The 288,358-nt window shown below is 36.6% G+C and overlaps 1 protein-coding gene across 1 annotated transcript; it reads left to right on the top strand.

Moving 5' to 3' along the window:
• Window positions 1–93,702: 93,702 nt before the first annotated feature.
• Window positions 93,703–282,073, top strand: ZNF236 (zinc finger protein 236). Its single transcript, XM_043976777.1, is given in 34 exon segments — window positions 93,703–93,822; window positions 106,650–106,792; window positions 108,100–108,264; window positions 130,777–130,955; window positions 136,647–136,771; window positions 141,742–141,914; window positions 149,331–149,477; window positions 151,104–151,175; window positions 159,875–160,078; window positions 161,146–161,374; window positions 163,223–163,495; window positions 167,173–167,376; window positions 172,266–172,410; window positions 173,704–173,964; window positions 178,166–178,416; window positions 181,860–181,961; window positions 190,617–190,771; window positions 199,001–199,098; window positions 202,207–202,321; window positions 202,324–202,363; window positions 204,376–204,591; window positions 214,914–215,196; window positions 218,672–218,775; window positions 220,705–221,070; window positions 222,308–222,453; window positions 222,551–222,794; window positions 223,230–223,409; window positions 226,992–227,147; window positions 233,526–233,713; window positions 252,566–252,697; window positions 256,476–256,673; window positions 266,668–266,797; window positions 273,007–273,183; window positions 276,423–282,073. Coding segments are annotated over 34 exon segments (5,823 nt in total). The 5' UTR covers window positions 93,703–93,728; the 3' UTR covers window positions 276,551–282,073.
• The last annotated feature ends 6,285 nt before the right edge of the window (window positions 282,074–288,358 follow it).

Genomic DNA, 288,358 nt, shown 5'->3' with positions numbered 1-288,358 from the left:
TGATTGCTACTCCTGTGTTTTTTACCTCAGCTGAAGCACAATACTTTCTGCTCTGGCCCCTTATTTTTACTGTTTGTGTGTCTCTCTATTTCAGGTATGTTTCCTGCAAACAACATATTGTTGTATTCTGGTTTCTAATCCATTCAGCTATCAGCTACTGTTTTATGGGTGAGTTTATCCCATTCACATTCACATTCACAGTTATGATTACTGTGTATTTCCCTCCATCTTTTTTTTCCTTGTTAATCCTTCTCTCTTTCTCTCTCTCTTAGCTTGTCCCCCCTCAAAAGTCTCTTTTGCTTCTGATCACTTCCTCCCTTAATATGTCCTCCTTTTTATCAGCCACATTTCTTTCTCTTATCCCATTCCCCTTCTGCTTCCCTATTGGGTAAGATAGATTTCTATACCCAACTGAATGTGTATGTTATTCCCTCTTTGAACCAATTTTGATGTAAGGTTTGAGCATTGCCCATTGCCCCACTCCACCCATTTCTCCCTCCACTGTAAAAGCTCTTTCTGTATACCTCTTTTATGTGAGATTATTTTATTATTCTTCCTCTCATTCCCCTTTCTCCTAGCTCATTCCTCTTTCTCACCCCTTAACTTAATTTTTTTAGATATCATTCCATCTTGTTCAACTCACCCAGTACCCTCTATGTATACTCCTTCTAACTGTATTAATAATGATAAAGCTCTTAGAAATTACAAGTATTATCTTCCCATATAGAAATTTAAACAGTTAAACCATATTAACTCCCTTATGATTTCTCTTTCATGTTTATCTTTTTTTGCTTCTCAAGTTTTGTTTTTGAATGTCAAATTTTCTACTCAGCTCTGTTTTTTCATCAGGAATGCTTTAAGACTCTCTATTTCATTAAATATCCATTTTCTCCTGAAGAGACTACAGTTTTGCTGGGTAGATGATTCTTGGTTTTAATCCTTGTTCATTTGCCATCCAGAATATCATATCCTAAGCCCTCTGTTCCCTTTAATGTGGAAACTGCTAATCTTGTGGGTTCCTGGCTGACATGATATTTGAATTGTTTCTTTCTGACTGCTTATAATACTTTCTCCTTGACTTGGGAGCTCTGGAATTTGCCAGAATATTCCTGGAATGTTTTATTTTGGGAACTCCTTCAGAAGGTGACTGGTGAATTCTTTCAATTTCTATTTTACTATCTGATTCTAGGATATCAAGGCAATTTTCCTTATAATTTCTTGAAAGATGATGGCTAGGTTTTGGTTTTGATCATGGTTTTCAGGTAGTCCTAAAATTTTGTTGTCAAAGAAACTCTCTGGGGACAGAGTTCTAAGCATAATAAACCAGCTTATTAGCTAGGCTAGCAATAATCAGTAAGTTGACATCATTGATCTTTCTTGGTGACTAAAGACACCAAATGGAGGGTAACAGGGCCCTTTAAATCTAAGTCTGTTTTCCTGATAGTACATCACTGGAAACTCCCCTGACAAAGGAAAAACAACCCTGACTGATGGGTGAGTTTGCCCTCAGGTATGTCTGATAATACCCCCCTCATAGAATACCAGTTGTTCCATAAGAGATAGCTCTTTCTGTACACCTCTTTTATGTGAGATTATTTTACTATTCTTCCTCTCATTCCCCTTTGTTCCAGCTCATCCCCCTTTTTTATCCCTTAACTTTATTTTTTTTAGATATCATTCCAGGGGCAGCTAGGTGGTACAGTGGATAAAGCACTGGCCCTAGATTCAGGAGGACCTGAGTTTAAATTCGGCCTCAGACACTTGACACTTACTAGCTGTGTGACCCTGGGCAAGTCACTTAACCCCAACTGCTTCACCAAAAAGGCAAAAAAAGATATTATTCCATCTTGTTCAACTCACATAGCACCTTCTATGTATCACCAGCAATCTTGATTAGAAAAATATGCCATCTCAATTAGGTTTTTATTAGCTTGTTTCCCACCAGTAGACTAGGTCACCCTAAATCTTGATTAGAAATCAAGGACATGGGGCAGCTAAGTGGTACAGTAGATAGAGCACTGGCCCTGGAGTCAGGAGGACCTGAATTCAAATCCAGCCTCAGAAACTTAACACTTACCAGCTGTGTGACCCTGGGCAAGTCACTTAACCCCAATTGCCTCACCGAAAGAAAGAAAGAAAGAAAGAAAGAAAGAAAGAAAGAAAGAAAGAAAGAAAGAAAGAAAGAAAGAAAGAAAGAAAGAAAGAAAGAAAGAAAGAAAGAAAGAAAGAAAGAAAGAAATCAAGGACACAAAAGTTGTTCCCTGGGTAGTATGGTATTAGATCAAGCTGGCTTCTATTTATGGAATAAACAAAGCAAATGTCCCTGCCCAGGTAGATGCCTTGGGCCTGGGAGTAATTGCATCTGACTAGGAAAGGTTTCTCTTTAAGCTAAGCTAAAAGATGGTGATAAAGATTGGAAAAAAGGCTATATTACAAATTAATAATAAGAATCAAATGAGGGGCAGCTAGGTGGCACAGTGGATAGAGCACTGGCCCTGGAGTCAGGAGTACCTGACTTCAAATTCGGCCTCAGACACTTAACACTTACTAGCTGTGTGACCCTGGGCAAGTCATTTAACCCCAATTGCCTCACTAAAAAAAGAGAATCAAATGATACAGCATTAAAACTAATTTTCTTTAATTCTTAATTTTTTTCCTCCTCAATCTATTTTCCAGGTCAGTTGATATTTTGACAAAATATATCACATTTTATTTCATTTTATTCATTCTTTTGACTATTTCTTGCTATCTCATGGGGTTATTAGCTTCCACTTGCCCATTTCTAATTTTTAAGTGATGATTTTCTTCAATGAGCTTTTTATCTCTTTTACCATTTGGCCAATTCTATTTTTTAAGGTATCGTTTTTTTCAGTATGTTTTTGTGCCTCTTTTACCAAGCTTTTGATTTGTTTCATAATTTTTGTGCATCATTATAAGTTATTTTCCCAGTTTTTCCTCTACCTCTCTTATTTGATTTTTAAAAAATCTTTAAAAAAAACAAAAACCTTCTTCCAGGAATTCTTATTCTGCTTGTGTACAATTCATATATTTCTTTGAGGCTTTGTTTGTAGCTGTTTTGATATCAATGTCTTTTGAGTTTGTCTCTTAGTCTTCCTTGTCACCACAGTAACTTTTTATTGTCAGATTCTTTTGTTGTTGTTTCTCATTTCCCAGCCTATTTTTTGACTTTTAACTTTATGTTAAAGTTGGACTCTGCTCCCAGTGTGGAGGATCACTGTCCCAACCTTCAAGTTTTTAGTGCTACTGTTTTTAGTGGTAGTTCTGAGAATCTGTAAGGTTTTTGGTACTTCCTAGGTAGTATGATCCAAAAAGTGTTGTCACTGCTCTCCTGACCTGTCCTCTGGTCTTTACCCAGGAAGGGCCCCTGTTCCCCTGGAGCTACAAGTGCTATCGTTCCTATTGGCCTTGGAATTGTGACCAGGTCCCCTGCTTTTTTGAAGCCACAAGCACTAGTGCTCCTTTATGCCTTAGAACTACCTTTCTCCCTGTGAGCAACTACAAGAATTCTTCTTTACCCTAGAACTGCAACCAGTGCCTTCTATTCCCCTGCAGAAACAAGCACTAGTGCTCCTCTTTGCCTAGAACTATGATCTGGAATTTTATATGGGCAATGCAATAGGATCATGCACCCAATACCAGCAAAAGGTCCCTTACTGTCTCTGTTCTGAGAGCTTCCAAAGCTGCTGCTGCTAATGCTGTTGCAGCTGCCTCCAAGGTTGGCTACTGTTGTTGCTGCTGCTAGGCTGTGCTCCTAGGTAACCCCTCCACCCACCCCACCCACCCCGCACACTTCAGTGTCATATACCTTTCCTGCAAATCTTCTAAGTTTTCTTGGGCTGGAAAAATGTCTTACTCTGACTTTTTGTTGGCTCTGCCACTCCAAAATTTTATTTGAGACATTATTTTAAAGTCATCTAAAGGGGTATTTTGGGAGAGTTCAGTTGAGTTGCTACCTGTATTCCACCATTTTGGTTCTACCCCTAGTATCTGACTTCAAATGGAGGTCATACAAAATACTGATTTTTATAAAAATCAGTAAATGATCTGATACTTCCTGATTGACAACTGAAGTACTTTTAAGGTAACTGTAATTATACAACATAATGTATAGTCAAATAAGCAGGAAGCAAGAACAGGATCCCTTCCTTTGTGTCTGTCTGTGAAAATACATGAACACACATGGTCCCAAGACATATATTTTCCTCACATAGACTCTCTAAACAATATTTCTTGAGAGTTTTTATTATTGCTTTTTGGTTTATTTATTCGATTCACAGAACTAAAATGTAGGACTTTAGAATCAGGAAAGACCTTAAAGAACATCCAGTGGAAGGGGGCAGCTAGGTGGAGCAGTGGATAAAGCACCGGCCCTGGATTCAGGAGTACCTGAGTTCAAATCCGGCCTCAGACATTTGATACTTACTAGCTGTGTGACCCTGGGCAAGTCACTTAACCCCCATTGCCCCGCAAAAACAAAACAAAACAAAACAAAAAAAAGAATATCCAGTGGAACGCATTTATTTTCCATGTAACAGGTGTCCCAAATGTCTTTTGGAAGTTTTACTAGAAGAAATTAATCAGTGAAATAATGTGGGAGAAAACTGTATATGGATGTACATTTCTCAGTGTCTCCTAGTTTCTTCTTCCTTTGACCTTGAAGAAATTTTCAGTCAACCCTTCTAGACCATTCTTTTTTTTTTTTTTTTTGGATTTTAATAGAATTTTATTTTCCAAAATATATGTAAAAACAAAATTTTAACATCAATTTTTTTAAAACTTTGTGTTCCAATTTCTCTTCCCCCCTCCATTCTCACCCCCCACCCACAAGAACTCAACAATTCAAAATAAGTTATACATGAGTAGTCATGGAAAAATTCCTATATTAGCTACTTGTGAGAGCAGTCAAAAAACCAAAACTTCAGATTAAGGAATTGTCAAAGAGGAAAAGAAAAAAATTTTTTTAAATGTGTTTCCATCTGTTTTCAGATACTATCAGTTCTTTCTCTGCAGATGGGCTGCAATTCATAAGTCCTTCAGGGTTATATTGGATCATTGCCTTGCTGAAAATAACCACATGCTTCCCAGCAGATCATCCCCCACTATTGCTGTTATTTTGTATACGGTACATTTCACTCTGCTTCAGTTCACGTAGGTCTTTCCAGGTTTTTCTGATAGTATCCTGTTCATCATAACCTGTATATAGTACCTTAAGCTTGACAGATAATTTTCTTCATAAAAGCCCAGCAAAGTAGGTACCATATGTTTTGCCATTGTAATCAATCATCATAACTATTTCCCTCCATCCCATTCCCTTCCCATGACATGTATTCTATCTTCTTTTTACCTATTCCTCCTCAGAAGTGTTTTACTTCTGACTATCCTCTCCCTCGCTCTGCACTCCCTTTTTTCACCCTTCCTTCCTTATCTTCTTCCCCTCCTACTTTCCTGCAGAGTTAAATAGATTACTCCTCCCAATTGGGTATGAAATCTATTCCCTCCGTGAGCCCACTCCAATGAGATCAGGGTCCCTGAGCTAATTCTGTTTTCTAAATTTTTCTTCTTCCCTCCCTCCTCAACCCTCCCTATGATATTGAGCAATTCAATATGTCATACTGGTGCAGTGATGCAGAACATCTTCATCTTCTTTGAAAATGTTTTGCTTTTTACTGCTCTCTCCCCCAATCTGCCCTTTCCTCCTTCCCTTCTTCCCCCTTCCCCTTTTCTCCCTCCCCTCCCTCAGGGCAAAAATATATTACTATACCTACTTGAGTATGTATGTTAGTCCTTCTTTGAGCCAATTCTGATATTAAGGTTCACTGACTCCCCAACTCCTTCCCCCCCCCTTCTAGTCTCCTCCATAAGCTTTTTTCTTGTTTCCTTCATGTGAGCTACCTTTCCCCAGATCATCTCTACCCTTCTCTCTCCCCCAGTTTATTCCTCCTACACCCCAATCCTATTTTAATGATGTCATCATGGATTATTTAGGTGGCACAGTGGACAAAGCACCAGCCCTGGACCCAGGAGGTCCCAAGCCCAAGCCCAGACATAAGACACCCCATCCTATCTGCCCCACGAAGAACAAAACATAAATGCTTTACAGATACCATCCCTTTGTATTCAGTTCAGACCTGTGTCCTCTGTGAATCCTTTACTGAGATAGTTCTTATGAGTTTGAAGTATTATCTTCCCATGTAGGAATGGAAATGGTTTGATCTTTTAATATCCCTCATGAAATCTTTCTCTTGTTTACCTTTTTATGCTTCTCCAGTGTCTTGTATTTGAAAGTCAAATTTTCTATTCAGTTCAGGTCTTTTCATCACAAATGCCTGAAAAATCCTCTTTTTCATTGAGGTCCCACATTTTCCTCTGAAAGAATATACTTGGTTTTGTTGGGTAAGTGATTTTTGGCTGTAGTCCCAGTTCCTTTGCCCTCTTGAATATCATATTCCATGCCCTTCGGTCCTTTAATATAGAAGCTGCTAGATCTTGTTTTATCCTTATTGGAGCACCACAGTATTTGAATTCCTTTTTTCTAGCTGCTTTCAGTATTTTCTCCTTCACCTGAGAGTTCTGGAATTTGGCTATAATATTCCTGGAGGTTTTCCTTTCGGGATCTCTTTTAGGAGATGATCGGTGTATTCTTTCAATTTCTATTTTAGCTTCTGCTTCTAGAATATCAGGGCAATTTTCCCTCACAATCTCTTGGAGGATGGTGTCTAAGCTTTTGTTTTGGTCATGGTTTTCAGGTAGTCCAATGATTTTCAAATTATCTCTCCTGGATTTATTTTCCAGGTCAGCTGTTTTTCCAAGGAGATATTTCACATTACCCTCTATTTTTTCATTCAATTGGATTTGTTTTACTGTGTCTTGGTTTCTCATAAGGTCACTAGCTTTCATTTCTTCAATCCTAATTCTTAGGCAGTTATTTTCATCAGATAGTTTTCTAATCTCCTTTTCCATTTGGCTTTTCAAACTGTTGACTTTTTTCTCATGACTCTCCTGCATCGCTCTCATTTCCCTCTCCGTTCTTTCCTCCTTTTCTCTACTTCTTTCTATTTCTCCTACTTTCTCTTCAAAGTCCCTTTTGAGAGCTTCCATGGCCTGAGACCAGTTCATATTTTTCTTTGGAGCTTTGGATGTTGGAGCTTTGACCCTGTTATTATCTTCTTCTTCTGAGGTTGTATTGTGGTCTACCTTTCCCCCTAAGAAGTTTTCGATGGTCTTCTGCTTTCTCTGCCTACTCATCCTGGCTTACTATTTCTTGGCTTTTAACTCCTTCTTAAAGTGTGGCACTGCTTCCAGGACACACTGTTCAAGCTACAGTGTGGCCCCAGGGGATGGTTGGGCTTCTTCTTAGCCTTCCTGGACTTGCTTTCATTTGATTTTAAACTCTCCGCTGAGGGGTGGGGCTGCTTCTTGGCTCTGCTCCTGTTCCCAGCTTCAGAGGGTCCCAGGTGTTTTGGTTTGAGGAGGGGCAGGTTTTAATCTCACCTGGCCTGTTCTCAGGTCCGGAGATAACCTCAGGCCTGCTTACTAAGCCACCCACCAGCAAAGCTTTCTGTGGTGTGGTTCTTAGCTTCTGATGAGCCTGCCTGCTCCCCTCCCCCACCTGGGCCTTCAGACACTCAGGATTTCTTCCTGGTTGCCCGCTGGGGTGGGACAGTCGAATTCTTCCCCCCAGTCCACTGGTACCCCTGCACTTAACCCCCCCCCCCCCCCATTCAGCCCAATCACACACTCGGTTCTAGAAGACACCAGTGCTGCAGCCGATTCAGAGGCAGTGGGGCAAATTCCTCCAGCAGCTGTCTGGTGTGTTGGCCCGATTGTGGGGTTAGGCTTTATTCGTGGCCCAGCACAGCCCCCTGAAATCTATCTAAAGCTGGAGAAAACTCTCAGCCCAAATTTTTGTGTGTTTTTCTGCCCTGAGGGTTCTTTTATTGCTATTTTTGGGGTGGTTGTATCAGGAACCCTGTATATTTAATGCCTTTCTTCCGCCATCTTGGCTCTGCCCTAGACCGTTCTTTCTATATGGAAGGAGTAGAAAGGATTTACCCTTGAGGAGACTTCTTTTGGTTTTTCTTTCTTTCTTTTTTTTGTGAGGCAATTGGGGTTAAGTGACTTGGCAAGTGTCACACAGCTAGTAAGCGTCAAGTGTCTGAGGCCAGATTTGAACTCAGGTCCTCCTGACTCCAGGGCCAGTGCTCTATCCACTGTGCCACCTAGCTGCCCTTCTTGAGGAGACTTCTGCTCTGTTTTTTAGGTCATTACTACCATGCTACAGGATAAAAATAGATGGAAACCAGGAACTCTCTAGGCACAATCTTCTCATAGGCTGTTGATGCTCACAGCTCCTGCCCCTGTCATTGAGCTTGTCCATGGCACTGGAAGAGCTAAGACAGATTCTAGACAACTGAAACAGCTTCAGCAAAAAAACAAGATGCCAAGAGATAGTGTCAAGGTGTAGGGGTGTGAGTCAAACTAGTAACCAGAGGCAAAGAGGGAGCCAGGTTGGACTGGACTGGCAGCTACCCCAAAACATCAGCCATTGGTGAAATAGGGCCACCCAGGATGAATCCCAGTGTTTTCCCATACTACTGTTACATGTAGATGAGAAAATTCAGCCCAGGACATTGAATTCACTCATCTAAGTAATGGGAGAAGCTAGACTTAGGTTACTCTCTCAGTGATGCTCTTTCCACTATATCACTGATAAATTAAAGATTCCTTGTCATTCCATGTATTTGTATGCTGTGCATAATGCCTAGTGCTGGCCAGATAGTAGGGGCTTAAAATAATGTTGATTGATTATTTGCTAGAGACTGGTGGGAATAAAAATAGTCAGCAAAAAAAATGTTGTAAGCTTCTCAGGGAAATTATAGATCCTAAAATAGCAAATACAAAAACTTCTCATTCTCCTGTTTTTATTTGAGTGAATACAAATGTGTAAGACTTGTAGTAGCTTGAAGCATGACCCCTCCTCCCAGATGAGCTGGGCAGATACTGCCCGCATGCTATTTGAAGTTAATTCAGCTGGCAGAAAGGCTGAGTGTTACATAAAAGCTCTCATTTTAGAGGTGGAGTAGAGCTAATTAGGGTTTCTTGCCTCCTAATATGATACATAGAAAAGAACATTTAAAGTGAAGTGGTTTTTGTTGTTGTTGTTGTTGTTTTTTTTTCTGATCAGGAAAACTAAAATTCCAAGTTGTTTGTTTTTGTTTTTCCACTAGAATCTGAATGAAAAATGGTTTCTCTGTGAACCTTAGTGACCAAAAATTTTCTGGGAGAATAAACTCCAGTTGTCGGCTAGGGTTGAAATAGCTAGTATGCCTTGCAAATTGCTACAGGGCTAGGTTCCCATGGAGTCTCAAAGCATACAGTGTGTTTATATTTATTTAAGCAGGAAAAAGACATCCATCATGCTTTTAATATGGTGGGCAGCTTGTGTTAGCAAGTTTCTGCTCTCACATACACACATATGCCTGAAGCTTTTTATAGAAACTTAAAATCCAAAGACTTGTGGAAAATAATTAAGCAAAATAAATCTATCTTTGATTTAATTAGATGAGGAGAAAAGCTGCAAGAGTTTGGGAAAGGGTCTCTGTGATTATATCACATAACCTATCTAGTCATCCCTTACAAAGAAGGTTTATAATCTCCCCAGGATCAGGCTGTTGTTTAGTCCATGGGGTCAAAGGATTTTTTTATGACCTACAGCTTCCTAACAGTCTGATTCCTGTAGCAATAAAATGAAGAAAGGAACTTGCTTGAGTTGCTGATCCATGATGAATTCATTCTCTGAAAGAGGTAAGCACACTATAGCTCTCCTACATCCTGTCATCATCTCTACAAGCGAAATGGGTAGATGCAGTTGCATTGTTTTACTTCTTTTTGTAGGCGAGTAAAGAAAAGTTCTTAGCAAAGGCACTGGAAGGAAGGAATGGAGGTGTGGGTTAATTGGTAAAAGATTTGGAACAGAAGACAGAGGAGGAGTTGCCTTAGTGATGAAGATAAAACATTTTATAAAATTTCAAGATGTCACAAAAATGAATAAAATGCTTAATTTTCCTTTTTGTGATATGGGAATGTGAATCAGAATTTTTATGACTCATCTATGACTTTTTCAAAATGCTTTATCATGAGCTTTTTCCTTATTACACAGCCTTAGGAAAATGAGTAGTCTTGATAGCTATAGATTGTAACATTGTCTATGACATTAACAGACAGAAAATCTAAGTTCCAGTCCTAAATTTCCCCTGAACCTCATAGTACTTTTTATTTATTCTTCTAGCACCTCAGTTTCTTTACTTCTTATCTATCCAGTTGGCATGCACATGCTGAGTGTTTAATAAGCAACTTGCTCCCTAGTGTCTAAAACATTACTGAGAGTAAGTTAAGTGCACAGAGAAGCAGTCATGTTTAAAGGGCACTTGGGTGCTATTTATTGCATTTCTAGGTGGCACAAATGTATTAATGCTACAATGCATTAAAGGGGACTCTAGGGATAGTAAAATTTACTGACTATTTAAACCACAAATGAGACTCTCTAGAAGTCTGACAGGCACAAGATTCATAGAAGGTTATATATGAATTTTTAAATACTTTATTCTCCTATCCACCCAGTCTTCCTCATATTCAGCTTTGATCATTTCCTAATGCTGACATTTTTGAAGCTACACTATCAAACCGCAGCTACTAGCAAGCTCAGATTCCATACTTGAATCATTTTCATCCTGGGGCTAATTCAAGAATTTGTGTTCACCTCAGGATAGACTTTGGAATCCATTTCAATTTGGGATCTCTGAATTTGGCAGCTACTAGAGTAATCTCAAACTTGCAAACTGACCCTCAAGCTACTTTCAAGTTCATAATGTCCTAGGGTTGACCTAGCTTCTGTGGAAATTTATTTTGATTTGGGGACCCTACCTTTGAGCTGAGATTAGAAAGCCTTAGGCCCTCAGGGTCTCTTCTGTGTGGGAGGGGCTGGTGCCCCTCCCCCTCTGCTTCAGCTGAGCCAAAAAGCCCCGTGGGCTATACAAGATGCCAGGTCAGACAACTGGGGGAGAGAGTCTCAGCTCCCTCCACCCTGAGAGGATCTATCCGAGAGATCCTGGGCTCGTCCAGGCCAGGCTCTGGCGTAGTCTGTGGCGAGGTTCCTAGGTAAGCAGCAAGGGGCATGGGCCCCTGGAGCCCTGGGTATGGTATGCACGAGGCACTTGAGCATCCCTGTCCCCCCAGCTGCAGCCCTGGCTGGCAGATTAGCTTGGGGTCTGTGGGGGTGCAAAAATCCCTGAGATTTGTGTGGGGAGAAGAAAGATATATATATAGACCTGGGAGTTAGATGGGGGGAGAGGCCGAAGGACAAGATAGAGGGGCCGGGAGACAAGAACAGAGAGGGGAACTGACAAGATTAGAAGAACAGAAGGGAGGCCGAAGGACAAGATTAAGGGGGCGGCAAAGGCGGCAGAGGGCAGACTGATGGAGCAGACAGACAGACAGAGAGCAGGCTGACAAGATTAAGGGAACAGAGAAGGACGCAGGAGAAGGCTAAAGGACTAGAGCAAGAGGCAGATGTACAGGTTGGAGAAAGTAAAGATTAAGAGAACAGAAGGACACTGGAGCACTAGGAGAACAGAAGGAGAGGTTGGTGAGAGAGAAACACAGGGGTTCAGTGGTAGCAGTAAGAAAGGAAAGTTAGAAGCAGGGGGGTAGACAAAGTGAAAGGGGCTCGGAGTTAGAATAAGAAAGCTGAGCAGGAAAAGCGGAACATACCCTAAGACAAGAGGCAGCAACAGCCCTTATTGTATTAAAAAAGTTCCAGGCAAAGTAGGTGGAAAGAGAAGCTGCAATGCAGTCAGGTTGTACATTTTATTTCCCTGCATTTTTATGTTTAAATTGTATCTCACAAAGAAACTCTGCTTTGATTATTTAGTTAAGAGGCTTCTTAATCTTTTGCTTATCAGTTTGGGAGCAGTGTGGTGGAACTTTATAAAAGGCCCATATTAAGTTAATAGCAGTCAGATAGCCAGCCAGCCCAAAGTCCCCAGATTAGTCCTCCAATAGATTTAGTCCCCCCAAATTAGGCCAGTAAGTTAAAATATTTCCATACTTCCATTTAGACTTTTTCCCCAGGACTGCTTTGTATCAGCAAAACTCCCACCCCCAAATGTCTTTGGGCCTATACCTTTGAGGGTGGTTAATGATAGTGTATAGAAAGGTCAAAGTTAGTCCATGGTATTCAATCCTTCATATGGTAAATGAGGTCCTCCAAACTTGAAAATAGCTTTTATCTTAGAAGCTCATAAAGAGTATTACTAATATTCTTCAATAATTACTGAGAATAGTGTCTAGGCTTACAATCCACCTGCTGATCCCTGAGACAATTCAGACAAAAGTTGGAAACTCCCAACATTATTGCTATGACTTGAAAAACATGCTCAAATCTGGTGGGAAAAAATGTCATAGGACTAAAAGTGATTTCTGCTGTTTTCAGAATTGCTCTATTGAAAAATGATCTTTCTCAAGATTTGACCATTTTTGTAGGTAGAGCTGGCTAAAATTTATATTGCAAAGCTGTCCAGTTTGTGGGTATATTTGGTTTTTACTGACATCAATTGTGTTAAATGACAACTTACCGACTCTTACAGCAAAATTCTTGAGTAAACAATGATATATTGCCACATTTGGAACAATAAACTAAGATAAACACTAAATAATCTTTTTCAGGACAACATTTTATCAAGAAATAGTGGAGAGCAATACAGATGTAGACATAATATTAGCCAAACTCCTGAAACATAGTTCTTGTGGTATTGTAGTAATGTACTTAGATCCAGAAAAGGCTACAATATTTTTTAGATCTAATAAAAGTACTTTAAGCTGCCCTCCCAGTTTTAATGAGAATTACTAATGGTAAGATTCACTAAATAGACCCTTTCAAGAATCTCAATACTTCAAATCCAGCAGAAAATAAATAAATTTCTGAGTAACACATTCCAAATTTACCTCAACTCCCCAAAATTAACAAATGTGATACAAGCTGGAAATAATAAAAATGAGCAAAGCTAAATGAAGATAGTACATATATAGTACTGGCTGAGTTGTTGAGTTAGTTCACCCATTCTGGAAAAAATCTAGAATTATGCTTTAAATGTGATTAAAATATTTCTGTCCTTTGGTCTAGTGATATCACTCCTGAGTATCTGTCCCCCAGGAAGTTAAGAGACAGGGAAAGGCTCAATGTATATAAAAATATTTATAGTGGCGTTTTTTGTAGTAGCTAGAAACAGGAAGTACAGAGGGTACTTAGTGATAGGAGAAAACTGAATGAATTATGATATTTGAATATAATGGAATATAGAATGTTATTGTAATATAAGAACTAACAAAGGGGCAGCTAGGTGATACAGTGGATAGAGCACTGGGCCTGGATTCAGGAGGACCTGAGTTCAGATTTGACTTCAGACACTTGACACTTACAAGCTTGGGCAAGTCACTTAACCTTCATTCCCACCCCACCCCCCAAAAAAGAACATGACACATTTGGGTTGACCATACTTTTATGGAGGGAAAGAGAAAAAGTTAGTGTAGAGGAAACACCTTAGTTCAAATAGCCAGCATGAGGCTAAGAGCAAAAGGTGAGTATAATAAAGGACAAGCCCAGGCCTTACTAGCATTTGAAGAGTTCTTCCCTATTACACTCATCATGTGGACTTTGGAGAATGTATAGACATTTAGTGACTGGTTCTAGCCTGCCAAATACCTGGTAAAGCAGAGCCTGTTTGATTGACTGCATAAGTTGAAATGAGATTACATTAAAAAGACACTGGTCATCCAGAGCCTTTGTTTCTCTTGGTTTGACTTTTCCCTGGTGACACTGTGGTGAGATAAGAGAGACAATACTGTGAGGTGAAAGACTTTGGAACCTTCTCATCTGAGGCTGACTTATCCTATGAATAGGAGCTTCCTTTCTTTGTCTTGCCATTTATTCTTTCATTTTAGGTGAATATGGAAGTTACAACCTTGTGAATTTTGAAAGATCAGAAGAACAAGCCACCAGGAGATCCAGGAGTAGAGTCTGTGCTGGGGTCTGTAGCTAGCCAGTCCAGCAGTGAGTTTCCAAGGACTCAAATCAACCATTTACAACCCAGACTAGTAGTAGCTGAGACATGGATGCATTCAGCAGCAATTCTGCATTTGGATGTGACTTTGGTGATACCAATGCTATGTAGAAACTACATTAAGTCTGAGCCCACTCTCCTTAAAGACCAAGGTAGCAGAAGTAGGGAGTGGAAAGCAGTCTCTCTGAGGTATAAGGGAAAGGAATAAACGTTTACATTTTTGTTCTTGTGTTACCTTCAAAGGAAATATCCCTTTGTAAAAGCTAATTAATGTTAATTGGTTAAACACAACCAAGGTGCTTGTTGTGGGTAACTCTGAGTGGAGAGAACATTCCAGAATGGAAGCTCAAGCCCCCCAAAGCATCTTAGAGTTAACTAATTTGGGCTGGGCCCCACCCAAAAAGGACCCTGCCTCTAGAACCCTGAGGAGGTGATTTAGCCAACCTTTTTCTGGGAGAAGGAAAACAAAGTACCTGTTACTCAAACTAAATCTTGTTAATTAGCAAATAAATGCATGGGGAGAGGAATTGGATAGGGACACCTCAGTTCCTTCATATTCCATGCAGTGCATCTGCCCTGACCTGAACTTTCCACACTATCAAGCTGACATAATATAGAACAATCTTCATACTTTTCCCTGTGACCTTGGAATCCCCAAAGCCTCTTATCTTAGCACTTCTGCTCTTAAAACAACTTGCTTTTAGTTCCATGTGACATGGGATGGTCCCTGCAAGTTTCCTATCCCCACTCTTATTCAATTCTTCTTTTATGGGCTTTCCAAGTTCTACCTCCATCTCAAAAACTATAGGAATTTTTTTTTACCTCCAGAGAGAAGTAAAAAACCCCAAACTCCATAAATTTAAACAGGTCTGGGCCACTCTTCCTGCCTGCAGAATAAGCAGAATCTGTTTACCTCTTTTCCCCAGTGTTGTATCATAGAGGAAATTTAGCCAATTAATAAGATGAGGCCATTTCATCAAACATCATATCATTTATTAAGAGGGGCATGTGATCTATTAATAAAGGACAGGTCAATGACATGCCTTCATTTGCACCAAAGACCCAATTGAGAGAGGGCAGGGTCTTTTCTATCTAGGTGTAACTCCCTTCTAATTGGCCTGACAGTACATGTGGGACCTCCCTTGGCAATCCTGATTGGTGGGGCAGCTAGGTGGAGCAGTAAATAGTGCACTGGGTCTGGAATCAGGAAGATCCATTTTCATGAGTTCAAATCTAGCCATAGACACTTACTAGCTGGGTGACCCTGAGCAAGCCACCCTGTTTGCTTCAGTTTCCTAATCAGTAAAATAAGCTGGAGAAGAAAATGGCAAACCACTCCAGTATCCTTGCCAAGAAAACACCAAATGGAGTCACAAAGAGTCAGACACCACTGAAACCACTGAATAACAACAACAATAGGCTAAGAGTTCTCAGCTCCTCCCTATTTGGGAGGGAAGGCTAGCCCTCATATGTGGCTGCTCATGCCCCCTCTAACTCCTCAGGAATGTGAGTTGCTATCGATATTAACCAGAGAAACATAAGCCTTCTCAATCAGGTTTTTACTGTTTGTTTTCTCCTCTGTAAACCTGGTTACCCTAAACAGTCTAACTCAAAATGGGTTTATAGAGTGAACAGTAGGCAGGGTCCTATTTGGGTGGGGTCCAACCCAAATTAGTTAACTGGAAGATTACTTGGTAGCTCGGAGTAACCATGTTGTGCATTCATGCCCTTTGGTGACTACCTGGCCTTTTTAGGAGTGAGGTCTTGACAAAAAGAAGAGGAAAAAGGATGAATCACAAATGAATAATTGGTTATTACTATAATAGTATAATATTGACTTCCTTCAGTTGTTATACATATGTAGTCCACATAAAACATCAAGTGGATACAGGCAGGACCAGATAGCAGCATGATTATCCTTACATTTTTCCAGTATATTATGTATTCGTTAAACATTTATGAAGTAATTAATAATATAAAGTACTCTGCTAGACTCTGTATGAGTCCTCACAAAGCTTACAGTCAAATAAGAGGGTAAACTATACACAGATAATTAACTGCCCTTTGATATTTAAACAGACTAATGATTTTGAACTATCCATGCCTTATTTGTTTCATGAGTTACTATAGCTAGAAATAAAAATTTTATTGCATTGTGAGCAGAAGAAAAATGTCTTTAATATTTCTACTTTTCTGAATTTTTGAGGTTTTATGTTCTGATATATGGTAAATTTTTATAAAGATATCATGCAAAGCTGAGTATATATGCATACTCCTATTCATATTCAGTAATTGCCAGAGATCTATAATTCTTAACTTTTCTAAGAGTCTGTCCAATTGTTTAACTTCTTTCTTATCTTTTATTAGATTTGTCTAAGTCTAAAAGGTGAAATCCCTTGCTATTGCAGTTTTATTGTTGATTTTTCCTTGTAACTTATTTAGCTTTTCTTTAAGTAGTTAGATGCTATACCATTTGGTACATATGTTAAACAGTGATATGACTTGTCTATATGACCTAGTGGATAGAATAGTGAATTTGGACTCACAAAGACTGTGTCATTTAAAATCTAAATGTGTGGTCACCTTAAATTAGAAGCTTTAGCACCAGTCTTTGGGCATTAAGCATTTATTAAAGAATACCAGGTATTCATGTGGAGTTCAGAAAGTTAAGAAAAGACCTATCTAGCCTAGAGTTCCAGCCTGGTCTGGTTCTTCCTCAAGTCCTCTGCCATGAAGCTGCTTCAACATGAACTCCCCTCAAACTGAGTGTGGAAGCTTTTTATAGATGGAGCAGAGGTGGTCCTTACACACTGCTTCAAGCTGATTGCTAGGCATCATCCAAATCCATTGGTTCACTGGACTTGAAGGTGGTCTCTAGTTGAGTTCAAAGTCCTTAGCTTCTGAGAGCAATACCTCCTTAAGGGCCAGTCAGATGTGGTTAGAATCTAATTAGCTTGAATTAGGCTAATCAGAAATCAATCACTATCACTTAATTCAATCAGTTTAGATTAATCTCCAGGTGGGCCTTTGAGTATCTGCCAAATCCCATTATTTTCTCACAAGACCTAAGTTCAAATACAGTCTCAGATATTTACCAGCTATTTAACCCCGGGCAGCTTACTTAACCCTGTTTGTCTCAGTTTTCTCATCTTTAAAAAGAGATGGAGGGTTAAGTAACCTGCCCAGGGTTAAATAGCTGGTAAATATCTGAGACTGTATTTGAACTTAGGTCTTGTGAGAAAATAATGGGATTTGGCAGTATGGGGGGCGGGGCAGCTAGGTGGAGCAGTGGATAAAGCACTAGCCTGCCTCAGACACTTGACACTTACTAGCTGTGTGACCCTGGGCAAGTCACCTAACCCTCATTGTTCCACAAAAAAAAATTAAATTAAAAAAAAGAGAGATGGAGAAGGAAATGGTGAACCATTCCAGTGTCTCTGCCAAGAAAACCCCAAATAGGGCCATGAACAATCGGACACAACTGAAAACAACTCGACAACAATATTTTTGCTTTTGCATTGTCTAGGGTCTAAAATTTTTATTCCTGATTTTTTTTAGTTTAGATGAAGCATGATAGATTTTGCTCCAACCCTGTACTTTAATTCTTTGTGAAACTTTATGTTTCAAGTGTGCTTCTTGTAAACAATATTGTTGGATTTGTCTTTCCCGTTTGGCTCTTTTTTTTCCATTAATGGCTGAGTTCATCTCATTCATATTTACAGTTGTGATCATTAATTATGTATTTCCCTCCATACTATTCTCTTGTACTTTTTCACTCTTTGCTCCCTATCTCTCCCTCCTTTACAAAAAAGAGGAGTTTGGTGAGAGAGGAGTGTGTTTTGCACCAACGCTCTGTGATTGCTGAACTCTACTTCTACTACTTTGTGCCTCTTCTCTTCTCTTTCAGTCCTCAATCACAGATTCTTACTTTCTTTCCTTTTAAAATTCTCTTCACCATCAACTGGTTAGAACTTATTTGTATAGTCTACTAACTGAATACACATATTTTAAGATAGCAAATTCCCCAATCTTTTTTTTTTTCTCTTTCTTCCCTGATGTACTCCTTTGCCCCTACTTTTCCTTTTTTCTTTTTAAGATCATCAGAAAATAACAAAATCATTCCCAAGTTCTTTGCCTAATTTAATTCTTTCTCTTATTCCTGATGACATTAGAGTTCTGAGGTGATTCATATCATTTCTCTTTATTAGAACATGAAAATTCCATCTTTGTATAGCCTTTTCCCATTGCTTTCTTATATGTATCTTTTTTTTTCCCCGGGGCAATGAGGGTTAAGTGACTTTCCCAGGGTCACACAGCTAGTAAGTGTCAAATGTGTGAGGCTGCATTTGAACTCAGGTCCTCCTGAATCCAGGGCCAGTGCTTTATCCACTGCACCACGTAGCTGCCTCTCTTATATGTATCTTGACCCCTGTGTTTGTATTTCAGAATTTCTACTCAGCTTTCTTCTTTTCATTAGGAATGCATAGGGGTCCACTGTATCATGAAAAGTCCATTTCCCGTCCCTGTAGCATTGTACTCAATTTTGCTAGCTAATTTTACTAGTTCTTGGTTGTAAGCCTAAATCTTTTTCCTTTTGGAATATTGTATTCCATGGTGTCTATCCCTGTATAGTGTTTTTTGCTGTTATCTTGTATGATCTTGACTGTGGCTCAAGTTTTTGTATTATTTCTTTCTGGCTCCTGGAAATATTTTCTTTTTGAACTTTGGTTATGGTGTTCTGTGAGCTTTCATTTTGAGATTTCTTCTGGAGGTAATTTTTGGATTCCTTTTATTTTTCATTTTGCCCCCTATTTCTAATTCATCTAGGAGGTTTCCTTTATAATTTCTTGAAACACCATATCCTGCCTCTTTTTTGGGGTCAGGGACTTCAGGCATTCCAATAATTCCTAATTTTCCCCCCCTTGAACTGAGTTCTAGCTGTGATAGGAGCTCTACCTACCAAGGTAGTGGGGACTATTACTCCAACATGGCATAGGCTAGTTTTTCCCTGAAAGGCAACAAAAGTGTGGCCAGGATTTGATTGCCCTAGCATCTAAGGCTCAAACTATCAGGTGGCCCCTGGCTACTCTGGTGACCTAAGAACATTAAAAAAAAAAAAATCCACAAAGAGTGTGGGCCCTTCAGCCCTGGTGGATGTTTCAGAACTCAGCGATTCATTATACCCTGCCGTGCTAACTAGATGTTTCCACATGAAGGCTTAAATTTAATTTGGGGAAATACTAAAGTATGCTAAATTAGATTATCTCCATCATTCTTTCAAGCTTTAAAATTGTAATTATTCTGTGATCATTGATATTTATTGTCATAGTAAAAGTGGGCACTTATCACAAAGCTAATCTGGAAATCTACATGCAAAAGGGCATAATTGTTATTAGTACATTCATAGCACTACTATGAAAGGTGTTTGAAGTTGAAATAAAATAACATTAGACTCTGTACCCATGTCACATCTCTCTTTTCTAGACAAGAAATAACCCTAAAACTGTCATTTGCAAAGTACTTTTTAAGTATCTTTTTTTGGAGATCTGGGAATGTTCAATTATTATGGATTATTATAATAAAGATTTGAATTATTCATTCATGATTATTTATTATGTTGACCTGTAAAGTACCTATTTATCTCCATGTCTCTATTATTAATGCTAAACTTAAATAATTCATATTTTGAAGATTATATCAATTCAGGAACATGGGGTCATGTTACTATAGATGGGGATAACATTATCATAAGTGTGAATATAGTATTTATTGCTGTATTAGCTCTCCCGCAGTGCTGAAATTACGACTTTCAAAATATATTGAAATTTTACATGTGTGCATGCAATATATCCACACATATATGAAATGAGTTCAACTTAGATAATTAAAGTTGGTTTAATTTTTCCATATGGAAGGGTATCCTATAAGACTTTGCTCATGTCACTCATATAGATGAACATTGACTTGAAACACTATTACCTAAAATAACTTTAGGCTATAACATTAGAAGTTTCATAAAAATGCAGAATATGTCTCTTTGATCTGTTATGGTGCTTCTTTAAGCTACCAGTATTCAAAAAATGTTGGTCCATTGTTAGAAAATTGAAAAGTATACCTGAGAGGAAGGAGATAAGGCAATTACAACAATAATTTAAAAGACTGAGGATATATGGGAAAGGAACATTATAAAAGGAATGAAGAAGAAACAATTGAAAAGTCAATCAATGTACACAGTATCAACAACATTGTGTGTTGATCAACTGTGATAGATTTGATTCTTCTCAGCAATACAGTGGTCCAAGATAGTTCCAAAGGACTCTTAATGGAAAATGCTCTCCAAATCCAGAAAAAAAAAAAAAGAACTATTGAATCTGGATACAGATCGAACCATACTATTTCTATTTTTTTGTTGTTGTTTTTCTTTTTTGAGGTTTTTCCTTTTTGCTCTGATTCTTCTCTTATAACATGACTAATGCAGAAATATTTTTAGTGTGATTGTACATATATAACCTATATCAGATTGCTTGCTGTCTTGGGGAGGGGGGGAAGGAGGGGAGGGAGGGAGAAAAATTTGAAACTAGAAATCTTATAAAAACAAATGTTGAAAACTATCTCTAAATGTAACTGGAAAATAATAAAATATTTATATGGAAAAAAAGTCAATCAATAAGCAGTCATCAAGTGCCCAATATATGTCAGGCATTCTACTAGGGACTGAGAATATGAAGACAAAAATGAAACCACCCTGGCCATCAATGAACATGCATACATACACGTCTATACATACAGGTATGTGTGTGTGTGTGTGTGTGTGTGTGTGTGTGTATACACATACACACACACACACAGAAGTATATAAAATTATATACTAAATAAATAGAAGATAATTTGGCAGGATAGGGGAAGGTGAGGCAATATCAGCTTCAGGCAGGGAGATGGTTGTCAGAAAATCCTTCCTGTAGAAGGTGGCACTTGCACAGGGCCTTCAAGGAAGCTAGGGATTCTAAGAGGTAGAACTGATGAGGGAGCATATGCCAGTCATTTGTGATAGGCATGGCAATGGGAGATGGAATGTCATGTAAAGGGAACAGTAAGTAGTCCAGTTTAATTGGACCATAGAGTAGGTGAAGGGGAGTAATGTATATTAAGGTCATAATGTTATTTCTATCAAGATTGCCAAGGGCTTTAAATGTCAAACAGAGGAGATTCTATTTGATGCTAGAGATTGAGGGGGGAATGGTATAGTCCAACCTGTGCTTTTGGAAAAATCACTTTGGCAACTGTAGAGAATAACTTGAGATTAGCAGCCTTTTGGGTTTTTGTTTTTGTTTTTCAGGGCAACAAGGGTTAAGTGACTTGCCCAAGGTCACACAGCTAGTAAGTGTCAAGTGTCTGAGGTCGGATTTGAACCCAGGTCCTCCTGAATCCAGGGCCGATGTTTTATCTACTGTGTCACCTAGTTGTCCTTAGATTAGCAGTCTTTTAAAAGCATATTTTAAACATTTTGCAAGTATATGATCTACATAATTATCTAGAATGGTTCACTTTTCTAAGAACTGTCCTAAGTTAAGTCTGAAAGCTCTAGTTGGGCTGAATGTATTTAAAAAGCCTTCCTTTCTTCTTTTGACTTTTATGTCACAACCACATTTTTGGAGAATCAACTTTAAGATCATTTACTGCACAAAAGCAGTTTCTTATTAATTAGAATAAAAATACATTTCTAGGAAGCCGTCTCTGTCCTTTGTTCAGGAAGTAGGGAAAAGTACTTCTCTGAAAGGAATAAACATAAATAAAACCATCCTTTTCTTGCATATTAATTTATATGAAAATATTTTATCAAACTAAGATGTTGTAAAAAAATTAATTATTTGCTATATCTAACCTGGGAAAATTATATAATTGGACTTATGAAAAATTATAAGTTTATGAAAAATAAGTTTAGAGAAATTATAATTGGGCCATAAGTCCTGCCGAGGTCGCCATTCAAATGAAAGAATATTTTAAATGACTATGGCTAATTTGGGGGGGACTAATCTGTGGATGACTAATCTGGGGACTCTTGACTAATTGGCTATCTGACTGCTATTGATTTAGCATGGGCCATTTATAAAGTTCCACCACACTGCTCCCAAATTGATAAGCAAAATATTAAGAAGCCTCTTAACCAAATAATCGAAGCAAAGTTTATTTATGAGATACTATTGAAAATTAAGAATACAGGGAAATAAAATGTACAACCTGACTGTGCTGCAGTGTGTCTCTTTCCACTGTCTCTTTCCCACCTGCTGTGCCTTGAACTTTTTTAATACAATAAGGGCCTTGGCCTCGCCTCCCCTCAGGGCACTCAGGTCCTTTATTCTAACTCCAAGCCCCTTTCACTTTGTAAATCCCCCTGCTTCTAACTTTCCTCTCCTCCTTACTGCCACTGCTGAACCCTTTGTTTCTCTCTCACCAACCTTCTGTCTGTCTGCTCCATCAGTCTGCCCTTCGGCCTCTCTTTTCCCTGCTCCAAGTCCTTCTTGTCTTCTCCTGCATCCTTGTAGCCCTGTCTCTAGTCCAATCCTCTTCTCAGCCTCTCTCGTCCGTCCCTGTCTGTCCTCCTCTAGTTAGAAACCCCCTGAGTCTAACCCCCAGGTCTATATATACCTTTTCTTCTCTCCACTCAAATCTCAGGGCTTTTTGCACCCCCACACCAAGCTAATCCACCAGCCAGGGCTGCGTCTGGGGCTGGGAGCATGCTCAAGAGTCCCATGCCTCAGCACAGGCTATCTGGGATCTTTCAGATAGCTCTGCTCAGGTCATAGGTAGCTGGGGGCTTTTTTTTTTTCCCACCAGCTGTCTGACCTGGAGTCTTGTACAGCCCACGGGGCTTTTTGACTCAGCAGAAGCAGAGGGGGAGGGGAGGAGATCCTGAGGGCCTAAGGCTTTCTAATCTCAGTCTAAAGGTAGGGTCCCCAAATCAAAATAAATTTTCACAATATACAGTTATTCAATAGGCATCTCACTGGTAATATGTGAACTTATTCAGCATAGCACATAGATTTCTGTACATAATACGACATATTCATCACTGCTTTGAAGTTGGCAAAATCTTTCTTAACAACAACCTTAAGGTAGTTAACTATTGTACAAGTATTTTTACCCCTGTTTTACAGATGAAGAAACTGAGACTCAGAGAGGTTAGTGCCTTGCCCAGGATCATATTGTTCATAAGTTGCTTTTTGTTTGTTTTTTGGATTTTTTTTTTTGCTCATAAGTTTCAAAGCCAAAACATAAACCTAGATATTGTTAGACTAATATCTCTCACAATAATATTGTACCGTCTTGTGCTGGAACCAGCTCAAACCAGTTCAATGATTATGAAATTTTCAATCTGAGCATTCACACTGGTAATCATCAAATGCTACAAATCAGGACTTGATTCATTGTTTTGCTGATTGTCTTCACATAAGAAACTCATAGAGAAAATGTTAATAAGGCAGATTAAATTTAAAAATGTGTCATGGGTACATTTCTTTTTTCAGAAAACTGGTTGTTTACCAGCATACTCCTAGACTGCTTTTATATTTAATGCTTTATATTTCACAAAGCACTTCCTTTACAACAGCCTGCAGGCAAGCAGCTGAAGTATTATTATCCCCATTTTATAGAGGAGTAAAAACTGAGGCAGAGAGATTAAAGTGATCTGCCACAGTCCTATAGAACCCTATGGCAGAGCCTGGGCTCAAAGGTAGATTTCCTGATGCTCAATCTGGTGTATCATGTTATACTTATCTATAAAAGGCTCTAACAATTGAAAAATACTTGCAACTTTTCAGAAATAAATTACTCTAGAATTTAAATTGTACTTTATTCTTCCAAAAGACGTCATGGAGGAGAACAACAATAAAAGTAAAACATCTTCTTAACATAAATTTTACTGAAAAGCACAGTCACATGGCTGAATCCATACTTTCAGATAGCAGTAAGTGTGGTGTCTCTACAGAGATTTACAATTACAGGTTGAATATCTCAGGAATATTTTTGCTTTTCTTTTTTAAATAGATGAAACTAATTATTATAAAAGAAACAATCTTTACTTCTAAGACAGTTTAAAGCAGAAAAATGTACAGGAAATGATAATATGCTACTAATAGTAAACATTCCCAGTCCACTGAAAATAATAGCATATATAATCTTTCAGTAGTTACTTAACCTGAGAGGTAGAGAGTTGTTTGTGCTTCATTCTCCAAGAAGACCATGATGTCAGGAAGGTGATGTCATGACTTGCAGTAAATTGGATTTAAGTGAGGGAGGGCTGTGCAAAGTCACCAGCCTCACTCTCTCCTCCAGAGCCATCTTTGTCCAGTGGCAAGATATACATCAGTATGAATGGAAATGACCCCGGATGTTTTAAGGCAACTGGGGTTAAATGACTTGCCTAGGTCACACACCTAATAATTGTTTGAGGTCATATTTGAACTCAGATCCTCCCAACTTCAGGGCCAGTGCTCTTTCCACTGCACCACCTAGCTGCCCTGAGGTAGGGAGAGTATTAGTTCAAATAAGTAAAAGAAAACAGCAGAGTCCTCCTCTTAATTCCAGTATCTCCTCTCTTAACCCCCATATATCACTTATTAAGATATTAATTTGGATCAAAGAGTTCCTTCTCAAAATCTAAATATACCCTTTAGAGGAGTCTATGACACAAAATATCAATCATGCATACCTTAGCACATATAACTGTTCCTAATACTTTATTAGTGGATTGTTATTATGAGGTTTTAAGAAAGTCCTGAGGAAGCTTTAAAATTCCTTTCCTTGTTTTTTTTTACTTCTCCCCTTGCCCTGAGGTTGAGATCGTCATGGGAGAGATGGAATCAGATATTGATTTTGTTCCCTTAGTTTATTCACAGTCCAGACCAAGGTCACCCTGGCAGTCTTCCCATTTCCCCCACTCATCTCTTTTCATGAGGGTCCTTGATACATCAGCCTTTCTCAGAACTAGTGAATGTTACCTTCATGGGTTGTTTTCTTTTATCTTTGTTATTCCTTATGCTCTCTGCCATTCTCTTTTGGAGCAACAGCTTGAAGCATTTTTCAAACCCTTCAAACATTGTCTTATGGAAGTTAGCCTCTGTACAACACCTCATGTGTCCCTGCTAACTAAGTGCTGGGGGGGTAGCATTCTCTCTCCACATGCAAAAATGACCAGTGCCTACAGATAAAATGGCATCATGGTCAATTAATTAATAAACATTTATTAAGCTCTTACCATGTTCTAGGCACAGTGCTAAGTTTGAGGGATGTAAAAGACAGTCCTTATTCTCAAGGAACTTATAGTTTAATGGGGGAGACAACATGGAAACAACTATGTACATATAAGATATATACAGGATAAATTAGAAATAATTAATAAAAGGACAGCATTGGAATAAATGGAAATTAAGGCTTCCAGTAGAAGATGGGATTTTAGCTAGACATAAAAGAAACCAGGGAAACCCGGAGGCAGATTGTGGAAGAAGAGAATTTCCAGGTATAGGGTATAGCCATTGAAATGGCTTAGAGTTGGGAGAGTTTCTTGTTTGGGTAACAGGAAACAGGCCAGTGTCAAGGTGTAAGAAGACTGGAAAGGTATGTGTGTGTGTAGGGGGAACAAAAGCCACTGAAATTTACACTAGTAGGTGGTGATGGTCAGACCTGTGCTTTAAGATCAATTTGACTGCTTCATGAAGAATTGGCCAGAGTAGAGAGATACTGAGGCAGGGAGACCAACCAACATGCTGTTGCAAAAGTTAAGGAATGAGTTGATAAGGGTCTGCAGCAGGGTTTTGGTAGTGTCTGAAGAGAGAAAGAAGTGTATATAAGTGATGGAGGTAAAATTGACAGGCCTTGGCAAGAAATTAAATATATTATATGTGTTTTTTCTTCTCAATGCTTTCATAGGCAATGATTCTTTTTTTTTTTAATGTTGCCTTCAGTACTTGAAGGATCTATCTGCATTGGCCTTATTTGTTTCACCTCTGGAACTATGGATAGGAGTTCGTGAGGAGGCACCAGTCAAATTTGACTCTTGATAGGGGCGTGAGAAAGTAAAGCGACATCTGTGGAAGAATGGTATAGTGCTTCCAGGTGAAGGAGAGAGAGAAAGAGAGAGAGAGAGAGAGAGAGAGAGAGAGAGAGAGAGAGAGAGAGAGAGAGAGAGAGAGAGAGAGAGAGAAAAGAAAGAAAGAGAGAGAAAGAAAGAAAGAAAGAAAGAAAGAAAGAAAGAAAGAAAGAAAGAAAGAAAGAAAGAAAGAAAGAAAGAAAGAAAGAAAGAAAGAAAGAAAGAAAAAGAATTGCCCAGGTGGTATGACAGATTTCTCCTTGAATTAACTTGCTGTTGTGTCTACCTGCCAGAAACAGTACAGCCCAAACTGAGAAGAACTCTACCATTATGAGCTTTTGTCTTATCCTCAGTTCATATTGCTGTGATAAAGGAGGGATGAGAACCCCAGGTTTAGTTTCAGTGTCTTGATCTAAATATTAGCCCTACCTGAAGCATGAGACCAGCATTGAATGGGTATTCCTTTGCATACTTCCAAGGTTATGACTATGTAAACCTAAAAAATTAAAATTGCTTTCTTAGAACTTCTTTGTTCTCTATATGTAAAAAAATATTCATAGCAACTCTTTTTGGGGTGGCAAAGAATTAGAAATTGTGGGGATGCCCATCAACTGAGAAATGGCTGAACAAGCTATGGTATATGATTATGAATAGAGGTCTATTGTGCTATAAGAAATGACAAGCAGGATGCTTTCAGAATAATCTGGAAGGACTTACATAAGCTGATGCAAAAGTGAAGTGAACAGAACTAGGAGAACATTGTACATAGAAACACAATATTATATGATGATCAACTGTGAATGATTTAGCTATTCTCAGCAATACAATGATCTAATACAATTCTGAAGGACTCATGATAAAAAATGCTGTCCACTTCCAGAGCAAGAACTGATGGAGTCTGAGTGCAGATTGAGGCATAATTTTTTTTTTCTTTTTGTGAGGCAATTGGGATTAAGTGACTTGCCGAGGGTCACACAGCTAGTAAGTGTTAAGTGTCTGAGGCCGGATTTGAACTCAGGTACTCCTGACTTCAGGGCTGGTGTTCTATCCACTACGCCACCTAGCTGCCCCAAGGCATAATTTTTTAAACTTTATTTTTCTTGGTGTTTTGGGGGGAGGTGAATGTCTGTGTTTTCTTTCACAAAATAATAATATGGAAATATGTTTTGAATGACTGAACATGTATAACCTATATAAAATTGTTTGCTTTCTCAATAAAGGGGGAAGAGAGAAGAGGTAGAAGAGAATTTGAAACTCAAATTTTTATAAAACAAATGTTAAAAATTATTTATACCTGTAATTGGGAAAAAATTTAAAAAAAAAAGTACACCCTGGTTCAAACTAATCCTATGTACCATTTGTAGCGTAGAATAAATTGCAAGTAGGCAACCTCAAGGTAAATGTTTTATTATGTTTTATATATTGCTTATATTGTTCCTGAACTGAGTAAATACTGCAAATGGTATTTAGACATGCCTGTCTATTCTTTAGAAAGTCAACTACAGTATGCCAAGGGCACAATGCTTAGGGCTCACTAAAATATATTCAGGTCATTCAGGAGGTAAACTTTGTCAGTTGGTGGGGACTCAGAGCTGTGCTGATTTCATAAATCCATAAAAATATTGATAATTAGTTAAGCTGGCCTGAAGATGGAGTCAGAGTTGAGAGAATAGAAGGTTATACATGCTCTGACAGCCATCAAGAGCTTAGGATTTCCTCTTCTCGTTTCTCCTCTTCTTTTTCCTCTTTTCATTTCTTCCTATCCTAGTCCTCTCCACCCTAAGACTTTCCTACTGAATAGTAATAAGATAATTGCCAGCGATACCACCAGGTGGTTAAATATGATTTTATCAGTGCAGGTGCTCCCTCTACTGAGTCAAACTACATCTACGCTATAAATTATAATGACAACTGGCATTTGTATAGCACTTTGGGCCTTATGAAGGACTTCACAAATGCTCTCACTTGATACTCCAAAGAATCCATGTAAATTATGTAGTATAGGTACTATTATCTCCATTTTAGAGATTAAGAAAGTGAAGGGCCAAGAAGTGAAATTACTTACTTTGGTCATACAGTAACTGTGGGAGGTCAAATGGACAAGAACCCACACAGATCTCCCAACTACAGTCCTAGAACCATATGCTACCTTTTTGTAAACAGAGTTTGAGTCAAGAAATCCATCATCCTGAGACCAAACTGGTGATTACCCTCTCTAGATTTTAATTAATCTGGTACTAGGACACAGACCATCACTGGAAAGTACTGCAAGCTTTTCCACTTTGACAAGAATTAATTGCCAGAAGATTATCATGCCTTTATAACTGGAAAGTCCTTTGAACTTATTGTGGAGCTCTGGACCAGTTTCAGTCTTTCAGTGATGCATTGCAACAGGTATAACTGAAACTGATAAAGGTCTTATTTCATGTTACTCTTGCCCATGAGGCCCACAGCTGGGTCCCAGATAATTCACTTGGGGCAAAGTTAGCCTCAACTGCACCAGGTGTGTGACACAAGCTCCTTGTTTATAAGAATCTCAGCTGGTATGGTGAGAATGAGAGGAATTAACTTAAGCTTTCCAGCTCCACCAATATCCAAACCCACGACAGTGGGGAAGAGTTTAGGAATAGTCTAAATAAGGATAAGGAGGGAGGAGGAAGAGGGGGACGAGAGGTGCTAGTGATCTAAGAGCAAGGATAACTAGAAAAGAAGGCAAAGATTAAGGAGGGGTTTTTTCTCCTTTTGCACCTGAATGTTGAAGAAGTGAAGAATGCAATAGAAACTGGTCAGACTTACCTGAGAAAGTAAAGGATTATGAAGATCAGAAGGAAGTTGGAAAGAGAAAGAGAAAAACTATCCCCGTCCATTCTACTTTTGGGCATCTCATTGTTAGGACTTTTTCCTTATGCTGAAATAAAATGTGCCTCTATAACTTATAGATTGTAGGATCATAGAATTCTAGATATAGATCTGAAACAGGTTCTTAATGTTTCTTATGTCATGGGCTTCTTTGGAAGTCTGGAGAAGCCTATGGACCCCTTATCAGAATATTTTCATATGCATAAAGTAAAATACACAGGATTACAAAAGAAAACCAGTTATACTTGTATCCTGAGATTCAAACTTGGTGCATTTGCATAAGACTCTTCTCATTAGTGAAGAGAATGATTATTCAGTGTTCCATGCCTATGTGAGGAATAGAAATGGTGAAAACTTGAAAGATATTTTTTTCTTCTGGTTTTGAAGAGAATATAGACAGTTCTAGCTCTCTTGAGGAAGATGTACCTGGAGGGAGAGAAAGACTATGGGAAGAAGATATATAGAAGAGCTGGCTTCTCAACGTGTCCTTAATTTCAGTTCACTGATCTATAGATTTCAGGGAATTTCCCCTTGGATGAGATCAGAGCCTCTCCTTTGACCTAAGCTATCTCACTCCCAGTGAAAGAGCTTATTAAATCTATGCTGCCTGGGATCCTTTAATGTCTCTGGTTTGTTTGCTATCAGCTTGGGTAAATGAGTTGATTCCCTAATCACTATTTAGCATTAAGTGGGAAGGTAGACAAGTCCTAATATATAGACTTGGGAACCTCCTTCCTCATTAAGTGATAGTGGTCAGGATAAGAGCTTGATCCTAAAATTCATTTCCCCTAGACTAACTATACTTAGGGGAGCAACTGATATAACTCTATTCAATTATCTCCTCCAGGTTTGTGGCTCCAATCTCTTGCTCTCATCCAGGCAGGAACCAAAATCTGCACTGAAGAGAGGTGGTGAGATGAGTGAGAGAGAGAGAGAGAGATTGATTCATGCCTCCTTGCAAGCCACATTTAGACAAACCTATGTAGATATCTATCTAACACATGGGCTACATACACCCCTACACATTATAATACAGTATATATATATTTGCGGGGCAATGAGGGTTAAGTGACTTGCCCAGGGTCACACAGCTAGTAAGTGTCAAGTGTCTGAGGTCGGATTTGAACTCAGGTCCTCCTGAATCCAGGGCTGACACTTTATCCACTGTACCACCTAGCTTCCCCAAAAATATTTTTTAAAAAGAAACTTCATGGGGGGAAGCTAAGTGGCGAAGTGGATAAAGCACTGGTCCTGGATTCAGGAGGACCTGAGTTCAAATCTGACCTCAGACACTTGACACTTACTAGCTGTGTGACCCTGATCAAGTCACTTAACCCTCATTGCCCAGCAAAAAAAAAAAAAGAAAAAGAAATTTCATGGACTTCGGGTTAAAAACCTCTGATTTACTTGAACCCCTTCATTTCATAAATATTTTGCCTTATAGTATATACCAGTTCCAACCACTCACACATACAGTCTCAGAGTTTCTCTCTGAAATATTCAGTGCTAGGTATTTGGGGATTGGTATATCTCAAAAGGCAGGACTACATAGATAAGGGAACTAAAGCCCAGAGAACTTTAAGTGGCTACTCAAAGACACACAGGGAGTAAATGGCAGGGTCAAAATTTCAAAATCTAGTGTTTTCTTAGTAGTTGGTTGGTTGTTGTCCTTTGTTCTCAAAGATGACCAAAATGACATCACTATGTTAGAGTCAAGGTACAGTGTGTCTGACTGTGGCTTATCAAACAAGTTTAGAAGGCTCTACCACAGACTGGGCAAAAATAGTTCACGTGAACATTTGGAATTGAGATGTCTCTAATTTGTGTATCTCATGTTTCTTTAGAGCTACTGCAGTTCTGCTTTGTCCATACAGCACAACACCTTCTTTGATGCAGGAATTCTGGTTGGTCCTGTGCCAGTGTCTCCCATGACTCACAAGTGATTCCAAATTATTTCAGAGAGACCTTAAAAGTGTCCTTGTATCATTTCTTTTGACCTCTGTGTGAAAACTTGCCTTGCGTGAGTTCTCTGTAGAAGAGTCTTTCAAGCAAACATATGTTTGATATTCAAACAACACAGCCAGCCCATTGGAATTACATTCTCTGCAGTAGAGTTTGAATGGTTGGTGGTTTAGCTCAAGAAATGACCTTAGTGTCCTGTACCTTATATTGTCAGGTGATCTTCCTAAGACAATTCAAATGGAATTAATTCAGTTTCCTGGCATGGCACTAGTATACTGTTCAGGTTTCACAGGCATACAACAATGAAGTCAGCACAACAGCTCTGTAGATCTTCAGTTTGGTAGGCAGTCTAATACCTCTTCTCTCACACACTTTCCTTCAGAACCTCCCAAACACTGAGATAGCTCTGACAATGTGCATCAATCTCATCCCTGGAAAGTATACTGCCAAGGTAAGTGAACTTATCCACAGCATTCAATATTTCACCATTTGCTATAACTCATGGTTCTACATATAGATAGTGAAGAACCTGTGCTTTCTTGCTGTTGATTGTCAAAATTAGTACAAGCAGAAGACAATTGATCCATATTTTGTTGCATCTCAGACTCAGAGACTTCACTGAGTACATGATCATCTACAAACAAAAAGTCATGTATCAACTTTCTCTCCACTTTAGTCTTGGCTTGTAGTCTTTTCAAGCTAAATAATTTATCATCTGTGAGGTAGCTGATCTTGATGCTATTTTCATCTTTGTTGAAGGCATCTGACAATATTGCTGAAAACATCATGCTAAAAAACATGGGAGCAAGCACATAGCCTTGCTTTACTCCATTGGTGACTGTAAAAGCATGAGAGCATTGTCCCTTATCCAGAACCTAGGCAAGCATGCCATCATGAAACTGATATACAATACTGATGAACTTCTCCAGGCAACCAACTTTTGCTATAATTTTTCACAAGCTCTTGGTCAGATTGATGAACATTCTCTGTTCTACTACTGCCATTTCTCCTGGAGTTGTCAAGCAGCAAATACCATATCAACTGTTGCTAGGCCCTTTCTGAAGCCACACTGGCTCTCAGGTAAATAACCATTTTCCAGCCAGTTAAGGAAGATTCTGGCAAGAATCTTGCCACCAAGGACTAAGAGAGAGACCCCACCCCCACCCCACCCTACCCCTGCTCTGTGATTGTCACAGGACAACCTATTTCCTTTTCCTTTTTAGAGATGGATAATGGAAACATCCTTGAACTCCTGGGGGATAAAACATCCTCTTGCTAAATAACACAGAAGACTTCAGTCAGCTTTTGTATGCACAGTGGATGCACTGCTTTGCAAATCTTAGCTGGAATAGAATCAGCAGCAGATGCTTTGAGTTATGAGAAGAGCCCTATAGGAGTCAAAACTTCTTCTTCAGTTGGAAATTTGGCTAGAGAGGGATTGACTTTAACCTGAGGTATATGGTGAATGGCTTCAGCATTGGTTGATGATAATAGGTTGAGAACACTATGGAAATGTTCAGCCTATCTCTCCAGGTACATGTTCTTATCACTAAACAATGTGGCTCTATTAGCACTGAGTAATTGAGATGCACCATAAGTCTTTGGTCCACAAATAGCCTTCAGGACATCAAAAAGTTCACTGGATTATTACTATCAGTGTAGCAGCTAGTGATTTTATAGTACTTTAAAATTTGGGAAAACAAAAAACAACAGAAAATAAGAATGGTGCTAAATGAGTATAAATAGGCAAATGTATTAAGTTCATTAAAAATCATTTTGAAATCTAGATGGTGGTGTATTGGATGTTGATTTCTATCAAGATATGAAAACTGATTATTAAAAGGATGGTTTTTGAGTGAACTTGTGAGAAAGTTCAATATGAGACAACATAATAAATCAGTCAAAAAAACCTAATCCAATCTAGACCTCTGTTGAGTAATATAATGTCTAGAATGAGGGATGTGATAGTTCCATGATACTCTGCCCTGGTCAGACAATATCCAGATGTAAGGGGCTAAAATATCTAATGAGTGGTCGCCAAGAAATTATAAACTTTAGCAAGAGTATTTAAGTGTTTAAGTATTTATTAAAGAGCATTAGGATCAGAGAGAAAGGCAAACATCTAACTATTTCGAAGAGACCCATCATCCGACTCGCCATGGCAAGGTCAGGAACCAAAAGAAGAAAAAGCCCCCTTCCAGCGTCTACTTCCTACTTTGTGTCCTCCTCCTAGAAATGGGAGGCTCCTCAAGTTGATTGGCTGGTAGCCTTGATAAACAGTACCCACGAGCAAATGTCACTTCCTGACGCCAAGTACCTTGACCACATGGCTTGCCCTCAGATGCCTTCTCCTCATGGTGGAGCTTTCCTAAGTAACTCTCCAACAGGTGGCGTCATTCCAATCATTACACAGAGTATTGTGTTCATTCAGTTCTGGATGCCATATTTTAAGAATTATAATCATAAATTAGAGAACTTCCAGAGGATAGATCACTGGATCATAGGACTGCAGATTTAGAGTGAGAAGAGACCTTAGAGATCATCTAGTTCAACCCACTTATTTTATGGATGAGAAAACTGAAGCCCAAGAAAGGTAAGTGACTTGCCCAGAGACACATAAATGAAAGCTCTAGGATTCAAATTGGGGTCCCAAAGACACCCCTTTTCCCACTCTACTACACTTGTGCACCAAATGAACAGTTAAAGAGGTCAATGAAAGCTCAATACCACCTTTAAGTCAATGGTTTCTAAAAAACTGAAGGGGCTCAGAATTATTTATTTCTGCTTGTTTGGGCTACAATTCCTTACTCTTCCTTAACTTTTGTTTAACCCTTCCCAATCTGTTACCCAGCTTATTTAGGAGTTTTTATTTTATTTTATTTTGACTTTTAAATTCTTCATAAACTTCTGGTAATTTCCATTAATCCACAGAAAGAGCTTGAGTTTACAATAATTCCTTGAATTTGGCTATAATATGTCTTATCTTATCCAAATTCAATAAACCAATCAATAAATATTTATTTTTAAAATGAAAGTATTTTATTATTTTCCAGTTACATGTAAGGATAGTTTTCAACATTTGTTTTCATAGGATTTTTAGTTCTAAATTTTTCTCCCTCCCTCCTCCCCAGGACAGATAGCAATCTGATATTGTTAATATATGTACAATCACATTAAACATATTTCTGCATTAGTCATGTAATGAGAAAAGAATCAGAGCAAAAAGGAAAAACCCCAAAGAAGAAAAACAACAAAAATAATAGAAATAGTATGGTTTGATCTGCATCCAGATTCAACAGTTCTTTTTTCCCCCTGAATTGAGAGAGTCCTTTGGAACTATCTTGGACCATTGTATTGCTGAGAAGAATCAAGTCTATCACAGTTGATCAACATACAATGTTGTTGATACTGTGTAGAATGTTCTCCTGGTTCTGCTCATCTCATTCATCATCAATTCATGCAAGTCCTTCCAGGTGTCTCTGAAATCTGCCTGCTCATAGTTTCTTACAGCACAATAGTATTCCATTACATTCATATACCACAACTTGTTCAGCCATTCCCCAATGGATGGGCATCCCCTCAATTTCCAATTTCTTGCCACCACAAAAAGAGCAGCTATAAATATTTTTGTACATGTGAGTCCTTTTCCCTTTTTTATGATCTCTTTGGGAAAAAGACTCAAAATTAGTATTGCTGGGTCAAAGGGTATGCACAGATTTATAGCCCTTTGGACATAGTTCCAAATTGCTCTCCAGAACGGTTAGATAAGTTCACAGCTCCACCAATAATGCATTAGTGTTCTAATTTTTCCATAGCTTCTCCAAAACTTATTATTTTCCTTTTTTGTCATGTTAGCCAATCTGTAGGTGTCAGGTGGTACCTCGGAGTTGTTTTAATTTGCATCTCTCTAATCAATAGTGATTTAGAGCATTTTTTCATGTGGCAATAGATAGCTTTGATTTCTTCATCAGAAAACTGCCTATTCAGACAGAGCCAAGATGACGGAGAGGGAACAGCTAGCTGCCTGAACTCTCCTTCTGTTCCCTCAAAAAGAACATTAAATCAAGCCTCTGTACAGATTCTGAAACTACAGAACTTGCAAAGAGACAGAGAGACACAGTCTTCCAACCAGAGATAATTTAGAAGACTTCAGGAAAAGGTCAGTCTGACTCAGGCAAAAGGGAGGCCCAATGCAGGGCAACAGCCCAGCACCGAGGGGGTCGGGGCAAGTCAGCAGGAGCTGTGGGCCACAGCTGAACAACTGAGGCCCCTGGAACCTCAAAAATCTGGTGGCCAAAAAGGACAGTGGAAAAACCTACCGGCAGCAGCCAAGAGGGCAAGTTGCCAGCTGTAGGGCCACGAACAGGATAGGCGCCACCAGGCACACTGACGTAGTGAGCTTAGACAGGAAGTGCAGGGGGGCGAACTGCACACACTATAAAGGCCTCAGAGTAAAAAGCTGGTCACACAGCACCTATACCCCTGCACAAGAAGCCCAAAACAGGGACCCTGGTACCCCCAGAGCAGACCTCAACTTAAAAAATAAATAAATAAGCTGCAATAATGAGTAAGAAGCAAAAAAGAGCCCTCTCCATTGAGAGCTTCTGTATCAATAGGGAAGAAGCCAATGCAAACTCAGATGAGGACAATACCCTCAAATTACCTACATGTGAAGCCTCATGAGGGAAGGTGAATTGGTCTCAAGAACAAAAAGCCTTCCTGGAAGAGCTCAAAAAGGATTTCAAAAATCAATTGAGAGAGGTAGAAGAAAAAATGGGGAGAGAAATGAAAGCAAAACAAGAAAACTATGAAAAAAGAATCAGTAGCTTGGAAAAGGAAGCAAAAAGATTGACTGCAGAAAATAATTACTTAAAAAATTCATCTGGCCAAATGGAAGAAAAAAGTGCATAATTTCACTGAAGAAAACAATGCCTTAAAAAATTCATTTGGCCAAATGGAAAAAAAAGTGCATAATCTCATTAAAGAAAACAATGCCTTAAAAAATTCATCTGGCCAAATGGAAAAAAAGGTGCATAATCTCACTGAAGAAAACAATGCCTTAAAAATTAAAATTGGACAATTGGAAGATAAGGAATCCATGAGACACCAGGAATCAGTCAAGCAGAATCAAAAGAATGAAAAAATAGAAGAAAATGTGAAATACCTCATTGGAAAGACAACTGATCTGGAAAACAGATCCAGGAGAGACAATTTGAGAATCATTGGACTGCCTGAAAGCCATGACCAGAAAAAGAATCTAGACACCATATTCCAGGAAATTATTAAGGAGAACTGCCCTGATATCATAGAATCAGAGGATAAAATCATCATTGAAAGAATCTACCGATCACCTCCTGAAAGAGACCCCAAAAGGAAAACTCCAAGGAATATTGTAGCCAAATTCCAGAATTATCAGGTGAAGGAGAAAATACTCCAAGAAGCCAGAAAGAAGCAATTTAAATATCATAGAGCCACAGTCAGGATTGCTCAGGACCTGGCAGCTTCAACATTAACGGACCACAAGGCTTGGAATATGATATTCCAGAAGGCAAAGGAGCTTGGATTGCAGCCAAGAATCTATTACCCAGAAAAAATGTCCATTCTCTTTCAGGGGAAAAGATGGACATTTAATGACATTGGGGACTTTCAATCTTTCCTGATGAAAAGACCAGAACTGAATAGAAAATTCGATCTTAACATACAAGACTCAAGAGAAGTTTAAAAAGGTAAACAGAGGGGGAAAAAAAGGTTACTCAATTAGATTAAACTGTTTATATCCCTACACGGGAAGATAATACTCATAACTCTTAAGAACTATAAATGTATTTGGGCAGAGAGAAGGACTTTACACAGAGGGTATAAATATAAATTGTCTTTGATGTGATGATACAAAGAAAATTAAGGGGTTAAAAAGGGAGTCTATGGGGAGAGGAGGAAAGGGGAGGTGGAATGGGGTGAATTATATCATATGAAGAGGTAAAAAAAAAAACCTATTACAATAGAGGGAAAGAAAGGAGGGGTGAACATTGTTTCAACCCTACTATCATTAGATTTGATTCAAAGAGGGAATAACATATACGTTCATTGGGATAAAGAAACTTAGCTCATTCTTTGGGGAAGCAAAAGGGGAAGGGAAAGGGGGCACTGATAGAAGGGAGGACAAAAGCAAGGGAGAAAAGGGTAAAGAAAAGAGGGGGGTGATAAAAAAGGGAGGGCAGATTGGGGGAGGCAGGGGTAAGAAGTAAAATATCGGTGAGGAGGAATAGGGTGAAAGAAGGGGGGAAAAGTACAAAGGGGATAAATAGAATGGAGGGGAATAGACAGTCAGTAATAATAACTGTGAATGTGAATGGGATGAACTCTGCTATAAAACGGAATCTAATTGCAGAGTGGATTAAAAAACAGAATCCTACAATATGCTGTTTACAAGAAACACATTTGAAGCAGAGAGATACATACAGAGTAAAGGTAAAAGGCTGGAGCAGAATATATTATGCTTCAGATAAAGTAAAAAAAGCAGGGGTAGCGATCCTTATCCCAGACAAAGCAAAAGCAAAAATAGATCTAATTAAAAGAGATAAGGAAGGAAACTACATCTTGCTAAAAGGAACAATAAATAATGAAGTAATATAAATATTAAATATGTATGTGACAAGTGGTATAGCATCCAAATTCTTAGAGGAGAAGTTAAATGAGTTACAAGAGGAATTAGACAGTAATACTATACTAGTGGGGGATCTGAATCTCCCCCTCTCAGAATTAGATAAATCTAGCTGAAAAATAAATAAGAAAGAAGTGAAAGAGGTGAATAGACTACTAGAAAAGTTAGACATGATAGATGTCTGGAGAAAATTGAATGGGGATAGAAAGGAATATACCTTTTTCTCAGCAGTATATGGCACATTTTCAAAAATTGACCATGTATTAGGGCACAAAAACATCATAGTCAAATGTAGAAAGGCAGAAATAGTAAATGCATCCTTCTCAGATCATGATGCAATAAAAATTAGATGTAAGAAAGAGCAAGGGAAAAGTAGAATGAAAATCATTTGGAAACTAAATAATTTCATTCTAAAGAATGAATGGGCCAAACAACAAATCATAGAAACAATAACTATATCCAAGAGAATGACAATAATGAGACAACATACCAAAATCTATGGGATGCAGCCAAAGCAGTACTTAGGAGAAAATTTATAGCTCTAAATGCTTACATGAATAAAAAAGAGAAAGAGGAGATTAATTAATTTGGCATGCAACTTAAAAAGCTAGAAAAAGAACAAATCAGAAATTCCCAATTAGATACTAAACTAGAGATCCTGAAAATGAAAGGAGAAATTAATAAGATTGAAAGCAAAAAACTATGGAATTAATCAATAAAACTAAGAGCTGCTTTTATGAAAAAAGCAATAAAATAGATGAAATATTGGGTTAATTTGATTTAAAAAAAGAAAGAAGAAAACCAAATTAGCAGTATCAAAAATGAAAAGGGTGATGTTACCAGCAATGAAGTGGAAATTAAAGCAATAATTAGGAGTTATTTTGCCCAACTGTATGCCAATAAATTTGACAATCTAAATGAAATGGATGAATATTTACAAAAATACAAACTGCCCAGGTTAACTGAAGAGGAAATAAAATCCTTAAATAAACCCATATTAGAAAAAGAAATTGAACAAGCCATTAATGAACTCCCTAAGAAAAAAATCCCCAGGGCCAGATGGGTTTACAGGTGAATTTTATCAAACATTTAAAGAACAATTAATTCCAATATTATACAAATTATTTGGAAAAATAGGTGAAGAAGGAGTTCTACCAAATTCGTTTTATGACACAAATATGGTGGTGATACCAAAACCAGGCAAAGCAAAAACAGAGAAAGAAAATTATAGACCAATTTCCCTAATGAATATTGATGCTAATATCTTAAATAAGATATTAGCAAGGAGATTACAGCAAGTGATCACCAGGATAATACACTATGACCAGGTGGGATTTATACCAGGAATGTAGGGCTGGTTCAACATTAGGAAAACTATTAACATAATTAACCACATCAATAAGAAAACCAACCAAAATCGTATGATTATCTCAACAGATGCAGAGAAAGCTTTTGACAAAATACAGTACCCATTCTGAATAAAAACACTAGAGAGTTTAGGAATAGGTGGAGCTTTCCTTAAAATAATAAACAGTATCTACCTAAAACCATCAGCAAGTATTATATGCAATGGAGATAAATTAGAGGCCTTTCCAATAAGATCAGGGGTGAAACAGGGATGTCCATTATCACCCCTATTATTTAATATTTTACTAGAAATGTTAGCTTTAGCAGTCAGAGGAGAGAAAGGAATTAAAGGAATTAGAATAGGCAAGGAGGAAACAAAACTATCACTCTTTGCAGATAATATGATGGTATACTTAAAGAATCCTAGAGAATCAACTCAAAAATTACTTGAAACAATTAACAACTTTAGCAAAGTAGCAGGATATAAAACAAATCCACATAAATCATCAGCATTTCTATACATGACCAACAAAGTCCAGCAGCAAGAGATAGAAAGAGAAATTCCATTTAAAGTAATGGTAGATAATATAAAGTACTTGGGAGTCTACTTGCCAAGACAAACCCGGGAACTCTATGAACACAATTACCAAACACTCTTCATGCAAATCAAATCAGATCTAAATAATTGGAAAGATATCAATTGCTCATGGATAGGCAGAGCTAATATAGCAAAAATGACAATTTGACCTAAATTAATTTACTTATTCCATGCCATACCAATCAGACTACCTAAAAATTATTTTATAGAGCTAGAAAAAATAGTAACAAAATTCATCTGGAAAAACAAAAAATCAAGAATATCCAGGGAAATAATGGAAAAAAAAAATCACAGGAAGGTACCAGATAGTTTTGATGACTGTCTGAGGCTGAATTTGAACTCAGGTCCGCCTGAATCCAGGGCCAGTACTTTATCCACTGCATCACCTAGCTGCCCCTATGGCATTTTTTAATATAACTAATATGAACTAATCAAAACTATCTGTAGTTATCTGGTACTGGCTAAAAAATAGAGTGGTAGATCAATGGAATAGGCTAGGCTCAGGAAATGCAGTAGTAAATGACACTAGTAATGTAGTGTTTGATAAACCCAAAGACTCCAGCTTCTGGGATAGGTACTCAGTATTTGACAAAAACTGCTGGGAAAACTGGAAGACAGTATGGCATAAATTAGGCATAGACCAACATCTTACACCTTATACTAAAATAAGGGCAAAATGGATACATGATTTAGACATAAGAGGTGATACCATAGGTAAATTAGGAGAGAAAGGAATAGTTTACCTATCAGATCTTTGGAAAGGAAAATAGTTTATGACCAAACAAAAGATAGAGTATATTATAAAATGCAAAATGGATGATTTTGATTACATTAAATTAAAAAAATTTTGTACAAACAGAAGCAATGCATCCAAAATTAGAAGGGAGGCAGAAAGCTGGGAAACAATTTTTGTGGCCAGTACTTCTGATAAAGGCCTCATCTCTAAAATATATAGGGAACTAAATCAAATTTATAAGAACCCAAGTCATTCCCCAATTGAGAAATGGTCAAAGGATATGAACAGGCAGTTTTCTGATGAAGAAACCAAAGCTATCTATTCCCATATGAAAAAATGCTCTAAATCTCTAATGGTTAGAGAGATGCAAATTAAAACAACTCTGAGGTACCACCTGACACCTATCAGATTGGCTAAAATGACAAAAAAGGAAAATAATAAATGTTGGAGAAGCTGTGGAAAAATTGGAACACTAATGCATTGTTGGTGGAGCTGTGAACTGATCCAACCATTCTGGAGAGCAATTTGGAATTATGCCCAAAGGGCGATAAAGCTGTGCATACCCTTTGACCTAGCAATACCACTTTTGGGTCTTTTGCCCAAAGAAATCATGGAAAGGGGAAAGGGACCCACATGTACAAAAATATTTATAGCTGCTCTTTATGTGGTGGCAAGGAATTGGATGTTGAGGGGATGCCCATCCATTGGGGAATGGCTGGACAAGTTGTGGTATATGAATACAATGGAATACTATTGTACTGTAAGAAATAATGAGCAGGAGGAGTTCAGAGAAACTTGGAGGGTCTTGCGTGGGCTGATGATGAGTGAGATGAGCAGAACCAGAAGAACATTGTACACAGTATCATCAACATTAAGTGTTGATCTACTGTGATGGACTATATTCTTCTCACCAATGCAATGGTACAGAAGAGTTCCAAGGAACTCATGATAGAAGAGGATCTCCAAATCCAGGAAAAAAAAAAAAGAACTGTGGGGTATGGATGCTGAATGAACCATACTATTTCTTTTGGTTTTGGTGCTGTTGTTTTTTCTATTTTGAGGTTTTTCATCATTGCTCTGATTTTTCTCTTATAACATGACTAATGCAGAAATATGATTAATGTTATTATGTGTGTGTGTGTATATATATATATATATATATATATATATATATATATATATATATATATATAAAACCTATGTTGGATTGCCTGCTGTCTAGGGGAGGGGGGAGGGAGGGGAGTGAGGGAGAAAAATCTGAAATTAGAAAGCTTGTATAAACGGAAGTTGAGAACTATCTTTACATGTAACAGGAAAAAAAAATACTTTATTAATTTAAAAAAATACTGGCTGTAAACATTGTTTCCCAGCTTTCTGCCTCCCTTCTAATTTTGGCTGCATTGCATCTGTTTGTACAAAAATTTTTTAATTTAATGTAATCAGTCATCCATCTTGCATTTCATAATATTCTCTATCTCTTGTTTGGACATAAATTGTTTTCCTCTCCATAGATCTGAGAGGTAAACTATTCCTTCCTCTCCTATTTTATCTATGGTATCACCCTTTATGTCTAAATCTTGTACCCATTTTGACCTTATTTTGGTATATGATGTAAGTCTATGCCTAGTTTCTGCCATACTATCTTCCAGTTTTCCCATCAGTTTTTGTCAAATACTGAGTTCCTATCCCAGAAGCTGGAGTCTTTGTGTTTATCAAACAGTAGATTACTATAGTCATTTACTACTGTGTCTCCTGTGCCTAACCTATTCCACTGATCCACCACTATATTTCTTTTTCTTTCTTCCTTTCTTTCTTTCTTTCTTTTTTTCTTTTTTTTGGTGAGGCAATTGGGGTTAAGCGACTTGCCCAGGGTCACACAGCTAGTAAGTGTTAAATGTCTGAGTCCGAATTTGAACTCAGGTCCTCCTGAATCCAGGGCTGGTGCTCTATCCACTGTGCCACCTAACTGCCCCCACCACTCTATTTCTTACCAGTACCAAATAGTTTTGATAACTGCTGCTTTATAGTATAGCTTCAAATTTGGTATGGATAGCCTGCCTTCTTGTGTATTTTTTTTTCATTAGTTCCCTTAATATTTTTGACTGTTTATTCTTCCAGATGAATTTTGTTATTATTTTTTCTTTCCTGTTTTTTCTGCAGGGCAATGGGGATTAAGTGACTTGCCCAGGGTCACAAAGCTAGTAAATGTCAAGTGTCTGAAGCTGGATTTGAACTCAGGTCCTCCTGAATCCAGGGCCAGTGCTTTATCCACTGAGCCACCTAGCTGCCCCCTGTTATTATTTTTTTAACACTATAAAATAATTTTTAGGCAGTCTGATTGGTATGGCACTGAATAAGTATATTAATTTAGATAGAATTGTCATTTTTATTATATTAGCTCAGCCTATCCATGAGCAATTGATATTTTTCCAGTTATACAGACCTGATTTTATTTGTGTGAAAAGTGTTTTGTAATTGTGTTCATATAGTTCCTGGTTTTGTCTTGGCAGGTAGACTCCCAAGTATTTTATAGTATCTACCATTACTTTAAATGGAATTTCTCTTTCTCTTTCTTGCTGCTGAGCTTTGTTGGTCATGTATAGAAATGCTGATGACTTATGTGGGTTTATTTTATATCCTGCAAATTTGCTAAAGTTATTAATTGTTTCAAGTAGTTTTTTGGTTGATTCTTTAGGATTCTCTAAGTATACCATCAAATCATATGCAAAGAATGAAAGCTTTGTTTCTTCTTTGCCTATTCTAATTCCTTTAATTCCTTTTTCTTCTCTTATTGCTAGAACTAAAATTTCTAGCATAATATTAAATAATAGAGGTGACAATGTACATCCCTGCTTCACTCCTGATCTTATTGGGAATGCCTCTAACTTATCCCCATTACATATAATGTTTGCCGATGGTTTTCGGTGGATACTGCTTATTATTTTAAGGAAAGCTCCACCTATTACTATGCTCTCTAGTGTTTTTAATAGGAATGAGTGTTGTATTTTGTCAAAAGCTTTCTCTGCATCTATTGAGATAATCGTATGATCTTGGTTAGTTTTGTTATTAATTTGGTTGATAATGTTGATAATTTTCCTGATGTTGAACCAGTCTTGCATTCCTGGTATAAATCCCACCTAGTCATAGTGTATTATCCTGGTGATCACTTGCTGTAATTTCTTGCTAATATTTTGTTTAAGAATTTTGCATTGATATTCATTAGGGAAATTGGTCTGTAATTTTCTTTCTCTGTTTTTGCTCTGCCTGGTTTTGGTATCAACACCATATTTGTGTCATAAAAGGAATCTGGTAGAACTCCTTCTTCACCTATTTTTCCAAATAGTTTGTATAGTATTGGAACTAATTGTTCATTAGATGTTTGGTAGAATTCACTTGTAAACCCATTTGGCCCTGGAAATTTTTTTTAGGGAGTTCATTGATGGCTTGTTCAATTTCTTTTTCTAATATGGGTTTATTTAAGGATTTTATTTCCTCTTCAGTTAATCTGGGCAATTCATATTTTTGTAAATATTTATCCATTTCATTTAAATTGTCAAATTTATTGGCATACAGTTGGGCGAAATAACTCCTAATTATTGCTTTAATTTCTACTTCATTGGTGGTGAATTCACCCCTTTAATTTTTGATACTGGTAGTTTGGTTTTCTTCTTTCTTTTTTTTTAAATCAAATTAACCAAAGGTTTATCTATTTTATTGGTTTTTCCATAAAACCAGCTCTTGTTTTTATTGATTAATTCTATAGTTTTCTTGCTTTCAATTTTATTAATTTCTCCTTTGATTTTCAGGATTTCTAATTTAGTATTTAATTGGGGATTTTTAATTTGTTCCTTTTCTAGTTTTTTTAGTTGCGTGCTCAATTCATTGATCTCCTCTTTCTCTTTTTTATTCATGTAAGCATTTAGAGATATAAAATTTCCCCTAAGCACTACTTTGGCTGAATCCCTTAGGTTTTGGTGTGCTGTCTCATTATCGTCATTCTCTTGGATGAAGTTATTGATTGTTTCTATGATTTGTTGTTTGATCCACTCATTCTTTAGAATGAGATTATTTAGTTTCTAATTAATTTTCAGTCTACCTTACCAGGCTCTTTATTATATGTAATTTTTATTGCATCATGATCTGAGAAGGATCCATTTACTATTCCTGCCTTTCTACATTAGACTATGAGGTTTTTGTGCCCTAATACATGGTCAATTTTTGAGTAAGTGCAACATACCACTGAGACAAAGGTTTATTCCTTTCTATCCCCATTCAATTTACTCCAGACATGTATCATACCTAACTTTTCTAACATTCTATTTACCTCTTTAACGTCTTTCTTATTTATTTTGTGGTTAGATTTATCTGATTCTGAGAGGGGAAGATTCAAATCCCCCACTAGTATAATTTTGCTAACTATTTCCTCTCATAACTCATTTAACTTCTCCTCTAAGAATCTGGATGCTATACCACATGGTACATGCATGTTTAATATTGATATTACTTCATTATTTATTGTTCCTTTTAGCAAGATGTAGTTTCCTTCCTTATCTCTTTTAATTAAATCTATTTTTGCTTTTGCTTTGTCTGAGATAAGGATTGCTACCCCTGCTTTTTTTCACTTCAGCTGAAGCATAATACATTCTGCTCCAACCTTTTACCTTTACTATGTATGTATCTCTCTGATTCAAATGTGTTTCTTGTAAACAACATATTGTAGGATTCTGATTTTTAATCCACTCTGCTATTCGCTTCTCTTTTCTGGGAGAGTTCGTCCCATTCACATTCATAATTAAGATTACTAACAGTTTATTTCCCTCCATCATCTTTTCCCTTTTGTTTGTACTCTTTTTTTCCTTCTTTCACCATATTCCTCCTGACCAGTGTTTTGCTTCTGACCACTGCCTCCCTCAGTCTTCCCTATCTTTTATCAGCTGCCCTTCCTTTTGTTCCTCCCTTTTCCCCTGCTTCTGCCTTCCCTTCTATCAATACCACCCTTTCCCCTTCCTCTTTTGCTTACTTCAAGAGTAAGCTAAATTTCTTTATACAAATGGGAGTGTATGTTATTCCCTCCCAGAACTAAATCTGATGAGAGGAAGGTTGAAACAATGCTCACCCCTCCCTTCTTTCCCTCTATTGTAATGGGTTCTTTTTATGCCTCTTTAAATGATGTAATTAACTCCATTCCACCTCCCCCTTCCTCTCCTCCCCCTAGTCTCCTTTTATTCTGCCCCTTAAGTTTCTTTATATCATCACATGAAAGTCAATTTAATGACAATACCTTAATAAAGATACAGATCCCAAGACTTAAAAGTATTATCCTCCCTCATAGGGATATAAAGAGTTTAACATCATTGAACAAATCCACCCCCCCCCCGCCCCGCCCCGCCTTTTACACCTTTATACTTCTCTTGAGTCTTGTATTTGGAGATCAACTTTTCTATTCAGTTCTGGTCTTCTTTTTTTCAGGAAATCGTGGAAGTCCCCTATTTCACTGAATGTCCATCTTTTTCCCTGAAAGAGAATATTCAGTTTTGCTGGGTAGTTGATTACTGGTTGTAATCCAAGCTCCTTTGCCTTCCAGAATATCATATTCCAAGCCCTGTGATCTTTTAATGTTGAAGCTGCCAGGTCCTGTGCAATCCTGACTGTGGATCCATGAAATTTAAATTGTTTCTTTCTGGCTGCTTTTCTCCTTCACCTGTAATTCTGGAGTTTGGCTACAATATTCCTTGGAGTTTTTATTTTGGAGTCTCTTTCAGGAGGTAATCTGGGGATTCCTTCAATGACAATTTTATCCTCTGATTCTACTATATCAGGGCAGTTCTCCTTGATAATTTCCTGGAGTATGATGTCTAGACACTTTCTGATCATGGCTTTCAAATAGTCCAATAATTCTCAAGTTATCTCTCCTGGATCTATTTTCCAGGTCAGTTGTTTTTCCAATGAGGTATTTCACATTTTCTTCTACTTTTTCAGTCTTTTGATTCTACTTGATGGATTCTTGGTGTTTCATGGAGTTATTAGCTTCCATCTGTCCAATTTTAATTTTTAAGGCATTATTTTCCTCAGTAAACTTTTGCACTTCCTTTTCTATTTGGCCATTTTTTTCTCCCATTTGGCCCATTGTATTTTTTAAGGAATTGTTTTCTTCAGTCAAATTTTGTGCTTCTTTTTCCAGAGTAACTCTCATTTATCTCATTTCTTTTTTCCATTTTTTCTTCTATCTCTCTCATTTGGTTTTTAAAAGCCTTTTTGAGCTCTTCAAAGGCTTTTTGGTCTTGAAACAAGATCATCTTCCTACTTAAGTCTTCACTTGTAGGCATTTTGACAAACTCATCTGAGTTTGAGTTTTGGTCTTTCCTTTCACCATAGATGCTGTCAATGGTAAAGGTCTTTTTTTGTTTCTTACTCATATTGTGGTCTATTTTGAAACTTATAAAGATGAAGTCTGCTCCTGGGGCACAGGGGTCACTATTGCAAGCTTTTTACCACTCTCAGCTGCCCTACTCTCAGCAGTGTCAAGCCTCAGCTGTGTTGAGCTTCAGCTATGTCGAGATCCCAGTGAGTTGATGAGTTGGTGAATCATCTGAGCCACCCTCCCCTTTTGCCCAGGTGAGACCTACCTTTCCTGAAGTCTTCTAAAATATCTCAAGTAGGAGGATTGTGTCTCTCTGTCTTTTTGTAGGTTCTGTAGTTCCAGAATCTGTTTAGAGGCTTGATTTTATGTTGTTTTTGAGGGAAATATGGGAAAACTCAGGCAGCTTCCTGGCTCCTCTCCATCATCTTCCCAATCAATAAATGTTTAAGCACTTACTATGTGCCAGGCACTGCACTGAGCAGATACAAGACACTTCTTGACCTCAAGGAGCTCACAATCTAATGGATTCACTGTCCACTCTATTTAACTCTGTACTTCGACAGAGTTGATATTTTTCAGTTGGTAGTAAAATTGATGATTCTTAACTACCTTGGGTCTTTTAGTGATAATATTTGACATTTCCCTAGTTTCTTGAGCTGAAAAGGGGTTGTGATTTGCCCATGGTGACACAGATAGTGAATGAACTCAGGTCTTTGTGACAGACTCCAGCACTCTATCCACTACATTATCATGCCTCTTAGAAATTTCTTCTCTTTCCTCTTGAATGTCTTTCCAACTACAATGAAGTCATTTACTTCAATCCAATGAATATTTTAGGTACTTATGTGTTCAGAACTCTGTGCTAGGTTCAGGAGGAAGGTGGAAGAAAAGATACCAAAGTTAGATAGGATACAATCTTTCTCATTAAGGAGCTGGAAGTCTGGTAGGAAGAAGGGACACAGATAACTATAAGAGAAATATTTGGGTAGATCCAGACTTCTACCCCTTTTAACAAGTCTCTGAAAGGTAGCCTGAAATCCACTTTTACATATGGTCAAATTCCTTCTTACCCCTGCCTCCCCCGATCTGCCCTCCCTTTTTATCACCCCCCTCTCTTTTCTTTACCCTTTTCTCCCTTGCTTTTGTCCTCCCTTCTATCAGTCCCCCCCTTTCCCTTCCCCTTTTGTTTCCCTAAAGAATGAGTTAAGTTTCTTTATCCCAATGAATGTGTATGTTATTCCCTCTTTGAGTCAAATCTAATGAGAATAGGGTTGAAACCATGTTCCCCCCTCCTTTCTTTCCCTCTATTATAATAGGTTTTTTTCCACCTCTTCATATGATATAATTCATCCCATTCCACCTCCCCTTTCCTCTCCTCCCCATAGACTCCCTTTTTATCCCCTTAATTCTTTTGTATCATCACATCAAAGACAATTTATATTTATACCCTCTATATAAAGTCCTTCTCTCTGCCCAAATACATTTACAGTTCTTAAGAGTTATGAGTATTATCTTCCTGTGTAGGGATATAAACAGTTTAACCTAATAGGGTAACTTTTTTTTCCCCCTCTGTTTACCTTTTTAAACTTCTCTTGAGTCTTGTATGTTGAGATCAAATTTTCTATTCAGTTCTGGTCTTTTCACCAAGAAAGATTGAAACATTGAAAGTCCCCAATGTCATTAAATGTCCATCTTTTCCCCTGAAAGAAAATGCACATTTTTGCTGGGTAATAGATTCTTGGCTGCAATCCAATCTCCTTTGCCTTCCGGAATATCATATTCCAAGCCTTGCGGTCCTTTAATGTTGAAGCTGCCAGGTCCTGAGCAATCCTGACTGTGGCTCCATGATATTTAAATTGCTTCTTTCTGGCTGCTTGGAGTATTTTCTCCTTCACCTGATAATTCTGGAATTTGGCTACAATATTTCCTGGAGTTTTCCTTTTGGGATCTCTTTCAGGAGGTGATCGGTGGATTCTTTCAATGATGATTTTATCCTCTGATTCTATGATATCAGGGCAGTTCTCCTTAATAATTTCCTGGAATATGGTATCTAGATTCTTTTTCTGGTCATGGCTTTCAGGCAGTCCAATGATTCTCAAATTGTCTCTCCTCGATCTGTTTTCCAGATCAGTTGTCTTTCCAATGAGGTATTTCACATTTTCTTCTATTTTTTCATTTTTTTATTCTGCTTGACTAATTCTTGGTGTCTCATGGATTCCTTATCTTCCAATTGTCCAATTTTAATTTTTAAGGCATTGTTTTCTTCAGTGAGATTATGCACCTTTTTTTCCATTTGGCTAAGTGAATTTTTTAAGGTATTGTTTTCTTCAGTGAGATTATGCAGCTTTTTTTCCATTTGGCTAAGTGAATTTTTTAAGGTATTGTTTTCTTCAGTGAGATTATGCAGCTTTTTTTCCATTTGGCCAAATGAATTTTTTAAGGCTTTGTTTTCTTCAGCTTCCTTTTCCAAGCTGCTGATTCTTTTTTCATAGTTTTTTTGTTTTGCTTTCATTTCTCTCCCCATTTTTTCTTCTACCTCTTGCAATTGATTTTTAAAATCCTTTTTGAGCTCTTCCAGGAAGGCTTTTTGTTCTTGCGACCAATTCACCTTCCCTTGTGAGGCTTCAGATGTAGACAATTTGAGGCTTGATTTAATGTTCGTTTTGAGGGAACAGAAGGAGAGCTCAGGCAGCTTGCTGCTTCCTCTCCGCCATCTTGGCTCTGCCCCCTACATATGGTCAAATTGATAGAATTCTACTGTGGGGAAAATCAAAAAGAAATATTGATTTTGGATTTGTTTTTGTTTGTTGTTTTTTGTCACTGGAATCTGATATTACCTACTGTACAAGTCCAATCATTGACTCTCCAGCTGGCATTCCAATACTTCCTAACATTAAGTGCACTAATAAAGATATAATACTTTTTTCTTCATATAAATGGGTGCATGTATGTGGCATTATTCTTAGTAGAATAATATAATTTATTCTTTTTATCCCATTCTTAATGTACTTATTCAATTATTTAAGTGGATTTTTGCTTATTTGTTTTGTTGCTATTTTTTTCCAATTTCAGATTTTATGTTGATAGTTTTTTAAGAGAGTCATTTCTTAATTTTGTGATAGGGAAACAAAGTGGGTCCTGAGATCCACATTAAAAATGACCTTGGATTAAAGTTTCATCCATCTGTAAGGGGCTAAAATTCTAGCTACTCTGTTCAAAATATCTAATGTGTGGTCCCCAATAAAATATAAGCTTTAGCAAGAGTTAGACTTTTAAGCATTTATTAAGGAGAATAAGAATTTGGTAAAGAAAGAGAGAAAGGCCTAGATTCATCTATCTATTAAAGGGAGAGAGCATTCTTAGCTCCACTCTCAACCAGAGTCCTAACAAAAGAGAGCAAGAGTGCCAGCCTTGCCCCCTCTTCCTTCCACAAGCAAACGTTACTTCCTGACGCCAAAGAGCCACATGTCTTGCCCTCAGATGCCTTCTCCTCATGGAGTAAGTCTCCAGCAGGTGGTGTCATTCAAATTGTTACAGTCCCCCCTTTGTTTCATCAAGAAACACGGGGTGTTTCCTTGATGAAACAGTCAAAAATAATATAATATAATACCCTATGCTAACAAAGAATATGTTAATACCAATATAGAAAAGGGAGAGAGGAAAGTTTTGTCCAGGCGGGTGGTCCCTCATGAACCGGCACTTTGACACTGGCCTATAGAGGGAGGGCCTCTGCAGAGAGTACATGTTACATATGGTGTACATAACAACAGAAGGGAATAAAAATCAACAAAACAAAACTGTTCATTTAAAGTCTTTGAAAGTCTTTTCTCAGATGTCCTCTGGGTGTAGTCGTGGAATAGAAGTCTTTTCAGGGGTTGATGTGTGGATGCTGGTAATCAGACAGGAAAATTTCCTACAAAATTGAGCTTAAGATAACTTTAAAATAGCTTTGTCAATAATCAAATCAAACAATCAGAGTTCTCAAAAATATGTCTAAGGGAATGCAGAATCTTAGTTGTTATACATGAAACATATAATAAAAAAAAAGTTGAAAAACTCTCTAAAACTTATTACTATAGTCCCCTCCTTGTGGAGGGTAAATTGAGAAGACAATTGCTGTGATATTAATTTTTTAAAATAATTTTTATCTGTGTTTCATCACTTTTTGCATCATCTGCCTAATTATCCTCATGCCATTATGAGAAATTTAAAAATCTAATATAATTGGTAACAGATGTCAAGGCCAAATCCAACACTGTATTTATCATGACACCTGAGATAATTATGGGGGTTACCATAAAATAACAGAGAAATTATGGGATATGAGCATTCTCACACTTGAACAATATATTCTGCCCATGCAGTATGCCAGGCTTAAAATAGGTGGATGGGATATAGGTCCATGCCACCAAACATATTGGAGGAAACTGAGTCAGACTTAATCAGGTGCATGGGATTGAGATGTCCATGGCATCAGTCATATAGGAGGGGGCATAGAAGTTAGGTGTAGAATGAGATGGGTAGGATGAAAACTTCCAGCCATCTGTACAATATTGTGGGGGGAAAAATTAAACCAAGAGAAACCAACCTCAACGTTTGTCAAAAGCCGTTCCCTCAGCCATACCTTGACTTCATGCATGTCTCTCCTCATGTGACAGTTCGATGTCTGCTCTTGCATGTATTCCTCTTGTGATTGGATGGCATCTTGGCCAACTGGCATCTGATAGCTCAGAATGAAGTCAATTAATGTCTTAAATGATGAGTTCCCATAATCCAAGTCTCATATGGATTTAAAAATTGCAGATAATAAATGATCGCAAAAAATGTGAATGTACCTTGACTCAGAATATAATATACAATTATACAATATTTCAAAGAATACCTTTTTTTTTTACTAAGTATACAATTACTTTTGTGAAAAATCAGAACATATTTAAATACAAGTTAAAACACAACATAATCACACAGTGGATAGAGCACCGGCCCTGGATTCAGGAGGACCTGAGTTCAAATCCGGCCTCAGACCCTTGACACTTACTAGCTGTGTGACCCTGGGCAAGTCACTTAACGCCAATTGCCTCACCAAAAAGATAATAATAATAATAATAATAATACTTCTAGAATCAATTTACACTTGCCATGGCAACCAATTTGCCAGGGAAATAGAGTTCGATCAAATAATCAGTTGAGAGAAAAAAAAATAACAAAAAGAAACAACTCAGAATATGGGAGCACAATACTCCCAGAATTAACATTGTATTATGAAATCAAAACCATCTTGCATTGTTTCAAAATTAGATAGATGAATGAATAGAAGAAAATACACATGGAAGAATAAAAGACAATGAAATTCAAACTAGGGAAATCTAAATGAATATGAACTTAATATTAATAGAGTATTATAAAATATAAACTTGGTCACATGACTATAAAAAGCTATTACAAATAATCTTTTTTTAAGTTAAGTATAAAACACAATCTCAAAAGCATGAAAATCTCTATGAAAATAAACCCATGCCATTAATTTCAAAATGTAGATGTAATAGCATAGAAATCCTATGTAACCTCTGAGCTGACATTATTTCTCTGAATGAATTTAGAACACTTTTGATTCCAATATCTAAAATCTCCAATACTCATATCAATACCTCACTGCTTACTTCTACATTTCTGTAAAATATGTCTTCTTGAAAATGATGATGATTGTCATTTTTATTCAGCTTAAGTTTGTCTTCTTTAACCCCTCTATATTGTCTGTCAGTGCTTCATAATACAAATGCTTTATAAGGTTACTAATTAAAGGCAAAAGGAGGTTAACAAAATTATGAACAAAACAAGCATATCTGGAATTTAAAGGGGTTTCCTAAGGTTGGTTTGGGAGAACCACAGCAGGTTGAGTCAGAATCACAGCCAGGCTAGGGAAGGGCTGAGCCTGACTGCTCTAGTAACTGAGTAGAAGCTGGTGGATTAGATCTTGTGACCTCCTGGGCAGAAGGATCAAGGGGCTTGGCCATGGGAGGAGTAGGAGGTGGTGCCAGAGGAGGGGAAGGAGGTGGGGTCCCGAGAGGAGGGGAGGGGAGCACTTCTCCCACATGGTACACAGCCAGGAAATTGAACTCAGGCCTGATTTCCCCCTCCCCCACTTCTAGGGGATTAAAGGCTTCTAGAGGCTGGGTCGTTGCCTCCAGGCATGCAAAATTAGAGCAACAATTAGTGTTAGAATTTGGAAAAGCTGCAGGAGTCAGAGGTATCTCTGAAAAGGCATGGTTGGGAGAGGGGGGATATTTATATTTCTTTGTGTGAGCACCTTGCTGCCTCTTCTAACAAAAATAAAAATAGAAATAGAAAATCCACAAAAACAAAGAATTAACATGATCTTATCCCCCATTTGTCTGGTTAAACAGACTAAAATCAGAAATAGGGTCCTTAGGGAGTTGAAAAAAGCCCATTTGAAAATTTAAATAGAAAACAGCAGGTACTTTAGCAGTACTTCAGATTTAAAGGGACAGGGTAGGGGAAATTTCTTACCTAACTGGAATATCAGAAGATGGAGCTTTCAGCTTATCCCTTTGTGGTTGCCATCTGTAAGGGGCTAAAATTCTAGCTAATCTGTCTAAAATATCTAATGAGTGGTCACCAATAAATTATAAGCTTTAGCAAGAGTTAGACTTTTAAGCATTTATTAAGGAGAATAAGAATTTGGTAAAGAGAGAGAAAAAGGCCTAGATTCATCTATCTATTAAAGGGAGAGAGCATTCTTAGCTCCACTCTCAACCAGAGTCCTGACAAAAGAGAGCGGGAGTGCCAGCCTTGCCCCCTTTTCCTCCCGCAAGCAAACGTCATTTCCTGATGCCAAAGAGCTTCATGTCTTGCTCTCAGATGCCTTCTCCTCATGGAGGAGTGTCCTGTAGTAAAGCTGCAGCAGGTGGCGTCATTCCAATCATTACACATCCAAAGTTGATTCAAAATGAAAGATGGGGGGCAGCTAGGTGGTACAGTGGATAGAGCACTGGCCTTGGATTCAGGAGGACCTGAGTTCAAATCCAACCTCAGACACTTGACACTTACGAGCTGTGTGACCCTGGGCAAGTCACTTAACCCCAACTGCCTCACCAAAAAAAAAAAAAATGAAAGATGGCAAAAAAAAAAGTTTTAATAAACACCTTTCCATTTGTTTCATATAAAGATATAATACTGGGGAAGCTAGGTGGTGCAGTGGATAGAGCACCAGCCCTGGATTCAGAAGGACATGAGTTCAAATCTGGCCTCAGACACTTAACACTTACTAGCTGTGTGACCCTGGGCAAGTCACTTAACCCCAATTGCCTCACCAAAAAAAAAAAAAAGATATAATACTTTTTAAAAAAAGTTTTACTGATACATTTTGTTTTTGTATTATAATTGTTTACAGATTACTCTGTGAGAGCTATTTTATGAAAAAGTAAAAAAAGAAATAGAGTGACCACATTTGAAAGTACATGCAGGGCAGCTAGGTGGCATGGGCAGCTAGGTGGCTCAGTGGATAGAGCACCGGCCCTGGATTCAGGAGTACCTGAGTTCAAATCCGGCCTCAGACACTTAACACTTACTAGCTGTGTGACCCTGGGCAAGTCACTTAACCCCAATTGCCTCACTAAAAAAAAAAAAAAAAAAAGAAAAGAAAGTACATGCAACATTCCCCATCTATATCAACTTCCCATCACTTTTCTATTTTTTTTTAATTAATAGAAATTGGTTTCCATTAATTTCCACCTCTCCCTCCATTGAAAAAAAGAGGGAAAAATCCTTGGAACAAATATGTTTAGTTAAGCAAAACAAATTACCTCATTGGTTGTATACAAAAAGATCTGTCTCATTTTGCTCCCTATATTAACTCTCTGTCAGGTGGTAGAGAGTATGTTTCATTATTTATCCTTTGGAATTACAGATTGTAATTGTATTGATCATAGATCTCATAGCTTTCAAAGTAGTTTATAGTGTTATTCTATAAATTGCTCTCCTGGTTCTGCTTACTTCACTCTGAATCTGTTCATATGACTTTTTTTTTTTTTAGTAAGGCAATTGGGGTTAAGTGACTTGCCCAGGGTCACACAACTAGTAAGTGTCAAGTGTCTGAGGCCGGATTTGAACTCAGGTACTCCTGAATCCAGGGCCAGTGCTTTATCCACTGCGCCATCTAGCTGCCCCATGACTTTTCTCCTATTTTCTTGAAATAATCTTTTTCCTCATATATTACAGCCCAAGAGTACTCCATTATATTCATATACCACAATTTATTCAGCCATTCTTCAACTGATGGGCATCCATTTAATTTCCATTTTGCCACCACACACACACACACACACACACACACACATTCCTATAAATATTTTTGTACCTGTATAACCTTTTCTTATTTCTTTAATCTCTCTTAGTCATAGGCCTAGCAACCATAAATCAGGGCCAAAGGATATGAAGTATTGAATAACTTTTTGTGTGTAATTCCAAATTGCTTTCCAATATGTTTGTACCTATTAACAGGTCCACCAAAAATGCAACAGTTTGTTTGTTTTCCCACAGTCCTTCCAACATTTATCATTTTCCTTTTTTTCATCTTTGCCACTCAATAGATGTGAGATAAAATCTCAGAATTCTTTCATTTGCATTTCTCTAATTAGTAGTGATTTGGAGCAGTTTTCATATGTCCAGTCAGTCAATAAACATTTATTAGCCGCCCACTATGTGCTAGGCACATAGGCAGCTAGGTGGACTGTGGCAACTGGTCCTATCATTTCCTGGTAAAAAGAGGGAGAAGAAATGGAAGCAGTATCAGATCATATATTCTTGGACTCAAAGATCCCTGTAGACAGCAACAATAGTTATGAAATTAAAAGATGATTGTTTTTTGGGAGGAAAGCTTTGGCAAATCTGGACAACATTCTAAAAAGCAGACATTACCTTACTAACAAAGGTCCATGTAGCCAAAGCTATGGTTTTTCTAGTAGCAATGTATGGCTGTGAGAGCTGGTCTATAAGGAAAGTTGAGCACTATAGAATTGACGCTTTCAAATTGTGGTGCTGAAGAAGACTTTTGAGAGTCCAGTGGACAACAAGGAGATCAAATCAGTCAATACTTAAAGAAATTAATTCAGACTCTTCATTGGAAGGCCAAGTACTGAAGACGAAGCCAAAATACTTTGGCCACATAATGAAAAGACAGGATTCTTTGGAAAAGACCCTGATGCTGGGAAAGATTAAATGTAAGAGGATAAAGGGATGGCAGAGTATGAGATAGATGGCATTATGGAAGCAACAAATAAGAGTTTGAACAGACTTCAGGAGATAGGGGAGGATAGAAAGACCTGAAGTTATAGGGGCCAGTGGTCATAAAGAGCCAGACATGAGTGAACAACTGACCAAGAACAAATGTGCTTGGTGCTAGGGATACAAAGAAAGTCAAAAACAAGCCCTGCCCTCAAGTAACTCACAGTTTAAGGGGGGAAGACAACATATAAAGAGAAAATGAAAAAGAAATGGGGGAGGGAGAACACTTGGCTTTCCAGTTTGGGTGGAGGGTGGTTTATGAGGTTTCTGTCCTGGGCCTCATCCTTAAATAGAGGTCTGGGAGGAGCTCACTAAGATGTCTACCCTTTACCCCCTCTAATCAGAGAGAGGGAGAAACCTCAGGGAAAGAGAGTAATGAGGAAGTATGAATTTCAGTCTATTCCCTTTTGCAGGGAGATGAGTTTCTGGAGATCATGATTAAGTCCAAGTAAACAGCCAGGTAGAAAGTGACACATCTACAGACAGCCTGGGTTTGTTCCCTTAAATTTTTCTTGTTCATATCCTTAACCCATTTATCAATTGGGGAATGGCTGTTATTCTTATACATTTGAATTGGTACCATATATATTTTGATAATAGGACCTTTATCATAGAATCTTGCTAGAATATTTCACCCCAGTTAATTGTTTTCCTTTTAATTTTTTCTTTATTGGATTTCTTTTTGCAAGTTTTCCATTTCATGTAACCAAAAATATCCATATTAATGAACTACATTTATCTGCTGACCCAAGGTTAGAGTTTAGAATCATGAGACTGAATAGGTTGCCTGGCTGCTTCAAATGCATTCCTGCTCTTCCCACAGAGAGAAACCACTGTAGTTTCTTACTCAGCCAGTCTTTCTAGTTTTATAGACTCTACAAACTTCTTGGGTTTCAGATGAGACAGACAGTACATGAAGAAGGTTCATTGAGGTGTGTAACTGGAAAAGCCTTTTATGTGCTCCTCCCATCCCATGGGAGTCTGGGCACAGGAGACATAACATCAAGATATTCAGGTATATTTGGTTCCTTGCCTGAAGAATTTGGGAATGCTTATTTGGATTAAGTTGGACACTCCAGAAGCATCTATGGTGTTTAAGCATATCAATGCTGCAGTATTTATTTATTTACTGATGTCTACCATTCCCTTTGAAAATTACAAAGAAGCTAAAATATACCCATATTTTATACCACAGGGGAGTATCCTATTAGTGACTTGTGTGTGGGGGGGGGTTACTTCAAATTTTGATTAGAGAATGACTTTTATTTTTTTTTGGCGAGCAATGAGGGTTAAGTGACTTGCTCAGGGTCACACAGCTAGTAAGTGTCAAGTGTCTGAGGTCAGATTTGAACTCAGGTCTTCCTGAATCCAGGGCTGGTGCTTTATACACTGAACCACCCAGCTGCCCCAGAATGAGGTTTGTTTTGTTTTTTTTTTTGTGGGGCAATGGGGGTAAAGTGATTTGCCCAGGGTCACACAGCTAGTAAGTGTCAAGTATCTGAGGCTGGATTTGAAGTCAGATACTCCTGAATCCAGGGCCGGTTCTTTATCCACTGCGCTACCTAGCTGCCCCAGAATGAGTTCTTTATAATGGTTATCTGGACTCAAGGTCAACTATATCTGAGTAACACTTAATTCCTTTGACCTTCACAATCACTTCAGTTCATGGCCCTTTCAGTCCTGGTAGAATTCTGACAAAAAGCCAGAAAACTTCTTGTTTTTCTTTTCTTTTCTTTTTTCTTTATTCTAAACTTAATAATTATCAACAAAAACATACTTTTAAAATATAAAATCACTTTTAGCCTGATACATCCACTTTCTTATCCTGCAGTAATGATGAGGCTAAGAATCACAGTTTTAAAGACCATCTATAAGCAACAATAGACATTTAATAAGCATATAACATGCAAAACACTATGCTCAAGGACATGAAATGTAAAATAAAAATTTTAAAATAGTCTCCATCCTCAAGGCACTTAAATTCTAATATTGGATATAAAAATGTCTTGTTTCCACATTAGTCATGTTGTGAAAGAAGAAACAGAACAAAAGAAGGAAACAAAAGAAAAAACCAAATAACAAAACCAAAAAACAAAGTGAAAATAGTATGCTTCAATTTGCATCCAGCCTTCATAATTCTTTTTTTTTTTTTTTGCGGGACAATGGGGGTTAAGTGACTTGCCCAGGGTCACACAGCTAGTAAGTGTCAAGTGTCTGAGGTCAGATTTGAACTCAGGTACTCCTGAATCCAGGGCCAGTGCTTTATCTACTGTGCCACCTAGCTGCCCCTAGCCTTCATAATTCTTTCTCTGTATGTGGACAATATTTTCTATCATGAATCTTTTAGAACTGTCTTGAAACATTGTATTGCTGAGAAGAGCTAAGTGTATCATAGTTGATCATTGTACAATGTTGCTTTTATTGTGTACAGTGTTCTCCTGATTCTGCTCACTCATTCAGCATCAGTTCATGTAAGTCTTTCCAGGTTTTCTGCCATCTGCCTGCTCATCATTTCTTATAGCACAACAGAAGTCCATTACATTCATATACCACAACTTGTTCAGCTATTCCCCAATTGATGAACATTCCCTCAATTTCTAACTCTTTGCCACCACAAAAAGAGCTGCTTTAAATATTTTTGTACATGTAGGTCGTTTTTCCTTTTTTATTTTGTCCTTGGGATACTGTCCTAGTAGTAGTACTGCTAGATCAAAGGTATGCATAGTTTGATTGCCCTTTGGGCAAGGGTCCAAATTGCTCTCCAGAATGGTTGGATCAGTTCATAACTCCACCAACAATACATTGGTGTTCCAATTTTCCTACATCTTCTTTAACATTTATCATTTTCCTTTTCTGTCATATTATTCAATCTGATGGGTATGAGGTACTGCCTCAGAAGTTTTAATTTACATTTCTCTAATAGTGATTTAGAGCATTTTTCCATATAGATAGTTTTAATTTCTTTATCTGAAAACTGCCTGTTTATAGCCTTTGACCATTTATTATTTGGGGAATTACTTCTATTTTTTACAAATTTGACTAAGTTCTCTATATATTTGAGAAATGAAGCCTTTATCAGAAACACTTGCTATAACAATTTTTTCCCCAGCTTTCTGTGTTCCTTGTAATTTTGGGTGCATTGGTTTTGTTTGTGCAAAACCTTTTAAATTTAATGTAATCAAAATGATTGATTTTTGCATTTCATAATGTTTTCTATCTCTTGTTTGATCATAAATTCTCCCATTCTCCATAGGCTTGACAGATAAACTATTCCTTGCTGTCCTCCTTTGCTTATACTATTACCCTTTATGTCTAAATCATGTACCCATTTTGTCCTTATCTTGGTATACAGTGTGAGATGTTGGTCTATGCCTATATTGTCTACAGTTATTTTAAATGGAATTTCTCTTTCTGTCTCTTGCTGTTGGGCTTTGTTGGTAATATATAGAAATGCTAATGATTTATGTGGGTTTTAAATAAACCTATATTAAAAAAATAAATTGAATAGGCCACAAATGAGTTTTCTAAGAAAAAAAAACAGCAGGACCAGATGGATTTACTAGGGAATTCTATTAAACATTTAAAGATTAACTAATTCCAAAATTAAATAAATTATTTGGAATAAGCAAAGAAGGAGTTCTGCCAAACTCCTTTTATGAGACAAAAATAGTGCTGACATCTAAACCAGAAAAAGCAAAACAGAAAAAGAAAATTATAGACCAAATTCACTAATGATTATTGATGCAAAAAGCCTAAATATAATAATAGCTAGGAGACCAAAGCAATATATCACAAAGATATAAATTGTGTCCAAGGGGGATTTATACCTGGAATTCAGGGATTGTTCAACACAAGGAAAACTATTAACATAATTGATTATATATGATGATATCAATAGATGCAGAAAAATTTTTAACAAAATATAATACTCATTCCTATTAAAACATTTGATATAAATATATATTAAAACACTTGATATATATATATATATATATAAATGGATTTTTTCTTAAAATATTAAGAAGCATTGTAATGATTGGAATGACGCCACCTGCTGGAGACTTACTGTAGAAGAGTTCTGCCCATGAAGCGAAGGTCTTTGAGGGCAAGACCAGGAGTCTTTTTTTTGGTGTCAGGAAGTGACACGGGCTAGTGGGAGGAGGAAGGAAGAGACTGGCGCTCAGTCTCACTCTCTTTCCTTTGGACTCTGGTGGAGAGCGGAGCTAGAAATGTGCTCTCCCTTTAATAGATAGGAATCTAGGCCTTTCTCTCTCTTTACCAAATTCTTATTCTCCTTAATAAATGCTTAAAAGTCTAACTCTTTCTAAAGCTTATAATTTATTGGCGACCACTCATTAGATATTTTAGACAGTTTAGCTAGAATTTTAGCCCTTAACAGCATCTATCTAAAACCATCAGCAAACATAATCTGTAACAGGGATAAGGTAGAAGCCTTCCCAATAAAATCAGGAGTGAAACAAGGATGCCCATTGTCACCAATATTATTCAATTTTGTACTACAAGTCTTAGCAATAGGAATAAGAGAAGAAAAGGAAATTGAAGGAATCAGAATGGGCATTGAGGAAATAAAGCGATTTTTGCACATAAGATGATGGTATACTTGGAAATCCTAGAGACTGAACTAAAAAGTTAGTTGAAACAATAATTTTAGCAAAGTAGCAGAATATAAAATAAGCACACATAGATCATCAACATTTCTATAAATCACGAACAAAGTCCTACAAGAAGAGGCAGTAAAGTATATTTCCTTTGAAATAATTGCAGATGATACAAAATAACTGGGAGTATACCTGTCCACACAAACCCAGGAATTATATGAACACAATATAAAACATTTTCTATACAAATTAAGTCAGATTAAATGATTGGAGAAATATTAATTGTTCATGGATGGGCTGAACCAATATAATAAAAATGACAATTCTGCCTAAACTAATCTACTTATTCAGTACCATCATAATTAAACTACCAAAAAATTATTTTTTTGAGCTAGAAAAAATAGTAACACAATTCATTTGGAAGAACAAAAGGTCAAGAATATTAAAGGAATTAGTGAAAAAAATATAATGAAAGATGGTTTAGCAATACTAGATCTTAAACTTTACTATAAGATAGTAATTATCAAAATTATCTAGGTACTGGCTAAGAAATTAAAGAAAGGCAGATCCGTAGAACAGAGTAGACATTGAATACTGTGATGTTTAGAGTCTAATGTGGGGTCGCCTTGTTTCTACCCCCATAGGGGTAGAAGTAGCCAAGGTTTACTTATAAGCTAGAAATGTCAGCACCAGTTTTTGGTATTAAGCATTTATTAAAATATATTATAGTGTGGTAAAAAAAAATATGAAAGTTTTTTAACAGTCAGTTAGGATAACTGAAAGATGCCAGTTTTTCTTAAGGACCACCCTTTTGGGGAGGAGACCAACGGCATGAGCTACGCACGCCAGTCCACCTGCCGCACATGTCAGACTGCCTGCTACGCACTCGACTTCCTGAGTGCGAGCTTAAAAGACAAGGAGAGAACAGAAGTGGAGCTTTTTCCTGCTCTGCTGGTCTCCTGACTGCGCTGCACAGACGGTCTCTCTCTCTCCAAAGGTGGCCTTCGGTTTTGGTGAGTTTTATACAGAATATAGACTAAGCTTAGACTTATGACGATTTGTATTGTGTTTCTACTTTCCTATCCTTCTAATCAACATCACCTTGTGACTACCATAACAATAAAAGGTCTATCTAGAAAACCAAAAGCTTCTTCGATTTACTAGTCTGGGAGATAAATTAAGGGAAAGGTTAAGTAGGGGAGATTTATGATCTAATATCCAATTTTAAATCTCACAATAGGTTAGTAAAGATAGAACATGTGGAGTTCAGAAAAAGAAGCCTATCTTCCTTAGTGTTCAGACTGGACTCCTTCTCTTCAATCACCAACCCGAAGTTCTGGAACAAAAAAAAAAGGGCCAGGGGCAGCTAGGTGGCGCAGTGGATAGAGCACCGGCCCTGGAGTCAGGAGTACCTGAGTTCAAATCCGGCCTCAGACACTTAACACTTACTAGCTGTGTGACCCTGGGCAAGTCACTTAACCCCAATTGCCTCACTAAAAACAAAATTTAAAAAAAAGGGCCAGATCTAGGGAGCCAGCCTCCCTTCCTACTTCCTATCTCCCTCCCCAGAAGAGGCTGTCCTTCAAGCTGATTGGTTGAGGGTGGTCTCTTGTTGATGTCGTAGTTTACAGCCTCTGTGGTCTCGATTTAATCAGCCTTAAGTAGGTTTTCAATCAGTCTCTCAGTCAGTTTCACCTAATTCAATCAATTCCAAATCAATCTTCAGGTGGGGTCTGTGGGTTCTGCCAAATCCCATTATTTTCTTACAATACATAATAGTAAATGATTACAGTAACCATGTTTGATAAACACAAATATCTTAGTTTTGGGGATAAGAACTCACTTTTTAGTAAAAATTGCTAGGTGAAACTGGAAAACAGTCTGGTAGAAACTACGTATAGACAAATATCTTACATTGTTAACCAAGATAAGGTTAAAATGGTATATGACCTAGACATAAAAGGAGAGCATAAGTAATTAGAAGAGCATGGAATATATTACCTATCAGATTTATTGATGAAAAGAATTTATGAATAAACAAGAAACAGAAAACTTTGTGGGATGTACAATGCATAATTTTGAAATTATAAAGATTTTACACAAATAAAATCAGTGTAGCCAAGATTTTCAGGAAAACAGAAAATGGTGGTGGTGGGGGGGGGGGATTTATAGTCAATTTCTTGGATAAAGGTCTCATATCCTATATATAGAGAGAACTTTGTCAAATTTATAAGAATATGAGTTATTCCCCAATTGATAAATGGTCAAAGTATATGAAAAGTCAGTTTTTGGAAAAAGAATTCAAAGCTATATATAGTTATATAAAAATGCTGTAAATCATTATTGATTAGAGAAATGAAAATTAAAACAACCCTGAAGTTCCATCTCACACCTCTCAGATTGGCTAACATGATAGAAGGGGGAAATGACAAATATTGGAAGGTATGTGGAAAAATTGCGATGCTAATATAGTGTTGGTGGAATTATAATCCAATCATTTTGGAGAGCAATTTGGAATTGTGGCCAAAGAGTTGTAGAACTGTGTATACCCTTTGACCCAGCAATACCACTATTAAGTGTGTTTCCAAAGGTGATTATAGAAAAAAAAATCTATATCTTCTAAAATATTTACAGCAGCTCTCTTTGTGGTGGTGAAGAACTGGAAAGTAAGGGGATGCCCAACAATTGGGGAATGGCTGAGTAGGTTATGGTATATGATTGTGATGGAATACTACTTTGATGTAAGAAATGATAAGCAGGTTGACTTTAGAAAAACATGGAAATATTTGCAAGACATAATGCCAAATGAAATAAGCAGAAGCAAGAAAACATTTTATACAGTTGTAAAGCCTAAAATTCTAACTGTGATGTCTAAAAATCTAATGTGTGGTCACCTTAAATTAGAAGCTTTAGCACCAGTCTTTGGGCATTAAGCATTTATCAAAGTATATTAGGAGTTAGCCAAGAGAGAGTAGAAAAGCTGCCTTTACCTAGCTAACCAAGAGAGAAAATCCCTTCAGTTCCACCAGAACCCCTCTGTCAAAACAGAAGAGGGCAGTACACACACACAGCTCCAAGCTAATTGGCTGGTCCATTGATTGACACAACCCACAGGCGGTAGACATAACTTCCAGACACCAATCTGACCTTCGAAACCCCAGAAAGGTCACCTCATGCTTTCTCCTCAGGGTGGAGCTGCCCTGGTTCTCACAATGTCTTTCTCAGCAGGGCGGTGGTGCTTTGATTCTCACACAGTTATAGTAATGTTGTTTGAAGAGTAAATGTGAATGACTAAGTTATTTTAAGTAATATGATCGTTCAAATCAACTACAAAATAGTTGTGAAGGAAAATGCTATCCACCTCCAGAGAAAAAACTGATATATGGAAGTATGTATTGTATGGTTATACACACATACAGACACAGTGTTGGTCTCTGTAATGATTGGAATGACGCCACCTGCTGGAGATTTACTGTAGAAGAGCTCCGCCATGAAGTGAAGGTCTTTGAGGGCAAGATCATGTGTCTTTTCTTTGGTGTCAGGAAGTGACGTTTGCTTGTGGGAGGAAGAAGGGAGAGCCTGGCACTCTGACTGGGGCTCTTCCCTGTGGACTCTGGTGGAGAGGGGAGCTAGAAATGCGCTCTCCCTTTAATAGATAGATGAATGTAGGCCTTTCTCTCTCTCTTTACCAAATTCTAATTCTCCTTAATAAATACTTAAAAGTCTAACTCTTGCTAAAGCTTATAATTTATTGGTGACCACTCATGAGATATTTTAGACAGACTAGCTAGAATTTTACCCTTTAACAACTCTAATGTGGGGTTGGGAAGGCGGAAGAGAGACAACTCAAAATTCAAACAAAATTTTAAAAAAAGAATCAAAGGACTCCTTAAAAAAACATAACCATACAAAAAACCTGGTAACTATATTTAAAGAAATCATAAAGAAAACATTCCAGATTTATTAGATTCAGAGGGCAAAGTAGAAAGGGAATTGATGCTGTGTTAGCTAAAAAACCCAGCCTACATTCTGACTCCTGTGTTTTTTACATTGTGAGAAAATAATAGGGGTTTTGGAACTCCCAGAGGCCCCATGAGAGAGCCTGGCCTGACCTTTCTTAAGGCCAGCCCAGAGTCAGGAAGTTACCTCACTCAAAACCACACCCGCAGGAAAGCCTTGTTCTCACCAGAGGGTGTATTCTCTGAACTCTGGCCTCAGCACATTCTGCTCAAATTCAGTAAATCAATAGATTTTTTTTTGTGTGTGTGTGTGTGTGTGTGTGTGTGTGTGTGTGTTTTTAAGTGAGGCAATTGAGGTTAAGTGACTTGCCCAGGGTCACACAGCTAGTAAGTATTAAGTGTCTGAGGCCGGATTTGAACTCAGGTACTCCTGACTCCAGGGCCGGTTCTCTATCCACTGCGCCACCTAGCTGCCCCAGTAAATCAATAGATTTAAATGATGCTAGCCAATTAGCTTTAAGCAGTATGTAAAGGCCACCTCTCTTGCTTCCCTCAGAGAGCTTATGCTCGCTGATCTCTCTCTTGGCCTGGTAATGTGGAAGACGAGCCAGGTGGCCCAGTTTTCTCTCTCTTCTATTTCCTAGCTAGGCTTTCCTATCTTTTAGAGCCACGTGTGCTCTCTCAAGAAGAGTTCAGAAGCCCTAACATACCTACACTGACCTAAGAGGAGAGTGTGCATCAAGAGACAGCATTCAGAGCCAAGGGAGTGGGTCTAAGAAACCAAGATGGTGGCCTTCGCATAGTCAAAGCTTTTTTTTTTTTTTGTGAGGCAGTTGGGGTTAAGTGACTTGCCCAGGGTCACACAGCTAGTAAGTGTTAAGTGTCTGAGTCCACATTTGAACTCAGGTCCTCGTGACTCCAGGGCCGGTGTTCCACTGTGCCACCTAGCTGGCCCAAAGCTTTTTATCCTCTTTTGACAGAAGGTGGTCATTACACATTGATTGAAGCTAATTGGTTAGCATTATTCAATTCCACTGGTTGACATGACCTGAGGGTGGTCCAAATTAAAAAGAACTCTATTGGGTGACATAAGGGGGAAGTGTGCAAAAGATTCTTCCCCCACCCCACCCTCCCAGTTGCTCAAGGCAAAGTCCATTACCTAGGTGTGGTTTAATCCCGTCCATCCTTCAAAGAGCTAGACAAAACAATCAATCTCCATTCCTTTTGTTCACCTGGGCTTCTCCCAGGCTGGGGGGGTCCCAAACAAGATTTGCTAAAATTCCTCAAGAATTGGAGCGGGTTGGGGAGGAGAGAAAGGATTGAAACTGGGTCCCTCCAAAAAACTAATGATTGGTTTTTTTTTTTTTTTAAAGTGAGGCAATTGGGGTTAAGTGACTTGCCCAGGGTCACACAGCTAGTAAGTGTTAAGTGTCTGTGGCCGGATTTGAACTCAGGTACTCCTGAATCCAGGGCTGGTGCTCTATCCACTGCACCACCTAGCTGCCCCCAAAAAACTAATTATTAATAATTATTTTCTCCCACTTCTGGTTTCCTATCATGTTCTCCTAACTTTTGGAACTCCCAAGGTTTGAGACTCTAAACCCTTCATCTAAAACAGAACAAATGAAAAGGTCAAGGACCAGTACCTATTTCTTGACCATAGGATTTCACAGCAGAGAAGGCCCTAAAGTTCCTTAACATATGATCTCTTATGAGACAATATGAGTAAAAACCACCGAGTTCCCCATGGTATGAATGAAGCAAAGAGGCAGTGGCTGCTGCTTTAGTCTTTTTTGAAGACACTGACAGTTCCAGCTATGGGTCCAATTGAAAAGGCTCCTCTCAATCTTATGTTTAGCCACCTGTGGTTAGCTAAGCATGCTCATGGGGTCTGCACTTGTGCTAGAACTCCATTATGCTAATCATTTCATATTGCTGTCATCATTTACTCCCTGTCCCAGAAAAAACATGCGACTAATGACCTTGATATTCTGTCTTCTGTCTACCTGCCTTTATTTGCACAAGCCATCTGGCCATACTTGAATTAACCACACACTCCTCTCACCCATTTTTCCCTCTCAGGATTGTTCTTTTTTCAAAGATTAGCTCAATTAATTCCTACTTGAAACCTTCCTTGATACCCTGTTCTGTCCCCATTGTTATTGCTCTTTCCCTCCTCAAAGTACCTGATATAATTTATCTCTATATATGTTGTATCCTTATAACATATTGTAAGCCCTATAAGGGCATGGAGTTTCATTTTTGTGATTGTATCCCAGGTAACTAGCTCTGGGCTTTGCAACTATTATACGCTTAATAAATTCATGATGAATTTAATAAAATAATCTTATTAGACCCACTAATTATACTTCTTGTGGCAGCTTGAGGTGCTATCCTATATTGACAATTGCAATGCAGAGGATATATGTATATCTATGTAAATAATCTATAGCAAGAAAGTAGTGGGCAGCTTTCAGAGATTTGGTATATAGCACTGTATTTACTGATCTGGGCCAGAACACTCACAAACATCAAGATTGATTGGACAAAGATGATGGGGAAATTCAGAATTTGCTCAATGAAAAACAAGAACTCCACAGGATTTACCAGCAGTATCCATCTCTAAGAAGGCAGCATTTAACTCCATCAAAAGTAAAGTCCAGGGGCAGCTAGGTGGCGCAGTGGATAGAGCACCGACCCTGGATTCAGGAGGACCTGAGTTCAAATCCGGCCACAGACACTTAACACTTACTAGCTGTGTGACCCTGGGCAAGTCACTTAACCCCAATTGCCTCACCAAAAAAAAAAAAACAACGAAAAAGTAAAGTCCAAGTGAAACTTATATGTCAGTAAAAAGGCAAATGGAATTCAATTTTAAGCTAATAGCAAAATCCAAAGTGTTTATATGAAGTCCTGAAGACTATTTATGGGCAAAGACCTATGATGCATTTCAATTTCTCAGTGCTGAAGGAGCCACACTGATTAGTGATAAGGACATGATCTTGGAGAGATAGGCTGAATGCTTTCATAGTGTTCTCAATACACTCATCAACCAATGCTGAAGCCATTGACTGCTTACCTCAGGTCCAAGTCCATCCCTCTGTGGTGAATAAAAATGCATGGGGTTGCCCTATAATTGTCCCAAGTGTTAGGGAATTTAGCTGGGATTTATAATATATTTGTTTCTTAGAAATTAGAGGCTACTCTACCAGTTTGTGGGAATTAAGCATTTATTAAAGTATATTTCCAAGTTATATGGTAAGAGGAACCCCAGGAGTTCAAGGATACCTCCACTGTCCATCTCTATAAAGGAAAAGGTAATAGGCAGTCTCGTGACTGCCAGAATTCTCCTTAACAGGCTGATCATTCACCTGGAAGATGGTTATGAGAGCAGTATGCCTTCAGAAAGGGACAAGGAATGTTTGATATGGTGTTTGTTGCCTGTCAATTCTGAGAAATGCCAGGAGCAGAACAGAGGTCTGTATACAACATTCATTAATCTGACCAAGGCCTTTGATACAATCATTGGGAGGGCATGTGGAGGATGATGGTAGAATTTGGTTGTCTGGAGAAGTTCATCAATACTGAAAGATTTTGAATGCTGTGGATAAATTCACTTAGCTTGGCAGCATACTTTCCACGAATGTACACATAATGAGGTTGATGCACACATTGCCAGAGCTAGATTCTTTTAGCTACACACAAGACATTTCTATCTGTCTTTATTCAAAGATTAAAACACTCCAAATTGATTAAGGACTCTCACCTGGTTTATACTTTTGATAATTGGATTATTGATTGATTAATTCAATCTAGCTCACCATTTCCTACCAAACTAACTGCTTTGAAACTTCTTTGGAAGTTTCCATTATGCTTTCCCTCTCATGAAAAATTCTTTCCTACATGTTTGAATCTGCCTTATACTCACATCTCTTCAGTACCCTCTGCTCCTCTGATTGGACACCTTGACTGGAGGTCAGGGACTTTGGTCCCAGCGTCTCCATTTAAAGAAGAAGCTCAGCAGAATTGTTCTTTCCATTTCACACTAGCTACACTGCTTTTGGACTTCTTTGGAATTCTCCATCATGTATTCACCCTCAGCCCCCTAAACTTTTCAGCTTCCATTTGTATGTTGTCTTTTCCCATGATATTGTAATCTCCTTGAGGGCAGAGACTGTCTTTGTTCTTTGTGTATCTCCATCCACCCATCCATCCATCCATCCATCCATCCATCCATCCATCCATCCATCCATCCATCCATCCATCCATCCATCTATCATCTATCTATCTATCTATCTATCTATCTATCTATCTATCTATCTATCTATCTATCTATCTATCTATCTATCTATCTATCTATCTTTGGCATTTCAGTAGCCAATATGGGACAAAATAAATGTAGATACTGACCAGACCAATGATTTCATTGGTATGGGAAGGTCTTGATGAAGACACCTTCTCTGCAATCTCTTGTATTTGAGAGTTGTCAGGGGACATTAAGAGGTTCAATGAATTGTCCAAGGTCATACAAGCAGTATGTTTTAGAGGTGGTACTTGAAACCAGGTCTTCTTAACTTTGAGGTAAGCTATCTATATACTACATCATTCTGCCTGTCATGTATATGTTTATGAGTGTGTGTGTGTGTGTGTGTGTGTGTGTGTGTGTATACACATACATACTTAAATAGGTGGAACATTGGATAGAGAGCTGTGACTAGAGTCAGGAAGATGAGTTAAAATCCAACCTTAGATACTTACTAGCTATGTGACTGTGAGATTTAAAATTGGATATTAGATCATAAATCTCCCCTCTTTAACCTTTCCCTTAATTTATCTCCCAGACTAGTAAATGGAAGAAGCTTCTGGTTTTCTAGATAGAGCTTTTATTGTGTGGTAGTCACAAGGTGATGTTGATTAGAAGGATAGGAAAGTAGAAATACAATGCAAATTGTCTTAAGTCTAAGCTTAGTCTATATTCTGTATAAAACTCACCAAAACCGAAGGCCACCTTTGGGGAGAGAAAGACCTTGTGCTGCTGCTAACCACAAGCCGGGCCCAGCCGAAACTCTCATCAGCATCAGCCTGTGCAGCTCAGTCAGGAGACCAGCAGAGCAGGAAAAAAGCCCCACTTCCGTTCTCTCCTTGCCTTTTAAGCTCGCACCCCGGAAGTCGAGTGCGTAGCAGGCAGTCTGACGTGCGCAGCAGGCGTGCGTAGCTCATGCCATTGGTCTCCTCCCCAAAAGGGTGGTCCTTCAAAAACTGGTGTCTTTCAGTTATCCTAACTGACTGTTAAAAAAACTTTCATATTTTTTTACCACATGACCCTGGGCAAGTCACTTAATCTATTTGCTTCTGTTTCCTCATCTGTACCATGGGGATAATTTTACCAATCTCCCTGGGGTTGTTGTGAGGTTCAAGTGAGATAATAATCATGCAGTACTTAGCATAGTGCTATATAAATTTAAGCTATTATTTATTATTATTATAACATATACATATTATAGTTATACACATACACATGTGTATATATATACATATATTATAGACACACATGCATATCTTTTACATATATATTTCCAGTACTCTTTTCATAGGAGCATGACATATATATGACATGCTACATATATACTCATATACTACATCTTTCTATCCATATGTCTGTCCATTTATCTTTCAAGAACTTGTAATGACTCTATATTCACATTTCTTTGCCTGACATTTCATACTCTGGTTCTTCCCTGTCTATACACAGTTTTCTTGTATGCTTATTGGCATGTCAATCTTTATTGATGACAATTTCCTTCCTTCATTTCCCGTTTTTGATTATACTTCCTATTCCTTGTCTAGCCAAATCCTCTTCTTCTTTTTTTTTTTTTTTTGGCGGGGCAATGGGGGTTAAGTGACTTGCCCAGGGTCACACAGCCAGTAAGTGTCAAGTGTCTGAGGCCGGATTTGAACTCAGGAACTCCTGAATCCAGGGCCGGTGCTTTATCCACTGCGCCACTTAGCCGCCCCCCCAAATCCTCTTCATTTTTTTAAAGCCCAACTCAAATCTCATCCACTCTAAGATCCTTCCCCCTCAACCTTTATTAGCTCTTGTCCACAGTGTTTTCTCCTATCTTTGGGCTTTTAGAACATTTACAATCTGTTTTCACAATTCAGAATACATTTTTTTTTTCTTATGGTGAAATCTTGGTTTTCCAGCCAGAATGCAAACTGCTTGACTATAGGAACTTTGTATTAAACCTATGGAAGCACTCATTCCCTCCTAAAATTATATTGCATTTACTTGTTATGTTCCAATGTAAAGAGCACTGGATTTAGAGTTAGTAGACCTAGTTTCAAAATCTGTACTCCTCCACTTACTAGCTGTATAACCTTGGTTTTTTTTGTTTTTTTTTGTTTGTTTGTTTGTTTTTGCAGGGCAATGAGGGTTAAGTCACTTGCCCAGGGTCACACAGCTAGTTAAGTGTCAAGTGTCTGAGGTAAAATTTGAACTCAGGTCCTCCTGAATCCAGGGCTGGTGCTCTATCCACTGAGCCACCTAGCTGCCTCACCAGCTGTATAACCTTGGGTAAGTCACTTAACTATTCTGGGCCTAGGAGTTCCCATCTTTAGAATGAAAAGCTTTGTATTAGACTCTTGAAATCCCTTCCAGCTCAAAATCTATGATCTTCTGATCTCTGTAAATGTTGCATTTACCGCACAGGTCCATTGTTCCCCTCCATGGAAGCTCCTTGAAGGCAGGGACTTAAAAAAAATCCTTATCCTTATATCCCCAGGTCCTAGCATGGAATAATCACTTGATGAATTGAATTTTCACTTTCAATAATCTAGAAAATATTATGTACGTACAATGTATTTTTACTAATCATGTAGGATCACTACTTTTAATGCAATAGAAATAACTTTTTTGCATAACCTTATGATTTTTGAATTTGAACTGTTCTACTGCCCCCTTCCCCTGCCATTTTCTATCCCCCACCTCCAGGCATTATTTTCAGAAAAACTGAGAAATCTTGGCAGCAAATAAATTACTTGTAAGTTTTTCAGTTATTATTTGAAATAAACTATTGCTAGGTACCAGTACAAAACAGTAATTTAACTTACCTACATTTAAAAAAAACCACCTCTCTCATTTAATCACAGAATGAAAACTGATATTTGTATAAAAAAACCTAAGAAAAAGGACACAAATGCATGAAATATTTCACCTTTTATTAATTTCTTCAGTAAATCTATTAAAATTAGAAAGTCACGGTTCAGTGAACTAGAGGTAAAGCTGAGAAGTTTTATCTTGTACTCAAATACCAGACACAACATTACTGCTTTATTTTTGTCATATAGTTAAAAGGGAAAGCAACTATATTTACATATGCAAATTGTTCTGGCTTTACAATTACATTCATATAGTCCAGTTTTGAAAATCTAGTCACTGTTATAAGGGTATCCTCATTTGTGCATATAATAGTTTCACATAGTGGGAAGGATAGTAGAGGGTTTCACTTGGGATTTAAGAATGATTTACTTTGTGATTGCCTCTTCCTCTACCAAAGAGAGAATGTATTATTGTGGTAGAAGGAACACTGTATTGGGAGTCAAAAGATCAAGTGTCTAGTCCTTAATCCAATCTCTTTATACTTCTATGACTTTGGATGTCAATTTCTCATCTGTAAAGTGACATTTATACTTTATACGCTCTAAGTTCCTTCCAGATGTAAAATACATCTTCAATGACTTCCCCTTATTGTGCAAATCATCATTCCCTTCCTGACAAAATGGCCTTTCTTCTTGCACCAAGGCACTCAACATTTGTATTCCCTTTCTCCTGTTACATTTTGTGCCAGACATTTGGTAGACAGTTGATAAATTAAATCCATGAACAATTTTCGGGTGCTTGCTATGTGAATGGTGATAGGTATCAAAAGAAATAACAAAATATCCTTTCAAGTTCCACCTCCTATACAAGTGCTATTTTGATTTTCTCAGTTACTAGTGCCCTCTGTATAATGTTTTAATTTATTTTGTATATGTTTTGTATTTAATTATCTGTGTACATATTACTCTGCTCCTTCTTGGGACGGAAGGGCCCTGGGGCCCTATTTCATTTTTGTTTGTGTCACCAGGACTTAGCATGGCGCTATAATAGGCTACTAACAAAACACTTGTTGAATGAAGGATGTATATTTTTGAGTTGGGAACACCCTGCAGAGTACTTAGGGTAGGGCAAGGATAAAAAGTATAGCTAAGAAAGTCCTTATTCTTAGGAAGTTTACAGTCGAGTATGGAATAATTTGAATTGGGTTTTAAGGTTGGTCAGTCATAAACAATTATTGAGAACCCACGACATGCCAGGCACCGTGCAAAGCACCAGGGACACGAGGAGCTCACAATCACATGGGGGAGACAGCGTGCAAATAATTATGTACAAACACACTATAAATTTAGAATAACAGAGGGAAGGCACTAGAACTAAGGATAAGGAGGAATTGAGCAGGAAAAGTGGGAGAAGGAAATGCACCTCATAGAGAAAAGCACACAAGTGTGTGTCACTGAGTATCTAGGTGTCGTTTAATTGGAACGGGATTGCATGCAGTTGGCTAGTGGATGGTAGGGGGGAATGAGATTACACAGGGCCTTGGATGCAATGATGGAATAAAATGCAAAAATCACCCTTGTCAATTGTGACATTTTTTCAATAGCCATTTTATGTCTGAGTATGTATTTTAGTCCATTTCATGGGTGATGGGACGAATTATATCCCTAGTCAGGCAATAATGCCTAAACAAACTTCCGGGGAGAACAGAAGAATGTGGCCTCCAAGACCCCACTAGTTCAAGCCCAGGGCAGCTTGGGGCAGAATCAATGGCTCGGCTGAGCTACGGTCGGGGGTACTGGGGGTGTGCGCTCCGCCCACATGCCCCATGCTACTCCGGCGGGCCCCGCATTTTGACAAGGGACCAACTGTCGCTAAGTCTTCCCCTACTTTCCTCTGTCCAAGCCAACTAGCCTTCCGAGGCAGGCGCACAAAGTCCCCGTAGCCCCTACCTGCCCGTCTCCCTCCCCACAGAAAAGCGGCTCTCGCTGCTCCCAACGACCCGCAGGCTGCCAGTCGGGCTAGGAATTCGCAGAGGTCAGCATCGCCCCCACCGCTCAGTTCTGCGCTTGGAGCCTCTAACTCCCGGCGCTCTTCAGAATACCCGGATGATAAGTCTGGGCCAAGGGGAGGGGGCAACCTGAGAGGCCGCGACTGCTAACGTCCGCTACTTCTTCCCCGCCCCTGCCCCCGCCCCCTACGGCTCGCTCCATCTCGTCGGCGCGCGCCGCGTTCACGCGGCGTGTTCCACGCGCGTGCGCGCCTTCACCTCCTTCTCCCTGTATGTCTGTATGTATGTGTGTGTATGTATGCGTGCGTGCGTGTGTGTGTGTGTGTATGTGTGTGTGTATGTATGTGTATACACACTGTGTGAAGGGGTTGGTCCGGCCCCCTTTCTAGCTGCACCCAAGCCTCCTTACCCCATCAAACCACCGCCGGGGAACTATGCCGCGGGGCCGTCCTCCGAAACCGAAGGAGACCAAAACGAGCGGCGAGACCGGTAAGGTGGCCGGGGAGGAGCCCAATAAATCCCTCGGCGACCCCCAAAGCGGTCTGGCCTGGCCAAGGGGCTCGGTGGGGCTGGGGTCTGCAGGAGAAACGTGCTTTTCCGCCGCGCATATAGTCCCCGGATGTGGACGGGGCCAACACTGAGGCGCGGTGGCGGCCGCAGCCGAACTCGTCTCCATTGTGCGAGGGAGGCGGCAGCTGCCTCCGTGGCGACCGCTTCGCTGGCTGCTCCTGCCGCTGCCGCCGCCGTCGCTGCCGACTGCGGCGGAGGGAGGGAGGGAGGGAAGCTGGGAGGGTGCGGAATGATACCGCACTGGCCGGGTCGCCACCGCCGGGGCCCCTCCGCCAGAGACTCGGCCTCGGTGCTGGCCCTACTTTTGTCTCAGTTGTTCGCAGGCCTCGGTAGCTGTTGCAGGCCTTCAGTTTTTTCGACTCTGTCCTTCCTCCTCCTACTCTCCTCTCTCCCCACCCACCATCTCGCCTTAGAGTATTGTTCCGTCAGCAGCTTCCTTTTCACCCATCCCTGTGTCCTCCTTCCAACTCCCTCATTTTTTTTTTTTTGGGGGGGGGGGTGACCGTATCTGAACTGTTTTTATGCTACTACTCAAACTAGAGAGGCTCCCTCACCCCCATCCACCCCCCACTTTTTGCCTCAAATAAATGGCAGAAGTTGCAGGAGGAGCCCAGACCCTCGCTGCCTAACTTGTCTGTGCGTCCCAGAAGTGGCAGGCTCTGATTTGAAAGTTTTCTTTGAAATAATTATAAAGGGTATTGGATAGCCAACCCCCCTTCCTCCCTCCTTGTTCTTGAGATTCCCCAGAAAAATCCGCTTATTCTTGTTTAGCGTTCCCCACCCCCAGTCCCTTTTTGTGGAGACTTGGATTTTTGGAAATTGTTTTTGATAGCTGTATTAACTATTATGTAGTCTGGGAAAAGGTTTTTATTTTCTTAAGTTCAGTGCTTGCTTTGAAAGTAGTATTGCCGGCGTTTTATTGTCGACTTTATTGGATGGTTTTTATTCTTTGGAGGTTGGAATCGTGAGTTTAAAGGCTTATTAAAAAAAATGCATTTAGAGGTCCTTACTTTATTTACTTTAAGATTTTGAATCACCGAATAAAGACTTGGACATTTTTTATCATTTATTTAAGGAATATATAACTTTGTTGGAACTAAACTTTGAAAGATTTCTGTATGGGGTTAAGATTTGCATACTGAATAATAATGCACAGTATTTGATAAATGTTTCGTTGATTGGTTTGATTTTTGCAAGTTAGCACTAAGTTAGGAATTTTTAATTGGTTTGAGTTCTCATCTTGCGCTTAGTGGGTGCTAAATAAATGGCCGTTGTGACAAGATCGCTGATGCGATTTGCTGCCTTAATTGTGGATAATGAGAAATTCAGAAACAGACAAGAGAATAAACATCTTTAGGCCCAGAAATATAGTGTAAAAGAGGCAGCCTGAGACAGCGGATAGAGGGCTAACCTAAGGAAGACAAGACCTACGTTTTAATCTACCTGGGTCAGGACACATAGTTCTCAGTGCCCAAATCATCTCTAAAATTATAGTTGCAGAATAGTTGCTGATCTGCCTTGATAGAAGGAAGTTGCTTACTGAGAATTCCCCACACCAATAAAGTGCAGATCTGGACCCAAAAGAAATTGTGAACTCTTCCTAAATTGTATAAATGTAGTTTGCTAGTAGAAAAAGCAATTAACACTTAAGAAAAGTGATTGTGAAATTTACCAGTGCAAATGATTCTTAAAAAGGCTTACTTGTTATACCCCCAATACTGTTATGTTTTCTTCATTATCCTTAGAAATCTTATGTTTGCTTGGAACTGTAGAGAACTACACACATAGTACCTTTTCTGTGATCTCAATGTCCATTTGCTTTGCTTTAGTTTTCTTTCTGTCATTGTTTAGGTCTAGCCTGTGTAAATATTTTGTTAATACCCTGAAGGATGGTTTTATGTTGAAGCAAGTTAACAGTATTTGGAAGAATCTTAGAATTTTAAAATTGGAAGGGTTTGTAGTGGTCATTATTAACCCAACCTCTGAATTTTATAAATAAGTTAACTTAAACCCAGAGAGGATAGAATTGTGAATGGGTATTCAGAGCCATACCTATGAGCAGGAATTGGGTGTTTTTGGTAGCCAAAATTGCTGGCTTCTATAGCTTATTGTTAGTTGATTCAATTAGCAATTGGATATTGCCATATTTTAGATAAGTAAATAGAGGTACATTATAGAATATTAAATGGGAGAGGTGCTAGAAAATGGAAGAGATGTAGGTATTATGATTTTCATATAGGAAGTCTAGAAACTATAGCCCAGTATGCTTAACTTTGTTCCCTGAAAAAAATTCTAGAATAGTTTATTAAGCAGATGTCTTGTGAGCACTTAGAAAAAGAAAGAGATTACTGGGAATTGACAAGAGTTCACTAGGAACAAGTTATGTAAAACAAATTTTTTCAACTGTGTTTTTGAGAAATTTACTAAAATAGAATTAATGATAATGCTATAGATATTGTATCATAATTTCAACCAAGTATCAGATATCTTTCATGATACTTTGGCAAACAAGGTGGTGAAAATTCATTGAATTATAGATTAGAGAGCTGAAACAGATCTGCGAGGCCTTTGAGTCCAAGCTCCTCATTTTAAGAATGAGGAAACTGAGGCACAGAGTGGTTAAGTCATCTTGTCCAGGGTGACATAGCCAGTGTTTGAAGTGGCATTCGAACCCAGGTCATTCTTTTTCCAAATCTAGTTTCCTGTTCACCATGCCCTGCTGCTGATAGTACAGTTTGGTTTAACACCCTTACTTAAAGATGTTAATATTTCAAACTAGAGAGTGCTTTCTAGAAATATTCTTTAGGGTCTTGTCTATGACTATTTTCTGTTTCACATTTTAATCATTGACTTGGATGAAAATATGGAAAGTGATATTTGATAGCCAATACAGTAGATGAAAGAATCAGTTTCAGAATTATCTATGTAGGCTGGAATGAATGAAATGAAATTTACAAGAGCCAATTCTTAAGACTTGGGGGAAACTGGGCTTAACCCCAGTTACTATGAAGGAAATACAGGGATTTTAGTGGACCTTAAAGCTCATTGTGAGTCACCACAGTGTGATGCAGCTGCCGAAAAAACCAATTGAAGTCTTAGGCTGCATTTATAGAAATATAGGGCTGTGTGTGTGTGTGTGTGTGTGTGTGTAGACAGACACAAAATTTATAAGAATAAGAGTTATTTTCCAATTATTAATTATCAAACATCAAAGGATATGAATAGGCTGTTTTCAGAGGAAAAAATCCAAGCTATCTAGTAGCCAGATGAAAAAATGTTCTAAATCATTAATAATTAGAGAAATTCAAATTAAAACAATGTGAGGTAACATCTCACACCAGATTGGCTAACTCTGAGGTATTATCTCACACATCAGATTGGCTAACTTGACAAAAAAGAAAAATGACAGATGCTGGAAGGGCTGTAAGAAAATGGGTACTTTTAATGCACTGTTGATGGAGCTGGAAAGCAATTTTGGAACTATACCTAGATAGCCAACAAATTGAGCATGTATATATGCCCTTTGACCCAGAAATACCTCTACTAGGTTCTTACTCCAAAAAGATCAAAGATATGTACAAAAATATTTATAACCACTCTTTTTACGGTTGCAGAGAATTGGAAGCTGAAGAGATGCCAATCTATTGGGGAGTGGCTATATAAGTTATAGTATATGGATGTGATGGAATACTATTGTGCAGTAAGAAGGGATGGTTTCAGGGGGAAAAACCAGGCAAGACTTTTTTGAACTAATGGAAAATGAAGTGAGCTGAACAAGGAGAACAATTTTTACAATAACAATATAGTAGAGATAATTAACTTTGAAAGACTTGGGAACTCTTATTATTGCAATAACTAGCCATCATAACAAAGGATTCGTGATGAAATATTCTGCACACCCCCAGATAGCCTGTGAACTTAGTGCAGATTGAAGCACACAGTATTTTCTCCCCTTTCCCTCTCCTTCTCTCCTCTTCAACTTGGCAAATGCAGGAATTTGTTTTTCATGACTATACATATTTGTAATAGGTTTTGGGTTTTTTTTTGCCTTCTCAGTGGGAGGGAGAGAATTTAGAACTGAAAATAAAATTGAATAAAAAAAATATAGTGCCTATATCCAGAAAAGTAATGGAAAAGCAGAGGGGTATTAGATCTAGAGTTGGAAGGGACCCCAGAGATTATCTCTTAAGTCAGTCAGTCAACATTAAGTACCTGCTGTGTGCCAGGCACTGTGCTAAGGGCTGGGAATACAAAAAAGTCCATCCCTCCCCCCTCCCCGCTCCTCTCAAGGAGGTTATAATCCAGTGGGGGAGACAAGTAAACAAATATGTACAAACAAGCTATACACAAGATCAATAGGAAATAATTAACAGGGAAAGCACTAGAATTCTTCTTGCAGAAGATGGACTTGTAATTGTGACTTAAAGGAAGCCAGGGAGGCCAACAGACAGATGAAAAGGAGAAAGCATTCTGAAGCAAGAGGGACAGCCAGAGAAAATGTGTGGGAGCCAAGAGATAGAGAGTTTAGGTGATAAGGGACTGGATCCATGATTTCTTGGTTCAAGGAAATGCCTGTTAAAAAAGTTCCCTCTACCAATGCAGGCAGCACTATATCTTCAATTTATGGCCTTAGTCTAGAATACTAAGAAGTTTGTGACTCCAAGGTCACTAAAGCTGGAAGTATTATATATCTCAGAATCAGAATTTGAATCTGTCTTTCTAGCTCGAGGCCAGCTCTCTCCACCTACTATTCCACATTGTTTCTCATGTGTGTATGTGTGTGTATGTATGTTTGTATGTGTATCTATGTATATATAATCAGCAGCAAAATAAAAAGCTCAACAGCTTGAAATATCCATACAGAAGAAAAATTAGTTACAGTAAAACTTGTAACAGGCAGGCCTTTTCCTCTTGAGTTTTCAAATTGGGATTTCATGATAATAAGTATAGATTATTCCTATAACGATAAAGTATATGTGCTTTTTTGAAATTAAAAAGTAAAATAAAGTAGAACACCAGACTTAGAGTCAAAGACATAAATTTAAGGCCTGTCTCTTTTCCTTGTTAATGATATGTGTGACCTTGGGCAAGTTACTTAACTGTGCTGAATTTCTATTTCCTGATCTTTAATCTGGGTATAAATAGTACTTATTCTTACTTTACAAGGATGTTATGATAATCCAATAAGGTAGATGTAAAAATTCATTACAAACTGTGGAGGATTGTACAAGTGATAGTTATCAAAATATTATTGATAATTAACTCAGTTATATAAGTAGGCATATCCCACATAACACTATTCTGACAAATGTCATCTTGAGATAATAATTGCTAATTATGTCCAAACTTCACCATCCAGTTGTAAAACTGTCATAAGATTGTCAGCCAATTAACCATTTAGGAACATTGTTCTTAAGGGAACTGCCCTCCATGGAAACATACTATCATCTAGCATTGAATTTTTTGCAGAACCTATTAATGAAGTTAGTTGAGGTATGCTTATGTAGAAAAAGTTGTCTGGTCAGAAATTTACTTATCATGATTTCTTTTATTTATTTTGCTTTATACAAATTGGCCATGTATTGCTCTTGAATTTGGATATGGTATATATAAATAGAGACTGCTTTATAGCTGGAAAGACCTAAGTTCAAAGCACAACTCTGACTCAAAGTGGCTGTGTGACCCTGGGCAAATCACTTCATCTCTCAGTGCCCTTGAGGCTAGTGGTATCAAATTTAAATTAGAAAGGGGGTAACCATTAAATCATATCTAAGGATCTCTGTGGGCTGTGTATTGATTTAGAAAATCACATATTGTTTTGTTAAGTATTTCCCAGTTACTTATTAATCTGGTTTAGACTGTACTCTGTAGTGTTGCTGACTGGACCCTAGGGTGTTTGACACTTCTGGGCCACTCTCTAAGGTTATTAGTTGCCCTAACAGTGCTAACCCAGAGTAAGTAGAGGAATTGTCCTCTTCAGGAATTTCCTATATGAGTGAAATCCCTAGTCCAATCCCTAACCCTTTCCTCTCTAAGAACAGTGACATAATCATAAGGCAATATTTACAAGACACATAATATAAAAGCCATTATATTGTCAACTCTGGATGGACTAACAATAAGAATAACTAACATTATTAACAATACATAGTGCTTTAATGTTTGTAAAACATTTTACATTATGTAATGAGATAATGTGATAGCAGGGATAAGTATTTTGACATTTTTATTTGCTTTTGCAACTCTATCTTTAGTGTGTGTGTGTGTGTGTGTGTGTGTGTGTATACATACATTTCCCTCTTTTCTTTAGTATTAGCACTGGTGGATAGTAGAAAAAAACCAAGAAATTTGGCTTCTAGTCTTGTCTCTACTATTTATGATTTTGATTATTTAGTGTCTGTGAGCCTTAGTTTACTCATCTATAAAATGGGGATAATACTTGTCCTGTGTCACATTAACTTTGAGGATACTTTTTGATGATGTAAATGACTCTTATTAAGAAAAGTATAAAAATGGAATGTAGTTGTATAACATTAGCTTGCATTCCATGAACATTAGTGGAGTAATAAAAGGATGAGGAAGGTTGAGTATTGCATGGCTAAGACTTAAAATTTTCTCTGATTAATCTAGAGGGAAGGGAATGAGAATTGTTATAGCAGTTACTGTGGTGCTGGACCTTTGAGGGTACAAAAAAATGCAAAAGAGAGTTGCTGCCCTTGAGGAGCTCACAATCTAATAGGGAAGCCAATGAGCCCACAAATAGTTAAAAACAAGGTGTGTATATATAGGATAAATAGGAAATCATTTAAGAAGCAAAGCACTAGAATTAAGAGTAATTTGAAAATGCTTCCTTGTAGAAGAATTTTAGGATTTTATTTGGGGATAGAAGTTAGCCAGGGAAGGTGGTAGGTGGAGCTGAGAAAGTAGAGGATTCTGGGCATGGGGGACGGCCAGAGAAAATGGCCAGAGCCAAGAGATAATGTCTTTATTCTTGGAAGGAGGGTTAGTGTCACTGGATTGAAGAGGGTTTTTTGGGGGGGGGGCAGGTGAGGTTTGAGGAAAGGGGGGCTAGGTTATGAAGGGCCTTGAATGCCAATGAATTTTATATTGAATCCTGGGGGTGATAAGGAGTTTAAGTTGGCTACTGACATAATCAGATCTGTACTTTAGGAAAATCGCTTTGGCAGCTTGCAATAGTGTAAGGAAATGATGAGGGCCTAAGTTATCAGAGGAGAGAAGGGGGCCTATTCCAGAGATGTTGCCAATGTGAAATTGATTCTCCTTGGCAACAGATTGGGTAAGGGAGAGTGAAAGTGAGGAGTTGAGGGTGACATATCTTGATTGTTAGCCTGAGGGACTTGGGGGCTTGGTGGTACCCTTGGCAGTAATACAGAAGTTTGGAAGTAGGCAAATTCTTTGGGGAAAGTTAATGAATTCAGTTTCAGACATGTTGAGTTTAAGATGTCTAGTGGACATCCAATTAACAGTGTCTAATGGGGGATGCCAGACTTGAATCAGCCAGGATGTTAGGGCTGGATAGGTAGATTTGAGCATCATCAGCATAGAAAAGATCATTAAATCCATGGGAGCTGATGAGATCACCAAGTGAAGTAGTACTGAGAGAAAATAGAAGAGGACAAGGGCTCAGCTCAGTGGGACACCTATAGTTATTGGGTGTGACCAGGATGAGGATTTAGCAAAGGACGCTGAGGAGAGGTCAGATAGGTAGGAGGATTGTTCTCATTGGAGTATAATTTTGTTATAGTCTAAGATTACTTTGTTGAATGTTTAGAAAATTATTGAAGATAATGTTAATATAACAGCAATTTAGAACAATTGGAAAACTGTCTTTTTCATTCTGCCCTAATTTCTATTTCATGCTAGGAATGAATAGTATCATTTTTTAGTATAAAGGCAAAGTAATAGCCCAAATAAAAGTTAAATTTTGCTTTTAAATTTGTGACACATCTGGCTCACAGTCTCCTTTGGCTATGATAGACTTACTGTTTTGATTAAAAAGTCTTTAGTGGCAGCTGAATATATATATATGGAAAGGAACCGTAATCATTTCTCTTTGTGTTTTTTTGCGGGGGGGTTGGTATCTAGACTGCTTTTGAAATAAGACTAAATATAGCTAATGTTAAGTGTTGACAAAGAAATGCTAATGGAGTAAGAATAAATAGATGATGGATGAATTAGTGATGTCACAAAGAAATTGAAAACTCCATTTGCAAGGATAAACCCAATTCAGATAATCCAGGTATGGATAACCAAGGTGGTTATCACCTTATTGTCTGATGATGTCTACTTGAGTTAAAGTTCTCCAAAATTTTATTCAGTTCAATTAAAAAAATTTTAAGGCCCTACAATGTGTAAGGCACTGTGCCAGTTGCTGGGGGCAAAAAAGCTGAAAATGACCCAGTCCCTGCTTCTTAAGGAGCCTACATTCTTCTGGGTTGAGGGAGAATACAGCTTATTCAATGAGAAGGAGATACATTCAAAGCCCTCTAGAAAAAAATTTAAGAATATTTTGAGTTGGGTATGGTGGGGAACAAGGAATTGGAGTATCAGAGAAAACTTCATGGTAAAGGTGGCATCTGACCAGAGCCTTTAAAAAGAAAAAGATCCAGAAAAAGTAATTTGGAAAGCATATTCTAGTCATGGATAGATTGAATATGATGTGTTGTGTTGTGTTGGGGGACCAGCTAGAAGTCCAGCTTGGTGGAAGTGTAGATTACATGGAAATGGAGCGTGATGTGGATTAAGGTGGGAAAGGTAGGTTGGAATCTGATTGGAAAGTTTATGTTTGATCCTATGGGAACCACTGAAGGGTTTTTTGGTTTTTTTTTTTTTGGTGAGGCAATTAGGGTTAAGTGACTTGCCTAGGGTCACACAGCTAGTGTTAAGTGTCTGAAGCCAGAATTGAACTAAATTTAGTCCTCCTGACTCCAGAGCCAGTACTCTATCCACTGAGCCACCTAGCTCCCCCTGAAGGTTTTTTAATATGGGAATGAAGAGGTTATGTCTGTGAATAGGAAGATTATTTTGGCAGTTGGGTGAATGATGTTGGGGTTATTAGAGTTAGGGTTATTAGTCTAGGCAAGAAAGTGATAAGGGACTGAATCAGGGAGAGAGCAAAGTGAGTAGAGATAAGGATTGATTATAAGAGATGATGTTGAGGTAGAATTAGCAGAACTTAGTAAGTGGATTCGAGGGAGTGATGAAGAAGGAGGAGTCAAATCAGGTTTTTGTTTTGTTGTTGTTTTTTTTTGCTTGAGTGGCAAGGGGTTGTTGGTGTAGTTGGAACTTTGAAGAGAGAGAAGGTTTTGGTTCATTACCATAGAGAATATGAAGATCAATAAAAGTGTTATTGTCTTTAGGTCACATTCAACTCTTCTTAATCCCACTTGGGGTTTTCTTGGTACATATACTGGAGTGACTTGCCATTTTCTTCTCCATATCATTTTACAGATGAGGAAACTGAGGCAAACGGTAAAATCACTTACCCAAGTTCATATAGCTAGTATTTGAGGCTAGACTTAAACTTGGGAAGATGAGTCTTTCTGACTCTATGCCTGGTGCTTTATCCTCTGCACCACCTAGCTGCCCCATAATAAAAGCACTGCCACAAAGTTGTAAAGTCTGAATTAAGGTTAGATACCTGAATGGGGTAGTGGGCCTAGCCTGCAGAGTTGGAATGGAGAAGTTGGATAAGTGTGATCCAGGGTAGAGGAGGAGCAATGTAAACAGTAGGTGGAATTTAAGGGTAGAGTACAGTTTCTTGTTGAACAGATAGCATCCAGATTGTGAAGAGAGGGAGGCAACAAGGCTTTGGACAGGGTGACACAATTCAATTCATGTGAGCATCTAAGAAGGCACCTCAGCTGAATGATCCTTGCAGAGGGAGGGTTGAAAAGAGGGGGAGCAAGAAGAATGCAAGCTCCTTGTATTTTTTCTCTCCCATAAGGATTTATGTTCCTTTAGAGCAAGTTCTGTTTTTGCATTTTATTGTGTCCCCAACTTTTAGCAAACTTCCCGGTACTTAGTAACCATTTAAGAAGGATTTTTTTGGACTGTCTTTGAAGCCTTGCTTTATAAATCTGACTCTATAAAAAAAAAAGATGGTAGATGGATTTTAAGGATAGTAATCTTATGTCAGAAATAAAATTTGATCCACAAAACAGGCATGTAAAGGTCAACTTGTGAGGCCCATGTTTATTACAAGGACTGGACTGCATTATTGACATTGTAATAAGAATGTGGACAGATTTTTGATCTGTAATAACTACACTGTAGCTACTAACTTCCTATAATATAAAAAGGGAAATCTGAAAGTTTTAGAGTATGAGTAATTCATTGAAACTTCTCAAGTCTTTGACAGTTCAGCTGTACTGGTTCCAGCATTGGTTCTGTCATAAATTGAAGGTACAGCTAATCCTTATTAGCTTCTAACACCTGACTTAGAAGCAACCCATATATATATATATATATACATATATATATATGTATACATATATATATATATAAAATAAATGGCTTCTGCAGTGTCCTCCTGCTATTAAAACTCCTCCCTTTGCTGCCCCTTAGGAACTACTGATGCTTTTGGGTTCAAGTATACGTACAGGGTTCAAATCAGAGTTGAAGAGATGTCTATATTTCTCCGAATTCCTCATATGAATTGTTTTTTTTTTTTTAATGGTGCAATAATATTTCTTTATATTTATATACCACAATTCATTCAGCCATTCTACAATTGATGGAGTCCCAATTTTGTTTCCAACTTTTTGCTACCACAAAAAGTGCTGCCAGAATATTTTGCTGTATATGGAAGCATCATTTTGGTGTGACTTTCTTGGGGCATATGCTGAGCCGTGAGATTTGTGAGTCAAAGAGTATGAAGTCTCATTACCCTTTTCATTCTCCTCCTCCTCTGTTCTTTCTTCTTCTTCTTTTTTTGGGGCATAATTCCAAATTGTTTTCCAGAGCAGTTGTATCTATTTACAATCTTTCAGCAGTGTACCTGTCTTCCTGCAGCCCACTCCAATATTGAAAATATCTGTGTTTTGTGTCCTTTGTCAGTTTGCTAAAACCCTCCTTATTTTACAGATGCTACTGGAGGCTCAGGAAAGTGACTTGCTCAAGGTAACATAACTTATTAAGTAGCACATCAGGGATTTGAACACAGTTTCTCAGACTTAAAATTCAGTACTCTTTCCTCTTTTGTATCTCCCAAGTAGGAAAAACATTAGCTTTCAAATGCTTGATTTAGGAAAGCTTCCCAGGGGAGGAGGAATTCTTGAAACAATGTAAAACTGACTCTGAAAAGTTCTTATTTTGAAGCCACATGACAAATCAATATCTATTCTCCTGTTTGTTGTCCTGAACAGATGTACTATCACCTATGAGATTTTCGACATTTTTGTGTGTGTATGTGGCAAGGAGCTCCTTACTACAGACCTTGTGATAACTAACTAGAATGTGTAGAAGACATTTGGACAGTCCATAAATTAGGGGGTGGGAGGGAACCCTTCCCCAGGGTCACATAAATGGTATGTATCAGAGGTAGGACTTAAATTCAGGACTTCCTGTATGACAAGCTGGCTCTCTATTCATTAAGCAGTGTTGCTTAAAAGATGATGATGATAAATATTACTTTTTTCTTTTGTAATATTTAGAATGATTTTTAAAAATAGTACTTCCTTATGAAGTATCATTGCAAAAGGTACTGTTGAACACTGGCATTTGAAAAAGGGCAAATCAAAACCATCTCATTCATTTTGTCCAAATTATAAAAGGATTCCTGTTGGGGTACAGGAATTCATTAGACTACATAAATTTTGAGGTCTTTTTCAACTCTGATAGTCTGTCTAACCTGGCTCATATGTAATATACAATATTACAATTTTTCAGCAGATACATGCGCTCTTACACAAAAAAATAGGTACTTAAGATAAAACCACAAAGTAGTATAAGTGGAAAGAAAATAAGTATCCTATGATTTTTAAATCTTTGAAATTTCATAGGATCTTAAGTGTAGAGTTGGAAGGACAGCATCTTGTCTAACCCCATCAATTTATAGATGAGAAGACTGAGGCCTAAAATAGGGAAGCGACTCATTCAGGGTCATATAGGTAGTAAAGTGGTAGTCAGGATTCAGATTTCCCGTTATATTACACTGTTTCCCTTTTTAGATTAAAATTAAAATAAGTATTACTGGCTAAAATTCTTGAACTCGGTTGTTAAAGATTGTTTTTGTATGCAATCATTTAATCATTTGTCAGAAAATTCTTTTGAAGAAAAGCTGAAACTATATATTGGAAAGACAGCTAGAAAGACTAGCATGGCTACAACTTAATTGCCTTTTTTTTTCTTTTGGTGGGACAATGAGGGTCAAGTGACTTGCCCAGGGTCCCACAGCTAGTAAGTGTCTTCAGGTCCTCCTGAATCCAGGGCCAGTGCTTTATCCACTGCTCCACCTAGCTGCCCCAGTATGCTTTTAATTAAGAAATATTACTATAAAACAAAGAGAAATTGTAATGTAGTCTTTTAAATGGTTGAGTTTTTGTATCAAACCTATTTTTTCACATTTTCACAGTAATGTTTTGGATATTTGCCATGTTATTAAAGATGCTTGGGAATGTACTTGCAGTTAATCCATTTCTTTTGTAGATCAGTATTAAATTGTATATTACTGATTAAAGTATTGGCCTGTGGTAGGTAGCATTGTTTTCTAATTTGTTGATTAATTTTTTTAAGGTATTGACAGAATATGAAAACATTTAAATTTAGTATGATATTATTTAGAAAGGAATATTTAATTCATTAGGAATAATGGAATAATCATTTATTAAGTACCTACTATGTGCCAGGCATTGTGCTAAGTGCTTTACAAATAGTCTCTTTTGACATATATGAAATAAAACAAAGTACTGATTTAAAGCACATGTAAAAAATTGTACAGGGTACCTTGAAAGTTAGAATAATAGAGTGTTCTTAAAATGGAATTCTGAGAGGAGCTGACCATTCAGAGGAAGGAGCTATATGGCAGAGGGTACTTTCAGAGTAAGGAGGCTGCAAAAGCAGAGTGACCTTCTAGAGGTGAGAAGTGTGCCATAGCAATGATGTAGAACAGTGGTGTCATACACAGACTTCCTGCATCCCACAACATTGTCTAATTGGAAAATATTTAACAAAATAAAAATACAATGAGATAGAGATAGTATTACATTTTAAAATTAAGTCAACATGCAGCTTGTAGGGATTTTTTTGTGTGGTTTTGATTTTGACATGGCTGATGTAGAAAGTCCCAAGAGTCACTAAAGCCTGGAGAGGAATAAAAACTTGGCTGGCATGTGTACTTTCCTTAAAATGGAGTTGCTGGAAGGAGATGACCAGAGATTCCAGGAGTTCTTCTGGGGAAAAAAGGGATTGTAGGTTCAGAGTTTACTTATGGTATGAGTCCAGAGACTGGGACCTTTTAGGGTGAGATGGCTGTGATGGTATTCAGCCTGACTGTTCACACCATAAAACTCAAAGAGGAAGGAAGCGTGTTGTCCAAACTATGTTATGCAGTTTGGCGATATGTAGAACATATATCATATTTGAAACAGATTAGTAAATTGACAGCAAGCAGGGCCCAGATTGGAACAGGGGTTCAGGTGGCTAGTTTACATTTGAGAAACTGTACAGTGTTGTTGATGACCTGATATTTCTCCCTCAAACAAAAGTGCAGGTTTTTTACACCAGTATTCTTCCAGTGATTTTTGTGAGTCATGGAATACAGTTTCTGAAGACTTGTAGATGAGAATTACCCAAAGGGCAATGCAGAGGTGGTGCAAGTGGTGATGAGCAGGCTGAAACATTATAAATGAGGAATTATGCAGTGAAAATGGTGTGGAAAAATGCCATTTAAGAAAAATTTAATTGGGCTACGCACATAGCAAAAACAAGGGACAACCAAAGTATACACTATGTTTTCCATTGGAGTACATGTAATGTGAAAGGAGACTCATTTGGCCCTTAGGCTCATTACCAAAATTTAATCAAGACATATGTCCCTACCACCTGGAGCTTCTCTCCAAAGTAATAGGGGTACACGTAAAAAGGAACTGCTCCTCCCTTACCCCCAACTATGTGTATTGTGTTTTGACCTAAAGCAGGAGCCATTGCTTCTGATCTCTTACCCTCTGCTCTGATCCTTCTATCCTTGAATGTTGTATTCTTCCTCCCTACATGTTTGCTGAGATAATGGGTCTCAAAAGAGTGGGGTAGGCACCTCCATTTGTTTGTTTGTCATAGTATTTCTTTTTGGGAGAAAACTTATTTCAAGGTGTTTCTAGTGTTGTTTACATTGGGGGATTTCTGTGTTAGGGGAATTTGGGAACTTTTGAAGAAATTCTTTGTTAAGGAAATGTGTGGGGAGGCTTATTTGGTAGGGTTACACACTTTAAACACTGTATCAATGAAATAACTGTATCTTAATCTTTGTGATTTTGAATTAAAAGACTGGGACTGGAGAATTCCCCCCCCCCTTTTTTGCATGGGACTGACCAAGAAATTTCATTAGCTCTCTGTGGTCTGTAGAACAAAAAACAAACTCCTAACTTGGCATTTAAAGTTATTTACAATGGCTCCAAACTCTCCTTACAAACTGATTTCACATGACTCCTCCTCATGCGCTCTTATGTCTCAGCATTTCTTACTTGGTATTCTCCAAATGTGGACAGTTCATTACTGCCTCTGTGTGCAGGCTGTTTTCTATGCCTAGAATACAGTTATCCCTTCCACATCATGGGGGTTAGGGGTTTGATCTGGAAAATCCACATAATGTTTTTTGGTCTTCTCTTCATACCACAAGAGAAGTCTGAATTTTGTCTTTTTCTTTTATGGGGGGGAGGTTTACAGTACCTTATTTTAAAATTTGGGTTAAGTATTTGGGTCAAAGGTTCTGTGTTATCTGCTAGCCTTTGTGTATCAGCTTCTGGAAAACTTCCCCAAAATATCCCATTTAATTTCTTATTCAACCCATTATATATCAAAACCACAATGGGAAGCTTGAGACATGAAAGGAATAGCTGTACTTAGCTTTCTTTCTTTCTTTCTTTTAATTTTTTGTAAATAGTATTTTATTTTTTCCAATTACATGTAAAGATACTTTTCGGTATTGATTTTTTAAATAAGATTTTGAGTTCTAGATTGTCTCCCTCCTCCTTTCTCCTCCCTTTCCCCAAGACGGCCAGCAATCTGATTTAGGTTATACATGTGCAATCATGTTAAACATATTTCTACATTAGTCGTGTTGTGAAAAAGAATTAGGATAAAAGGGAAAAAAAAACATGAGGAAGAGAAAAGAAAAACAAAATAAGTGAAAATAGTATGCTTCCATCTGCATTCAGATTCCGTAGTTCTTTTTCTGGATGTGGATAGCATTTTCCATCATGAGTCCTTTGGGATTGTCTTGGATCATTGTATTGCTGAGAAGAACTAAGTCCATCATAGTTGATCATTGCACAATGTGGTTGTTACTGTGTACAGTGTTCTCCTGGTTCTGCTTACTTCACTCAGCATCAGTTCATGTGAGTGTATCCAGGTTTGTACTTAACTTTTTTACGTCAGCTACTTTGTGTTAATGCTGCAATTGCGTGACTTTCCATCAGTGTTTTATATTGGCCATGTCCAAAAATTCATGTCTCAATTTGCATGTCAAGTCCATTCACCTCTTTGACAGGAGGTTGGCAGTCTAAATCATCAGTCCCTTGGAATCATGATTGATTATTGGGTTGATCAGAGAGTTCTTTAAAGTCTTGTTCATTTTTACAATGTTGATTTTATAGTATAGATTATTTTCCTGGTTCTTTTTTTGCTTTGTTATTAATCCAAAAGTAAAGTTTGAGTGTTGCCAGTTCCTTCCATCTCTTCCTCATTCCTATAGAGTTCTACTTGTGCCTTCTATTATGTGAGATAAGTTCCCTCTCCCATTCCTTTTCTTCCCTAGTGTATCCTTCCACCCCCTGTCTTTTATGACAACTCAAATATAATAAAAGTCACTTCCATGTGAGACTCCCTCTATGATCCCTTATGAGATTACATTTCTTCAGGAATCACCCCCCAGTGCAAGATTGATTTTGAGCGTCCCCTTGCTGCTGGTTTTGTTCTGGGTTTTGGCCACTGGGAACTGAATCTCTGGTCCTAGCCCAGCCATGTTCCACAGTTCCTGCCCTTGTCACTTGTCTTTAAATCAAATTTGTAATCTTAGCCTGGAGAGAAAATCCCCTATAGTTTTTCTTTTGTTTTTCCTATCACTCTTTAGTCTGGTGTTCTCAGATCATTGTTGAAATAGTTGTGGGAGGAGCTGGGTTATATTGTTTTCTCCCATCTTGTCTTCTCACTCTCCCCATTACTTTGTATACATATTTTATATTTACTTATATATATATATGTATATATGTGTGTATACATACATGTATTTGTCCTCCTCCAATAAAAAAAGCAATACTTGAGGGAGGATGTTTTATTTTTTGTTTTTGTATCCTCAAAACCTAGTACAGTGTTTGTCACATAATTTGATAATAAATGTTTGTTTTTTACTTGAATTGACATAGCTAGAGAGTAGATGAAGTGTAGTTTGTATAGCAGAGGCTTATGGAGCAGTATCTCAGTTTCTCGGTTATTGCTTGGCTTTTTAAAAATAATAAACATTTTTATTTAAAGTTTTGAGTTTTGAATTTTATCATTCCTTCCACTTCCCCCTCCCTGAGGTGGTAAGAAATCAGATATAGGTTATACATTTGCAGTTATGTAAAATATTACCATGTTAGCCATTTTGTATAAGAAAATTTGAATAAAAGAAAAAAATGAAAGAGAAATAGCATGCTTTAGTCCATGTTCAGTCAATATCAGTTCTTTCTTTGGAGGTGGATAGTATGCTTCATCATTAGTCCTTTTGGATTGTCTTGGATCATTGTATTGCTGAGAATAGTTAAGTCATTCATAGTTTTTATCAAACAGTATTGCTGTCACTGTGCACATAGTTCTCTTGATTCTGCTCACTTCACTATATATCAGTTCAAACAAGTCTTTCCAGGCTTTTCTGAAATCATCCTGCTAGTCATTTCTTATAACACAGTAGTATTCCATCACCATCATATACCACAGCTTATTTAGCCATTCCCCAATTGATAGGCATTCCTTTTACTTCTAATTCTTAGCTACCACCAAAAGAGCTGCTATAAATAATTTTGTACAAATAGGTCTTTTTCTCTTTTTAGGGATGTTCTATAGCCCTTTGGGCATAGTTCCAAATTGCTCTCTAGAATGGTTAGATCTTCTCACAACTCCATCAACAGTGGATTAGTGTCCAGTTTTCCCACATCCCCTCCAACATCTGATATTTTTGCTATATTTGGCACTCTGATAGATGTGAGGTGATATCGGAGTCATTTTAATTTGCATTTCTCTGATCAAGAGTGATGTAGAGCATTTTTTCATATGATTATAGGTAGCCTTGATTTCTTTGTCTGAAAACTGACCATTTATCGATTGGTGAATGACTTGTATTTTTATAAATTTGACTCAGTTCTCTTTATATTTGAGAAATGAGGCCTTTATCAGAGATACTTGATGAGAGTAAGGTTTAATCTTTGCCTGTCCCCACTCTCCTCCATTATAATAGTTTTTTCATGTCTCTTTTTTGTGGGACAATTTACCCCATTCAGTTTCTCCCTTCCATCTTCTTCCATGCAGTTTCTTTCTCGTTGCTTGACTTTTAGTCATGGTGGAGGTGCTGCTGCTCAGCTGAGAATGACTGATATTATAAGATTAAGAAGTTTAATAACCCCTGTAACACACACCTAGAGTGTGCCCAAACAGGAAAACTAGAATTAGGGAGCTTGGTAATTTTGAATATTTTAATAACTTTAATGTTAGGTAGTTCAGAAATGAAATTGTCTAGTCCTCACATTTGTAGGTATTTGCCTATTAAGAGTTAATATTAAGAATAGGTTTTTCTTAAAAGTAGTTCTATGTATTGACTCTCTCAAAGTGGGGAAAACTACAAGTTTGCTGGATATTTTATAAGTAATTTGGTTTAGACAGTAGATAAAGTTAGAGTAAGTACTCAAGATAAAAAGAGTATTGGTGACCTGCATGTAGGTAAGAAGGTTCTTTTGGTGATTTGTTCAAAGTTCTCTATATTGTGTTTTTTTAATTCCCTTAAAGCTAAATTCATCTACTGCATATTTAATACTAATATACACATTTATGTTTTGGTCTATTTCATGGATTGCAGTTGTCAAAAAATTAGTCAGCTGATATTGAAATTTTGAGAATAAGCCTCTCTACTTAGTTGGACACCTTAAATATAGTTTGTCACTGGGCCTACATTATGAGCTGGACAGGCATTTGATGGACTAGATTCCAGACTAAGAAGTATATCTGAATGGATTTCATTGGAGAAATTGTAAAGTGCTTTGAGGGATTCCAGGTTGGCTACTGTAATCAAAAAGCCCATTTGTTTAACACCAGTATTTTCCTGGTTATGTATGGAATTTCATGTTTTTAAAGAATCAAAATTATATCTAACTCAATGGGCAATGGAAGGTGAGTGTAAAGTGGTAGCATCTTAAAAAAATAATTTACCTATGATTTCACATGGTAACTGACCCCAAAAAGACATAAAAGACACTTGCATTCAAGCAGAAAAGGAAATGAGCTGATTAGGTGGCAAAAATAAAATGCAACAGATACATACTCCAAGTGGCATATTCTTAGCCAAGAGTTTTTAAAAGAATGAGGCCATAAGCTATATAGGTAGGATCCTATTTGGAGAATATATGGAAAAATGTGGATAAGAATTGCACAGAATGAGAACATGGAGGAATTCATAGAATAATAACTTTATTTATTTATTTTTTAGTGAGGCAATTGGGGTTAAGTGACTTGCCCAGGGTCACACAGCTAGTAAGTGTTAAGTGTCTGAGGCCAGATTTGAACTCAGGTACTCCTGACTCCAAGGCCTGTGCTCTATCCACTGCGCCACCTAGCTGCCCCAGAATAATAACTTTAGACCTGGAAGTGACCTTAGGGTCCAAGGTTTCTTAGTCTTTTTTTGTGTCATGGTTGTCTTTGGAAGTTAGGTGAAGCCTATGGACCCCTTCTCAGAATAATATTTGTTGTCTACATTTGTGATTGATGGAAATACTAAAGTTAGAGGGTATTGAAATAAAAAGATGTAATTTTTTCCTCATTCAAGTTCACAGACTGTGGACCTCAGGTTAATCTTTTAACCTAGTCCAACCATCTCAGTTTATTTTAATTATTTTTAATTAACTTATTTTACTTTTTAAAATTACAAATCATTTGTTTTCTCTTTTTCCCAGCTTACTCAATGGAAAAAAGAAAGAAAAATAAAACACTTATAAAAAATATGGATAGACAAGCTAAACAAAATTCTCTGTTGACCATGTGCAAAAGTATATGTTTAATTCTACATCTTGAGTTCATCACTTTTCTATCAGGAGGTGGGTAGCATGGTTCAGCATGAGTACACTCATGCTGAACCATGGTTATTTGTTTTTATAAGAGTTGGTCATTGCATTTATATGAGTTTTTACCACTTTCAAAGTAATTTGTCTCTAGTGTTGTTAACATATAAATGGTTCTTGGTTCTGCATACCTTACTCTACACCAGCTTAAGCAAGTTTTCCCAGGTTTCTGTCAAACTGTTTCTTTTGTCATTTCTTACCATACAGTACTTTTTTTTTTTTAATTTTAGCAGGGCAATGGGGGTTAAGTGACTTGCCCAGGGTCACACAGCTAGTAAGTGTCTGAGGCCGGATTTGAACTCAGGTCCTCCTGAATCCAGGGCTGGTGCTTTATCCACTGCGCCACCTACCTGCCCCCCATACAGTACTTTTATATACATTCATGTGCCATAATTTGTTCATGCATTACCTTAGTTTCTAGTTCTTCTTCACCACAAAAAGAACTCCTATAAATATTTTTGTAATTAGGGGTGCTTTTCTTCTTTCTCTGATGTTTTTGGAGATATAGACTTAGTAGTGGTATTATTTTTCATCAAAAAGAATTCACAAATTAGTTACTTTTTGAACATATTTCCTAATTGCTGTCTAGTATGGCTGGACTGTTTCACAGTCCCATAAATTGCACATTAATGTGTATGTTTTCTGGCATCCTCATCAACATTTTGACTTTTTATTTTTCACATCTTTGCCAACCTGATGGGAATACGGTGGAAACTTAGAGTTGTATTAATTTGCTATTGATAGCTTAGATGTCTTCCTTTGAAAATTGCCAGCTTTTATCCTCTGACCATTTACTAATTGAGGAATGGCTCTTATTATAAATTTGAATCAGTTCCTTATTGTTCTATAGTTGGATCCAACTCTTTTTGATCCCCATTTAGGATTTTCTTGGCAAAGGTTGGAGTGGTTTGTCATTTCCTTCTCCAGCTCATTTTATAGAGTCACACAGCTAAGCAAGTATCTGAGCTCAAATTTGAACTCAGGAAGATGTCTTCCTGACACTGTGCCAGCTAGCTGCCTTTCAGTTCCTTATACATCTTCAAAATTTGACCTTTATCATAGCAATTTGCTGCAAAGATTTTATTGTTATAAATTAAAATCAGTTTCTTAATATATCTTGGAAATGAGACCTTTATCAGAGCAATTTGCTGCAAGGATTATTCCCCCCAGGTATCTATTTGCTTCTTAATTTTAATTGCATTGGTTTTGTTTGTGCAAAAATTTTTATTTTATGTAATCATAATGATCCATTTTATCTTTTGTGATCCTTTCAATCCCTTGTTTGGTCATAAACCATTCTCCTGTCCAGAGATATGATAGGAATCTTTTAATTGCTTTTCTGACTTGCTAATAATCTGACCTTTTATGTTTTAATATTCTATCCGCTTGGTGCTTGGTGTATGGTGTATGGTGTGAAGTGTTGGTCTAAATCAGATTTCTGTTAGATTACTTTCTAGTTTCCATAGCAGTTTGTGTCAGAGAGAGCTTGCTTTACACCAGTAGTTGGAGACTGAGTTTATTGAACACTTGGCTATTGAATGCATTTGCTTTTATATGTTATGTACCTAGTCTGTTCTGCAGATTGACTTTATTTTTTAACTAGTAGCAACTTGTTTTGGTGATTATTGCTTTGCAGTGTAGTTTGAGATCTGGTACTACTAGGCCCCCTTCTTTCTTTTCTTTTTCTTTTTTTATCATTTGCCTTGAGTTTCCTGACCATTTTATTCTTCTGGATAAATTTTGAAGTTATTTTTCTAGCTTATTCTATAATAATTTTATTGGTATGGCACTGAATAAGTAAATGAGGGAGTATTTTCATTGTTACGATAATGGATCAACCTATCTATGAGCAGTTAATACTCCTCCAGTTTCTCAAGTATGTTTTTATTTCCACAAATAATGTTTTATAGTAATATTAATGGAATCCCAAGTATTTATATAATTTTAATTTATTTTTATTATTAATTTTTTGGGGTGGGGCAATGGGGGTTAAGTGACTTGCCCAGGGTCACACAGCTAGTAAGTGTCAAGTGTCTGAGGCTGGATTTGAACTCAGGTCCTCTTGAATCCAGGGCCAGTGCTTTATCCACTGCACCACCTAGTTGCTCCATGTAGTTAATTTTAAATGAAGTTTCTCTTTCTGTCCCTTCCTGTCAAGTTTTGTTAGTCATATGCAGAAATGCTGATGATTTGTGTGTGTTTATTTTTTATCCTGCAACTTTGCCAAAATTACTGTTCAGTTAATTTTTTGTTGACTTTTATAGGGTTCCCTAAGTAAACTATCACATTATCTACAAAAAAGCAATAGTTTCCTTTGCCTGTGCTTATTTTCTCAATTTATTTTTCTTATCTTGCTATATATTTAGAATTTAGGGCTAACTGGTTTTAAATGAAACCAGTAGCTCGGTGCTTTAAAAAGTCTATTCTAGGATTTTCACCATGGACCTAATATTTTTGGCACACTTGTGTAAAACTGGAAAAATATACTTCACAAAATCTTCCCATGACATATGATCTCAGGCCATTTAATCCAATACATTTGAACAAGAATCCCCTTTACAATACACCTGAAAAGTAGTGCCCAGTCTTTCCTTTAAGTAAGTGGGGTGAAAGGCACTGCCCATTCTTGTAATGAATAACTCTAATACAGTGGTTCCCAACCTTTTTTGGTTACCATACCCCTTCACTTTCAGTAAGTTTTACCATATCCCCTATTCAATATAAAAATAAAAGATTCTAGAGTTTACTTTGCAGATGCATATAAGTAGCAAAGAGATTAATTTTCCATAAATGAAATTTTCTTTTATTGCATAACTTTTTTTTTTAGTGTAATAAAGTTTTCAATGTTTATTAGAGGGGCAGCTAGGTGGCGCAGTGGATAGAGCACAGGCCCTGGAGTCAGGAGTACCTGAGTTCAAATTCGGCCTCAGACACTTAACATTTACTAGCTGTGTGACCCTAGGCAAGTCACTTAACCCCAATTGCCTCACTAAAAATAAATTAATTCATCAATGTTTATTAGAACGTAGTCAAATTAATTGAGACTTTTGATTCTACCTCTTGTTGTCCAACAGTTTTATTTTCAGTATTTGGGGGGGGGGGAGGAGGGTTAAGTGACTTGCCAAGGGTCATACAGCTAGTAAGTGTCAAGTGTTTCAGTTTAGATTTGAACTCAGGTCCTCCTGAATCCAGGGCTGGTGCTTTATCCACTGTGCCACTTAGCTGCCCCTATTTTCAGTATTTTTTAAAAAGAAACTCTCATATCATGTTTAGCTTCTGTTTTGTTTCTTGTTTTGGAGTTTGTTGATGGAGAACAGCAGTGAAAATCCTGATTTATGGAGTTATGATGTTATAAATAGAATTAAAATTTTGTGAGCACCTTTAGTAAGAATGGGATATGTTTTTCCAAGGGTACATAAAAAATCTTGTGACTTCATTGATTGGAAAGTGATTTAAAGTTTCTGGTTATTGTGGTTATTATTTAGTTTGTCTTTAGCTGGGGTTTTGTGGCTTTTTCTAGGTTATCAATACCTATTTTTCCAGCTTATTATTATCAAAAGAGTTTTGTATCTAAATATCATTCATTTCATTTTGGTCAGTAGGAATTTTTTCCTCAACTGTCTCTTCCAAAAAATTTCAGATATATTATAATCCTCCTACCTTTTTCAGCCCTGCTTCTACATCCTTGCCATTCTCTCAAATCCACATTTTTTTTTTTAGCTAACATTACTATTTTGTAATACTTAAAGAGAATAATATTATTTACCCCGTAGTCCCTTCTGACAACCTTATTGGACCCTGATGGATATTCATATCTTAAATTAGGAACTCTTGCTCTAATCATTAAAACATAATTTTTCTTTTTTTACACACTATTACTTTAGTTTGGAAAATGTAATACACAGCACTCCAAAGTACTGTTAAGTATGAATAGTAGTAGGGTTCCATCTAAGGGTCTTTTCAGACTCAGGCAGCTTGCCTTGGCTCTACCCAGGCCCCCTTCTGAAAGTCCAAAAGTCCAGATCAGGGGATATGAGGCCATGGCTGGCTATATTTTGGCCCAGGAAGGACCCAGATCTGCTCAGTTTTCTTTGAACATTTTCAAAGACTCCTTCCAGTTATTCCTGTATCCCAATTTGGATCTTATCCTTTTTTTTTTTTTTTTTTTTTTACATTATTTCCTTATAGCAACATGGTCCCTTTTAAAGTCATCCATTGCTGTTCAGTAGTAGTGTCCAGCTCTTCATGAACCCATGTGGGGTATTCTTGGCAAAGATACTGGAGTGGTTTGCCATTTCCTTCTCATTTTACCAATGAGGAAACTGAGACAAGCAGGGTCAAGTGATTTGTCTAGGTTCCTGCAGTTTTTAGTGTCTGAGGCCAGATTTGAACTCAAAAAAGATAAGTCTTTCTGACTCCAGACTCTATCCACTGTACTACTGCTACCCAAAGTCATCTAGACTTTAAGAAAATTAGTTTGAACTGATTGCTTTCTTTTGGATGAAGAATTTTGAGTTTGGTAAAAAATATGGGGGAAAGGATTATTTTGGAAACTTAAAAAATTAGGGAGAAGACCAAGGAGGTAGAATCATGCAGAAAGAATCTACAGGTTTGCCTAGAGTCTCAGAATATTTTTAAATGACCAGAACTATGAATACAGTTTTAGTATTGTGGCCTGAAAACAAATGTAGAAGTTATGTATTTAGAATTATGCCTAGGGTAGAAAAACAAAAGCATACTTTCCTATGACGCATTGTAATTTCAATTTCTTTTGTCTTAAGTACTTAGTACTAATTTAAATTAAATTACTTTATAGTACTTTTAGGAAGAGACTTATAGAAAAATATAGTTATTGATTTGATAACATCCTGAAATTTTTTTCAAAGATAAAGTTTTTCTTCTTGCGAAAATCTTTTCGAAAGGTATTCATTTAAAAATAATTTAAATGTTTATGTTTGACATTCTGATTTAAATTCACTAACTTTTTTGTACAACTCTTATCAGTTATCTAAGTAATTATTTTCCCTTTCACTTGTACTGGAAGGCGGGGTACAAGTGAAGAAGTGATAGTATAACTTGAAATGTATATGGCAGCTGGATTGTGAAGGGCTTTATCCATGTTAGGTTGAGGAGTTTGTATTTTATTATAGAAGCAGTAGGGAGCTGTTGAAGATTTTTGAGTAAAAGGGTGATAAAATTACAGCTAGATAGAATATTTTCAGGCTTCATTTATTATGGAATGTGGTAGGGTTTCCACCATTAGAAATTTGAAATAAAACCAGAGTTAGAGATTTATAATTTCTGGTAGATTTTATGTGTGGAGTGGCAGAAAGTTCTCTTCATTATCATGTAAAGTCATTTCCCTGTGTTGTAGCATAAATTTAAGTATCTTAGCTTTAAAAAAACACTTTCATGTTTTAAAACCAACCTTTTTACATGAGATAACTTGTACTTGTTTGCTGTGCAAACCTTAAAGCTCTCTATCAATGCTATTAGAAATTATTTTGCTAAGATGCCTTAAATTCTTGCTTGACAAGTTTATTTACTTTAACAAAAATAAGCTTCTCCCAATTAGGACAGCCTTTTTTCGTTGTTTTAAAATTTAACTTTGCTTAATTCCTCAAAGTCCTTATCATGGTGTGAAGGTGTTCTTGGGTTCCTAAAGGTTATGCCAGTGTAGTATTAGTTCTGGTAGGTCCTACTATGCTAGAAATGCTTTGAATATCCTTACTTAATAGTAAGAGACTCATCGCCAGTAGGTTGGCTGCTTAATTTTTTACCCCGGCCACCCACAAAACAAAAAATCAAAACTGCCCTCAATCATGTATAAACCTCTTTTGCTTTTGCTGTGACAGTGATGATAGAGTGGTGGAAAAGGAGGCAGAGGATGCTAAGAATCATAGTTATTAAGAAGGTCTATAGGGGCAGCTAGGTGGCGCAGTGGATAGAGCACTGGCCCTGGAGTCAGGAAGACCTGAGTTCAAATCCAGCCTCAGACACTTGACACGTACTAGCTGTGTGACCCTGGGCAAGTCACTTAACCCCAATTGCCTCACCCAAAAAAACCCCCAAAAAAAATTAAAAAAAAAAAAGAAGGTCTATAAACTTTAATTTGTCTGTTGGTACTCTAAAATGACAAATCCTTGTCTAGTGACCAGTGAGTAGTTACACTGCTAGAAAAGCCGAATCATATCTGTCGTAATGTTGTCAAAATAAATCAAATGAGAATAAAGAAGAAAATGGTAGCTAAGTGGGTGGATAGCTTACAGTTATTCATTTGAGAGGCAAAGAAGTTGACAGTTTTATCATGTGCCCAGAGGCAGCAAGAAATATTTATTTGACTATCTCATGTTGAAATATTTGTGATAATTCTGTTTACAAAATTCTTACAGTGAAAATCACTGCAATTTCTGCACATTGATTGCTAAAAATTCATATTAAATCAGCATATAAGCTTAAAACCTGGTGACTTAAAGAACAAGTTAGGAAAAAGTGAGAATGGTGATAATATGAGGGAAATCATTCCTCCCAGAAGATAAGAAAGATTAAAAAAATTTAAATTACACAGCCTCATGACTTTACATCGCAAGCTTTTTGAGAAAAGAACTGGAAGGCACTGGACATGGCATAATGAGCACCAAATCCCCAATCCAATCTAGTAAGCATTTATCAGGCACCAGCTATGTGCCAGGCACTTTGCTAAGCAATAGAGATCCTGACTTAAAAGAGTTTAAAGTCTAATGCAGGTAGACAACACACAAAAGGAGTCAGGAAAGGGGGAAGGGAAAGCAGGGTACCCCACTCAAGGGGCATCTTATCTGGTAGAGTTGAAACCAGACAGAGCAACAGATACAGAGTGAAGTTAACGGAAAAGTCCAATTCTGACCTCTATAAAGGAAGGCATTGGGAGAAATTTGGTACTCTACTCTCCAGCCCTCCAATTAGAGTAGAGATTGGTAGGAGAAGACTAGTTGATATGGGAGTTATCTGTATACTCAGACTACTGGCTTGTCGGAGCAAAGATCAGTAAAACAGAGATGAAGATGGTGATGGTGAAGGAGGAGAAGGAGAAGGAGAAGGAGAAGAAGAAGAAGAGGAAGAGGAAGAAGAAGGAAGAAAAAGGAGAAGTCATACAGTTGAAACAACTCAATTCTGAACCACTTACATTTGGATTCTAACATAAATTGAAAGTAAATGGATAATGAGGAATGCCAAATGGACAGTGGAAATGAAATTGCCACCAATTATAGTAATTTCATATGAGACATTTAACCATTATAAATAAGTTGTGGGGGCAGCTAGGTGGCACAGTGGATACGGGCAGATTTTATTTTAGTTTAGTTTAGTTTTTTTGGCAGGGCAATGAGGGTTAAGTGACTTGCCCAAGGTCTCACAGCTAGTAAGTGTCAAGTGTCTGGGGTCGGATTTGAACTCACGTCCTCCTGAATCCAGGGCCGGTGCTTTATCCACTGTGCCATGGGAGTAGCTAGATGGTGCAGTGGATAAAGCACTGGTCCCGGATTCAGGAGGACCTGAGTTCAAATCCGACCCCAGACACTTGACACTTACTAGCTGTGAGACCTTGGGCAAATCACTTAACCCCCATTGCCTGCCCCCAAATAAATAAGTAAGTAAGTAAGTTTCCACTGCAAAGATTAAAAGAGCCCAAAAAGTGCTTTAGTAAAACACCTGCCTTACTTACCAATGAGAGTAAGATTGAACCTGTGATTTCATTGATCAGCTATTGATGAGGCACTTCCTCTATGAATGCAGGTCAAAACTTTTTCAGAATTTATATAGTTGCTCACAGCATGGTTAAGTAGCCTGCCCAGGTTTACACAGTATAAATCAGAGGCAAGGCATGAACCCAGATCTTCCTGGCTCTGAGTCCAGATATTTAATCATTATTCCACATAGATTTACTTGCCAAATAGAAAAGAGTTTGTGGCCAAAGGCAGTTCAGGTATACAATGTGAATTAATTTCTAACATTTTTCTAAGGGTTACGGTTACTTATGAGTCACATTATTTCAAAATAGAAAAAAGCAGGGGTTGATAAAAATCAGTTGAAAAGTTGTGTCAAGAGACATAACTAAACACAATCGTTCCAAAGACATATAAAGGTAAAGATGGAAGGAAGTCAACAGACAGAAGAAAAATGGAAAAGATGTGCCAAAGTTTTTTAAAAAAAACCTTTTAAGCATCAAGGACAATAGAGTCAATATATTTGGACTCTGTAGAGGAGATAGAAATGGCAGTGAAGAGAACGAAAGCAATTATAGTGTGCTAAGTGTATATAAAGAAGTTATGTGCTGAAGGTTACCAATTGTAAGAGATGAATACTCAGTGGAAATGTAGGAGAAAATACCAGAGGTACAGTTAAAATATCAGACAGACCTTATTAACACTCTCCTCTCCCCATCCCCCCAATTCTTAGAAAACATCAACAACTACCATTTTACACGCCAATTTTCAACTTTCTCATCTATACAAATCTTTATTTGGAGCATTTTTGATTAGGGGTATTAATAGGAAACAGGCTTTCACAAGCAGTATTCAATAATGGATCACATCTTTACCATTTTATGTTTGACCAAAAGATTTAAAGAATATAAGATCCTTCTGTGTTTAGCGTTTATAGAATATGAAAAAAGCATTAAAATTTAGTAGGGCAAAATTTTACCTTAAAGGTTCTCTTTTAACAAGTATCTCCCATCCATACATTGGAAATGTTCAAAGGTTGCTTGAACGATATAACAACATAAATGACGTTGTTCAATGACCCTCTGATTTTAAATATCAGCAAGCCATGAAACAGATATGTATGCTTGCAAAAGGTGTTCCCCCTATGATAGAAAAGATCCAGTGTAGAGTTGAAGAGATATTCCCTTCATATGGTGAAGTTCTGTAGATGCTCTTGTTTGTGTATGACATTGTGTTGATTGCATTTAGGCTTGGGATGTTGCCTATCTTCCTTCTGGAGGAAATGTATAACCATTCAAAATAGTGTGGGATAAATATACATAAAGGAAAAGATCAAGTGGATGAAGCTGGTCTGTTCAGATCACAACATGAATTTGGATCAGTGTGACTAGTGCCTCTTCTCATTTAATGTTGAATTCACCCTGAAACTTCATAAATGTATCCACAATGGAGAAGTTCTTACCTAGAGAGCTTTCCCACATCCATATCTATGTATCTATAACTCACTCACCCTGTCTGTCTGTCTGTCTGTCTGTCTGTCTTTCTCTCTCTCTACCTATCTAATCTATCTTAGATATAGTGAACTGGGCCCAGAGTTGGACAGGAGGAGAGAACAGACTGTATTGCCTTTGGGAAATTGCAAAGTACTTTTAATGATCTCAAGCTTACATTGGAAGCAAAAGCCCATCTTTTTAAATACCAACATTCTCAAAGTATTGCCATATGGCAAGAGATGTGGGATGAGAATAAGAAATAAATATCATACACAGGAAAATGGAGGTATAAACATGGTAGGTATGAGCAGGCTCTAAAATATGACCTAAGAGGAACTTAAAAGAACAAGATTTTTTTTTGGCAGGGCAGTGGGGGTTAAGTGCCTTGCCCAGGGTCACACAGCTAGTGTCAAGTGTCTGAGACTGGATTTGAACTCAGGTACTCCTGAATCCAGGGCCGGTGCTTTATCCACTGCGCCAACTAGCTGCTCCCTAAAGAACAAGATTTAAAGATGTCATCAAGGAAGATGAGCATATGGTAAAAGCAAGGTAGCCAGTGGATGTGGACAAGCAATGCACTAGTTGAACAATCAAGGATGTCTTACAGTCTATATTATTGGAGTAAATAACCAAATTGACCAGATTACAGATCCTTTTGAATGTTCTAATATTCTAATATAATAATATCTAGTATTTTTATATAGTGCTTTAAGATTTGCAAAGCACTTTACATGTAATATAATTTGATCCTTACAACAATTTTTTGAGGCAAGCTTCCTGTTTTGCAGATGGGGACACTGAGACTGAGAGAGTAAGTGACTTGTCCATGGTTGTTACATAGCTATTAAGTGTCTGACCCAAAATTCAAACTCATATCTCCCTGACTCCAAATCTGTCATTCTATCTACTCTGCTACCCAACTGCCTAGTATTTGGTTAATTTTGTGTAATTAGCATGTTTGTGTGTATGCACATGTGTTTGCATGCATGCATGCTCCATGGGTGCTCTGTAGGGCATAGAGAGCCAGCACTGAAGCTAGCAAGAACTGGGTTCAAGTTCTGTTTCTGACACCGACTGATTGTGTGACCCTGGACAAATACCTCTCAGTTCTCTAGGCAGAGCTAGAAGTTATAAGACTGGGAATTGCCAGGAAGGTGCCAGTCTGCTTTGCTTGAGGGAGTTTGCTCACTGAACAGTTCTTAATACCCTAGCTTCTTTGGGTCTGGGGTCACGTAACTGAATGTAGGGATCGCAAAAAAATTGGTAAAAGTAAAAGATTATGTATATTATGTTATTTTATATATCTATATATCTGGGATACTGTAAAACTTTTCAGGTGAAAAAGAGTCACAAGTGGAAAAAGTTTAAGAAGCCTTGCTTTATAACCACTGAAATCAGTCTCTATCCCTCTTTGAACACACATACATATGTATATATGTCCATATAGAGTGCCTTTTAAATAGCTCTTACTTTAGCTATTTTCAGGGGACAGACTGGACCTTTATTACACTTCTTTTCCTTAATGGAATAATTTCAAGTGTGAATATAAAAGGATCTCAGAATTGGAAGCAATTTCGGATTCTGTCTAGTCCCACCATACCAGAATAAGATACAACATATTCAACATATGGTCATCTGCTTTCTCTTGGAAACCTGCATGGTGGGAGAACCTATTCCTAATGCAGTCTGTTTCATTTTTGGATAGCTTTAATTGTTAGGAAGATTTCCTTTATATCAAACTAAAATCTTTCTTTTTAAGTTATTTCACATAATTCTCTGGGGTCCATAAAAATAACTATTCCATTTTCCACCTGATAGCCATTCAAATACTTTACATTTCATTTCACTGATCAGGTCTTGAAGGATATAGCCACCTTTTTTTCTCAGTCTCTGGAATATACTTCTTTCTCACTTCAACCTCTTAGAATTAGTTTTCTTCAAAGCCAAATTTAACATAAAACTGTACTTGATCTTCCAAGCTATTAGGGTCTTCTCCTAAATCACCTTTTATTTATTTATATATCTAAATGCTGTTTTCTCTGATAGAATGTAAAAACTTCTTTAGGACAAGGACTAGTGTTTGGCACCTCATAAGTACTAGTACATTTGTTGATTAACTGATTGACCATAGATTTAGAGCAAAAAGGAAAGAGATTATCTAGTCCAGATCTCTTATTTTACAGTTGAGGAAATGAGGCCCAGAAATTAATTTGAGTGATTTGCTCAATGACACAGGTGGCAGAGTCTGCATTTCTTATGCAGAAGTTCTCTGAATCCAGAGCCATTTCACTATTATCACTCATCTCTTTTTTATGTCATGTATTCCTTTAATGATGTCATTTGCCATTTGTCATGCATGAGTTATCATTGGTAATATGCTGAAACATCTTTCTTTGCCAAATGGCCTTTCCATTGCCCTTATTTTTACTTGTCTGCTTCAGCAACTTGTAGTGATATAAATTAATTTCTGGCTTTTTTCCCCACTGAATAGCTGAAAGATCAGTGAAGTAATTTTGAATACCTATTTGCTAGATGTATATTTAAAGGAAATAAGTTGTTCTTTAGTGGCTTTTTGAAAGGGAAATTGCCCATTCAAATTTTTTTTAAAAGCAGGCAGAATAATTATTAATTAAATATAGAATATTATAATTTTAGGTTCACTTTATGGTATAAAACAGTTGTACCTATATTTTTTCATGTATACTATTGGGGGGCCCTTATGATTAGTGTTTACAGTAAGTTTATAGTCACTCAGCATAAAAATAAAAAATTTAAATTACTAAAGTATATAATTCTGTCCTTTTTGATGGCATATTGTTTAACATTTCTATGGTTTATTTGATAGCATGGAATACAGTCTCTAATTATAGCAGTTCTGTGGGAAAAAGCTATTCACTTTATGATTACTAATCTAATGAAGATTTTTAGCAACAACACCTTGTAGTGAAAAGTGTGACTTGCTTAGCTATAGCTTCAGTAGCATGATTTAACTATTAGACTGTAAGCTCCTTTAGAGCAGAGACTGCCTTTAACTTCTTTGTATTTAGCTCAGTCCCTGGCACATAGTATATTTGTTACTGATTTAGCTGCTATTTTATAGTTCACAGAAGACTGTATAAAAGATTTTTATACTTATGTTAGAAATTTGTTTTCATTATATAAATAACGACTGGATCTGTCATTCTTGCTAAGGAACAGATAAAATGGTAAAGGAAAAGACCTTGGGAAAGGATGAGATGTGAGATGCCTAGATGATAAGATGTAGTGAGCTGGAAGCTACATTAAGCAGATCTTTAAGGTAGCATCAATGTCTTAATGTTTTGGTTTTTTTTTGCCCAGCTATCTTCAAGAATTAATGGATTCTTATTTATTTAGAAGTATATTTTAGAATTATTTTCCCATTTCTTTACTATAAATTGCTTATCTTTAATTTAGAAACACCCCCTAGTATACTTTAAAAAGAATTTCCTTAATTTGACTTCCAATTCTTTCAAATAATAGTTATTCTCAAATGTCTCACCATCTTGTAGTTTTTCAGCTCTTAGATATATTTGTGTAATGAGAATGACAACCAATGTTTATTGTCTATACTTGTGCAATTTTGTAGATGGAGTTTTAACATTGAATGCGGAGAACACTAATTATGCCTATCAAGTTCCAAACTTCCATAAATGTGATATCTGTCTGCTATCTTTTCCAAAAGAGACACAGTTTCAACGCCACATGAGGGATCACGAGCAAAATGATAAGGTATGTATTTTCAGAAAGGAGAGCAAGAACGTGTGCGTTGAAACTGGAGGTACCTATTAAGATTAAAACCCCCAAATTAGATTTTAGTTGCATTATTAATTAGAACTGACTATATATTTCTTGGGGTTATAAAAATTTTCACATTTTATTCTCCAAAGGAAAAGTTGCTATTTTGATAGTTTGTTTTAGTTGTAGTATTTATTGTTCTTGCCTTATCAATAGGTTTGTGAGTTTTTAAAGAGAATGGAAACATTCCTTTGAATTCAAGTATTTGGATTAACTTTGGGTGGAGAGAGAAATTGAATTCTGGACCTAAATTTCTTTATAAAATATTGCATGTTTTTCAAGAGTTTTGTCACAAGATACTGATAATAGACAGTATTTTCTGTTATTAATTTTGTACTTGAATTTAAGTATAATGGTTTCCTGGATGATATTTTAGTATACGTTTTAGAAGGGAGCTTACATTCTTCTCAATAGAGATTCTAAATCTCAGTGAAGCCCTATTTATGTCAGGAATTGCAACCTTAGAATCTCCATGGAATTAATTCCTTGACACATAAAAAGTACCATATATGTAGATAAATCTAGGCTGATGGGCTGTCTGAGATCAGGGAAACACAAGAGATCTTTTTGCCAGGGATTATGGGTATGGCCAATCCAGGCTTTATTTCAAAATAAATAAGGCAGTGACATCACTAAAGCCTTGCTCCTTTGTACTAACAAACATATACAGTGTTACCTTCTTCCATTCAGACCCTAAAAGAATGACTCTCACCAAAATTAAATGCTTGACAATTTTATTAGCAAGAAGAATGTTGGAAATTAGTTTTTCCTCTGTTTATTTCTTTTCATCTAAAATTTCAAACTATGTTAAACATCCTTTTAAGACTTGAACATTTTTTTATATTTGAGATCTGTGGGTTCACTTGAAGTGTTCTACATCATACTCTGAATTTCATCACAAATACAGGTGAACCTAGCTTGCTGTCTTATTTAACTTTCTTACCCTTAAATTATTTTCTGAAGACTACAACAAAATATATATGCAGTAAGTTTTACAATTTTCTTTTGCACTTGTATGCTTCTGGTCTGACTCTTTGAAAAGTGCTATAAGGGCTTTGCTATTTGCATTTTAGAAGAATTCCTAGATTTCCATTATAGAAAATAATCCTATTGGCTACTAGGTAGAAAGTATGGTATTCTATTGATGGTGCTTATTAGTATTTTTAAAACCTTTTAATGTACAAAGCATCTGTGAAAGATATTTGTATTTCAGTGGCTTTTTCACTTTTCTCTCCAAATAGCCACATCGATGTGACCAGTGCCCCCTTTCATTTAATGTTGAGTTCAACCTGACACTTCATAAATGTACCCACAACGGGGAAGATCCTACCTGTCCTGTCTGTAACAAGAAATTCTCCAGAGTGGCTAGTCTCAAAGCGCATATTATGCTTCATGAGAAGGAAGAGGTAATGATTTTGGCATATACTTTTGAAAATGAGTTTTTAAAAAAGCATCTGGTTCCCAATGGGAAGGAATTTTAGGTGTAAGTCAAGGACAGTACCATACATATGAATTAAGAAAATATTATTACTCCGTCAAAATTGTCTTGGCCAATCTCATATTCACTGATTCATTTTCTAGCTGTGATCTTCTAGAGTTAGAGGAATTTTAAGTCAGCATATTTCCAGAATCAAAACATGATTGACAAATGATATTAGAGATGTGGGACCCTCGTGCAATGCTGCTGTGGAATATACTATTGCCACTCAAGAAACGACAAGAATTTCCGTGCCTCTGAAGGTAGTCATATTGCTTTTGACTTACCTGTAATTGGAGAATAATTACAGGGTGTGGTTTTTAAGCCGTCTTTGTAGTAGGATGAATATTTGAGGAGGAGATGAAATTTCGGAAGAATTCTAGTCCAGTTTTCCAGATTATTGAGCAGACCTCTTTGCTGGTAGGAGAATCCATTCAATGTGAATGACAATATTTTGATAAAACTAAGTCTTAATAAAATAAATTTTAAACATTATTAGAGCTAAAGTAAATATAAAATCTTTTTACTCATTCTTTCTAAAAATCAATTCATTATTATTAGTGGACTGGTAAACTTCAAATTTGTGGGTTGTAAAGGTTCATTTCTGCCTTTTGACAGTTTTATTCATCAGTCCCATTTACTATATTGTGGACAAAAGAAATAAAAGGGACTTGTGACTCAAATCATTCAGCTTTGCTATTTGATAATTATCTGATGTTAAATTGTACTGAAAGAAGATGAAATTAACTATTCAAGTATTGCTTTGATACTTTTTCTTAGAAAAAATTCATTAAAAATTTAGTGCTAGAAAATTAGATATGAAATTTTCTACTTTATGACATAATTAAACATTATTACTTATTTGTTACTGACTACAAACAAATACATTTTGGCAAGCATTTTATTGATGGGGAATCATTTACTGCGTTATTTGGATTTTGTGGAGGTCCCAGTCTTAGCAAAGAAAACAGACAGTGATTAGTTGTTCAGTCAACAAGTAAATATCTTCCATCTCCTAGACCCTGAGAACGCAAAGACAAAAATGAAGTGGTTTCTTTATAACCTCAGAGAGCTCTCATTCTGTCTGGGAGGGAGGGAGGGAGGGAGAGAGAGAGAGAGAGAGAGAGAGAGAGAGAGAGAGAGAGAGAGAGAGATCTGTGTAGATGCAAAATAAATACAACGTAATTTTGGGGGGCAGGCACTAATAGTTGAGTGGATAAGCAAAGAGTTCATGACATGTTACTTAGCCTAAGTTTTGGTGGAAACTAGATATTCTGAGAGGTGGAGGGGAGGAAGAAATGTATTGCAGGCATGGGATGTCTATTGGGAAATTCAAGTTTTAAATGTGGGAAATAGTAAGAAAGCCCATTTTGGGGCAGCTAGGTAGTGCAGTGGATAGAGTGCTGGCCCTGGATTTAGGAGGATCTGAGTTCAAAACCAGCCTCTGACACTTACCACTTACTAGCTGTGTGACCCTGGGCAAGTCACTTAACCCCAATTGCCTCACCAAAAAAAAAAAGCCCATTTGACTAGAGTAGTAATATGTAATAAGGTTGGAAAGAATAAGGTTGGAAAGTAGGTTGGGGAGGTGGTGTGAAGGGGTTTGAATATAAGAGGAGTTTGTGTTTGATAGCAGAGGTAATACAAGTCACTGGAATATGAGTAGGAGTGCCCATGGACAGACCTGTGCTTTAGGAAAATCATTTTGGGTGCTATGTAAAGGATGGCTTAGAAAGGAAAGAGATTTGAATTAGTGAACAAATTAGGGTATTTCAGTAGTCTAAGCTATAATCTAAGCTAAAAGTAATGAAAGTAGAGTAGTAGTTCAATGAGTGGAGAGAAGGGATTGGCTGTGAGTCATAAATTAACAATTGAATAGATTTGTGGGGTCAAGGAGACTAAGGAATTGGGGATCACAAACAGTATGAAAACCCAGTAGATTGTATGGATCGCTGAATCCTTGACATAAATAGAAGTCTAAAAGATGGGTAAGTTTGTGGAAAAAGATAATGAATTCTGTTTTGGACATGCTGAGTTTTAAATGCCCGTTAGACATTCAGTTGTAATAGGCAGTTGATGTTATGAGACTGGAACTTAACAGAGAAACCATACTAGGGTCACCTACATAGAAATGATAATTAAAGTAATGGGAAATGATAAGGTACCAACTGAGAAAATGTAGGAGAGAAGAGATAAGGGCCCAGGTTAGAGCACAAAGCATAAACCCACGATTAGCTGGTGGTATAATCGCTGAAAGGAGTGATCAAGATAGGAAGAAAATCAAGAGAGAGCAGTGATGTGAAAAATGGAAACAAACAAACAAACCAGGGAGGAGAGAGTATCCAGGAAGTAAGATTGACCAGCAGCTTTAAATGAGCCATAGAGATTAAAAAGATGGAAGATTGAGAAAAGGCAATTAAGATTGGGCATCTAAGAGATCTGTAGTAACTTGGATAGACTATTTCAGTTGAGTTTGGGTGTGTTATTACAAGAGTTGAGAAATGAATGACAAAAGAGACCATGCAGTATAATGAATAGAGTCATAGTTAAAAGCCCAGAAGACCCAAGTTCCAACTCTGACACATACTGGCAGTTGTGTTCCTCTGCAAATCACTCTTATTTTGTTTTTGTTTCTTTGTTTTGTGGTGCAATGAGGATTAAATGACTTAAGTCCAGGGTCACATAGCTAGTAAGTGTCAAGTGTTTGAGGCCGGATTTGGACTTAGGTCCTTCTGAATGCAGGGCTGGTGCTTTATCCACTGCGCCACCTAGCTGCCCCCTTGCAAATCATTCTTAACCTAGAAAAGCAACTCTAAGGTTATAAGTGCTGCCCTGCATTGGTAGAGGGTGTTTTCTCATTTAGAAGTTTCCTATGCCAGTAAAATCACAAGTGCAGTTACTCACTATCCCTTGGCTTTGAAAGGAAGGGAGATAATGGAGTTTTAGGGGATGATAGAGCCTAGTGACAGTTTTTTTTTTTTTTAAAGGAGGCAGTAGACAGGGAGAGATTGAAAATTGGAGTGAGGAGATAACTTGGAGGGGGGGTTCTGTTAGAGGTGCAAGGATACATATAGACTATCCCAAATTGTCTGTCTTGGTAACCTAATCATCTCCCCTGAATTTAGTTATCTTTTCTTTGCAAATAACTCTAAGATCTATATATTTAGCCCTAGTTTTTCTCCTGAGTTCTAGCCCAATATCACTAACTACCAAATACACATTTATAACTCAGTGTCTATCAGATGGGCACCTCAAACTCATTATGTCCAAAACAACTTCTCTCTCCAAACTCACCTTTCCTCCAAATTTCCTTATTTATAGTGATGGCAACGTCACCATTCCAGTCTCCCAAGCTCATAATCTTAGCAGTAAGTTCGATTCATCACCTTTCCTCACTCTGTATAGTCATTCAGTTGTCAAAGTGTTGTCTATTTTACCTTTATAACATGTCTTCAATCTGACCTCTCTACTAACATAGCCATTTCAGTAGTTTGAGCCCTTAATCAATCACATCTCACCTTGACTCCTGCAGAAGATCCTTCAGTGGCCTACCTACCCCAAATCTCTGTATTTTCCATTCCATCTTTTCTATTGCACTTCCAGCTTGGGCAAGATAGAGGGAAATTGATTGATGTCAAGAAATTGGCTACCTTTTTGTTAGAGACTTTAATGAAGGAGAGAATGGAGGACAGTGTCATGGTTTTGAGATGTAGAGAAGAGGAAAAGAGGGAGCTCAGAGTGAATGGCCTCGACTTTCTTTCTTCTCTCCCCTCCCCCTAGCAGTGGGGGTTAAGTGACTTGCCCAAGGTCAAACAGCTAGTAAATATCAAGTGTTTGAGGCCAAATTTGAACTCAAGTCCTCCTGAATCTAGGACCAGTGCTTTACTTCACCACCTAGCTGTCCACTGAATGGTCTCCACTTTCTTAGAAAAACATGAGGCAAGGTGTTCCATTAAGAGGGTAGTTTCAGGGTGATATGAAGCTTAAGGAAAAAAATAGAAGATTTCAAATAACTATTGTGTGGAGTATAGTAGAAATTCTGTTAGGGGGAGTAAAATAATTGCTTTGCTGATGTGAGGACACTGTTGAACTTGGATAATAATTTCAAAATGGACCCGGTTAGGAGGGTTTTACGTGACTTCACCAAACTTTGTGCACCAGCACATGATTAAAGAATAGAGGAAGTAGATGGTAGGTTTTGGCAGACCATGGGTGGCAGGAGGACAAGGGATTTGAGAGTAAAGAGAGCTTAGAGATATCTTTCTGAAGATTGAAATATCCATCCTAGAAAAGATAATATGGCATGGTAAAAAGCGATGCTGGAATTACTTTAGCTTGGCTTACTGTTTATTAATTTAATTTTTTTCAATTAATAAGCATTTATTTTAATTCCCTTCCAGTTACACTCCATTAAAAAAAAATGAAACCCGGAGCAAATATGCAGAATCAAGCAAAACAAATTCCCACATTGGCCATATTAAAAATATGTCTCACTGTATTTTGAGTCCACCACTTCTCTGTCAGAGTTGGGTAGCATGCTTCAACATTGGCCTTCTGGAATTGTGGTTTGACATTCCTAGAATATTTTTAGTTTAAAACTTTGACTGTCAGTCATCAAACATTTATCAAGTGCATACAACTGGTTGTGTGCTAGGTGCTGAGGATACAAGTACAAATGTGAGGCAGTTCCTGCTCTCAAGTTGCTTATATTCTGAGAGGGAATATAATATACTCATAGATAAGTAAATACACAACAGTTTGTGGGGCCAGCATTAACAACTGGGTATATCAGAAAAGGTCTCTTGAATGAAGCAGCACTTGAGGCAAGTCTTGTTGGGAGCTAGGAGTTCAAAGAAGTGAAGGTAAGAGGAGAAAGCATTCCAGGCCTGGTGAACAGCTTGAAGATGGAGTGTCAGGTATAGGGAATAGCAAATAGTCCAGTTTATTTAGAGCAGAGAGAATGTGATGAGCCAGGGAAGATAGCTTTGAGCTAGATTTAAAAATCTTTAAATTAGGCCAAAAGAAGAGTTTATGTTTTATCTTAAAGGCAATGAATGGATCCACTGAAGGTTCTTGAATGGAGGAGTGACATAGTGAGAACTGTGTGGAAGATGAATTTGAACATTGAGAGACTGGGTACAGAAAGACCAATTAGAAGGCTAGTATAAAAATTGAGCTGAGAGGTCAGTCAGTCAGTAAACATTTATTGAATGCCTCCTTTGTGCCAGGTATCCCTGGGAATACAGAGGAGGGAAAAGAGAGTTCCTGCCCTCTAGGAGCTTACAATCAAATGGAGGAGGCAACATGTAAACAACAGTTTACAAAAAAGGCCAAATACAAGACAAATGGGAAATAATAAATAGGAGTAGGGAGGTGAGATGAGAGGGAAGTAGAAGGGAAGAAGCATTTCTATAATCCTACCATATGCCAGGCACTTTGCTAAGCACTTTACAAATTTCATCTAATTTGATCCTCCCAACAACTCTACAAGGTAGGTGCTCTTATTATCCCCATTTCATAGTTGAGGAAACTTAAAGAGAGAGTTTAAGTGACTTGCTCAGGATCACTCAGCCAGTAGAGTCTGAAACCACATATAAACACAGGTCTTCCTGATTCTAGGCCTAGTGCTACAGCTCCTGTACCACTGAGCTGAGAGTATTCCAGTAATGGGGGACAGCGGTTGAAAATTCTCAAAATCAGGAAATGGAATATCTTGTTTCAAGGAACAGCAAGGAGGTCAGTGGTACTGCATGAGGTATATGTAGTGGGTAGAGTGCAAGGTATAAAAAGACTGGAAGGGAGGTTTACGTTATGAAGGGCTTTGAATGCCAGCCAGATATTTTTATATTTGGTTCTGGAGATGATAGGGACATACTGAATTTGTTAAGTAAGAGAGTGATATGGTGGGACCTGTGCTTTAGAAAAATCACTTTGGAGACTCAATGGAGGATGAATTGAGGTGGGGAGAGACTTGTAGCAGGAAGACCAATCAGTAGACTATTGCAATAGTCCAAGTTTGAGTAAATGAGAGCCTGCATCATGGTGGTGGCAATATCAGAGGAGAGAAAGGGTTTTATTCAATAGATGTTACAAAGGTGAAATTGATGGGCCTTGGCAACAGATTGGGTATTGGGCAGCTGTGTGAGAGATTATGAGTCAATGACTTTTTGAGTCTGGGACACTAGGAAGATGCTGGTTCCCTTGATATCAGTAGAGAATTTTGAAAGAGGGGAGAGTGTCAGGGAAAAGATAATGTTTAGTAAAGTTTTGGACATGTTGAGTTTAAGATATTTACTGGATGTTTAATTTGAGATGTCTCGTAAGGAGTTGGAAATTTGAGATTGAAGTTAGCAGAGAGATTGGGGATGGATAGGTACATTTGAGAATCATCAGCGTAAGAGATGATAATTAAATACATGGAAGTTGTTGAGATCACTAAATAAAATAGTATATAGGGAGAAGAGAAGAGAGCTCAGGATAGAAATCTGTGGTACAACCAAGGTTTGTGGATGTGATCTGGGTGAAGGTTTAGCAAAAGAGACTGAGGAGTAGTGATAGGTATGAGGAAAAGTAGGAGAGAATAGTATCTGGAAAACTTGGAGAGAAATGAGTATCAAGGAGAAGAGGGTGTCAAAAGCTGCAGAGAAAATAAGATGGAAGGGGCAGCTAGGTGGCACAGTGGATAAAGCACTGGCCTTGGATTTAGGAGGATCTGAGTTCAAATCTGGCCTCAGATACTTGACATTTAGTAGTTGTGTGACCCTGGGCAAGTCGCTTAACCCTCATTACCCTGCAAAAAAAGAAAGGAGAAAAAAAAAAAAAGAAAATTGATCTTGGGGCAGCTAGGTGGCACAGTGGATAAAGCACCAGCTGTGGATTCAGGAGGACCTGAGTTCAAATCCAGTCTCAGACACTTGACACTTACTAGCTCTGTGACCCTGGGCAAGTCACATTGCCTCATTGCCTCACAAAAAAATAAAAAGTAAGATGGATGAGAAAAGGCCATTGAATTTGGCCATCATGATGGTATTGATAACTTTGAAGAGAGCAGTTTTGGTAAAGTCATTGCCTAGATTATAGAGAATTAAGAGAATAAGAGGAGGGGAAGTGGACACACTTATTGTAGATGACCTTTTCAAGGAATTTATCAACAAAAGGAAGGAGAATAATGGGATGATAGTGGGGATGGAAGGATCAAATGAGAGTTTTTTGAGCCTGGGGAGACATGGGTATTTTTGTAGTCTGGAAGGACCAGCCAGTTGACAGGGAAAGATTAAAGATGAATGAGAGAATGGGATTAAAAGAGGTGACAATTTGCTGGAGGAGACAGGATGGAATAGGATCACTTGTTTATGTATGGGGTTGGCCATGGTAAGAAGAGCCATCTCACCATGTTAGATAGAAATGAAGGAGGGGCAGGGCAGCTAGATGGCACAGTGGTAAAGCACTGGCCCTGGATTCAGGAGTACCTGAGTTCAAATCCAGCCTCAGACACTTGACACTTACTAGCTGTGTGACCCTGGGCAAGTCAAGTGTGACCCTGTGTAACCCTCATTGCCCTGCAAAAAAAACCCAAAACAACAACAACAACAACAAAACCAAAAAAAAAAAAAAAAAGAAATGAAGGAGGATATAGTAGTTGCAAGCTTTTGAGAGATGAGAATTAAGGAGGGGAAAAGAGGGAGTTCAAGACAAATACCCTCAAGTTTTTTCTGCAAAATGTGAGGTAAGATTTACAAATTGGGGGTGGTGGTGTAGTGAGGGAAACCATGAAATGTGGAGGGATGAAAAGATTTAGAAGAGCTACTTTATTGAGTGGGGTAGTGAGTTAGTTAAGTGTACAAGTATTGTCTTGCAGCAGTGAGAACCCAGTTGAGGTTATATAATATAAATTTGTAGTGAACTCAGCCAGTCATGATGATTGCATGATTGTCTCCACCTTCTGTTAGCACCATGTATGTAGTAGTAAAGACAGCAGATGATGAGAGAGATCTGAGGCTGAGGCTTGGCAGGGAAAGATCAGCGGTAGGATAAGGGGGCATGGGACTTGAGAAAGAGGATCAAGTATAAATGAACTATTTCACCAAGGGGTCAAGGTGGGGAAAGGAAGAGAGAGTGGCTAATTCAGGGGTGGAGAACTGAGGTTTTTTGAGGTATTGTAGGTCATGGGGTGGATGAAGAACAGTTTTTGATAAGGAAAGGCAGAGGGAAAGGTTGAAAGTCAATAGGTTGTGATCAGGTAAGGAAATTTCAGAATTCATGTATTTGGAGATTGAGCATATATGGGTTCTAGCAAGATCAAAGGAATGACCATATTTGTGTGTGGTTGAGGTGGGGTGTAAGAATAGGTCATGGGAAGTGAGTAGATTGAGGGACTGAGTGGTTAGGGTGTCTGAGGAAGAGTCAGTGTGTATGCTAAGTCCCCAAGTATGATGGCAGAAGTTGAGGAGAGAAAAATTGTGAATCAGGTACTGAACTCATTGAGGAGGGAAGAGGAATGTCTTGGATGTCTGTAGGCCACAGCTATCGGTGTTTTGATTGGGTGCTTAATGTGGATTGCATGAACCTCAAAGAAGTTACTGAATGATGGTGGTAGAGGAAGAACCTAGAAATGTCATTGTGGTACAAGGAGTACATAGGAGTCATCATCAACTCTTAACTATCACTTACTCCCCTCCCCCATATATGATCATTTACCAGGCCATTTCATTTCTCTTTTCATATCTCTGTATTTTCTTCTCCTACACACACTACAACCCTCCATTTCACATCACCTTTCACATCAACTATTTCTTTAGCCTTGGATGTTGTTTTTTTGTACTCATCCTGGGCTGTGTGCCATTCTCTTGTGCCCCATGTGTTGCCTATCTGACCTGAAGTCACCAGACAGAAGAGAAAAGGAAGGAAGAGGAGAGAAGGGGGCATTATCATTAAGGCTGATCCAGCCTCTGGTGAGAGAGGGAGAAGGAGAGTCACCATACTATCATGCCCCAGGTGTCTCTTGCCTGTTCTGCAGCCTGCAAGGGAAGAAGAAATGTACCATTCCACTATACCAGTTTACTGCTGCTGAGATGAAAGGAGAGGGCACATTCCATGAAGTTTACAGTCTAATCTCCTTCCTTGAGAGCTTAAATGGGTAGAAGAATGGTGGTAGCCTGGATAGAAGTAGGGAGGTTAGTAAGAGGAATAAGTTTAGAGCAGGGGCTTTTAACCTAGAGTCTAGAGCCTAGAGACTACTCCCAAAATTTCTGTGACTAGAATTCAGGAAGTCAGTGAACTTGGATGAGGGAAAAATTCATCTTTCGCTAACCTCTTACTGAAACTTACCATTCATTCATTTATCAATATAGGCAATAAACATAATTCTCAGAATGGGTCCATAAGCTTTATCACACTGCCAAAGAAATCTATGACACAAAAAATGTTAAGAACCCCTAGTTTAGAGAGAAAGATAATGAGTCTCATTTTGTACATGTTGAGTTCATGATGGCTATAGGACATCTAGTTGGAGATGGCCGACATAGCTGGAGATACCCTGAGGAACTGTCCAAATGGAGAGAGCAGGATGTAAAAGAAAGTCTAATAGGTAGGATGAGAGAGAGCAGTTACAAAAACCAAGGGAAGAGAAAGTATCTAGAAGGAAAGTGTGGTAAACTGGGCTAAACCCTATAGGGTCTAGAAGGGTGGGAACCAAAAAAAAGCCATTGGATTTAGCAATAAAGAGATTACTTCTATATAACTTGCAATGTGGTATATCAGTGTGGTTTGGACTTATCACTGAGTTCTCATAGGCTTTGACAATGGAGCATAAGCCCTGGCAGGTTTACCACGATGGAAATGCTTGAATTATATAGGTGTAGAACAAACATGTGTGTCTTAGCTGAGGAGTGATCTAGTTAAATATGGAGAGGGTCACCACTAGAAAGTTTGTTACTAAAGGATCACAGGTTATCAGAGTTGGAAGGAACCTAAGAAGGTGTCTTTCTAGTCGTGTGTATAGAAGGAAATCTGTCTAATTTGTCTAAAGACCTCCATTCAGGAGGAATCCAAGGTGTCACCAGGTAGTCAGTTCCACCTTTGGATAGCTTTTTTGGGGGATGTTTTTCTGTCATGTCTGACTCTTTGTGACCCCATTTGGGGTTTTCTTGGCAAAGGTACTGGAGTTTGCCATTTCCTTCTCTTGCTCATTTTACAGATGAGGAACTGGGGCAAACAAGGTGAAATGACTTGCCCAGGGTCACAGAACTAGTAAATATCTGAGAATGGATTTGAACTTAGGTTTTCCTGACTCTAGGCTGGGTACTCTATCCACTCTGCCACCTAGCTGCTATGTTTAATAACTCTATTTCAGTGTAATTGGTTTCCTTTGTAATACTATGTATTTCATTTTCTGTATTTAAAAACATGACTGAATTATAAGTATCTGAAGCCAGATTTGAATTTAGGAAGATGAGTCTTCCTGGCTCTAGGTTGGGCCATCTATCCACCGCGCCACCTAGCTGCCCTTTTAGAGAACTTTAATGGTTAGTAAATCAAGACTCCATTTGCCTTTTTGCAGTTTCCAGTCATTGTCCTAGTTGTGTTTTTTGAGGCTAAGTAGCACAGGTCCAATATGGTTAGATGGTTTATTGGATAGAGCATAGGGCCTGGAGTCAGGGAGATCAGAGTTCAAATCCTCCCTCAGATATTTAATTATTGTATGGTCCTGGGCAAATTATTTAACCTCTGTGTGCCTCAGTTTCCTCTTAGTTTCCTCAGCTGTAAAATGATGTCTAGTAATATCACCTTCCTCACAGTGGTGAAATGAGACAATTTTTATAAAGCACTTTGTACAGTATCTAGCTCCCCCTTTCATATAATAACTCTTCTAGTACTTGGAGATAGCTATTATATTTCATCTTTTCCAGGTTACACATCTCCATTTATTTATGATGAACTGGTTGACATCTTCTGGACTTTCTCCAGCTTTTTTTATGCTCTTCTTAAAATGTAGCACTCAAGAATTAAATATAATACTTCTGATATGGTCTGACAAGAGCAGAGTACAGGATAGTCACTTCCCTAGTTCTGGAGACTGTACCTCACCAGATCACTTTAGCTTTCTGGCTATCATGTTATTTTGTCATGATGTATTTTTGGGGCCATACATTCCGCAAAATAAACAGAACCATAAAATGGCTGTTCTGTGCCATCCCCCTTAAAATTTAGTGTTTATTTTGTGCTAGGGACTGTGATAAGTGCTGAGATTACAAACACAAGCAAGACACTCCCTATCCTCTAGGTGATTTCATTATAATGAAGGAAGACAATACATTTAGGGAGCTGGAAAGTAAGAGGAGATGGGGGAGCTGCAGTTGTTCTTAAAATAGTGTTCCCAGGGAAGGAGTCACTCATCAGAGCAGGGCCTCAGGGTGAAGGTTTCTTCCGTGGTCAAGGTGGCGGAAAAGGGGAGGAAATTCTGAGCCAGGAGAGTGAATCCAGGTCTTTGTGGCAGAAAAGACAGCAGAAGGTGCTAAAAATCAAATTAGTTTAGACTGTAAGCAAATATTAATGTAAATGCTAATATAATTTTGCTTTTTGTTTCATGTTTATCTTGCAACCATCAAGTTTATGTACTACAGCATCTTTACTATAATTCTTGCTATAAATGAAACCTGAATAAACTGCAACTAAATGGAAAGGTAACTCACAGGTTCTCTTTAGAGAAATCAAATGAGAATTGTTAGAGTTAGTTTCATTGTGCATCCAAAGGCAAGAAGAAACATTTCTGTGGTTACTTTGTCACCTTGCCTTGCATTATTTATTTATTTATTTTGCAGGGCAACGGGGGTTTAGTGACTTACCCAGGGTCACACAGCTAAAGCACTGGCCCTGGATTCAGGAGGACCTGATTTCAAATCCGGAATCAGACACTTGACACTTACTAGCTCTGTGACCCTGGGCAAGTCACTTAACCCTCACTGCCCCCCCCCCCCCATTCTAAAAAAACCAAAAAAATCAAGGTAAATTATATTAAGAGCATTTATCTCATTTACCAATTTGATAATCTTGTCTGTCAAAAAAGGATAGTCTGGCTTGACATATTCTTGATGGAACCATGTTCACTCCTTTTATTATCTAAATGTTCACCAACAATCTTCTTAGTGATGGGTTTAAGAATTTTTCCACGAATCAAAGTCAAGCTTATTGACCTAGAATTTTCAGATTCTGTTCTCTACCTTTTTAAAAAAAATAATGGGGATAGGGACATTTACCCCTTTTCAGTCTTAAGGTACCTCTCTCATTTTTCTACCATCATTTTCATTATTACTTAAAATGACTTGTTAGTCATAATTGCTAGTTCATTACAAGAATGAGAAGTATTTGGGCTAAGTAACTTGATTTCATTGAGGGTTACTAAGTGCTTGCTTATTACCTCTACCTATTGTAGTTATGAACTCTCAGTTGGAATTTTCATTCTAACATTTTCGGTACAAGGCCATTCCCCTTGACTGAGAAAACTAGCACATTATGGGTCAAATAGTTCTGTCTTCTCATTATCGTTTATCATTGTCCTTTCCACCCCTTTGGTTGATAAGCAAAAGTCTTACCCTTTCTTTGATCCTCATATTTTTCCTGGTATAGCTTAACGAAGAAACAAATAACAAACAAAAGCCATGTTTTTGTTGTCCTTAGCTTCCCTTACCAATCTCAGATCATAATGAGCTCTTTATTCTCTTTTTTTATGAATCTTTTTTTTTCATAATGAGCTCTTGACACGAATGACATTACAGAACTGTACTTTGCATATATGATCTTACATTAAAGCCTTGTATCATCTATACATTTCTTTAAAAAAATAGGTGTTTGTTGGTGATTTCTGTATGTATTTACATGGATCTATTCAGACATCTTGGGGCAGCTAGGTGGTACAGTGAATAAGGTGCCAGCCCTGAAGTCTGGAAGACTGAGTTCAAATCTAGCCTCAGACACTTAGTAGCTGTGTGGCTCTGAGCAAGTCACTTGACCTTGTTTGCCTGAGTTTCCTCATCTGTAAAATGAACTGGAGAAGGAAATGGCAAACCTCTTCAATATCTTTGCCAGGAAAACTCCAAATGGGGTCACAGAAAGTTATACATGATTGAAAATGACTAAACAACAACATTCAAACATCTTATTGCATCTCCTCATTGGAATTGTTTGCCTTTTGTACTTAGAATTTTAATCTTGGGAATCTCCTATCCTACCTATATTTCCCCCCTGTAAAATTTGAGGTCATGGGATCTTAAATAACTTTGAAATCTGCTTTCCTCAGATCTAGGGTACATGTCAGGCTATGCTTGGATTTCATTTTCTTCCCTACCATGAACTTTAGGAGGTAGTGGTCACTTTCCCATAAGATGCCCATCATGTTTCTATCCCAGCAACTTCTGGCTGCTTTTGTGAGAATCAGATCTAGATTAGAATTTCCCCTTGTTACTTCTTCTACATTTTGAAGGATGAAATAATTGTTAAGGCAGGAAACTTTAGATCCAGAAGATAACTGATAATTATAGTCCCTCACCATGCATGACATTCTTTGAGTAAGACTTGAAATGTTTCCTGGACCACTCATCTGTTTCCTCTTTCTGTCAAGGTGGTCTACCTCCATTTGACCTTCATCCAAATGCTCTCCGCTCTGCTTCCCCAACCCTCATTGCTGAAATTTCTCACATAAATATACCTTCTTAATATATAATGCTTTATCTTTGCTCCCTCCATTTTTAACCCCCCCCATAAGCTATAGCCATCTAGAACCATATTCCAGTTATGTGGTTCATTCTGCTAAATTTTAGTGATATCTATGAGGTTTAGGACTTCTAGTTCTTGCTTGATACCTAAAGTATTAATTAAAAAAAAATTCTGAATCTAAATACCAGAAAAATAAAAAATTTTCCATACATATATATGTTCCATGACACAAAAGAGGACTCTATTAAATCATGAATTTCCATTTCATATTTCTTGTTTTTTAAAAAAGCATGCAGTGCATTCTACACATTACTTACAAAACTGTCTTGCTTGTCTGTATTTCCTTTCTGTTCTCTTCAGTATATTATATATATGTATAAAACTTGGTAGAATGAAACACACACCTAGAATATGTATATATTTTTATATATATGTATATATGTAGACATATACATATACATACATACATACACACATATATATATATACACACACACACATATATATATATATATTTCAGTGACCCTTTTTTTGGACATCACTATTATAAAACCTTCTCTTCCCCTATGAAAAACTAAGAAAAATAAAAATAAATACAACAAGCTTTGAACAGATCCCCTATTCTTCCATTTTCTTCCTTTGAGTTGGATATATTTTTACCCCCAAATATTTGTGTGTTCAGCCTGACTTTTGTTTAAGATAAGAATGAGATTTAATGCCCTTTCCCTATTCATTCTTCCATGTTTTTATATTTTTCTTTTTGTGCACTCAGATTATGAAAATTACTGAATTCTATCCCCCCTTCTTCTTCCTTGTATATACACGAATGTATTCTTTTTTATCCTTTCTTGTCTTTCTCCTTTTAAAAACCTTGTAAAAGAATGAGTTAGCCTCTAGTTCCTGTTTTTCTAATTTAACTCTGAAAGGATATGTTTCTTCTTTCCCTATTAGTGTTAGCATTACATCATTATAGAGCCCCTCTTAATTCTTGAAGTAAATTTTCCTTTTCTAGGTTTCTTCTGTTCCTTGTGTTTGTATTCTAAAATTCCTACTTAGCTCTGCTGATTTCATCAGGAATTCTTAAAAGTCCTTTATTCCATTAAAATACATTTTTCCCCTTGTAGAATTATACCTGGCTTTTCAGGATAAGTGATTCTTGGTTGTAAGACCTTTTGAGTATTATATTCCAAAAAAAATTCTTTGATAAAGCTTGCCATTGCAGAATCAAGTTTTTCTAGTCTATTCTTTTTGTTATGAGGGACATAAATTCTACTCTCATAATCATCATTTCTCTTTTCAACCACTCAGTAACAGCATGTTGTAGTTCCATGTTCTCCTCAAATTAAACAGGAATCTCTGTCTCTTGAAGCATCCTTTTCTTTTCTTTCCCTCTTTTCCCCTCTTCCTCTAGTCCTTTAGGAAATGTGAAAGAGTTCTCTAAAGGAATTAGAGACAGCTTGGCATTAACTAACAAAAGATGTGCTGGATTGCTGATAGCCTTTTAAATATGACCCCTGTTGACATTAGAGGAATTCATGGCTGCATCCTTGCACCTCTGCTCTTCCTTTCTCCTTTTCCTTCCCCTTCCCTTCCCCTGCCTTGTTGTAGCATTTATCCCTGTATACTTAAACTCATGTACTTGATCTAGAGGCTGTATTTTCTTCGATAGTTTTTTCCTGTTGATGTTCAAGGACTTTGAGCTTTCTTCTTTCTGAAATCTTGATACTCTCAGTCTTCCTCCCCACCCTTTTTCCTACCATATTACTTACTTTTTGACTCTCAGCTCTAATTTTGGTTTCATTTGGGGCTGCATCTTAAAGTGTTACAGCCTCCTTTCACTCTGGGCAATTCACCATTCACCATTCACCATCCGAGGTCTCTATTGCAGCTGACTTTTGAGTGGTTAGAATTGGCCCTGGCTTGATGTTGTTCTCTTCCCTCAAGTTCAGTGGAGTCCTACTACAGATCTTCCCACAGATGCAGTGTCTTCTTCTGGTGACTGTCCCATTGCTATTCTTTAATTCTCTGGTCCAATCCAGGTAGTTTAGAGCCTACTTTCTCCAGCACCATCTGGCAAGAGCTTTGCAGTATTGGTGCAGACCCTGGCAGGCTTTTGTTCCTTAATGGCTGTGGCCAAGCTGACTGTTGAGGTCTGAACAAACTTTCATAGCCTGAGCTGGGGTCTCTATGACATTAGAAAGAGGGAGTTGGGGGGAATAGAGTGCAGAGTTTTGATCTAAGTTTGTGTTACAGCCTTGAATATGCTAATGTTGCTTCTCTCTTGTAAGCCTGGGAGGTGGGAGGGAGGGGTGCTGAATGAGCTCAGGGTCATTAATCATAAGTTTGACCTTTTTTTGGATTCTGGGTTGACCTAGGCCATGAAAACAACTAAAGTTGTTTTAACTTCAACACATAATTTCTGTTTTGGACAGGTTTGAGAGGTAACAGGAATCAGAAAATATCTGGTCTGCCATCTTTTGCCCACATGACCCAGAAGTCATGTGACTATCATGGGGATTTTTTTTTTAACCTTTGTTTCCCCCACACAGCACACTTCCTGGCACAAAATAGGAACTTAATAAATGCCTGCTGACTTGGTTTTCTAGGTGTCCAGTGATTCTTAAATGATTATTTTCTTGACCTGTTCTTCTAGAGGGGTGTGTGTGTGTGTGTGTGTGTGTGTGAGAGAGAGAGAGCTTATATTTTCTTCTATTTTTGAAATCTTTTGCTTTTGTTTTATTATTTTTTGCTGTGTCACGGAGTCACTGATTTATGTTTGATTTATCTTTTTTAGAGAGTACATTTTAGGGGTAAGGTTCAGTACTTTCTCTAACTAGCTGTGTGACCCTGGGCAAGTCACTTAATCCTCATTGCCCCACCAAAAAAAAAAAAGGTTCACTACTTTCTGTTCTAGGTTATTCAATATCCTTTCATTTCTTATAGTTATTCATATAGTCTTTGGAGAAAGACCTTTTTTTTTCACTGAAAGAGAAGTTCCTTTCTTGTAGTTTTTACAGTTACTTTTCCTTGTACCTTCTTTTTGACTATCTCTAGATCTATAATTACTTTTTAATACTCTTATCATTTTCTGTGACATACATTACTCTAGGTATAGTCTAAATCAGGGCTTTGTGCCAGCTCTATGGTCCACCCTCCACTCCCTTTTCAGTTTTGGATGGATTTGTCATCTCTACTTGATTTTGCCTTGAATCTTAGCGTTAGTTCCCTTTGGATCTTTGTGGTTCAGAGTACTAGTTCTTCAAGGCCCCTTCTTGGCAATGAGGACAGAATATTAAGGTTTTCAGAGCTTGGCTTTTGGAGTATCATAGTCTGGGTACTATAGCACCATGTTCATTGCTTCCTGCTGCTTCTCCTTGGCACTTTCAAGATCCTCAACTTGGAGTTTTTCTCAGGATAGTCCTCTACTCTTTCTGCCTCTGGACATAGAATTTTTTTTTTTCCTTCTTTTTTTAGTGAGGCAATTGGGGTTAAGTGACTTGCTCAGGGTCACACAGCCAGTAAGTGTCAAATGTCTGAGGCTGGCTGCGAACTCAGGTACTCCTGACTCCAGGGCTGGCGCTCCACCCACTGTGCCACCCAGCTGCTCCTGGACATAGAATCTTTTTTTTTTTCCTTCCAATTTTTTGTGGGGCAATGGGGGTTAAGTGACTTGCCCAAGGTCACACAGCTAGTAAGTGTCAAGTATCTGAGACTGGATTTGAACTCAAGTACTCCTGAATCCAGGGCCGGTGCTTTATCCACTGCGCCACCTAGCCACCCCCGTGGACATAGAATCTTACAGGCTACATATGTCTCTGGTTAGTTTTTGTTTGTGTAATAGATAACTCTAGCTTTGTTGGTGTCCTTTTTTCCAATTTCCCTTGTACTTCTGGCTATCATCTTTTGTTCTGGCTTAGAAGAAGTCACTTACTGTAATTTCTCATTTCAGTCTGGGGTGTTTTCCTGCAGTAGGTTTATGCGAATTTGGCAGGGTACCTCCATCCTTTAGAAATCCATCTTTTTATCTAAACTTTATGTATTTGTGTATAAGCATTTGTAGTGACTGCTATCTCCTTTCTAAGTTTATATATCTTATGTCCTCAGGGTTTCAACGGACACTTTTCTTTTTTTTAATTGTAGCAGTTGTTAACTAGTTTTGTTGTCTTCTCAATTAATCATTTTATTAGTTTAACATAGATGTGACTAGCTTTTCAAAACACCCACAGATACATTCTTGACAGCTTTTTTCAGGTGTACTTCATCTCTCATCAGGTATCTATCATCCCTGCATTTGAAGCCAAGGTCCAGAATTCAGTATCCCATTTTCAAATACCACCTTCTTAGCCTATTATCTGCTTCCCAAATTATTTTTTTTTGTCTTTTGCCTCCCTTACTTTCAGTGAGCAGCAATGAGCCCTTATTATCTTTAGCTTCTTACCTGAAACTTAGTAATACTTGGTAGTTCTTTTTGGGTTCCTTCTGGCATTATCACTTATGCCTAAATAAATAACAAGAAGTGGGGGATAGGCATCTGTTTTGATGAGTCTTGAATATATGTTTTGAATATATGTCCTTTGAAGGTGATAAACTTTTCTTTTGCTCTTATCAAATTAATTAATAACTCATTATGAATGATCAACTACTACTACTCTTTTGAGCCTTACTGTATGATCTCTTACATGATAGCTTCTGTGATTATACTATATATTTCTTTGGAAGACAAGCAGCTATTCAAGCAAGAGCCTTGTCTGGTTTTTATGCCCTAAATATGTTGTTGTTCTTTTCTGTCCTTTATCCCCATACCCGTCTTCTGCCCTGGACAACAGTTGAGTCTCTCTTCTTAGATTTTTTTTTTTATTGACATCTGGTTTCTGTTTTCTTGACAAAGACTTAATTTTCTTCAATATCCTGGAGTCCGAATTGTTTCTTGAGGCCCTTCACCTTGTTCTCTAGAAGGGAGATTATCCTACATGTATAACATAGACAGGTCATTAAACTGTGGCAGAAATATAGATATCACAAACTCAATGCAAATCATAATGCATTGTCCCCCACTCTCCATAGTGGTTGAGATTTTCAGCTATTCTTTTTTCTTTCAGTGACCAAATGTTTGTTTTTTCTCCCTTCTGCCCCATTCTTGGGGGTGGGGAGGCACAAAGGAAAAGAAAGCCCTTGTAACAAATAAGTTTAGTAAAAAAAAAATTTCTCACATTGGCCATGTTAAAAAAATATTTTTCTAAGTTAAGGGGGCTTAGTTTTTGCTCCTCTGGAAGGCCCCTTTCCCTTTTCTTTCCCTTTTCCCTTCGTTTCTCTTCTGAACAGAACTGAGTTCAAGATTTACTCTGGACTAAAGGGTCTGGGGCTGAGTTGATGATCCCTGGCTTCTCTTGGAAAACTCTCCTACCCTTATTCTTATACTGACCTTGGTCTGGAGTCTTGCCTCTCAGGGTATCCCTCCTTTGCTAGAGTGTCCCCTATGGGACACCCTGTGCTGCTGACTTGGGGCCTGAATCTGAGATTACCTCTAGACATCCTGATGCTTCTGACCTAGCTTTGATCTCTGGTGCTGAGTCTATACTCTTGGCCCCTTGGGGAGATCCTGGTCGGCTGGCATAGGCTAGTGATTGGATCCAAGATCATCTCTGTATGGCATTGCACTATTGTTGGCCTAGTTCAGAGTCCTGAATATTGAGTTTGTATTCCTCGGCCGTCTGGAAGACCCTGCACTACTTGGGAGAACCTGTGCTGCTTTTGTGGGTCTAGAACTGAGTCAGTGATCAGTGTTGCTGGTTTAGCTAAGAGCTCTGGGTATTGAGGCACTATCCTGGCTTGTTTTTTGTCTGTTGTTCTTGCCTTGGTCACTTGTCTGCAGTTTGAATTTGAGATTGGGAGAAGAAAGATGACCCACTGAAGTTTCTTCTTTCATTGAAGTGGGTAAAGAGTTGTGAAAGAGAATATTTCCTGGGGGACTTGATAGAGAAAAAAGTCTGGAGGGTCAGAGGCTGAATTTAAAGAGGAATGAAGGAGCAAATGGTACTGGTCTGTGCACTTTACTTAAAATGGAGGTTCTAGAAAGAACTGACCAGTTAGAGGAAGGGGCCACAGATAAAGACTGATTTTCCAAAGGTTAAGAGTTGATCGAATACTCTTTTTTAATAAATTATTTGTAAGCTTCTTTAGTCTGTGACTATATCTTATTCAGTGAGATCAAATGAAATGCATCTTAATTGAGTATTTTGTAAAGTTTAATATGTTAGATAAATACCAGTTATTGTTATTGTTGACTATAATTCATCGTTATGTTATTTTGTATGCTTAGCACAATGTCTTGAGGAGAGTAGGTTCTTAGTACATATGGAGTGAACAAATTCTAGTTGGAAGGTACCTCAAGCTGTCAGCTCATCTAAATTCTACCTTTTTATATATGTGAAAACTGAATCACAGAGGGTTAAGTGACTTGCCTATAGTCAAACAAGTAGTAAGTAGCAAAAGTGGCATTGTATTAATTTAAATCAAAGTGACTGACAAGTTCATTTTCAGGGTAACTTAATCAAATATTGAATGACTAAACAAAGCTGAATCATTTCTCCAATTCAGAGTGTAAAAATCTGTGATTGTTTATATGGATAGGATTTAAAAACTGGTGAATTCTAAGTCTCATTGAATACCATCACCTATTCTGACAGCAAATTTCATTAAAATGTGTCAGAATAAGTCATTCCAATTAAAAAAAAATTAAAAACTTGCCTTTTTGTTTTAAGATAGCTGAACGAAGGGGGCAGCTAGGTGGTGCAGTGGATAGCCCTGGATTCAGGAGGACCAGAGTTCAAATCCGGCCTCAGCCACTTGACACTTACTAACTGTGTTACTATGGGCAAGTCACTTAACACTCATTGTTCTGCAAAAAACAAAAAAGATAGCTGAATGAATACATAATATAAGCTGCTTCCAAGTAGGGTTTATTTCATTGTGTTTGTATTTCTAGTGAGTCAGTAAACATTTCTTAAGTGCCAAGCACTGTGCTAAAATTTGGGGATGTAAAAGAGACAGAAGCTCTTAAGGAGATCAGGATCAGTATCTAATCTAATACACAAGCTATATACATAACATTGCAAATAACAGAGGGAAAATACTGGAATTAAGAGGCATTGGGAAAGGCTTCTGGTAGAAAATGACATTTCAAATGGAACTTGAAATCAAAGAATCCAGTAAGTAGGAGATGAGGATGGTGAGCATTCTAGGCATGGGTGACTGCCAGAGAAAACACCTGGAGCCAAGAAATGGGAGTATTTTATTCCTGGAAAAGCAAGGAGGCCAGTGCCTGTAGATCAAGGAGTGCATGGTGGGGAGTGAAATGTAAGAATACTAGAAAGCTAAAGGGGATTGGGAGTGGGGCAGGTTATGAAGGGCTTTCAATGCCAAGTAGATTTTGTATTTTATCCTGGGAGTGATAGGGAGCCATTGAAGTTTATTGAGTAAGGGAGTGACCTGGTTGGATCATTGCTTTCGGAAAATCAGTTTGGTAGTTGAATAAAGGATAGAGTGGTGAGAGCCCTCATGTAGTGAGACCTACCAGCAAGCTATTGCAATAGTCCAGGCAGGAGGTGATGGATTAGAGCCTGCATCAGAGTGGTGATAGGCTCAGAGGAGATAAAAGGGGCATATTGGAGAAATGTTGCCAAAGGTGAAATGATAGGCTTTGGCAACAATTTGGATATGGGGTGTGGGGCGTTTGAGAGATAATGAAGAATCCAGGATGATTCCTAGTTTGTGAGCCTGTGGAACTGGGAGGATGATGTTTTTCTCTATAGTAATAGGGAAAATAGTAGAATAAGGAATGTTTAGGGAAAAGATGAGTTCCGTTTTGGTCAGTTTAAGATGTCTCCTGGACATCCAGTTTCAGGTGTCTGAAAAGCAAATGAAGATGCCATTTTGGAGGTCAGCAGAGAAGATAGGGCAGGATAGGTAGATTTGTGAATCGTCAGCATAGAGAACATCCATGGGAGCTAATGAGATCACCAAGTGGAGTAATATAGAGAGGAAAAAAAGGAGAGGGATGGGAATAAGGAATGAGGGGGTGGGGATGGGGAATGGAGTTCAGATGATGACCTCACTGGGGTTCAGAGTTGCTGGGTTATGGGGATAATGAATGACAGGGTGTGAGGTTGTTCATTATTTTCTGCTCCACTCCTCCTCTCAAGGAAGTCTGTAATCAGGCTGGAGACAAATGCCACAGGAGATAGAAGGGACAGGGTCAGGTGGTCACTACTACTTTTCCCTCTGAAGGCTGTTGATTAGGTAGTAAATAACCCAATGACACTGCAGGAGACGGAAGTGGAACCTTCATAGCCAGAGAAGGAAGTCCTCCTTCCCTGACTCTCTTCTGTTCTCTAGGGACTAGTGCAGCAGAAGATGTAAGGCTTGAGGTCAAAGTGAAGGGTACTCCACTTTGCTGGAGAGGTTCTTTACAGCCTGGTTAGAAGATTGGGGGAGGGGCAGCTAGGTGGCGCAGTGGATAGAGCACCTGCCCTGGAGTCAGGAGTACCTGAGTTCAAATCCGGCCTCAGACACTTAACACTTACTGGCTGTGTGACACTGGGCAAGTCACTTAACCCCAATTGCCTCACTTAAAAAAAAAAAAGTAATGATTTTGAAGTAGCTGTCTTGGTTATTAATAAGATATATTTTGAATATCTTGATTATTGACAAATATTTATTTTCAATTTTATAGAATCTCATCTGTTCTGAATGTGGGGATGAATTTACTCTTCAGAGCCAATTGTCCATACATATGGAAGAACACCGGCAGGAATTGGTTGGGAACCGCATCTATATTTGCAAATCCTGCAAGAAAGAGTTTGAAACTTCTTCACAACTCAAGGAACACATGAAAACTCATTATAAAATAAGGTAGGAATTTTAAGTTTGCTTCAGTAAGAAGCTGTGCAGTAAATTAAAAGAAAGCTGATTTAACAGTGGTATAGTATTTGGGATAGTATATTTTTATGACTTAAAAGGAATAAATGTCCACAATTAGGGAAGAAGAGCCAGCAAATTGATTGTTCAAAGATTGGTTTGTAAGGTTGAATCCCATCTTAATAATATCATTATAAATTCTAGTTCTATTTCTAGTTCAGTTCTGTGGTTCATAAAAAGTTTTGCTTACATAGGTAACAAGCTTTTATTAAGCTTATAAGCTTGAGATAATACATGAAAAGCCCTTAGCACAGTGCTTTGCATGTAGCAGACTTTTAATACTTTTGTTTCCTCTCCTTTCCTATGACCAGTATTTCAGGCATTGGGTTAAGTGCTTGCAATACATATACCAGTTAGATAAAGACAATTCCTATCCTTGTGGAGCTTACATTTTAATGGTGTAAGATACTCCACTACAGAAAGCAGAAAAGTAGTCTGGTAGGGTGGTAGAAATATAGGGAGGTGGGATAATGCTGAAGTACTGAAAGTCTAAAGCATAGCTGAGAGAAGAATGAAGGTTGGTGGTATTGTGCTCCACTAGAGAATGGAAACCACAGGGATTAATTTACCAGTGGAAGAAGGGGGCTGGCATGATGAATGGGTGTTTCAGAGTGAGGAGGCTCAAGATACTGAGAAAGAGGTTCTAGGCTGAGATTGCAGCAGACACCTGGTATGGAAGTTCAGAAAGTCAGCTACACAGTGAGGATGGGAATGCAGCTACAGCAAGCTCTGAAACAAATGAGTTAACCAGGGCCTGCCCATTATTAGAATTGTTTAAAAAGATGTTCTTCTGGTAAAGCATAGTACATACCTGTATTTGAATACATGTATAATATTATATAGTCTTGGTGAAATTTCATGGTTCACAAAAAACCAGTTTGTGATGTTTTATAGACACCTAAATTTATTTTCACTACACTCAAAATTCTTTTAAAAATTTGTTCCCCAATTACATGTAAAAACAGTTTTTAACATTTGTTGGCTTTTTAAAAGTTTTGAGTTCTAAATTTAGCCCTCTCTTCCTCTCCTCCCTCCTCTGAGACTTTAAGCAATCTGATAATAGGTTAGACATATCATGTAAAGCTTTTCCATATTAGTAATTTTGCGGAAGAAAACTTGAACAACAACAAAAAAGAAAGTGAATTCACTCCTTTCATTTTTGATCCCGGGAATTTGGTTTTCTTTTTTCCTTTTTAAAATAAAATTAGCTGAGATGACCGAAAAGCCCTAGAGACGAGGTTTCTGGGTAATTAATAATCAGTTTATTAATTAGGCTAGCTGATAATCAATAAATTGATGGTCAGTGATTTCTTTTGGTAACCAAAGCCAAAACCATGTGGATTCCTGTATGCTTAAATACCTTTGGAAAAGGAGGTGCCTATAACAGGTGAAAATCAACCCTAATGGGGAGCAATTATTGAGGGGGTAGACTTTCAAATGAAGAGGTGGGCTAAAAATCTTCAGCTCCTCCTGCTGAGACTGTGGTTTGATCATGAGACTTGGCCACCTCCAGCAGTCTGGACAAAGGAATACATATTTATCCAGACCACTGTTTGGTTTACTCCCTTGTAAGTTGGGTTCCTCTAGACTTTAATAATAAAGGGGGTACAGGGGTATAGATTTAATCTCTAAGGGCAAGAATTCACCTAGATTAGATTCTGTTTGTAAGGTCTTCTAGTTGGGTTGGTCCCGCCCAAGATCCAAGAGCATGTTCAATTTCATCTATCAACAATGCCCTTCAGAGACTGACTGGCCTGCAGGGGCTTGTCCCTGAAGGAGGAAATAAAGGGGAAGAAACCTCAATCCTAACTTGTTTATCTAGTAAGAGAAAAACAATCACTTCTCTTGGTGAGAAATGAATATTTCTTTATTAATAACTGATAATTGTATTAGCACCAGAGTTTTTCTTTTCTACTTTCTCATCCAGAAATCAACCAGTGTGGGAAATCTCTCTTAAAGATTGGCCCAAGTCAAGATCTAATCAGACAGTAAAAGAAATTCTAAGTTTGGGCTAAGGGGTGCGTTCCTGCTCATTGGGAAAATGTTGATTCTTTCTGTTGTTAAGATTGGTGATATGGAAATTGATGTCTCTTTGACTAAGATTTGGGTAATCCAAGTCATGTATGCCAAGACCCTCATTTTATTTTATTTTATTTTATTTTATTTTATTTTATTTTATTTTATTTTATTTTATTTTATTTTATTTTATTTTATTTTATTTTATTTTTTGGTGAGGCAATTGGGGTTAAGTGACTTGCCTAGGGTCACACAGCTAGTAAGTGTTAAGTGTCTGAGGCCGGATTTGAACTCAGGTCCTCCTGACTTCAGGGCCGGTGCTCTATCTACTGCGCTACCCAGCTGCCCCTAAGACCCTCATTTTAATAGAGCCTATCACCATTAGGGGTCTTTTGTCTAAGAGAGATGACCAAATGACCATCCTTTACATATTGACCTTATTGATAAAATGATTAAAATACCTAGACACTATGTCTCAAACCTTTTTGATCTCCTCATCTCATAATCAAAGGTTTATGTATTTATTGTGTTTTTTTCCCATAAAACCAGCTCCTAGTTTTATTTATTAGTTCCATGATTTCCTTACTTTCAGTTTTATTAATCTCTCCTATAATTATTTTCTCCCAATGTAATCTTTCTCACCCTTAAATTTTTTTTTCATATCATCCATCATAATCAACTCACATACTCACCCTCTTACTCCTTCTAATTGCCCTAATAGTGAGAAAGTTCTTAAGAGTTACAAGTATCATTTTTCCATGTAGGAATATAAACCATTTAACTTTATTGAATTTCTTATGTTTTCTCTTTACATTTCATGCTTCTCTTGAGTTTTATATTTGAAGATCATATTTGTTTATTCAGCTCTAGTGTTTTAACTAGGAATTTTTGAAAGTCCTCTATTTCACTAAATATCCATTTTTTTATGCTTGAAGGATAATAAGTTTTGCTGTTTGGTGATTATTGGTTGTAATCCTAGCTCCTTTGCCTTCCATAATATAATTTTCCCAGCCCTCCATTTCTTTAATGTAGAAGCTGCTAAATCCTGTGTCCTTTGTATTATGCTGACTGTGGCTCTATGATATTCAAATTGTTTCTTCTTGACTGATTGCAATAATTTTTATTTGGCATGGGAGCTCTGGAACTTGGCTACAATATTCCTGGGAGTTTTCATTTTCGGATCTCTTTGACAAGGGAGGCTTGGTGGATTTTTTTGATTTCTGTTTTGCCCTCCGGTTCTTGAATATTAGGACAGTTTTCCTTGATTATTTCTTGAACTGTGATGTCCAGGTGCTCGCTCTTGTGCGTTCTCTCTCTCTCTCTCTCTCTCTCTCTCTCTCTCTCTCTCTCTCTTCAGGTAGTCTAGTAATTCTAAAATTATCTTTCATGGATCTGTTTTCCAGGTCACTTTTTCCCCCCAATGAGAAATTTTACATTTTCTTCCCTTTTTTCCCATTCTTTTGATTTTGTTTTATTTTTTCTTGATATCTTCAGACTGCTTTAGTACCTCTTTTCCCATGTGGGCACTTCTACTTTTTAAAGTGTTTGTTTTCTTCAGTGAATTTTTGTAAACCTTTTTTTTTTGTTTTTTTGCTTCTTTTACCAAGCAGTAGACCCTCTTTTAATGATTCTCTTACATTACTTTCATTTCTTTTCCCAATTTTTTTCTTCTTGTCTCATTTACTTTTTTTTTTTTAGTGAGGCATGTAGGGGTTAAGTGACTTGCCCAGGGTCACACAGCTAGTAAGTGTTAAGTGTCTGAGGTCAGATTTGAACTCAGGTCCTCCTGACTCTAGGGCTGGTGCTCTATCCACTCCACCACCTAGCTGCCCCTCATTTACTTTTTAAAATCCTTTTTGAGCTCTTCTGTGACTTCTTTTTGGGCCTTAGATCAATTCACATTTTTCTTTGAGGCTTCTCATATAGCCAATTTGACATTGTTGTCCTCTTCTACATTTGTGCCTTAATCCTCTCTGTCACTGTAGCAAATTTATATAGCCAGGTTCTTTTTTTGTTGCTTTTTGCTAATTTTTTTCTATTTTGTGATTATGTACTTTTAAGTAAAAGTTGGGCTTTGCTCCTGGATTGGAAAGGGCACTATCCCAAGCTTCGGGCTTTGCTGTTGGCTCGCACTGGGCCTCTGAGCCTACTGGCTTTCATAGGGGTTGGTGGGGGTCCCTCCTGGCCTCTCCCAGATGTGGGGTCTTACTCCAGGATTGCTCTGGAGGGCAGGGCTACACTCTGGCCTGCTCCAGGAATGGGGCCTTGCTCATGGCTTGCACTGAGGAAGGGGACTTACTATGGTGCTGACTTGCATGGGCTGGTGGTTTACCTTGGGCCTGGAGCTTCCCTTCTGGTTTGCAGTGGGGGAAAGGTCCTGCTGGTGGCTTCCTCTGGGACTCAGGCCTCATTGTCGGACTACCCCCCCACTCCTGGGGAGCAGCTTGGGGCTGCTGTGGCTCCCCACCTACCCCAATGAGACAATCCTTTCCTGCTTACCTCCTCCAAGCTGTCTTGAGCTGGTAAGCTGTTTCACTGCTCCAAAATTAGTTTTGACACATTTTTCAAGGTTTTTGGAGAGGAATTTGGGAGAGCTGGTTGTTTTCCTGCTTTACTCTGCCACATTGGCATTAGAAGTCTTCACCACACTTTTAATAATGATGTTCGTCCTAGCTGTTGGTGATCAGGCTGGTTAAATTTGAGATAAGTTGTCATGGGAGCCTAACTTCTCAAAGCATAAATGATAAATCTTTTTGAATTAGTTCTGAATTAGCCCAAGCACCAACATCTGGTAAAGATGTTAATCTAAAAAACAAATCCACCATGTATGTACCATGAACAATAACTTTGAAGAAAGTAATATATTGTATCTATAGATATAGATATGGATACAGGTTTAGATCTATATGTATATATTTTAATTTACCCTGTATAGTATATATCTTGTTTGTAAATAGTTTACTTGTTGCATCAGTACATGACTTCCTTGAGGGCAAGAACTGTTTTTTGCTTTTCTTTATCAATAAGCATTTATTAAGTGCCTATTATTTGCAAAATGTTAGAGATACAAAGAAAAGCTAAAGATAGTGCTTAACCTAGAACTTCTTAAACTGTGGGTTCACCCCATGGGGTTACTTGCCAGAATGTGGGGGTTGGGAAAAATTTGACAACAATAAAAGGTTCTGTTTACCTATTTTATATACCTATATACCTGGGATTGCATAAAAATTTCTCAACGAAAAAGGGGTCATGAGTAGAAAAGTTTAAGAACAACTCACAGTCTAATGGAACAGCTCATGATGAAGTGCATGCCGGGTATATAACAAGAGTTTAATAAATGCTTGTTAACTCTTTCCACCTAGCAGCACAGAGAGGTGTGTATATGTGTGTGTGCGCATACATGCATTTGTGCAGGAGCTTGCTAAATGTGTTTGGAATTGACTTTCTAAAATAAAGTACATAGAAGTTGTACCTGCATGTTGATTTTTAATTTCTGATTAAGGTTTATGTAAGATTCTTATGAAAAATAAGCTAAACTTGCTCATAAGATTAAATTTTTAATGCACAATAGTGAATACTAATTAAGTAATGAACTTCCTTTGTCACCAGGGTGTCAAGTACAAGGTCATATAATCGGAACATTGATAGAAGTGGATTCACATATTCATGTCCACATTGTGGAAAGACTTTCCAAAAACCAAGCCAGTTAACTCGACATATTAGGATACACACAGGTATGAAAAAAATATTTTCTTCAAAAAAATTCAAAACTCTTAAATAGAAATAAACAGGAATTTATTAAGTGCCTACTATGTTCAAGGCATTATGTTAAGTACTAGGGATACAAATACAACACATGGAATGATCCTACTCACATGCAGCTATGTTATAAAAGAGGAGAGAATAAATATTCAGAATAAATACAAATAAGTCTGAAATAGTTAAAAACAAGATAGTTTTGAGGGAGGGTTCTAGCAGGTAAGGAGATTAGCAAATGCTTCATGTAGATGGTGGTACTTGAGTTGTGTCTTGGAAAAAAGTATTCTAGGCATTGGTAGCAGTCAATACAAAGGCTCAGACAGTGATGAGACATTTGGGAGAAGCCTAGTGAAGACCAGTTTTATAATCATAAACTTTTGGTCCTGTGTTTTGACGTTTTAAAGTATTTAAAATTAGCATTTGAACTAACTCCTAAGATTTTTTTCCCCACTATCTGGTTTTCTTAGTAGTAAGAAATATTAAACTCTTACCTTTTAACCTTTAATATAATAGTATGTTTCTATATCACTTTATTTATATTGTATTCACTGAAGATTAAATAGCATTTTGAATTTTCTATCTAGACAAATGTGAGTTGGCCTAACTTCTGATATTTATTGAGGTCATGAAATTCTGTTTTATTCTCGATAGATAATTTAAAAAAAGGTTTTAGAGAAAAGCTTACTGTGTTTGATACTAAAGCTTTGCCTGTTGGTTGATTTATGTTTATAGTGAATATGAAGTAATTTTTGAATCAAGGAAAGGTTAAATTCAGCACACTTTTAGTGCCAGATGTATCTAAAATTCTAATTGTTTTTAAAAAGCTGATTTTTGTATTGTAACTCCATTAACTATTTACTTATTTATTTGTTTATTTATTTACTTCTTTCTTTCTTTCTTTCTTTCTTTCTTTCTTTCTTTCTTTCTTTCTTTCTTTCTTTCTTTCTTTCTTTCTTTCTTTCTTTCTTTCTTCATTCATTAATTGAGGCAATTTGGGTTAAGTGACTTGCCCAGGGTCACATAGCTAGTAAGTGTTAAGTGTCTGAGGCCGGATTTGAACTCAGGTACTCCTGACTCCAGGGCCAGTGCTCTACCCACTGTGCCACCTAGCTGCCCCCAACTCCATTAACTATTAAACTTGGATAAAACTTTAGAATTCATGTATTGCTTGTTTAATTTATTTTTTCTTAGATAAGGTTATTAAAGTATTCAAATTCCTCTTCTGTTAATCTGGGCTATTTACAGTTTTATAAATATTAATTTCATTTATGTTGTCATTTTAATTGATTTATATTTGATTAACATAGCTCCTAATAATTGCTTTAATTTAATCTTCAGGGCAGCTAGGTGGCGCAATGGCTAGAGCACTGGCTCTGGTGTCAGGAAGACCTGAGTTCAAATCTGGCCTCAGACACTTGACACGTACTAGCTGTGTGACCCTGGGCAAGTCAGTTAACCCTAATTGCCTCATCAGAAAAAATTGTTTTTTAAATTAATCTTCATTGGTAGTGCATTTATCCTTTTCATTTGGGTTTTAAAAAAAAATCAAACTAACCATTGGTTTTTCTGTTTTATGGGCTTTTTTCCCCTCATAAAACTACATGCTGATTTTATTTGTTAGCTCAGTGGGGTTTTGTTTGTATGTTTTTTGCTTTTTTTAGTTTTAGTAATCTTTTCTTTGATTTTCAGGATTTCTATTTTAGAGCTTAATTGGGCAATAAAAATTTTCTTTCTAGTTTTATTTTTAGCTGCATGCCCAATTCATCGATCTACTCCCTGTTTGCCTTTTAAAGCCCTCAATAATTTAACCTCTGCTGTATACCCTACACCTCACTTACCAACCACCCTCACCACTTTTTGAATCTTCTTAAACCTTACATCCCCCACATAGTTTGTGACCTAATCACACTGACTTCCTTGCTATTCCTGAAACAAGACTCTCCATCTCCAATCCAGGTATTTTTATTGACTGTCCCCCATGCCTGAAAATCTTAGTTCCTTATCTCAGCCTCCTGATTTCTTTGGTTTCTTTAAGTGCCAGCTTAAGTCTCTTCTTCTAGAAGAAACCTTTCCTAATCTGTCTTAATTTCAGTGCCCTCTGTTATGTTGCTTATTTGTACATAGTGGTTTGCATGTTGTCTCCCCCCATTTGGTTGGATTTCTTGAGAACAGCAATTGGCTTTTGCATTTCTATGCATTCCCAGTGCTTGGCACAATGGCACCAGTAGATACTTAAAAAAGTTTGACTGACTCCTGGAGAGGATTCCTCATCCATACCTCTTGCTGTGCCTTAATTTAAAGTAAAGAAATCTCTTGGAGACTTTATTCAACATTATTCTTTTCTTATTTTGTGCCGGTAAGGAAAAAGACTTTTACTACCTGTGACGTTTAAAATTAAATGTGTGGTCACCTTATTCCTATCCCAAGTGTAGGGAAAGCTAGCTAGGGTTTACTTATAAATTAGAAGCTTTAGCCCCAGTTTTGGGGCATTAACCATTTATTAGAAAAAAAACCACCTGGGTCAGAAAGTTAAGAAAAGGCCTATCTAGCCTAGCATTCCAGCCTTGCCTGGTTCTTTCTCAATTTCTCCACCACTAGTCTGTTCGAGACACAAACTCAGCATGGAAGCTCCCTCTGTGTCCCAAGGAGAGGTGGTCCTTCCACACTGCTTCAAGCTAATTGGCTAGCATCACCCAAATCCATCGGTTCACTGGACTTGAAGGTGGTCCTCTGTTGAGGTCAGAGTCCACAGTCTCTGAGAATACATGCTCCTGAGGGCCAGGCAGGTGTGGCTTCAATTGAAGTAACTTTATTTTTGTTTTTTGGTTTTTTTTTTTTTTGGCAGGGCAATGAGGGTTAAGTGACTTGCCCAGGGTCACACAGCTAGTTAAGTGTCAAGTGTCTGAGGCTGGATTTGAACTCAGGTCCTCCTGAATCCAAGGCCAGTGCTTTATCCACTGCGCCACCTAGCTGCCCCTGAGTTAACTTTAAGTGAGTTAATTTGCCAAGTCAGTCAGTCTCAGTCAATCCAGTCAGTCCAAATCAATCCCCTTAAGCTGGGGTCTTTGGGCGTTGGCAAAGCCCATTATTTTCTTATATACCATAACATCCATATTATCCTAACCTTTGAAGCCTTTGAGAATCCTATAATGCATTTTGGGGGGGGGGTGAGGCAATTGGGGTTAAGTGACTTGTCCAGGGTCACACAGCTAGTAAGTGTTAAGTGTCTGAGGCTGGATTTGAACTCGGGTCCTCCTGAATCCAGGGCTGGTGCTCTATCCACTTCGCCACCTAGCTGCCCCTCCTATAATGCATTTTAAAGCTCTGAGAGACCTTGGAGAAGACCTTGTCCAAACCCCTCATACATGCTCTGAGAAGTTAAGTGACTTGTCTAAGTTAATCAGTTGTGAATGGTTTGTTAGGTAAACAGATTTCAATTTCTTGCATGTTCTTCAAAAAGACCAGGCGGTCTTTTTCATTACTTTTTGTTTTGTTTTGTTTTTTTTGGTGAGGCATTTGGGGTTAAGGGACTTGACCAGGGTCACACAGCTAGTAAGTGTTAAGTGTCTGAGGCCAGATTTGAATTCAGGTAAGGTACTCCTGACTCCAGGGCCGGTGCTCTATCTACTGTGCCACCTAGCTGCCCCCTTTTTCATTACTTTAAAAAAAATAGAACAATTTAAAAATACCATTTTAAACACTGACATTACACTCCAGTGCTTTGGTAATTTTGTGTGCCATAAAATGAAACTTTTGAGAAATATGAAAACATTTTTAGAGAGAACTTCTACAATAGTTTTAGTATTGTTTAAGTTCTTGACAGGCAGATAACAGATGTACAAATAATATTATTTATCTAATAAGCTTACATTTTATGTTCAACTATTTAGACCCTATTTATGAAGGATTGAGATAAATGTTGAGTGATGTGCAAAAGAAAGATAGTCTTTATCCTTAATATACTTAATTCTAGTACGGAAGTTTGCATAGACAAATTACTGATACTAAATAATAGTAAAAAGAAACACAAAATGCTAGGAGAGTTGTAAACATGGTGAGGTGGCCTTTGCTTGTGGGGAACAACACTTCAGCAGAGTTTTGAAGAATGAGGTAGGATTTTATTATATAAAGAGTTTGGAGGTAAGACATGAAAAACATTTGAGGCATGTGGAATGACATTAGCAAAATGGTAGAAGTGAAAATAGAGACATTTCAAGACACTATGATTTTGCTATAGCAAAGAGTAGTTGAGACTAGTGGAGTGAATGAAGGAAAGGCTAGAAAACTTGTTTGGGGTCAGAGGGTGGAGAACCTTGAATGTCCAGTCAACCATTTTGATTTTATTCTGTTACATTTATGAAATTTCTCCCAAATGATCAACTCAGATGAATGGTTGTTGTGCTTGTTTTTAAAAATTTATTTGTTCAAGAGGTGATAGTTTAAAAATTCACAGAAGAGGGGGCAGCTAGATGGCACAGTGGTTAAAGTGCTAGCCCTGGATTCAGGAGTACCTGAGTTCAAATCCAGCCTCAGACACTTGACACTTACTAGCTGTGTGACCCTGGGCAATTCACTTAACCCCCATTGCCCTGCCAAAAAAAACCCCAAAACAAACAAACAAACAAATTCACAGAAGAGAGAAATTTTCAATAACCTCTAGTTTCTTAAATAGCAAATTTTGATTAAGAACCTACTATGTGTTAGGCATTTTGCTAGTCCATGAACATAAGGGACAGAGAATGAAACAATCCCCCAAAGAAGCTATAAAGCTGTTAATAATCACCTATTATTAAGTGGTTAATATTTAATGCCATTTATTCTTTATTGAGAGAAAACATAGAATATTTTTTGTCGCTTGGACTTTTTTTTTTCCCTTAAGGCATATTGTGGGGACTTTTGCTTCCACAATTATGGGATTGTGTTTTTATAACTTTTTTTGTTTTAGGTGAAAGACCATTTAAATGTAGTGAATGTGGAAAAGCTTTTAACCAGAAGGGGGCATTGCAGACCCATATGATTAAACATACCGGTGAAAAACCCCATGCCTGTGCCTTTTGTCCTGCAGCCTTTTCTCAGAAAGGAAATCTTCAGTCACATATACAGCGAGTTCATTCAGAGGTAAGTTTACTAGTTAGTGATGTTATAATAAATGTACTTTTATGTGCTTGCTTTTTTTAATGTAGATTCAGAGTTAATTATTGAATAGTCTATACAGTTTATGCTTGAAACTACCATTTTTATCTTTTACTCATTGGAAACATTGAATTGATTGGCTATATAGAATAAATCTTTCAAGATTTATTTCAACTGCTATATGTTAATATTTGAAAAAAATGTCACCTTTGTTCATGGTAATGAAATTATATCAGGATAGGACTCAGAAATCTTAATTCCTTTGATGGAAGTTAAAATATTGAAATAAAAATGATGAAAGAAAATTAGAAAAAGTGATTTTATTAAAAATGTATCCATTATAATTGTGCAATTATAAATATTAATGAATCCTTTCATTTGTCCACTGGACTTGTAATTTATTATATACCTACTGCATAATTAGATATATCTTCAATCTGATCAATGAATTAATAACTCCATTAGGCAGTTGTTTAATACTTTGGCTGATTCCATAGTAATTTTTCAGTTTTTTTACCTTTTGGGTGAATGTTTGCTATTTCAGTCATGTTAATTTGTTTAACTGAATGCAAAAAATTGCTTTTATGATACTTTAAAATATTTGAAGTAATTTTTTGGTTCTTGCTATGGTCAAAATATTGTATATTAATTTTCATACTTTAGTCACATATTGTACTTATTATTAGTAGAAAATATTAAAGGCTTTTAGTTTTTATCTGAGAAATTTCCAACACTATAGAAGGTGCATGGACTGGCCAAACTAGAATGAAACTTAGAAATCAATTAATTCAGCCCTCTTTTATTACACATTAGAAAACTGAAGCCTAAACTTGTCCAACATCACACCCCGAAAGCTAGCATTAGAACCCAGGTATTTTGACTATCAGGCTAGTTCTCCTTTCACCATGAAATCCATTCTTTGATTTTTTTTTTCAAAATTAGAGTTGTCCTGTGGTTTTAAAAATGTACATTTTTCATGTATTTCCATGTTAATCCCTAACTAAATTAGTTGAATTTTTTTAGTTAGCTAAGGATGGTTGTTATACTTTGATAGAAGTTTAAAAAATGTATAAGAATAAATCTAGCTGCACATATATAATCTTTCCCCAATACTGTTCTTGGAAATATCCATTAGGTTTGATTAGAAATGTAATAAGCTGTAAATAGTTCTAAAATCAGAGTTAAAGTATTCAGTATATGAAAACCATTGTTAAAATATTTGATATTTCTTCAGCATATATAATCTGTACTATAAAACTTAATACTTACTGTTTTGTATTATTCACCCTTTTTTTCTTACATATTGGTCATCTAATCCAAAATTCTAACTACCTTGAAGGTAATCAAAATATTTTATTCAATTCATAAGTATTTTTTGAGTAAAGCTCTGTGCTGGTATCCTGAGAAAATTTCTTTGATAAGGTTAAAATATTTTGAAACTTTCAAAGGAGTTTAAAAATCCATGAGGGGAGTCAGAACATAGGAGGGCTAAGATTAACCAAGTTGCTAAAATACAAAATTAAATTAAAAACAATTCAGCATTCAATCGCTAAGGTACCTACTGTGTTGCAGGCACTGTACTGTGTATACAGTGACAAATATGAAAATATTTCCTGCCTTCAAAGAGCTGCTGTTTTTTGATAACAACATATATGCATATATATATATATATATATATATATATATATATATAAAGTAAATATGTAATTTCACAATAAGGGTGTTAGGGAGTCCTACCAACTGGGCTTTAAGAGATACAGGCATACCTTGGAGTTATTGAAGGTTCAGTTCCAGACCACCATAATAAAGCATGTCACATGAATTTTTTGGTTTCTCATTGCATATGAAAGTTATGTAGTCTGTTAAGTGTGCAATAGTATTATGGTTAAAAAATGTACATAGCTTAATTAAAAATACTTTATTGCTAAAAATGCTAATTATCTTCTGAGTCTTCACTGAGTCATAATCTTTTTGTTATTGGAGGGTCTTTCCTGGAGGGTGGGTGGTGGTTGCTGAAGATTGGGGTAGCTGTGGCAGTTTCTTAAAATAAGATAACAATGAAGTTTGCTGGATTGATTGACTCTTCCTTTCCTGAAAGGCAGCATGCAATGCTGTTTGATAGCATTTTACTTATTTCACAATTGAGGTAATCCTCTCAAACCCTGTTGCTGTTTTATCAACTAGGTTTAAGCAATATTTTTCAGTATTGTTGTGTCTCAGAGAATAGGGAGGTCTGAGGAAAGGAAGAGAGATAGCAGAATAGCTAGTTTGTGGAGCAGTCAAACACACACAACATTTATCATTTAAGTTCATAGTCTTATAAAGGGTATAGTTTGTGGTATTCCAAAACAATTACCATAGTAACATTAAAGATCACTGATCACAGATTACTATAACAGGTAAAATAATAATGAAATATTGCGATAATTATGAAAATGTGACACAGAGACATGTGAGCGCATGCTGTTGGAAGAATAGCACTGATAGACTTGTTTGACAGGGTTGCCACAAACTTTTGATTTTTTTTTTTTAATATAACATCTGCAAAGCTCAGTAAAGCAAAACACAATAAAATGAGGTTTGCCCACATAGCACTGGAACTGAACTTTGAATGGCACTGGAGATTCCAAGTGGTCTAGTGAGGAGAGAGTACATTTCAGACCTTGAGGGACAGCCAGTGCAAAGGTACAGGTGTAGTAGAGGTGGGACTGAGATTTGGCAGCAGATTTGCCAGGTGAAGTGATGGAGAAAGAAGAGTTAATGATTACTCTGAGGTTATGACTCTGGGTTTTTATGAATATTATTTATTAAAGTTAGAGAATGATGCTTAGGGAGAAAGATAATAAGATAAAGGTTGTTCACAGCATCTAGCCATGGGATTGATGAATCAATCAGCAAGCATTTCTTGAATTCCTGCTATGTATCTGACATTGTTCTAAGTACTAGGGATATGATGACAAGAATAAAATAGTTCTTGCCCTCAAAAATCTTATAATTTGTTAGGATAGATGGTATGTGTATGCATCTTAAATAAATATAAGGTAATTTTGGTGAAGAAAGTATTAGCAGCTGAGGAATTGGGAAAGGACTTTTATTAGAAGGTAGGAAGTGAAGCTTGAGCCAAACTTTGAAGAAAACCAGTAATTCTGAGGAGCAGAGGTGAGAAGGGAGTATGTTCTTGGCATGGGGGACAGTCTGAAAAAGCATGGAGAAGAGTGATGGAGTGTCATGTGTGAGAGAGGATAAGAAGCTCAGTTTGGTTGGTCTGAAGTGTGTGTAAAGGGAAATTTGTAGGATAAATCCTGGAAAGGAAGATTGGAGCCAGTCTATGAAAGACTTTAAATTCAAAGAGAGTGGTTCATACTTGACCTTAGTGGCATTAGGGAGCCATTGGAATTTTATGAACAGGGGAGTCATGTGCTTGGACATATTCCCTAGGAAAAATCACATTGGCAGGTAGTTGGCGAGTGGGCTGGACAAGCAGGCAGCCTAATGTGGAGATTAATGTTATAGTCCAGGTGAGAGCTGATGAAGGGCTCAACCAAATAGTAAAAGGAGCAGTTTAAATGTGAGAAATAGTGTAGAGGTATAACTGACTTGGTAGGGGGCAGCTAGGTGATGCAGTGGATAAAGCATCAGCCCTGGATTCAGGAGGACCTGAGTTCAAATCCAGCCTCATACACTTGACACTTAGTAGCTGTGTGACCCTGGGCAAGTCACTTAACCCCCATTTCCCAGCCCCCCAAAAATGCATAAAAATATTAATTGACTTGGTAACTGCTTGGGTATGAGTGATTGAGGAAATCCAAGTTTGTATGTCTAGTTGACTGAATTTTGGACAGCTTTATTTTCTAAGTTCTTTTATCAAGTGTCAATTTACCTTTTTACATTTTTCACATTACTCCTAGTTTTGCTTTCTTGGCCCAAGCAGAAATGAGTCTAATTCTTCATTCACATAATAGCTCTACAGATATTTAAAGACAGCTGCTGTATTTCCCTTTTTCTTCTCCAGGCTAAACATGCCCAGTGCCTCCAGTAAATCTCCATATAGTATAGTATAGAGTCACGGTCTCTCAGTGTTCTGGCTGCCTTTCTCAGGACACACTCTACCTTTTCTGTATTCTCTTTAAACAGTGGCACCCAGAACTGAACACAATGCTGCAAACATGTCTTAGCAAGCTAGATTATGGAAGGCTGATCATTTCCACATTCTTGAGAGCTGTGCCTTTCTTAATGTACCCAAAGATCGTATTAGCTTTTGGGGCTATCACATCACAGTGCTGACTTAGATGGTACTTGAAAAGTTCATTTTTTGAACTCGTGTATGACTCTACAGATTGCCTCCCCTTTTAAAAACCTATTCTTTATGCTAGTGGTCAAGTAATTCTGCTAATGCACAGGCCTGTTGTTAATATGCTCAAAAAATTTTTGTTATGCCCTGTCTCTTACCAAATTAAAATACTATTTAGCTTGGATTCAAGGTCCTCCACTGCCTGGTTCCTACTTAATTTTCCAGCCTTATTTTAAACAATTCCTTTTTATTTGCTTCTTTTCATCCTCATTGCTACTACCAGTGTTGGGCCTCATTTCCCTTCCTTGCCTAGCCTGTTGCAGTAACTTATTGCCCACTACAACATACTGAAGTAGGGATTGTTGTCTAATTTCTTCCTGCCCTCTCTTTACCCCGCTGTATATTCAAATGCCACTTAAAATTTAAAGATATAAGTTGTAAGTTTATTGTAAAAGTCAATAAATTTAATTATTTTAGTTTGTCTTAGTTAATTTGCATACCTGTTAAAATTTTTCTCTTCATTCAAGTCAGGTGCTACCTCCACAAAAGCTTTCCTCATGCTTTTAGATAGAAATTTTCTCTCCTTTCTTTAATTTATTTTTAACTTCTCCCTTGCACTTAATGTATTCTAACGTGTATTAAATTTGTTTGTCTATACTTAACCCATGGGTGCCTTGATGTCTCACTGATTTTACATGATGAACAGCAGTTGCTAATCTGAAATGATAAAGAATTTTGTCAACAGAAATTCCTTACATACATTAAATCAGAGGTCTGGATTTTTAAAATTACTATTGAGATCATAGAAGGCAAGAACTATTGATTTTCCTCTCTGTATACCTACTGTATATCATAGTATATCATACTAGGAGATTAATGAGTATTTGTTAAGTAACTGAATTGAATTGTAGCCTTACAGTCATGAAAATTTCATTTTATTTTTCACTATCTTCAAAGTTGTATATACATTTTTGAAGTATTTCATTGAAATTGTGGGTCCATTCAGACACATCTGGTGAAAAATGGCTTTGGATAGCATACACTCTGAGCTATTAAAAGTTGATATTTGAATACATATGGAAGAATTTATTATAAATGTGGAGGTTCTACAAGTTGTCCTTTTTATGTATGACATTATGTTATATTTCATCAAACAAGAATATACTATAGGACTGCCTCATTGAGGTCCATAACAACTTGAAACAGATAATTTTTAACAATCTACATATCAAAAGGGTTATAACATGCTATTCTTTAAGAAAACCGAAATTGGTCTGTCTCTACATGTTTCTCTGACATATATTCAAAATGGAGACTAAGCTGGTGCCAGAATTGAATATAAAGAAGACATCAGGCTGTATTACATCTGAAAAATTACTTATCTCTTTTGACCATCTTAAATTGTTCCCTAACATAAAAACTCTTTCTAACACCATTCATTAATCTCATGATGGTTGTGAAATTGTTGCTTTAAATTCAATTATTACATGTATTTAGATCTTTATATCCAGCCATGTTAACTTATTTGCAACTCTTGTTGCCTGCTACATATCCCTGCTTGAGGCCTCTCAAACTCAACATTCCAAAATGGAATTTATTATTTGCATCCTCTCCCTTTCTGCCAAATAGCTCTGTTTCTCTTGAAGTCATTATCATGCTTGCACTAATCAGGCTTGCAACCTTACAGTCATTCTAAGTTCTTAACTTTTACTCATTGACCTATTTCTTGGTTGGGTGTTGTCAGTTCAACCAATACAACATCCTTTGCATCTGTCTCCCTTGGACTCAAAAGGCATACTAAGACCATAGTCCAGCCCATTGTCACATCTCACGTGGACTATTATATTAGATGCAGAACTGCCAGTCGTATAGTCTCTCCCCTCTATAATATATCCTTTTCTCCTCAGGTACAGGTCTGATCATGTCATTTTTCTTTCACAAATCTTTAGTGGCTCCCTGTTGCTTTTAGGATAACATTCAAAACTCCTTATCATGCCATTTAAAGCCTTATCTCATGTAACTCCTCTTTTTGCACTGTATTCTAGCTCAGTCTTATTAGCTGTCCCCTGAACTTGACATTCTTGGAATTTACTTGGAATTCACGTCTTTTTAGAATCTTTTGTGTTCTTCAGTGCTCAGTTTCAAATTCTACCTCCTATAAAGCCTTTCCTGATTCCCATCAGTTGTTAATTTTGTCTCCTTCCTTGTTTTTACTTATCTGCATTCATCTGTCAGTAGACTGTAAGCTCCTTAAGGGCAGTGAACTTTTGGAGGGTTTTTGGTATTTGAATCCCAAGAGCTTAGCAAAGTAGTGTCTTACACTTAGTACCAATACTTTTCCAGTGACGTTATGTGTTCAAAAGTCATGCATCCTTCAAAGATTTGAAGTTGAGAATTATACAAGGAGCCATTGAAAGGAGGATCATATGTATGAGCACCTGTGTGCTTTACAAATGAGGAATTATCCAGGAGAACTGGTATAATGGGCATTATTAAAGAAGTGTACTTTTGAAAAAGATGGCTTGGGCACATGGAGAGCTAGCTTATGGACTTCACTTTTATCTTTAGCAATATGAAGAGAAGGCTCAAAGAAGGCAGCCAGAATGTTGGTGGACCTCTGAATTAAATATTTGATTTAACAGGGTTGAGGATAGACAGGCACCAAAGAATAATCCTTCATTCTTACCATGTGACCAGTACATATATATTTTTTTGCTTTGACTTCTTTGATATCTTTGTACAACCTTTGCATAATTTATTACTTGTGATGTGTTCTAAAAGTTGAAAAGGATTGGTGGGTAAGTTTGAGTTGCAGTCAAAAAGGGAATATACACATTATTGAGCTGTTGGAATATAATGTAATCTTTATTTTCTACTATCTGTCTCATGTTAAAATATATGGAATGCAGGGGTGGTATTCAGTTTAAACAAAATCAAAGAAAAATTCTCACTGTTGCCCCCCAAAAAAGTAGGGTTCAGTTTCCCTAGTTTTGTTTGTCTGGGAAAATTTATTAGAATGGAATTTTGATTGTTGTGGGCATGTTTACTATAAATTAATATTGAATAAATAATTGTAATCTAATTGTTCTTTTCTAAAACAATTCTTTAAGGTCAAGAATGGTCCTACGTATAATTGCACAGAATGCAGTTGTATATTCAAAAGTTTAGGTAGCTTAAATACTCATATCAGCAAGATGCATATGGGTGGACCACAGAATTCATCAAGTTCTACTACAGAGACCACTCATGTTACAACGGTAATGTAGTTTATTAAAACATTACAGATAGTTCATTCACAGACCTTTATATAGATTTTTATGTAATGCAAATTTGCTTGTGGATGGGAAGGGAAGGGAGCCATGCCTGTATAGTGGGAGGAGGCTGGTATATGGTTCAAGGATACTTGGGGACCAGGAACAGAGAAGGGAGAGCAAGAACACATGAGGGTCAGAGCCAGCCATGTTGGGGCCAGGCCAGAACTATGAGGAAGACCAGGGGATTGGGGGAGGGGGAACAGGACAGATATGTGGGGGCTAGACAGACAGGAGAGGATGGGATACAGGTTGGGGCCAAGAACAGCCTCCTGAAGGAAGGAAGATTAGAAGGGGGCGGGGGGCGGCGTGTCACAGAAGGGGAAAAGGTCTCCTCTCTTGGTGCTGGAGGTCTCATTCCAAGCCCTGATCCAATGGTAGCAGGGTCTCTCTATGGTCCTTTCTTCTGCTTTCCCTTGGAGTGGTGGTGGTGGTTGATTATTAGGGGGGTGGGGATGAGGGGAGCAGCCATGGAATACTAAACTGAAGGGCAGGAATGGAGAGAGAGAGAGAGAGAGAGCGAGCGAGCGAGAGCGTAGTACTGTACAGTAAAGTTACCACAGATGTTTTTTTTGAATGCAGATTTCTTTGGGAATTCTTAAAATAAAATTTGCATAATGCAAATTTATGTGAAAAGCTAGAACTTTCTGTACATTAATTCTTTGTTATATGAATATTTTAAAAGTTGACAAAGTTGAATTTCTTCATGAAGGGGTATTCTTGATAGATCATTGGTTACTGGGAGAAAAGTTATGTTTCTTTGTTTAAAGAAATACTGGGGGCAGCTAGGTAGTGCAGTAGATAAAGCACTGGCCCTGGATTCAGGAGGACCTGAGTTCAAAGCCAGCCTCAGACACTTGATATTTACTAGCTGTGTGACCCTGGGCAAGTCACTTAAGCCTCATTGCCCCACAAAAAAAAAAAAAAAAAGACTCATTTGGTGCAGCTAGGTGGTGTAGTGGATAAAGCACTGGCCTTGGATTCAGGAGGACCTGAGTTCGAGTCTGGCCTCAGACACTTGACACTTGCTAGCTGTGTGACCCTGGGCAAGTCACTTAACCCTCATTGCCCTACAAAAACAAAAAAACAAAACAAAACAAAAAAGAAATACTAATTCACCCCAATTAATAGACATGCATCAGAATTAGAGAAAATAAAATATGTAACCATTCATTTACAAAAGTCATATAGTTGCATTAAATTTACTAATAACGATATGAATTGGGATATCTAGGTGGTACAGTGGATAAAGCACCAGCCCTGGATTCAGGAGGACCTGAGTTCAAAACCAGCCTCAGACACTTGACATTTACTAGCTGTGTGACCCTGGGCAAGTCACTCAACCCTCATTGCCCCGCCAAAAAAAAGAAAAGAAAAAAAAATAATGACATGAATTATAGTTACTCATTTCCTTATTCCATAAATTAAGAAGTTATTTTTCTTTAAGGGTTAAATTTTCCATGCCCGAAGTGAAAATTTTTCCTAAATTGTGTATGCTTTGTGGGAACAAAATAATTATTTCTAATGCTTGTTCTTTTTTTAATATTCTTTTTTTGCTGCTTTTGTTTTTAGGATTCAATATCCCAGTCTCAAAGTACTGCTTCTACTACACTGTTACAGCCAGTTGATAATAAATGGAAAAATGTAAGTATAGAATTATATAAGTAGCATTAAGATAAAAATGACCCTGGCAGTTACGTGATAATCTCAAAAGTTTACTTTATGCTTATTGATAAAACTGATTGTAAAAGAAAGAGTTCTGTTAAATGAATAACTCCCTACTAGTAATGGAAATATATCCACTTTCTTTTTTATTGCCTTTGTAATGTCTCATTTTTTAATTTCTTGCTTTTGCTTTGGGGATATTTTACAGCTTATTTGGTCCCAGACAGGGAATAGATTTTAATTAAAAATTGGTAAATTTTAGAGATTCTACTTTAAGGAATAGCCTAAAGCTTTAAACTCATCCATCCATACTCTTTTGATTATCTTTCTTGTAATTAATAGCACAGATTTGTGAGGCAACCAATGGGGATTTGAGTTATGGTAATTGTGGACTAGAAAAAATCCAGTTGCCATATATGTGGTATTGAACACACTGAACCAATAGTGAATTAACAACTGGAGTAAACTACTTGTTGTTTTATCATTGAGACAAAATCATTTAAGGGCCTCATTGATATTTTTAAAATCACATAATTTGATGTGGAGATTTATCTGTATCCATGTCTTATGTCTATATATATTATAACTATTTCACAAGTCCACATAGTACTTAATTGAACAGTATGTAAGTACATATTTAAGATTCAGTCTGGGGGCAGCTAGGTGGCACAGTGGATAATGTATTGGCCCTGGATTCAGGAGTACCTGAGTTCAAATCCAGCCTCGGACACTTGACACTTACTAGCTGTGTGACCCTGGGCAAGTCATTTAACCCTCATTGCCCAGCCAAAAAAAAAAAAAAAAAGATTTAGTCATGTCTTGACTCTTCATCACCCCTTCTCAGGTTTTACTGGGAGGATACTGGAGTGGTTTGCCATTTCCTTTTCCAGTTCATTTTACAGATGAGGAAAATGAGGTAAACAAGGGTTAAGTGACTTGCCCAGGGTCATATGCACAGAGCTAGTAAGTGTCTGGGGCTAGATTTGAACTCAGAAAGATAAGTCTTCCTGACTCCAGGCCTGGCACTCTATCCACTGCACTATCTAGTTGCCCATTTAAGGTGCTTAGATTATAATAAATTTTACACACACACACACACACACACTCTCACTCACTCTCTCGCTCTCTCTCTTAATAGAAAGGCACCTGGCTGTTTTGAAACACATTGCAAACTACATTACTGGTTGGTTATGTGGAGATAATTATAGGTTTGTTATGTATCCTCATGAAATCATAAGAAAGTAATAATGTAGCTCCTTTGGCAAACTTGTGAGGTAGAAAAGCCTCTCCTCCAGTCAGTGAATCATCAAGTTCCTCCTATGTATGAGGTACAGCACAGGGGATACAAAGACAAAAAAAGTAGCAGGAGTAGCTGCAGTAGCAATAGCTGCCACCACTGCCACCACTGCCACTGCTTCCACCATTGTTGTCACCACAACAGCTAGCATTTATTACTTTGTGCCTGGAACTTTGTTTAGTACTTTGTGATTAGCTCATTCAATTCCCATAACAACTCTGAGCGATAGTTGCTGTTATTATCATCCCTGTTTTACACACGAGGAAACTGAGGCAAATGAGTTAACATGACCCAGGGTCACACATCTAGTAAATGTCTAAGGCCGGATCTGAACTTGGCCTAACTCTAGGCCTGGCATTATATCCACTGTGCCACCTAAATATTTTTGGCCTTATGTATTTTACATTATCACTGGGGAAACAGTATACTTATATATAGTCACATACAAAATACATACAAAGCAGATTCAAGGTAAACTTTGGGGAGGACGATGATTCAGGAAAAACTTCATGTGGTGGTTGACACGAGCTGAGTCTTGAAGAAGATTAGAGGGTCTGAGAAGCAGAGATGAAGGAGAAGATAATTACAGGCATGAGGAAGATAGCCAGTGTGAAAAACAACAAGAATACCATAATGGCTTGGTTATATTGTCTGAGAAGAGGAATAATATTTCTTTAAGGCTGATAAATTAGGATAGGGCCATGTTGTAAGAACAGAAAAGTGTGGATATTTTGCAATTTGCATTCAGATTACTGGAAAAATACTCATTAATAAAATTAGATGAATGTGATATTTTATATATTCCTGGTTTTAACTTAAGAATGATGGACGTTAACCTTTAAGAAATAGAGCATTAGTTTTGTGTTATGGTCATTTGGGGGAGGTAGAAGAAGAGGGGGACAAGGGACTGAAAAAGAAGAAAAGGGATCCAGAGAACTATGCTAGATTTTGATATGAATGCATTTGAGATAAGCTATGCTGATCACAAGTTGGCTTTTGGTATTGAGTTCATTTTTCTTTTGGAATAGTGATTTTGTCAGTGCAATGAGAAAACTGTCTTCCATTACGGATCAGCAGTTATGATATAACTTAGTCTTAGAGAGTTACCTGGGTCACAGTGCCATTAAGTGAATTCTTTAAGCTTAATAGTCAACATTTGTCAGAAGTGGGACATGAGCCCAGATTTTTCTGTGCCAGACTGTAAGACTTGCTCCTTATTTGTTTTCCCTTCCTGCTTCTTATAATTGATTGCTATCTATTAATGTTCTTTTTCTTTCTTTCTTCTTTCTTTTTTTTTTTTTTGTGGGGCAATGAGGGTGAAGTGACTTGCCCAGGGTCACACAGCTAGTAAGTGTCAAGTGTCTGAGGCTGGATTTGAACTCAGGTCCTCCTGAATCCAGGGCTGGTGCTCTATCCACTGTGCCACCTAGCTGCCCCCTATTAATGTTTTTTTTTTTTTTAAGACTGGTATTCTTAACCCTTTTTTGTGAATATCTTTGGCAGTTTGGTCAAACCTATGGATACTTTTTCATAAGATATTTTGAATGCATAAAATACATAGGATTGCAAAGGAAACCAATTTAAATAAAGATGTAATTTTCTTCCCATCTAAGTTCACAGGCACCCTGAAGTCTATCCATGCATCTCCTCTAGATCTGTGGACCCTAGGTTAAGAACCTTTATTTTAAGGGGAAAATGCTTTGAAATCCAAATTATCTAACACTTCCTTTTTAAAAAATGGCAAACCTCTTTCCTAACTTTATTTTCACACTTCAAATTTTAACTTTGAAGGAAAAGTTTAGTTTACCATGAACCCTATCAATGATAGGTATGTGTTGAAGAGTTAGTTTGGTTTTAGAAATATTTTTACAGCTGTTTATAAAGCTCTTGGTAGCTAGGGGGCCCAATGGATATTGCCAAGCCTGGAGTTAGGAAAAACCTAATCTTCCTGAGTTTAAACCTGGTCTTAGACACTTAATATGTGTATGACCCTGGACAAATCTCTTAACCCTGTTTGCTTTAGTTTCCTAATCTGTAAAATGAATGAGAGAAAAGAAATAGCACAGTATTCTAATATCTTTGCCAAGAAAACCACAAATGGGGTTAGGAAGAGTCATATGCCACTAAAAATGACTGAACAACAACATAAAGGCTTTTAGTCCTTAGATCTCTTTAATATAAAAGTTGTCATATTCTCTTTCGCTTTAAGAACTCAAGATTGCTTAAAGTTACAGTGAAGCAAGCATTTCTTTAATTGTTCTGAGGTCATACCCTCAATCCTATTTCCGATTTAAAAAATTTGTATTTTAAATCAGTTTATCTTAATGGAAACAGCCAAAGAAGTAATGTAAAGATATATTTGAGAATGAACTAACTTGTTTACTACACCTCTATTGCTCAAACTACCAGAAATAATAATTTCTGAACGCTATAGAGAATCTTTGGGTTTACTCCTACAGCTGATTTAAGGCACTAAAATCCTCAAAACTTCTTAGATTTCCCTGCTTACCTAAAAAGGTAGTGTAAAGAAGGGGAAGTTTGAGCATGTGAGGTTTTTTGTTTTTTTAAATTTTTGACCCATGACCTTGTACTTTGGGGTATTGGCAGTTATCCAGGTACTTAAGCTTTAAACTCTGGATACTAAATTTATTAGTTGAAAATTGGGTTTCTCAGGAAAAGGCTAGTAGTTCAATTTTAACCTCCTCTATATTAAAATCATTGGAAGAATCATCTAACAAAATAGTTCTGCAATACATGATATAAATATTCCAAAAGACTTTGTCTTATTACTTGCTGGTTATATGTTCCTATGTCCTGAAAAGCCCCATTTTTATCTAGAACAATTTCTCACTGTTAAAAACATTATGATTTAGTTAGTGTGAAGCATTATTTCCATTTAATTCCATTGAAATATATTGTGAGGAGCCTTGGAAGATATTTATTTTGCCCTGTCAAAATTTATTGTTAATCTATTTCATCCACACTCTTCAATTCCTTGCAGTTTGGAGCCTCAGCTAATAGTCATTTAACACACTTCAAAAAGCAATACTCATTAGGATATATATAGTTAAAATTTGTTTTTAACATTATATTTTAGGAAAAATAATAGCATTTATTAAATACTATGTGCCATGCCCTATATCAACCACTGGGGATACAAAGAAAGACTAAAAAACAGTCCCCCCTATCAAGGAGCTCACATTCAAATGGGGGAGACAACATGTAAATAATTTTGTACTTAGAAGATATATACAGGGTAAAATGGAAGTCGTCTTAGAGGAGATACACTAGTGGTGGGGGAACTTGGGAAAGGCTTCTTGCAGAAGGTAAGACTGATCTGAGGCTTGAAGGAAGTAAGGAAAGGCATTAAGTGGAGGCAAGCAGGCAGCACATTCTAGGCATAGAGGACAACTAGTGAAAATGCCCAGAGTTAGGAGTTGTGATGCATACAGCTCTAGTATGCCAAGGAAACCAGTGTTGCTAGATCATGGATTATGTGAACTGGAGTAAAGAATAAAGAAATTAGAAAGATTGGAAGGAGCTAGGTTGTGAAGGGCGCTATTAGCCAAACAGAAGATTTTATGTTTGAGTGTATTTGGAGTAATTGAGAGTGACTTGAGTTTGAGTAGGGGAGTGACATGGTTATGCCTGTGCTGTTAGAAGATCACTTTGGCAACTGAATAGAGGATTAAGTGGAATGGGGAGAGAATTGAGGCAAATAGACCAACCAACAGGCTATTGCAATAGTGTAAGTGTGAGGAGATGAGGGCCTGTACTACATTGATAGGTGTGTGAGTATAAACATGCAGATGTATATGAATGATATTTAAGAGATATAAATCAACAAGACTTGGTACCAGGTTGGGTATAAGGTGTGACACAGAATGAAGAGTCAAGGATGACATTTAGTTTTGGGGGCCAGAAACAGGAAGAATGGTGGTACTCTTTTTTTTTTTTTTTGCTGGGCATTGGGAGTTAAGTGACTTGCCCAGGGTCACACAGCTAGTAAGTGTCAAGTGTCTGAGGCCAGATTTGAACTCAGGTACTCCTGAATCCAGGGCTGGTGCTTTATCCACTGTGCCATCTAGCCACCCCAACAGCAGAGTATTTATTTATTTATTTGTTTGTTTGTTTTGCAGGGCAATGGGGGTTAAGTGACCTGCCCAGGGTCACCCAGCTAGTAAGTGTCAAGTGCTTTATCCACTGCACCACCTAGCTGCCCCTGAATGGTGGTACTCTTGATGGTGAAAGTGAAGTTAGGAAGAAGTGAGGGTTTGGGGGGGGTGAGATAACAAGTTAAGTTTTTTTACTTTTTGAGTTCAAGATGTCTGCAGGACATCCACTTTGAGATGTTCATTGGGTAGTTAGAGATAATGAGTTTGGATATCAGGAGAGAGGTTAGAGCTAGAAAAATAGATCTGAGATTTATATGCATAGAGATGATAATTGAATCCATAGGGATTTATGAGATCACTAAGCAGGATGGTATAGCAGGAGAAAAGGGCCCTTGAGAGTCTTGAGGTGACATGACCCGAATGGAAATCTAGCAAGGAAGACTATGGAGTGTTAGATAAAGGGGAGTGGGGACTGAAGTGTGTCATGAAAGCTTAGGGAGAGGTACCCCACCTCACACCTAACCAGATTGACTAATGTGACAAAAAAGGAAAATAATGAATGTTGGAGAAGCTGTGAAAAAATTGGAACACTAATGCATTGTTGGTGGAGTTGTGAACTGATTCAACCATTCTGAAGAGCAATTTGCAACTGTGTCCAAAGGGCTTTGGGGCTGTACATACATACCCTTTGACCCAGTAAAACCACTACTAGGTCTATATCCCAAAGAGATCATAAAAATGGGGAAAGGGTCCACATGTATAAAAATATTTCTATCAGCTCTCTTTGTGGTAGCAAAGAATTAGAAATTGAGGAAGATTTCCCATCAATTGGGGAATGACTGAACAAGTTGTGGTATATGAATGTAATGGAATACTATTGTGCTGTAAGAAATGATGAGCGGGCAGATTTCAGAAAAATCTGGGAAGACTTAAGTGGACTGAAGTGAGCAGAACCAGAAGAAGAACATTGTACATAGTAACATCAACACTGTGTGATGATCGTCTGTGATAGACTTAGCTTTTCTCAGCAATACAACGATCCAAGAAAGGACTCATGATGGGAAATGCTCTCAACATCCAGAAAAAAGAACTGTGGAATCTGAATGCTGATTGAACCATACTGTTTCTACTTTTGTTGTTGTTTTCTTTTTTGATGTTTTCCCCCTTTGTTCTGACTTTTTTCACAACATGACCAATGCAGAAATATGTTTAATGGGATTGTGCATATATAACCTATATCAGATTGCTTTCTGTCTTGGGGACTGGGGAGGGAAGGCAGGGAGGGAGAAGAATTTGGAATTCAAAATGTTATAAAAACATATTGAAAACTATCTTTACATGTAACTGGAAAGAAATAAAATATTTTAAAGATTAAAAAAAAAGAAAACTTAGGGAGAAGAGAGTATCAAGGAGAAGAGGGTGATTAACAATATCAAAAGCTATGGAGATCAAGGATGAAGACTGAGAAAAGGCCATTGATTTGGCAATTAAGAAATCATTAGTAACTTTGCAGTTTCATTTGAATATTGAAGTCAGAAGCTAGATTGCAGAGAGTTTACAGTTGAATGAGAGAAGGAAAAGTGGAAATATCAATTATACATATCTTTCTCCAGGAGTTTAGGTGTAAAAGTGAAGAGAGGTGTAAGATGATAGATGGCAGGAATAGTTGGATCAAATGAGGATTTTAAAGGGGTTTTTGTTTTTGTTTTTGGTTAATGATAAGGGTGTATTTTTAGGCAGCATGGAAGCAGCCATTCAGGAGATATTGAAGATGAGTGAAAGTGGGAATGATAGAGGGGCTAATCTACTGGGTCAGATAGGATAGATAGGATGAAGGGTGCACATAGAAGGTTTTATTTTGGTACAAAAGGTCACTTCATTTGAGACAGCTGTGAAGGAGGAGATCTTTGAGGAAGACATTTTAGTGATATCGAGTGAGGAGTTGAGAAAAAGGGATCTCACAGTGAGGTATGAGGCAAGAGAGTGGAGGCTTGAGGAGAAAAGCCTTGCATTAGTCAGTGTGCCAGTAAGGTAGTTACTCCTTTAGGGAGGTGTTAAAGGACTGCGTTGCTACAGTGTCTCCATTCAGTAGCATTAAATAGTAATGAAGGAAGTGGAAAGTGGGGATTAACAAGGCATGGTGGGTCACAGCTAGTGTCAAGTGTCTGAGGTCAAATTTGAACTCAGGTCCTCCTGAATCCAGGGTTGGTGCTTTATCACCACTGCACCACCTAGCTCCCCCTATCTTCTGCCCTTTAAAGTGATCTCGGATATTCAAACAGTACAGGAATTTGCTGAATATTCCTTTATGAAGTCATTTCAACCTTGTTGTCAAGATCAGTCATTTAAAATGTGCATCTTTGGAACTTGAACTGAATTTTCCTATAGAAATATTCCTATAAAGACTTTAGGAATCCAGACAATCTCACAAAAGTGTATAGGATATAGCTGACCCATATTTTTCATAGACTTAATAGGTTCTAACTAATATTTATCATTGTTTCTATGGAAAAATGTGTTCCAAATTCTAAATAGGGAAGCCAAGAACATATTTTTTACTCTGGTGGTCCCAGTAACAAGAAGGTTTTTGCCATCTGGAGTGGGGTTTCTCTCCTTCTTCTGTTATTTCCTCTTACACACAGATAAACAGACAGACAGACGTACACAAACTCATATATTTTCCACCTGGTTCCTAACTCTATCACAGAATGGGGAGATTACTGATCTTGGGGGCTTTGAGGGTGGGAAATGGAAAGAGGGCTTTGGCATGGATATATAGAGGGAAGGTCGGGGATTCTGGCAACTAAAATTATGGGAACTAGGACTTTCAGAGAGGCAGATGGTGGGGGTGGGGGTGGGGAGTGTGTTGTGTGTGTGTGTGTGTGTGTGTGAGAGAGAGAGAGAGAGAGAGAGAGAGAGAGAGAGAGAGGTTAGAATTAGAGAAAGAAGGAAATGCTCAGGGTTAGAAATAGAGGAAGAGGGAGGGTATCAGAAGTGGAGGCTTCTTTGACAGCTTCTCCTGCAGGGCATGTGGGGTAGAAACATGATCTTGAATGGAGTTGCCTGCTGCAGACTAGAGGTTTCAGATCTCTTTAGTAAATTAGGAGTTTTGGTTGGATGAGGGGAAAACAATTATTATTTTATATAGGTCACTTGTACATCAAGTATTCCTAAGTAGTACACTGCCTATATTTCTTATGGAGAAAGTATTACAAAAAATAAAGTTAATTTTATTGTTTGCTTTATATAAATATTATGTATTTCAGGCTACACTTTTTCAGTCTTCACCTCTACCACAGACAGAAACCCCAGCAACTTCATCTGCAAGTCAGCAGGGGCCACAGGCAGTAACTGATGTCATCCAGCAGCTTTTGGAGCTGTCAGAACCAGGACAAGTTGAAACCAACTCATCTCCACAACCAGGCCAGCAACTAAATATTGCAGTGGGAATCAATCAGGACATTTTACAGGTGAATCATGTTTACATAGATTTATAGAAATACTATAATGCCTACTTAATTTATTATTATTTTAATACTTTGCTTTCCCCTGACTTTATAAAACGTAGTTATCAGCATTAAAAAGTAAAGTATATAGATTTTTTTAAACAATAATTTTGAATACACCATCTACTAAGTTATTGAGGGATTTCAGTCTCTGTCAGGAAGAGGGATACTTGCACTCAGGAAATTAGCAAATCTTTGAAGGACTGAGATGTGTGTGTATAGTGAAATAGTGCTTTTGCATTTGGTTTTTAACTGAGTGCAAAAATCTATATAATTTTATTTAAAATTTTCTATTTAGTATAAAAAGGGTTGTGAAACATTTATTGGTATTTCTTTTGAAGTAAATTTGGTAAAATAATACTGTCATTATTTAAGAGAGATTTTAGGAATATCTTATTGAAGATCCTTTTTCAAATACTAATGATTCAAATACTAAAGCTTCTGGTGATCAATATTGCTGTTTCAAACCAAACATAAAAAATTTTCATTCTAAGGAATTCTTTATGTGAATACATAAAGTACATAAATAAATGTTACAGGACATGTAAGGAGAGAGGATCTTTTAAAGTTTTCCAACTATTAATTTAACTTTCTTTCTACCCATATACTGCATTTACTAATACATATCTCCTCTACCCTGTCTTCATAATTATAAACAACTCCTCTCCATGGAAGATATCTTCATGAACCAAAGTGTCATGTTGAGTAGAGAATAATACTTTAAAAATAGTAAACATTCATAATACTACCCCCCAGTTATTCTAGTGTATTATTAATTTTTTATGGGAATTTAAATTTATATTATACAGTACTTTGGATGGAAGTGGGGTAAATTTTATAATAAGACCAGTGAGATATCAACTCATGGAAGCTTGTGACTTTCTACTTTGTAGTGATTGCTTTAGAAATATGAATTTTTGTTCATAATTAGAATTTCATTAAACAAATGTCATATAAGGTATTTGGAGGATATTACTCTCATAGGCAAATTTGGATTCTTTTATTAACCTTTTAGTTTTGTTCTATCTTAGCAAGCCTTAGAAAACAGTGGGCTGTCTTCAATTCCAGTTGCAGCACATCCTAATGACTCCAACCAAACTAAGACTTCTGCATCCCAGATTCAAAATCCAGATATTACCAATGTTTCAAATGAGCCATCTGACTCTACAGAAGCAGAACAAGATAAAGAACAGGAAGCTTCAGATAAATTGGATAAGAAAGAAAAGAAGATTATAAAGAAGAAGTCACCATTTTTGCCTGGTAATATTAGTAACATATTCAGTATTTGAAACAACTCTGGATAACATATGTTCTTAAACATTAGGAGAATGATATTTTCTTTTTTATAGTTAGATTTGTGTATGGATGTGCACATACATATACATATATGTAATTTTTCACCTAAAGTTAAATAACTACATTTTTGTTTGTTAACCTTTTTATTTGAAAAATAATTCTTCTCCACATACATATACACCCATATGTACATGCGTACACAGATATACATATACATATACACATACATGCATACACACTGTTTTGGGGGGGTATGCACATATTTCTGTTAATGGGATCACTATTCTTTCATGTTTGAGATATCTGGGTTATCTTGAGGATCATAGGATCATAGATTTAGAGCTGAATAGGACTTTAGAGAACATCTAGTTCAGCTTGTTTTATAGATTAGTGAATTGAGGCCAAGAGAGTTTACTTGCCTAATGTCACAGAGGCAAGATTATGAAGCCAACATAACCCAGAAAATATAACCTCTCCCTTCTTTGAATGTCATTAGCTCATTCTTTATAGTTTTCTTATAGTACTTAAACATTCTGTGTTATAACCTAGTTGTATGTGTGCTTTCCTCATCTCCAAACTGAATTATAAGTCCTTTGAAGGCAGGAACTATATCTTTGGGTATAGTGGTAGAAACATTGACCTTAGATTTTGGAAATCTGGTTTCTGTGCTACTCTGTTCTTACATACTGTGACTTGGCAGCTCTTGAATGATAGTTTTAATTCTCATGGTAAGTGAGATTGAAGTGATATGGGAAAGTCACTTTATTTCTCTGGACTCTTATTTTCATCTCTCACAAGGTTTATACTCAGTCAAGAAACATCAACCTTTTTTTGTTTTGTTTTGTTTTTTGTTTTTGCGGGGCAATGGGGGTTAAGTGACTTGCCCAGGGTCACACAGCTAGTAAATGTCAAGTGTCTGAGGCCAGATTTGAACTCAGGTCCTCCTGAATCCAGGGCCGGTGCTCTATCCACTGCACCACCTAGCTGCCCCAGAAACATCAACCTTTTAAAGAAGGTACTTTTTGGCGATATATTTAAAATCTAACTTTAGAAAGAATCATATATTATGTATTTATTACATATTTATTTTTTCAGTTGATACCAATGAGGTTTTCTACTGACATGTGTACTGAATTATACATTTTGATTATTTTATTTATACTATTTGTCAGGCATGTTGTAGGTGGGATTTTCATTTAGGTATGTGTTACACTAGCTTTTGAGATCTTATTTTGTATGTTTAAGTTAATATAATATGGTAAAAAGATCAAATAGTTATTATCTCCATAATTAATGAACAAGTATTAATGGCCTACTATGTAGGAGGAGGTACTAGCAGTAGGTAAAATAAGGAATAACTTTATGTAGAAGGTAGTGCTTGAGTAGAGTTAAAGCTAGCAAAGGATTTTAAGAGGGAGTGCGTTCCAAACATGGGAGACCCCAACCCTCTAACCTCCCTGGATCGTAGGCTTTGGAAGCTGTTCATTTTTATCTTTGTATCCTCAGTGCTTGTCACATAAGAGACAATTAACAAAATCCTCATTGATTCCACTAATAAAAATATGGATATCTTGAGAAAGATCTTTTTATTTCACATTTTTAAAAGAAAAGATTAATGTGATTACATTCCTGGAAATTCTTTTGCCAGGAGAGTTGGCATACCCATGTTGGACTGCTAAAGTCTCTTCTAGCTCAGGTTCCCTGATTTTAATCTTCTCTAATAGGAAAGTTAAAATAGTCCAAAATTAGGCTTGGCTGGGCTCATTTGTTTTCCTACTATGCAGGTGCATACTTTTTTATTTTTCTATGCAGGTTCAATTCGTGAAGAGAATGGAATAAGATGGCATGTGTGTCCGTACTGCACAAAAGAATTTAAAAAGCCCAGTGACCTAGTGCGCCATATTCGAATTCATACGCATGAAAAACCATTTAAATGTCCACAATGTTTCCGGGCCTTTGCTGTAAAGAGCACTCTTACTGCTCATATAAAAACTCACACTGGCATCAAAGCATTTAAGTGCCAATACTGTATGAAATGCTTTTCCACCTCAGGAAGCTTGAAAGTTCATATCAGACTTCATACAGGTAAGAATTAAACTATCTCCTGTTTGACAACTTGAAAAAAGACAACATGATATAGCATCTTTTGTTTTTGTTTTGTTTTGTTTTGGACAGTGTATCTGTTATCCAGTAAAACCCCAAATCGTGTGTGTGTGTGTGTGTGTGTGTGTGTGTGTGTGTGTTTCCCCCTAGAAAGTAATTAAGTATCAGTACTTTTATGTTCTAGTTCCCAGTTGTATATTTGAATTTTTGCTTGTTTGCAGGGCAATGAGGGTTAAGTGACTTGCCCAGGGTCACACAGCTAGTAAGTGTCAAGTGTCTGAGGCCGGATTTGAACTCAGGTCCTCCTGAATCCAGGGCCAGTGCTTTATATATACTGTGCCACTTAGCTGCCCTTGAATCACATAGGACCCTTAAAGATTACTGCTGCTAATGGATCATAATATCAAGTCAGAACAGCAGGTTGCTGTTTATTTTTCCAGATTGTGAATTTAGATGAATAGGTGTTTTTTTTTATTTAAAATACAAAATTGTAACATTTTAGTGTTCAGATACAAATTAACTATTATATTGGAAGATAATCATAGTTACAGGACAGAATGAGCCTAGTTAAAATTATTTTCATTTCAGAAGTTTTGAACTGTAGAGAGGGGAAAAAAAAATCTTTCTCTTTTCTTCCTGAATCACTCTTTTAAAAATGTAATAGTGGTTTTATCTGCTCCATGACATTGTCTTTGTGGGAGAAACCCTGTACCATAGGGTCTCTGTCTGCAAGCCTGCTATACAAATTGCAGTTTCTATATCCCTATTATATGTGGATTTGGAGTTAATGGTAATGCCTAATATATATTTTAGGTTACATCTTATAAAAGAGAAATTACGTATTCTTAGTAGACATAAGTACACAACATAATTTAGTAGTAATTTGTTAATAGCTCCATAATTTGTTTCCCAAATAAATTTGCATATTTATATTTCAGAGTTCTTAGGATCCATATTAACAGTGTTGGTACTCCCTCCTTTGGTATCTGTCAAAGTCTCTGCTGTACTTAGTGATATTTATGAATTATTGTCTAAAAAATATCATTATTCATTGAGTGTTGAACTTTCTGATGATGAGCTTTCTGCCAGTTTATCTAGTCTGCTTTTGAGATGATAGACACAGAGCCCAAACTTGAAGGCTTTTTACCATAGGAGTACCCACTGGAGCTTACACTTTGTTAGCATGTCTTAAAATATTCTAGGGTCAACACAATTCAAGAATCATTTTTAACTACTACTATGTTTAAGGCCACTATGCGAGATGCTGGAAACAGAGTGAAAGATAGTACCTACCTTCAGGAAGCTGTTGTCAGCAGCATCAAATCTTGCAAAGAAGCCAAAAAAGAGACCTGAAAATTTCATTTAGGAATTGACATCATTAATAACTTTGGAGAAATTAGCTTAAATTAATTAGTGAGGTCAGAAGCTAGATAACAAGAAATGAGCAGACTAGAAGTAGAAACATTACAGCATATAGCATTTTTTTGAGTTTGGCTGTTGAAGGAGGTGATAGAATGGGAGATGGCAGGGTTAAATGAAGATTTTTTTAAGGGTAGGGGACATATTGGAATATTTATAGGCCAATGAGGGGAAAAACAACCCTGTATATGAAGATTAGAAAGTAAAGAAGGATGATCAAAGAGGCAAGTCCTGGAGAAAATAGGGAATGGATCAAAGGCCCAAGTTGAGGGGTTTGGCTTTGAGGAAGAACACTACATCATCAGAAATTAAAGCAAGAAAGAGAATAGAGAAGAATGCCTCTGAAGGCTTTTGAGGTATGCAACAGTGGAGAAGAAAGTTAGATTCTTTTTTTTTCTGTGAGGTAGGAGGCGAGGTGCCCTTTTAAGGTGGGGCAATGACATAGGAAGTTTGAGAAGAGGTTTGAAATAGCAATTTTAAGGATTATGATAAGAGTACATCAGGGAACAACAAAAGTATTGTCCTGCACAATGAGGACCTAGTTTAGATTGGGAAAAGTAAATTTGTATTGGATCCATTTTTTTGACTTATTTATTTCAGTGACATTCAGAGACTTATTTCTGTGCCATGAGGCAGGATTGATTAGGAATTTAACATTTTTATAGTCAAAAGTGACCCATACTCTTTACTTCATATAAGTTATAAAATCTTTGTACATTATTTTAAATAGGCAAAAGAAAAACTATTTTTAATAGAAATAAATCAGCAAGAATTATTTGTGCCTATGTACTAAGCAGTATGCTAAGTACTGGGAATTCAAAGACAAAAATAACAGTCATTGCTTTCAAGGAACTTCTATTGGGGAAAACCATTGTTCATGTAAATATGTACAAAACAAATCTAAGGTAATTAGTGGGGAAATAGGGAGTGGAGAGGGAGGGAAAGAATAGGGTACTTGCAGCTGAGGAGTATCAGAAAAGGCTTCATGAAGAAAGTGGAGCTTGAGCTGAGAGGCAGTGAGAAGAAGATTTTTTCTAGTAGAATCTATTCAATGGCATGGAGTTCGGTGTTGAAATCCCCACTGTGAGCAACAGTAAGAAGTCCAGACTGAGTAGAGACTGTAGAGTTCATGAAAGGGGGAGTAATGTACAATAAATCTGGATGGGTAAGTGGTTGGAGCTAGGTTGTGAAGAGCTTTGAGTGCCAAACAGGAATTTATATTTGATTCTAGAGGTAATAGGAACCCATTAGATTTTATTGAACAGGTGAATGATGTGATCAAGCCTATACTTTAGGAAAAGCACTTTGGCAGCAATGTAGAGGATGGGAGTGGAGAGAGGGGAGATGAGGCAAGGAGAGCAATTAGTAGGTCATTACAATAGTCCTGGTAAGTTCTCTTGTAAAGGTGATCCATATGCAAAATTCTTGTAGTTTCCATTTTGAGGAGAAATATTAATACCTCAATGAGATCAGAAGATATATTTTATATCTAATTTAGGCTGTAACAGTTATAGATGCTAATTTTATGGCATTTTAGAATGCTAAAATTTATTTGCTTCCCTTTAAATTGAGTAATTTATTTAAAGAGTTATATTTATTATGCAATTGATATTTTATGAATTATTATTGTCCTGTTATAATATTTTTAAGGAGTATTAGTTTTAATTTTTTTATATTAAATGACATTAATTCATTTTAAATTTTATTGTTTTTAATAGTGACAAGGAAAGGTTGATAATATTTTTAAAAAGCCTCACTTTTAAAAATAGAAATAAATCAGCAAGAATTGTGTAACGATTGGAATAATGCCACCTGCTGGATACTTACTGTAGAAGAGTTCTGCCCATGAAGGGAAGGTCTTTGAGGGCAAGACCAGGAGTCAGGAAGTGACGTGGGCTAGTGGGAGGAGGAAGGAAGAGACTGGCGCTCAGTCTCGCGCTCTTTCCTCTGGACTCTGGTGGAGAGCGGAGCTAGAAATGTGCTCTCCCTTTAATAGATAGGAATCTAGGCCTTTCTCTCTCTTTACCAAATTCTTATTCTCCTTAATAAATGCTTAAAAGTCTAACTCTTGCTAAAGCTTATAATTTATTGGCGACCACTCATTAAATATTTTAGACAGACTAGCTAGAATTTTAGCCCTTAACAGATCTAGCTCCCTTCTCTGCCAGCCTCCTCAGGAATAAAATAACAAAAATAATAAAATAACACTTATGTACAATTTATGTCTTTGTTTCCATCAGGAGTTAGACCTTTTGCCTGTCCTCACTGTGACAAAAAATTTCGAACATCAGGTCATAGGAAGACCCATATTGCATCACACTTTAAGCACACTGAACTAAGGAAGTTGAGACATCAGCGCAAACCTGCCAAAGTTCGAGTAGGCAAGTCGAATGTTCCAGTGCCAGATATTCCTTTGCAAGAACCAATTCTCATAACTGACTTGGGTAAGTATATTAAATATTTTATTATTCATTGAATATTATTTCATTTTACTCCCTCTGGAATAGTTTATGTATTAGAGTCTGTGTAGTTGAGTTGGTTTGAACATTCTGTTAATTAAGTTATACTTATGGTGTTAGACCCCTTAAGATCCATTTATTGGTGACCTATGATAAAAAAAAAAAACAAATCTTGGTTACTTAAGTCTTTTAAATTTTTGAGTTTGGCTTAAGAGTATGACCAAGTGAGAATGTTTTCATGAATTTGTCACTCCATGTTCATGGGAGAAAAAAGATAAAGATTCAAACATTCCTGACTCTTACAGATTAGACAGGGACATGATGGTGATGCCATATTTCATATGAAGTACATAACACTTTTCTATAAGACCACATAGATGCATTCTCAGGAATTAAATAACAAAATAATAAACCTTTTAAGCTAACTTTGCAGTACACTATGTGTCTTGGAGATAGTATAGAAGAGCTAGAAACCACTCTCCAAGATTCTTTGTCAAAATTTGTAATATTGGAGCAGAATATTTTGAACAATTTCCATATAATGTCTCCATAGTTCTGTTTTCTTGTCAGATGTTTAATTTCCCTTGTAATTTCTACTATAAAATAACATTGTTGATAAAAATTTGCTTTTGATCCTACTATTTTAGTACCATCACAACCTCACAGTAAAAAAATATTTTGAGAAAGTCTTCATAAGAAGACTCTTAGGAAAATTTCCTAATTATTTTTTAAACTCAGGCAATGTGGTTGAAGTCTTTACTTTTAAGTAATTGCTGTGATCCTATTCTCAATAATGCATTCCCTCCACAGTCTGTCCCCACCCAGCCCCCAAGTCTTTATCTGCTTTTAAAATTAAGCTCAGATACCCACCTGCATATAACATTCATACAGGGCTTACTATGTCAGACACTATGCTAAGTGCTTTACAGTTATCTCATTTGATCCTCATAACAACCCTGAGAGGTAGCTGAAGCAAAAAGAGGTTAAGTGATAGTCCAAAGTTACGCAGCTATTAAGTATCAGAGCCTGTGTTTAGACTCAGATCTTTAGTAACTCAAGGCCAGTATGCTTTCCACTATGCTACCCAGCTGCCCCGAGTTTTCCTGTTCTATCAAGCTTTCCCTGTTCCTCTAGTTGCTAATGTTCCTAATGTTCTCTTTCCATACTAACTTATTTCTGGTGTTCTATTCTCCCTCCCCCTCCCCTTCCTCTCTCACCCTACTCTCTCTCTCCTCTGTTTTCAAGTTGAACTGCCCCTTTCCCACCTATCCTAGTAATTTTGTAAGTTCTTCAAGGATTGAAGACAGGGACTTGTTTTAGAATTCCTAGTACCCAGCACAGTGCCTTTCATTCAGTTGGCACTTAATGAATACTATTGAATTGAATTCATGGATAAAAAAATAGTCTTATGATGCTCAGGAATTTCAGGGTCCTTTTAATACTTTTGAGTACTCCCCTGCATACTGACAGTGCCCCAGGGAAATTCAATGAATTTCTTTTGTTCTAAGGACCCCCTGGGAGCCTCCTGTGACTTCAGGTATGACTTAAGAATCTCTTGAAGCGATCTTTAAATTACTCTATATGCCTCCAAAACTGAGAGTACAGGCCCATCTGGAGTAGAACAACCTGGAGTTTTATAGATGGCATAGAATGTGTTTTTTCACATTTAGTTTTCTAGTTTGGCTCCAGAAATCTAAGCATTTCTTAGAATGAAGTTGGGGAGTTGAAAGTACGAACCTTTCCTGTTGTCAATCCATCTTACCATTGCCAATAAGGACATTTTCAATGTCTGTCATGCTATTTATGGTTATTTATTTTATTTAAGGCTGACCTAGGAAAAGGATCAGAATAGTGACTCTACTTTCACAAGGATTAAAAAATTGGGGACCATGCTACTGGAAGGAGGGTCTTTAGACATTGAGCTATAAATTGTAACACCATATTTCTTAGAAATCTTGTCCTTGTTTTCAGGGGATTATAACAAACATTATTTCAGTGAATTTTTCATTTCTTGTAGTGGAATTTGCTCACGGTAACAAAGTTATACTGTACAATGCCTTCTTGTTTGACATTGTTAGAGAGTGGAGAATACTATTTTAATTAATATTTGGGTTATTAGTGGAATCTCATATGATAAATAGGATTATCAAATATTGAGCAATTAGAATGCAATCAAATGTACTTAAAACTATATAAATGTTTGCGCTTCTTGATGGGTCCAATAATATTTCAGTACATTTAAATACATTGCAGACATCACAAATATCATAGCAAATGGTAGTGTTCTCTCTGACAAAATTACCTTGTGTTTATTTTGTATATATTTGTGCAGAATTGTATAGTATATACACATTTATAAATATGTGCACATATTTATACATCTACATGTATCTCTTCTGATAAAATGTAAGTTTCTTGATTGAGGTGGAGGCTTTTCATTTTTATCTTTGTTTCCTTAGTGCCTAGCAACACTGCCTGGCACATATTAGGTGCTTATTCACTACTTGTTGACCAGTTGATCCATTTATTCTTCTGCTTTACTGAAGCAAGTAATCATCCTAGTTTTTTCACTGATTATCTAGGATTTTTAAAATAGTTGTATCATCTGAATATAATAATAACTTTTTTCACTTCTGATATTTCTACCTTGAATTTCTATATCTTGTCTTATCATATATATGGTAGTTCTAGAGATATGTTTAATAATAGCAGCTGTAGTTGACATCCTTTCTTTTCCCTTTTACTTTTTGTAGGAAATCTAGGTCTTCACTTTTATTTGTTCTTGGTATTACATAAATACCACTTATCCTGTTAAAAAAAAGATGTCTTTCATGCTTATAATGTCCAGGTCTTTTTACATTAAATAAGTGCATCATGCTTTTAAAAACATTATGAGGTAGCTACTGAATTTTTTTTTTTTTTTTGGTGAGGCAGTTGGGGTTAAGTGACTTGCCCAGGGTCACACAACTAGTAAGTGTTAAGTGTCTGAGGCCGGATTTGAACTCAGGTACTCCTGACTCCAGGGCTGGTGCTCTATCCACTGCACCACCTAGCTGCCACCTAGCTGCCCCTACTGAATTTTTTAAAGCAAAGGTTGTTAACCTTTTTGGACCCCTTTGGCAGTCTAGTGAATCCTATGGAACCCTTCTCAGAATAATGTTTTTAAGTGCATAAAGTAAAAATGCATAGAATTAAGAAAGGAAACCAATTATGTTGAAATACAGTTCTCATGATTTTTTAAAAAAAGTTAATGGATACCAGGTTAAAAGCTCCTCTTCAGAGAATATTTGTAGGATAACCAAATGAGCATTCTTGTCTTTTTTAAAATGACTGTTGGGGCAGCTTGGTGGCGCAGTGGATAGAGCACCAGCTCTGGAGTCAGGAGGACCTGAGTTCAATTCCGGCCTCAGACACTTAACACTAACTAGCTGTGTGACCTTGTGTGACCCTGGGCAAGTCACTTAACCCTCATTGCCTCACTAAATAAATAAATAAATAAATAAAATGACTGTTATGTGACCTTAGTTGAATCATAGTTTTAACTTCATTAAATTTGTGAAATCTATTCTTTTGAGTTTTCAGAGGCTTCATTTCTCCAGTCTTAAGCTATCTTTTAAAGATAACCTACAGCTCAATGAGTGAAGAAAATTACCTACTTGAAGTAGTTTTGATAATTGTAATTTTTAATTTTACTTTCATTTTTTTTTTTTTGACATAATAGCATTACTTTTTTGGGGGGGGGGATGAGGCATTTGGGGTTAAGTGGCTTGCCCAGGGTCACACAGCTAGCAAGTGTCTGAGGCCGAATTTGAACTCAGGTCCTCCTGAATCCAGGGCCGGTGCTTTATCCACTGTGCTACCTAGCTTCCCCAATAGCATTACTTTTTTTTTTTTTTTTTTTTTTTTTTTTGCAGGCAACGGGGGTAAAGTGACTTGCCCACGGTCACACAGCTAGTAAGTGTCAAGTGTCTGAGGCCGGATTTGAACTCAGGTACTCCTGAATCCAGGGCCGGTGCTTAACCACTGCGCCATCTAGCTGCCCCCAATAGCATTACTTTTAATGAAAAGAAACTGATCATTCCGTGTCCCATCTCACTAAGTAGAAAGTGGCATCACTTTAGATCCTAAATAACTGAATTACTTAAGTATTGTTTTCTAAATTTAGGAATGGCCAAAAAGCATCAATCTATTTTGGTTGCTATTTGCAGCAAACAATAATATAAAATGTTTCTATTTATTTTCCTTTGTAACTTCCCATAGGAGATATTCATACATATATAAATGATTTTTAGTAAATAATTTATAGCTTTCTGAGAAATATCTGTGAAAAAATAAGTATAACAAATCTAGAATAAAATAAAATTTTACAGAATCATCTCTGACATTCCTTATAATAGATTATAATACATTATTTACAATAAGCAGAAAAAGATATTAAAATTTATAATACATAAATTTTACATAAACCATAATACATAAAATTGTGTTATATAATTAAAGTTCTGTGTCTGAAAAATATGTTGCATGGGAGTTGATGTTTTATTCTGGCTTCAAATTTTGACTGTTACAATAAGACAGTCATTTTCTTTAAATGTTTGAGTTTTTTTTTTTTCTATAGTGGCATTGGGCTCCCTCATTTAAAAGAAAAAAGGGTTTATTAAATTTGAATTTAGAGTGGAATTCGCTTTACAAATTAATACATTTGCAATTTTTTGTCAACTCTTTTGTTTCTAAAGTGAGGTTTACTTTATAGAAATACTAACTAACCATAGCTTTTCAGGAATATAGTTTATTATGACTAATTAAATTATAACTTGTAATTAAGTTTTAAAAATAGCTTTGACAATGAACACAGCATTTCTTTTGATTTTTAGGTCTTATTCAGCCAATCTCAAGAAACAGCCAGTTTTTCCAAAGTTACTTTAATAATAATTTTGTCAATGAAGCAGATAGACCATACAAATGTTTTTACTGTCATCGAGCTTATAAAAAATCTTGCCACCTTAAACAACATATCAGGTAAGATAACATATTAAGAATATAAATGAAAGTTCAATAACCTTTTAACCTTTTCAGATGAATCAAATGTGATAATGCACATGTGTAGTGCTTTGTAAACTTCAAAATGTTCCATCAATATCAGCTGGTTGGGAGTATCAGTTATGGCAAGGTAGGGTAAGGAGTGCTGATATGGAGATCGGATAACTGGTTTTGCATTGCAAACACTGCTTATGTGATCATGGGCTTGAGTCACTTAATGTCTCAGAACCTCAGTTTGCTCATTTGTAAAATGGAAATAAAAGTTTTGTATTAATTATCTCATATTAGGGTTGTATTGAGGAAAATATTTTGCATACTACATCATGCTATGCAAATAAGTTCATTTAAAAAATTTAGTATGATTCAATGGCTTAATGACTAACAGAAGTACCTTAGTAGAATTTATGGTATCGAAGAGAGGAAAGTTGATTTGGGATATTCAAAATTTCTCATTTGATCTAGAATAGTTTGATGATTGGATTACTTAATTTGTATTTACCTTCAAACTCCTTATGTGACTGGATTTCTTTTTCCCTATTTCTTTTTATCCCTGACTTTGGGGAGTTTATAGAGACTATTACAATAAATATCAATCATTATTCTCTTCATCAGTATTAGTAGAAATAACTTCAACAAGATCCATGATTTTATTAGTTTTGGGTTTTCCCTCTAACAGTGTAGATCATAATCCCTTTATGCCTTAGCTGACAGACTGTAAATTTTTGTGGCCTAAAAGATAATTATCACCTGATGACTAGCCTTCTGGTAATGAGCCTCTCCAAACTTTTCTGGGCTGGTCATAAAATATAAACATGTAAATTCATCATCCAATGACCAATCATAACCAATGATTTTTCAACTTGGTGGGAGGTATTAGACTTTATATTCTGTTGACCAAGCTAGGACTTTAATGTATGTATGATAACTTCTATTAGCCTGGAATTATTTTTTAAAATACTTTTCAGGCTTGTTATTATATAACTAATAATGTTAAAGAAGAAATAGTAACTTAATCATGAGAACTTTTTATAAAATGAACATTGGATTTATATTCCCAGAATCTGATTCTAGCTCTTTCTCTGTTATTTAGTAGGTATATTGTGTTGGACAAATCAGTGAACTTCTCTGAGTTTATAACAGAGGAATAATATCTACTTTTCCTGTGGTACAGGCTTAATGTGAGGATCTTTGAGATAATATAAAAGTGCTTTGCAAATTTTAAAATGCTGTACTAATTTAAGTTATTATTACTCATTTTCCCCCTCTCCTTAGATCACACACTGGTGAGAAACCTTTTAAATGTTCTCAATGTGGAAGAGGTTTTGTGTCTGCAGGAGTGCTGAAAGCACATATCCGAACACATACTGGGCTGAAAGCTTTCAAGTGTCTTATATGTAATGGAGCTTTTACTACTGGGGGTAGCCTAAGGAGACACATGGGCATCCATAATGATCTTCGACCTTATATGTGTCCTTATTGTCAAAAGACATTTAAGACCTCATTAAATTGTAAAAAACACATGAAGACACATAGGTAGGTATTAATTATATTATGTGTGGTGTTACTTTTAATCTTAATCAAGTATTACTAGTGTAAGCATTTCATTTCTCATGTAAAAAGTAGTTCATTTATCAGAGTAGTATGTGGTTGTGGATAGTGGGTCAGCTTTGGAGTCAAGATACTTAAATTTTTATCTCTGAAACATTATCTCTGTGATCATGGACATATTTGACTGCCACATCACATTGTTTAACATATATTGAGCATGTAGTTCAATAAAAACCCCAGATCTTTTTAGTTTCTTTTGAATTGGCTATAACCTTCTAGAGCTGTATTCTAATAATTAATCTCATCTCATTAAAACTCAGTGATGTCTTTGAAGTCAAATTTTCCTCTGCACATTAGGTTATCTACTTTACCTTGGTTGTATACAGACTTTGTACCTTTGTGTTAAAGTATCTCAGGACTTTTGTTTTACCATTAGCTCTTTTCTTGGATTTTGCCTCCTATGAATATATTAGTATCTTTGTTATTCTTATTGTACCTCTTCTCTAGTTTATCTGAATTGGTGACTATATGTAGGCAATCTCTTTCCCTCCCCTATGATTTTCTGCTTGCAGCTATTTTAACTATATTTGTGCGATTTTAGACAATTACCTTCTTATGCCACTTAATAGAGGTATTTTGTTCTTGTTAAAAAATTTGTCTTGGGGCAGCTAGGTGGTGCAGTGGATAAAGCACCGGCCCTGGATTCAGGAGTATCTGAGTTCAAATCTGACCTGGGACACTTGACACTTACTAGCTGTGTGACCTTGGGCAAGTCACTTAACCCCCATTGCCCAGCGCAAAAAAAAAAATAATAATAATAATTAAAAAAAAAATTTGTCTTTCCTTTATTTTAAGCTGTGACCCAGAAATCCGAATCCCATTCTCAGACACCAATGTTTTTTAAGTTTAAAATTCAAAAATAAAATTTGTTACTTTAAACTTGACAAAAATAATATAAAATATTTGCACATAGGGGAAAAAGAGGATTTTGTATAAACTGCAAATTGCAATTTTATACAGCTTTTTTTTTTTTTAAGTATTTAATAGGGGCAGCTAGGTGGCGCAGTGGATAGAGCACCGGCCCTGGAGTCAGGAGTACCTGAGTTCAAATCCAGCCTCAGACACTTAACAATTACTAGCTGTGTGATACTGGGCAAGTCACTTAACCCCAATTGCCTTACTTAAAAAAAAAAATTAATTAATTCCATACTTTACTTTCAGAGTTGTCCTGCAGTCTGTCTCCCTCTGACTCTCCTTCAGTTCTGTTCTGTGCATTTTTCTTTAAATGCTTCAGTCACTCTTCTCTTTTTTATATCAATATCACCTCTATGTCTCTTCAACCACACCACTCCAAATTAGACAAAAACCCTCTCTTGTGACAAGAGAAACAAATTTCCAGATTGACCATGTTTTAATAATATTTTGCATTCTACACTTAGTATCCATTACTTTTTTTTTTTTTTTTTTTGCGGGGCAATGGGGGTTAAGTGACTTGCCCAGGGTCACACAGCTAGTAAGTGTCAAGTGTCTGAGGCCGGATTTGAACTCAGGTACTCCTGAATCCAGGGCCGGTGCTTTATCCACTGAGCCACCTAGCCGCACCCCATTACCTTTTTTAAAAAAATAGCTTGGTTCCTCATTGGTCATTTGGAGTCATGTTTGGTCATTGCATTGTTCAAAGTTCTTAAGTTTTAAAAAGTTGTTTTTCTTTTTTGTGTTGTAGACTTTATAAAAAAAAAATTCTTCACCTGATTTTGCTTACTTCACTCAGTATAAATTCATGCAAGTTTCCCCAGATCATCCCTTTTTTCATTTCTTATGATAGAATAATATTCCATTATACCCATATTCTGTGTAGTCCAACTATTCCCAAGTTGATACATATCCTTAATTTCCAGTTCTTTGCCACAATCAAAAAGTTCTACTAGATACTACTTGATACTAGTTTGTTTTGTTGTTGATATCAGCCTTTTCTCTCTTTGATTTCTTTTAAGGCTCTTGTCTTTAAGTCAAAGGCTATGCAAAGCTTAGTTACTTTCTGCTCAAATTTCAAATTGCTTTCCAGAATGACCTGATGAATTAACGGCTCTAGCAACATTAATTATGTGCCTAACTTCCCACAACTCCTCCAACTGCTCTCATTTTCTGTCTTTGTCAACTTTGCCAATCTAATAGGTGTGAGGTAGACCCTCAGAATTATTTAAGTTTACATTTCTCTTATTATTAGTGATTTGGAGCATTTTCTCATATGGTTGTTGATAAATTGTTTTTCTCCCCTTGATAACTGATTATATATAATGGTTGACCATTTATCTATTATGGAACCAGTTTTGTTCTTCTATATTTGAATCATTTACCTATGTACCACTATCAGATTTTTATTAGAGAAACTTATTGCAGGGATTTTCCCCCAGTTAATGGTGTTTCTTTTAACTGTATTGATCCTGTGTGTGTGTGTGTGTGTGTGTGTGTGTGTGTGTGTGTAAGCTGTTCAGTTTTATGTAATCAAAATTGACCATTTCATCTTCTGGTCATCTCTATCTCTGTTCCAGAACTCTTTCCTTAATCATAGTTATGAAACCCCTTTCCTTATATAATATGTTGACCTTTTATAGGTAGGGTATTTATCTGTTTGAAGTTTATTTTGTCACATGGTATTGGGTCAGGTATAGAGTATAGGAGAATAGAGGTATAGTAGTGGAGGGGAAGCTAGGTAGTGCAGTGAAAAGAGTTCCAGGCCTGGAGTCAGGAATATTTATCTTCCTGAGTTCAAATCTGGCTTCAGAGACTTACTAGCTTTGTAACCCTGGGCAAGTCACTTACCTGTTTGCTTCAGTTTCCTCATCTGTCAAATGGCAAACCACTTCAGTATCTTTGCAAAAAAACCCCAAAAACTCATTTGAGGTCACGAATAGTAAGATATGACTGAAACCACTGAACAACAACAAATGGGGTCAGCCATCCCCAAATGTCTCTCATTAAATTTTCAGCCTGATCATTTACACACCAGAAATTGGCAGTTAGTACTCATAAGTACTTGCTTTATTGTTTTGTTAATTGTCTAGATTTAGTGTTAAAAATGCAGATTAAATTTAAAAATGTGTGCATACACTTTTTACCCAGTTGTTAAACATTTACCAGCATATACTACTGTATTGCCTTATAAACATTGCTTGGCCTCAGTAGGAATGCAGTGGAAGGCTCTGGGAATGAAGTCATCACCAGACTGGAGGACAAGTGACTAGGATGCTAATAGTTATAATAATTATAGACACTAAAGCACTTTGTTTTACAAAATGCTTTGCATGTGTTATCTCATGAGTCTCAAACTCTGCTGTGTGCATCGTTATTCTTAATGTAATTTCTGTCAGACTGCTTTCCAGTGTTCTCTGAAGTTTTTATTGAATTGTGAGAACTTAACCTAGTAGTTTGGGTCTTTGGGTTTGATTGAACACTATGCTAGTTTGTTCAGTGAAGCAGCAAAGTGATTCAGTGGATAGAGACCTGGGCCTGGAGTCAGGAAGACTTGAATTCAAATTCAGACTCAGACATTGCAAGTCAATTTAACCTCTTTGTGTCTTGGTTTCCTCAGCTCCATCTGAGTCAAAAGAGTTTTTATGAAAATCAAATGAGATAATGTATATAAAGCACGTAGCATGATACCTGGCATGTTGTAGACAGTTAATAGATGCGTGTTTCTTTCCCTCTTAAATCACTTTTTTATGATGGATACTAAATCTGTTCCACTGATCTCTTTTTAAAAAACTAGTACCAAATCCATTCTTTTCAACAAGAAAGAAGTTTCCAAATAGTGAGATAACCTTCCTTTAAAATAATACATAAACATAAAAATAAAAACAAAGGATTTTGAGTTGTAATTAATTGCATGGTCTTCTGTCATTTTACAAATAAAAAAACAGTCCAGAGATATTAAACAAGTTTGGATAAATAGATAGTAAGTTGCAGAATTAGGGTCAAATCTCAGGTATAACCCAAAGCTATTGCTATGATATTTTACTAATGTTGTAATAAGGGATACTTTATGAGGGGGAAATGAGGTCAGTAGAAGAAGAGGAAAAAAATAAAATGTTACTCTGGTTCATAAAATAAAGTATTCTAAGTGATTTTCCTTAAAAATAATTATTAGCAACTTCTGACAATTGAGTTTCACTTTATTTTTTTAAAGATATGAACTTGCTCAACAGTTACAACAGCACCAACAAGCTGCTTCTATAGATGATAACACAGTAGATCAGCAGACCATTCATGTTTCTACTCAGATGCAAGTGGAAGTTGAAAGTGATGAACTGCAGCAAAATGAAACTGTCACTACTGATCATGAAGCCATTTTGGAACTGGACCAGCAGGATGTAGTAGGTCCAGAAGAAACAGGACTTGGCCAACAGTTGACAGACCAACCTTTGGAGCCAGATGAAGGTAACTATCTGAATGTTAAAAATTTATTCTTTTTGTTTGTTTGTTTGGTTTTTTTGTTTGTTTTTTGGTGAGGCAATTGGGGTTAAGTGACTTGCCAAGGGTCACACAGCTAGTAAGTGTTAAGTGTCTGAGGTCAGATTTGAACTCAGGTCCTCCTGACTCCAGGGCCAGTGCTCTATCCACTGCGCCACCTAGCTGCCCCCTAAAATTTTATTCTTACTGTATATGGAATGATGTAGTTGTCCTAGAATACTCCGGTCTACATTGAATTCTTCATTTTTGTAATCTCTTAACAGCATCATTTACTTACTTATCTTGCATTTTGATTATATATTGACATGCATTTTTCACCAGTCGTATATAACCAGTCACATACAGTTATTGCATAACCGTAGTTCTCCCTGAATACTGACCACATCTCTAAAAATTGACCCTTTAAAAAGGAATAAAAATAAAAAGATAAATAGAACACCAAGAGGGGGTGGAGACAAGATGGCAGAGAAAAGCCAGGAAGTTGTCTGAGCTTTCCGGAGTTTCCCTCAGAAACAACATTAAATCTAGCCTCTAAATGGATTCTTGAGCTATAGAACTCAAAAAAAGGCGGAGAGAAACAATCTTCCAGCTTAAGATAATTTAGAAGGACTTAAGGAAATTTCTGTCTCACTTGGGTGAAAGGAGAGCACAGTATAGTGCAGAGGGTATCTGGGAAAGTTAACAGGAGGCTCTTGGCCAAAGCACACATCAACAGTTGAGGCCCTTTGATCCTGGCTTATCAGGCTGGTGGCATAGCAGGCCAGTTGTGAGGTCCCCCCAGCCCTGGCAGAGAGGACAAACTGCCCAGCTGGAGAACCACCCACAGTTCAGGTGCAACTAATCTAGGCTACCCCAGCATGGAGAGCAAGCCCAAAGTAGTTAGAAATCCACAGGCCCCAGAGGCCTAACAGCAGAAAACCAGTAATCAAGCCCTTGGCCCCCAACACAAGAAGCTTGGTACAGTGTTCTCTGTGCCTGAGGAGCAGAGCTCAACTTTAAAAGTCACAAAATAGGCTGCAATATGGATAAGAAACAGAAAAGAATCCTTAGCATAAAGAACTACTATGGTGACAGGGAAGACCAAACACAAATCCAGAAGAAGAAACAACTCTGTCAAAATGCCTACATGTGAAGCCTCAAAGAGGAAGATGAATTGGTCTCAAGACCAAAAGATCTTCTTAGAAGAGCTCAAAAAGGATTTTTAAAAATAGAAAACTAATTATAGATTTCACTTTTTTCTCCCAGTGATTATATAAACTTTTAGGATGGGGACTGCATTTATACTTCCTTTTTATCCTCATATTGCCTAGTACAGTACTAGGTATAATGTTTTTCTATAAATATCTATTGAATTGAATTGGCTTATAGAATGTGACTTTTAGAAAGATTTCTGAGTTTACTGACAAAGTACTTAGCTGGATATGTCATCTAATTGCTATGACAGGTTTTCTATCCTCTACACTTTGATTCCTTTTCTGGTTATGTACATTCCTAATAAAGTCTTTAAGAAAAAAATACCAACAGTATTTTGTCGACATCTCATTTTTGAACTTTTTTTTTTTAAAGTGAGGCAATTGGAGTTAAGTGACATCCCCAGGGTCACACAGCTAGTAAGTGTCAAATGTCTGAGGCCGGATTTGAACTCGGGTCCTCCTGAATCCAGGGCCAGTGCTGTATCCACTGTGCCAGCCAGCTGCCCCTATTTTTTGAACTTTTAAAGATACTTGTTTGTATTTTCTCTACCCCATGATTTTTTGGGCTTTATTAATGTCTTTTGTTTTTATATCACTTTAAAAATATATCTTTCCCTTCTGACATCTAGTAAGCCTTCCCTAGCACCAAAGATTTTGTTAAAATGTTCAGGAAAATACTTCATATAGGAAATGGCCCTCAAGTTGATCTTTGAAAGAAGATAGTAATTCTGAGAAAATTACTAATATAGACATGAAAGAGCAGGTGCAAAGGAATTGATACAGGAGATGGAATGTTATATAAGAGGAACAGCAAGTAGAGTAATTTTGATTAGGGAATGGACATGGTCAGGCATGTGCTTTAAGTAATATTATTTTGACAACGATTTGGAAGATGTATTGGAAAGGGGAGACTTGTAGTAGGGAAACAAATTAGAAGACTTTTGCTGTAGTTATGGTGAGGGGTGTTGAAGGCTTAAAACTTGCTGGTGACTATTTAAATAGAAGATGAAGGAAAGATGTTTTAGAGAGACAATCAGTGAGACAGCATCTGATTGGATATGGAGGTGTGGGGAGTGTGGAAGAATGAATTGTGAGTAGCTCCTGTTGGCTTCCTCAAAAGAAACAAAGAACCCAGAAAAAGAGATGCATTTTGGAGAAAAGATTAATTCTCTTTTATACATGTTGGATTTGTAGTGTTGCTGTGATAATAGTAGACAGTTGCTGATGTGGAATTGTAGTTGGAGGGGATTATTTTTGAATTCATCACCAGAAGGACACAGGTTGCTTCTTAAGTAGAGAGATATCTCCATAGAAACATGTTATAGAGGCAAAGAAAGGAGTTGGTGGAGCAGGTTTTTGATCAAACCAAAAGAACTAAAAATATTTTTGTGCTACTAATACTAAGCATTTAAAAAAACACAAAGGAAGGAAGGACGAAAATAATTACACCTAGTTACAGTAACATTGCCTCTTGAGGTTGGAGTAGGAGATAAACATAATAGGCCTGCACATCCTTTTAAATCAACCTATACTGAAACTTGGTTTCTTCTTGGAGGAAAAAATGTTAAAGTAGAAAGAAATGTATGGGAAACCATGGTTCAGGAATAAAGAATGAGAAAGACCAGAATTTTGTAGATAACAGAGCCTTCTACTTCTCTATCATGAATATTTTCTTTGAAAAGGTGTCAGAAAATTCAGAGCCATTGGACATCTTGGATACCAAATAACATCATAAAGAATGAAAGAAATTGTATTTTAACAAACATGAAGAATATGTATTAGGATGTAAAAAATTCACTTCTGTAGTATTCAGCAATTTGAGCCTGTTTAAAGCACTGCTTAGATTTCTGAAATGTGCTTCTAGGACCATCTCTTCTTCCTACTCAGTTTGGACCTAACTCATCTCTCTGAGGTGTCTGTCCAAGATACATGTATACTATGTATTATTATATATCTCTTCCAGATGACTTGATTTTGTTGAGGAGGCTTGATAAGATATGTATACTAAAATTCCCTCAGCTGATTTTAAATAAAAAGTATTGCTTAAACAGGCTTATAACTAAGATGAAAGGGTTTCTGAATCTACTTTTTTGAGATTAAGCAGTTTTAATTTTAAGATTAAATATTAAAATATCCTTTTGTATTAGTAAATGTTTAAATCTGTTATACTTGCCAAAATCATTAAATTTTTTTTTGTATCTCTCTTCTTGGCTTTAGATAGGTTTGTGACTTCTGAACATACTCTCCAAGATAACATCAATCAATTTGAACAGCAAACTATCCCACAACAGTCTTATGAATCAACGGGATTATCTCAAGGTCAGTGTGTATAGATTAAGTGGATCATTTAAAAGCTTTTTTTAGTTTAATTTTACAATTCTTGATGTTTCCTTTAAACTTTGCTTCATTTTGTAATGTACATGGCTAAGCTCATACATTCAAAATGTTTATGTCTGATTGGATCAGACTGTGTCACTTCTCTCCTCAGTATGATTCAGTAGCTTCCTATTACTTACAAGATGAAATACAAATTTCTCTGTCATTTAAAGTCCTCGTGTTTTGACTCCAGCTTCTCGCTTCCAGGCTGATTACATACTTCTTCCCTATTAAGCACTCTCTGCGCCAGCTGAACTGACTTTCTTATTGTTCATACATAATGTTCCATCTACTATTGCCATGCCTTTGTATAATTTGTTGCCCATTCTTTTAAGAGGCCTTTCCTGACCCCCCCTCCACATTTTGAATTTATTTTGCATGTATTCTTTATTTTCTTATCTGTTAGCATGTTGTTTCCCATGTTGAATATAAGTTCCCTGATGATAAAAATACAAAGTGGGCACCAGTATTATATGCCCCCCTTCTGCTTCTACAGTGACAGTGGTAAAGTGGAGGAAAATGGGATGGGAATTCTAAAAATCATAGTTTTATACTGCTTTATCCATTGAGCAACAAGTGTTCATACTATTAGAGGAATTGAATCGGATCAGTCTTGACATTCTTGTTATAAATTAAATTAGAAGAAAGATAAGAGTTGCAGCTAAATTGAAAGTTGATCCACAGGTTCTTGGTAGGGAGTCAGTCAGATTAAAATGATGGAGTAATTTTTATTTGTGTGTGTGTGTGTGTGCGCGCGCATGCATGCATGTGTGTGCCCTCAGACAATAAGAAATATAATTTCAAAGAACATCTGGTTTCCATTATTACAGTGCTCAGGACCAGTATTACCTTGAGTAATTGTAGCTTATGTACCAACATTTTTGGAAGAGAATGAAAATATATTGAAATTTAAAGAACAGTGATAAGTTCCCTCAATTTTTTACTTTAAATAAGCATATACTTTGGTAATTAGTGTTTTCAGTGTAAAGTTGGAATAGGAAGGAAGAGCAAAAATCAGTTAGTAAACATTCATTAAGTGCCTACTATGTTCCAGACACTATGGTAAGCACTGGGTATACAAAAAAGAGGGAAAAACAGTCCTTCCCTCTAAGGAATTTATATTCTGATAGGAGAGACAACATGCAAACATATATATATATATATATATATATATATATATATATATATACATATATATACATATATATACATATATACACACACACATATGTATATGTGTGTATATACATATATATCAAGTTATACAGGATAAACAGGAAATAATGAAAAGAGGGAAAGCATTGGAAGTAAGAGGGGTTAAAGAAGGTTTCCTGGAGATGGTAAGATTTTAGTTGGGACTTAAAAGAGTTTAGTAGTCAGAGCAGAGGAGGGATTGTTCCAGGGTGAGGTAGGGGTCATCAGAGAAAATGCCTAGAGCTGAAGAAAAAAATATCTTATTCATGAAACAGTCAGGAGCCCAGTCTCACTGGATCAAGGAATATGTGTTGAAGAATAGGGTGTAAGACTTGAGAGAGGGCTAGGTAGTGAAGGGCTTTGAATGCCAAACATCATTTTGTATTTTCTCCTAGAGGCAATAGGGAGTCACTGGAATTTATTGAGAGACAGAGGCAGAGACTCTTGGGGGGGGGGTGGTAACATGATCAGCTCTGTGCATTAGGAAAATCACTTTAGTGGCTGAATGGATTGGAATGGGGAGAGACTTGTGGCAGGCCAACCCACCAGCAAATGATGAGGGCCTGCACTAGAGTGGTAGCAGTATCAGAGGAGGGGAGGGGCTGTATGGAAATGTTGCAAAAGTGAAATTGATAGGCCTTTGCAGCAGCTTAGATATGGGGAGTGAGAGTGAGGAATCCAGGATGACTCCTAGGTTGAGAGTCTGAAGGACTTGGAAGATGGTGTTGCCTATGCAGTAACAGGGAAGGTAAGAAGGTGAAAGGTTGTAAAGAGAAAGATAATAAGTTGTGCTTTAGGGATATTGCGTTTAAGATGTCTACTGGACATCTAGTTTGAGGTGTCTGAAAGACAATTAGAGTTGCAGAGAGATTGGGGCAGGAAAAGTAAATTTGAGAATCCTTAGCATAGGGTTGGGAATTAAATCCTTGAGAACTAATGAGATCACCAATTGAAGTAGAAGGGAGAAGAGAAGAAAGTCCAGGACAGAACCCTGAGGGTTCTCTATTTAGAATTCTATATTCTATAATTAGAGGGCATGATCTGAAGGGGGATCCAGCAAAAGAGACAGAGGGAGATGAGGAAAAGAACCAGGAGAGAGTGGTGTTCCAAAAATCTTGAGAATGCCTAGAGAGGAGTGATCAGCAGTGTCAAAGGCTGCAGAGAAGTCAAGGAGAATGAGAATTGTGAAAAGGCCTTTGGATTTGACCAAGATCCTTGATAACTTTGCAGAGAGCTTTTTTGGTGGAATGATAAGGTTGGAAGCCAAAGATCCAGGCATGAGAAGTGAGAGAGAAGAAAGGCTTATAACTACCCAGAAGTGTCAGACCTGTGTATCACAGTTTTTTTTCTATGAGGAAAGAATTACAACATTTTGGATGTAGAGAACAACAAATAATATCATAAAAGATGAAATTGATTATATTTTAGCAAACAAAAAGCAACTTGTTACTGATATGAAAGTCATTCTTTGGTTAGCTCTTTGTATAAGGTCAGACCAGTAATTTGTCAAAACAGCGATCGTACTTAGTACCAAGCCACAAAAAAAGAGTAACAGTGAGAAAAAGATAGTGTACAATTAAAATCCATCGTGACTCAAGTTATTGATGATAAAAAAATGAGATATACATAGAAGGAAGGACATAGATAAAGATTACCATAATTGTACAGAAATTCAACTGATATAATTGCCATAACAAATTGACCATAATAATATAAAGAACACTTGTCAGGAAACATTTTACTGATTTTTCCAGGTAAATTGATATGGCAGCCAAAGGAAACCGTTATTTATTATATAAAAATCTCCATAAGATCTTAAGTGGTTAACTTTGCAAGCAGTTATCACCTGATATAGCAAAGAAAAGTAATAGAGGATGAAAATAATTTAAAGAAAGTTTTGCAAGCAACCCAGTTAAGGAAAAGCATTCTGAGGCATCCTGCTGGGTGAAACAGTGAACAGAGGACAGACCTGGAGGCAGGAAGACCTGAGTTCAAATGTGCCCTCAGATGCTTACTAGCTAGGTGACCCCAGGCAAGTCACTTAACTTCTACCTTCTTCAGTTTCCTTAGCTGTAAAATAAGAGATAATAATAGCACCAACCTCCCAGAGTTGTTGTGAGGATAAAATTACATAATATTTATAAAGGGCTTAGCACAGTACCTGACACATAATAAGTGCTTAATGCTTGTTCCTTTCTTTTACCCTTCCTTTTCCTTAAGGACAATAAAAGACAAAAATGGAAGGGTAATAGGAGAAACATATCAATACAATAGAGCTACTGCATTTGGACTCTTATTATCATAGTCCTAGGTCTTATGATAAATGAAAAGTAGTATTGAATCATGTAGATATCTTTGCTGAAAGTCGCACAATTATGAGGACATTGAAGGACCGATCCATAAGGTATCTGAAGGATATCAAAGAAATGGAAAAAAACCAAGGTATTATTCATACTTGCTAGCAAAGGTGATGGAGAGACCACCAGCAATTACCATCCCATATGTTTATTTTCCTGTCTGTTTTTTGTTTGTTTGATTTTTTTTGAGGCAGTTGGGGTTAAGTGACTTGCCCAGGGTCACACAGCTAGTAAGTGTCAAGGGTCTGAGGCTGGATTTGAACTCAGGTCCTCCTGAATCCAGGGCTGGTGCCCCATCCACTGCACCACCTAGCTGCCCCGTGTCTGGTTTTTTATAAAAATAATCTACCCATGTATCAAAAGCATCCTTGATATGAGGTATTAGTAGGTAAGATGCAGATTTTTTCAAGTGATACTGCACAGTAGAATGTATTATAATTGAAAGTTATAGAAAAAAATCCCTGTGCTTATTGTTTGTAATTAAAAATCAATAACAACATTCATTTGGTTAGATATCAGAAAATTTCACCTTAATGGCTATCTTCCAACAAGGTCTCTTCTTTTAAAACTATATGAGTCAGGGGCAGCTAGATGGCACAGTGGTTAAAGCACCGGCCCTGGATTCAGGAGGACCTGAGTTCAAATCCAGCCTCAGACCCTTGACACTTACTAGCTGTGTGACTGTGGGCAGGTCACTTAACCCCAATTGCCTCACTAAAAAAAAAAAAAAAAAAAAAAAAAAAAAAAAACTATATGAGTCTATTAAAGATATAACAACAGAGGTAAGCTTAATGTTCAAACAGCTAGGTGATATAGCAGGCATAGAGTGATGGATTTGGAGTCAGAAAAAACTTAGTTTGAATCCTGCCTAAGATACTTCCTAAATCTGTGACCCTAGGCAAATCATTTAATTTTTCTCAGCCTCAGTTTCCTAATCTGTAGAATGGGGATAATAATAATAATACCTACTTTTCAGTGTTATTGGGAGGATCAGATGAAATGCCATTAAGTAAATTGATTGTAAACCTTAAAGCTATATAAATTATACTTATTATTATTAAGCAAATCTTTAATTATAAGAATCAGACAAAATATAAAATAACAGAAATGTACACTTGCCAGTGTCACCAGCGACATGAAGGGGATTGCAATGCACATTAAATGTTGAGAATAGATTCCTATAGATAATGAGGTTCTCTAGATGTGTCCATATGTAGGACATTGTGCTTGTTGCTTGTTGCAAGGGAGCCTCCTGGAAGAGATATATAACTCTCAAAAGAGTTTGAAAGTCTAACCATTCATGCAGGAAAAGACAAGTGGATAAAAATGTCTGTCATAAAGATTATGACATGCAATTATATTGACTACCTATAGAACTTGTTCATCTGTATATACATCTTGGACAGATACTACAGATGGACAATAAGTCAAGCCCTAAATTAAACAAGAGGAGAACAGCTTGACTGTATTGTCTTTGGGAAATTGCAAGATCCTTTAGTAATTTCAAATTCCTCCCAGAAACAAAACCTCATTTTTTAATATCAATATTCTTCTGGTGGCATTGTTTTGCTATGAGTTATGGAATAATGCTATTGCTAAATAATTAAAAGATCCTTGAGGACTCCTCATAGGGCAATGTAGAAGCATAGGGGGGAAGGGGAAGTTGAGTAGACTACAGCATAAGTAAGAAACTATAAAGAAAAACCAGAGTAAAAAATGTCATCTGAAAAATATATCATCACAAAAGAAGATGGACTAGTTGTGTGGCAAGAGCAAGATGGGGGTAGGCTATATGTTTAGTTGCTATTCTTGTACTGTCAAGAGAAAATGAGGGATGATACCTTCCCTCCTTCCCTCTGCCCCCACTCACTTCCCCTGTCAAGCATGTTGTGTGAATCCTTTCAGGTAAAATTATGAGTATACATGTATGGTATGAGTAAATAGGGATAGATAGCTTACAATTTATAATATTTGGGAACACTCACATGGGTGAGATTATAGATATGAGTATTTTCTTTTCCTTAGTCATATACCTCCTCCCCACCCCCACAATCCCATAGCCCTGGATGCCAGGTATAACAGATGTTGTACAAATATGTAGGTATGTGTCATTCAACATATTAACTACAATCACCTCTTAGGAGGTGGGTAACATCATTGGTATTCTTGAATCATGGTTAGTCATTTCATTGATAAGATAGTCTTAGCCTTTCAGCATTGTTAGCTTTTTTTGTTTGTTTGTTTTCAGAGCTATGGGGGTTAAGTGACTTGCCCAGGGTCACACAGCTAGTAAGTGTTAAGTGTCTGAGGCGGGATTTGAACTCAGGTACTCCTGAATCCAGGGCCGGTGCTTTACCACTGAACCACCTAGCTGCCCCCATTGTTAACTTTTAAAATAATGTTGTCATTATAAATTACTCTCCTGGTTCTGCTCACTTCACTTTGCATGAGTTCATACCAGTCTTACAAGGTTTCTCCGAAAACTCCCTTTTGCCATTTCTTAAGGTAGAGTAGAATTCAATTTTATTCATATACCATATTTTTTCAGTTATTCCCCACAAAGAACTGACATAAATATTTTTGTAAAGATTGGATCCTCTTGCTCATTCTTTGACCTTTTTGGGGGGAGGGGTATAAGTATAGTAATTATTATGCCTAGGTCAATGGGTATGCACAGTTAATTAACTTTTGGGTCATAGTGCCAGATTGCTTTTCAGAATGGCAGTACCAATTCATAGCTTCACTAGCTACATATTAATGAACCTATTTTCTCACAGCCCTTCAAATAATTGTCATTTTCCATTTTGATCATCCATCCATAGGAGGGCCTCAGAGTTGCTTTAATTTGCTTTTTCATATGGCAGGATTCTTTTTTTGCTCGTTTTTATTTACTTTCCTTCATCTGATCGTAGTTCCCTTCTTATGATTCTGCATTTTAGCATTACCTTATTTCATTAAGGTCATCCCAGATGTTTTTGTATTCTAGAATTATAGATTTAGAGCTAGAAGAAACTTTAGAAATTAATTTAATCCCACTCCCTTATTTTATAGCTGAGTTGCTCACGGTCAAATAGATAGTAAGTGGCACAGTTGGAATTGAGCCCTTGTGTTCTAGCTCTAAATCCATTGTTCTTTCCACTGTATCACCTTTTGATCTTAATTACTTTATAGAATTCAATCATTAAGATGCCACAGCTGATTTAACCATTTCACATTTTATTGGACATTTAGTTTGCTTGGGTTTTTTCCCCTTTTTTTCAGAGAGTGGGGGAGTGTAGTGATAGATAATGTTTCAGTGAACATCTGTGAAGATAAACGTTTTTGAAGTAACTTTGTACACTTTCAGGGTATAGTCCTGAAAATGGAATTATTGGTTAACAGAGTAAATTTATTTTCATAACTATTTACTGCCTATGATGTTATCCAAAGAGATTCAGCTGATTTGCAGTTACACCAGTAGTCTAGTTTCTCCACAATCTTGCCACCATTGATTTTAATTATTTTCACTAACTTGGTAGATGAGAGGTTCTGTCTCACAGTTGTTTTAATTTGTATCTCTTTATTATTGAAGACGTGTTCCTATATACCTCTTAAAATTTGTATATCTTCTCCTGAAAATTGTCTCTTTTTATTCTTTGACCAGAAGTCTTTTGTGGATTAGGAGTTAATACCGTGACTTTTTAACTGTTTCTTATATATCAGTGATGTTTATATCTTTTATGTTTGCCTTGTTTTTCCTAATTGACTATTTCTCTTTTAGTTATTTCTTTTTGTTGTAAAGTTTTATTTATTTTAATATAGATATTGACATCTTGCCCCAAATAATTCCTTGCAATTGTTGGCTTTTTTTTTTTTTTTTTGGCAGGGCAGTGAGGGTTAAGTGTCTTGTCCAGGGCCATACAGCTAGTGTCAAGTGTCTGAGGCTGGATTTGAACTCGGGTCCTCCTGAATCCAGGGCCAGTGCTTTATCTACTGTGCCACCTAGCTGCCCCCTATTGTTGGCATTAAAAAATAATTCTCCATAACACAAGTGAGAAAAACATTTCATTCCATTAAAAATATTTTTTTGTTTGTTTTTTATAAATTTTTAAAAGAATGTTTATGGCACTCTCATCCAGGTGGAATTCACTGATGAGTGTGGCATAGAATGTAGGCCCAAATTCCTTTCCTCCCAATTTGACAATTTTTCTATCTATGTCAAATAATATATTCTTTCCCCAATTTTTGTTTCAAAAGATCGGTCAAGTATAATGGTTTGTGTATATTTAAATATAAGGATGTTATATCTATTTTGTTTTATTGATATATTTCTATATTTTTTGCCCAGTACCAGACAGCTTTGATAATTTTCACTTTGTAATATCTAATAAGGGTATGCAAGGCCCCCATCATCAGCTTGTCTTTTAAGAGTGCCATTTTCTTGTTTCCATTCCAGGATATCTTCTGCTTCATTAGCTCTTTTATTTTATCTGTAATTATCTTTTTCAGTCCAGAAGGAGGCTTCATTCAGTGAACCTTGATTCTCATTATTGAGCCACTCACTGATTCCTTATAGGCTCATTTGTCCTTGGTTTCTCCTTGCTCTCTTCTAGTACATCAACATCCTGTTGAAATTCCTGCTTCTATCCATTAGCTACAAGCCTCAGGGTTTGCTCTGATGACATGCAATGTCAGGACCCCTAACTTTGATTCTCTTCTTTACAAATGGCCCTGTTCAGACAAGCAAGTTCCCAACAATTCCCTATTTTACTCTCAGGTATCTGTAAAATGCAAATTTTGAGTTTATACAATTCAGATTTTATAGCATAGAAACATATCTTTCATTTTTATATTGTTAATATAAAACTATCCCCTACAATATTGTTTCCCCTAAATTAACAATATCTAATTCTGAGACCAATTTAGAAATAGAGTTAGCTTGTCTTTTAAAAAACTTATACTATTAAAATAGTGTATCTTTTTTTTAATAGTTAAGGGTCATTTTATAAATATAGAAATTGAGGGCTGGGGAGATTGTTTGGACCACCTTTTTTTTAATCTGTTACAGGTTTTGCTGTGACTGATACATATAATCAGAATCAATTTCCACCTGTCCAGCAACTACAAGATTCCAGCACACTAGAATCTCAGGCTCTTTCAACCAGTTTCCATCAACAGAACCTGCTTCAAGTTCCTAATACAGACACTATTAATGTAGTGAGTATTTATTGAAAAATAATTTCTGGTTAATCAAAGAAATCTATTTCTTTTTCCATGTGTGCTAGATTATCTTTTCCTTACTATATTTTGGCAATCAAAGCCAAAGAAAATTAATTAAAGAAACCAAGACACCTTACTGCTAAAAACCTGATTGTATCACTTGTGAATTTTTAAAATGTTTACATTATAAAGATTTTCCTGTTTATTTTATTATATTATTATTTTTTTTAGTGAGGCAATTGGGGTTAAGTGACTTGCCCAGGGTCACACAGCTAGTAAGTGTTAAGTGTCTGGGGCCAGATTTGAACTCAGGTACTCCTGACTCCAGGGCCGGTGCTCTATCCACTGTGCCACCTAGCTGCCCCCTGTTTATTTTAATTCATTAAATAATTTATATTTTATCTTAAATATGTCAGTACCTTGATACTACAATCACTTCTTGATTAAAACTAGGTTTGCCAACTTTTTTAATGAGTCATAGATCTAGGCCTAGAAGGGACCTCTGTAGTATCCAAGTAGAAATGTGAGGAAACTGAGGCTGGAGTATGTAACTTATTAGGAATTACACAGCTTATAAAATTCTGAGATGGGATTTGAAGCCAGGCCTTTTTAATTTCCAAAGCAAATATTCTGTCTGTCATATCATGTTATAAGTTATGTTGTAGGCACAAAACACCAGAAATAGATCCTGCTTTCAGTAAATATTCTAAAGCAAGTACAATAGAATTAGAAAGAGAAGTATATTGATGAAATAATCTTTTTTGTAACTACTCAAATGTAGTAGTTCTTTAGATTATTTTCCCTTGGAACCTGGGAGAGATTTCACCTCTTTAAGTGTATGTAGAATCATCTGTTTAAAGTTAATTTCAAGATGTTTATGTTGTGGTAAGATGTACAATGTATAAATTCTTGTGGGGGAAATCTTAACAGTAAGAATGAGAGTTGATAATTTTTGAAGATTTTGTTGGAGATATATATATTTTTATCTTTTTATTTTATAGTTATTCAGTATTTCTTTTTCTGTTTTACACTTATGGAAATGACAAATAATGAAGCTTTAATAGATGCCTTAGCACCTAACATGGAGCATAGTGTCTCACATGTCATAGGCACTTAATAAGTGTTTATTGGTTGATTGATTACCTAAAAGCAATGGATTTGTCATGTGAATACTGTAGGATATATATGGTCATCATAACATCTCCAGTGAAACATTTGGAGCCATTTTCTGTGGTTAAGGAAGAAGCAATCAATAGACTATAGCTATTGAATATGACATCTCCCTTTATCATGTTGATCTTCTTAGCTCTTATTCTGAACTTAGATTGCTCCAGGGATCTGTGCATGGTCCTATGTTGTTGAATGTTTTTATCAATCTTGGACAAAGGCATAGATGGAAATCTATCACATTTTCAGATGACAGAAAATTGGGGAGGATGGCTAACACAGTGGATGACAGGAACCAAAAAAATCTTGATTCCTAGAACATTGAGCTGAATCAGATAAAATGAAGTAGGAATAAATCTAGTCTTATACTAGGGTTTGAAGAACTGACTATATAAGTTCAAGGTGAAGGAGACATGTTTTGTCTGAAAAAGATGTGAGGGTTTATATGATCTTCAGGTTCAAATGTGTAGGGTGACAGTGCACAAAATCAATGTGCTCTTAGGCTGCATTAAAAGAAGCATATTGCTCTTACAATGAGATTATAGTCATGCTGTACTCTGCCCTAGTTAGATTGAATATTACATTCAGTCCTGGGTGCCAAAGTTGAGACATTACATTGATAAGCTAGAGCATATGCAGAGAAGGGCAAACCAAATGTTGAAGAGCTTTTCTTTAAGGACATAAGGATCCTTTGGAGGAACTGAGGGAGTTTAGACTCCAGAAGAGAAGATGGGGGACATGATGGCTATTTTCAGGTATTCAGTAGTTGCCACCTGAAAATTCAATAAGATTTCTTCATTTTGGCTACAGAGAGAAGAAATAGAGCAATGAATAGGAGTATCAGTTAAACCATGTTTGATTGATGTCAGGGGAAAAAAAATTCTTAACAACGCTATCTGAAAGCAAGTAAATCGTATTAGGCCTACTTCACTGTAACTCTCTGAGAATAGTGACTATGTCTATTTTATATCAGGGCAACTGGGTAGCACAGTGGAAGAATATTGCACCTGAAATCAGGAAGACTCATCTTTCTGAGTTAAAATCCAGTCTCAGATACATATTAGCCATATGACCCTGAGCAAGTCACTTAACCCTATTTGTCTCCATTTCCTCATCTTTTTTTTTTTTTTTTAATTTTTTGTTTTTGTTTTTGTGGGGCAGTGAGGTTTAAGTGACTTGTCTAGGGTCACACAGCTAGTAAGTGTCAAGTATCTGAGGCCAGATTTGATCTCAGGTCCTCCTAATTCCAGGGCTGGTGCTTTATCCACTGTACCACCTAGCTGCCCCCTCATTTCCTCATCTTTAAATAGAGTTGGAAAAGGACATGAAAACCACTCCAGTATCTTTGCCAAGAAAATCTCAAATGGGATTATGAAGAGTTGGACACAACTAAAAAACAACTTAACAGCAACAACTACTTTATGTCTCCCAGGACTCAGAACAGTACTTTTACTACAGATGTTTAATAAATGTTTTGAGGATTAAACTGGAAGACATACAGTCCTTTTGGAGATCCGTGCAAGGAAAGATTAATTCCAAGTGGGGATATGTTGGAAGGAAGGAGAACATATTGGAAAGAGTATTTGGATAAAAATCCTAAGAAGTAAAGCGGGAAACCAAATAGTTAGACTATACTGCAGACCACCTGAACAGAATGAAGAAATAAATTAGAAGTTCAGGAAACGGAACATAAACTTCCAGGCATAGACTGGTAATGATGGGGGGCTTTAGTTATCCAGATAGCTACTGTAGTGCCAGCTAGGTGGTGCAGTGGATAAAGCATTATCCTTGGATTCAGGAAGACCTGAGTTCAAATCCAGCCTCAGACACTTGACACTAGCTATGTGACCGTGGACAAGTCACTTAACCCTCATTGCCCTGCCAAAATACAAACAAACTGAAAAAAACAAAAACAAAACACAAAACCAGATACCTGCTGTACCTCTTTCTGCCAGAAGCATAGTAGCTAATAATTTATTGTCTTGTATTAGTGACAGTTTCATTCTTTAAAGGTGGAGAAACTAAAAGGGAAATTCTCTTCTGGGTCTGATACTCATCAATCAGGCGAAATTAGTTGCTAGGATAGAAATGTTGGGAATCTTAGTTGAATACTTCATCTTTAGATTTTCAGTAGAGGAGAGTAGTTCCTACCATAGTCTAATACTCACCTGAGATTTATGGAGGATAAATGTCAGAGTATTAAGAGAATGATAGGCATCATTCCACAGCCTGAAATTCTATAAGGAAAATCAGCTTAAGAGGGATAGAAAGCTATTACCAAATAAATTCTGAAGACACAAAGAAACATTTCCAAAGATGAAGAAAAAAGGGAAATTTAATGAAGTCCCTTAAATAGATAAAGAGAACTCATGACACAACTTGATTTTTTAAAACATCTGTACAGAAGAGGAGAAAAAGAGTGGAATAGATAAGCATGGCATGGTTCCATAGGAATGTTAGGAACTTTTAATAGTATTTTTCACCTGGTATATCACCATTGGCTGCCCTATAGCACCACAGGCTTGCCAGAATACCAGATAATGGAATGTCTACCTTTACACAGATAAAATGAGAAAATAACAGAAGTCAGTATGTGTTAGGTGCTGAGGAAGACGTCTTTGTGTGTTATTGCTATGAGGAATATGGCTAGCTGCCCCCCAGCAGTGATGTTTTAGAATATTAAAAGGGGGACTCCTAGGTGGCGCATTGGATAAAGGACTGGCCTTGTATTCAGGAGGACCTGAGTTTAAATCTGGCCTCAGACACTTGACACTTACTAGCTGTGTGACCCTGGGCAAGTCACTTAACCCTCATTGCCCTGCACATGCCGGCCCCCCGCCCTCCAAAACAAAAATATTAAAAAAAACTTTAAGAGAACCAGGAATACTAAAGCTTAGTTGAGGGGCTAGGGAAGAGAGCAGGAATGAATATACCTGACTTGACATCTTCCTCATCCCATCTTTTCTTTCCTATCCTATAATTTAACTTGTATATGTTACAGCTAAGTAAGAGTATAGGCAGAAAATTTGCAGGGGGAGGGGGGAAGCAGGATTGTCCAATTAAGGAAGGACAAATGGCCAAATATTTTTTAAATGGAGCAGAATGGAGTGTTACAAATACTATTCCAAGCCATTGGACTTGAATTGATTACTGGAAAATTCCCAGAATATATTAATAAAGGTAAAGTTAATATTGAGTAAAGGATAGTGATCACAAAGAACTAACATCTTCATCATTAAATCATATCCAATTAAATGTATTTCCTTTTTGAGCATCATTTACTAAACTGATAGATCAAAGGAATTTTGTAGCTATTATTTACCTTGGTTTTAGGAAAGAATTTCACAAAAAATCTTGTGCTATTCTTTGGAAAAGTTGGAGAAATAAGAATAGGTGATAGTATAGTTAGTTTCATTCAGAACCATTCAATGACTGGACCATAAAATTGTTTAACAAATAATTTAATATCAACTTTGAAAGTTTCCAGTGGCATTTCCCAGCAATCTGTAATTGTCTTTAACAAAGATTTGGGTGATTGCCAAGATGGCAAACTTATCACAGATGAGAGCCACACTGTAAAACAATCAGCATCTAAAACGAACTTGACAGGCTAGAATGTTGGGCTGATCTACCAACATGAAATTTAGTAGGGCTAAAAGTAAAGCCTTAAAAACTTGGGTTCCTAAAAAAATTGGTAGTAAAAGACAGAGGCATATCAGAATAGTTTGTCAGAAAAATACTTGAGGATTTTAGAGGACTGCAAACTCATACAGGTCACATGTGCCCTGGCAGACAAAAAAATTCATGAGACACTGTGGCGTCAAGAGGCATAGTAGTAGCTAGAGACAAGGAACACACAGTGTTCTGGTCCAGCTGTGTTTGGAGTATTGTGTTTAATTCTGGGCATCTTATTTGAAAAAGGAATTTGTTAAGATCACAAGCTTCCAAAAGAATGCACTGGGTTGGTGAAAAATCTTAAATCCAAGCCATTTAAAGATCATTTGAAACAACGGAGATACTTAAAAGAAATGTGTTGGGGGTCTTTCCCTTGTCTTTTTGGCATATGGCTGAGGAGAGGAAGGACAAGCATTACTAGCTTTTTTCAACTGGCAGCATGGTATAGTGCAAAAAATCCTGTGTTGGGGTCAAAAGCCACCTCTGACCTTAGGCAAATTACATAAACTCTTTAGGCCTTTGATTCCACAGCTGTAAAATGAAGGAATTGATAGATGGTCTCTAAAGTCTAAACCAGCTTTATGTCTGCAATCAATTTTAAGTACTGTCTTAGAGAAAAGGGGTTAGATTTGTTTTCCTTTGTCCCAGCTCCCTACCCCAAAATCAATCCATTTTAAAATGCAATAACACTGGGGGCAGCTAGGTGGTGCCATGTGGATAAAGTACCTGCCCTGGATTCAGGAAGACCTGAGTTCAAATTCGGCCTCAGACACTTGACACTAGCTCTGTGAACCTGGGCAAGTCTCTTAACCTCAATTGCCTTAAACATCTAGGGCCATCTCCAGTCATCCTGATGCATATCTTGTCACTGGACCCAGATGGCTCTGGAGGAGAGAGTAAAGTTGGTGATTTTGTACAGCTCTCCCTTACTTAAATCCAATTCACTGCAAGTCATGACATCACCCTGATATCATGGTCCTCTTAGAGAATGGAGAACAAACAACAGATTAGATGTTTACTGAGGTTCATTCATACTTCATTATTCTGTGGAATTTTCAGGAAGTTATATTTAAGCTTTGGTTTGAAGGATGGGTATGGTTTTATAAGCTGGAAAAGGAATAAGGATGAGAGTGATTCAAGGCATTCCAAGGATGGAGAATTATTAGCAAAGGCACAGAGCCTGGAAAGTTTGAAATGTATTCCAAGACGAGAAGTATTAATCTGAACTGCACATCAAATGGAGTAGTGTTAGAGTAATGTAGAAAGGTAGGCTAGATTCAGGTGCTATTAAACAGCCTTAATGCTGGGCTAAGGAGTTGGGATTGTCTTCATTTAGAAGTAGAGATTCATGGAATAGTTTGAGTTAAGGTATAAAGTGGTCAGATTTTTGCCTAAAGAAGCTTAATCTGGAAGCATTGTAAAGAATTGAATTTGATTGGGAGCAAAACCAGGAATAGGTAGACTAGTTCAATAAAGACTATTGAAATAATCTAGGTGCGGTTTAATAAAAGTCCAGATTAGGATATTATTAGTGGAAATAGAAAGAAGGCTCAAAATGGGAAGTATTGCATAGGTTGATAAATTTTGGGAATAGACTTTATGTGAGGAAGGAGTCAAAGATGATATAGACATTTTGAGAAAGTAGAAAGGCAGGTCTGGAGTTCTTAATCTCTGTTGGTTATTCTAAACTGGGGGAGTCTGTGTAGAAGTAATAATTAAATCACCTTTTAAATGGAGAAGATTAAGGGAGAGAATGTTCTACATTCTCATTCTTATATTCTCCTTAAAGGAGTAGAAGAAGGTAAATTTGGAGGACTTCTACATTGAGGGGGGAAATGGATGATAGGGAAGCCAATTAACAAGATTAGATAAAGGAGACTTTGGAGAGAGATAGAAAAAGAAACAGGACACTGGTTTCAAAGTTAAAGAGTTTATCAAGAAGAGAGAAGGGTAGTGGTCCACAGCAACAGCCCCTGCACAGACACGAAGGATTAGAACTGAAAAAAGGCAACTGGATTTGGCTGTTAATCCACTGATGACTTCTGAAATATCAGTTTCAGTAGAATGGTAGAAAGAAGCTATTATTTTAGAAGAGTGAGTGAAGAATTAGGTGGTAAGAAGTGAAGGTAATGAATATAAACTATTTTTTATAGAAGTTTGTCAGTCAAGAGGAGGAATGAAATGTGATGGGAAATTTGATGGACAAAAGGTTGTTTTGTTGTATTTTGTTTTATGATAGGGAAAATCTGAGCATGTTTGTAGGCAAATGCCAGTTTTAAAGGAGAGAATGAAAATGCATTGGAGAAGGAGAGATTAATTGAAAGAACAGTCCAGGGGCAGCTGGGTGGCGCAGTGGATAGAGCACTGGCCCTGGAGTCAGGAGTACCTGAGTTCAAATCCAGCCTCAGACACTTAACGCTTACTAGCTGTGTGACCCTGGGCAAGTCACTTAACCCCAATTGCCTCACTAAAAAAAAAAAAAAGAACAGTCCAGCGGGAAGGAATGAGATTCAGGGACAGAGGTAGATCTGTTTCCTATAGCAAGAATTGAGATATTCATTCAATTGATAGGAGTGAAGGAGAAAGGTCAAATCAGAGAAGTTTTAAAGTTTGGAGGGTCAGAGGGGAATTTAGGGTATACATGTCAGATGTTTTCAGTCTTCTCAATAAAGTCAGATATTAAATTATACACTACAGTAAGGTACAGAGTTGGGTATCTGAGCCTTGAGAAAAAAAATTAGAAATCGTCACTGTGACAAATGTGTTACAAGTTAATAATCCTTGATAAAAAGGATTTCCAAACAAAAGTGAAGACCCAACTTAAGGTGAAATGTGTTCCAAGTTGCAAACAACTACTAACTCTTTTTTTCCCCTTGGTATGCAACTCTTTTGTAAGTTGCATATTACTATTCCTAGAATTACCCAAAATAGTTTTAAGGTTTTTTTTTTTTTACTCTGCAGTCACGCAGATCACAATGCACTGCTTTTATGTTCCTTATATTCTCTTCAGTTTTTGTGAAGGACAAGAAAACATTAAAATCAATCTTATGGAACATAGTCATGGTACAGCTTGATGCATATAAGAGGGATAATCTTAGTTTTAAAATTGTGTGAGAATATGGTAACTTTACTTCACAGGTTCATTTGCATACTTTTTGAAATTGTTTATAGATGATTTAATTTTTCTTCAAAGGATCCCAAGTTTAGAGCTTGAAGATCTACCTAAGAAGCTAGCACAAAGGCCCCTTTTTATAATGAGAAAGTTGAGATCCAGAGGTATTAAATGACTTGCTCTGGGGCATAGAGATAGCAAATATCCTACTGGTAGTTAAGTGACCTGCTTTGTGATTTTGTCTTTATATTAATCTAAGCCTTTTAATTGTAGACAACTCGTTGATCCAAGAACATTCACAAGAAGAGCTGGAACTACAAACTCAGCAACCTCAGTTTCTTGCAGATAGTGAGGATCAAAGTAGACGGACTTACAGGTATACCTGTAGCTATTTTCCTTACCTAAATTTTTGTTTAATTGGAGTTGTAGGGGGGATAATATGTACTGTGGCTTTCTCTGAGGATCCAATTCCTTATATTTAATGTGGGTCTGTGTGAGTATGTCTCTCTCTCTCTCTCTCTCTCGTCTCTCTCTCTCTCTCTCCTCTCTCACACACACACACCACACACACACACACACACACACACACACGATTCATCATGGCAAGGAACTGATCCTCCAAAGGTAATCCAAGCAGACCTGTAAGTTCTGACAAATTTGGTTTAATAAGGTTTCAAGTGTAGTCTTGATGACAAGCTTCCCTGTACTTAGTGTGAGACTGGTTCTAAAATATTGGAGTCTGTCACCCGACAGGTTGGCCCGAAGGACAGAGTATTTGGAATATGAGGGTGAAGGAAGAGAATAAGCATTTTACATAGTACTTAATATGTACTATAGACCTGTATTAAGTATTTTTTTAATCCTTTGATCCTCCAAAGCACCCTGTGAAGTAGGTGCTATTATTATCCCCAATCTTACAGTGAGGAAACTGAGGCAAATAGAGGTTAAGGGACTTACCAGGATCACACAGCTAGTGAATTCCTGAAACTGGATTTGAATTTAGGTCTTCCTGATAGGATTATGTGTATGTGCATGTACATATAATAAACATAGATGTGATAAGATTATAAAGTATATGGCTTTTTAAAAAACCACTAGAATTTATAATTTATAATTATAATTTATAATTATTTGGCCAGACCTATGATTTCTTTTTCTTTTCTTCTTCCCCTTCCTCTTTCCTCCTTGGGTGCTATAGTGGAAAAAGTGCTAGACCTGGAGTCTAGTTCAAGTCCAACCTCAGATACTTACTAGCTGTGTGACCATAGACAAGTCATTTAACCTTTGTCTGCCTTAGTTTCCACATTTGTAAAATGAATATTTAATAACACCTATTCCCCATGGTAGTTTGAGGAACAAATGAGATATTTGTTTTATATTTTCATAAAGTGCTTTGCAAATCTTTAGGTGCTGTAGAAATGCTAGTTGTTTTGGTGGTGGTGATAATGATGACAGTGATGATGATGATGATGACGACGACCACAATGACTTGTATTTATCTTTCTTGTCCTGGCTGGAAGTGGAGGGACCTACTAGCGGCTGGCTTCACTTTGATCAGTATGAAAGATTTGACCTGATCCATTTCCAACTAGGTCAGTTGACTCTTCTTAGGCAACCTAGTGGCCCCCCAAAGGGTTCACCATATTAATGACTAATTTAGTTGGACATCTAGTTGGCTTAGCCCCCACTGTTTGCTCAGAACTCTGACTCAGATCTGTAATTTCACTGTTGTAATGAAGAAAACCCCTTCTAATAGTAAAACTTGGCACTTCTCATAAATTTTGACTTAGAAAGTTGCCTGGGGCACATGAAGTTAAGTAATTTGCCTTAGGGTTAAATAGTATGTATGTTATACAAGACTTGAACTAAAGTCACATCTCTTAAATCTAACCCATCAAATATTTCACTGCAGCCCTTAATAGCAGGTAGTTCATATTTATATAGTGCTTCATGGTTTGTAAAGTTCTTCACCAGTTATTTGTAACTTGAAAGGCTCAAAACACTTATTCAGTGAAACTGCCATAGGTCAAAACAGTTTTGGGAATTACTTCCCCTTATTTTCCATCAGTAATTACCATATAAATATTATTTAATTCATGTTTCGCAAGAATGATTCAGATAAATTTTAACTCATTTTCATATTTTTTTCAGGCCACCATTAATTGTAACGTGTATATCTCTATCGATATATATGTTTGTGTATGTGTGTGTGTGTACATGCATATATATATACACATACATACATACATACACACATATACATACTATTCTGTATTTGTACAGAGAGGTGCAGGCATATTATACATTCATATACACACATTCATTAATACATACATGCACAAACATATATATATACATACATACATATGAAATTTATGTGGAAATGAAAAATACCATTGGCTTTCTGTGCCATTTTCCATTTTGCCCTAACCAAGGTCATGTCATGAAGATATTTTAGCCAAACATAAAAAAGATGTTGACTGACCACAAAGAGTGTAAATCAGATGGTCATTAGTAAAATGAGAGAGTACTTGAGCCTTACAGGTATTATTAAATGTACTGAAAATCAATTGAGTACTGTTTGTATATAAACATTGTTCCTTTGGAAATAACTGTTTCCATAATGCTATTTTGCCTAATGTTTAGAATTTATTAAACTGAATTTATCAGGGTTAGATTGATCTATAGTTAATACAGTTTTTCATAATAAATAAAAATGACTTTGAAGAATGTTAGTAGTATTATCTTTGTATGTTCCTGGTCTGAGTTACAGTAAGGTACAGATAATGTTTTGGTTAATAGATAATGATAGAATGCCCAAATAATTTAAGCTGCATAAAAAGTGTTGTATGGTAGCCATTTAAGTAGAATCTATTTTTATTTTTGTCTTTAGCTTCCCATTTTAAAAACACTTGAAATGTAATCTTAAATTGTGTAATAGTTATAAAATCTTGAAATAATCTTAATATATTTATTAAAACTTTTAAAACCTAACACATCAAATTGTATTTTTTTAAGAATAACTTCAATTATTAGCTTTCTATATTGCATTATTAATCAGTAATCTGTATAAACTGGCACCTCTGTTCTTTAGAAAGTAGTGCTTATTGTTATGCAAGATTATGTCTCTGAGGCAGTATAATATTCTAAAGTTACTTGTGAATCATACTTGTAGCAAAATGTTTTGTTTTACATGACCCAGGAATGTGGCACTCTGGCTAGTTATTGTTATTTTCAAAAAAATATTCAAGATTAAATTAAATTAAACTTAACTTGATATAAACTATAATAGTCGTCATGGTTACTAGTTGTATGTTAGAATTTTCATATTACTTTCGTGTACTTCTAGCTTTAATAACATGTTTTTCTTTTCATTTATAATTGTTGATGAAGGTTCCTGATTGTATTCTTTCCCTTTGCAGGTTTTATTTTTATAAGCCTGGACACAGTGACATAGTATCAATTCTTTATCTTTTCATTATAGATGTGAATATTGCAACAAGAGGCTTTAGAAATCCCGTCACTTAAAAAGCAGCATGTGCCGGTCACATACTGGTGAAAAGCCCTTATAAATGCAGCTCTGTGGACGCGGATTTGTTTTCCTTCAGGTGTTCTCAAGTCCCATGAGAAGACACACACAGGTAATAAAGTCCTAGATTTGGAATGACGTAATATATATATATATATATATAGATATATATACATATATACACACACACACACACACACACACACACACACACTTTTTTGGGGGGGTGAGTTGTGTGCTCAGGGTCACACAACTAGTAAGTGTCAAGTGGTGAGGCCGTAATTTGAACTCAGGTCCTGAAGTCCAATGCCGGGTACCTCCGTCCCCCCGGGACTCTACCACTGTGCCACCTAGCTTCCCCAAATGACATACTATTTCTTAACACTTCTGTCATTTACTGTTACATACAAAAGGCTTAATTGCCGACTGCTTATTACAGCTGTATTTTCTCTTTATAACATCAAAAAACCTTTTTTTTTCTTACTCTTTCAGATTGTACATGGTTGCTTGACATATAGTTTATATTTTGTGTTCATTTGTTCTCCATGATTAAGTAAAAATTTTAACTTTTAAATATTAAAAAAGTAAATTTATATCATTGGACTGGTCCAGAAGATAATAATTCTTTAAATTTTTTAATATAACTTTTCCATTCTGTCATATGCAAAATATATGTTGTAATGTTGTCTGTAGAGTATGTTTATAGAGCAGTGTTTAGTGTCAGGCAGTTGTTTGTTCCAGCCAAAGTGGCTTAGTTGTTCAAGGCAAAAAGTATTAGACTTGTCCCTCCCACAAGACAATTACCACAGCATTGATTCTGAAGAGCAAAGCTCTGTAGTATGTTGGCAATTTGAGTATCCTCTAGGCTTACATAATACTTCAAAATAGGAAAAAACACAGTAAAATCAGAACCTTTTTCTTGTCCTGTCTCTACTAACCTCCTTATGTGATCTTTGTTATACCACTTGACTCTCTCTTCTTCACTTTTTTTTCATCTGTGGAATAAAGGGTTGAAATAAGTTGTTTAATTTGGTCCTTTCCAACCCCATAATACTTTACATTTGAATAGCACATTTTACCTTTTAATAAGGCATTATACATACAAAGCTCTGTGAGGTAGGGTAGCAGGTATTATATCTTTTTTTTTTTTTTTTTTTGGTAGGAGAAGGAACAATTTTAATTTAAGAGGCAGTGGATAGAGTGCTAAGTCTGGAGTCAGGAGACCTGAGTTCTAATCCACATTAGGTAGATACAAAGTAGCTATGTGACTCTGGGACAGTCACTTAACTTCATGTGCTTCAATTCAAGTGCAAAATAGGGCTTGTAATAGCACCTAGCTCCCAGGGTTGTCATGAGGATCAAATATTTTTTTTAAAAGTATGTAGCACAGTGCCTCATCACATAGTCCCTATATAAATGCTTGTTCTTTTCCCTTATTTAATTGAACATTTCTTTGAATCATATGAAATGTGCTTCTTTGAGCAGCCTATGAAAATGTTTCATTCTAAAAATATAGGCATTAAGTGAACATGGTGAACATCAGTGGATAAAGTAAACATATTCATTCACAATATTTTGGAATTTCAAGAAGAATTGCATCCATTGAAGCTTAAAAGAGACATATTTAGTGCAAACAAAAGAAGTACAACTCCATATAGAGATGAGTAAATTTGTGGAATGCATTATTTGCCAAGAGATTGTCTAGACTGAAAACACAATTTTTAAAAATTTATTTAAAATTTAATTTAATTGAAGTTTAAATTAAAGAGCAGCAAAGGCATAATAGGTAACTGAGGGAAACAAGATATTTGAGGGGGTTCACTAACCTTGGAAGTTGAAATCAACCATGATATCCTTGCTGTTCCATCTATATCCCTTGTGCTCTGTCATCTAATAGAATATGGAGTTGATAAACAGAGTCTGACCCTCCAGTGTGTAGATACTTATGTTTTAAGACAACTATTTCCTAAAAAAGGAAATTGTAGGTAAAGCAACCAGCCAACTTTCTTTTTACTTCCATTTATTTAGCAAGAGAATCTGTGGCTTTTAAACTTCCTGTGGTCTTTTGAAAGTAATGAAGTTTTTTTAACTGCATAGGTTTTGATAATATTATTTTTGTTGTAGGTGTAAAAGCATTCAGCTGTAATATTTGTAATGCATCCTTCACTACCAATGGTAGTCTCACCAGGCATATGGCAACTCACATGAGCATGAAGCCATATAAATGTCCATTCTGTGAGGAGAGTTTCCGAACAACAGTTCACTGCAAAAAACATATGAAGAAGCACCAGACTGTCTCTTCTCCAGTAGCAACAACTGGAGAGGGAGGAGGAGGAGAAGGTGACATTTTTTTTTTTAATTAAGAAAATCTATTAATTTCTTCATTGCTTTAGTATTTAGCTGCTAAATGCTAATGTTATACTGATAAATATAAAAACATGCTGAAAATGTAAGTCCTATCTGTGAAAAACTAAAAATAATGTTTTCATCTGTTAATTTACAAGCACTTCTTTGAGTTGCAGCCACATTACTTTTTTTTTTTTTTTTTTTTTTTTTTACCATTTAGAGGCAGTTAGGCATTGAACTGGATAGAAGGTGAGTCTTGGAAGGTGTCTCAGGAAGACCTGAATTTGAATTCTGCCTCAGACATTTATTAGCTGTATGATGTTGGAAGAGTCTCTTTAACCTGTTTCTTAGTTTCCACATATATAAAATAGGAATAAAATAATGGAGATAAATATGGAGAAATGATAGCATGTAGGGTTGTTGTGAGGATCATGAGTTAAAACACTTTGCAAACCTTAAAGAGCTATATAAAAGCTAGCTAGTGCTGTTGTTATTTGTTAATGAAGTCACAGAGATAGTGTAACTTTGAAAACTTTTACCAGAATAAAGCAGAGAAATAACATGCAAGTCTATATTAAAGGACTTAACCCACCCTCCATTTTTTTTTTTTTTACTTTTTTCATTGTTAGGAAAATGGAAGGTACTTTTAGATGATAAGCTTCTTGTGAAGGCAAGGTGGGTTTTGTTTTGTTTTGTTTTGTTTTTTCCTTCAGGGCAATGAGGGTTAAGTGACTTGCCCAGGGTCACACAGCTAGTAAGTGTCAAGTGTCTGAGGCTGGATTTGAACTCAAGTCCTCCTGGATCCAGGGCCGGTGCTCTATCCACTGCGCCCTCTAGCTGCCCAAGGGTAAGGTTTTAAAAGACATCTTTGTATTTCTACCACCCAGCATAAACTAGGTATTTGGAAATAAAAAATCTCAAGAGTTCAAAGGATCCTCAGATGGCATCTTTAAAGTCCTATAAAGGGGGCAGCTAGGTGTTACAGTGGATAAAGCACCGGCCCTGGATTCAGGAGGACCTGAGTTCAAAGCTGGCCTCAGACACTTGACACTTACTAGCTCTGTGACCCCAGGCAAGTCACTTAACCTTCATTGCCCCACAAAATAAATAAACAAATAAATAAATTTTTTTTAAAAAGTCGTGTGAAAATGTTTGTCATCATTTATTATTCCACAAGGACTCTGAGCCATGGCTGCTTTGATTTCTCAGTCAATCATTTTTTTACCTTCCTAACCCAATCAGTGAGACATTGAATTTCATGAAGGGATGCCTGTTAGACTATGCCTAGCTTTCCATCATGTATCTCTTCTCCCTCTATACTATTTCACTTGGTGATCTCATCAGCTCTTATGGATTCAATTGTCATCTCTGTGTTGATGATACTCAAATTTATTTATTCAGCTTTAAACTTTCTTTTGTTCAGTTTTGGGCAAAGATACTAGAGTGGCTTGTCATTTCCTTCTCCAGCTCATTTTACAGATGAAGAAACTGAGTTAAACAGGGTTAAGGGACTTCCCAGGGTGACACAGCTTGTAAGTGTCTGAGGCTGGATTTGAACTCAGGAAGATGAACCTTCCTGATTCCAAGCCCAGCACTCTATCTAGTTGGCCACCTCACAGCCCCAGGAGCTTTCTACTGACCTCTCATCTCACATCCTCAGCAGCCTATTAGATATCTCATACTGGCTATTATATAGACATCTTAAATTTAATATATGTAAAACTGAACTCATTATCTTTCCTCTTCTTCATAATAACTCCTGTTACTTTGGAGGGTACCACCACCCTTCAGGCTCACAACTTAACTGTCATCATAATTTCCTTATTCTAACCTCCTATATTCAATCATTTACAAAATCTTTTTTTCCTATTATTTTTTGTTGTTAAATTTTATTTTCAATTCCAAATTCTCTCCCTCCCTCCACCTTGATACCCATTATACATATGAAGTCATGCAAAACATGTTTCCACATTAACTATGTTCCAATAAAGAAAAAGAAAAATTTGCATTTTGAGTTTATCATCAGTTCTTTATCTGGAAGTGAATAGCATTTTTCATCATGAGTCTTTTGGAATTATTATAGATCCTTATAAGTGATCAGAATAGCTAAATCTTTCACAGTTAATTATTTTTACAATATTGCCTTTATTATGTACATTGTTCTCCTGGTTCTGCTCAATTCACTTAACATCAGTTTGTATAAATCTTCCCAAGTTTTTCTGAAGCCATTCCCATCATCATTTCCTAATTGATGAGCATTTCCTCACCTCTCAGTTCTTTGCCACCACAGATCGATCTGCTTTTACTATACGTAATAGGTTATTTTCTTTTTTTTTCCCCTTTAAATTTTTTTTTTTATTTTAGAATTTTATTTTCCAAAATATATATAAAAACAAATTTTGACACAATTTTTAAAAACTTTGTGTTCCAATGGGTTATTTTCTTTGACCACTTTGAAGTACAGAATTATTAGTGGCATTGCTGTCTCAGAGGACATACACTGCTTTGCAACCAAACTTTGAGCATAGTTCTAAATTGTTCTCTAGAATGGTCTTATAACTCCACCAATAATTCATTAGTGTAATATATTTCCTCACATCCCTTTGAGAATATGTCACTTTCCTTTTTTGTCTTGGACAATATGAAAGGTGTCAGGTGGTACCTCAGAGTTATTTTAATTTGTATTTCTCTAATAATTAGTGATTGAGAGCATTTTTTCACATGACTTCATAGCTTTGATTTCTTCCTTTGAAAACTGCTTCTCGGGGCAGCTAGGTGGTGCAGTGGATAAAGCACTGGCCCTGGATTCAGGAGTTCCTGAGTTCAAATCCGGCCTCAGACACTTGATACTTACTAACTGTGTGACCCTGGGCAAGTCACAACCCCCATTGCCCTGCAAAAAACAAAACCAAAAAAAACTGCTTCTCAAAGTCCTTTGACCATTTATCATTTGGGAGTTTCTCTTATTTGTATTATTTTGACTTGGTTTACATTGTGGAAATAAAACCTTCATCAGAAACTTTGCTGCAAAGATTTTTTTTTTCTCAGTTAACTATTTCCTTCCTAATAATTGCATTGGCTTTGCTTGTGTAAAAAATTTTTAATTTTATGTAATCATTTTAATAGTCTGTGATCTGCTCTATCCCTTGTTTGGTCATAAACTCTTCCTCTTTCCAGAGATATGATAGGAATTTCTTAATTATTCTAATCATGTATCCATTTTTAACTTATTTTGGTAGCTGGTTTGAGATGTCTGTCTGTGCCTAGTTTCTGCCACACTACTTTATAGTTTTCCCAGCAGTTTTTGTCAAATAGTAAATTCTTGCCCAGTTGCTTAGATCTTTGGGTTTATCAAACACTAGCTTACTGTGGTCATTTACTTCTGTATATTATGTACCTGTCTATTCCATTGACCAACCATCTGATTTTCTATGCAGTACCAGACTATTTTAATAATCACTGCTTTGTAGTATAGTTTGATTGTAGTATAGTTTGAGATCTGGTTATTGCTAAGGCATCTTTTTTCTCCCCATTCTCTTGATATCTTGACCTTTTGTGCCTCCAAATGAATTTTGTTATCCTTTTTTTCTAGCTCTATAAAGTAATTCTTTGGTAGCTTGATTGGGATGCCACTGAATAATTAAATTGACGTAAATTTGGATAGTATTGTCATTTTTATTATATTGGCTTGACCTACGCATGAGCAATTCAGTTGCTTAGATCTCTTTATTTGTATGAAAGGTGTTTGGTTATTGGGCTCCTACATTTACACTCTTCTCACTTCTGCCAGTTTCCTCATATATTCATCCTAGATTCTCTGCTTAGACTCCTCTATCCATCTACCTTGTTTTCAGCCTTACTACCATTGGTTTTTCTGGGATCCTTTTCAAATATTTGCTGAGATTTATATGAAAAAGATGGACTAGTCTTAAGACCTTTCATGTGGCCATCTTAACTGGAAGAGCTCCCCTTCATCTTTTGAAAGATAAAATTTTTTCTAAAAGCAACTCAAGAAGTTATTAACCAGTCTCTTTCCTTACATCTGCCTCTTAGATCCCTGACTTCCTGTAAGACCTGAGACCACATTCAGACACCACCTTATACAGGAGGTATTTCCTTATTGTCCCAAATGCTAGAACATTCCCCTTTGCTCTATATTTCTCTTCCTTATGCAGCAAGGTGGTACAAAGAACAGACCTGGATTCAGGAATAATTGAGTTCAAATTTGGCCTCGAATGCTTACTACCTGGGTGATCCTGGGCAAGTCACTTCACCTCTGTTTTCCTCACTTTCCTCATTTGTAAAAATGGGAATAATAGCACCTACCCCACAGGGTTGTAGTCAGGATCAAATGAGATAATATTTGTAAAATGTTTAGCACAGTGCCTGGCACATACTTGGCACTATATAAATGCTAACCATCACTGTCATTATTGTTTTAAATAAAGTATACCCACCATTTATCTAAAACCTTGTTATAATCATAAGTTTCATCCCTTCCACTGAGAACCAGTGTTCTGCACAATATCAAATTTGCCTCTGCATTAAGATACCTAATTTAGGTGGCGGCTAGGTGGCGCAGTGGATAAAGCACCGTCCCTGGATTCAGGAGTACCTGAGTTCAAATCCTGCCTCAGACACTTGATACTTACTAGCTGTGTGACCCTGGGCAAGTCACTTAACCCCCATTGCCTTGCAAAAAAAAAAAACAAACCAGATACCTAATTTACCCTTCTTGATAACTGTACTGTATATATTTACCTATGAATTCCTGAGGACAAGGATTTTATTGTTGCTTTCTTTCTTGGATTTATCTCCTGAAATGTCTAGGTGTCACTACTACTCTTCTTCCTACTACTCTCTGCTTAGCTTGATAGACCAACATAAGTAATTTTGTCCCTTCTTGTTTCCTTTTTGGTGTGAAGCACTTTGAAGAATTTTGTCAAATATATATCTGCTAGTCCTTTAAATTTATACTCCACTATGGTCTAGAATTCACTGTTTCTGAATTTGAAACTGTTGTTCAGAAATATTATTTTAATTGAAATTGATTACATTTAGTGAATTGCATTGGTGAGAAGAATATAGTCCATCACAGTAGATCAACACTCAGTGTTGATGATACTGTGTACAATGTTCTTCTGGTTCTGCTCATCTCACTCATCATCAGCCCCTGCAAGATCCTCCAGGTTTCTCTGAACTCTTCCTGCTCATCGTTTCTTACAGCACAGTAGTATTCCATTGTATTCATATACCACAACTTGTCCAGCCATTCCCCAATTGATGGGCACCTCCTCAACTTCCAATTCCTTGCCACCACATAAAGAGCAGCTATAAATATTTTTGTACATGTGGGTCCCTTTCCCCTTTCCATGATTTCTTTGGGCAAAAGACCCAAAAGTGGTATTGCTAGGTCAAAGGGTATGCACAGCTTTATCGCCCTTTGGGCATAATTCCAAATTGCTCTCCAGAATGGTTGGATCAGTTCACAGCTCCACCAACAATGCATTAGTGTTCCAATTTTTCCACAGCTTCTCCAACATTTATTATTTTCCTTTTTTGTCATTTTAGCCAATCTGATAGGTGTCAGGTGGTACCTCAGAGTTGTTTTAATTTGCATCTCTCTAACCATTAGAGATTTAGAGCATTTTTTCATATGGGAATAGATAGCTTTGGTTTCTTCATCATAAAACTGGCTGTTCATATCCTTTGACCATTTCTCAATTGGGGAATGACTTGGATTCTTATAAATTTGATTTAGTTCCCTATATATTTTAGAAATACGGCCTTTATCAGAAGTACTGGCCATAAAAATTGTTTCCCCTCCCCAAGTGTGGGGGTGAAACTAGCTAGGATTTACTTATAAATTAGAAACTTCATCAACAGTGTTTGGTCCTTAAGCATTTATTAAAGTATATTAGAAGTTAGTAAAGATAGAGCACGTGGAGTTCAGAAAGATGGTCAAGGCCTATCTACCCTAGGGTTCAGAATTAACTCCTTCTTCTTCTTCCCATAGCCACCAACCTATGGTTCTAGAAGCAAAGAAGCCAAAGCTAGGGAGCCAGCCTCCCTTCCTACTTCCTGTCTCCCTCTCCTGAAGGGGAGGTCCTTCAAGCTGATTGGTTCAGGGTGGTATTGATGTCTTAGTCCACAGCCTCTGAGGTCAACCCCCCACTCAGGGCTGGCCAGATGTGGTCTCAATTTAATCAACCTTAAGCAGGTTCTCAGTCTGTCAGTCAGTATCACCCAATTCAATCAATTCCAAATCAGTCTTCAGGTGGGGCCCCTGGGCACCTGCCAAATCGCATTATTTTCTCACCATTCCTTTAATTTGAAATGTGATGTATTTCTGCTAGTCTATTCCATTTCAAATATCTGTAGCAAAGTTTTATGAATATGTAAAAAAGGATATAATTTTTTTTAGTGAGTAGGGAATTCCCTCTACCAAGACAACTAAAACTTTTTTATGATATGCTATGTAAATCCTAGTGAGTTGCCAGAGATATTTATTCAATATGTGACTTAACTAGGGTTATATTACTAGTAAATGTAGGATTTAATGTTATTGTAAATAGTTAAGTATTAATAATACAATAATGTGCTATTGCACATATCATTTTTGGAGGAATAACAGGAAGTATATAACTGAACTATAGTCCTCAAAACATAGGAAATGTGTATTTTTAGTACCAGAAACATATTTTTTTCTTTTAGTGAAAATTAGATTCAAAATAGAAATTTTACTTGTTTCCCCTATCACTTCTGAAAGATTAAAGTATCATAAAAGAAGCTCAGGAAGTTATTAGAAATTTTACTTTTGGCAGACAGTTCCAGTAAATGTTCAACCCTTTGCTAGTGTTTCTTTTTCTTTTAATCATTGATGACATTAGAACTAATGCTTTTAGACTTTTTTTTTTTTAAGTGAGGTAATTGGGGTTAAGTGACTTGCCCAGGGTCACACAGCTAGTAAGTGTTAACGGTCTGAGGCCGGGTTTGAACTCAGGTACTCTTGACTCCAGGGCCGATGCTCTTTCCACTATGCCAGCTAGGTGCCCCGCTTTTAGACTTTTAATACCCTGATCCCTGTGCAAATTGCACTTAAGAAAATGAGGCTGTGAAGAATTACTGTACCAAACCAAATGTACCTCAAAAATCTATTTCAAGTTATTGTAGTTGTTAGGATACTCGAAAGAGGGGAGGGAAGATTCCAAATGACTGGGGGAAAAAGTCACAGACACTACTAGCCAAAGGATTAAAAAGGTGATAGAAATTTTGTCAGTAACTAACAACCCATAAGTCCACTTTCCTGTTGCTAACAGTGTTTTTGAGAGTAATACATAAATATTAAAGGTATCTGATAAAAGTATGAGAATAGGTAGGCTCTTGAAGTGATTTTCTTTAGCGAACCACATCTTCCCATCACCCCATTGACAGAGAATTGTTGCATTTGAAATTCTGAGAGACAGAATTCCAGGTGTGATTAGTCAGTTTAATTAGGCTGGCAGAAACCAGTAAATGAGATCATTGTCCTCTGATGACCAAAAACCCAGAACGAGGGCCTTCAGTGTAATGGAACCCACTAATTTTCAAAATAGCCCTTTCCACTTTCTGGTAGCTCTACTTATTAGAATGTTGTTCTTTGCATCAATTCAAAATTTGTCTTTGCAATTTCAACTCATTTTTCCCATTTCTGCCTTCTGAAGGCAAGTAGAAAATATAATTTCTATATGACATCCACTCAAATACTTGAACACCATCCTCTCCCCTAGCAACATTTTCCCAAATCTTCTCTTTTCCAGGCTATTGATCCTCAGTTTCTTCAGTGGATTCTCATGTGGTATGTTCTTTAATACCTCACTAATCACATTCCCATCTCCTGCCTTGGATAATTGAGATTCTCAGTGTCCTTTTTAAAATGTTGTACCCAGAACTGAATACCATGCTTCAAATATAGTCTAACTGGAACAGACTATACCTCTTCATCTCCACTATTATTTTCTAGTGATGACATATAGCGGTCGAACATGGACCATCCCAATTTTTTTCATCAAAATTGTAAGTTATTGGGCCGCTAGGTGGCGCAGTGGATAAAGCACTGGCCCTGGATTCAGGCGGACATGAATTCAAATCCGGTCTCAGACACTTGACACTTACTAGCTGTGTGACCCTGGGCAAGTCACTTAACCCTCATTGCCCTGCCCCCCTCCCCCCCCCCCAAAATTGTAGGTTATTTAAAGAGATTGACATACCAAACCTTAGTAGGCTACAGCATGTTGTTAATTTCTATTTAGGAAGTGACTTAAAGGATAATTTTTAAGAATTTATCATTGGAAAAAGATTTTTTATTTATTTATAAAGTTGTTTAAGGTTTGTTTAGTACTTTACATATATTATCTCATTTGATTCTCACAGTAATCCTGTGAAATATGTGTAATTTTCCCATTTTGCAGGTGAAGAAAGAGAAATTGTCATTTTTCTCATGGTCTCACAGGTAGTTAGTGTCTGAGTAGGATTTTACCTTGGATCTTCTTGACTGCAAGTCCAGCACACTGTTCACTTTACTGCCTAATTGTTTAGAGGATGGCTAAGTCATGTATTGGGGAGAACATAAAGCTGTAGTGCTTCACTGATACCCAAGAAAGGTTTAAAGATATCCTCTACAATATTAGAGTATTCCTCTGTAAAGGATTTGTGGAAGGATATGGACAAGAACGGCACAAAAGGAGTAGTGATCAATGGATTATATGTAATTCTCAATTAAGATCATAGATCTTTTAAAAAATGTTATGTTTAAAATTTATAAGATCAAGTTTTACTGTCATATTAAAATTACATGTTAATAATCTTAAATCTCCTATTTTAATTACTCATAATGCTATATGACAAAGAAGAAAAATTTTTACAAGGAAAAACACAATTCAGAAAACTAACCAGTATACAAAAGAAATTCTGATATAATATACAGTTCTCTATGCCAGTAATCCCTCAGTTATGCAAAGAAGTGTCTGTATTTGGGGAATATCTTTTCATATTTCTTCTTTGGGGAAAAGTATGACCAATACGTTAATAGCATTCAGTTTTGTTTTTTTTTAATGTTGCTATTTTTTCCAGTTATAGTGTGTATATTGTTTTCCTGGTCCTGCCAACCTTATTTTACATCTGTTCATTTAAATCTTTGGATGCTTCTGATTTTATTATAGTTGTTTCTTATAGAATAATAATATCCCATTATACCCATTTACTAGAACTTGTTTAGCCATTCCCCAGTGCATCTCTATATACAATTACTTGCTACTATAAGAAGTGCTACAATAAATATTTTGGTACAAAAGGGGCGTTTCCTTTTGTCATTGATTTCTTTGGAATATATGACTGGCAATGAAATCCCTGGTTCAAAGCATATGGGTATATAAATCACTATTTTTATATAATTCCAAATTCCTGTCCAGAATGGTTGGATAAATAAATAATTCTACCAACAGGGTATTAGTGTATCATCCCTTCCGCTAGCTCCACCCCTCCAGCCCCCAACTCTTTTAATATTGTATCTGAAATCTTTTGTCTTTGCCAGTTTGCTTGGTGTGACTTGAAACCTCAGAGTTGTTTTGGCTTGCATTTTTTTTTGCAGTGATTTAATTTTTAAGCCCAAATGTCAAAAGTTAGTACCATTAGTAGTAATATTAAATATTATTAATATTATAATATAGACAACTAGAGAGTTCAGTAGTAGAGTACTAGACCTGGAGACAGGAAGATCTGTGTTCCCATCCAACCTTTGACATTTATTGTTTAACCTTGGACAAATAACCTTTTTCTCAATTTCCTCATCTCTAAAAAGGGAATGATAATAGCTCCTTTTGTTATTCAATTGTTTTTCATTTGTATCTGACTCTTCCTGACTTCATTTGGGGTTTTCTTGGCAAAGATGCTGGAATGGTTTGCTATTTCCTTCTGCAGCTAATTTTGCAGATGAGGAAATTGAGGTAAAATGTCTGAAGCTGGATTTGAACTCAGAAAGATGAGTCTTTCTGATTCCAGGCCCAGCACTGTATTCACTGGGCCGCCTGGTGCCCAATAATAGCTCCTACCTTCCAGCGTTGTTAGGATACTACAAGATAATATTTGTAAAGTGTTTTTTGCAAGCCTTATTCAAGCACTATATAAAAGCTGGTATAATCATCATTTCTTATCATCATTATATAGCAGTATTTTTGTTGCTATTTAAAAATCTTAGATATTTGCTAACTATAAGTTACTTATGAATATCTATTTAAAACTTTTAAAAATGATAATTCTCTTGTGTGTGTTTGATTTAGTGGTGTGCATGGAAGAAGAAGATGAAAATTCTGAAAGAACTGCTCCTAGAAAATCTCGTCCAGGGGTCATCACTTTCACAGAAGAAGAAACAGCAGAACTGGCAAAAATCAGACCACGAGAAAGTGCTACAGTTTCTGAAAAAGTGCTCGTCCAGTCTGCAGCAGAGAAAGACCGAATTAGTGAAATAAAGGATAAGCAGGCTGAACTTGAAGCAGAGCCAAAATATGCCAACTGCTGTACCTATTGTCCCAAAAGCTTTAAAAAACCCAGTGACTTAGTAAGGTAAGTTTTGTTCAGATCACTATTACATTGTTTACAGAGCATTAACTTTCTTCTTGAAGTCGTGTTGAAAGACTTTTAGTGCTTTCCCCATGTAGTTTAGGAAGTTAGTTTCAGAGATTTTTGGCCACTTTTATTTGCCGTTTTATCCTTGCTGTCCTATGGTTTCATTTCTGTGGAAGAGTAGATATCTCCTATTTAAGTTCTTCTGGAGATTCAGTTTTGAATCATTGACTTTTTCTTCATTACAAAACTTTACTAGGGCTATGAAAATGATAGTTATGAAAAAAAAAATGTTGAGCACATGCTGTGTGCAAGGTATTATGCTAGGTATCTTGGCAAATATAAAGAGAAATAAGAAACAATGTGTACACTTTAGGAATTTATTATCCAGTTGAGGAAAGTAGGTATATGCACATTGAAATATAAATTTATCTGTACTTGCTTTCAAGAACTTCAGGAAAGCAGTCCACAACTAATTTCCTGATCAAGGACAAAACAACATATGAAGGGGGCAGTGAGTTGGCGCAGTGGATAAAGCACCAGCCCTGAATTCAGGAGGACCTGAGTTCAAATCCGGCCTCAGACACTTGACACTTACTAGCTGTGTGACCCTGGGCAAGTCACTTAACCTTCATTGCCCCCCCCCCCCCAAAAAAAAAAAGAAAACAAAAACCAACATATGACAGACAAGATTGTGTCTATTAGGTGATGACCTTGATGATGAGTCTAGTCACTATGTTATCTTAGCCAAGGTTAAGGGAATTGTGAATATTTACCTTGAAAAAGAGAGAAAGGGATATCATGAAAATTATATTTAGATATTTGGAAAACTTTTATGTGGAAGAGAATATAGACTTTCTGCTGTTCCATAGATAAAAACTAGAACCAATGGGTAATAATTATAGTTAGGTAGATTTGAATTCAAGTATAGGAAGAATATTTTAATAATCAAAGTTTTCTAGCATTAGAGAAGACTATTATGACTATATTTCAGGTATGGTAAAAGTATTTCCTTTTCTGGACAGATGTTGGAGTTGATGATCATAGCAGCTAACATTTACATAGCTTTTAAATGTTTACAAAGCACTTTTATATATGTTATCTAATTTGATCTTTATAAAAACCCCTGTGAGATAAATTATACATGTACTGTTTTTTGGTTTGGGTTTTTTTTTGTCTTGCCACTGAGCAGAGAGGTTGGGTGTTTTACCCAGAGGTGATATTTGAATCAGGACTTATCCCCTGTTGTTCATCATTTTAAGGCAGGAGGTGTAGCACACTTAACATTGTGCCCGATTTTTTCTGAAGTTTTCCTCCATCTACTAGTCTGTCTTGTTCTGTACATGCTAAGGATTTAGAGGTAGAGAATAATGTCAAGTTGTTTGGAAATTATCTTCAGTTTAATATTCATTTTTTAATATATTAGGTTCCTACTCTGTGCAAAAGACCCCACTGACTAAATGGTTTGCATTAGAAGACTAAATCAAAACCCAGGAAATACCCACCCCCATCCCCAGGAGCCATATGTTCTATTAGAGGGATATAGCAATATACATAAGTCTTGAGGTTGTTTGAAGGAGGGGCAGCATTTACAGTTAGGGGAGGGTTGATTTCATGGAAAATGTGGTACTTGTACTGAGTCTTAGAGGAAAAGTTAGGATTCTGATGGGCAGAGAAAGGGAGCAAGGAAAGATGCAAGGGATGATCCAAGGGGTGTCAGATGAATGATGGGAAAGAGGGACACAAGAGATGGCTTTGCCACTTGGAGGAAGAGAGTTTTTATGGCTTCCTTCTTAGGCAGTAGAGCCGAATTAAGAGACAACATGTTGCAATGGGAAGAAGCTTAGCCAATCAGGTACTGCCTTGACATTTATTACCTGAATGACCATGGTCATTCATGGTCACTTAGCCTCTCTGAACCTTGGACCTTTTCCAATTAAATGGTGTTGCTTTCCATTATTATCTGCTATAACATGGTGATGATGATAACTGTAGTCCTTGCCTCTCGAGTTTGTGAGAAGTAAATGAGTTTTAACACTGACCTTTCCTGGCTTATTCATTGAATTGTATGATTTCATGAGTATCTATACAGTATTTAATTAGCCCATTTATTATTCTGTCTGGTTACAGGACTAGAACACCTCCTTTTCTGATGAAGATGCTTAATGTTTTAAGACCTTCAATTTTCTCACCTATAAAATAATGATGATAACATCATTACTTACTTCACAGGGTTTTAAGGAAACTTTTTTGCTAACCTTAAAACTCCATAAATGTCGGATATTATTCTCCCTCCCTGGACTGAGTCCAGGCACCTTTGTAGCCTCTTCATCACCTATTATAAATAGGCACTAAGTGAATTATTGAATGGAGAGATTGTAGGGTGTTAAGATATTGTCAAAGTGACTGACCATGAGAGTCAAGTCTTGGCAAGGTAGTATTTTATAGTTCGGAGGTTAGTATGGTAGGTGAAATGGAGAGGTAGAACTATTGGGTGGTAAGAGGTAGAGCTAGAGGATGACCCTGTGAGAATTAAGGGCTGAGTGTTTATTGATGAATGGTACAGTTGAAAGTCAACTAACATTTTTAAATCTTGTGTGTATTAGGCTTTGATTGGCTATAAAGAAAGACAAAAGACTGTCCCTGATTTCAAGGATTTCAGAGTTTAATGGGGGAGAAAACATACAAACAGCTATACACAAGATATATTTGAAATAATCGCCAGAGGGAAATCACTAGAATTAGAATTTTAGCTAGAACTTGAAGCTGGGGTGTAGAAATGAGGGAATAACATTTCAGATATGGAGTCAGCCAATGAAAATGCTCAGAGTTGGGCAATGGAGTTTCTTGTTCAAGGATAGATAGCTAGACAAGTGTCACTGGATTGCAGAATATATGGGGAGTTGTAATGCATAAGAAAACTACAAAGAAGCAGCAGCTATCTTCGGAAGGAGGGAAATCAAGTGTGGACTCTTATAGGTAGAAATGTAGCATTTGATGATGTTCATAGTCTGGCTGCAATAGTAGGTGGTTGATGAAGAATAAAGATTGACGTAAATTAATTTGAACTTAAGGAACTTTGACAGTAAAATGCTTAAAATTATCTATAACTTGGCAAAATCATGGAATGAATTATGCATGATAGTTGGATCTAAGAAAAATGATTCATTTACCTTTTGATTTTTTTTTTTTTTTGCTTTTTTCTTTTTTTAAAAGAGTGGAAGTTGTAAGATTTACCCAGCCACTTATACTTTAAATTGCTTAAATATTCTGCCTATTTTACAACTTGAGATTTGCTTTCAAAAAGGTTGAAAGTTGATCGTTTTATAGAAAATTACTAAATACTTTTAAATTGTAGGAAATTGTTTGTATTTTTTTCTTTTTTTAAAATTGTTTATATTTTAATATACTTGAATAAAGTTTATGAGGTAGTTTCCAAACATCAGAAAGAATTAAATATATGCTTATTGTCTAGGCATGTCCGAATCCATACTGGAGAAAAGCCATATAAATGTGATGAATGTGGGAAAAGTTTTACAGTTAAGTCTACTCTGGATTGCCATGTAAAGACACACACAGGTAAATAAGTTTTCTCATTGTGTGTGGACATTGAAGAATTATTTTATTGTGTCTACAGGGGTATTATTTTTCCCTTCAAAGGTTTCATTTTAGTAGTGGGAATTATTTTCATGGGCTACCTATATTCTGAACAAGATGGTTATCTTTAACACTTGTAAAAGCAATACAGATATGAGTAAATTTTATAAACATGAGCGTAAAATAAGAGTATTACTGACTAACAAGGTTTGGATTGATTTTTTAAATTGAACCTGTTATTTCATTAGTGTATCAAACCATCTGGTTATAACTTCTTCTATAAATGTCAGTCAGCGCCTTTTCTGTAATATTTGCTTGTATACTGAGAAGTTAAATGACTTATTTAAAGTAACACAGCCAGTATCTGTCAGGTATGTTAACCTTAGGTGTTCTTGGCTCTCAGACCAACTTTCTATCCAGTACCTCACATTGCTTGGTTTAGATTAAACGGTATATGGAAACAGGAAAATATGATGATCCTAATGAGAGATTTAGATAATTGAACTGTATTGTTGCACACAAGCTTAAATTATTTTAGTTACCACCATTACTTTTTAACATGTCCTTGACCAAGATGAATATATTTTATATAATTAACAAGAAAACTAGTGTCTTTGCACTTTTTTATTTAGCTAGCTATTCTTTTAAGGAATCACCTCATAGTGTGAGGATGGAGTTACATAATAAACAAAATAATTGAAGAAAATTCCCTTTTATGCAGAGATTTAAAGTTAAAGCAACTTAATTCTCAATAATTGTTTGGAAGGGGGAAAATCTTATAAATGGAAGGACAAACATAACTTTAATGATATTTTCTTTTTCTCTTAATTAAAAGCACGCTGCATTTATTGAAATGTATCAACATGATGTAGTAGAAAGAGCATTGAATCTATTATCAGAGGACCTAGGTAAAAATTCTGTCTCTGAAACTATCTGTGTGGCCTTGGGAAAGTCTTTTAGCCATTCTGGGCCTCAATTTTTTATCTGTAAAATGATTAGGTTGCACTAAAAGCTCTCTTGTGGTTGTTTCCAGCTCTTAATCTGTGGTCCTGTGAAGTATTTTATCATCCCCTCTACTTTTTAACCTCACTATTTTCCTTGTCTTTTGGATATAAAGGGATTTTTTTTTAATGACTAAAAAAATAAATACCAAATGCCCTTTTTTGAGAATTGTAACTGAAAATTTTCACATTTTTAAGATGCTCTAATCACTTCTAAATGAGTTGGTAAGATTTGGAAAGAAACGGAACGTATAAATTAACTTATTCATTCATTGTTTTCTTTTATTTAACATTCTTCTCTATTGTCTTATTTGTTTCTTCTATGTTATATCTAGTGTATGCAGAACAAGCTACATATTGTTGATTTATTTGTTTCTTATGTTAAATATGACCATAAAATTAAACTTCAGTGTTACATGAGCAAGGAAAAAGGAAGATATTTCCGGCTACAATAATTATACATGACGTTTGCATAATGCTTTACATTTTACAAAGTCCTTTCCTTAAAATAATCTCATGTAGTGCAAATATTCTTGTTATTCTCATTTTACTTATAAGGAAGCTAGGCTACAAAGGACTTAAATAAGTTACCCATACATAATTTACCTATGTTCTTTACTCCCACCCTACAAGGTGACTCTGGCTCCAGTGGCCACTTTTCTTGTTTGGGCTAGAAAATAAGTTGTAATGTTTTATCTAACACAAAGAGAAATGAAAGAAAATAATGCTATTGTGTGAAACATTTCAGTGATTTAAAAACATATATTAGTAAACAGAAGTTAGATGTAGACATAAAATAGAAGGTAGACTTTCATAAACAGTTAATTAAATATTGTACCTCTCTTGGCACTGCACGGTTTTAACATTTATTGATTTTCAATGACTGATTTTTATCACATTGCTTTTCTAGGTCAGAAGCTTTTCAGTTGTCATGTGTGCAGCAATTCTTTTTCTACAAAAGGAAGCCTGAAAGTTCATATGCGTCTACATACAGGAGCTAAGCCTTTCAAGTGTCCACATTGTGATTTACGTTTCCGTACTTCTGGACGAAGAAAAACACACATACAATGTCATTACAGACCAGAAAACAAGAAAATTAGAAAGCCCATGGCCCGCAGTCCAAATGAGAGCCTACAGCCAGTCAGTCTCCTTAATTCCTCTTCAGCAGACTCCAATGTGTTCATTATGAATAACTCAGTGTTGACAGGACAATTTGATCAAAATTTGCTTCAGCAAGGACTTGTTGGTCAGGCCATTCTCCCTGCTTCCATGTCAGGTAAATTTTTTCTTTTTCTTGGTTTTCCTCATTGGTTTACCTTCTAACTTTTGTTTTTGATAAATTCTCTCTCCCCTTCTCCCTCCCTTTCCTGTTTTCTCTCTCCCTTGTCCTTTTTTTTATGTATTCATTACATTTATATGACATTTATCCACTATTGATTTGTATATGCCTATGCAAAAAAGTACATTTAGCTGAGGTCAGTGTTTAAACACATTTGTGGACTTCTTCATAAATTTTATTTTTAAAACTTTTACAGTTCTAAACTCTTTTACCTAAAATTTTCACCACCAATTTTATATAAAACATTAGTCAGTTTCATTCAGCTCTCATTAAGAGAATTTTGCTTTGTCAAATAGGAAGTCAATATGTGAGTGTTATGGGTCAACATCATGACTTCAAAAAATAGTGATAAACAAGAAAATTTTTGGTTGCACTGCTATTTGATTCACTCTTCTGTTAAAAAAAAATTCCCCAATCACAACTTTATTAGTAATATCATCTCACATTTACATGGGACTTTAAGATTTGCAAAGCACATTCTTCATAACAACCCTATACAGTTTGTATGTTGTTATCACCATTTTGCAGATAAAGAAACTGACACTTGAAGAATTTTAATCTTAGAGTCTATCCTAGTTTCCTTCAAGGCTCGGCTCAGATGCTATCTTCTATGGAAAGCTTTTCCTTCTTTTTCTGTTGTTATTCTCTAGAAACTACTCCTTTGTGGAGAATATAAGTTCCCTGAAGGCAGTAATTATTATTAATGGTAGTAGTATCATTAGTACTAGTGATGTACTAGTGCACTGTCTTGCACTTAACAAATATTTTATTGAATTAAGTGATTTGGCCACAATCATGCAGCTAGCCAATTTCAGTGAGGCATTTGAAGTATTAATGATTACATTATTTTGAAACAATACTCTGGGCACTTAGTTTTCTAACTTTTTAATATGGTGGTAATGTTTATGAAACACTAAATTTACTACAAGTCTTCTTTTTGCTTACAAATGCCCAAAGGTATTTATTGTACTTGCTTGGTATGTACTTTTCGATATGAGGTAGAATGATAGACATGAGTCACTTTGTCAGTCATAAGTATAAATACCAGTTCTTATCAAATATTGCAATATTTTATGGCTCCTAATATTTTAGGGTATGTGTGTGTATAAAGTTTGCTGTTTAAGAATTATAACCAGGATCATTTTAATAATATTTGTATATCTTTTTTTGGTAGCCGGTGGTGATTTAACTGTGTCCTTGACTGATGGTAGCTTGGCCACCCTGGAAGGCATACAGTTACAACTAGCTGGTAATCTCGTTGGACCCAATGTGCAAATTTCTGGAATTGATGCCTCTAGTATTAATAACATTACACTACAGGTGGGATAGAAAGCCAGTCATTTGTGTTAATATTGTAATATAGTTTAAGCATCTTTTAAATATGAAATTTTCACTATAAAACTGTCTTGTTTTTCAGATTGATCCTAGTATTTTGCAACAAACATTACAGCAAAGTAATATACTTGCTCAGCAACTAACTGGGGAGCCTAATTTGGCTACACAAAATAACTCCCTTCAAACATCTGACAGCACAGTTCCAGCCAATGTTGTCATACAGCCAATTTCAAGTCTATCTTTACAGCCCACAGTGACATCTTCTGCTAATATGACTATAGGACCATTAGCTGAACAAGATTCCATGTTGACCTCTAGCAACAATGGTAAGAAACATTTACTTAGCAGTGTGAGATTCTTGCTTTCAGTCATTTACTTACTATTATGAAATCATGCTATTAAAGAAGCTTATAACACTTTTATTTCTGAAATTCATTAAGTGAACTTAATGAAACTAAGATTAGTGTGTATAAACCCTTTCTAAATGACAGATAATATCTACATAACATGCATTGTAATTGAGTTTGTTTTAAATAGCTGCTCTGTTTAATATAGAGTATATATTTACACATAACAATTTCTTGTTCTTTTGGGTTATTTTGAAAAGTGTTTACTATCCCCTCGTTTTCCTCATTCTTTCTAGATTATCAGAAAGCTTAATTAAAATAGATATTAGAAGAGAGAAAATTATTGTAAGGGAAAGAGGAAATTTATATTTGTTAATATATATTTTAAAATCTTTTGTTTATTTAAATAATTAGGTACACAAGATCTTTCTCAAGTGATGACCTCTCAGGGTCTAGTATCCACTTCTAATGGTCAGCATGAGATCACATTGACTATTAATAATTCAAGTCTCAGTCAGGTTTTAGCCCACGCTGCTGGTTCCACTGCTCCAACTTCATCAGGATCTTCACAAGAAATTACTCTCACCATATCTGGTTAGTATTTTATATTTATGCCAATGCAATATTTCATATTTATAGCATTTTAGGCATACTCACTCATTTGTTTGCTACTTTGTAACATTTTCTTTTCAGTAAGGATAGACACCATAAAATAGTTTGATGCTGTCATGATTTCATTATGCAAAATTTTAGGAACTTAACTTTTATATGAATTGGATTTGTTACAGGTACTAAGTCAGTCTATGAAGATACTTCCTATATTGTGAAAGAATGTACCTCTAAATTTGTGTAAAGAAAAAATTTTAGGTAGAATTTCATAAAAGATTATCAAATACATGTAGAAAGGGTGGGTCTCTAGATGGCAACATCTTTGGTAGTATGGTTACCTGCATGCTAAAATTCAATTGAAAATTATTTAGCTTATTAGATTTTGTATTTAAAACCATAGAGATTTCCTTATCTACTCAGAGATTGTATTTATGTGTATATAATTTCTTTTTTTTATTCTCATGAATTTTCTGAAATTTCTTCTAAACTACATAATCACACTTATTTTAAAGATGAAAATTCACACACACACAAAAACCAAAAAACCACAAACAAACAAATGAGTTCAAATCTGGCCTCAGACACTTGAGATTTACTAGCTGTGTGACTCTGGGCAAGTCACTTAACCCTCATTGGCCCACAAAAATAAATGAATGAATGAATGAACAAATTAATTAATTAATTAATTAAACTAAATAAACTAACTAACTAACTAAATAAAATAATTTGGGGGGGGAACCACAAAGATGAAAATCCAGTGTTTTGTATGAACATTTGCCCTTTCAGATAATTAGTTAAAAATTTTGTCCCACTTTTATCAACATTCATATTTTTTTTAAGCAAAGAAAACTAACTTTTATAAGCTAACAGTACCTTTGAAGACAATTGTCTTGTTCATTCACCAGAGATAGCGCACTGTAAGAGAACAAATTTTGTGGGCTAGATGGACCATTAGTTTGACCTACCATGCATGCTATTTCTTATATTTTAATGACATTTCTACAGTAGGTTTACAACAATAGAACATTGTAGAAAAAAAGATCTAATCGTATCCTAAATAAATAATGAATTGTAGAAAACACTTAGAATTTGGGCTTTGCCTTTTAAATGGTGTCTTAAAATATAGGTACTAATAAACAACAAAAACAGTTGCAACTAATTATATTAAATAAATTTTGAAATATCAGATAATTTGTTGAGGTCTTTGACCTCATAGAGTTTACAATCTAGTTGGATTGTTTATTCCTTTGTGTTTTTTGTTTTTTTGTTTTTTACATATAAGGTATTTTATTTTTTCCGTTAGATGTAAAGATAGTTCTCAACTTTTGTTTATACAAGCTTTACAATTTCAGATTTTTCTCCCTCCCTCCCCTCCCTCCCCCCTCCCCTAGACAGCAGGTAATCTCATATAGGTTGTATCTATATATTTAAATACATATACACACACACACACACACACACACACACACACACACACACATATATATATATATATATATATATATATATATATATATATACACACACTTATATATCCATAATAACATTAATCCTATTTCTGCATTAATCCTGTTATAAGAGAAAAAATCAGGGCAGTAATGCAAAACCTCAAAATAGAAAAAAAAAACCCAACAGCACCCAAAACAAAAGAAATAGCATGGTTCAATCAGCATCTATACTCCACAGTTCTTTTTTTTTTTTTTCTTGGATTTGGAGATCCTCTTCTATCATGAATTCCCTGCAACTCTTCTGTACCATTGCATTGGTGAGAAGAATGTCCATCACAGTAGGTCAACACTCAATGTTGATGATACTGTGTACAATGTTCTTCTAGTTCTGCTCATCTCACTCATCATCAGCTTACGCAAGACCCTCCAGGTTTCTCTGAACTCCTCCTGCTCATCATTTCTTACAGCACAATAGTATTCCATTGTATTCATATACCACAACTTGTCCAGCCATTCCCCAATTGATGGGCACCTCCTCAACTTCCAATTCCTTGCTACCACGTAAAGAGCAGCTATAAATATTTTTGTACATGTGGGTCCCTTTCCCCTTTCCATGATTTCTTTGGGAAAAAGACCTAAAAGTGGAATTGCTGGGTCAAAGGGTATGCACAGCTTTATCACCCTTTGGGCATAATTCCAAATTGCTCTCCAGAATGGTTGGATCAGTTCACAGCTCCACCAACAATGAATTAGTGTTCCATTTTTCCCACCAGCTTCTCCACACATTTATTATCTTCTTTTTTAGTCATTTTAGCCCAATCTGATAGGTGTCAGGTGGCTAACTCAGAGTTTGTTTAATTTGCATCTCTCTAATCATTTAGAGATTTTAGAGCATTTTTTCATATGGGAATAGATAGCTTTGGTTTCTTCATCATAAAACTGGCTGTTCATATCCTTTGACCATTTCTCAATTGGGGAATGACTTGGATTCTTATAAATTTGATTTAGTTCCCTATATATTTTAGAGATGAGGCCTTTATCAGAAGTACTGGCCTCAAAAATTGTTTCCCAGCTTTCTGCCTCCCTTCTAATTTTGGATGCATTGCTTCTGTTTGTACAGAAATTTTTTAATTTAGTATAATCAAAATCATCCATTTTGCATTTTATAATATATTCCTTTGTGTTTTATCCAGGATTCTTGTTTCTATTTATCATATTCTTCCAAATTATTTACTAGGCCTTTTGGCTATTTTATGATTCTTTATCTTCTATAGTGAGTGCCCTATTAGTGTAGGTCAGACTAATAAGCTAATTTTTTATATTTGAAAGATTTTGGTGCTAAGGAAGTTTGAAATTAATCACTAAGATGAGGTTACTAATTTTTTTGTCTTTCCACCATTATGAATAGTTAAAGATTTAGCCATATTTGCCAACATTTTTTATCCTATTTAGAATTTAATGTGAAATACAATACTATAGAATTGTAATGTTATGTGTTGTTATTGAAAGTGGGTAGGGGCAGTTAGGTGGTGAAGTTGATAGAGCACTGGCCCTGGATTCAGGAGTACCTGAATTCAAATCCGGCCTCAGACACTTGACACTTATTAGCTGTGTGACCCTGGACAAGTCACTTAACCCCCATTGCCTCCCCCCCCCCCAAAGGTGGGTGGAGTTCTGATGAAGATAAACTTTTCTATGTTACAGAATACATTTTATTTTCATAAATACAAAGCCTTGAATATTTTTATTTGTGCTAGAGTATGATAAAATATTTTTACTGGTATTTTAAGGAAATATGACAAATAATCATAAAATTTGAAAAGTTAAAATATAGTCTTAGCGTCATTATTTCTTAAGATAGCCCTATTTTCTCTAAATAGTATTTTTATTTATATTATTATTTAATGTGACAAACAAAGCCTAATTTACAGTGAAAGTGAATTTTTTAATTTAGTTGAATGTCTCTCCTCCCAACAGGAAAATATGTCTTTATGGTCTTATCTTCATTTCTCTATTATTAGAATACTGAGTTTTTAGAGTGCCTTAATAGGATGAACATTTAACCTTAAGCAAATAAAGTTGTTTTCTTTTTAGGTTAACAAAATTAATTTCTATTTAGGTCAAGATCTTATTCAACATAATACTAATGGAAATAGTGAATTAAATGGAAGCATACGATTGTCAACTCCTGCCGTCAATAATCAGCCTCCTGGTGCCACGTTAACAATAAGTAATGATCAGCTTCTCTCCCAGAGCACATCATTAAACTCTTCAGGTATGCTGGAATGATTGAGCCAAGAGAAACATTCCAAAATTTTATATTTCACTTCTTAAAGCTTATGTAAATAAATTTAGCAATTTACATTGTCTTTCTGCATGAAAAATAAACATACAGTTTTCCCAAGTTTATAAAAAAATGTAAGATAAGACCATGTTGAATTATGTCAGCTTTTTAACCTAAAAGATTAAAACTTTGTAAACTAAATCATAACAAAATTATCAACCAAAATAAATAGTTTTAATCTAATTGATAAAGATGGTAACAATTTAGCATTTTGCTCTCCCTTCTTGGGGATGATCTTCTAGGTCAGCAGTTCCTCTGGAATAGATTGCTATTTGCATTGCAGTATACTATATTTTTTGGCTACCACCAGGTGGCATTTAGTTCAAAGTAATGGACACATGGACAGTGCCTTTGCTGAGATTAGAAATATACTTACTACTGATAAAAATATTTCTATTATTCAAACAACTAGGATATGTAAAGCACTATACATAGAACTTCATAGCAGTATGAAAGAAATTACAGTAGCTTATTGTGCTGTCTCTATATAAACTAAGGTCCATTATTAGCTTTTCCACACAAGTCTTTATATAGTTTTCCAAGTTTTTCATTAAGTTTACTCTTATTATTTTCTTCCCAAACTTAGACTTCTAGCTCTTTCCAAAGTAAAAACTTATCAAATTAACTCTTGAGCTATACATAAAATGAACACACAAAATTTAATTATCTCACAACTAACTCATTCCATTTCCCCTCTTCTTTCCTTCTCCTAAGAAAGAATACTTCTTTCTGTCCCTTTAATGTAAGGTAGGAGAAAGGGGATGGTAGACCTCCAGGATCCTTAAAACGTTTTCGTTAGTTGGAGGTCTGAGATATAAACTTAATAACTGAAAGACAGGATTTTTTAAAAGTTTAGAACTTCAACTGAAGCAAAAGGAAAACATAAATAAGATTTTAACGTAGAATCATATTAGAGATCAGTAATCATAGAATTTTAGAACAAGAAGAGTTCTTAGAGCTCTATCTAATCTAACCCCTTCATTTTATAGTAGAAGAACCTGATTCTGGGGTCTGTGAAATTATAGTCCTTTGCTCTTTTCCATTGCCATAACATTGTTTCTCTCATTTTACCATACTCTTGACTCTATTAATCACATCATTTTTTTTAATCTTTAAGATTTATTGTGATTTTGAAATAAGTACTTACTATTAAATCATAGAGTCATCATTATCTAATAAAAAAGCTTGACTTGCTCTCATGTGAGCAATTTAATCCATAATAATTAGGAGACTCTTGTCTTAGTTTCTGTTGGAATCTTGCTTTAGGAATCCTTATTTCTAATCAAACAATTAGTACCAAATATCTTGTAATAATTTATATTGATAGATGAATTTTAGTTTCTAAGTCATTGCTGATCAGTAAAAACTACAGCTAGCCACATTATTGAGCTCTGCTAGAGATTCTAGAGTGAGAACCTGACTCTCGAAGTCTGCAAAAAGGATAATGCACTCTTCTTAAATGGCATTTTTTAAGAAGAAAGGGAGTATAATCATAATTTCCATTTACTTTGATTTGAGCACAAAAGAAATTTTAATCATCTTTCCACTTCCCATTTGGTACATGCAGATATGTAAAGGTATATCTTCACCTATGTGGATCTTTTGTTGATGGGAAGGGAAAAAATGTGGATAATTCATATTCTACTGGGGACCTCTCCTTTAAGAGGTTCTAGAGTTTTTCCACTATTTCATTGAAGAACAAATTACATTATCAGTGGTCAAAAGAGTAGTAGTCTTTATGGTAGTAACTTTATTGGGAATTTTTCAATAACTTTTTGACAGATTGATGGAACAGGAAATGAAATTAGAGAATTTCCAGTTTAAATGGAAGAATATGTAGTTGTCTCTGCCACTTGGTTATCCTGATGTTTGATGGCTCAGTGTATTACTTGGAAATGGGGGGAGGGGTGGATTATAGTAATAATGGTCCACAAATGGCTGGAAAAAATATGTGAATACATTGATCTTTATTCTGTCCAAAAGTTTTCTATTTAAGGGTACTGTCGATATAGTATGAGTACAGATGGTTGGGCATCTTCATAAAATTGCCCCCACAGATATATACTGATGGAGTCTCACACCAGCAGGGACAGATCCAGAATCATTTAATGCAGTATAGCCATTATTAATAAAATGCCTAACAGCAGCCAATATATTATGTCAATGATAACTGACTAAAGAAGGCAAACAGATTTTTTACTCCTGAATTTTTTTATTTTTTACTATCTTGTGAAGCTATGTCTTAAAAGTTGGCTATGAGATTTTTTAAAATTACATTTTTTCAACATATTCTACATATCAGTCTATAAGGATTTAAGATCAGCATCTTATTTTGTTTTGTGAACTTTTCCAAAGGATAAAATTTAGAATCTGAGATTAAATACTATTCAAGAGTTTTCATGAGTTTTGCTTTTCTTATGTTGGCTGTCTATTAAATATAGGGTCATTTTGGTACGAGGGAGTAAGTTGTGTTCTCAGCTTTCCTTAATCTTTAAACTAGACTGAATTTTGGCAGATAATCTTGGTCAGTTTCATTTCTTCCTTAAGGTCAAATAGGTTAATAGAGAACAAGACTTTGTTAGGATGGTTTGAGTAACCTCTTACTACTGGTTGTATGTAGTTAAGGTGTTGGTGCTGGCTGAAAGTACTGAAAGTTCTGTTCACATTCATAAACATTTATATCAGAATAAAAGTCATGACCTGGCTCAGTGTCTGTCCACTCTGTAAAAAATTATAGCACTAACTGCAAAAGAATTGTTTTCAGATTCCTCTTTTTGTTGGATTTAATGATTTAGAGTAATCACAGGAGCTTCCATTAAGAGGGATTATTCTAGTGCCAACGTAATAATTCTCATTGTTATTTCATAATACTTACACAGTTCTAAAGTGTCTTCCAACAGCCACTGTTATGTAGTATGCCAGTATTCTTTTCTGTATTTTTCTCTTGAACTGAAAGGTATACCACAAATTTTAGTGAAGGTTCTGGTTGTTTCAGTTCTATTTGAAAAGTTTAAAGAGGAATAGCATTACATTTTTGGCATAGAAGTTCTCTTTGGAATTAGGAAACATTTTGTGGTGATATTTATACAGTATACTTTGTTCTTGAGGGGTTTCATGTGAATATTTATTGCCTCTTAGTACCTAATATTGACATAACCCCCTTAAACAGTTGGTTACAAATTAAGACAAATTCCAGTGCAGATGAATTTCTGAAAAGGAAAGTTGAACTGTATATAAATACCTACTCAGAAACAGTTGATATTAACAATGAAAGCTTAAAACTAGACACATATTTCTTTGTAGGAATTAATAGCATTAACACCATTTAATATTAAACATAGAATAGTCTTTATGAGAGTAATGGATTTTCATCTTTCAACACTGGGAAAGATATATTTACTTTTCCTTACACAATCTTTTCATCGTACTCATCATCCATAGGATTCTGTCATTAAGATGTTGGAGTTGGACCTTTTCTACCAGATTAGGAATACATTTGTTCCTGTTTTACAAATGCTTTCTGAAAATGTAGATGCTATTAGTCGTCATTTCAGGTGAATAAATCTGAAATGATTATGATATTGGGTAAATTATTGTGACAGAGATTTGTTTGGATATAGGTTAGATGAGATGATTAGCACTGAGCTGCTATTATTTTTTAGAGTGATGCAAAATAGTAATTGATGTGGAAGAGCATTGGAAGTTTTATTAAAGCACTTCAGTATTTGTATGTTAAATTCTCTGGAAACAGAAACATGTTCCTGTATTTTGGATCTTGACATCTCTACTTATTTAAAAAGTCGATGTGTGATTCTCACCATTAAGGCAAACTCCATGCTACCACTCTTTCCTCCACCCCCTTGTTAGGACTCAAGAAATTGGAATTGATATCATTTAAATTCTTGATGAAAGTCAAGTCAGTTTTAAAAGCATGTTTTTTGAAAATGCTGTACATTTTGACCCCGAAATTTTCGATAGTGTTGAGTCAGATAAAAATCCAAAGAGAGTTGATTTAATCTTTTTAAGGTTACCTTATTTGAGCAAAGAGTTTAGCTCCTTTCTTGTTTTTATCACTCAAGTCATCTGTAACGTAACCAAAAGGTGTCCACTAAATTTCTGAAAAGTTCTAGACTTTATTGACTTGTGCACATAGTAGTTCTAATAGGAAAGTCTGTATAAATATATTAAAAACCATTATTTCCTTTCTTTATAATGTATTTTATCTTTTTCTAATGGTTTTATGGAATTGATGTTAAGAAATAAATAAGAATTATATTAGATTATGTACTTCCAAACACATAGATTTAACTTTGATATGATCTCTTCCAAGTTCCTGTTAGTGAGAGAGGACAGTTCTATAGGAGCTGCAGTTATTTTTGTGTGTGTCTAAAATTGGGTTTTATAGAGGTTAGGACTAGATTTAGGGCATATTTGTCACCCTGTATCACTTCAAGTATGAACTCTGAAGCTTATAGCTGGAGTGTTCCTTTGAAAATTTGATTTTTAGCTAGAAGAATACCAAACCTTCTTTCTTTCTTCTCAATGATTCTTTCTCATTAGATTTCTTATGCTGCACAGACCTGGAACCTTTTGATTAACCATTTATCATGAAAATCTTGGAAACATTTTGCTTTGTAAAATACATTTTGACCACTTGAGGAATTTTGTTAATGGTTGAATTTCTTTGTAAATAGGATCTATTCTAGATAGTGATAGAGTATATCAACTTTTGCTTTGATAATGGAATATAGAAACATACTACTTCTTACCTTACTGGCACTTCAGGAGTTTTCCAAAGGTATATTTGCAGTTTATGCTAGTGGAGGTCTAGTTAGGCCATTTAGGTCACAGTTTTCTCCTTAGTTTTTTTTTGTTGTTGTTGTTGGACACAAATTTAGGTTGCTTTTTATAGGACAATCTTTCAAGATTTTTATTTTTTTATCTTTTTCAACTTACCTCTAGAATGATTGGTACTGACTAGTTTGCAAGAGTAGGGATATGTGGAGGCAATTTTATGAACATTAGGTTGACTTGTTTTCTGGTAACTGGAGTACTTGGAACATAAATCCTCCACAAATCCACACTCATTATTTTCCTACCCTTGTTTGTCTTAGGAGTCCTCTGTAGTCAGTTTGTCAGAAAAAGAGAGAGAGGTGGGAGGGATCTTACTGTCTCCTTATGTAGTAATCTTTGGAGCCCCCGGTGGCTGCTTCATTGCACTAGACTCCTAATGGTTATACTGCTTTTAAAGGTTCCAGGTCTGTGCAGCACAGTGTGAGACTCCAAGAGTGTGGATCTATGGAGGCAATATATTTGGAGAACTCCAGTTACAAGTAAGTAACCTAGTTTTCCTGTTGGCTCCCTGACTGATATGAGGAGGCTCTCTCTGGACTGGTATATATAACCAAGTCACAACAAAGCATTAACAGGAGTTTTCTTTTTATGTCTAATTAGCAGATAGCTTCTTAAGTTTAAATTTTTTGCTTTCTAATGAACTAGGTTATGGAAAGATCTCCATTTTTAAATAGGAATACTAAATTGAACATTTTTTCCTGATGTCTACTACAAGATTTTGGCAAGCACCTACTGAGCCAATCCCATCCACCTGGATAACAAAGTTTGCCTTTTTTGAATAGCTCTCTGGAGAGTCTTAGAGGATCCTCACTCAGAATACCTTCCCTTCCTTTCATCATTGGTTAGAAGAAAGAAAAAATCCTACATAGATCTTTGTGGGGACCAAAAATCTTTTGCTGTCTTTACTAGATAAAATTAATAAATAAAATTATTGTACAGGATGATATCTATATTTATGCTTGGCCATTCAGAAGAAAGAGAAAAAGTGTAAAGAAATAATATAAGTGGGAAAAAGTCAACCGTAGAGACCCAGAACATGCTACTAGTAGTTGCCCATTTGACTAGATTTGATTCCATTTTATTGTATTTCGACTCTAATTCTGAGCAGGAGATAAGTGGATAACCAAAAAATAAGCACTTGTGTTCTCCGTCCTTTCCTGATGAGAGAAATCTCTGGGATTAGGTTGTTCCATTCCTTCTTTTGCTTCAACAGATCCTCCACATATATTTAGGAAGGTACAGTAGATCTACTTGGAGAAACATGAAATAGGCAGCTTAAAATGCCTTTCAAGTAAAATTAATATTTACAGTATTCCATCAGCAGTTGGCAAATGGCAATAGTTTTCTCTAGCCACAGAGTTGTGCTTAACCAATAGCCATTCTTCCCATACCATAATTTTATTGACCTAGTTTATATTTTGATCTCCTTTTCCTCTATTTTGTTTTGTTTTATAGACCTTAATACTGCAGCTGGAAACCTTTCTTCAGCAACATCCATGTCTCCATCCACTATAGCTACTCAAAATCTTGTAATGTCTTCATCAGGAGTTGGAGGTGATGCCAGTGTCACGTTAACGCTGGCTGACACTCAGGGTATGCTTTCTGGTGGCCTTGATGCGGTTACGCTTAACATCACTTCCCAGGTCAGTGAAAGTTCATAACTGTTTTTGCTTTAACTTTCTCAGTGGACTGTTATTGAGACTTCATATAGTTGTTTAAGAATGTTTAATAGTAAAAAGAACTTCATTTCACATTCATATTACAAATGAATATCTTCACTAGAGGGGATAGGCATGATAAAAATATTTTAGTTCCAGTTTGCTGTTGTTTTGAATATTCTTGTATACTAAACCGTCTTTTGAATCCTTCCCATATAACAGGGATTCTTTTTGTATTCAAAGTACCAAACTTTACACTGAGAAGGGAAGCCTGAGGCTTTCTGCATCTCTTCCACTCTACTATCTTACATGCATTACTCTTCCTCTCTCCTGTCCTTTTTCATCTCTAACATACAAAAGATTCTAAAACCAAACCAAATACACCCATGCATCTAGAAGAAGGATTGAGGGCAGATGTCTGTGTACTCCTTTCTTCTCCGTCCAATTCAGTTCAGAGAACTTTGTATTTATTACAGTAAAACCTTAACCAGAACAGAGCCAAAGGGAAAAAATGAAAAAAGATTTTGCTGACACTTAAAGAGAAAATGGCTATACCTAAATACCTTGAAAAGGCTCTACATGAGAAAATTATGGTATAGCAATAAGGTATTAGCTTTTTTGTTTATTCATTCATTCTAATTAACAAATATATTTTTGAGTGCCTAATGTGCAAAGTACTGAGCCAATAGCTGACATCTGAGGAATACAAAGCCAAATAAATTCTGCATATAGTGTCAAAGCTCAAAGGCCTGCATTTAAAATTCTTTACCAATCTTAACTATTTAAAACTATTTATAGAGCTCTTATACAAAGGGAGAGAGACTAGACAGGCAGCATCTCAAATGACCAAAAAAAGGGCAATCTTATATGATGTAAGAAAATATATAAACCAGTCATAGACATAAAAAAGGTAGAGGATCCAATTATATTTTACTTTTGAACTCTTAAGGGCTCAAGGTGAGACTAGACCATATAAAGACAGGAGATACTTAAGTGCTTTCAAGATCTCTGATTTCATTAGAGTGAATAATTTTTTCAGCAATGCAGATTACAGCCTTTTTTTCCCTTACAAGAGCTGCAGTAGACCCAAAAAAAAAATTCTTCATCCCATAGTAAACCTGGTGGTGAGCCTCTCTGAACTTTCCCATACTAGTTATTGGACAATATAATCCATTACCCATTCTTGGACTTCTTTTTGAAGCCTTTACATACTGGTAGGATTTGGAGAAGCTAACATTCTATAATCATAGCCTTTCAGAATACAGGGCCACTTCTACACCACAATGAAGTGTCAGATTAGGATTTTATTAGAGAAGGAAAGAAGTAAAATTCAGCATTATAAATTTTAAAAACATTAATTAAAATCCTACTGTAAGCAGAGTCCTGTATTAGATGATGAGATAAAAAGTTTGGATAAAACATAGTCCCTATTTCATAATGCTTTCTATTTAATTTGAGGTATAGTACACACATAACACAAAAACCCTTTATAAATATCATCTCTGGGGCAGCTAGGTGGCACAGTGGATAGAGCACTGGCCCTGGAGTCAGGAGGACCTGAGTTCAAATCTAGCCTCAGACACTTGATACTTACTAGCTGTGTGACCCTGGTGAAGTCACTTAACCCCAATTGCCTCACACACACAAAAAAATAATAAAATATAAATATCATCTCTGAAAATGACTGTGCAATCTACATACCTAGCACTCACCTCTCACTTGAGATCCAGTCATAAATCCTCAATAGTTTGCAGGACAGCTCACCTCATACACATTAGCTTTGTGACTATGAAAAAACTGCTAAAATTCTTACTTTTCTAGTCTGCCTAACACTCTTAGAATACAAATGGGTCTGCATTGGTAGAGTTTCTATAATGAGACACCCCCTCCCCCCCATAGTGAAGAAATTATCCTGATTACCTCTTTCTCCAATAAATAAATGTAGAAAGTATGTAATAGAAATCAAAAAATGAGGAGTTGGTATAGTAAAGGGGGGAGGGGGGATGTAGAGTTGGAAGAATATGATGAATTTGGTTTTGGATGTGTTGTGTCTTAGCTACCAGCAGAGCAGCCATGTAGGAACAGTCCAATATGGAAATTTAAATGCAGAGTTTGAAAGAGTAAGTAAGGACTAGAAATACACATTTGAAGGTTGTCTGCATAGATGCTGTAGTTGAAACTATTGGAGTGGATAAGTTTGCTGAGAAAGGAAAGAATAGTATAAAAGGCAAGCCCCAAACCTTGGGGGAATGCATACATTTAGGGGGCAGGGAAAGCCAAAGGCAGAATAGTGCCCATGATCTTTGAAAGATCTTAGAGAACAGAAGAGTACTACAGAATTGGAGAAGGTCAAATGGTGCCCTGTTGCCCCAGTTTCTTAGTTTAAGAAAGAAAAAAAGGTAGGATGAAGCCCTACATATTTTAGGTCTTTAAGCTTGAATTTTATTCCTGGCAAAAATCTAGAACACCTGATTAAAGGGATGGTTTGTGAACACTTAGTGAGGGAATCAGTGATGACTAAAAGTCAGAATTGCTTCATCAAGAGTAATTCATGCCAGACTAATATCATATTCTTTTTTGAAGAGATGGCTAGACTAGTAGAATGGAGGAATGCTAACAATATAGTATGTATAATTTTTAGCAAAGTTAATTGATAAAAGTCATTCATGCAACCCTTGTAGGTAAAGTGAAGATACATAGGTTGGATGACAGTACATTTAACTGTATTCAAACATATTGACTCTCCGTCAAACACCCTAACCACTTGGTTCCTCAACCTACTCACTTCCTGTGATTTAATCCTACTCCCCACCTCAGCCACACACAAAGATGGTCATACCTCATCTGGCTTCCTGTTGCTCCAAGGCATTCCTATTATAACTTCCTCATCAACTTACTATCCCACTCTCCATAGCAACTCTTCTAAACCTTTTCATTCCTCCTCAAACTTCCCTTGGCTTCCCTTACTTGTACCTCTCCCCTTTTAGCTTGCCTTGTTTTTTTAGGAAAAATTGAGGTCATTTTCCATGATCTTCCTCTTCTCCCCTTTTCCTCATTTCATATCAGAGATCCCTTCTACTACTATTTCTTCCTTCACCCATGTCTCACATGAGAAGGCACCCTTACTTTCTAATAAGATTAACCCTTCTACCTGCTCAAACAATCTCATTCTGTCACATATCCTCCAAGAGATTTCTCCCTCTGCCATCCCCACTGTGTAACTTATTTTCAGTCTCTCCCTGTCTGCTAGCTCTTTCCCTACTGCCTACATGTTCATGTTTCCCGAATCTTAAAAAAAAACCCTCACTTGATCATTTATCCCCTCTCGTTGTCATCCTATATTTCTGCTGACCTTTGTGGCTAAACTCTTTGAAAAGTACATCTACAACAGGTGCCTTCACATTCTCTTCTCTCATTTTTTAATCCTTCACAGTAATCCAGCTTCCAAATTTATCATTCCACTGAAACTGCTCTCTTCTACGTTACCCATAGTCTTTTTAATTGTCACATCCATTGACCTCTTCTCAGTTTTCATTCTCCTTGACTTTTCTGCAGCCTTTGAAACTGTTGATCACTCACTCCTTGCTATACACCTTCCTGCCTTTCATACATCTCAGATTGGATATCTAGTAGACATCTTAAACTAAACATGTCCAAACTGGAACTCATTATCTTTTCTCCTAACCCAACCCCACCTATTCCCCAAGAAGTGTGGAAATGAAGGCCTGCACAATCCCTCTTAATTTTAGTGCCTTTCTTCTCTTAACTATTTCCTTTTTATCCTGTATATGTATATGTATATATATATATATATATATATATATATATATATATATATATATATATATATAGAGAGAGAGAGAGAGAGAGAGAGAGAGAGAGAGAGAGAGAGAGAGAGAGAGTATGTGTGTGTGTTTGTCATTTCTCCTGTTAGAATATAAACTCCTTGAGGGGAGGGGTTATTTCTTTTGCTTCTTTAGTATCCCAAGTGCCTGGCATATAGTAGGAGCTTAGTAAATGTTTATTGGGGCAGCTAGATGGCACAGTCGATAGAGCACTGGCCCTGGAGTCAGGAGTACCTGAGTTCAAATCCAGCCTCACTTACTAGCTGTGTGACCCTGGGCAAGTCACTTAACCCCAGTTGTCTCACTAAAAAAAAATAAATAAAAACAAAACAAAAAATGTTTATTGACTGGATTCAGAACTAGTTGAACAAACTTAATAAGTAGTCATTAATAGGTTAATATCAGCCTGTAGGTTCTCTTGGTGGTCTCTATTGGAGTATCCCAAGTAACTATCCTTAGAAATTTGCCATTCAACATTTTTATGAATGGTTTAGAAAAAAACCTAAAAGTCATGATTGTCAAATTTCTAAATAAAACAAAGTATAGAGGAGATCAGGATCCAAAAAGGTTGTGAAAGACTAGAAAGTTTAACTGAATCGAATGAGAAGAAATGTTAAAATGATAAGTTATACAATTGGGGTGAAAAATTAATTTCTAACTTATTGTATGGATATACAGCAGTTTTTTTTAAAGGTATCAGTATTTTAACATACTTCAAGTTCAATGTGAATCAGTATGATGTGGTAACCAAAGAATATTATACTCTTCTAGGATGTACTAAGGCATCTATTATATCTAGAACATGGAACCTAATAGTCCCATTTTATTCTGCCCTGCTCAAACTAAAATATGGAGAACTATAATCCATTCAAGTACCATGTTTTTGAAGGACAATTGATTTTACTATGTAGCATGTCCAACTGAGGCACCCAGAATGGCTAGAGAACCAGCAATCACTGAAGGATCATTTTAAAGAAGAAAAGACCTAGGGGAATATGAGATCAGTCTTCAAATAAGTATTTGAAGAGTCCTTAACTGGACATTGGATTTATTCTTGATTTCAGAGGGCCCAGAGATTTTAAGTGATTTGTTCAGAGTCACAAATTGAACCCAGAATTGAATGCAGGTTCTTTAACTCCAAATCCAGTGTTCTTTCCACTACTTCATACCTTTTCTCTTTAAATCCTACCTTCAAATCCTACTTATATGATTTTTTTTTTTTAAGTGAGGCAGTTGGGGTTAAGCGACTTGCCCAGGGTCACACAGCTAGTAAGTGTTAATTGTCTGAGGTCAGATTTGAACTCAGGTCCTCCTGAATCCAGGGCTGGTGCTCTATCCACTGTGCCACCTAGCTGCCCCCTACTTATATGACTTTAAACAAGTCACTTAACATCTCTGAGCCTTGGTTTCCTCATTAAAAATGGGGGGATTGGGTTAAATCTACAATCAATGATCATATGAAAGTATAATTTTCTTTTGCAAAAACAGAAATGCCTTTCATTGCTTTGTGATTTATTTTGCTAGGTCTTTACTAGTGTGAAAGTTATTTTGTAAACCATACTCTCAACTTGTGTTATCTCTCAAGTATATGTCCTTTTCTCAAACAGCCACTACTCCAATTCAGTCCCTTACCCCTTTCACCTAGACTATTGTAACAATCTTCTAATTAGGCTCTACCTCTACACTCCATTCTGTCTTCTGCTCAGCTGCCAAAATTATTTTCCTAAAGTGCATGTCTGCTTATGTCACTTCTTCCTATTCAGTAAGTGCCATGGGCTCCCTCTTACCTAGAGGATTAAATATAAAGTCCTCTGATATTTAGAGTTCTTTATAACTTAGGCTCTTCCTGCCTTCCCAGTGTTCTATATTTTATTCCCCTTCATCCATTCTACAGTCAAGATAAACTGGCTCTCTTGCCTCATACAGAGCATTCCATCTCTCATATCTGTGTCTTTGCATTGGCTATCCCCTGTGCTTAGAGTAGTCTTCCCTTTTACCTTTTCCTTTTGATTTCATTCAAGATTCAGTTCAAATTTTACTTTTGAGGCCTTTCTCATTCCTTCCAGCTGCTAATGCCTTCCCCTCAGAAATTACTTCCATTTGACCATATATATATCTTGTATGCACATAGGTATTAATGTGTTTTCTCCCAGATTAGAAAGTGAGCTATCTCAAGACAGGAACTGTTTTTGCCCCTTTTAGTATCCCTAGTACTTTTCTTTTCTTTTCTTTTTTCCCCTAGTACTTTTCAAAGTGTCTGGCATGTAGTAAGCACTTAATAAGTAAATGCCTCTTCCCTCCCTTCCTTTCCTGACCAACACCTTTGAAGAGGAGTAGATGATCTTCCTCTCTACCCACTCACTCCCCAACCTCCTTGTAGCACATCTTTTGCCCTGAATTAAACTGCTTTCTAGAAAGCTCTTAAAAGTGGTTCACCTTTCTCAATAATGTTGCTGGGCTTATACAGTGTTATAGGATAAAATTCATTGTGAATGTCTTTTCTTCCTAAATGTCAAAAACAGCCATGTGCCTTTTCTGGTTCTTGTCCTCCAAGCAGTATTTCCAGTCACCTTGACTTTTGTCTGGAAGAGAGTGACACAGCTTTGTGTCACTCTGCCTCACCTAAATCCAGTTTACCCAGGAGTCAAGACATCACCCTGTGATGTCATTGATCCTCTTTGAAAACTGGACAAATAATAACATTCACTACAACACCTAGCTTCCCTGCATGTTGACTTAGAAAACCACAAATTAATATTTTGTTGTATTTTTCTTGTGTTGTTTGAAAATATATGGGGGTGCCTGTCTCTGTTCTAGGTTTTAGGGAACTTAGCTGGGGTTTCTAATATATTGCTACTTATAAATTAGAGGCTATAGCACCAGTCTTTGGCATTAAGCATTTATTAAAGCATATTAAATGTTAGTAAAGGGAGAGAGAGCCCATTGCTCAGAATTAGAGTTCAGAAATCCTACATACCTAGATAGAAAAGAGAGAGAGTGGGGGGCCTCATGGCTGCCTCCTCCATCGCCCCAGGCCCAGCGTAAAATCCCAGGATGAAGAGAGACTCAGTGAGGAGAGCAGAGGAGAGAAGAGAGCAACTCCACCGCCTCTTCTCCCACCCCCCCCCCCTTGCCCCAAGGGTTTTTATCCTCTCTCAGGCAGAAATGGGTCACTGCACATTGATCCAAGCTAATTGACCAGTCTTTTGATTGACATGACTTGGGGAGTCATCTAGGTGAGTTAACTTCCTTTAGGTAGTCAGGAAGGTCAGTTTACATTTCCTTTGCAATTCTACTGACTCTGGGCTGGCCTTAAAAGAGCTCAGGCAAGGCTCCCTTGAGTAGGGAGTCCATTATTTTCTAACATTATTTATTTTGTTAAATATTTCCCAACTACATTTTAATCTAGTTTGGCCGGTGAGTTTGACACTTTGGCTCTAATGTACCCTCCAGTTCTGTCTGAAATTCCAGATAGTTCCACTGACCTAATAATCAACATATTCAAACCCCAAATTATGTTCTCTCACCAGCCCCGCAAATGACCTTCATACAAACCAACTTCTTATTGACTTGGCTATTTTTGTTAATGGCAATTCTAATAAGTCATCCAGGTACGAAATCTTATAATCATATTTGACTTATCTCTGTCTTTTCCATCCATCTCTAGTCAGTTCCTAAGTACTGGCTCTTAGGACCCTTTCTACAATAGATTCTTTTGTTTCTTCTGAAACAATTGTGTTTCAGGTTCTCATCTTTCATCTGAAATATAGCAGTTTCCTTTTAACTGGATTTCTTACATCTGGCCTCTTCCTATTCCAATTTACTCTCTATACTCTTGCCACACAATCTCCCTAAAACACAGTTATTATCATGCTACATTCCATTGTATGTAGAATGAAGTCTAGTTTCTTCAGTTGTTTTCTGCAGTATGGTCTGAACCTTTATTTCTGGCTTTATTTTCAGTACTTTCCTGCCTTACCCTTATACTGTAGTATGTCTTTGTATCTTGCCTGTTACATTTATGCTGTACCTCTTTCAAAATTCTACCTAGGCCACACTCAAATGCAACTTACCATTCAGGTGTAAGGCATCTGTCCTCCCAACCTTTTGTATCATTTTATTTGTACAGCAACTCTCTTACAGTATTTGTATTTTGATTTATATTATGTTGACACACTTATCTTATTTTCCTAATAATTCTAAGCCTAATGAAGATGGGCACTGTCTCATTATCATTATATTACCTACAAACCTAACAGCTTTGCAGATGGTATTTGTTTAACAAATGTTACTTGATGGGGCAGCTAGGTGGCACAGTGGATAGAGCAGTGGCCCTGGATTCAGGAGGACCCGAGTTCAAATCTGACCTCAGACACTTGACACTTACTAGCTGTGTGACCCTGGGCAAGTCATTTAACCCCAATTGCCTCACCAAAACCAAATTTTGCTTGAACTTAATTTGAAGCCTAGTCTTAAGTTTTCTTAACCTTATGACAGTTTTACACACACACACACACTCTCTCTCTCTCTCTCTCTCTCTCTCTCTCTCTCTCTCTCTCTCTCTCTCTCTCTCTCTCTCTCTCTCTCACAATGTCCTGGGAAGAAAAAACAGGGAAGGACTATTTTTATATTCTAACCGAGAGCCTCCAGCTTAGAACAGAGGAGAAGAAAGGCAGACAATTCAACAGAATAGTAAGCTTCTCTCAGGCCCTGGAAAAGACTCCTGTTATTTGATCCTGACAACAACCCTGTGATATAGGGTACTATTATTATCCCCAAGGAATGTTAGGTGACTAGCGCAGAGTCATATAGTTACTTGTTTGAGGCAGAATTCTAACTTGGGCCTTCCTGGCTCAAAGTACAGCACTCTAGTCGGTTTACCACCTAGAAATGAAAGTATTTCTAGTGTCCAAGGGAAAAAAGAATGGAGAAGGGGGAAGGGAAACTGAAGAAAAAGGAATTGTGATGGTGATTTGGAGGTCTCTAAAACTGTGAAGTGAGTCAGATATTGAATTTGGAGAGGAGAAATTTTGGAGTACTTGATGAGAAGTTTAAGGAGTAAAGGGACTCAGGTAGAAGGGTACAAGGAAGAGGAGAAGAGCAAAAGAGAAAGAAAGGACTTGATCTGAAATAAAAAGAGAAAGACTCAGGGTGAAGGGAAGTTACAACAAGGTAAGAGAAAGGAAGTTGTGTCTTTAAATAGGCTGTTTATAGGTGCTAAAAAAGAGAGTCATAACCCTGCAATTCAAATCACACACAAGCAGTTTTTTACAATAATCCCATATGGGAGCTACTAACAAGACAGACTGAGGGGCAGCTAGGTGGCACAATGGATAAAGCACCAGCCTTGGATTCAGGAGGACCTGAGGTCAAGTCCAGCCTCAGACTCTTGACACATAGTAGCTGTGTGACCCTGGGCAAGTCACTTAACCCTCATTGCCCTGCAAAAAAAAAAAAAGAAAGAAAGAAAGAAAGACTTAAATCTCAAATCTAGAAAGCATGAATATCAGTTTTACAGTGACCTATAATGAGCGTGTTCTGTTCGTAGTTCTGCTACAGTCATCTGGCTATTTTCTATGCTCAAATTGTACTTAGACTTATCTCCCTTCTAAAAGAGGCTAAAAAAAGGCTCAGTGAATGCCTCCTTACTATCTAGGATACCACAAGCAATGAAATAAACTTTAGAATATAAAGAACCCTTCATATGAAAATCAAGAAGAAAATGGTTCTGAAAAGGTAGAAGGAGGAATCCTTAATCATGTCAAGAAACTCTTCTTGAAGGATATTCATGATAGTGTAGATCTATAGTTATGTCAGAAAAGAAGAAGAGGTAAAGTAGGGATAACTGATAATTTCCCTTCAAGAAGCATTTGCTATACTTGTAATAGTATAAGAGTTTCACTGTTTTCTCAGGGCATTTGTATCCAGATGTGATAATCTCTCAAAAAATTGTCCAAATGGATGATACCTACTTGTGATGATTCACATGGACACAGATGATATTTCCTGAAGAAATCTTGAAGCATTGCAAAAGATTACAACAAGTCTTGGGCAGGACAACTGAAGATGTTAAGCCATAAATGTTATTTTCATACCCCTGTTGTCTATTGAAAGCAAAGATTCAGAAGAGAAAAATAGACCTTGAGAAGTGCCTACTGTGTGTTAGGTACTATGCATACTGGGCATTGGGGATACAAAACAATATTGAAACAATCCCTGTCCTCAAAGGAGCTTACATTCTTACTAGGGAATAAAACATGAACATATATGTATGTCTATTTAAGTATATACAGAATAAATACAAGGTAAATTGAGGGACGGATTAGCAGTAAAGGAGGGGTCAGTAAAAGCTTTATGGAGAAAGTAGAATTTGAACTGAGTTTTGAAGATTTTAGTCAGAAGTAGAATAAGGAAAGGAATGCATTCAAGGCCAGGGGATCGGTCTGTACAAAATAGATGTAGTGTCATGTTTGAAGAATAATGAGGCCATTTTGTATAGACTAGAGTGTGATAGGAGAGTAAGGCTGCAAAGGTGGGTTGGAGCAATATTGTGAAGGGTTTTACATATAAACAGAGAAGTTTGTATATCATCCTAGTACTATTAGGGAGCCACTGAGTCTGAATAAAGGACACAAATATATTCTTTTTTTTCTGAATAGAATTATGTTTTCCAAAATATATATAAAAACAAATTTTGACATCAGTTTTTTTTAAAACTTTTGTGTTCCAACTTCTCTTCCTCTCTCCCTTCCACCCCCCACCCACATGAACTCAAGCAATTCAAAATATGTTATACATGAGTTGTCATGGAAAAACATTACCACATTAGCTAGGTTGTGAAGAGAAAACAGTCAAAACCCAAAACTTAAGATTAAGGAATTGTCAAAAACAAAAAACCAATTTTTTTAATTGTTTCCATCTGTTTTCAGATACTATCAGTTCGTTCTCTGTAGATGGATTGCAATTTTCATAAGTCCTTCAGGGTTATATTGGATCACTGCCTCGCTGAAAATAGCCACATGCTTCCAGCAGATCATCTTAGAATATTGCTATTATTTTGTATACAGTACATTTCACTCTGCTTTAGTTCATGTAGGTCTTTCCAGGTTTTTCTGGTAGTATCCTGTTCATCATGACCTGTATATAGTACCTTAAACTCGATAAAGAATGTCAAATATATTCATTAGAAAAAAACACTTTGGCAGCATTGTGGATAATGGATTGGAAAAGACAGAGGTTTGAAACAGGAAAAATAATTGGGTGGCTGTTATAAGAATCTAGGCAAGAGGTGATAAAGGCCTAAAAAGTATGGAGACCTGTGAGTAGAAAGAAAGGAAAATCAAATATAGAGAAAGAGAAGAAAAGATATAGCAGTTTATTGAATATGTGGAGTGAGAAAAAATTGAGAAGTTAGGTATGACTCTAAGGCTACAAATCTTGGTGACTGTAAAGGTTGGAGTACTTTTGAAGTTTGAAATTTGGGAGGAAAGGTTTTGTTATTGATACAGTGAGTTTGAGATCTCTAATAGGATATCTACTTTAAAATATCTTATAGCTTCTAATGATATTGAACTGAAAAACATCAGGACAAGAGAGACTAGGGATGGAGCTGGAAGTTATCTACATGAAGATAATAAAAACCTGTGGAAGCTAGTGAGATTGCTGAGAGACAGAGAGAGAGATATCTTTGGAGTACATCACCAAAATATCAGATGCTATGAGATGATCATTTCAATCTAAAGGAAACTGAGGAGTGTTCAGGCAGGCTGGAGAGTGAACCCCGAAGAGATCTCGATATAGTGAAACCACGAGAGAAGAGATCCTAATAAGTGTAAAAAGATTGTATCACCTTGTCAAATGTGACATACAGAATCAAGAGGATGGAGATTGAGAATATGACTATCACACTTAGCCATTAAGAGATCACTAATCGCTATAAAGAGCAGTATCCGTTGAGTCAATGGGATGGAACGCCAAATTATAAAGGGTTGAGAAGTGATTGAAAGGAAAGAATGTGAGAAATATGAGACAGTGACAACTTTTTATATGAATTTTTTTTCTAGGAACTCATACCTACCATTACCTATTGGGTGATCATTACCTTCAGTTTTTTGGATATTGTAGTGTTTATGATTTATAGCCATTTTATCACAGGAAGAATATTGTTGTTACAAAGATGGGTAAAAATTGTTTCAGGGAGAAGTTTAGGGTTATTTTTTTGTAAGTATAACTTCCCAAAGGAAATCCAGTCTGCTCTCTTATTCCTGCCGGTCAGCCAGTCAATAAACATTTATTCAGCACGTGTGTGTTGGACACTTTGTTAAGTGCTTGCTGCTAATACAAAGAATCAAAAAACAGTGCCTACTTTTAAGACACTCACAGTATGGTAGGGGAGATAGCATACACAAACTATGTACAAAAAGGCTATATGAAGGATAAATGGGAGATAATCAAGAGAGAGCTGAGGAAGATCAAAGACTTCCTGTAAAAAGGGAGAGAATTCTAGCCATTCCATGTCCAGAGTCTGGAGATGAGTACCTTGTGTACAGAACATTATAAAGGTTAGTGTTACAGGATATAGAGACATCTGCAGGTAGAAATATCCCTGTGAGAGGAAAGAGGACAGGTCAAGAGACTGGCATTTCATGGAATGGTATTTTTCTGATCACTTGATGTTAGAAAGACAGGAAAGATATTCAAATCTTCATCCAACTCATCATTCATTTGCAGTTTTTGCCCCAGATATAAAGAATTCTGGTGAGATTTTGCTCTCATGTATGTGTCCAACTGCATGTAAAGTCTGTATAAAGTATTGACATCCTTGTCAATACTTGTCCAAAGACAACGTTGACTTAGACTGTGAACTCGTTTGTCGAGATAGCTTGTGGCTATGGATGGCAAGAAATTATGGGCAAGATTGCTTCCATAAATAAAGCAGTGGAAGGAAAAATAACTTAAAAGCATAGTTTATTGAAGAACCCTTGCAAACAGAGTCATCCTGAGTGCATTTTTAAATGAAGGCATTTGGAGGACAACAGACTTCTCCCACCCACCCCCAGAAAAACCACTCAACAGAAAAGTTTTATCAAGAATTGTATAACTACTTAGTCAGGCCTTTAATTAAATGCCAAACCATGTGCTAGGCAGTCTCTTAGGAATTGGGGGTGCAAAGACAAAAACCAAATAATCTGTGCCCTAAAAGAATGTACATTCTCTATCAGAGTATAGCAGACTTTCTATCATCAAGGATGATGTAGCTAATACATTTGGGCTCTTAATATATCAGTTCTAGGTATACATTTTAAGGAAGAAATAATGTCACTCAAGTAAACAAGATGACAAAAGCATCTGGGATAGACCATTTATAAATGTAAAGAGAAGGTCTGTACTTAAATAGAGAGGAATTTGTTGACATTGAAGATGTAAAAGACATGGGAAAATGTAAAAAGGGCAACTAACAACTCCTGTCTACTTTCCCATCTTCCTATTTTTATAAATGTATTCTACTGCCAAATAGTGGGTAAAATTTTTGTGAGAATAATCTATTCACATGGGGGTATTACAAAGAAGCAGGCTGACTTTCACAAATAATATTCCAGAATAGACATTCATACCATCATTAATTGAGTTATATAGAGAATACAAGATTCTGCTGTCTTTATAGTTTAACCTGATGTTGCCTTGGCAACAGTCTCATATTTGCTGACTTAGGAACTTTCTGAGCTCTTTTATTCTCCTTGTTGTAAATTAATTCAAATTAGTTGAAATGATGTGGGGGTTGGATTTAATCAATCAAATTGATCGTGAGGCATCCCAAAGAATTACAAGACTCAGTGACTCAGGTTTCCCAAGTTTTATTGAAAGACTGCTGACCTCAGGGAGAGCACCAGTGGAGATATGTGTCTCAAATGGGGGAAGAAGAATAGTATATTTATAGTGAAAAAAAAGGAAATTATCTCCTCATTATTTTAATCTCCTTATGGAGGTTCATGGGAGGTCTTATCTAATTTGGACTTCCTTGGGATCCTAAGACAACCCATAAGGTGGTACCTTTTTCCTTGGAGGGTGTGTTTTTGGGGTTTACACATCATAAGGTGAACCTAAGGACGAATTTGGCCTTTTCTGCACATGTTCCTAACGACATGCTCTAACTTGTCAGAACCCAGAGGGTCTCTGTGTTTATGATATCTCTTTACTTAAGATCTGGTTTCTAGATGTCCTGTCATCCAGGAATATTAATGGCTATTAATGGGATTGGTCCCTGGTTACTGTCTCTGTTGATGGTGAGGGTTGATAGGGACAAACACTCTTGGTTACAATAAGAACACAAACCTTAGTTTCTGTTAACCCTTTGAGATACTATTAATAAGGACCCAAGCCTCAGTTTATCTGTTAACCCCTTTTAGCTACTATTGATAGGTTATCTGTTAACCCTTTTAGCCTCCTCCATCAAAATTTTTGGATAAAATTAGTATAATTGTTGTTGATATTATTTATTTTATCCATTTCTACTTTCTAATTTTCATTTACGTGATTAAATAGATGAGTTTAAATTTTTTAGTTGTCATTACCTTCAAATTTTAAAAAACTAATTCTGATCTTATTCTGATGAGTAGATGATTTGACTATGAAACAAACAATTACCTCAGTGATAACTCTTCTATTAATAATGTATTTTCCTGTCCAATCTATTTCATTTTTTATGGGGTTTTTTTGGTGGTCGTCATATCCATAGCTTATGAATTCTTTGACAGTTTTTCAAAGAAAAAGTATTCATGATTTAGAGTTATAAGACTTTGCATAATCTATAAAGTAGTTGACTTCTCTCTTCCATTTTCCTCAACCATACTTTCCTGTACATTTCTCTGCTTGCTCACTTTCTTCCCACTTTTACATTGAAGACACAAAGTAATAAAGTATATGTTGATTTAATTTGGAGAGTCTTACAAAGTTCTAATAGGATTTCTCTACAACTTTATCTTCAGTAACCAATGTTGGTGCATAAGATACAATTATTGTTATTGTAGTCTTTTTGCAAATGCTTATCATTAATACTATAAAACATGATAGCCAAATATGTCATGAAATAGTTAGGTGGTTAGTAAATTCACTGTGCCAGATCCTTTCTTTGCCACTCCAAGGAATATTTGTTAGCAATCCTTCCATTTAATTGCAACTTCTTTTCTTCCAGTTTCATTTATTGCAAGAATTCTGAGATTGCTATGATTCAGCTCCCTGAGCAGTTTGTTTCCTCATTGGTCATTGGACAAGGATGTCTTATTTTGATTACCAGTAGACAAACCAATCATTCAGTATTTATTAAGTGCCTATTGTGGGCCAGGCACTGTGCTAAATGCTAGGGATTACAAAAAGAGACAAAAGATAATTCCTGCCCTCAAAGAGCTCACAATACTAATGGTGATGGGTTGGGGAAGGGACAACATGTAAATCTATACAAACAAACTATATACAAAATAAATAGGAAGTAATTAATAGTGTAGGCACTAGAATTAAAGAGGGGTTACAGAAGGCTTCCTTTAAAATAAAAGGGGATTTTAGTTGAGACTTAAAGGAAGGTAGGGAAGCCATTAGGCATAGGTAAAGGAGCAGTGTGATGTGGGATGGAATTAAGGTGATCATATTGATCATGAGGTGTTCCAAAGGAATTACAAGACTTAGTTTCCCAAGTTTAATTGAAAGACTATTGACCACAGGGAGAGTACCATAGAAAAGAAGAAAGGTATCTCTTGAATAGGGAAAGAGAAGACAGTTATATTTATAGTATAGATAAATTGATTATCAGTCTCATTATATAATCTCTACCTTAGGGAGGTACATAGGGGTTCATATCCTAATTTGGACTTCCCTGGGGTCCTAAGCCAACCCCCGATGTGGGTACCTTTTTTCTGTGGAGGTGCGTTTTGGGGGTTACGAGTCATAAGGTGAATCTGGGGGACAAATTTGGCCTTTGATGTGTATGTTCCTAAAGGCATATTTCAACTTGCCACGGTCATAGTGTCTCTGTGATTTTGAAGGAGCCCCTTTACCTTTGCAGCAGCTCTAGTCTAAGAAAGGTTTGGTTGTTTTGTTTTGTTTTTGTTTTTTTGTATTTTTGCAGGGCAGCAGGGGTTAAGTCACTTGCCCAGGGTTACACAGCTAGTAAGTGTCAAGTGTCTGAGGCTGGATTTGAACTCAGGTCCTCCTGAATCCAGGGCCAGTGCTTTATCCACTACGCCACCTAGCTGCCCCCGTCTGTGTTTTTTTATCTCTTTTTTCTTAGGCCTGGTTATGGGTATAAACATTTACCAGTTATGGTCTCTGTGACCTATCTCCTTATGTTTATGTTATGGTTGGTAATTAATGGAAACCAGACCTCCAGGTAATAATTAATAAGAACCTAGGCCCTGGCTTATATTGATGAGGGCCCAAGTCTTAAGTTATCTATTAATCCCTTTCAGAACTGGGGTCTACAAGTTATCTATTAGCCCCTCTTGGAGCTCAGATCTAAATTAGAGCTAAGGTCTTAGGTTTGTCTGTATGGACAAATTGGTTATCAGTCTCATTATAAAAATCTCCACCTTGGGGAGGTACAGGGGAGGGCCTGTCCTCATTATAATCTGGGGATAGATTTGGCCTTTTCTGCACATGTCTCTTTCTGGTTTCCATGGCTAGTTTCAAAACATCTTCATTTTTCATTTATTTCTACTCTAAGTTTCTCTAGCCTGTCATTTCCTTTATTATTATAGTTTCAGGTCTTCATGGCCTCTTTCCCTCTGTTCCATCATGGGCACTGATTTCTGTGGGTAAGAGAACCTAGCATCCTGACTTGTAAGTAATCCATTAGGATCTAACTCCCTTTTGAAGCTAATATCTGAATTAAAGCTTGGGTCTTAAGTTTTTCTATTAACCCCTTTTTTATGCCTCCTATACCAGTTAGAGAAAGGAATTCTGGTCTGGGAAGTTTCTGGATAGTGAAGCAAGCCAGTAAACTGTCAGCTGACACTTCCCTTAATCATTGATAGTATTGATTTGATTACTGTTCTTAAATCTAGAAGTAAAGGTTGGGAGGTTAGGAGAGGTCAACTCTTAGAGTGAAAGGACTTTGGCTTTGATGAAGCATGGTCCAGTACCTGTAAAAAATTTAGGGGAAATTCAGCTTGATTCAAGCTCATTTTAGTTTGAAAAGCAGCAAGCACAGGGTCAGGGAAGTGGGAATGAAAAGTGGTTAAGGGGATCATGGAGTTAGGAATTAAAAGGTAATGAATACTTCTGAGAACTTAGGTAATGGACCATGGGAAGAGAATTATTCTAAAATGATTTTAAGTGCCATATTTTCCATACTTTGTTTGTATTGTTATTCTTACTGTCTTTAGACTAGTTAAGTGAATTGCCTAGAGTCACATGCCTAGTCTATGTTGGATCCAGGCCCACTGATATAGGAGTGTAAGGGGCTAAAATTCTAGCTAGTATGTCTAAAATATCTAATGAGTGGTTGCCAATGAATTAGAAGCTTTAGCAAGAGTTTAGACTTTTAAGCATTTATTAAGGAGAATAAGAATTTGGTGAAGAGAAAAAGAGGCCTAGATTCATCAAAGAGAGAGAGCGCATTTAGCTCCACTCTCCAAGAGAGTCCAGACAAAAGAGAGCGAACCACACCTCCTTCATCCCACAAAGCCTTCTGTGAAACTGGGAACATCCCATTCACTTGCATACACAGCTCCGAGCTAATTGATTGGTAGCTTTGATAGATAGTACCCATGAGCAAACATCACTTCCTGACGCCAAGGATCTGACCACTTGGCTTGCCCTCAAACGCCTTCTCCTCATGGCAGAGCTTTCCTACAGTAACTCTCCAGCAGGTGGCATCACTCCAGCCGTTACAGGAGGCAAAAAGGGGTTAATAAAAAAAAACCTAAGATCCAACCTCTAATTCAGATATTAGCTCTAAAAGCGATTCAGACCCCAGTTAATGGATAACTTACAAGTCAGGATGCTAAGTTCACTTACCCACAGTAATCAGTACCCATAACAGGAACAGAGGGAGCTAGGCTGTGAAGGCCTCAGACTATAACAACGATACATTGACAGGCTATAGAAACTTAGACTAGAAATAAATGATAAATGAAGATGTTTTGAAACTAAGCATGGGAATCAGAAGAGACATGTGCAGAAAAGGCCAAATTTGTATCCAGATTCACCTTGTGACATGTAAACCCCCAAAACACACCTCCACAGAAAAAGGTACCTGTCTCAGGGGTTGGCTTAGGACCCCAGGAACTCCAAATTAGGATGGGCCCTCCCCTGTACCTCCCTAAGGTGGAGATTATTATAATAAGACTGATAATCAATTTATCCATACTATAAATATAACTGTCTTTTCTTTCACTATTCGAGAGATACCTTCCCACTATTCTGGTTCTCTCCCTGTGGTTACTCACAGTATTGCAATAAAACTTGGGAAACTGAGTCACTGAGTCTTATAATTCTTTTGGGATGACTCACAATCATTTTGACCCCAAATTCTAGCCTGCATCAACACTATTGTGTCTTTGTATACCTGTGATGTTCTCCTTCATTTCACTTTTAAGTTTCAAACAAGAAATATGGGCCTCTAAATTAAAGAACCATTTGCTCTAAGCCTGTAACTAGAAACATATATCTATATGTGTATCTTCTTTTTGTGCTTCTGATTTCAGATTACACTTAATAATTCTCTTCCCGTGTCCCTTGTATTTTGTAATTTACCATTTTGTAAAGTAGTGCGTGCATCTTCATTTTTTTAAGTCTAAGTCAGCAACCTCTGGGTCTCAGTTTTCTCCTCTGTAAAATAAGAGAGTGAACAAGATGACTTCCAATATTCCTTCTAGCTCTAAAGCTACGATACTGTTCTCACAATATGTGATTCTTCTTTAATGTGTATAATATCTTTAAAATTATTGCTTACTTTGACATTCACTATGTAACTCATAAAATTATATTTTTCTTTTATTAGGCTCAGCAATTCCCAGCTTTACTCACAGATTCTTCTCTTTCCGGACAAAGTGGGACAGGGTCACAGCAAGTAATACTAGTGAGCCACACACCACATTCAACTTCAGGCAATTCTGATGAACTCACCTATCAGGTATAGCATGCTTTTGTGTTTGACAATTCTTAGATTTCTAAATACCATAGATTCAGTGGGATTAAAGTTAAAGTATTTATTAAGTGCTTGCTAAGCACTGGGAACTCAGAAAAAAAAAAGCTCTACTCTCAAAGAGCTTAGTCTAATGAGGAAGAAAACATGCATACAACTGTCCAAACAAGATATATACAATATAAAATATTGCAGATATCTCAGAGGAAAGACATTCTGATCAAGAAGGAATGGGAAAGGCTTCTGGCAAAAGGTAGGATATTAGCTGTGACTTGAAGGATACCAGGAGATAGAGATGAAAAAGAAGAGAGTTCCAGGCATGGGGAATAGTGAAAATTCACAAAGTCAGAAAATGGAGCACATTTTGAGAGGAACAGCAAAGATAAGGACATTGCCACTGAATTATAGACTACATGGATGAGAGGAAGGAGTAAGAAGACTTGAAATATAGGAAAGAACTAGGTTATGAAAAGCTTTAAAAGTCAAATAAGAGGATTTTATATTTGATCCTGACATTTAATAGAGACACTTGAATATATTGACTAGGGTGGTGACATTGTCAGACATTGACCTTCAGGAAAATAATTTTGAAAGCTGAGTTCAGGATAGATTGGAGTGAGGAGAGACCTTAGCAGGGAAATCAGTCATCGGGCTAGTCCGGACAGTGTGAAAAGTGGGAGAGTGGTCAAGAAGGATGAAGACTGAGAAAAGGCCAATAGATTTGGTAATTAAGAGATCATTGGTTACTGGAGAGAACAGTTTTGGTTGAATAAATAAGGTCAGAAGCCAGACTTCCAAGAATTAAGAAGAGAGTCAGAAGAAAGGCAGTGGAGACACTGATTGTAGACTACTTTTTCAAGGAGTGTAGCTCCAAAAAGGAAGAGATGAATAGGCCAGTAGGTAGTGGAGAATGGGTATATCAAGTGAGCCTTTTTTTTGGGGGGGGGGGTTTGAAAGTTTGAGAGAGATGTAGATAAATTTGTAGGCAGTAAGAAAATAGCCACTTGGGGCAGCTAGGTGGCGCAGTGGATAAAGCACCAGCCTTGGGTTCAGGAGGACCTGAGTTCAAATCTGGCCTGTCACTTGCTAGCTGTGTGACCCTGGGCAAGTCACTTAAACCCCATTACCTGACCAAAAAAAGAAAATAGCCAGTAGATAGAGAAAGATTGAAGGTCACTGAGAGAGCAGGGATGATGGGGCTGTCTACTAGAGAAGGAATCACTTGCAAATATAGAGGAGATGCCTTGGCAAAGAGAAGAGCCACTTTATGTGATGCTAAAGTGAAGGAGGCAGTAGTAGGAGAAGGCATCTGAGTTATATGAGATGAGGAGGAGAGAAGAGTGAACTCTTGTGAAAAACCTTAATTTTTTTTAAATGAAATATTGAGGCAAGATTCTCAGCTGGGATAGGGGTATGTGGGTAGGAAGGGCAATGAGGAGGGAGCATTTTAGAAGTTTGAGGAATTAAGAAAATGTTTATTTATTAATACAAAAAGATTGATGATATTCTTTTCTTATATTTGTTCATCTTTTCCACATTTAAGGGGTACCCACTGTTTCCAGTTTTTGGCTGTCATAAAAAAGATGATATGTATATGAGGCCTGTCTTTCTGCCTATGAGTTCCATGGGGTATATGGTCAGTAGTGAGATCCAGGGGTCAAAGGGTCTGAGTAGTTTAGTGACTTTGATTGCCTAATTCCAAATTATTTTCCAGCACAGTTGAACCAACCCACAGCTCCACCAACAGTGAGTGAACTCAGTGTTCCTTCCAGTCAGTCAGTCAACATTTATTAAACCCCTACTATATTCCAGGGACTATGCTAAGCGCTAGGGATACCCAAAATCAAAACAACCCTGAGGTCGTTGTTAGAAGGAGGGGTACCTAAAGGATGCCTCGACTATTTCAGTAGCCTTCGTATTGGTCTCCCTGCCTCAAGTCTTTTCTCATTTCAGTTCATTCTCTACTCACCTTGACCAAACTGCACTTCCTTAAAGCCCAGCTCTGACAGTGCCACTGCCCTGGGCATAGAGTTTCTGGTTCAAAGGGCATGGACATTTTAGTCACTTAATTTGTATAATTACAAATTGCTTGGTTATACCATGTTACTATTCCACCAACAGTATGTTAGCATCCATCATTTCACAACTCCTCCAGTATTGACTATTATCATTTTTTCTCATTTTTTCCTAATTTATAGGGTGTGAAATGAAACCACAGGGTTGTTCTGATTTGCATTTCTCTTATCATTAGTGATTTAGAACCTTTTTTTTTCCATGTGGTTGTGTATACTTGCAATTCTTTTGAGAACTATTTAGTTTTGTTTGTTTGTTTGTTTTTGAGAACTATTTATTATATCCTTAACCACTTATCTGTTTGGGAATACACCACATACACACACACACCATACATGTGTGTTCATATAATGTATATATGTTATATATCAAAACCTCTTCCAAGACATTTGATACACAGATTTTTTCCCAGTTTGACAACTTCTCTTCTTATCCTAGATATGTTATTGTTATCTTTGCAGAAGCTTTTCACTGTGACATAAACATTATCTTTTATAAGTGCTTCTATCTCTTTTAAAGTTAAGAATACTTCTACCCTTGGCAGCTAGGTGGCGCAGTGGATAGAGCACTGGCCTTGGATTCAGGAGAACCTGAGTTCAAATCCACCCTCAGACACTTGACACTTACTGGCTGTGTGACCCTGGGCAAGTTACTTAACCCCAATTGCCTCACCCCCCCCCAAATACTTCTACCCATAGCTATGAGAAATAAATCATGTTTCTCTTCTAGTTTTTTAAAAGTATGATATTTAATATTTAATATATTAGAATATATTGTGGAGTATGGTGTAAGATGTCGATCTAAGCCTAATTTCTGTCAGACTGATTTCCAGTTTTCGTAGCACTTTTTAAAAATAAAATAAGGAGATTTTTCCTTTGCAGTTTGTGTTTTCCATTTTATCAAGTACTGGGTTGTTAAGTTATCTTGTTTCTGATTCTCTCTTGTCTAGTCTGTTCCATTGCTCTGTCTCTCTATTTTTTAACCAATACCACATGGCTTTGATGACTGCTGCTTTATAATATAGTCTGAGGTCTGGAAATACTATTTCACCTCTGTCTCTACTTCTTTTCATCATTTCCCTTGATATTCTAGTTTTTTTGCTTTTCCAAATGAATTTTATTATTTTATCAGATTTTTAAGTATCCTGTTGGTAATTTGACTGGTATAACATTAAAACATATAAATTAATGTTATCAGTATTTCCATTTTTATCACATTGGCATAGTCTAACCATAAGCACTAAGTATTCCTTCAGCTAGGCTGTTCTTTATTTCCTTTAAGGAGCAATTTGGATTGTATTTATACATATCTTTTGTGTGCATTGGTAGGTCAATAAAACTTGTAGCTTGAATGAGTGTTTAAGGTATGGGTGTATTTTTTCTTGTGAGGCAATTGGGGTTACGTGACTTGCCCAGGGTCACACAGCTAGCAAGTGTCGGGTGTCTGAGGATGGATTGAACTCAGGTACTCCTGATTCCTGGGCTGGTGCTTTATCCACTGTGCCACCTAGCTGTCCCTTGTATTTTTTTTTTAAATAAACATATCTATCAGTTAAACTATTTAAATATAAGTAGAAAAAAAAGGTAATATTGACATGTATGTCATTGTTTTTAATGACCTGTATGCAGACTTATACACAAAGAATAAACATTTATTAAAAATACAAAGTAATTCTCTACAAAAATTTCTCCAGGTAACTGATGTTTCACCAAACCTGAATAAAAGCGGTCAATGTGAAAAAGAAGCTCGAGTGAACCAGTGTTTGGAATGTAATCGCACTTTCTCATCTGTAAACATGTTAATGCACCATAGCAAAGAAGTTCATGGCAAAGACCGGATCCATGTTTGCCCCATCTGTAGTAAAGCCTTCAAACGGGCAACACATCTCAAGGTAATTTTTTCTTTCAGAATGGTTAAGTATCATCATTTTGCTTTTTAACAACCATTATTTTGTAAAAAAAAAAAAATATTTGGGTGTTGGACATAAGCAATTGTGGTTTTGTTAGGACTTGAAATACCTCCTTTCTTTTCCTGAAAGGAAACGTTAGTACATCCTACTAGAAATCAGTGGTCTGAGGAATCTAGAATTTCTCAAATGTTTTGTGAAAATGATAGTAATCAGGGGCAGCTAGGTGGCGCAGTGGATAAAGCTCCGGCCCTGGATTCAGGAAGACTGAGTTCAAATACAGCCTCAGACACTTGACACTCACTAGCTGTGTGACCCTGGGCAAGTCACTTAACCTTCATTACCCCCCCCCCCCCCAAATAATATAGTAATCACCAGTGCTCCAAGTACAAATTCTATAAACATTTTTAGAGTGTCCAGTGAGATACTTATGCATTTCTAGTATATTTAGTAAATGTTCTTGGAAACATAATTCATTAATGAAATTAGCCTATACTGGATCCCAAACTTTTTCTGACTGAACCTTTTTAGAATATGACTCAATGCTGGGGAATCTCTTTATCATATATATTACAAATATAGGTATCTGATTCTTCAATGAATGCTTCTTAACGCTCCCACTTTCTATATTGCCTATCTTCACATCATGTCTTTTGGATTTAATTGCATTTTTAAAAGGCCCCAAGGGGCAGCTAGGTGGCACAGTGGATAAAGCACTGACCTTGGATTCAGGAGGACCTGAGTTCAAATCCAGCCTCAGATACTTGACACTTAACTAGCTGTGTGACCCTGGGCAAGTCAATTAACCCTCATTGCCCTGCAAAAACAACAACAACAACAACAAGAGAAAAAAAAAACATTAGAAGGCCCCAAATTCATTTTGTTAAATGTTGGTTGAAAGATTCATTCCTTTCCTACATTACCTCAGCATGAAATTGGACCTAGGGGTTTATGGAGAGGAAAAATATTTGCTATTCAGCATAACAATCCTTTCTAAGGGATTTATGATGCCTCCCTCTCCATGTTCCAGGCAAGCTACAAAAACCAAACCTATAACACTCACATTTATTGCAATTCAGTAACATTTTAAATACTTACTTTTGTATAAGACACTACATTAGACATACATGGGATACAAAGACAAAAAAAGAAACTCCATTTAATTCGTGGGAATTTACATTCAAGTGGAGGTTACAACATATACACATGTAAGTAAATTCAAAGTATATACAAAGTAATTTCTGGGAGAGGAAGAGTGCTAACACTTCAGAGAGAACATGAAAACATTCATGTGAAGTGGTACCTCATTGAACCTTCACCTTCAAAGGAACTAGGAATTCCAAATAGTGGAAACAAGAAGGGAAAGCATTTAAGGGATAAAAGGACTGACTACTTGTGTAAAGACATGAAGAAAGGTGAAAGACTGTCTTCACACAAACAACAAAAATGCTAGTTTGTGAAATGAGCTTGTAAAGACAGGGTGGGGCCAGAACAAGAGTTGACATTGTATCCCAGAGGCAGTATGGAGCAACTGGAGCTTCTTGAGCTGGGAAATCACATGTGGTGTCTAAATTAGAAGAGAGAAATATGTATTTTGTTCATTTGGCAATGATGTGTATGGATTAGAGAGAAAAGTCTGAACTCTAGGGAAACCAATTTGGCTATTGTAATAGCCCATGGAAGAGGTAATGAAGTACCAGTGTGGTGGCCTTGTGAGTGGAGAGAAGGGGAGAAAGAATGAAATGTTATAGATGTTATATACTGTGCTAGATATTACGGTGGATATTAAAAAATGTAGAAAGGACATGGTTCCTGCTTTTATGATCTTATATTCTAGCTGGAACATATGATACCAGCACAGATAGGTATAATATCCAGCATTACATAATATGTATATTAGAGAGTTACAAAAGACAAGACTTTGTGAGGTTTGACAGTGGAACTTGTTAAGTAAATAGAAAGATCTAGGAAACTTTTCTGGAGGCAGTGCCATTCGACTTGGCTTTACATAGTAGGTAGTAATTCAGCATGTGAAGGAGTAAGGCAAAGCATTCCACCTATAAGGACCAAAAGGAAAAGGCACTAACTTACTTATTGCTTCCTTTAAATTACTACAATAGCTGCCATTGCTCCCCTTAGCTATTTCCTAAAGCAGAAATCCTCTTTGAGGAGAAGTTTATAGGAATTTCCCTCTCTATTCCTTTTTTCTTTCTTTTTTTTAATAGCTTAGTTTTTATTTCATAATCATGAATTTAACTTAAGGTTGGCCATCTAGGCATACTTATGAAAGAAAAAGGGAAATGGAATCAAAGGAGAACTTATTATAAGTGAGAGTACAAGGATGACAGGAGATGAGACCTACAGAGGAATAGTTTAGTGGAAAAGATCAAATTCCCCCCATCCCCCGCCCAAATCCCAGCAACTACTCTTAGGAGAATTGTTCACTGCAAGTAGTAGTGATTTTCTTTCTGGTCGTGCCATTCTGGGAACTGAAGCATTCCATGGTTTCCATACTATTCATGCTTTCTTTCATCTGGTCAAAAACCACATACTTGCTGACCAAGAGATCAATCTTAGCGATACAGAGTCATTTGGGATTTGTGTTGGGTCCAGCAATTGTTGTGGGCAAGCTGCCAGGGCTAATGTGTTTCAGAATGAAATTCTTATCAGGAAATTTCTCCCTGTCAGTGGACTTGACACCAGTGCCATTATAGCATGTGAAGTGATCATCTTTGTTCAGAAACCCAGCAGTGATAGTGGGAAAGCAGGAACCCTTGCAACCAAAGGGTTGATTCTCAGAGCACAGAAATTTCCTGCTAGTCTGCAAATATCTTGAAAGTAATCCAACCTGGGAGCTCATTATCAGTGGTGATGTCAATATACACGATGAGGTTGTCCCTAGATGGTTTTGCTAGGGGCAGCAGCAGCAGCAGTGAGAGTTAGTGTGTAAATTTGAGGTCTCTCAGTGGCAGCATCTGCAAAGCCCTCTTCATTCTCTCTTCTGTTCTCCAGTAAATGTCATGTATCCCCTTATGTGTTTTAATAGGGATTTACTATGAACCACTGTAAGGAACCACACTGTGGACAGTGTGGGGGCTACAATAATAGTTGAAAAGAGTGATAGTTTGAAAGGTTGCAAAGATTCTTATTCTTACTTCCTTCTCCCTAGTCTTACTCTTTATTCATTGGTAGTTCTGCTATTTCTCAATCTTTCAAGCTCTTCTACCCCCTTCAGTTGTGAGATGGCAGGGTATGGACTTTAGGCAGGTCCTTTCTGATGAGTCTCCCCTTCATCCAAACTTGGGCTTTCTGTGGCATATCTCACATTCACCCCTGGTTACATGCTACTAAAATACCACTTTTTGCTTTCCTAACACAATGCTGTGGACGAAAAGACACTTCCCTATTTGGTCCTCCAAAGCTTCCTTTCCCAGGGTCATGAAATCTCAAACCCAGACACTTGCCTGTCACTTATAACTTTCCCTCTTCCCCAATTCTCATGAGATTCTTATCTAAACCAAATGGTCAAGGGACTTGAAGAGGCATTTCTTGTTTAGCTCCATTCTTCCTCAGGGGTGGAAGGTTTGTACTTTCTAATTTGGCTCCATTGGAAATTTGTCTTTCCTCTTGCTACTCAGGATCATTTCATCATAGGGACAGTAATATGCAATTAAGAACAAAATAAGAATGATTTGGGACTTTCTGATAAGTGGTCATGGATTAGAGAAAAGAGAAAAAATCAGATTTGTGTACTTAATCGCATAACTTAAAATCATAATGAATGTTTAATATAGCAAAATTGCCTGGCAGTTTTTTATGACTTTTAATATAAAAGTGAAAATATATTGGATACAAGAAAGATAGGTAGTATATAGTTCTCACTAAGGAGTTTACTTTTGTATATTTGTCATAGTAAGCATCCTAGGACCATGGTGGGTGGCTCTTCATAAGTTCTGGGAATCCTATTTCAGCTCTGTTTATAGCCCATAAAAATGATAAGCCAAACTAATTTCCTTTCTAAAATAACATCTCTTTTTACTGGTGGACTGATGTAAATTATTGTTGGCATTTGAATAGTTGATGGCTACTGGCATTAGGATAACTGACACTAAGTGTAGTCAGATAGTTTATCTTCGATTTTACAAATCCTATATTCTGTTTGTTCTGCAGAAGCGATTGTTGAACCTCTTTGTTTACTTTTAGATAGGTTATTCATGTATCAGTGCTCAAAGAGAAGGTACTCTTTAACTTCTTAAGCTAGACCTTTTTGTGTTTAGACTGTATTTTGGACAGAGTGCTGGCCCTGGAATCAGGAATACCTGAGTTCAGATCCTGCCAGCATTACTTACTAAGTCTGTTACCCTGGGCAAGTCTCCTAACCTTAGGAAAACTTCAGTTTCTTCTTTAAAATGGGGGAAATAATAACTCCTGTTTCACAAGATTGTGAAGCTCAAATGAGATTTTTTGAGATGTTTTGCTTTGCAAAACATAATACATCAGCATATAAATTTTGTTATTTTTATTGTTTGTGAAACTAAATGATTAACTTGAAGTTAATTTGTTTAGCTTTCCAAATACTTTATCATAGTCTGTTGTCTATATCTAGTAGAAATAATCTAATATGGCTGAAGCACGTTTAGTTCTGTTTATGAATGTCATGGGGAAATGTAACTTTGGGTTATAAAATTCTGGGAATATTTTCTAGCAAGCCTAGTTTGGGGCAGCTTTGGTACATAAATTCCCTAAAAGCTATATGTAATGCCTAACATAATGTACATAATGATGCTTAATAAATACTGTTCCTCAGATATTAGAATTTTAGATACCAAAGTAATTTTTCAAGTCTGGTATTTGTGATTTTAAGGGCATGGACACCGTACAAATATAAGTACGTGACACACAGCTCCAAAGAATAGTGCTAGGTGTTTTTCATTTGTTTGGTTTTGGTTTTTTTGTTTGTTTTTGCAGGACAGTGAGGGTTAAGTGACTTGCCCAGGGTCACACAGCTAGTTAAGTGTCAACTGTCTGAGGCTGGATTTGAACTCAGGTCCTCCTGAATCCAAGGCTAGTGCTTTATCCACTGCGCCATCTAGTTGCCCCTAGTTTATTTGTTATTGTTTAGCTGCTCTTCACTATACTTCAAGGCTGTATCTCTTTTGAAGTACCACACAGGTATTTTCAGTTGACCTTTGAAAACATCAACTGGAGGTCCCACCATTTCTTGTGTCCAGAACTGAATTTATCATCTCTTGCTCTGAATCTCTTCCATCTGGCTTCCTTCTCTCTATTAATGGCACTATAATTCTCCTGTCCCCCCAGATTGAAAACATCATATTCATTTATTTCTTTAACTCCTCTCTCTCTTCCTTACCATACATGTCAAATCAATCCTCAAGTCCATTTAATTCTATTTCTACACTGTCTCTTGTATCCATTTCTTCCTTTTCATTACTAATAGCAGTATCTTATTTAAGTTATCTGGACTATTACAGTAGCCTTCTAACCGGCCTCCCTGCCTTTAATCTTGTAATAATATTACACACTCAGGGCAGGTAGGTGGCACAGCAGATAAATCACTGGCCCTGGATTCAGGAGGACCTGAGTTCAAATCTGGCCTCAGACACTTGACACTTACTAGCTGTGTGACCCTGGGCAAGTCACTTAACCCCAATTGCCTCACCCAAAAAAAAGAAGAAGAAGAAAAATAGTATTACACACTCATGCTAAAACTCATTTCAGTTAGGCATTCATCAAGTAAGTATTAACTATTTTGAGATGTGGCCAATGAATGGATATATTTTGTTTCTCTATGCTTACTTATTTTTATTTTTTTCAAGTTGTAGGTCAGGGAATTTCTTGGGGAGAAGGCTAGGGATGTTACCAAGAAAAAAAGAGAGGAAACAGGGTCATTGAAACATTTAAAAGAAAAAGAACAAAAGAAAACAGATATAAGGAGGCACAAACATGCAAGACAGCTTTGAAAGTAATGTGAAATTTATTGTAACTTGTTTCAAGTAGAAAATTACATAATTATAGATAGATTTAACTTAAAATTATCTTTTTCCTATTTTACTTTGTATGTGGAAATGTTCTTTTGGTGTCAAGTGCAGTTGTGTGTGTGTGTGAGAGAGAGAAGTATCAAGTGTCTTCTATGTCTCAGATATCACATAAAGTAGTCACACTACTTACTACACATTAATTATAGAAGGATTAAAAAGAAACAGATTTTGTTCTCAAGGAAACTTATATCAAGAGAAACTGTATACACATAGACTTTTTGTGCCAAATAAATAAAATTTGAGGAGGGCAGTAGCAGCTTGAATTTTCAGGAAAGGTTTTGTGAAGAATACAACAGTTGATCTCAACTAGGAAGAATACTATAGATTCTTAAGAAACAGGGGTGACCAGGATTAGGAAACAACTAGTGCAAATGCATGGAGATAGGAGATCCTGGAGCTAGTGCATGTGAGGAGCAGTAGGAAGACCAGTTTGATTCAACCATAGAGCACATGAAGGTGAGTAATATATAAAAAGGCTGAAATGTAATCCAGCGATAGGTTAAGAGCTTTAAAAGCCAAGAGTTTCTGTTTTATCCTAATGGATGATTGGGAGTAACACAGTCAAATTTGTGCTTTATTTCTTTGTGCTTTATCATATTGGTAGTTATTTGGAGGATGGATTGGAAAAGGGAGAAACTTGAAGCAGGGAGACCAATTAGGTAGCTGTTGGAATGATCCAAGTTAGAAGTGATAAGGGCCTGAATGGGATTGTGAAATCTCATTAGAAAAGGGGACAGACATGAAATATGTCAAGGCAGAAACAATAAGGTTTGGCAACTGATTGAATTAGGGACTGGGAGAATGAAGAGTAGAAATTGACATTAAAGGTGAAAATGGGTGACTGGAAGGATATGATTGCCCTTGACAGAAATACAAAAGTTTAGAAAGAATGTGGATTTAGGGGAAAAGATAATGAGTTGTTTTGGACATGTTGAGTTTGAGATGCCTTTAGGACTTCCTGTTAGAAATATTAAATAGGTAGTCTTGGTAATGAAGGGATGGAGCTCAGGGGAGAGAAACTAGGGCCAGATATTTATATCTTGGAGTTATCTGCATAGAGACAATAAACTTATGGGATGATGTGATCAAAGGAGAAAATGGGAAGAGAGAAAAGAATTGGACCCAGGACAGAGCCTTGGAGTACTCACACTTAAAAGTTGTGATCAGGATGGTGAGACAGCAAAGAAGGAGGAAAACCAGAAGAGGACAATATCATAAATGCCCAGAGAGGAGAGAATATCCAAGAGGAATGGGGGTGGTTAATAGTGTGAAATGTTGCAGAGAAGCAAAAAAAGGATGAGGGTTGAGGAAAAAAAAACCATCAGATTTGGCAATTAAATGAAATAGCGTGTGTCCTGGAGAAGTTTGCATTGTCCTAAGAGGAAATAAGTATATAATTTGAAGAAAAGAATTCTAACAACTGGAGAAATCATTAAAGGCACCTTGAAGGAAGCCAAGAATTATATTCAGCGTCGGGAAGGGGGGGGTGTAAAAGAAGGAAGAAGAAGAACAAAAGAAGAAGAGTGTATATTTTAGGCATGGCATAAATATTGGAAATGGAATGTTAAGTTTGGAAAACGGCTGATAACAGTGTGGTTGAAATGTAGAAATGTTTGAGTGGAGTGAAGGTTGCTATTGCTCCCTATGAAATAAATCTAGAAAAAGTTAAGTTAGAGGGGTTTTTTGTTTTGTTTTTGAGCAGCAATGGGGGTTAAGTGACTTGCCCAAGGTCACACAGCTAGTAAATTTCAAGTGTCTGAGGCCAGGTTCGAACACATGACCTCCTGAATCCAAGGCCAGTACTTTATCCGCTGTGCCACCTAGCTGTCCCCTAGTTGGAGGGTTTTAAATATTTTAAATATGACTTTATATTGGAAGTGAGAGGATGAGGGAGGGAATAAGCATTTATTATATAAGCATCTACTATGTGCTGGGCACTTCACTTTGCATATGTCTCGATTGATCCTCACAACAACCTTGTGAAGTTGGTGCTATTATTATGCCCAGTTTACAGGTAAGGAATCTCAGACAGATATTATATGACTTGCCGAGGGTCATACATCTAGGATGTATCTGAGGCTGGATTTGAACTTGGGTCTTTCAGGTTCAGTGCTCTAATCACTGTACTTCCTCACTGCCTCAAGAGCAAAGAGCTAAAGATGCCTTATTACTTTTCCCCAAAACACAGCTATGATTGTTAAGGTTTTCTTTATTCATAGGGTCCTAATACCCCAGTGCGGTGACCAGCTCCAATTTTATTTTATTTTATTTTATTTTTTTTTTTGTGAGGCAATAAGTGACTTGCCCAGGGTCACACAGGTAGTAAGGGTTAAGTGTCTGAGGCCGGATTTGAACTCAGGTCTTCCTGAATCCAGGGCCGGTGCTCTATCCACTGTGCCACTGAGCCAGCCCCAACTAGCTCCATTTTTAATGCATTTTCCATTTTTGCTTCAGTTTTTAATAGTTCTATTGTTAGTACTGTGGGTTTGGTTACACCTTGCTGATACACCCCCATCACTGTCTAACAACAGTTCTCACCTCTGTTAGTGACTTTATGCTCAGTCTTTACTTGAAGCTTTTGTTCATGCCATATGAACCGCTTGGAATCCCCTTCTCCTTCCTCCTTATTCAAATTTTAACTATCATTCAGAACCCAATTCAATTTTCACTTTAAATTCAACAAATATATGCTAAGTATGGAAAACTGGGCTTCTTCCACAAGTCTTCCTCTAGCCAACACATTTTCCAATAATTCAATACAACAAACATTTTTTAAGTGCCTGATATATGAAAGGTGAGAGAAATAATGGCATTATAGATTATAGGATTTTCATTAGAGTCAATGACATCTGCGTTGAAAGTCTTGCCTCTGATATATCCTAGCTGTGTGACCATGTATAAGTCCCTAGCCCTCTCAGTGCCTCAGATAACACTGTAAAATTTAAGTTCTAGAACAGTTACTGGTCTGTATTGGAAGTAGTTTCTATCCCAGGAGTTCATGACACAAATGAAATCACTAGTCTACCCTCTCCTATATTCCCTCCTCCCCTACAAAAAATTGCAAAGAAACTTTGCAGAGTAGAGAGATTAAAAATGGTCAACTTCAGAGAGTTTATATTCAACTATGTTGTGGAGGTGAGAAACACAAGGAGACATGTATATAGATAAGTATAATACATATAAGATGTGATTGGGTCAAAGGAAAGATGCACACAAAATGATCTAGGAAAATTTGAGGAGAGGAAGAATGTTTTCAACTGGCTTAAATCAAAGATGCTAAGAAGTATATAATAGTCAACCCTGAGTATGTATTATAAAAAGATTAAGTTGAGAGTCCAGAGACCAGCTTATTGGTCCTATCTTTGTGACTAATTAGATATGTAAAGCAAAGGTTTGTACTGAATGAGTTTTTTAGATGTCATTCAGTTTCCAGGTTCTGTGATTGTAAGGAATATGATAAATTGGAAGATGGCTCACTGTGCAAGTCTATTCATCTATGGGCCTCTATTTCCTCATCTTCCTGCCAAGTTGAAGAGGTTGGACTGGATCAAAGTTTCTTAAACTGAATGTGGGGGTCGCAAAAAATTTGGCAACAGTAAAAGGTTATGTATACCTATTTCATATACCTAAGATATCTGGGGTGGTGTAAAAATTTCTCAGGTTGAAAAGGGGTCACGAGTGGATAATAAAACAGAAGCCTTGGATTAGATGACCTTCTGTAGATTTAAGCAGTCTAATAAATAGAACAAAATAGAGAAGTAATAAAAGACAACAATTACTTTCACTATCCTCAATTTGTTGGGATTTTTTGTTGTTTTGGGGGAGGGAGAAGGACCGCTCTTTTCCTACTCTTCCATTCCAAATTTATATCTTTCCATAAAGGTCTCAAAAAAAAAATCATTCTTTTGTTTATTGAACAGGAGCATATGCAGACACATCAAGCAGGTCCTTCTTTAAGTTCTCAGAAGCCAAGAGTATTTAAGTGTGACACTTGTGAAAAGGCATTTGCTAAACCAAGTCAACTAGAAAGACATAGCCGAATTCACACAGGTAATTAATGATTACAGAGTGATGTGCTTTTATTTTAATGATCCCCAAAATTAAGTTGTTGGTCATTTGGAAAACAAAGTTCAAAGTGAAAATAGTCATTTAACATGAAATCTATAATAGATGTATTTAATGTGTAAAGGAAAATTAATTTCACCCAATACTTAATGAATATGTTCTTTTACATGCCTTTTTAGAGTCAAAGGTTTTGATATTCCTATCCTGACCTTATAGCTTCAAAATTGCTATTATTTGCTTCATTTGTTTTTACTTTGACTTTGGAAAATGGGGAAAGAGAAAATAACTTTGAATAATGTAATTTACTAGAATTTAATAGTATCTTTGTGGTTTTAACTTAAATAGTTTCTTTCCAGTGCACATACAAAAGGTTAAGATCCTGTTAATGATATACAATATAGGAATACTTACAATAGTAGTTATATATACATTTTAAAATCATAAAATATATTCCAGTTATAATTTATTTAAAATTTGTGTATAGTCTTATACTTCACAAATTATAAATGATAATCACATTATTAGTAAACTTAATGTTGTCACTTATGAGTGAGATCTTGGGTAAAATAGAATTTTAGATAATTGTGATGTTAAAGAAGCATTTTCAAGGGAATAGACATGATGAAAATTTTATCTACCTATATTGGGGAATGGAATTTATGGTCTACACATACATATACATATATATACATACACTCTGAATTAATTGATTCAATTCAAGTATGTTTGTTTATTGTTTTGTGCTAATTATGTGAAAGGCCCTAGAGATGTAAAAATGAATAAGACAATCCCCTCAAGGAGTTACAATCTTAAACAAAAATAAAACACAGAAATAACTAATACAAGTTAACATAAGAGTACATGAGAGGTTCAACAGAGAAGCATGAGAAATTTGAGGAGGCAGGGGTCATTTCTTCTTGGAGGAATCAAGGACAATTTCATAGAATTGGCAAAGTTCTCAAATCCACTCCTTGAAATTTCACTTTCTTTTAAAGGTACTTCATTTAGGTTCATAATCTTAGAGTTATATTCCACTTCTTCTTCTCCCTCACCCCTAGTATCTCTCATATTTGTCCCCTTCTCCTCTTTCACATAGTCACTGTTCTTTTTTAGCTCATTCCCTCTCATCTTCACTGATAGAACAGCTTTTTTTTCCTTTTCTTTCTTTCTTTCCTTCTTTCTTTCCTTCTTTCTTATCTTCTTTCTTTCCTTCTTTCTTTCCTTCTTTCTTTCTTTCTTTCTTTCTTTCTTTCTTTCTTTCTTTCTTTCCTTCTTTCTTTCTTTCTTTCTTTCTTTCTTTCTTTCTTTCTTTCTTTCTTTCTTTCTTTCTTTCTTTCTGCAGGGTAATAAGGGTTAAGTGACTTGCCCAGGGTCACACAGCTAGTAAGTTTCAAGTGTTTAAGGTCAGATTTGAATTCAAGTCAAGCTGCCCCCAGTAGAATAGCTTCTTGATTGGACTCTGCTTTGTCTGTTTCTGTGACAAGCCATTTTCCATACAGCTGCCAAAACAATCTTTCTAATGAACAAGTCTGGCCATGTCACTCCTTTGTTTCAGAAAAATCAGTGGCTCCCCTTTGCCTGTGGGATAAAAGCAAAGTCTTTTCTTTGCATTTTAAACTTTCCAAAATCTCCAGGTTTTTTGCATATTATTTTCTTTTACACACACTGTATTTCAGCCAAATTTACCCCTTTACTAGTCTTTGAACTCAGAAATCCATCTCCTCCCTACTTTTATTTGCATAGCTGTACCCAGGACATGAAATATACTTGCTTCTCACTTCTTTTTTTTTTTTTTTTTTTGGTGAGGCTATTGGGGTTAAGTGACTTGCCCAGGGTCACACAGCTAGTAAGTGTTGAGTGTCTGAGGCTGGATTTGAATTCAGGTCCTCCTGACTCCAGGGCTGGTGCTCTATCCACTGCACCAACTAGCTGCCCCATTGCTTCTCACTTCTTACTGAAAATCCTTATCTTCTTCAAAACTCGGGTCAAGAGCACATTGGGTAGGACACCGGTAATGAGCTAGAAATATAAAAATAGACAAGTCATGCCATAGGTAGGCAAGAATAGATTGTGATCTGCATCAACAGAGGGAATTTCCAAATGCATGATATCACAAATATATTTGAGTAGCTTTCCAGTAGAATATAAGCTTGAGGAAAGTGATGATTTGTTTGTTTTAATTTTGTCTTTATATATCCACCACCTACCACAGTGCCATATACATAGTAAGTACTTGATTAAAATGCTTGTTGGATTTTAGTGGAGGTGATCTTAAAATAAAAATTTTCTATTTAATTAGATGTTAATCATATTTTCTCTGAAGCCTGGCCAAAATTAAAGCTACAAGTATAATAAAAGCTTAACTATATGGAAACCTAAAGGATAACTGAAGGTTTATTCTTCTCCAAAATGATTTTTAAAACTTTTAGGGGCGGGGCAGCTAGGTGGCGCAGTGGATAGAGCACCGGCCCTGGAGTCAGGAGTACCTGAATTCAAATCCGGCCTTAGACACTTAACACTTACTAGCTGTGTGACCCTGGGCAAGTCACTTAACCCCAATTGCCTCACTAAAAAAAAAAAAGAAAAAAAACTTTTAGGGGCAGCTAGGTGGCGCAGTGGATAGAGCACTGGCCCTGGATTCAGGAGGACCTGAGTTCAAATCCTGCCTCAGACACTGGCACTTACTAGCTGTATGACCCTGGGCAAGTCACTTAACCCCAATTGCCTCACAAAAAAAAAACAACTTAAAAAAAATAATTTTGGAGAAGAATCTTGATTATGTACTTTTTCATTCTTAAATGAGGTACATTGAAAATAATTTAACCTCTAATGTGACCCCCCAGGGACCTTATATATAGTTTAATGAAAACCATACATTATTATTAATGTCTTTAAAAACTACATATTATTAATATCTATATTCCATTATATTTTTATTACCTTTGTTAAATATTTCCCAGTTACATTTTAATCTGGTTCTGGCCTTACTCTGGGGTTTTGTGGGCTCCTACCCCCTGACCACATGTTTGACACCTCTAATGTAGAGGGTAGATTGAATCAAGGATGCACTGAAGGAAGGCTGTATCACAATTCTGGATGATAAGATAGAAATGCTTATACTAGGATGGTTTCATTGAAAAAGGAGAGGAGGGAATGGATGCTGCAGGTATTGCTGAGATAAAAATGAGAGGACTTGGGACACTTGGCAACTGATGGAATGTGTAGGAATCATTGGAATTAATAAATAATAACTACAAGTTTACAAGAAGTGGTGACTAGGAAGATGACAGTGACACTTTTCAAAGAAACAAAGAAGTTAGGGGAAGAGGACAATATCAGTGAAAAAAGTTCAGTTTTAGACATGGCATATTTGAGATGCCAGTTGGCCATCTGGATGGAGATAATATTAAACTCTGGGGAAAAAATTAGAAATACGAACTATAGATCTAGAACTGATAAATACAGATATGGGAATAGATGAGTTTTTCCAGAGAGAGAATGTAGAGAGAGGAAAGAAGAGAGCCTAGGACAGAATTGAGGCAACATCGTAGTTTAAGGAGCAGGAAAAAACTGACAAACCGTGAGAAGAGATAGGAAAAAAAAGAGGAAATACAAGGCTGAAAAGTGAGGCTAGAACAAGATTGAAAAACTAGGAAATCAGGAATAAATGAACAACCAAAGACCATAATGAGGTCAAAGAGGTGAGAGATTGTAGTCATAGAGAAGAATAAAGCACTTTATCTCTTCTACTTTGTATCATAGTGTTTTTTGCTTTGTTTTGTACAGTATTGCCTGTTCTGCCTCTAAGCATATAAATTCATTGAGTTTGTCAGGACTGTGTTATTTTTTAGCATCATACTCCCAGTATCTAACATAGTGACATACATCACAGGATCTTAATAAAGTTTTGTTGAATTGAAATTCCTTCATATTTAACATACAAAATTTCAAACTTTTTTTTTCCTTATTAAGACATCTTTTTTGCTTCATGTTTCTGGGTTGTGTTCTGGGTTGAGACTTCCACATAGGTAGAATGTTATATATCTAATACTTATAGAAGATGAAGATAAAGGACAACTAGAAAATAGTATATTACAAAAAGTCAAACCAAAAAATTATATGAGGAAAAAATATCTTTATCCTTTCAATAGATAGTTCTATCATTAATGTTGAATATAGTTAAATCTGTGTCTTTCTGCCTCAAAGCTATGCAGTAAGTGCCTAAATTGGGTGAATAAAGGAAAGAAATACATAATAGCATAAATAGTCCTGAAAAAGTAGAGTTGTTTCATTCTTTTTTATTTTTTTTAAACCAGGGATATTTATAGTCTGTTTTGGAAAGTTTGTGATTGGTTTTGGAAATGGGTACTATGATAGTATGTACAATTGTCTTTAGTTTTTGTGTGCATTATTAATTAGTAAATAAATATCTTGAAAGTGAACCTCTTTTAGAGAACGCTTTTAGGGGAAAATGTTAATTTCATGATTTAGGTAATAGCCATTTAAAATAAAAACTTACTTGAATGCACCAAGAAGCAATAGTTTTGAGGAATCAGCATTTGGGGTTGTTAACTATATTTTATATATTTACATATTATCATGAAACATATTTTAAAATAGTCTGAACCATGATTTATTCATTAAGTAGAAACCAATAAACATGAAGAGTTTTTGTCTAGGGATTTCAATCTATTTCTGGATGAAATGGGCAATATAATTATGAGAAAATTGCTTTCTTCTAAACAAGAGGAATATTCCAGAGTGCGGTGAAATAATTTATAGAAATGTATAGTGTGTTTATAGCTGAATTACAACAAAATTCCTCTTGATGAAGTGCTGGAAACCATTTTTTGAGCATCATTATATTTGTAGAATTAATATGCAGAATTTTTATAAGAATAGCTTTCTGTGACTTTTAAACTAATACCAAAAATGTTTTAAGTAGAAAAAAGATGTTCTCAAAAGATGAAGATTATGTGGTACAAAGATGTAATTCTAATTCATTACTTTTAAAAATCTCTTTGTATCCCTTCTTGATTCTCTTCTTCCTTGATTTCCATGATAACTGCTCTTCTAGCTCTCCTAGCTCTCCTGCCTCTGATTATTTCTTCTCTATATCCTTTATTCATTTCTCTTATTTCCACTCCCAGAGTTGGAGTCTTTCTCAAGGCTCTATTCTTGGCCGTCATCTCTTCCTATACCATTTTCTTTGTTAAATTAGTTCATTCATAACTTTAATTATAGATGTGGATGATTCCTAAATCTATATATTCAGTCGCACATTTCCATTTGTTTACTGTATATCTCTGCCTAGATATTTTTTCTTGACCTCAGCATCTCCAAAATTTAACCCATCATTTTCACTAAAACACTTGGCCCCTTCTCTCAATTTTCCCACTTCATTTGATCATACCAGTATTCCACTAGTAACCCAAGCTTAAAATCTTGGAGTCAACTTTGACTTCTTTATCCCCTTATTCTCAATATCTAATCATTTTTCATGTTCTGTTACATCTAGCTATAAAATATTTTATTCAGCTGCTCTACCTTTCCATTGCCACCTTCCTCTTTGAGGGCCTTATTTTGTCTTATTCAGACGATTGAATAAAACCTGAACTCCACTGGTTGCATGAAATGTTCTTTGTAATCTTACTCTGCCATGTCTGTTCAGGCAAGTGTCTCTGGAGATATTTTAAACTGAATAAAAAGTGTTTATTGAATGCCTCCTATATTTCATGCCCAAGTTTGTGCTAGATGCAACAGGAAATAGGAAACTATATACAACTATAGTCTCTTACTTTAAAGAATTTACTTTGAGTTACTGGAACTTTAAATAAGTATCTATTAAATTTTTATGCTCTTTCAGTGTGGACTAACTGGGATAAAACAAATGTGGATTATCTTAGTGACAGGGACATCAAGTGGGCTTTTTTTTTTTAGTGAGGCCATTGGGGTTAAGTGACTTGCCCAAGGTCACACAGCTAGTAAGTGTTAAGTGTCTGAGACTGGATTTGAACTCAGGTCCTCCTGACTCCAGGGCCGGTGCTCTATCCACTGTGCCACCTAGTTGAAGTGGGCATTATTTTTAAAATAACATCTCTACTTTTACAAAGCTAGACTTGTTTTTTAAATATGTCTTATTTTCTAATGGATTCTGATATAGGAAATTTTAAAATATTTTCCCCTTCATTTAGGAGAACGTCCATTTCATTGTACTCTTTGTGAAAAAGCATTTAATCAGAAGAGTGCACTTCAGGTACATATGAAAAAGCACACTGGAGAGAGACCATACAAATGTGATTACTGTGCAATGGGCTTTACACAGAAAAGCAATATGAAACTCCATATGAAACGAGCACATAGCTATACTGGTAAGTATTGTTATTTTCATTTTTTCTTAAGTGAGTGTATTGAAATGCACCAATGGAAGAAAATGCTGATGGCAAAATGATTACAAGATTTTCATTAATATCAGTGAGTTTGTTATACTCACTTCTATTCTTCTTAGGACCAGTGATCATTGGAAATGTCTTCAATTTAGACTATAGGTCATAAATTTAGAATTAAAATAACCTCTCAGAGATCCTCTAGCCTATCCCTTTCATTTTACAGATGAAGAAACTGTAGCCCAGCAACAGTAAGTGACTCTTTGAAGGTCTTAGCGGGAGTAATTTCAGAGCTAGGATTTGAACCCATCTCTTTCCTCCTGCACCTGGCTGGAGGGGACTCTCTTCTTTGATTACCCCTTAAAAAACAAGTAGAGGGGAAATAAGGTTGCAGAAATTACTGCTGGATGAAAGGATAGACATGTATCTGTAGGTATTACCTGGCATTCCCTGCAGTCCTTTGACTGAAAGACTGATTGATTGAAAGAAGAGGTCCTGTGGGTATGGTGAGAGCACTTTGCTTCAGGGCCTGGCATTTAAGCTAACTACTGAAATGGGAGCTGTGATCTTCCCAGGTGTTCTTCATATGTCTTATAAGATTGCTCTGTATTGACCAACTTGTCCCACTGCTTCACAAAGCTCTGTTGAGGAGCTTAAGTGCTCTGCATTATGTTTGGAACCTAGAAGTGGGTTATGGACATTAGAATATTTTGAGGGGCAGCAGTACTTGTGTTTTCATTGGTAAAAAGAATTTCTGGTGTAGAAAATCTTTTACCTGATGCAAATTCATAACTCATCTAAAACTTAGAGTCTTAATAAGTTTTCTCAGATGGCACTAAGGGGTTAAGTGATTTATTTGTGATCACATATCTGGGCTGTGACTTAAAGGCAGGATCTGAACCCAGGGCTTCTTGATTCCAAAACCAGCTCTCTATCCATTATGCCTTGTTGACTCTTTGCTATGTATAATATCCTGAACCCTGCTGTACCCATTTCCTGGTTGACAAACCACAACAACTGTTAATTTCCCTAAAGTCCATGAGTACCTTCTCCTTTCTCTCTACTCTTCCCTTTGTCCTCAGATCTGACCCTTTAGCAGACCCTGAGTCTTTTTTTTCTCTGTTTTAGTGTAATTTTAAGTATAAGTTTGATATTCCAAAAGCTGTTGGAGACATTCAGAACAATAGTTTGACAATATCCATTCTTAACTGTTCCAAGAGGAAACACATTCTGTTCCCTACATCTGGAATGCCTCTTTCTGACCCCTGCCTACCCTCATCTATATTTGTACAGTTAAAGCCAAACTTAAATACTGCATTGTTTGTGACATCCTCACGTGGCATAGGAAAAAACCCTGGCTTTAGAAGCAGTAGCCCTCATTCCAGTCTCTTTAACCTCTATTTCTTCATGTTAGAGGGGGGAAAGGGGATATTAATACTTACACTACTTGCCTCTAAGAGGCATTGCAAAGACAGTCTTTAAAAATCTGAAAACTGTCTCAATGTGAGTAGTTATTTTTGTTCTTGTTGTCTTCATCATCATCGTGAATCACCTTAGCTACGTGGGGGTGGCATAGCAAAGTTGTGCAGTAGATAGAATGCTAGGCTTGGAGTCAGAAAGACTCACCTTCTTGAGTTCAAATCTGGCCTCAGGTACTTACTAGTCCTGTGATGCTGGGCAAGTCACTTAACCCAGTTTGCCTCAGTTCCTCATCTGCATAATGAGCTGGAGAAGGAAATGTCAAACCATTCCAGTATATTTGCCAAGAAAAACACAAATGGGCTCAGGTGGGGTTAGACACAATTTGAAAAAGTATTTAACAATAACAACAAAAAATGTGTATATGTATCTTAGCTCTGTGGAGATAGAATAGACAGAGCCTATATATTCTTTAATTTTTGTATCTAATAGCATCTCGAACTCTGCTATGGTACTTAATACATACTTAACAAGTGTCAAAATGAAACAGTACCCCATAGTATTTTTCAACTTCATGGTACTTCTCCATTGATTCACCTGGAATGAAATCCCACACAGTGCCTTGCACATAATGATTTGAATGAAAGAATAGGGACATACAGCTCAGAGCCCATGGTGTCTAATTCTAGGTTTATTTCCTTTTTATAAGACCATCATTTAATCAATTATTCTTTAAAAGAATGGTATTATCTAAAGCAGTATCAGGAGATTTTGTTCTGTAGCCCTACCATATAGAATGTCTCAAATGTGTTTTCACACTTCCCTTTCTGCATCCTAGCCTAGTAGATTATCAGATAGCAGCAAGTATATTTTCTGCCCTATTTATGTTACATTAATAGGACATTCTTAGTTTAAAACTTTCCATACACTTTATTTCCCCAGGCTTAAATATAAAGAAAAAGCAACAGTTAAAGGAAATAAATTTAGAGTTTTTAGAAATGGTGGAACCCTCTGATGGGACTCTGTGACAAAAATAAAAATTTTTTATTATATATATTTGAAATTTGCTATAGAGAGTAAGCCTTAGAGAAGGGGTAAACAGAGAAGCTTGCAATATTTGATGGGATAGAGCTTAGTGACATGTACTTGGTGGTGGTTAAGATTACAGACTGTGCACAGAGAATGAAAAGCTTGAAAAGGAGAGGCAATCAGTTTCCTTTATACCTTATATATAACCTGTGGTGGCTTTATTCTTTCTCCTCTCCTAGAATTGAAGGAAATACAATTTTTCACTTATAAAAACTGTGATAATTTACTTCATAGGATCATTGCGAGGATTAAATGAGAGTACATGTGTATATAAAATGCTATGTAAAGGTGACCTGTTGAAATAATAATACAAGCTCTCTGTTCAATTTGGATAGTGAATAATTGTATTTAACTACATCATGGGTGCTTTATATGGATCAGTTCTCAAAGTAGTGACAAACATTTAAGACATTCATCTATAGCTAAATTCACTTTTGTTGGAAGATAGAAATTAGATCATGGGGGCAGCTAGGGTGGCGCAATGGATAAAGCACCAGCCTTGGATTCAGGAGGACCTGAGTTCAAATCCAGCCTCAGACATGACACTTACTAGCTGTGTGACCCTGGGCAAGTCACTTAACCCTCATTGCCCCACAAAAACAAAAAGACAAAAAGAAATTAGATCATGATGTTTCATAATTATATTATTTCTCTTAGTTTTAATTTTGAGGTGTTTCTATTTTATACTTTCTTCATTTGTTTTTCTTCTCTTATAGGTACTTTACAGGAATCAACTACTCATCAAGAGCAAGAAGGAGAAGATCTCCATCGTGCACTCCATTTGGAAGAGGTTGGTCAAGAAACTTCAAATGAATGGCAGAGCCTAACCAACGTCTTTCGATGATAATTTAAATAATGCTTTCAACAACAAAATTTCTGAAGTTAAATTTTGAAAAGCGGGAAAAGCATTTGGATTTTTTGTTTGGAGCTTCAAGTGTTGAAAGTGTTAACAAAACATGTTTTTTAGTTATCAAACATTATTTAAAAGAATCATTGTCTTTCACAAGCTGGTAGGAGGAAGTAGGAAAAAGGTAAACTGTTTTGTGCTCATTGATCAACAAATCAACGAACTCAGGTAATGCAACAGGCAGTTTCATCTTCTAATCCACAGCCAATATATCTTGTTTTAAAAAAAGAAAAGCTTTCACTGGATCTTATCATTGGGGTGTGATTTCATTGTATTAGCGGGTTGCCAATAGGGGAAAGTATGAGAATTGATACTTAACACTTTTTGTTATGAGAAACCTAGTTTAATATTAAAAATTAAAATAAGAGCGTGAAGTACAGGAAAAAAAATGTGCAATGCACAGTGAAGTTTTTCCCCCCACTTATTTTCTTTTGGTATATTTCGGCTGGTGGTAATAAATGTCTTTTCTGTTATGGTAAATTAATTAAACTCATATCCTGAGAGATGGCTGGACCAATTCTCTCTCAAATAAAAGTAACTAATCATTAGTTAGCATATAGTATCTGGGGCATGAAAATAGTAAGTAGAGTGCAAAAGGTGAATCTAAAGTACAGGTAAAAACTAAGCTGTCCAAACAAAGTGCTTAGTATTAGCGTGTGTGTGTGTATACACACACATAACTAACACACACACACACACACACACACACACACACACACACACACACACACTGCATAAATATATATTCAGCTCCTTGAGTTGGATTCTTGCAGAAAGCACAAGCCATATTTTGAAGGCAGGAGGTACTGACCCTATTAAACTAGACTCTTAGCACTGAAGCTCCTGTAGCTCAGGATACCCTAAAAGATAATGAATATGTTTCTGCTGTGAGCTGTAAGAATCTAGAAATTCACCAGTATTTTTCCTTTGTGTGTAAACAAATGTATTTTTTATTTCATTGAAACTGCCTAAGCAAACTGCTTAATTTTTTTCTGAAAGGTGCCACATAAATATGTCCATAACCAAATTCAAACCTTATACTGGAGTCTAGTGCAAGTCATCCTTTCAACATTCCAAAGATGGAAAATTCTTTGCTTCATTTTAGTTTGTTCCTTTGAGATTATTTATATGTTCTATATATAAATATGTATGTATATATACAGATATATGGGCCTCTGTGTGGCTGAACAGTATATTTTGTAAATATAGTACTAGTCCCAATTATAGAGAGAGTTCATCAAAGTTTTCAACTTCACATGAGCACTTCTAGATCAGTATTGTATTCATTTTATTAATAAATGAATATTCATTTTATTATAATGTAATATAAAGCTGGGTTTTATTTTATTCTTCCCCCTCCCCAAATAATTGCTTTTATGTGCCCACATTGCTACCTTAGTTTCAGAAATACATTTGTTTGATTGTAAATATTATGTGGGCTGTGTGTACTAAAAGAAAAGATCATTTCAAGTCATTGAAGGAAGAGACATTTCACTGTTATTTTGATAGGGCATCTTTTGATTCTTTTGTTAACTTTTGGCATATGTATATAAGTAAGATAGTTGGTGATATGAAAATACCTTTTGTTATGTGGAAATATTTAAGTCAGAAAATGTTAAATAATATTACTTTTTTTCCAAACTGCTTTGTGTATTGTATATTTTTGGGGGGAAACTTTGGTTTTTTAAAAAACTTGAAATAATCTTCTTGTGGTACTGGATTTATATAAATCCTGAGGATTCTGATGAAAGTCAGTGCTAAACTTGACTCCAAACAATTTGTTTTGGATAATTGTAATTGCCCTTCGGTGGTAGAGGTTCTATTTTTATGCACTTTTCCTTTGAAACAATGTATGGCACTACTTTAGGAATATTGATAAATGTTAGTGGCTTTATGGGCATTCACAGCATTGAAGTTGTTTGTTTATTTTAACATTGAATTTATGACAGATGAGTTGTTAACAGGGGTTTGCTCAATTCCTGTGTGTCTATTTATTATGTTTAGTTAAGTCAGCTATATTGGTTAATTTTATCCTGGGAATGTGCAGAAGGCCTTAATTCACATACTTAAAGTCTAATCATAGTTTGGAAAGAAGGGTTTTGAAAGAGGAGAAAATCACCCATTCTGTGACGTTTTCTACTTTGTGAGGCAAGAAAACTTAATTTGTACATGTTTACTTATGAATGTAATTTTCCAGGTTTGTTGTCCTGATATTAAAAGCTGCTCATATACAATAAAACTCCTTGGAATATGAGGACTATAAAACAATTTACATTTTAATCTAATCTTTAAAAGGTTGATTTTTATATTATAATTTTTTTTTTGAAATCTCCTTTAGAAGAACTTTTTTTCTTGGACATAAGCAGGGTTTTCAGAGATTGAGCGTATTAAGAAACACCTTTTTTCATACCATAGCATATGATGTGATTTAATTAGGTATGGATCACAAATAGTTACTCAGAAATATGACCATTTTTTCCTCTTTAAATATAAGTTAAGGTTAGTTTCTTAAGAGAAGAAAAATAAAATTCAACTTGGCTTTAAATATGACTTTCTTTTCTTCTAAATGTAAACGTTGTAATCTTTGACAAATATGTCATCTCTCTCTGGAAGGTGAGCTGCAAATTGAGTCTTGTAAATGAGAGCATGGACAATAGATACGTGCCCAAATACTTTTACTTTTCTTTTAGGTGTTGACCATCCTAAGCAATATTCTTGTTAGTAAATTAATTGCATTTAAAAATTGAATGAACATTTTCAATCTATGATAATAATATGCTTAAGGTGCTTTTGCTATAATTACATATAGCACACAGTTAATGTGAAATAATGCCATTTCAAAGATATTGAACTTAAAGCTGGGGTATGACTTCCTTGGAAAAGTATTTCACTTAGTACTCAGTCCAGTTAGTAATAGAGAGGAAGGGGAACACCATTCATAGTTTTATAGTGGTAGAAACTGAAAATTAAGAAAGACTTTTTAAAATGAAAAGTTAAGCTCCTCCCTGAAAATAATCTTTCTTTTTAAATCCAGTTAAATTTTATTTACCCCCAAATATACAATTTAATCTTAATCCAAACACATTCATTTAAACATAATTAATGTTTTAGAAAAACTATTTTCTTTGCAGTAGTTGATAGACTTTTCCTTTTATAAATTCTCCTAGGCATAATTTACATACTATATAGATGCATGCATACATGTACAAATTAGAAAGGGAAAATTGGGTTTGTGTATTCTTCACATGAATTATCCTTTTCCATGGCAACATTTTTATTGTGAAATACACATTTTTATACCAAAATGATTTTCATACAGTTTATGTCAGTGACATCTTTTTACAACAAGAATGCATAATTGTACATAGAATTGCTTTTGTGAAAATTCATTTGAAGAACATGTCACTTTTGCTTAAGGATGTTCTCAGAAGCTTAACTCTACAATAGTTGTGTGCCAAAATGGTCAATCAAAGACGTGATTATTACTAATAGTTTCCTAGAAACAGTTATGTAGGAATTGAAGTTGTCAAGGTAAAATCCTCTAAGTGCTAATTTGATCCAAGTTCTTGTTCTTTTTTTCCACTTAATTTATATTTATATCATTTAGGCTTCTTGGACTTTTTAACAGCCAAATTTAGAAAAATCAGGGGTTTGTTTTGTTTTTGCCCTATCTAATATGATATCCCTGCTAGGGTGCCTATGGAAGTTTTTTGTTTGCCTTTTAATTATTTTAGTAGCACAATGAAAATGTTGCACTTTTCAAGCCCATCTCTATCTGTTATATTCTTTAAATAGTGGGGATAGCAGAATTTTTGTGCCAGATTGCTGGTCTTACAAATCCATGATAGAGATGCTTCCATTTATTTTGGCAGAATTGATATATCTTGTGGAAAATTTGATTAATATTGCCCATATTTGAATTTGTTCCCTCCCTCAAAGAAAATACACAGTAGTACTATTGTAGCTCATTATGAATGGCTGATCAAATTGTTTAAAGCAATTAAAATACAAGTTACTCAATGTAAAATTATGGGAGAAATAAGTTATTTTAACAAATATTGCTACTTAATCTTTTGTGTGATATTGATTATTTATATATATATGTGTGTATATATATATATATATATATATATATATATATATATATATATAGCTGGATGACATTTGTATTGATGAAATCAGGATTTGTGTTTTATTCTTTTACAAATTTTACCACAGCAGAGTGATCTGTTCATGGTAGTTAACAACTGTAGAATATTTAGAAAGTTAATTTTTTAAATTATGGAAAAATTACTTTTTTTACCTTCAAATTGGTTTCATGGTTTATTTATAGATCAGATGATACTTATTTAATCCAATTTTGTATTAGAAATGCATAAGCAGTCTGCCCAAAGCCAAATGTACTGGCTTTGAAAAATAAAAATAGTATTTTATATTATTTAAAAGCTCCTGCATATTTAATTATTTTGTGCTTTAGGGGGAAATTACTTTGTTGTTTTCCATCAGTTGCTTTTTTATGCATTTTTAAACAACAGATTTAACCTAAACATATTGACTACCTGTTAAATCATATTTTACAGTCTCAAAAACTGTGAAAGCTTGTATACACACAGACAACAGATACTGCTCCAGACAAAATCCCCCAATACTTGAAGCTTGTAGATATTTTCTTTTTATTGTGTCCTATGTTTACTGAAATATTCTTAATGTATGTTTCACATACACAAAATGTTTGCCTATGGACTTCTTTTTGTAATTGGGAATATCCTTATTTCTCAGAAATTGAATTATGAGAACAGAAGAAAAGCAGCTTTAGACATACTAGTCCACGTTTTCATTGATGGGGAAAGCATGAGCAGTGTATTGTTCTAAGCAGAAGAATAATGTCACTCTACTGTCCACAAACCTATCCATATCCTGGTGCCACCATAACCTGGAGAGTACTAAGAACAAGCATTTCTAGCTAAAAAGGAAAAAACACATAAAACAAAAACACAAGCTATTCATCCCATCTACACTGTTGTCAGGAAGATGGTCCAGACTGATAAAGCAACCTCATTGTGTTAAGCTGCAATGGAACAAATCTAGATTCTTTTAAAAGCACATCAAGCCAAGTTCAGCATCTCTGCATGATGAAGTCCAAAATTCCTAGTAGTAGAAAAGTTGCCAGAATTCGAGAGTTCTGGTAAGGTAACTCTCTTAAGTCTATGGAAACAACCCAGCTGTATTCTATGTATGTTTGTTGAAATGAAGGATCGGTGTCATAACTGATTATGTTCCCAGTTGCTATTGTTATAAAACGGATCCGATTTTGTCAGCAGTGCTTTTTAAACTCTTTAATTTTTAGTGGCTGTGTATTATACTGTGGGTTTTAATGGCACAAAAAGATACTATCTCTTGATAATGATTTCTATTTTATGTTCATATGTTTAAAATAATGCAGAAGAAAATTTAAAACCTTGAAACCTTGAAAATGGAAATAAAGATAGCACCAGTATACCTATAGATAGAATGTTTGGGCTTTCCTTGACATACTGCTCTAGTTGTCATATATGCTGTTTGAGGATCTTTAAAAAGAACTGAATGTAGTAGGAGCAGTAGATTTGAAGTCAAATTCTAACTGCCTCTTATTATTTGTGTGACCATCTTCTTTGGGCTTCACTTCCCTCATCTGTAAATGAAGGGGGTTGGACTAATGACTAAGATTGCTTCACATATTCAATATATGATCCTAAATACTTTAGAGTTTATCATATGGTCCATGTCCAATTAAAATGTCAAAATAAGAATTCATCTTTGCCTTAACTACAGTCTGGCAAAGTAGAAGGAACCTCTAGAATCAGTTAGTCTAAAAACTAAAATAATCAGTTTCCTCACCTGTGAAATGAGTGGGTTAACTTAAATAGCTTCTTAAACCTCTTCCAGTTCTACAATTCATGATTTCAATTTCTGACAGAAAGCTGTACCGTCTTTAAAACTTCCGCTTTTACCTTTACTTTGGTGTTCTGAAGGCTATACCTTTGTTAATTGGAAAAAGAAAAAAAGTTTCCTCTCGTTTTTCCTCTATTTCTAAAATGCTGTTAGTGCCAGTAGCTTATAAAGTACTCTGAAATGAGTCTGCAGAGCCTTGAATTTATTGAGATGAAATATTTAAGGTTCTCAATTCAGCATTGGTACAGTGGAAAGAATAGTGATTCTGGTTCAGACCTAGCCTCTAATGCTTTCTATATATATTTTTGACCTTAAACAAGTAATTTTAATCTCACTGAGCCTCAGTTTCCTTATCTGTAAAATGAGGGATTGGACTGGATGGCTTCTGAGGTTTTCTCTGCCTCTAAATATGTGATCGAAGAATCTTAAGATCAGCACATTTGGAGTTATCAGCATCTTGGAATAAAAGTATTTTCCTAGTCTTACCCTGTAAAGGCAAGTAGGTGGCACTCTGGATAGACTACTAGACCTGAAGATAGGAATATTTGAATTCAAATCCGACATCAGACACTTCTTAGCTGTGTGCTTTTGGAAAAGTAATGTTAGCCTCTTGTTTTATTTTGTTTTGTTTTTTAACTTTCCTCAACAACAAAATAGGAATGATGATAATATAGTTAATACCTATTTTCCAGGGTGGTTGTGAGGATCAAATGAGATAATATTTGTAAAGGGCTTAGCACAATGATTGGCATAAATATTTGTTTCCTTCTGCCTTATCTTCCTACTAGCAAAACTTAAGTACTGGGGGGAAAAATAGGTTTAACCATCAGATATTGTAAGAAAACCAGACTGAGAATCAAGATAACTCAGTTACTTGCAATCTGACCTTGAAAAAGTCAATATCTTTGGAGTCTAATTTATTTATTTATCAATTGTGGAGTATTGGACTAGATTGCTAAAGTCCATTCCAGCTTTAGAATCCGTGGATTCTGTATTTTTTTAGTCGGTATTTAATAACATAACTTTTGAATCCTAGAAGCCATTAAACATCTATTAAGCATTTAGCATGTGCCAAGCATTGTGCTAAGGACTGGGGAAACAGAAAGGCAATAACAATCCTTTCCCTTAAGGAGCTCCATATTTCAATGGGAAGTATTTTATTTCCTATTCAAATTTTGTCATTGATATTTATGGAAAAAACATATCATGTTACACAAATAGCTGAAATACATTTTGTTTTGAGACCTACATGTCATCCTTGACACCTCACTCTCAGCTGCTATGTTAGTATGTTGCCATGTCCCGTTGATTCCATTTCTCATACTTCCCCATCTCTCCTGACACTGCCAGAATTCTGGTTGAGGTCCTTACCACCTCATGCCTTGACTATTACGGTAGCTTTCTGTTTGGCCTCCCTGCCTCATGTCTCTCTCCTCCAAGATACCTTCCATTCAGCTACCAAAATGAACTTCCTGAAACATAAGTTCCAAACATGTCATTCCTCTATTTCAAAGCTTCTTAAACTGGGGTCATGACCCCATATGGGTTCATGTAACTGAATATGGGGGGGGGTCGCAAAAAATTTGGCAGTAAATGTTTAATTTGTATACTTATTTTATATACCTATATACCCATAAAAATATCTGAGGCGAAAAGGAGTCACAAATGGAAAAAGTTTAAGAAGCCCTGCTCTATTTAATAAACTCTAGTGGCTTAGTATTCCAGTGGCTCCACAGTCAAATATAAAATCTCTGCAACTTTTGCTAGGGCTGCTAAGTGGCACGATGGATAGACCTCCAGGCCTAGAATCAGAAAAACCTGAATTCAAATCTGGCCTCAGACATTTACTAACTGTGTGAGCCTGGGCAAGTCACTTCACCCTCCTTACCTCAGTTTCCTTATCTGTAAAATGAGCTAGAGAAGGAAATGGCAAATCACTCTAGTATCTTTGCCAAGAAAACTCTGAATAGGGTCACTAAGAGTCAGAAACAACTCAACGACAAATGTCTTTTAAACTCCTGAATTTGCCCCCTTACTATCTTTCCAGTCTTATATCTTACTACCATCCATATGCTTTAAAATCCTGTAACTACTGCTATTTCTCACACATATACCATCTCCCTACTCTGTGTCATTTCACTTCCTGCCCGCCTTGTACCTACACTTTTCTCCCTCTTCACCTTTTAATCACCCAACTTTACTTCCTTTAAACCTAAACTAAAATCTCATCTTCTGTAAGAAGCCTTTCCTAGTACTTATTGATGTCAGTGCCTTCCCTCTGATAATATCTACATTTTCTCAAATGTGTGTATGTATGTGTGTGTGTGTTTGTACATAGTTGTTTGCATGTTTTCATCCCCACATTAGATTGTGAGCTCCTTGAAGGCTGAAACTTTTTTTGTTTTTCTTTGTATTCCCAGTACTTGGCATAATTCTTAAACAATAGTAAGTTGGTGGGCAGCTAGGTGGTGCAGTGGTTAAAGCACTGACCCTGGATTCAGGAAGACCAGAGTTCAAATGCAGCCTTAGATACTTGACACTTACTAGCTGTGAGACCCTGGGCAAGTCATTTAACCCTCATTGTCCTGCCCCCCCCCCCAAAGAATGGTAAGTTGCTTAATAATTGCTTGTTGATTTGACTTGAAGTAATAATACCTTACATATAGCATTTGATCATTTGATCTACCTATGCAACAAATCCTTTCTAATGCATGACCACATCATTGAAAGTTAGTATAACATTAATTCCAAGAATATTTTTGTCCCATATCAGTTTCTTTATTCACCTCAGTGTGCATTTAGGTTTCTAAATCTTGAAGATGCAGCCCTTAATATCAAATTGTTGATAATTTTATTCCCAGCACACACGCCACCAATTCCAATGGCATCATCTGATTTCTACAGTCATCTTTAACTCATTACTTTGCCATTCCTTTCCAATTAGGCTAAGTCCTACTAATTCTGCTTCCTTTTTTATCCTTTCCATTCCTACTGCCACCATGCTTGTTGAAACACCCTTTCTCTCACCTGGGCTATTTAAATACCCTCCTATTTGTTTTCTCACCTCTATTTCATCTACCACAATTAATCTGCCAGATCAGTCTTTCTAATGCACATTTCTTGCCATTTTACTTCCTTGCTCAGATACATTCAACATTTCCCCATTTCCCACAAAATAAAATCTCCTCCAAAGTTCTGTAGTATTTTGTTACTTCTGTGGAACCATGCTATCCCATTCTACAGTATAGTTATGTATTTATCCTTCCCTCTTACCATTATATGTTCCTGGAGAGCCAGGAATAGGGTCTTTTGGGAGGGGGCAGTGAGGGTTAAGTGACTTGCCCAGGGTCATACAGCTAATAGGAATGGGGTCTTAACTCATCTTTGTATTCTTTACAATGCCTACCACTGTACCTTGAACATTATAAGAACTCAGTGATAGAATTGAATTTAATATCTAACTACATGTATGATGGAGAAAGAAAAATGAACAAATATCTTACCATACAAGCATTTGGGGGAAAGGAAGAAAGAGGAGGGAAGAAGTATTTCAAAGCTTTGGAAGTTAATCTGTATTGAACAGAAAAGTGTCAGTTGGAAAAATGTATAGTATAGTTATTTCTCATAACATTGACCTCAAAATGTTTATATAATGTCCTTTTCCCACTCTGTAGCCATTCTTCCATAAGTATGTTTGCTTTCCAGCTTATCCTTTCGTCTGCCTTGTTTCTCTGTAGCAGTTCTCTCTCTGGATCTGATGTGCATCATTAGCAATCACCTTCATCTGTCTTGCTGTCCTTTCTTTGTAATGAATGAATCGATCTACTTTGTACTATGGTAATGCAAAAGGCAGTGCTTAAATTCTGAATTGAATGAGCAAGGAGACAAGTATTTTCTGTATAGTAAGATGTTATTTAGAATTTTTTTCAGTGACTCTAATTTAAAAAAAAACCCAACACTTTTTCTGGTTAATACAGTGTCTAGGCATCTGAATCTGTTAACAGCATAAATTCCAACACTGGAAGAAGAGTTTTGATTCATGGGATTTTATATGTTGATCTTCTTAACCATATGGCTTCAACTCATTTTAACAAATAACCTGTAACAAACTGATCTAGAAAAAGTATACAGATTTCTTTAGGTATGGATTCAAAGAAGGGTAAAGTCAGATGTTTCTCTCCCTTTTCATTGTCTCGTGAAAGTCAACCTAGTTCAACCAACATGGCTTCCTGAGGGAAAGATAGGAGGTGGCACATGCCAAGCAGGTCAAACCACTATCATCCCAGCCATTTCCTCGGACCCCAATGGAGATGGTATAGGATCCAGAATACAAGAACCTCGGGAATAATAGTGTACCTCAGACCACTTATAACTTGGACCCTATACCAATTACTGAGTGGAACAGTCACTGGAGAGAAGGCCTGCCTTCCTTGCTACCACTAATACAATTGTAGTGTAAGCCCAAGAGCCCTGGAAATGGCAGTACTCCCCAGACTAATGACCCTGCTTCCAGCCCTGCCCCAGAAGCTATCATTCCAGGAAATAATCTCCCATGAAGATGTGGTTTGTCAACTGCTTCTGGTGCTGAAATTTCAAAAAAAGAAGGTTCTGGATACTAACATCCTTGACAGTATCACATAGTTCAATATCAGAAACTAATGATTTATCATTGGAAATGGCATTAAATGCATTATGACTTACTTTGCCACTGCACCTTAATGGCCATGGGCTTCTTTCCATCAGACTTGAAGCTGAAAACTCCTGTATGTGTTGTCTTCTCCCATTAAAATGTGAGCTCCTTGAGAGTAGGCATTAATTTTTCTGTTTGCATGTCTAGTGTTTTACTCATGGTAAACACTTAATAAATGCCTTTTCATTCATTATTATGTTAAGCTATTTACCAAAGCATCTTATTATAATTGTGAATTTATTTGTTGGTTTGGTTTTTGGTTGGACAGTGAGGGTTAAGTGACTTGCTGAAGGTTACACAGCTAGTAAGTGTCAAGTGTCTGAGGCTGGATTTTAACTTGAGACTTCCTGAATCCAAGGCCGGTGCTTTCTCCATTTCACCACCTAGCTGCCCCTATAATTGTGAATTTATAAGAGAACTAGATTTTATCTCCTAACTATATTCATTTTAAATATATTGAATATATTTTAATAACCTAAGTATCTTCATGGTGTTAAATGAATATTGGATCACTTGGATTTGATGGAGGTACCTTATTATCCAAAAGTATTTTTTATGAAACCCTGGGCTAATGGGAGCAAAATGTCCTTCAAGTGAACTCCAAACTTAACCCAAATAGCTAGCAGATAAAAGACCCTACCTAGTAACTTCTTTTCCCTCAGGATAGTAAGTCCCTATCTTATGGTAACATATGGGCATCCTCATCCTTTCCAAAACCTTTTTTAGCATCCTCTTTTATCATGATGCTTCTGTATATCCTCCATACTTGTTGTAACTGAAATTGTTAAACTGCTTTTTGCTTCTGGGTTGATTTCTATATCATACTATTGAAACTGACAATGCCCTGTAATTAGTGGACTAAAACCATATATACCCTCAGAAATGGGGAGTCCCCCGAGCTTCTCTTAGGAGGGGAGTCTCCACATGATCATGTTGTGTTATATTTCTTCTTGGGATAAAATATTAAATCGATACTTTTTTTCTGTCTGTAGCTGATTTGTTTCATAGGAGGACAGGTATGGATATCATGTTCTCTGATCTTGTTAGGAGATTTTATAAAATAATATAATTTCTCTGATCTGTTTTATTAATTTTATAGGAGAGATTAAACATTATTTCTCTGA

This window comes from Dromiciops gliroides, chromosome 1, assembly GCF_019393635.1.
Source record: "Dromiciops gliroides isolate mDroGli1 chromosome 1, mDroGli1.pri, whole genome shotgun sequence".
NCBI lineage: Eukaryota > Metazoa > Chordata > Mammalia > Microbiotheria > Microbiotheriidae > Dromiciops > Dromiciops gliroides.
The sequence above is the reverse complement of the archived record's forward strand: the minus strand, read 5'-3'. Positions and strand labels throughout refer to the sequence as shown.